General features: G+C 38.7%; 1 protein-coding gene across 1 annotated transcript; it reads left to right on the top strand.

Annotated features, from left to right (window-relative positions):
* Positions 1-54,597: 54,597 nt before the first annotated feature.
* On the top strand, positions 54,598-174,628 carry TDRD15 (tudor domain containing 15). The gene is made up of 4 exons (XM_048222864.1): positions 54,598-60,907; positions 61,883-61,898; positions 173,549-173,635; positions 174,388-174,628. Exons 1-4 carry the CDS (start codon positions 54,598-54,600, stop codon positions 174,626-174,628), a joined length of 6,654 nt encoding a protein of 2,217 aa, XP_048078821.1.
* Positions 174,629-288,358: the final 113,730 nt, after the last annotated feature.

Genomic DNA, 288,358 nt, shown 5'->3' with positions numbered 1-288,358 from the left:
CTTGGCTCTTCACCATGGGAACCTGGTGGGGTTTTGAGAAGTAAAGCCCATGAAAGCAAGAGAGACCCCCTAAGAGCACAGACTCCAGTAGTCTCTTTCTCTCATACTAGTCCACACTCAGCTCCAGCAATTTGTTGAAATTACCACAAAAGTGTTCCTATCAATGTATGGCTTCAGTGCTCCAGGTAAACAGATCTCAGTGACTCTCTGGATTCAATTTTTTTTTTCTAAAGTAGGCTCCATGCCCCGTGTGGAGCCCAACCCAGGGCTTGATCTCATGACCCTGAGATCAAGACCTGAGCTGAAATCAAGAGTGGGATGCTTAACCAACAGAGCCACAGAGGTATCCCTGGATTTGATTCTATATCCAGATTTTGGGGTGGCTAGCTCCACAACCTCAGTTCCCTTATGAGTCCAAGAAAAGTCATTAATTTTTAGTTTGCTCAGTTTTTTTTTTAATAAAAGATTGGGACTGATGACTTCCAACCTATCTATAAGTAGGGCTGAAAGCTGAAGTTCCAACTTTATTTTTTTTGCCTTTGCATATGCAGTTATACCAGCACCATTTATTGAAAAGATTATTCTTTCCCCATTGAATCTTTTAGCATCCTTGTCAAAAGTCATCTGACCATAAATGTGAGAGTTTATTTCAATTCTACTCTCTATCTATATGTCTACTCTTATGCCAGTACAACACTGTCTTGTTTATAGTAGGTTTGTAGTAAGTTTTGAAATTGGGAAGTTTAAGTCCTTCAAATTCACTATTCTTTTTTAAGTTTGTTTTAGTTATTGTACTTTCCTTGCATTTCCATATAAATTTTAGGGTCATCTTGTCATTTTTTTTGAAAAAAGCCAGCTGGGGTTTTGAAATGGACTGCATTAAATCTTGAGATAAATTTGGGGAGTTTCACTATCTTAATAATACTGTCTTCCAATTCTTAAATATCAGATGTCTTTCCATTTATTTTTCTTCTTTAATTTCTTTCAATGATGTTTTATAATTTTAAGTGTACAAATAGTATACTTCTTTTGTTAAATTTATTCCTAAATATTTTATTCTTTTAATACTACTATAAGTAAGACTGTTTTCTAAATTTCATTTTTGGATTGTGCATTGCTCCTGTATAGAAATAAAATAATTATTTTTTATTTCAGTTGTTTTATTTGAGTATAGTTATACACAATGTTACATTAGTTTTGGATGTACAACATAGTGATTCAGCATCTCTAAACATTATTCTATGCTCACCACAAATGTAGCTACCATCTGTCACCATACAATGCTATTACAATACCACTGACTATATTTCCTGTGCTGGCCTTTTATTTCCATGACTTATTAATTCCATTCCTGGAGGTCAGTATTTCCCTGTCCCCTCACCCATTGCCCATCCCCCCCACCCTTTCCCTCTGGGGACCATCAGTTCTCTGTATTTATAGGTCTGATTCTGCCCTTTTGTTTATTCATTTGTTTTATTTTTTAGATTCCACATATGAGTGAAATAATATGGTATTTGTCTTTCTCTGATTCACTTAGGATAATATCCTCTAGGTCAATCTATGTTGTCTCAATTGTCAAGATATCATCCTTTTTTATGGATGTGTAATAGTCCACTGTATACGTGTGTGTGTGTGTGTGTGTGTGTGTGTGTGTGTGTGCGCGTGCGCACGCGCGCGCCACATTTTCTTTATCTGTTTGTCTATTGATGGACACTAGGTTGCTTCCATATGTTGGCTATTGTAAATAATGCTACAGTAAAATAGGGGTGCATATATCTTTTCAAATTAGTGTTTTCATTTTCTTTGGGTAAGTACTCTATAATGGAATTATTGGATCATATGGTATTTTTATTTTTAATTTTTTGGGGAACCTCCACACTGTTTTCCACAGTGGCTGTACCAATTTACGTTCCTGCCAACAATGCACAAGAGTTCCTTTTTCTCCTCACCAACACTTATTATTTCTTGTTTTTATTTTTTATTTTAGCTACTGTGACAGGTGTAAGGTGATAGCTCTAAACTAATTGATTTTTGTATGTTGACCTTGTGTCCTGCAACCTTGCTGACCTTGTTTATTAGCTCTTACGATTTTAGAGTGTTTATTTTAGGGTGGTCAGTTAATGTTTCTCTATGGTCCAGTGAAATTGAGGATTAAAATACCCACAAGATTTACCAATTAGAGCCATTGTTATACTAAGAAAATGCAATCTCACTAAGATGGTGATGATAAGATAAACAGTAGCTAGAAGAAATCATGGGGTCCAAATGACTTGTTTTACTATGGGCCTGACATGAGCATGTTTATAAGCTGGAGAGAAGGAACAAGTAGGAAGAAAGAGATTGATATTTGACAAAAAGAAGATAATTGATAAAGTGTCAAAGGAATCAGAAAGGGGTGAGTTAAGTTTAGGCACTGACTTTGTGATACCTTAAGGTAACATAAGGTTTACCTTATGTTCTTAGATTTCAGGAAAGGAGCCAAGGGTATAGATATGAATGAGAATGTGCGTTAGAAAATACATTAAAACCGCTGACTAATGGCAAGAAGCTGATGGAGAGTAAGCTTGATGATTTCAATTTCTCCATGACATAGGAGCCTAGGTGATCTGCGGAGGGTTTTGAGAAGAATGGCAAATGTTTAGAATAATTGTTGAGGGGGTTGGAGAGCAGTCTGACCAAGAACAAGTAAAAGGGTCAATAGGTGTTGCTAAGGGATGTGTGCACACAAGAGTAAGGAGATATATAAGTAGAAATGTTGCATTTATCTTGGGATGGAAATTTACTGTGCAGTTGCTGTAACAGGGAAAGTATATTAACAAAATGTGTTGAAGATACTGGTAAAGAATAATTGAGACAACCAATTGTATTATTACAGATTAGGTTGTCAAGGGAGCTTTCTTCATAGATTGGGAAAAAATTGTTGGGTTAAAGAACTGGAGGTCTACACAGTCAAAAAGTATGTTTAATGGGAATGAAGGCACAAGAGAAGTAGAAGGATGAGGTGTTCAGGCCCATAGTGGTATAATGGAATTCAGAATTTCTGATCCGGCGCAGCTCCAGATGATAGTAAGATTCCAGGTGTGACTTAGCCAAGTAGAGGTGACAGCCACTGGAATTATGGAGGTCCAAGTCTGTGTTTCTGGATGGCTCATTTACATTAACCTTGATATCATCCAGAATTATGATAGCAACGGCAGTTGAGAGAAAGACACAGGTCCTATCATTGCCAATTAATGAAGAGCAGTACCTGAGAAGTTGATAGATGGCAGTAAGAGAGGCAGATGTTGATCTACCTGAGTGACCCAACCTCATAGAATCAAGGGCTTTTACCCAACATCCCTGAGGTGTACAACATTCCCATTAATGAGAGTGGCACACTCAGGAATGGCTTTAAGGTGGGGGACCATCATAAGAAAATATTTGGGGGTAAAGTAGAGACATAGCCCATATCTATACTAGAAAAACTTAGCCTGGTAACTCTAATAGACCCCATTAAAAAGTGTTAATTTCCACTGTCCCTCCCTTCCCAGCGAGAACCACTGTTTTACAGATGGCTACAGAAATGCAGGGAGAATTCCTGAGGAACATGTGGCTTCTATCCCATCCATACACCTGTTTGCTACTGAAGACTATAAAAACATGAATCTAGATTTCTGATAGTTCTTTCTAAGGAAAAATCCACATAATTCTCATAATTACATTTCACTTGATATGAAAGAGCCTACATTCATATATTCACTTTTTATAACTGGGGTGTTATTTACAGTGAAATGAGCAGATCTTAAGTGCAGTTTGGTGAGTTTTAACAAATGTGCAAGCCCTCAAGCTATAGAGTATTTCCATTACTCCAGAAAGTTCCTTGGTGACCCTTCTAACTCAATTCCTACCCTTCCTGAGGCAACTGCAGTCCTGATTTCTAGCATCAAAGATTAGTTTTGCCTGTTTTAGAACTTCATATTTATGGAAACACAGCAGGTACTCTTTTGTGTCTGGCTTGCTTTTTTTTTTTTTTTTTTTTTTTTTTTTTTTGCTTAGCCTAGCAAGGTTTAAAGTTAGAATTTGGGGATTAAAGTAAATCATTCTAGTGGAAAATTCTCATTATTACTAAGGTGACTGAATTCAGACCAGAATAAAGGCAGGTGTGTGCAAGATCTCTTGTGTGTTTCCACCTCCAGGATAGTTTGTCAAGAAAGCGCAAGATAAATTTTAGTTAAGCATTATAGGAACTATCCTGTGGCTAAAGCCCACTAGGCTTTGTGGCCCCATCCCTGAACTTTTTCTTGTCTCTGAAATGGATCAGAGGAAACAGTTCCTTCCCACACCTTCTGAGAAGGATAATGAACCTGCTATGTGTTTGGTAGGATGATACTGTGTCTGCCTCAGGGCATAAAAAGAAAACCCTAGAATATATTTTCCAACTTAAAATGAAATCACAGCTTAAACCTGATATCCTGGAATGAATTTCTTAACATCTGTTTCAATAGAAACCAAAGTCTGAGCAAGTATCTTTCCCTTTCTTAAAATTCTCCTTCCACATGTAGTGGTGCTATAGATGAAATGTTTGTGTCCCCTCCCACTTCATTTGTTGAGACCCTTACCCCCAAAGGGATGATATTTAGAGGTGGGGCCTTTTGGAGGTAATTAGGGTTGGATGAGATCATGAGGGTGGGGTCCTCATGATGAGACTAGTGCCCTTATAAAAAGAGACACAACAGAGTAGTCTCTTCCCCCCAATCTCTCTCTCTCTCTCTCTCTCAGTATTTCTCCCTCCCTCTCTCTCTCAATCTACACCCCCCTGCCCCTACCATCTTCCTCTCTCCCTCCTTCCCAAGAGAAGAAGACTTAGAATGAATTATGTTCCTGGGACCCTGATCTTGGACTTCCAGCCTCCAGAACTATGGGAAATACATTTCTGTTGTTTAAGCTGCCCAATCTGTGGTATCGTGTTATGGCAGCCCAAGCTGATTAAGGTAGGAGGTAGTACTTGTTAAGAACAAACTATTTACGAGACCCTCTGTCACATTTAATCTTTGAAACAAAACAAGGAGGTAGGTATTAGAGCTCCATTTTGCCAGAAAGGAAAATAAAGCTTAGCATTACACAGCTGGTAAACGATGACAGATAGCAAATTGGCCTCCACTCTGAGGAAGTTGAGCCAGTTTATTTTCTCACTAACTATCCTCATACACTTACTAATCTTTGTAAGTAACTCCCAACCCTTTTAAAGATTCCTGATAGGTCTACTTCACTATAAGGTCTTGATCTCATTGATTCCTATTTTGAGCTAATGGTTGAAAATGGGGACAGCTCCTGAAACCATTAAAATATTGGCTTTGATGTTTCCATATCAGCATATATTCATCTATGTGAGGATTCTTAGGGAAACAGAAGGGTACTTGGTACTGGTACAATTTTAGTATATGTGCTGCCAAAGTGAGCACACTTGGTACTGGTACAGACAGGCAATGGTGCCTTGGCAAGGGAAGGCATTATGGGCAACATTTAGGGAGAGAGCTGGAGGAATTTTCTAGTCTTACCTTGTTTTATTGCTCACATTGTCCTAAGGGAGTTCTAGATCAGAGGTGAGATTAGGGGAGCTGAAGTTGCTTTGGAATGGTATGGAATGCTTTGGAGTGGTGTGTCTCTAATACACTGTAAATTTTGATTAAAATCTGCCTACTGGGTGAGGAACTTAGGAGCAGGGCCCCACAAAATGGGAGCCTCAAAACACAAAACAAACAAAAATACAATTGAAGGAATACACATAGATGAAGCTAGGGCCCCCCAGATCATCTTTTCCCTATTGCTTTCTTGGTGAGGAAAGTAGTGGCATCAACCTGAGGCAGTAGGATAATGTCATGACTCTGAAGGCTGTCTTGGATGGGTAGCCTCTACTAAGATAGGTGACATATCAGCTGGGAAGAGGCTGAGCCAGTATTTGAATCTGGTCTCTTTCTCTCTCTTTCAGATTTATTAAGTTATACTCGACATAAAATTGTAAGATATTTAAAATGTACATTGTGATTATTCCATATATGTGTATACATTGTAAAAGGATTTCTCCCGTCCAGTTATATAACACACCCATCATCTCACATCTTTTTACATGTATACACACACACACACACACGCAGATTGTAATGTTATGTATATATTTTATAATCATATATATATATTTGGTGAGAACACTTAAGTTCTATAGTCTTAGCAAATTTTGAATATAAAATGTACTGTTACCAACTATAGTCACTATGTTGTCATTAGGTCTGTACTAATTTTATTTATTTATTTATTTACTTACTTATAGGTTTTATTATTTATTTATTTATTTAAAAAATTTAAAAAAAATTTTTTTATTATATTATGTTAGTCACCATACAATACATCCCTGGTTTTTGATATAAAGTTAGATGATTCATTAGTTGCATATAACACCCAGTGCACCATGCAATACGTGCCCTCCTTACTACCCATCACCAGCCTATCCCATTCCCCCACCTCCCTCCCATCTGAAGCTCTCAGTTTGTTTCTCAGAGTCCATAGTCTCTCATGATTCATTCCCCCTTCTGATTACCCCCCTTTCTTTATCCCTTTCTTCCCCTACTGATCATCCTAGTTCTTATGTTCCATAGATGAGAGAAACCATATGATAATTGTCTTTCTCTGCTTGACTTATTTCACTTAGCATTATCTCCTCCAGTGCCGTCCATGTTGCAGCAAATGTTGAGAAATCGTTCTTTCTGATAGCTGAGTAATATTCCATTGTGTATATGGACCACAACTTCTTAATCCAGTCATCTGTTGAAGGGCATCTCGGTTCCTTCCACGATTTAGCTATTGTGGACGAGCTGCTATGAACATTGGGGTGCATATGGCCCTTCTCTTCGCTACGTCTGTATCTTTGGGGTAAATACCCAGTAGTGCAATGGCTGGGTCATAGGGTAGCTCAATTTTTAACTTTTTAAGGGACCTCCACACTGTTTTCCAGAGTGGCTGTACCAACTTGCATTCCTACCAACAATGTAGGAGGGATCCCCTTTCTCCACATCCTCTCCAGCAATTGTTGCTTCTTGCCTTGCCAATTTTTGCCATTCTAACTGGCGTAAGGTGGTATCTCAGTGTGGTTTTGATTTGAATTTCCTGATGGCTAATGATTTTGGACATTTTTTCATGTGTCTGTTAGCCATTTGTATGTCATCATTGGAAAAGTGTCTGTTCATATCTTCTGCCCATTTTATGATTTGTTTATTTGTTTCTCGTGTATTGCGTTTGAGAGGTTCTTTGTAGATCTTGGATACCAGTCTTTTATCTGTAGCATCATTTGCAAATATATTCTCCCATTCCGTGGGCTGCCTCTTAGTTTTTTTGACTGTTTCCTTGGCTGTGCAGAAGCTTTTTATCTTGATGAAGTCCCACAAGTTCATTTTATCTTTTGTTTCTCTTACCTTTGGAGATGCGTCATGAAAAAGGTTGCTGTGGCTGATGTCGTAGAGGTTGCTGCCTATGTTCTCCTCTAGGATTTTGATGGATTCCTGTCTCACATCGAGGTCTTTCATCCATTTGGAGTTTATCTTTGTGTATGGTATGAGAGAGTGGTCAAGTTTCATTCTTTTACATGTAGCTGTCCAATTTTCCCAGCACCATTTATTGAAGAGACCGTCTTTTTTCCACCGGATGTTTTTCCTGCTTTATCAAAGATTAGTTGCCCAAAGAGCCGAGGGTCCATTTCTGGGTTCTCTATTCTGTTCCATTGGTCTATGTGTCTATTTTTGTGCCAGTACCATGCTGTCTTTGTGATCACAGCTTTGTAGTACAGCTCGAAATCCAGCATTGTGATGCCCCCAGCTTTGTTTTTCCTTTTCAACAGTTCCTTGGCGATTCGGGGCCTATTCTGGTTCCATACAAATTTAAGGACTATTTGTTCCAGTTCTTTGAAAAATGTCATTGGTATTTTGATTGGAATAACATTGAAAGTGTAGATTGCTCTGGGTAGCATGGACATTTTAACTATGTTAATTCTTCCAATCCATGAGCATGGAATGTTTTTCCATCTTTTTGTGTCTTCTTCAAAGTTTTTCAAGAGTGATTTATAATTTCTAGAATATAGATCCTTTACGTCTCTGGTTAAGTTAATTCCAAGGTAACGTATGGTTTTTGGTGCTATTGTAAATGGGATGGATTCCCTAATTTCTCTTTCTTCAGTCTCATTATTCGTGTATAGAAACGGAACTGATTTCTGAGCATTGATTTTGTATCCCACCACATTACTGAATTGCTCTATAAGTTCTAATAGTTTGGGGGTGGAGTCTTTTGGGTTTTCCGTATAGAGTATCATGTCATCTGCGAAGAGAGACAGTTTGACTTCTTCTTTGCCAGTTTGGATACCTTTGATCCCCTTTTGTTGTCTGATTGCTGTTGCAAGGACTTCTAGTACTATGTTGAATAATAGTGGCGAGAGTGGGCATCCTTGTCGTGTTCCTGATCTTAAGGGAAAGGCTTCCAGCTTTTCCCCATTGAGAATGATATTTGCTGTAGGCTTTTCATAGATGGTTTTTATGAGATTGAGGAATGTACCCTCTATCCCTACACTCTGAAGTGTTTTAATCAGGAAAGGATGCTGTATTTTGTCAAATGCTTTTTCTGCATCTATTGAGAGAATCATATGATTTTTGCCTTTTTCCTTCTGGATAAAATCTAAGACACCGATCGATTTGTAAATGTTGAACCACCCTTGCATCCCAGGGATGAATCCCACCTGGTCAAGATGAATGCTTTTAATGTACTGTTGGATTCTATTAGCCAGGATCTTGTTGAGAATTTTGGCATCCATATTCATTAGGGAAATCGGTCTATAATTCTCCTTTTTGATGGGGTCTTTGCCTGGTTTGGGGATCAAGGTAATATTGGCCTCATAGAATGAGTTTGGTAGCTTTCCTTCTGTTTCTCTTTTTTGAACTAGCTTTAGGAGAATAGGTATTATTTCTTCTTTGAATGTTTGGTAGAATTCCCCAGGAACACCGTCCGGGCCTGGAGTTTTGTTTTTTGGAAGGTTGTTTATTACTGTTTCAATCTCTTCATAATTAATTGGCCTGTTTAAAAAATCAATTTCTTCCTGTTTCAGTCTTGGTAGTTTATGGGTTTCCAGAAAGTCCTCCATCTCTTCCAGATTGCTTAATTTATTGGCATAAAGCTGTTGATAAAAGTTTCTAATAATCCTTCCAATTTCATTGGTGTTGGTTGTGACCTCTCCTTTTTCATTCATAATTTTATTAATTTGCATCCTTTATTCTTTTGGATAAGTCTCGCCAGTGGTCTGTCAATTTTATTAATTCTCTCAAAGAACCAGCTTCTAGTTCTGTTGATCTGTTCTACTGTACTCCTGGTTTCTAATTCATTGATTTCTGCTCTAATCTTTGTCAACTGCTTCCTCGTGCGTGGATTAGGCCTGTCCCTCTGTTGCTGTTCCAGCTTCTTGAGGTGAGAATATAAAAACTGCATTTTAGATTTTTCTATTCTTTTGAGTGAGGCTTGGATGGCTATGTATTTCCCCCTTAGGACTGCCTTTGCAGTATCCCATAGGTTTTGGACTGTTGTGTTTTCATTCTCGTTGGTCTCCATAAATTGTTTAAATTGATTTTTGATTTCCTGGTTTATCGAATCATTCCTGAGCAGGATGGTTCTTAGTCTCCAAGTGTTTGAGTTTCTTTCAAATTTTTCCTTGTGGTTGAGTTCCAATTTCAAAGCGTTGTGGTCTGAGAATATGCAGGGAATAATTTCAGTCTTTTGGTATCGGTTGAGACCTGTTTTGTGACCCAGAACATGGTCTATTCTTGAGAATGTTCCATGGGCATTAGAATAGAATGAGTATTCTTTGGTTCTGGGGTGTAGTGTTCTATATATATCTATGAGGTCCAACTCGTCGAGTATGGCATTCAAAGCCCTTGTTTCTTTGTCAATTTTCTGCATGGGTGCTCTATTTCTGATAGTGGAGTGTTGAGGTCCCCTACTATTAACGTATTTTTATCTATATGTCTCTTTATTGTGGTTAAGAGTTGGCTTGTGTATCTTGCTGCTCCCCTGTTGGGGGCATATATATTTATAATTGTCATATCCACTTGTTGGCTACATCCTTTAAGAATAATATAGTGCCCTTCTGTGTCTCTAACTATAGTCTTTAGTTTAAAATCCAATCTGTCTGATATGAGAATTGCTACCCCAGCTTTCTTTTGAGGTCCATTGGCGTGAAAGATGGTATTCCATCCCTTTACTTTCAGTCTGAATGTATCTTTAGGTTCAAAATGAGTCTCTTGTAGACAGGAAATGGATGGGTCATGTCTTTTTATCCAATCTGCAACCCTGTGGCATTATGGGAGCATTTAGGCCATTTACATTGAGACTGATTATTGAGAGATATGATTTTAATGATGCCATGTTGCTAGTAAGGTCTTTGTTTCTATAGATTGTGACTTTCTGTTCTGTATCACTCTTGGGGCCTTTTTACTTTTATAGAACCCCCCCTTAATATCTCCTGTAGGGCTGGTTTCGTGGTTACGAAATTGGTCAATGACTGGCGATTCTGGAAGGTCTTTATTTCTCCATCAATTCTGAATGACAGCCTTGCTGGATAAAGGATCCTTGGCTGCATGTTTTTCTCTGAAAGAGCTTTAAAAATGCCCCCTCCCCCAATCCTTTCTCTCATTCCAGGTCTGTGTAGACAGGTCTGACATAATTCTGATACCTTTGCTTTGGTACGTGAGAAATTTCTTTGCCCTGGCCGCTTTCAATACTGTATCCTTGGATCTAATATTTGCGAATTGCACTATGACGTGACGTGGCATAGTTTTGTCGTGGTTGAGCTTGGGAGGGGTCCTCTCTGCCTCTTGGACATGAATGTTTGTTTCCTTTGCTAGATTAGGGAAGTTTTCAGCTACAATTTGTTCAAATATCTCTTCTAGACCTCTGTTTTTCTCCACTCCCTCGGGGATGCCGATGATTCTGACATTGGAACGTTTCATTGAGTCAGTAATCCCCCATAACCTACATTCATGAGAATGGATTTTTTTGAGTCCAGATTCTATTTTAGCTTTCTCTTCTACTAACCCATCCTCCAATTCGCTGATACGTACTTCTGCCTCATTCACCCTGGCTGTCAGAGCCTCTAGTTTTGACTGCATTTGGCTCATAGAATTTTTAATTTCTGCCAGATTCGCTCTCATTTCTGCCCTTAGAGATTCCATATTCTCATTCACATTTTCATTAATATTTTTTTCAAGTCTACACGTCATCTTGACCATTGTTACTCTGAATTCCTTTTCTGATAATTTGGTTATATCCATATCCATTAGTTCTGTGGCAGAGGCCACAGACTCATTGTCTTTTCTTTGCTGGGGGGGGGGGGATTTCTCCTTCTCGTCATTCTGATGAGGAGAGGTTGCGGGGTTATCCAGAGCCCAAATTATTGACTGGGACCCAGGCAGTGGTGCACTTGTTTTATAGGGATCTTAGGGATGTGGGCTTCTTGATTTTTCAGCCCGCCTTCTGGGGGAGGGACCTGCCGCGCAGATACTCAGGCAACCCTGTTTGTTAGAGTCTCCGTGGCCCCTGCGAGGGGGGATGGGGATGGGCACACTGTGAGCCGGTGTTTCCAGGCTTTTTTTCTCTGGCGGCTTTCCCTGGAGGTTTGCTGTGCCTCTTCTGAGAGTCAGAGCAGCAGTAGCTGAATCTCAGCCTCTGTCTCAGAACAGAGGGATCGCGGATCGTTCTCCACTGATGGCCACTTTACCTCTGTTTCTGTTGGTGCTGCTCAACCCTGCAGCATCCCGGGATGTGCGCCCCACACCCGGCGTCCCAGCCCTCTCTTCAGGGCCGGCGCGTCTCTGTCCTTTGTGTTTCTAACACCGCCAGCCGCCAGCCACCAGCTGCCAGCCACCCCACGCACTCTGGAGCTCCCGGTCTCAGTCTGGATCCAGTGAGCGCACCGGAGCTCCATTTCAGTCAGGTCACGCATGTTCCCCGGCTCACGGTCTCAGTCTGCTCTCTTCGCGGGTGCCATCCGTGAGTCCTCCCGCTCCCCCGTGCGGGTGGCTACTGCATCCCGGCACCCAAACGCAGTGGCTCCCTCCTCCTTCCGTTTATCTTCCGATATCTGTGTGCGGTTTCACGGCTCCCCGCTTCGTACCTCCATACTCAGCGCTGGAGATGTTCATTTGTAGAGATCCAGGTGTATCTTCCTGCATCTCAGACTGATTCCGTGGATGTTCAGGATCTACAGATTTTATTTTTAAGTAATCCTCTACACCCAACATGGGGCTCGAACTCATGACCCCGAGATCAAGAGTTGCATGTTCTACCAACTAAACCAGCCAGGCACCGCAGAGCCTTACTCATTTTTATAGCTAAAAGTTTGTACCCTTTTACCAGCCTCTCCCTATTCTCTCCTCCCCCCACCCCCTACTTTTCTACTCTCTGTTTCTATGAGTTTGGCTTTCTCTTTAGATTCCACACACAAGTGATGCCATGTGGTATTTGTCTTTCTCTGTCTAACTTAATTCACTTAGCGTTATGCCATCCATGTTGCTGCAAATGGCAGGATTTCTTTCTTTCTCATGGCTCAGTAATACTCCCTTGTATATATATCCCACATCTTCTTTATCCATTCTTCTGTTGATGGACACTTAGGTTGATTCCATATCTTTGCAATTGTGAATAATTCTGTAATGAGCATGAAAATACAGATATCTCTTAGATATCCTATGTTCATTTCCTTTGGATATATACCAAGAAGTAGGATTGCTGGATCATATGGAGGTTCTATTTTTAATTTTTTGAGGGACCTCCATGCTGTTATCCATAGTAGCTGCACCAATTTACATTCTCACCAACAGTGCTAAAAGGTTCCTTTTCCCCCACATCCTTGCCAACACTTGTTATCTCTTTTCTTTTTGGAAGAGCCATTCTAACAGGTGTGAGGTGATTTATTGTGGTTTTAATTTGCATTTCCCAATGATAAGTGGTGTTGTGTACCTTTTCATGTATCTGTTTGCCATTTCTGTGTCTTCTTTGGAAAAATACCTATTCAGTTTCTCTGCCTATTTTTAAATCAAATTGTTTGTTTTTTTGCTATTGAGTTGTGTGAGTTCTTTATATATTTTAGATATTCACACTTATCATATATATCATTTGCAAATTGACTTTTTGTTGTTTTGATTGTTTCTTTTGCTGTGCAGAAACTTTTTAGTGCCACTTGTTTATTTTTGCTTTTGTTACCTTTGCTTTTGGTGTCAATTCCAAAAGATCTTTTCCAAGATCAGTGTCAAGGAGCTTACCACTGATGTTTTCTTCTAGGAGTTTTATGGTTTCAGATCTTAAATTTAAGTCCTTAGTTCATTTTGAGTTGAATATCTTATGGTGTAAGATAGGGATCCAGTTTCATTCTCTTGCATGAGATTGTTCAGTTTTTGCAATACCATTTGTTGAAGAGACTATCCCTTCCTTATTGTATATGCTTCACTCCTTGGTTGTTAATTAATTGACCTTACTCTGTGCATGAGTTTATTTCTTGGTTCTTTGTTCTGTTGATCTATATGCCTCTTTTCATGCCAATATTATACTATATTGATTACTATAGCTTTATAATATAGTCTGAAATCAGGAAATATTAAACTGAACCTGGTTTCTTTGATGACAAAAACTATATTCTTTCTACTATGTAATTTTCCCACTTTCCTGAAAAGTGTTTCTTACTGCCTTGTTACATTGGCCCTGGCAGGTATGCAGGTTACTTTCTTAATTCCCCATAGCACAGCTGAGAGATATTTATTTATTTTATTTATTTTATATATTTTAAGATTTATTTATTTATTTGAGAGAAAGAGAGTAGGGGGGAGGGACAGAAGGAGAGAGAGTCTCAAGCAGATTCCCTGCTGTGTGTGGAACCTGACCCTGATCCAGGGCTCTACCCCATGACCCTGAGATCATCAGCTGAGCTGAAACCAAGAGTCAGATGCTTAACCGACTGAGCCACCCCGGCGCCCCTCAGAAATATTTTTTTAAAACAGTGATTGATATATTCAGGTTTTCTATTCCACGTTATGTCAAATTTAATCATTTGTATTACAGGAAGTGTATTCATTTCATCTAGGTTTTCCAGAGGGTTAGTATAAAGTTGTTATGTTCTCATAATTTCCTTTTATGTGCATCTACGACTTCCACTCATTCCTAATGTGTTTTTTGTGGCTTCTCTTTTTTCCTTGATTAATCTTGTGAAAGGTGTGTATTATATTCAATTAACAACAAAAAGAAAAAAAGGGGGGAGTTTGGGGAGCTGATAAATGCCATCTATTCGATAACTATTTTTTATGCACTCTAAGCCATGCACTGATCCTAGCTAAATGCTGCTGATAGGTGGGGTGACCATATGGCCCAATTTACGTCTATTTTCAGGTATAACAACGAACAACACTCCCCTTTACTCTCAAAAGTACGTGATCAAACTACTGATGGGTCAGATAAAATTAAAGTTGAAATGTACAAGTGGTAGCCTTAGCAAGATAAATTTTGGTGGAATGTTGAAGATGGAAGCCTGGTTGGAAGGGTTTACAAAAATGGAGGACAACAACTGGAGACAGTGAGAGTTAGAAGGTTATTTTGAGGAGTTTTGCTATAAGAAAGAGAAGAAATGAAGTAGGAGGTAGAAGAGATGGAGTTATTTTTTTGCTATTTCACCCATTTCTGCTTTTATTATTTTTATTTCTTCTTTCTACTTTCTATGGACGTATTTGAGTTGTTTATTTCCTAGCTTCTTAGGTTAATGTGTAATGCATTTGAAACCATATATATGTATATATCTGTTCATGAACAAAACATATAGGTTCTGATATGGGGTGCTTTCATTTTTATTAATTTCTAAATAATTTGAAATTTCAATTTTGACATTTTCTTTACAAATGAATTATTTAGAAGTAACTTAAAATATCTAGATGCCTGGATTCAAATTAAAAAAAAATCCTAGCTTTAATATACTATGTTCAATGAAGTGGTCTATGTATTTCTATATATCTTTTTAAAAAAATTATTGTGATTTTTTTAGTGGCCTTCCATAGGACCAATTTTTGTAAATTTTAACTGAGTAAATGAACAAATTATGTATTCTCTGTTGAGTATGAGTTCAGTGCATATCTATTAGAATAAACTTGTTAATTATATTGTTTAAGTTACTCTGTGTTGTTACTCATAGTACATCATAGTGGGAGACTTAGACCTCTCAGATGTGGATTAGCTAATTTCCTTTTGTGATTTTACCAATTTTTCATGTACTTCAAAACAATGTTAGGAACATTTAAATTCATGATTATTATATCTTCATGATGAATTATTTAAAACAATGTGAAATGTCCTTTTTTTTCCTGTGTTCAGTTAGTCAGTATATAGTACATCATTAGTTTTTGATGTAGTGTTCAACGATTCATTAGTTGTGTATAACACCCAGTGCTCATCACAACACGTGCCCTCCTTAATACCATCACCTGGTTACCCCATCCCTCCATCCACCTCTCCTCTGCAACCGTCAGTTTGTTTCCCAGAGTCCAGGGTCTCTCATGGTTTGTCTCCCTCTCTGATTTCTTCCCATTCAGTTTTTCCTCTCTTCCCCTGTGGTCCTCCCCACTATTCCTTATGTTCCACATATTAGGGAAACCATATGATAATTGTCTTTCTCTGCTTGACTTATTTCACTTAGCATAATCCCCTCCAGTTCCATCCATGTCAGTGTAAATAGTGGGTATTCATCCTTTCTGATGGCTGAGTAATATTCCATCATATATATGTACCACATCTTCTTTACCCATTCATCTGTTGAAGGGCATCTTGGCTCCTTCCACAGTTTGGCTATTGTGGACATTGCTGCTATGAACATTGGGGTTCATGTGCCCCTTCTTTTCACTACATCTGTATCTTTGGGGTAAATACCTAGTAGTGCAGTTGCTGGATTGTAGGATAGCTCTATTTGTGAAATGTACTTTTTTAAACTTGTAATCTTTCTGACTTTCAAATCTGTTTTGTGTGGTATCGATGGTGCTGTTAGCAGCTTTCTGTTAGTAGTTTCTGGGAGTATGTTTTCAAACATGGAGTAATCATAGTTTCGGCTCTCTCCAGTAAGCTGCACATGGCTGCATTCTTAAAATCCAACCTATTTTACCTTTTATAAAACAAACTTACCCAATTCGTTTTTATCATTATTTGGATGTATTTGGACCTATTCCCACCATGTCATTTTGTGTTTCCAGTTACTATCCTTTCTGTCATTTCCCCTTCAACCTTTCTATGGATTACTGGGATTTCCTTGTTCCTCCTTTCATTTACTAATCTGAAAACCACACACATTTTACTTTTATGCTTCTAGAGGTCATGCTTAAATTTATCATAAGTTGTTAAATTTGTATTTTTCTTTTTTTTTTTTTTAAAGATTTTATTTATTTATTTGACAGAGATAGAGACAGCCAGCGAGAGAGGGAACACAGCAGGGGAGTGGGAGAGGAAGAAGCAGGCTCCCAGTGGAGGAGCCTGATGTGGGGCTCGATCCCAGAACGCCGGGATCACGCCCTGAGCCGAAGGCAGACGCTTAATGACTGAGCCACCCAGGCGCCCCTAAATTTGTATTTTTCTAACTGCGTCTGAGGTTACTCACAATCTACTGATCACTTCTGATGAATCTTCTAATGCTTTTATTTTCCTGAATTCTTCATCGACATTCCTGCCTCCATCTTCCATATCCCATGTTGAAATAATCTGAAATTTTGGCACCCAAATTTTGTTTTTAAAAAATAATTTTTAATTATGTCCCATAGAAAAAAATTGCTGTATTATTTTTCTGCTAACTACTGTGCTTGTTGTTAAGTCTTGGATTCATTTTCTTTGTATATTCTCTAGTAGTTCTCTTAGCTTTCAGACAGTACCTATTGAGTGGTTAAAACTCTGACTTTCTGGGTATTTGAAAAAATATTATGTCATTCTCACATTTCAATAATAATATGTCAAATATAGATATTTAGATTTGAACTTCTTTGCTTTCAGCAAAGTAAAGATATCGTCCAATGTCTTTTTTTCACCCAGCACTGTTGATGAAACACCTAATGCCAAGTCTGATTAGAATTACTGTGAATAGTCATTTTCTCATGCTCTCTGGAAGCTTCTGCAGCTTCTCTTTATCCTTGTAGCTATTCTTGTGCCTAGCATATTGACTGTATATTTAATGTTATGAACTGTCACTACCTTTGTACATTGCCTTTTGTTTTGTGTGTGTGTTTGTTTATTTATTTTAATCCTGCTGTATATTTGGTGGACCATTTCAGTCTGAGGATTCATGCTTCTTCAACTGTAAGAGGAAATTTTATCCTGTTATTTCCTCAGATTTTATCTCTCTTCTATCCTCATTATTCTCCATTAGATAGATGCTATGACTTACAGAACTTTCCTCCATGTCTCTTAAGTTTTCACCTTTTTTTTCACCTTGTGCTTCATTCCTAGGCTGTCTTCCAGATATCTAATTTCCTTCTCAGCTAGGCCCATTCTTCTATTCTATCTACTGAACTTTTAATTTCAATAATTACGTTTTTTTCCCTAAGGTTTATGTTTGGTTTGTTTTATAACAGTTCCTGATTGTGATGTCATGCTATATCTGAAGTCATTAGATTTGTATTTAAGTCCTTTTCTTATCAGTCTATTAATTTTTCATAGTTATAATTCTTCTTTTGGGTTGTTAACTATTTTTCAAGGTGGCTTCATGCCAGATGTTGGTGATTTTACCTATGGGATCTTTGTGGTTTGGGTCCCCTGTTTGGACTATCTATCCTTCTGGCTCCACAATGTTTTCAGTGAGATTGGGAAAAAAGATGGAATGTGTGCTGGGTGGGATACCTTAGAAGCCAATATTCTGGGCATAGTCATTCCATCTGGGCATTTTCAGGCTCTGCTCCCCTTCAGGATGGCCCTTGCCCAAGGACACACCTGAATGGATGTGGAGGAGGGGAGTGGACTGCACATGGCACAAACAGTGTGGGTACCCCAAATCACTTCCCTGTCGTGTGCATCGAAGCCCTCCTCTCAGTGCCTGGCTTCTACCACCTGAGGGCATGAGAATGCCCTGGTGATGCTTCTATCTTCTGTGACATACTTTCCAAAAGGCTCCAGCATGAATTCCAGGCTGCAGTTATCCTGTTCAAACTTATCCCATGTATTTTTAGACTCTTAGGAATTTTTTCATAATTTTGATTAGTTAAAATTTCTCTTTGACTTTATAGAATAAGGTATGTATTCTCATACTCAAAAAAGAAACTTAAGGCTTAGAGTAGAAGGATAGAGAGGGTTGGGGAAGGAAGGAAACATTGCTGTCTGCAGTTAGTTTCTTATCTGGAAGGCAAAGTTTCTACTTTCACTTTGGGTTTTTTGCCTTTTTCTCATTGATATTAGAGATAGGAAGCAATTGTTACCTATGTTGTAAATATTTGTTAAGTATGCCTTTTAATTTTGTTTAAGGTAACTTTTGAGATACAGAAATTTTGCATTTTTATGGGGACAAACCTGTTCATTTTTTACTTTAACATTTTTGGATGTTGTGTTGTGCTCAGGAGGCCTTCCTCCTGAGTGCCTTTTATTATAGTGCCTTTTAATATTTCATGGCTAAATCTTTTGTGATTAGATATTTCATGTTCAGATATGGATCCATCAGGGTTTTAATTTTGTTTTTGGCGTGAGATTTGGTGTGTGTCCCATTCCCTCTTTTCTAAAATGAACGTTTTTATTGCAATGTCCTTCCCTGCTCTGTTAACTTGTTTTAGGTTGGTGGGTGTGCAGGAGTGGTTAACATTTTTTAGTGCATGGTCATCAACCCATAATGAACGAAATTGGTATTCAATGGATTGGACTGTACAGCACTCAGTGTTCTTGAACCTTGAGATGAATGAAGTACCAGTCTGGAATTTGGGGTCCTCTCTCTTGGGGAGCAGGTGAGTGTGAAGGAGGGCATGTGTAGAGAAGTTGACTGTGGCAGAGAGCACTGTCCACTGAAACAATTTTCCAGTTTTCTCTTTGGACAGATAGCTAGAGTCCATCTCCTTGCCTCTCTCACTGTAGAGCTGGATGACTAAGTTCTCCAGTGCAATGCGAACAGTGTTCATGCCAGGCCCATAAAAAGCTCTCATTTGTCTTCCTCCATCATCCTTTTTGAAGCCTGGATAAAGGTGATGAGGTTCTAGGAGATGGGGCCACGAGAGGCAGGGCTTCTGAATATGTGCAAGGCCATGCGGAGAGAGCTTCCTGCTGATGGGGAACACTCACTTTGGACTAACACTTAAGTGGGAAATAAGCTGCTTTGGTATCTGCCCAAATAAAATGGGAGGTTTACGTTCCTGGCAGATAGGCCATATCGAGTTAGGAAAGTTCCCTTCCATTCCTAACTTATTGTTCTTGCTTTAATCAGGAGTGGGTGTTCAGTTTTATTTGAAAATATTTGACATCTACTTAGCGATAGAGAAGAAACCGATGGTTATTCCAGGGTACCATAGAGACTTGACGCTTAAAAGCCCCAGTATGATAAGTCACAATTATTACACTGAATTTTGATTTAACAATGTTAACTGTTTCTAATTTATTTATTTTTGCTTTTATTTTTATTAATTTCTTCCTTCTACTTTCCTTGGTTTCATTTGGTGTTCTTTTTCTAATACCTTGAGTGCTGTTCATTTTTTGTTTGTTTCATTAGAAAGGCGTTCAGGGCTATGAAGTTTCCTATATTCCACAACTACTGATTGACAATATTCTTTTATTATTTGCTAAGTGATCTGTTAATTCATAAAGTTCTCTGTTAAATGACATCTGTAATAAGAACTGACATTGTGTACTTTATGTAATCACTGACCAGCAGAACATTCTTCCATTTGTCCATGGATTTTGGAGTGTTCTAGCCCATACTTTTCTTTTTGTAACTCAGATCAGGGTAATGAGTAAGGAGCCAAGCCACCCCACATTCCTCTATAATATGTTTGGTATTTTTGAGGTATGGTTTTACCCATGCAAGTCTCTTAATAGGTAATCTACTCCTTTTTCAGTACTAATTGGAAAAATGTACATATTGAACTATAGCCATATTAAAACTTTTGAATTCTAAAATTATCAAAAACACGAAAGCCTTAAGCAATGAAAATCAGTATATTTCTGTCTTTAAATATTTTAATGGCTATATGTGAAAATGAAGTATCTTATTAACATGACATAGTGATATATGTTTCTTTCTTATCTTTATCTTTAGAATTCCTTGCTGGATAGAAACTTAGTATGACCATAAAATAACCTTTATATGACTTGCTATGGGGATTTAGAGGTGCATTTTCTTTTGTGTCCTCTGGTCATCTCATTATTAAAACTAAAGTTACATCTTTTTATGCATAGCAAATTTGTTCCTTAGGGGACTATCAAATATCATTTTGGTCTATATTATGGTGGTTTAGAATATGGACTCTGGTGTTAACATTTATTAGCTCTGTGACATTTGGCAAGTTTCTTTTTCTTTCTCTGCTTCTATTTCCTCAAAAATAAAATGGGAAGAACCATGTTCCCTACATCATAGGAGTTTCCCAAGGATGAAGAGTTCAAAATGTAAACTTTTGAAACAGTCCTGGGGACAATGTTAGTTCTGTGTACTTACCTACTTTTTTTTTTTTTTATAATCTAGAAACAATCACAGCTACTTTCTCTAAAAACATTTTTTTTTTTTTTTTTGCTGATTTTCTTCTCATTATTAAAGGGCCCTTTATGTTTAAGGGACATTATATAAACTGTCACCATCTTATTACAAACCCAGTGATACCGGTATTATTATGCTACATGAGAAGCTAAGAGGGTGACATAATTTTCAAATTCACAAGGCAGTATGTGACAGAATTGGGACTTGACTTTATGGCTGTCACTTAAGTCCACACTTTTCCCATTATATCACTCAGCCTGATGTCACCACTCTTTATAGAATCCACCACCATAACCTCTTTCTTCCATTACCAAACCAGAGCTTCATCTTGTGCATATAGTACGAAGCTGGTACCTCTGCAGCTTGTCTAAGACAGTAAATAGCCCAGCACTGTTGACCTAGAGTAGTGATCACACTGCTTCCACCTGATGCAGGACATCTAGTCTGTAGCACCAGAGAGGAAAACGCAGGCATAATGGTTTACTGCTGCTTATCTCAGTTGACCCCAGATAATTTGTCAATCAATACCTAGCCTTTCGATTTTCTCTGTGCCATCTCTCCCAGGCTCCGTTTCAAATGGGTGTTGAGGATTTCCTGTCTCTAGCTTTCTGGGCAGACTCTTGGCATGAAGGCACTACACAGTACTGCATGGAATTCCTGGAGTTTGGGTAGGAACAGGAGGAAGATGGGTGCTTTCCAAGATAGAAACTGGAGGGCTCGTTGCTGGGAAAATGCTTCCTAGGCCTGAAATTAATTAAGGCTTTGATTGTGTCCCTTCAAAGACCTCTGCCCAGTCCAGCTGGGCGAGTCCATGAGGCCCGCATTCTCTGGTCATTCTGATCCTGCACACACACTACCACCCCCTCCCACTTCTCAGAGCAGCCTCCAATCACAGAGTGCTGCCCAACAGACTGGATTGTTTCATATATTGTCCAGTCTCTCCAGTCTTTTCTCTTATATTTGTATACCCCATATCCTCTGCCAAGTGGGGACCATGTAGTGACCATTATCTTCTTTTTTTTCATTGTGGTAAAATACACATGACATAGAACTTACCCTTTTAACCATTTTTCAGTATACAGTTCAGTGGCATTAAGTACGTTTACGTGACTGTGCAACTATCACCACTGTCCATCTCAAGGACTTTTTCATTACCCCAAACTGAAACTCTGTACCCATGAAACAACAACTCCCCATTATTCCCCTCCCCTAACCCCTGCAATCAGCATTCTAGTTTCTGTTTCCATGAGTTTGACTGCTCTTACGTACGTGACACCAGTCATAACAATCTTTGTCCTTTTGTGTCTGGCTTATTTCATTTAGCATAATGTCTTCGGGGTTCATCCGTGTTATAGCATGTGTCAGAACTTCATTCCTTTTTTTTAAAGATTTTATTTATTTGAGAGAGAGAAAGATAGAGAGCATGAGTGGGGGGAGGGGCAGAGGGAGAAGGAGAAGCAGACTCCCCGCTGAGCAAGGAGCCTGAGGTGGGGCTCCACCCCAGGACCCCGAGATCATGACCTGAGCTGAAGGCAGATGCTTAGCTGGCTGAGCCATCCAAGTACCCCAGAACTTCATTCCTTTTTAAGGCTGAATAATCTTCCATTATATGCATACACTGTATTTTGCTTGTCCATTCATCCATGGTGGACATTTGGGTTGTTCCCACTTTGGACTACTGCGACTAATGCTGCTGTAAAAGTGTGTGTACAATTGTCTGTTTGAATCCCTGCATTGAGTTCTTTGGGGGTATATACCTAGTAGCAGAATTGTTGGATCATATGGTAATTCTGTGTTTAATTATTTTGAGGAGGTATACTATTTTCAAGTGTTGCACTATTTTATACCCCCACTAGCAATACACCAGGCTTCCAATTTCTCCACATCATCCCAACATTATTTTATCATTATTCTTTGGACTTAATCCTCAAGACAAGTAAATAATTATTACTCTATCTAACATCTTTATTGTAGTTCACAGTTGACAATTTTTTGCATATATCAGCCTTTGAACCTTTATAATAAACTTTGGTTTAAGTATTACATTTATATTACAAAAGCAGAAATTGAAGTTCAGAGGTATTATAAGATCACCCAAGATCACAAAGCTAGTATATGGGAAAGTCAAACACATAAACTTTATTCCTGATTCTTTTTATTATTTGGAGAATCAAACAGTCTATGTTCTTTGAGATTCTCTCCTGCATGCTCTGTTCACTGGAATCAAAGCAGAAGGAAAGCTCACACATTGAGAAAAGATTCCGGAAAAAAAAAAAAAAAGGATATCTGCTATTCTCCCATATGTTGTAGGTATTAAAGAAAATAAATGGCTTCAATAAGTGGCAGGAAGGACTTAGGTTAGATATTAACTGGGTGGCTGATGTTGGTGAGACATTGAAAAAGATTACCGGAGGATACTTTGAGATAATTAAAGTCCTGAAAAATGCTATCGGTTGGATTCCATCCCAGTGCATGCCTGAGGGTGCAGGAAGTAATTCAGTGAGTCCTTATTAATTATTCGAAAGCAGGGGGATAAATGGGATGTCCTCACATAGTTTCTACGAGTGAGTTTTCTGATTCTTTAGCAAAGATTCTAACGAATGCATCTGTAGTACTCAGGAATGGTGTTCTTTGGTGTTTGGGGATCGATCTTTGTTTTCTTGACCCCTTCATCCTTGATCTTTGGAGAATGCAGACTCCCTCACTCAGTTCTATTTCAGACCCTGAGCTGGCCAGAGCCTCAGGGGAGAGGTCAGAATGACCTGGGGTCTTGAGCTACTACCGGGGCAGTTATTTTTCTACACTACTGTTGATTTGGTTTCACTCTATTCCCCATGGAGATTTGAAGGAGATTCAGTTTTGGTCTGGGATTAAAGGGGGGCAGTTTCGGTGTGTTTAGGGGTCGTCAGTGCTGTGGCATAAAGAAAGGGCAAGGCAGCTGGTTTAAGACAGTAAATAGCACAGCTTTTCCAACAGGCCAGGCTGTTGATGTGGAGTAGTAATCACATTGCCCCTGCCTGGCGCAAGACAGTCTTTTTTTTTCCCCATTTATTTATTTATTTTTATTTTTTTATTTTTATTATTTTTTAATAATATTTTTTATTATATTATGTTAGTCACCATACGGTGCATCCCTAGTTTTTGATTTAAAGTTCCATGATTCATTACTTGCGTATAACACCCAGTGCACCATGAAATATGTGCCCTCCTTAATACCCATCACCAGCCTATCCCATTCCCCTACCCCCCTCCACTCTGAAGCCCTCAGTTTGTTTCCCAGAGTCCATAGTCTTTAAAACCACCAAGCAGGGGCGCCTGGGTGGCTCAGTTGGCTGGGAAATTGCCTTCAGCTCCGGTCGTGATCCCAGGATCCTGGGATTGAGCCCCATGTCGCGAGCTTCCTGCTCAGTGGGGAGCCTGTTTCTCCCTCTCCCTCTGCCTGCTTCTTCCCCTGCTTGTGCTCACATTCTCTCTCTGTCAAATAAGTAAATAAAATGTTAAAAAAAAAAAAAAAAAAGAACCACCAAGCAGAGGAAGGTTAGAATGTAGAGCGAGGAGAGTTCTCGGTCATGACCCCATCCAACCGCCTCTGTCACTGTGCAGATGACAAAGCCTGGAGAGGTGTCAATTATTTTTCTTTTACATTTAGTGTTAGAAATTGAAGAATGCAATGGAAAGCAAGATGAACAAGGCAAGGGTGTGTAGCCATCAATCCTGGATCCAGGGAGCCATTACCAGTAAGCAGACCTGCCTTCAGATGTTCTGCAGGGTCCGCAGAGTTTATTTACAGGACAATTTAAGAACACTCCAGACCAAATATCATCTCAATAAATACATGGAATTAAGGCCAACAGAACCTGGCTTGGCACTTAGCTGATCCTCCTTAGCACCAGACGCCCTTCTAAGCCCAGATAATCTCACATGATGTTAGGAAATACCCTCCATAGATCTGCCTCTTTACCTCTGCAGGGCAGTTGGTGGCTTCTATAGGCAGCCCTGATCAGGGCAAGACCAACACGAGTCCACAAACCTCAATCACTCTGTTTTCACCCACTCTAGATTGCTCTCTCTCTAACTTAATTGCCTGAATTTCAGTGTCTGTGATAAGAACTCAAAGGTAATATCACACACCTCTGGAATCCCTCCACTGTTATGGGCCGTGCCCTGCAAGCGAGGATAGCAGGATTTGGCCAATTATGAGTGTAGGGTTTTCCTGGCACTGCCCAGACCTGTATAGAGACTGTCATGCTATCCACACTCCCTGGAAGCTGGCCTGATTTCACAATTTTTCACACCTATTGTAATCTGCTCCTATCTCAAACAAGGTCCCTGTCCAAGCATGCTTTGATGTTTTATGTCATAAGTTGCAAAATTCAGGACTGAAGACTAAGAAGTAGAAATCCACACTTTTCTTTCTTATTCTATAAGATTTAGCATGTTAGTTTTTCTTTAAGCGCAACAGAGCATGGTGAACAAGATGTGTTGTGGTGGGTTATGAAAGTGTTTTCCTTTTTCACTATGCTGCACACCTGAAACTAATACTACACTGGATGTGAACCAACTGGAATTTAAATAATCTAAAAACATTTTTAGGCAATGAAAATTTATTATACTTACGAATCAGATAAATGTTTTAAAGAATCCTTCTAGGTGTAGTAGGAGTCGTGGGGCCTCGGAGGGGGTTCTATGACGTTGGATCAGAGTCACTACCTCACTTCTGTGATGAAGTGAAACACTGTGACTTCCAGGCTGTTGGCTACCTCGGGGTTTTATGACTCTGTGAAACAGCTAAATTCATCATCATTAAAAATGTATCCGTAGAGCCTGGGGGATGTTTCTGATACTAGCTTTCTTTTTTCAAACCCCTAGATTTGGAGCAGGAATGTGCCAAGAAATCTCTGCTTGAGTTAAAGGGGAAGCAGGTGGTCCTCCAGGAGGGGAGGAGGCAGGGGGTTGTTATGAACACTCCTGTGGTTTCTGCTTCTTTGGTATTTTCCTCAGTGTGACTAACTAAAATGCTCTTTGTTCTTTGTTTCAGAGTTAGAGACATCCCTGCCACGCGGCACATAGATTTATAACTCTGAGCAAAGGTTTCAACAAATACGATTTCTTCACTCCAAAGTCCATCTATGTGTGCTCCCTGAAATAAAGAACAGAGCATTTATGTCTGCTGCTCTCTAATCCCAGGAGCCTTGGCAGCACAGGCAGGGGGCGTTCCAAAAGGTCTTCTTATAGCTCTGGAGATAATGACCGGCTCAAACAAGCGGGCGCCGCATGGGGACACCCATGGACCTTATTTATCTTTCTCGCTCTCTCTTTTTTTTTTCAGGCTTACATAGTGTCTGTACTAACACAGGCAGTCCAGAAAAAAGAAACTGTGTGTGTTATAACTTTTACTTAAGTGGGATAATTGGAAAGATCATAACTGAAAGATTTGTTGAAAACACACTTCTTATCCAGACAATCTATTCTAATGTTGCAATTAAAAAGTTCTACTCGGAGCAAGAGATTAAAAAAAAAAAAAAAGACAAGATCTGGGATTAGGTTTAATGACCTGGCACATGCAAGGAACATAATAAAATTTCTGATTCCATATCTGGGGTGTGGGTATTTAGTCTGAGACATACATCGGGCTCTTCAATGGCTATATTACCCTGCCCCTACCACATCCCCTCCCATGAAGATAGGGAACAGGGAAGGTGCTTGAATTCTTTCAGGGTCTGTGGCTGTCACTAAGCAATTTGTTTCTTTGACATCTCACATACAGATGGCTGAAATAACACATAAAGCTCACCTGGGTGCTAGGCTGGGAAAGTGCAGTTCAAGTGTCCCAAGTCCATGTGACAATGTTTTCTGGAAAACATTTGACTTGAAGCCAATGTAATGACACTAAATCCACTCCAGGGCACAAATTTGTATAAGGCATCCATTTGGGAACCCGGCCCAAATACTAGTGGAATTCAGCATTACATTACAAACTGACTTAACACAAGGTCTTGCGGCAGAGTCCAGGTATGGGAATCTTTGAATTACCTAATCTGGGAAGGAGCCAATTGACCTACGGAATACCTGAAAATGAAACACTATCTACCAGAGATGGGAAAGTATGCCTGCCTAGAAACTCCGTTAAGACACCTCTTGAAAGCTGAAAACCACACGAATGCCAACAATGTCTTGGTTCTTGTGAAGTTTACTGTCTTGTGATGAAAGAAGATAAAAAAAATAACAATCTTGGGGCGCCTGGGTGGCTCAGTCCTTAAGCATCTGCCTTCGTCTCAGGGCGTGATCCCAGTGGGATTGAGCCCCACATCGGGCTCCCTGCTCCGCTGGGAAGCCTGCTTCTCTCTCTCCCAGTCACCCTCTGTGTGTTCCCTCTCTCGCTGGCTGGCTCTCTCTCTCTGTCAAATAAATAAATAAAATCTTTATATAAAAAAATAACAATCTTAAATAATTTGAAGTGGTATAATTAAGGGTATATCCAGGGCACTGTCAGAACACAGAAGAGGGTCACCCTTATCCAGCCAGATGATGAAGGCCAGGGAAGGCTGCCACTCTATTTAGTTTTAAGGAATTTGGGGTACAGTTAATGCATCTTGTCTTGAAGATGACACTTGTCTTCCAAATAACTCAGACTCTTCCCAGAACCATTCCAAAGGGCTTAGCTTTTCTCATAAATGTTCTCTGTATTTGTTCATCTACATCCTCAGTGAATGGAAGAAAGGTCAGAACTGTGTCACTGCTTTGTAACCTAAGGTTTTCCGCCTTGTCTACTGGATGAATTACTGAATTAATATTCCTCCCTACACATTTTTCCTTTAAAAAGCCTGTTCTTTCCTGCCTTGCAATCTGACCCCCTACTTCTCTGTACATCATTCTTCACAGATTTCTAACCACTTAGACAAACTGTTTAATTTCATTTAGACAATGAAAGAAAATTGCCTTAGATAGACTTTTTTTTTCCATTATGATAAATTTTACCTCCCTTGGTATTTGCTGTTTTTCTTCCTCATCTTCTGCACACTCTCTGGAGGTCTCCTGAATGGTCCATGGTCAAGCTGCATAAGCCTGGCAGTTATCTTCAGTACCAGGTCTTGCTTTGTAATGGAAAACCTAGACATGTTTTCATTTCCTGTAAAGTTATCTGAGTCAGATGAGCTGAAAGCCAGAGAACGGGCTCTATCTGGGGTTGCTTGGAGAACTCAAGGCCCTAAAAGTGAATGTCCTCTTCTAATTGCTTGACAGACTATTTATCTTCTATGACTTAGCACTTTACATGCAGGACAGGGTCTGACTGGCTTGACATGTGACAAAAATTAGGTTAGAAAATCTCTTATCCTTTTATCTTTTCTCATTGGCAATATTCATGGGTCCGTTATTCCTATGGGCTAGAGAACTCAGGAATTACAAGGATAGGCCCTTTGAGTTGCAGGCTGGGGTTATGCAGAGTATCCTCTGAATGCATTCACTGTCCTACAATAAGGCTCCTAGAGTGGAAAGATGTGTTGTTGAGTAAGGGCTGGGCTTAATATTTTTCAGCCTGAGTTTGGATGCAATGCAGGGTCACTTCAATTATCTTGGAAATGAGAGTGCTAGTAACCAGTAGAGAGACTATTTTGGAACAAGATAATCACATTATCCAAAACCACTTCCAGTTTGATAATAAATACTATGCACCAGTTGATATTATCATGGAGATTTTCTTGTTGGATCTGCTTATAGAGTGAATTGCACCAACAGAGGTCTTAATGACTCTGTTGAGATACAATTCCCATACCACACGATTCATCCTATTAAAGTGTATAATTCAACAGATTTAGTATAATCACAGAATTATATAGCCATCACCACGATCTAATTTTAGAACATTTCCATCACACCAAAAAGAAACCCCATAACTATTAGCTATAGCCAACCAATGTCCTAATTTCATCCCAGCCCTAGACAACTGCTAAACTACCTTCTGTCTCTCTTGATTTGCCTGTTACAGATCTTTCATATAAATGGAATCATATAGTATGTGGTCTCCTGCGACTGGCTTATTTAATTTAGCATAATGTTTTTAAGGTTCATCCTGTTGTAGAATATATATCAGGGCTTCATTCCTTATTATTGCCAGGTAATATTCCATTGATAGATATATATTTGTTGATTCATTCATCGGTTGTTAGACATTTGGATTATTTCCACTTTTTGGCTATTATGAATAATGTAGCTATGCAGTATTATTTACAAAAGGCAATATATGGAAACAATCTGTCCATGGACAGATGAATGGGTAATGAAGATGTGATATATATATATATATATATATATAGTAATCAGCCATAACAAAGGAAATCCTGCCATTTGCAACAACATGGATGAACTTCAAGACGTTAAGAAAAATAAGACAGAGAAAGATAAATACTGTATGATCTCATATATATGTGGAATCTGCAAAACAAAGGAAAAGAGATCGAATGTGTTCATCACCAGAGGTGGAGGGGGGATTGGATGAAGGTGGTCAAAAGGTATAAACTTTCAGTTATAAGATAAAGAAGTTCTATGGATGTAATGTACAATATGATGACTATGATTAATACTGACCTGTGGTATATATGGAAGTTGTTAGAATAAATGCTTAGAGTTCCCATCACAAGGAAAATAAATTTATTTTTCTTCTTCTCTATTTTTTTCATATTTTTTTAAAATGTTTTTTTATTATATTATATTAGTCATCATACAGTACATCCCTGGTTTCTGATGTAAAGTTCGATGATTCATTAGTTGTGTATAACACCACTGGGTGTTATACACATCTATTTTTTTGTATTTATATGAGATGATGGATGTTAACTAAACTTATTGTGGTAATCATTTCACCTTATATGTAAGTCAAATCATTGTACCGTAGACCTTAAACTTATGAAGTGCTGTATGTCATTTATACATCAATTAAACTGGAAAAAAAGAATGCAGCTATGAATATTCATGTTCAAGTGTTTGCATGGCTGTATGTCTTCTTTCTTGGGTATATTAGGAGTGGAATTGCTGGGCCATATGGTAATTCTATGTTTAACCTGCCAAGCATTGACCAAAACCAGACAGCAATGGTATTTTTTTTCTAAGAAATTGTTAGGGACTGACAATTAAAGGAAATCAAGATTGAGACTGAAGGGGGCTATCCCCAGTCAGATTGCTTTAAGTATCACAATCTGGATATAAAGGGTAGTAACAAAAAATATTTCCTAGACAACGCTTAGAAAGCAAAGCGGCAAGTACACTCTCCATTAGTCATCACATCCCAAGTGTTTTTCTGATTCAGACAGGAAGGTAGGTAGACTTTCTATTCTTATAAATTTTTTCTACATGGCATGTTTCAGAGGCACTTAGGGAAGACATTGAATAGATTTCACTGCATAGAGGCAGATCTGAATCTTGTAAAACTGTGTTGTCCAATATGATAGCCATTAGGTATATGTGGATTTACAATTAAATTAGTTAAAATAAAATAACATTTAAAATTCAGGTCCTTAGCTGTACTAGCCACATTTCAAGTGCTCAATGACCACATGGGGCTTGTGGCTACCATGTTGGACATTTCCCTCATTGCAGAAAGTTCTATCAGACAAGGTTGTTCTAAAGCAGTGGTTCTTAAATGGATGGTGATTTCAGCCCCCGGAGAAATCTGGCAATGTCTGGAGACATTTTGTTTTTTTATAATTTGTGAAAGGGAGGGGTGTTACTGGTATCTACTAGGTAGAGGCCAGGGATGATGCCAAATAGCCTGTAATGCACAGGGAAGCAACCACAACAATTAATTACCCAAAATGTCAGCGGTGCCTACGTTGAGAAACCTTATCCTGCACAATGACATCCAAACCTGGCTAGCCCTTTTAAAGAATCAACTGTTAGGCTTTAAAAAAAATCTGTGTGTATCAGCCCTACGCCTGAGATTCTGATTAAGGAGGTATGAAGAGAATCCAGGGATCTGTGTCGTTCAAGAGCTTTCCAAGTGATTCTTCTGATTGGCCAGTTCCAAGAACTATTGTGTGAAAGTAGACTGACTCTCGGCTCTTAATTCAGAGGAAGATCACCTGATAAACATTAGCAGTACTCCCAGAACAGATTAATGGCTCCAAGGTCATTACCTCTTCTGCTTAATTTCTTCAATTATCTATCTCTCAGTCAATGGGGTCATTAAGCACTTAAGACTTGCCTTAATTTCCCTCAAAAAAAATCTTTCATTCTGTGTAAATGCAGCTTGCAAATGATTACATCTTGTTAATTATTGCACACTTTCTGTTTACAAACAGAACAAATGACCTAGAAAATGTTTGGCAGCTGCCTTGGTTCGCTGGTGTTTAATGGGAAATAGCTGAGCAAATGGACACACTGGCCCTGTGGGAGGTATGGCGCACGTCATCGCCCATTGCTCTGCTACCAACTAACTAAATACATGGAAGTGGGATTTCATCTTAAATGGTCTGGAGTTGCATACTTCAAGGTCAATATAATTCTGCTGAACTTAGGAAAGTATAAAATGAATTAATTTTAGCTTTAAGACTTTTTTTTTCTGTTTTCCAACATTCTGTAATAAATGACAAAAAGGGAACAGTCCTTGCTCTTCAACCTATAAGGTAGTAATGGAAAATGAAACCTAAACACACGTATCTATAAGAATAGATGTTAAATATTCTAAGAGGGTACAGATTTGAAAGGAAGAGATCCTTTTGTCTGGAGAGAGCTGGGAAGTTTTCATGGAAGTATCAACACCTTTGGCTTTCCCTTCACCCATTCAATATGTTTGCTGGTTCCTACCTCATGCTAGGTCCAGCATATTAGGAATCAGGGATAAGTAGGCACAATCCCCCTATTTATGGATTTCATTTCCTGGAGGCTAATTAGTCAGCCAGCAATTATTTACTGTGTGCCTACTGTGAGCCAAGCATACAGACGGGTGACGATGATTCCAAGTGATCGGTGTTAAGATAGGGGAAGGACATGGTACAGTTCATTACAGGCTGGATTTTTTTTTTTTTAAGATTTTATTTATTTATTTGACAGAGAGAGAGACAGCCAGCGAGAGAGGGAACACAAAGCAGGGGGAGTGGGAGAGGAAGAAGCAGGCTCCCAGCGGAAGAGCCTGACGTGGGCTCGATCCCAGAACTCCAGGATCACGCCCTGAGCCGAAGGCAGACGCTTAACGACTGAGCCACCCAGGCGCCCCTACAGGCTGGATTTTTATCGCACTGCATCCTCCTTTCTAAGCACAGACATATCTCTGACCTCACTTGCAAGGCCAGTATCATAGGGCGCTCACTCACCCTCAGCGATAATTTAATCATGCAGCAAAATCTGTTTGCTGACATGCTGCCATTATCTCGTGGATCACTAGGGTTGACTGGCGTCCTTCAAGGAATCGGTACAAAAGTGTGATTAAGAAACCACTGTGGAGAAAGGGGATCCCTCCTACATTGTTGGTGGGAATGCAAGTTGGTATAGCCACTCTGGAAAACAGTGTGGAGGTCCCTTAAAAAGTTAAAAATTGAGCTACCCTATGACCCAGCCATTGCACTACTGGGTATTTACCCCAAAGATACAGATGTAGTGAAGAGAAGGGCCATATGCACCCCAATGTTCATAGCAGCATTGTCCACAATAGCTAAATCGTGGAAGGAACCGAGATGCCCTTCAACAGATGACTGGATTAAGAAGTTGTGGTCCATATGTACAATGGAATATTACTCAGCTATCAGAAAGAACGAGTTCTCAACATTTGCTGCAACATGGACAGCACTGGAGGAGATAATGCTAAGTGAAATAAGTCAAGCAGAGAAAGACAATTATCATATGATTTCTCTCATCTATGGAACATAGGAAATAGGAAGATTGGTAGGGGAAGAAAGGGGTAAAGAAAGGGGGGGTAATCAGAAGGGGAAATGAAACATGAGAGACTATGGACTATGAGAAACAAACTGAGGGCCTCAGAGGGGAGGGGGTGGGGGAATGGGATAGACCGGTGATGGGTAGTAAGGAGGGCACGTATTGCATGGTGCACTGGGTGTTATACGCAACTAATGAATCATCGAGCCTTACATCGGAAACCGGGGATGTACTGTATAGTGACTAACATAATACAATAAAAAATCATTAATTAAAAAAAAAAAGAAACCACTGGCTTGATCCTCAGTTTGTTAATACCTCTGAGGAAGTTTTCCGAGAGAGCTAATATGTATTGACTCTTGTTCGTAAATCTGGAGGCTGTGTCAATTGTGAGATTCTTCAGGAATTTGATCACCATTTGCCACACTTTGTGGTGCGAAGTTTATAGTATGGCTGGCTTTATTCAATCTCAAAATGATATCAAAAATTAAAATATTTTAAACATATCCAAAGTACAGAAAATAATATAACAGTTACGTATATGTACTCCCATAATGCCTAAAAGATCATAACATTTTGCTTTTTTTTTCCCCCCTCAGTTCTGTCTCTGTTATTCTCTGGGACATAAATGAAACAAAACATTAAAGATATAGCTAAAGTTCCCCTTGCACCTCACCACCCATTCCTTCAGGCTTTCCTCCTGCCGGAGGAAACCAATATCTTAAAGCTGATAAATTAGCATTCTAATTCTCATGTATTAAATGAGAATTTAAAATAGAAATTTTAATTAAAATTTTTCTAAATGTGTAAGCATGCATAAACAATATGTACTATTGTTTGCTTAGTGTTTACACAAATGTACAATATTGGACATAGCCTTTTGCAATGTATTTTAATTCAAAGTTATATTTTCAAGATATTTAGGTATATGTAGATTCAGTTCATTCCTTTTCACCGCTGGGCAGGAATCCATCCATTTCACCTTCCCTGTAGTTCAGGTCTCTTTTTTCCCTATAATATTCTTTATGTGTCTTTATTTGTCTTGTCTTACCTTATCTTTTTTAAAATTTAAATTCAATTAGCCAGCATATAGTACATCATTAGTTTTTGGTGTAGTGTTCAATGATGGTTCATTAGTTCCATATAACACCCACTTGATCGGTTCTGCAGGAGGTCTGCCCACTTGATTAGTTTTTTCAAAGACAGGTATTTATTTCTTTATTTATAGGAATTTATTGGTCTTTTATCGATTTCATTACTTCTTGTTCTTTATTAGTTTTGAAGGTCTAAAATGTTCTATCTTTTTTTTTGTCAGTTTTACTGAAGTACAATTCACATACAATAAGATTCACTGATTTTAAATATACAATTCAATGAATTCTGACAGAGGCATACAGTGGTGTCACCACAAACACAATCAGGAACATTTCTATCACCTCCAAAGTTTCTCTCATGCTATTTTGCAGTCAATTCCTTCTCTTCTATCCATGAGCCCTGTCAATTACTCATCTTTTTTCTGTTGTCATAGCTCTACTTTTTCTAAAATTTCACGTAAATATAAAAAAACAGTGTATAATTTTTTTGCATGTCTCTTTTCAGTTAGGATAATGCTTTGAGATATGTCCATGTTGTTACATGTTGCCAGTGACTCTCTTCTGTTCCATGATCCACGTGTCTACATCAATGACTGTCTTGGTTAGGTAGCTTTATAATTTCAGTCTTAAAATCTGGTAGGGTAAACCTTCCCATTTCATTTTTTTAAAGCCTACTGTGATTTTGACTGGGATGGTGTTAAATCTATAGATTGATTTGAGGGGCAATGACATCTTAACAAAATCAGATCCATGCAGTATCTCATCATTTATTTAGAGCTTTATCTTTTTTCAGAAACAGTTTGTAATTTCCAGCAGACAGGTATTGCATATATTTTGTTAAATTTATCTCTAAGTAATTCATATTATTAAGGCTATCATAAATATTATTTAAAATTTCAAATTCTTATTGTTCAATGCTAATACACAGAATTGATTTTTATATTGACTTTATATTCTGCTACCTACCAAACTTGATTTTTTAAAATTCTTATTAGAATCTCTGCCTTTTTTTCTGACCTTAGGAGGAACACAGTCTTTTATCGTCAAGTATATTAGCTGTAATTGTCCACAATAGCTAAACTGTGGAAGGAGCTGAGATGCCCTTCAACAGAAGAATGGATAAAGAAGATGTGGTCCATATATACAATGGAATATTACTGAGCCATCAGAAAGAACAATTACCCAACATTTGCAGCAACATGGACGGGACTGGAGGAGATAATGCTAAGTGAAATAAGTCAAGCAGAGAAAGACAATTATCATATGGTTTCACTCATTTGTGGAATATAAGGAATAGCAGGGAGATTAGTAGGAGAAGGAAGGGAAGAAGGAAGAGGGGGGGTAAGCAGAAGGCGGAATAAGCCAGGAGATACTATGGACTCTGGGAAACAAACTGAGGGTTTCAGAGGGGAGGGGGGTGGGGGATTGGGATAGGCTGGTGATGGGTATTAAGGAGGGCACGTATTGCATGGAGCACTGGGTGTTATATGCAAACAATGAATCATGAACACTACATCAAAAACTAATGATGTATTGTATGGTGACTAACATAACATAATAAAAAATTTAAAAAAGAAGTATGTTAGCTGTAGATGCTTTTTATCAAATTGAGGAAGTTCCTCTCTATTCCTAATTTGGAGTTTCCTCATGAACAAGAGATGAATTTTTTCAAATGGATTTTCTGCCTTTATTAAGATGATTATGTGGTTTTTCTACTTTATTACTTTGGTGAAGTACATTGATAGATATTTTAAATGTTAAACCAACTTTGGATTCCCGAGGTAAATCCCATGTGGCATTTTCCCTTTATGTATTACTTGACTTGCTATGTTAATGTTTTGTTAAGGATTTTTGCATTCATGTTTATGAAGGATTTTGGTTTGTAGTTTTTTTCTAATGGCTTTATCTGGCTTTGGTACTAGGGTAATGCTTACCTCAAAAAACAAGTTGTGAAGCATATTCTCCTCTTCATATTTTTGGGAAGATTTTACGTAAGACTGGTATTATTTCTTACTAAAATGTTTGGTATCTTCCACCATTGGAGATTTCTGGATCTAGAATTTTCTTTTGGGGTAAGTTTTTATCTACAAATGCAACTTATTTAAATGGCCTGGGGCTAGCCAGGCTATCAGTTTCTCTTGAGGGATCTTTGGTAGCTTGTCTTTCAAAGAATTTGTCAATTTCATCCAAATGGCATAAATTGCTCATAATATTCCTTTATTTTAAAATATGTAGTATCTGTAGTGTTGTCCTCTCTATCATTTCTTATTCGTGTCTTCCTTCTTTTATGTTTGATCAGTCTGACTGACCAAGAGTCAGACTTCATCTGAATTTTGTCACTTTTATTGGTCTTTTAGTGAACAGGTTTTGGTTTCACTGATGGTTCTTTGTTATTTATTTTCTATTTTATTGACTTCTCTGATGTTTATTATTTCCTTCCTAATGCCTATGAGTTTAATTCATTTAATTCACTTTTTTATGATCTTGAAGTAAAATTTTGTAACATTAAATTGAGAGCATTTAATAGTATAAATTCCCCTAAAAGCACTGCTGCTACAGTGACTCATACGTTTTGATATGCTGCTTTGTAATTTTCATTTAGTTCAATGTATTTTCTAATTTCCTCCGTAATTTCTTCTTTAGCCCTCAGTTATTTAGAAATGTGTGTTTAATTTCCAAATACTTAGAGCTTTCCCAAATATCTGTTTGTTGATTTCTAATTTAATTCTACTGTGGTCATAACATACTTTTTATTCTTTTAAATTTATAGAGACTTGTTTTGTGGTCCAGAATATGGCTTATGTTGGCAAATGTTTCGTGTGCACTTGAAAAGATGATGCATTCTGCTATTGCTAAGTGGAATTTTTATTAAATGAAAAATAGGTCAAGTTGATTGATGATAATGGTCAGGTGTTCTATATCTTTACCAATTTTCTTTTCACTTTGTCTATTACTGTTAAAATCTCCAACTAAAATTATGAATTTGTCCATTTGTCCCTTCATCTCTAATAGTTTTTGCTTCAGGTATTTTGAAACTATTATTTGCATACACGTTGAAGAATGTTATGTCCTCTTAATGAATTGACCCTTATATCATTATGCAATTATCTTCTTTATCCTGGTAATGTTCTTTGCTCTGAAATCTGATTCCTCTCATATTCCTATGCCACCTTAGCCTTCTTTGGATTGGGTAGGCATAGTATATATTTTTTCATCACTGTGATCAAGTCCATCATTTTACTTTTAACTTGTGTTTTTATATTTGAGGGGAGTTTCTCTTAGACAACATATAACTGACTCTTGCTTTCTTATCCAATCTGACAACCTGTGCATTTAATTGGAATGTTTAGACCACTTATAATCAATGTGCTTATCGATATGGCTAGGTTTATATCTACCACCTGCTATTTGTTTCTTACGTTCTGTATCTTTTGTTTTTTCTCCCCTTTCCCCCCATTTTTTTTCTTCCCATTTTCCCTACTGATCTCAATTAGAATTTTCATGATGTGGTGATTAATTGCAAAAACATCTCTCATCTTTATGACTTCCTCAATTACATACTGCAAAATGACTCTGAAGATCTGGGCATCAAGCAGAAGAGTTTATTTCTCTCCCCATTGAATCTGGGCTGACTTTGTGATTCACAAGGTATATATATTATCTCTTCAGTTTCAATCTTTGTATATGGTGCTCCTTTGGTATGTATTTTGTAAGTCTCATATAACTGGATTTTATGTTATTTTATTCTTTAATATTGTCTGCAGTTATGGTCTGTAACTTTACATTTTAAATAGATCAATAAACCTATTTGTACTTCTATTTTCTTACTTTGTCTGAAGCTAATCGATATTATAGCCTCATTGTGCCAAATAAGATGATTCTTTTAATTGATTTTAACTTTGTTCTTACCTATGCCTCTTTTCTTCTAAATTATGTTGACATTGCTAGCAATTTTAATTCTACATAATCATGAAATTTGTTTAAATAGTATCCTACTTTTATTTTGAGGAACAGTCAATTACATATTATTTCACAGATGTATCATCAGTAATTATTTAAATTTATGCTAATTATTCAATTAGAGATTCTTTTCTTTCTCATTTTAAGCCTTCTGGTATGAAGAATTCTGTTGGCTAAAGTGAATCAAATCACAAGGCCGGCCAACATTTAAGGGGAGGAGAAATAAACTCCACTCAGTGGTAAGATCTGCAGTCATTTTGCATTTAACTCTTCTGATACCTGCCCACCTTCCAATTCGTTAAGAAATATGTATTGAGTACCCGTGTAGAATACACTGTATTAGGTGCAGGGGATACCAGCTGTGAGTGAGACAGATATGATTCTGGTTCTTACCTAACCTACAGTAGGTCTATAGTCCATAGTCACAAGGTCCTGTTAATTTGATATTCTGCATAATCTTGAATCTGGCCCCTCTTCTCTATATTTCCTACTTCTGCTCTAGTTCAAGCCCTTATCATGTCTCATATCTGTTACCGAAAAAACCCCTCACTCTACAAATCCATTTTCCACCAAACTTTGTGATTTGGTTTCATCGATCCTTAAATTTAATTCCAGGGTGAGGTTCAACCTCTATAGAATATCATGCTCTGTCCTCTAACCAAGCCCCTGCTACCCCTAGGCTGAATCTCTGGACAAGCTTCTCAATTGACTCTTGTGTGCCCCATTACCTGATTTTAGTTCTCTGTGCATTTCATGCTATGTTTCTCTTTTTTGCCCTGGTCTATATTATTCTGACATACCTCCACGTCCTCTGTCTCTGCCTTGCCAACTCCTCCCCATCCTTACTTCAATGCCACCTCCTGGAGCTTAGGAGAAGGGGCAGAATTGGGCGTTTCAGGAAATACGAAAAGGGCTTTGAAGGCAATGAGGGTGAAGCTGGCTGGCTGCTAGACTGAGGCAGGGCTAGGTGGTAAGAAAAGGATGCTTGGGCCATGATGGCAGGATGAAGCCTCTGCCTTGAAACAGGAACAGGACAGAGAGCTCCTAAGGAAGATAGGGAAGAGAAGAGCGTGGGCTTCTGTGGGAAGTCTTAGCCTTCTAGCTGTCCAGGAGGAGGCCATGATGAGTCAGGATGGCTTCTGGGAAATGGGAGCAGATATAGGGAAATGGAAACAATGTCCTTCTATGTACCAATGCTAATTGTTCCACGTACCACGTCTTGTGATCATCACTAAGTTCATGCTGCCTCCTGTGGCATCTAAAAACCTGACAACACCAAAATCCAGTCAAACTGAACTATCTGAACAAGTCATCACTGTTAAATAAATTAAGGCTGAAGTAATAGAAAGTGGGTAGAAGGAACATAGAAAAAATGCACCTGACTCTAGGATATTGGAGGAAATAGAAACTGGAGGAAAAAAATTCTTACCCACAAATATAGCACGTGGTATGAGTGTGTGATGCACTCAGAGATGATTGGCTAAAATGAATGATAGAAAAAGGAAATTAATGTTTAAATGGCTAGTTCTCAAGGGGGGATTATGTGCAGCTTCCTTGAAGGGAGGTGGGCGCTATTATATTTTATGTTTTTAACATCTGTTTCTCCCATAGGACGGTGATGACAATAAAGCTCAAAGAGATCAAGAGACTTGCCCGGTGTCATAGTCTACCAGGGTAATTGTTTCAAGGAAAAGAACACCCTTAACAGTAGTTATCTACTCTGGGTCAGATTGGTTTGGCAAAGCAGGCCAAGCAAGGTCATTTTTACTTTTGTACTGTTCCTGTGTGCAAGACACCATATCCCTATTAGGGGTGAAGGAGGAAAGGAAAAGGGAGAGCTGTAAATGCAGATGACACAGGTGCGGCCCTAGAAGGCATTGCTAATCTATTCTGTTTCTAGAGTTCTATCCTCTGCTCTGCGCACATGTTCTGGTGAATCACGTCCACTCGTGGGATTGCAAATACCACCTGCACCTGATGCGTTTGCCCGTTTCATCTTTCACTCAAGGTTCACTGAGGAAAAACAATGTGCTCAGTATTGCTTCTATGAGACTTCTAATGTGTTAGTTTCTATAAAACCTTGGAGTTGAAGATTTGGTGAATTTAATACATGAAAAGTTCCCACATGTAACCTAATTGTTTAGCCAATTCTGACTCATTTTCCAACAGAACAAGTCTGACTTTAGTTTTCATTTCAAATCAACATATTAGTAAGCATTGTTATGATAACCATCTTATTTTGTAATTCTAAGATAGATTGCTTTAAATAAGGAAAAGACTCTTGCCATGAGTTTGTAGCCTGGTTAAAATAAAGCGTCTCTGCTTTAAAAGTTCTTACATTTTTGGGTTGGGTTTGCTCTAATAGAACTCTCCCTTGGGAACATTGTATTTTTTAAAAATGTCAAAGAGGTGAAAGTTGTTCTTAATGTTAGTTAGGGTTGTCAGATAAAATAGAGGAGGCGCAGTTAAGTTTGAATTTCAGAGACTAATAATTTTTCAGTGTTTTAGTATTTCTGGGTAATCCATATATTGAAAAAAATTTTGTTAGTGGAAATCAAATGTAACTAGGTTTCTGTATTTTTACTTGCTAAATCTGGCCACTCTACTTTTGTTTAACTCCATGCTATGTCTGATTATTAACAATGGAGCATGCAACAAAACACTCCATTTCTAATGCTTTGCCTTTCAGAAAAATTTGAATAATACAGGGAAAGACACAACTAAAATTTCACTGATGCTAATATTTTGAACTGTTAACTATTTGTTTTGTATTTGAGGGGAATTTATATGCCAGGGCCAAACCAAGCACAATGGTAAATAGAGGTAATAGAGACATACCTTTATTTTATAAAGTAGGAACAGGGCAGAGATGAAAGGGAAGGAGAAAAGAACTATCTGCTTCTGACTTGTAGGTAGCTTGGTTCTCAGGCAGATCAATATTAGGGAAGACTACACATAAAAGGTGAGGACCTGGAAATTGAATCCTTTAAAATTATTATGCCAGTGACCCTTTGGGAAGTCTTTGGGTATTTTTTTTTAAGACTTTATTTATTTATTTGACCAAGAGCGCTCACAGGCAGAGGGAGAAGCAGGCTCCCTGCTGAGCAGGGAGCTGAATGTGGGGCTTGATCCCAGGATGCTGGGATCATGACCTGAGCCAAAGGCAGAGGCGCTTAACGACTGAACCACCCAGGCACCCCTCTTTGTGTATTTCTGAGTGCAGGGTAATCCAGTTTGATGACTACTGACCCAGATGCTAGGGAAGTCTCCACAGAGGAAATGGCATTTAAGCTGAGAAATGAAGGATGAGTAGGAGTAAGTTAAGTACAGGGGGGCAGATGGTCTGTCAGATGTTCACAGAAATTCCTCCCAGCAGATAAATTAGAAAGGGGAAGTTGATAATTGAAGTTAAAATGCCCCAGGTCTTTGTATTGTTTAAGAGGAGGGTAAAGACATTGATTAGCTTCAGAATTCCTTCCATTAAATAAGCTTTACAGATTGTAGGGTGATCTCTAAAAGATGGTAACAGAGGGAATAACTTCCCAAGTGGTAGAGAAGAAAGTGGCAGGTGGGGGTGAGGTAGAGAAAGAAGTTAAAAAAATTTTTTCAATCAATCTCAAAGAAAACAATAATGAAGAAATCTAGAAAAAGTATCAAAAACTTAACACTTAAAATGGTAGGAATGAATCACAAAATATTAGAAATCACAATCAATGTCAATGGACCAAAGGTGAAAAGAAGCTTCTACGTCTGAATAAACAAGCATTGAACAAATAAAAAATGCGTAAACATTAAGCTACATCTTATTTACAAGAGACACATAAGATAAAGACACAGAAGATTAACAGGAAAAAGGACAGAAAAAGATAAACAAACCAAGGCAAATACCAACTAAGTGTAAGCTGGCATGGCTAAGTCAATATCACAGAAAATAGACTTTAAGGCAATAAACTTTTTGGACTTTGAAGGAGGTTATCACAAATTGATAAAATGGCAAATTCATCAGAAAGAAATTCGAAACCTTTATGTACTTTATAAAATATATTCAAAATATAGAAAGAAAAAATTGGCAGATTTACAGGAAGCTGACAAAAATCACTTTCTGTACCTGACACTTGGAAAAAATTAACAACTTGTTGAATGGATATATGTTTTCAAAAAGACCAGACCCAAGGCCATGAAGCAAGTATCAGGAAATTTTTTTTGTTTTAAAGATTTTATTTATTCATTTGACAGAGAGAGAGAGACAGCCAGTGAGAGAGGGAACACAAGCAGGAGGAGTGGGAGAGAAAGAAGCAGGCTCCCAGCGGAAGAGCCTGATGTGGGGCTCGATTCCAGAACTCCAGGATCACGTCCTGAGCTGAAGGCAGACGTTTAACGACTGAGCCACCCAGGTGCCCCAAGTATTGGGAAATTTTAAGTAATCAGTATTATACAGACCATATTCTCTGACCACAATGCAATTAATACAAGTTATAAATTAATATCAAGAAGATAACAGTATACTTCACATATCTGGAAATAAAAATGATCTTTGGTCCATAGACTACAAAATAAATCTCAATAGGAATTAGAAAAATTTAAAACTGAATTATAATGAAATAATGCCATAAAAATTTAAGGGATACAACTAAAGCAATTGTTACAGGAAAATTCTATAGTTTTAAGTACATTTTTTTAAGGAAATGAGAAGTTAAAAATAAAGACAGTAGGGGTGCCTGGATGACTCAGTTAAGCATCTGACTCTTGATCTGAGCTCAGGTCTTGATCTCAGGGTCATGAGTTCAGACTCTGAGCAGGCGTGGAGCCTACTTAAAAAAAAATAATAATAAAGACAGTAAACATTCAACACAAGAAGCTATGATAAATAAAAGAACAACCACAAAGAAATTTTTTAAAAGGAAAGGATACAGATATGGAAAAGATAAATGAATTGAGAACAATTTGAACAAGAAAAACCAATAAAGATGAATAAGATCTGTCAAGAAAAAAAGTGAGACGATATAAATAAATACAGAATAAAGGAGGAAGTGGTCGCAGACACAGATTTTACTTTATTATTCTTTTTTCTCTCTCTTTTTTAAAGTTTTCATTTTAATTCCAGTTAACATACAGTGTTATATTAGTTTCAGGTGTACAATATAGTGATTCAGCACTTTCATCCATCACCCTGTTCTCACCACAACAAGTGCACTCCTTAACCCCCGTCACCACTTTAACCCATCCCCCTCCTCCCCTCTGGTAACCATCAGTTCTCTATAGTTATGAGTCTGTTTCTTGGTTTGACTCTCTTTTTTCCCCCTTCGCTTGTTTGCTTTTTTTCTTAAATTCCACATAGGAGTGAAATTATATGGTATTTGTCTTTTTCTGACTTATTTCACTTAGCATTATACTCTCTAGCTCCATCCAAGTCATTGCAAATGGCAAGATTTCATTCTTTTTGATGGCTCAGTAATACCCACATCGTCTTTATCCATTCATCAATTGATAGACACCTGGGCTACTTTCATATCTTGGCTATTGTAAATAATGCTGCTATAAACATAGGGGTACATGTATCCCTTTGAGTTAAGGTTTTTATATTCTTTGGGTAAATACCCAGTAGTGCTTTAACTTTTTGAGGAACCTCCATACTATTTCACAGAGTGGCTGCTCCAGTTTACATTCCCACCAACAGTGCAAGATGTTTTCTTTTTCCCCCACATCCTTGGCAACACCTGTTGTTTCTTGTGTTGCTCATTTTAGCCCTTCTGACAGGTGTGAGGTGATAATCTCATTGTAGTTTTGATTTGTATTTCCCTGATATAAGTGACGATGAGCAGCTTTCCACATGTCTGTTGGCCATATGTATGTCTTTTTTGGAGAAATGACAGACACAGATTTTAAAATAATATGCTTGTATTATTAAGACTACACATTAATAAATTAGAAAACCTAGGGGAAATATATAAATTGATAGATAAAATAAAATGACAAAATTCATTCAAGGAATAGGAAACTTGACTAGATATGCATGAAAGAATTTATAAGGAAGTCAAAGATTTTGTGTTCCTCCAAATACCTGTGTCCAGCTGACTTTATAGCTCAGTTCCTATTCTTTCAAGGAACTGTTAATTATTGTGTAATATAAAGTGCTACAGAATATAGAAAAATAGAGTTGCACAGCTCATTTTATGCAGCCAGTATAATTTTTTTTTTAAAGATTTTATTTATTTATGTGACAGAGAGACAGCCAGCGAGAGAGGGAACACAGCAGGCGAGTGAGAGAGGAAGAAGCAGGCTCCCAGCAGAGGAGCCCGATGTGGGACTCGATCCCGGAACGCCGGGATCACGCCCTGAGCCGAAGGCAGACGCTTTAACGACTGCGCTACCCAGGCGCCCCAGCCAGTATAATTTTTTAAATGACGGTTTTTTTCTTTTGAAATAATTTCAAATTTGCAGAAAAGGTACAAGAAGAGTAGAAAGAACATGTCACCGCCAATAATTTGAAAGGATATTGCTGACATCATACCCAATCACCCCCAATACTTTAGTATATATTTACTACAAGCAAGGACTTTTCCCTGCATAACCCCAATACATTTATTGAGATCAGGAAATTAACATAATAAATTACTAGTATCTATCCGGAGATAAAATTCAAGTCTCTCCAACACAAAGAAACAGAATTAAATGCAATAACCTATCGAAGTATGTATTTAACAGGTGCTCAATAACTGACCATTACTTTTGCTAATCTGTAAATTCATTAGGGACTCCTGAGTTCCTATCTTGGGCGGCCACACGGTGGGTCTGTCCGCGTGCTCTACAATCCTTGTATAACCAGAGAAGTGGGGTGACCCCACCCCTATGTGCCACACCCTGATGACAAACCAACATTCTCTACACCACCCTAGCCCCACTCAGAGACCCCTTATAAGGCTCTAATCCAGGTCTAATTGAGGCTTTAGCCTATCCCAGACGGACAAGGCTGTGAGGTTGTCCACGTGGAGCTTGGAGCTCAGATTGGGCATCGCCCTCCCCGGGCGCCATGCAGTCTCCGCCCCCGCTCTGGGCAGGAGGAACTGTGCCCACCTGTGAACCTGCCACTCCCCTTGAAGCCTCCACGCTCTGCGCATGCACCCTGGGGCATAAAAGGCGGGGGGTGGGGAGCGAGCGACCTTAAGTTTGCTGCCATCTTAGGTCCTGGCACTCTTCTAAGAGCTTCGGGAAGAACGGCCTGGCCAGCGCTTGTCCGTAAGTCTGCGTATTTTCTGTCAGCCTGCTCCGGGCTGTTTTCTGGTGCCCCCCACCCCCTCCACCTTTGTCCCTTGAGCCGTCGCAGCTTCGGTCCCAGAGGAGTGGGTGCTAGCCCTCTGTCCCCTGTGGGGGCATCTGCGCAGCCCCGGCTGTCCTCTCTGCCCTCTAATGGCGTCAGTTGCTCAACCTCTCCATGGGTACCAGTGCCCCTGCCTCGAAAAATGTGGGTTTCAAGGAGCATATCGCCCAGGGTCGTCTCTGCGGTGGCTGAGACTATGGCCAGGTTTTTTACTAATGGAGATGGCAAGACAGAAAGACTATGCAAGCGTTCTTCTGAAGAAACTTAGCTGAGTCGCATGATGTTGTGATACTTTAATACACATTCAGAAGTAACTTTTTACTTTTTGGAATTTTGAAGAAGAAATGCAAACGCTTTGCGGCGTGTCAGCTACACGGAAGGCCAAGTTAATCCTTCTTCCGCCCTTCCACATCTCTCTTCCTTTACGCCGTCCGCTGTGTGCATATAAGCACATGTTCGTGTACACATGTAGGGTATTGTTAGTGTTCTCCGCACCTTACTCTGACCTCCCTTTCTGCCCCCGCCCAACTCTACAGGATTCCTAAGACCTATTCATCAGAGCTAATGAAGGTAGAGTTATTGGTTTTGTTTTTGTTACTATTTTTTTTTTTTTTTTGTAATTGAAAGCATAAAAGAGGTCTTCCGTAATCTCCACCGTTACTATACATTTCGGTTGCGTGGTGTGAGTGTTTTTTATCACTTCACTGAAGTATAATTGAGGTACAACAAACTGCACCTGAAGTGTACAATTTGATGACATTTGAAACATACACTCATGAAACCACTATAATCAGGATCATAAACCTTTCCATCACGCCCAAAAGTTTGCTATGGTCCCTCCCCAGGCAACACTGATCTGCTTTCTGTCACTATAAATTAGTTTGCATTTTCTAGAATTTCATATAAACGGAATACAGTATGCATTCTCCTAGCTTTCAGGATAATTATTTTGAGATTCATCGATGTTGTAGTGTGTATTAATACTTTGTCCCTTTTTTTGTGTGTGTAGAAAGCATCTTTTTAAAAAATTTCAGTTAGCCAACATATAGTATGTGATTAGTTTCAGATGTAGAGTACTTTCCCCTGTTTATTGCTGATCACTTGCCATTGTATGGCCTACAACCATAATGTGGTTCCACTTCAATAAGAGACAAACTATGGTTATTCAGATTTGAGTATTTTGTAGACATTTTCTTAAAAGTGAGTGAAGCAAGCTTGATACTTTAAGGAAAAATGACAGTATTTATTGATGATAAAATTCACTTAAAGCCAAAATTAAGTCGAAAAACTTGTGCCTGCCACTGCAAGCTTTAGAGCTTCCTAATACTTGAGTTGTCTGATGAGGTTGGTTGTGATATTTGATTTTTGAGATGTTTGAGTAATGCAGTATGTCAGTTTATGGAAGTTCTGCATAATTCTGAACCAATATTTTAAAGCAAATCAATGTAGGACCTTTAAAATCGTCCATCTATTAAAATTCCATTCAAAGCTCAAGATGAAGGGATTTTAAGGTCCAAGTACAAAAAACTCACTTATAGGGTTTAGTATTTCCATATTGTAAATAATGTCTATGAAACCACCCCTTATTGAGTTTTTGTGACTATCAAGAGTATCTTCAGTTATATGAAAAAGCTATTAAAATACTATTCTCTTCTCTCATTATATATGTGTGTGGCCAGATTTTATTCACATACTTTACCCCAAAATAGCCTATTGCAACACATTGTAGAGGCCCCTTAGAGAATCTAGCTATTTTCTATTAAGCAGACAGTGGGATTTGCAAAAATTGTGAAACCGTGTCCCTCTTTTAACTGATTTTTTTGGTTTTGAAAAATATCTTTCATAAAAACATTTAATGGGTTTATTATGATTTTGAAATATTTAAAAAATGTTTTTCTAATATGGTAAACATTGACAGAAGCTACATAAACACTCTTTGGTGTCTGTCTTGGCTTGGGCTGCCCTGACAAAATGCCTTACACTGGGTGGCCCATAAACAACAAATTTATTTCTCACAATCCTACACGGTAGGAAGTCCAAGATCAAGATGTTAGGAGATCTGGTGAGAGCCTACTTCCTGGCTTATAGATCTTAGATGCCTGTATTCTCCTGGTATCCCTGTATGGCAGAGAGCAGAGAGAAGTTCTCTTGTGACTCCTATACGGGCACTAATCACATTCCTGAGGGCTCCATCCTCATGTTCTCATCTAATCCTAAAGGGCCTCCCAAAGGCCCCACCTTCTAATACCACCACTTTGGGAGATAGAGTTTCAATGTATGACCTGGGGGGGGGGGAGGCACAAAAACTCAGTCCATAACAAAGTCCTCATTAACTTTTTAGGAGCATAAGTGTCCTGAGACCAAATATTTGAGAACCACTGGTTTAATAGAACTTTTTTTGGTGTTGGAGAAAGAGGTTAGAGCGGGGTCCAGAGAATGCTTCACCTAAAAGGGAACCTCTGACAAAAACTTGAAGACGATAAGAAAGTGAGCTGTGCTTGGAAGGCAGTAAGCCCAAAACCCAGATGCAGGAAGTTGAAGGAATAGAAGGCACTGTAGTTGTGGTGAAATGAGTGTAGTAGGAACAAGGTAACAGAAAAGTGTGGGTGTGTGGTGGTGGTGGTGGTGGTGGGGGTCCTGGTGGATCTTGTAGGACTTCCCATTGTAATGGCTTTAGTTTTCGCTCTGTGAGTAATTCGAAGCTACTGAAGTTTTTGGGCATAGTAGTGCATGTTGTGTCCTATGTTTTATTTTTTTTATTTTTATTTTTTTGTGTGTCCTATATTTTAAAAAGGTCTGTATGGTTACAGAGAATAGTCATGGAGTGGTGGGGTTAAGGATAGAAGCAGGAAGACAAGGTAGGTGTCTGGTATTGGAGATGACAGAGGAAGGTAGTTTGGGCCAGGGTTGTATCAGCAGAGGTGGAAGAAAGCATCAGAATTTTTATGTGCTGAGGATAAATCCGGTAGGATTTCCTGCTGTTTTATGTGTAGGATACAAAAAAGTGTGGTCAAGTATGATTGAAGATAATTGGCCTGAATGAATCTTGTATCTTATATGTGGTAGATTATATTGATTTTAATTTTGTTCTAGCCTTATTTCTTTTCCTTATCTTATACATTAACTTTTTTGTAGCCTCTTGTCTCTTGAAAGCTTTCTTTAGCAAAAAAAAAAAAAAAAAAAAAGAGGAATTTTTTTTTTTAGGTGGTTAAAAAAAATGTTTTAATCTGCCTAGTATTTATTTTTGCTTTCAGCAAAGCAGTGTTTCTTAGCCTTCACACTATTGACATTTTGGGCTGGACAAAAGGACAAAAGTTCTTTTTGTTGTTGTTGTTGTTGTTAGGGGTGGGCTCTTCTGTGCACTCTGTGATACTTAGCATCTCTGGCCTACCTGCTGCGTGCCAGTAGCTACTCCTGCCCCCATCCTGGCCCAGTTATGACAAATATATCTGTAGACATTGCCAAATGTTCCCTATGGGACAAAAAGGCCCTTGTTTGAGGAATGTTAAATGGAAGATCTGGGTTTAAAATATGCGGATTAAAAAAATATACTGTTTTGTTTCCACTGCATCAGTGTCCTAAAAGACCTGACTCTAGAAATCAATCTGAATAGAGAAGAAAGGAGAAGGAAAACCAGGACACATACAGATGCTTAATTTGAATCAGTCTTTTGGAACACGGTAACCTTGCCAGAGTACCTGCTAGTCAGTTTTATCAGAACTATGTTTACTTTTGGAAAGAGGGAGAATTAGTAAACGGATTCTATTCCATAAGGTGCTTTCCCCATTTTTGTTTGTAGGTCTGTTTTGGATTTGTATCTTCGACTTTTAGTGCTTGTGCATAGTGATGTGGTTTAGTCTAAAGAGCAGTGTTTCACTCATATGTGGAACATAAGGAATAGCAGGGAGGACCACAGGGGAAGGGAGGGAAAACTGAACAGGAAGAAATCAGAGGGAGACCAACAATGAGAGACTCTGGACTCTGGGGAAACAAACTGAGGGTTACAGAGGGGAGGGGACTGGAGTAACTGGGTGATGGGTATTAAGGAGGGCACGTGTTGTGATGAGTGCTGGATGTTATACGCAAGTAATGAATTGTTGAACACTACATCAAAAACTAATGTACTATAGGCTGGCTAACTGAACATAATAAAAAGAACAGTGTGAAACAGTGGGAGTAATGTACATAGAGAACTAGACTGGATCAAAACCTAAATTCAAGCTCCTGAATCTCTTATCTTCACTTCTTTCATCTGAAAAGTGACCATTTTGTTGTGGAGATGAGTTAAACTAATGTACTGAAAACCTCTTTAAAAAATATAAAGTGTTATAAGGAGCTACTCATATAAGGAAGGACATTTACAATTCTATTAGAGAATTTAAAACTTTAAAATTTAAAGTTATGTGTATGGATCAACTATGTTTCTATTGGATCCCACTGGTCTAGACGTATTAGATGTGAATTCATGGACAGTTGCCAAACGGTAAGAGGGACATCTGTAATATATGTATTCTATAGAATCCGGGAATTTTAGTGTGGGAAGGGCTTTCCATATCTATTCTTGTAGCATTCATAGATTGTATTTTCCACAAGCCTAAGGAGAGCTGTGATGCTGTGAATTTTTACTTAAATTTAACCTAGGAGTTTGAAATTTTGATTTGAATTTTTAAAAAGTCTTTTAAAAAAATTCAAATAGGATAAATGTAAAAGAGATAAGCACTAATTGTCATCAGATTAATTTATTAAGTTGTGGTTTTATCTTTATTTGAACCTGTATTTGATCATGTATAATTGCGGAACTATTACATATATCTGAGCCTGATTTTTCTCACTACTGTGCTATCCAACACAATAATAAAGTTACATGATGAAGACAGTGTTAATCAGAATAGTTTTGTTATTCTCATTTACTGGCTTTATCATAAGTAAAATGTATCAATTTATGAAATTATTAGATTACCACTTATGAATCCAAGTTAAAGGTTTTATGTTTTCTATTTCTGCATCTTCTATTAGGTTAAGAAGGATTTTTGCTGCTATTGTTGCCAAAAAAAAAAAAATTTGGAAAAACTCTAATTCAACCCTCTCATTTTACAAATTTAGAGTCTGATTCTAAGAAACCATTCCCCAAATCTCACACAACTGAATCTCCACTAAAACTCCTTTCCTGATGTCTTAATCTTGTGTAGGCAAAGTATTTCCATGAATATGGTAATAGTCTAAAGAATAGAATATTGAGTAAAGGTGGTTTGATCTAGAACATCTTGATTTAAATTAGGTCTTTAAATGTCCATTGTATAAAACCACTGTTTAAAAACATGTTTTTTTAAATTTAATTCTTTATTCTAGTTAACACATAGTGTAATATTGGTTTCGGGAATAGAATTCAGTGATTCATCATTTACATATAACACCCAGCGCTCAACACTACAAGTGCCCTCCTTAATGCCCATCACCCATTTAACCCATTCCCCTGCCCACCTCCCCTCCAGCATCCCTCAGTTTATTCTCTATAGTTAAAATCCTTATGGTTTGTCTCCCTCTCTGTTATCTTATTTTTCCTTCCTTTCACCTGTGTTCATCTGTTTTGTTTCTTAAATTCCACATATGAGGGAAATCATATGGTATGTCTTTCTGACTTATTTCACTTAGCATTTTACCCTGTAGGTCCATCTGTGTTGTTGAAAATGGCAAGAGTTTATTCTTTTTGATGGCTGAGTAACTCTGTGTGTGTGTATGTATGTGTGTATAATCACCTCTTTATCCATTTATCAGTCGATGGACATTTGGATTCTTTCCATACTTTGGCTATTGATAATGCTATAAACATTGGGGTGCATGTACCCCTTCAAATCCGTAATTTTGTATCCTTTGGGTAAATATCTATTAGTGCAATTGCTGGGTCATAGGGTAGTTCTATTTTTAACTTCTTGAGGAACCTCTGTACTGTTTTCCAGAGTGGCTGCACCAGTTTGCATTCCCACCAACATGTAAGAGGGTCCCTTTTCTCCGCGTCCTTGCCAACATCTGTTTCTTGTGTTGTTAATTGTAGCCATTCTGTCAGGTGTGAGGTGGTATCTCATAGGGTTTTGATTTGTATTTCCCTGATGAGTAATGTTGAGCGTCTTTTCATGTGTCTGTTAGCCGTCTGTAGGTCTTTGGAAAGATGTCTATTCCTGTCTATTGCCCGTTTCTTAATTGGATTATCTGGTTTTTTGGGGTGTTGAGGTTGATAAATTCTTTAGATTTTGGATACTACCCCTTTATCAGACATGTCCTTTGCAAATATCTTCTCCCATTCTGTAGGTTGCCTTTTAGTTTTGTTGTTTCTTACTGTACAGAAGCTTTTTATCTTGATGAAGTCCCAATAGTTCATTTTTGCTTTTGTTTCCCTTGCCTCTGGTGATGTGTCTAGTAAGTTGCTATGCTGATGTCAAAGAGATTGCTGCCTGTGTCCTCTAGGATTTTGATTGTTTCCTCTCACATTTAGGTCTTCCATTGTGTATAGTGTAAGAAAGTGGTCCAGCTTCATTCTTCTACGTGCTGCTGTCCAATTTTCCCAGCACCACTTATTGAAAAGACTGTCTTTTTTCCATTGGATATTATTTCCTGCTTTGTAGAAGATTAGTTGACCATGCTTGGTCTTAAATTCCCTGTTTGTTCTCTTCCCCTAATTTTCTCTGGATTGTTAGTTTGAGCTTCAAAAATACAAGGGTAGGAGCTTTATCTGTGGCGCTGGAAACTTTCTTCATGATTCTATTAACTATTGAAGCAGGTGAAGGCAGGTGAAGGAAGCTGACTGACAACCACAGAATAGGTTATTCTGTTTACCCAGTCAATCTTTTCCAGGGCGCCTGGGTGGCTCAGTTGATTGGGCGTCCAGCTCTTGAGTTTTGGCTCAGGTCATGATATAAGGGGTTGTGAGGTTGAGCCCAGCATCAGATTCCACACCCAGCGTAGAGATTTGAGATTATCTCTTCCTCTCCCTCTGCCCCTACCTGCTCTTAAAAAAACAAAAACAAAAACTTTTCCACAGTGGGGAGCTTTGGTGACCATCACACAGGACTTACAAACTTACATGTTGATTCTTAGGGGCTCATCCATATTTCTCTTCTTCAGACTTTTAGTAAATCCTGTGGTCTTTCTCCATCAGAATTACTAATCATCCTGCAGAATTAGTTATTGTCCACTAATAGGAATAGATTCTTAATACCAGTAATTTCTTCAAGCAAAGTAGATGTACTGTTCTCTCAACTGTGACTATTTCCTTTTGTTTCTCAAGCAAGGCCTCTTGAGTACTTCAATCCATTTCTAGATGTTGCTGGCATTAGGTGAGAGCATATGCAAACCAGGCTCAGATTTTTTTTTCTCCCTCCTGCTGTGAAACTCCACGTGAGGTCATTTGTATGGGTTGAGGGAGGGTTAACAGTGTGGAGGAGTAGGCTCCTGGTAGTTTGAGCATGCCATTCAACTTTGGGCTTTCTTTGGGCTTATACTGTATATACCCCTTCATTTAATGAAGAAGTCCTCCTGGCTACATTTGCTTTTTATACCTAAAAGTGGTGTGGTTCTTGAAAGACTTAAGTATTGTTTTTCCTTTTCCTATTTTCTCAGGCGAATGATCACATGACCCTTTGGGTGAATGCCGGGAAGAATGTTCTTGTATTCTAGCACATGACCTCTTGAGTACCTGGTCTTCCCTCTATAAGGAATAATAGGTCTATGAACTGACTCAAGTCTGGGAATTGGAAAAGGCCTGTCACTTCAAATAACAGTGGCTTAAGGCCTTTCTTATCCTGAAGTGTTTTCGTTTATTCAATAAAAGTCTTTAGTAGGTTGTCCATTGCTGATTATTTTTTTTTTCTCCTTAGAGACGCCAGGATCAAAAAAGCATAGGCTGTAATCTGTAGATCAGACCATAATGACTACCACCAAATTAATTAGGAGGAAATAAAAACCATAGCTAGTACCCAGATGTCCCTAAATCTTAACTCTTTCGTTAGCTTTCCAGTGGCTAGTTTCAGCTTTCAGGCTTAGGTGTTAAGTCTTAGGGCTTCTGTTCTGTTTCTCTGAGAGAACATTTATACTTTGATAAGATTTTATATTCCTGTCCTCCATGTTTCTTTCATCTTTTATCTTTTTAATCTTCTGAGTTTTGAGGTATTCTCTCAAAATTTCCTTCTATTCCATTTATCTTTATTTTGTGTTGATTTTTTTTCCCCATTGCAGTTTTACATTTCGTATGTGTATTTCTCCCTGATCTGAGTTGCTGCATCTTAATGACCACTTAGTCATATAAAAATGTGTTCTCTTTTGACCATTTGAAAACAGAAATCAGACTTCTGAGAAACAATTATTTGCTATTTCATTCAATATATTTATTCCCTAGGGGACCATTTCCTTGGTTTTTTAAAAATTGGTTTTCTCTCTTGCTCTTTTTAAAAGTCCAGTATTTTTTTTTTTTTCATCATAGAAAGAAATTGATAGTTCTGAAGTGTTAACTCCAGGTCATGTAGGAATTGAGCTGTATCCTATCACGATAAATGTTGGTTCTTGCCTGAATTTGGGGAATATTTTATACGTGAATATTGGTTTTACTAGTTTTTAGAATCCCAACAATCTAGAGAAAAACTAGCAAGAGCTATAGTTACAGTAGAGAGCTTTGCCTCTGTGCTAAAGATCTCTTCCCGCTCTACACTTTATGTGGCCAGCCATGCCAGTGACAGAGCTTGGATGTACCTAACTTACCTTAGGGTCTTTCCATGCCTGGCTTTCCTTAATGGTGTCCAGGACTTAGCCTGTTGTCCTCAATCAAAGAAGAATCCAGGAGTTGTATAATGATGCTGATAGGGTCCAAATGTTACTAATTGACAGAGTGGGGAGTACAAACATTGTGTCTCCTGTGGATTCACCCTCTGCCCTTGTGCCTAGCATTCACCCCTTTGGGTTATAGGTTGTTAGAAGTCTGCATGAGGGAAAGTAGTTCCTCTCACAGCAGTAGAAGGAGGTCTCCAGTGGACTTTATTTGGCCTCCTTCTATTATACCACATCTGTCCAATATCTATTAGAAACTTGGAAATTTCTAGAAAATAAAGATTGCTCTCCTCTTTTCCAGTGATTATATATACTTGCTATTTTTCCTGTTCTCTTGGTTATTTCAACTGAATTTTCTTAAAAGTGGAAGGCAGTGAAGTTAGATACATTTTTATCTATCTTGTTCAATGTAATGTTTTTAAACCTATATGTTCAATTTGATAAAAGAAATTACGTGCCTTTTTTTTTTTTTTTTTGAGCGAGAGGCGAGAGCATGCATGTACATGAGGTGGCGGGGGGGAGAAGCAGAAGGGGAGAGAGACTCTTAAGCAGGCTCTACACCTAGCATGGAGCCTGACTCAGAGCTCTGTCTCACGACCCTGAGATCATGACCTGAGCCAAAAATCAAGAGTCCCTTGCTTAACCAGCTGAGTCACCCAGGTGCCCCCAGGCATATAAAGATTTTAAGGTTTGTTTACATACCAAACTTATAATAAGGCTAATTTCAAATTTATAGAAGGCTTATTTCATTTAATTGTGACAGCTGTCTGTCCAGAAGCTAATTAGTACTTATTATTTGCTTTTAGAAAATGGATTCTACATCTCTGTTGCCAACATTTTTAGACATGGATCTGACAATATCACACATAGAATGTTTTCCCAAGGACATTCTGGTGAAATTTCAAGGCAGAAATAATATTGAATGTGAGTTTGACTACCACATACTACAGAGGGAAATACAGCATATTCCAAAAGTAAAAAATAATGTGGACATTGATGAATTTTGTTTGGTAGAGGAAAGAGTATCTGGAGAATGGCAGAGAGGAAGAGTCATGGAAAAGAAAAATGAACTCTATACAGTGCTCCTCATAGATCATGGAGAAGAACTAAGAGTTGATGGTACACAGGTTGCTTCAGCCTGTGGAAACTTATTTGAGCTACCACCACGGGTAATAGTTGGTATTTTTGCCAACATACTACCAAATGGGGAAAGATGGCCTCCTAAGGCTTTGAATTATTTCAAGTCATTAGTAGGATTACAAGTGAAAGGTTGTGTACAAGCTGTTTTGCCTCTTCAAATGATTCTTCTTGAAGTGCCAAAAATTATATCCCAGGTTCTTGAACTACAATTAGGCAGACTTATCGACGGGGATTCATTTCGCCTTATTGTGGAAATGTTAAAAGAATTCCCGAAGGAAATGCCGGATTTACTAAAACATAAAAGACCTGACTTATCATTAAGTAATAGTGATACTTCACTTGATATTCAACACATTTTGGCTAATTTGCAACCATCTTTGTCAGTAGGCAGGATTGAAAGTATAAAGGTATCTTCTGCATCGAGCCCAAGTAAATTTTATTGTCAACTAATTAAATGGATTCCAGAGTTAGAAAACTTAACAGTGTGTATGACTTTGCATTATGATACTATCAGTCAAGAAAGTAGTCCCACGTGTGATAACTTTGGACTACTTTGTGTTGCCAAAAGGAGAAATGGACAGTGGCATAGAGGAATTCTTCAGCAGCTCTTGCCCAATAATCAAGTGAAAATCTGGTTCATGGATTATGGCAGTAGTGAGGCCATACCCTCCATCCATGTAAAGAAACTTAAACAGGATTTTATTTTAGTACCACTATTTTCATTTCCATGTTCTCTGACATATTTACACAGTCCAGATAGAGATGCCAGAAAATCTCAACTGAGTATATTTAAACAAGCCTTGTTAGGACAAATAGTATATGCACACATTGACTGGTTCAATAAGGATGAACATCTGTATTATGTAACACTACAAACCCAGGAGCCTACAATCAATTCTAAGGCTCTGCTGAAGACTGTAGGCACACGAGTACTCTGTCCAGTGTCTGAATCAAAAGTCTCTAATATGTTCAAGGAGACGAGTGCTTCTGATGTAAACAGCTTTGCAGTTGACTGTTTTACTGGAAATACTGAACCATCGATACACTCTCCAAATAAAAACACTTTAAAAGTAGGTTTTCCTATTAAAACTGTAGAGATGGAGATAGAGGCTGCCTATATAGCTTTTGTGGCCTATGTATTAAACCCATCAAATTTCTGGGTACGCACCAATGAACATCAGAATGAACTTCAAGATATAATGAAAAATATAAACAAATCTTATGATTTGTGTGAAAATGATGAACTGATTCTAAGAAATCCCAAACCTGGATTATTTTGTTGTGCTAGATACAGCAAGGACAGACATTTTTATAGAGCTGTAATCACTGAAATTAATGGTTATAAGATCAATGTTTATTTTTTAGATTATGGAAATACTGATTCCATACCATTTTTTGATGTAAAAATTTTGCTTCCAGAGTTTTGTGAGTTGCCTGCCTTAGCCATGTGCTGTTCACTCGCACATGTATTTCCTGTTGAAGATTTATGGGTGAAGGCAGCAATTGACTATTTTAAAAAAATTGTCTTGAACAAAGCAATTTTGCTTCAAGTTACAGCAAAAAAAGATGACAAGTACATTGTAAATATTCAGAGTATTGAAGCCTCAGAAGATATTGATGTTGTCTCTCTTATGTTACAATCTGGATATGCAGAATATTGGGAAGTAGAACCAGAATGTTATCCCATTTCTCTAAGTGAATATTCAGTGTTAAGTTTAAAACCTAAAAACAAAGTTAATATTAAAGTCCTATCTGCCCTTCTTAAAGGACCTAAACCTAAGAAGTACCATTCAAACAAGCTAAAAGAAAGTAGCTTGTCTTTGTTAAAGTCCCCAGCTGTTAATTTCTCAGATTTAAAAAATCCTTTTGCCTTGTCTGTGGGACCTGAGTCGCTACGACTTTATAAAGAATATATGTTTAAACCAGGAACAGTCCTTGAAGTCAAGTGTTGTTCTTATTATGGCCCAGGTGACTTTTCATGCCAGCTTCGATGTAAGTTAGAGGACCTAAAATCCCTAATGGAACAAATTCAGAGTTATTACAGCATTCATTCTGATCCTTATCAGATTGGGCAGATTGCTTGTGTTGCTAAGTATTCCAAAGATGGGAAGTGGTATAGAGCTGCTATTTTGACTCAGGTATCAAGAAAAGAATTTGACGTAGCATTTGTTGATTATGGTTACCAAGAAAGGGTATTAGTTAAAGATATTTGTGCTATTAACCCATGTTTTCTTTCTTTAGAAGGCCAAGCCTTCAGATGTAGTCTTAGCCATTTAGTTGAACCCATTAGTTGTAAATTCCGTTGGACAAGGGAAGCATGCAGAGATTTCGGGAATTTTATTTCTTCATCAAGAGGATTATTGACTTGTGTCATTTATGCCTTAGTTCTCATATATCCAAACTGTTTATGTAACTTAGTGGATTTACAGTCTCCACTGACTAGTGCAAACGAATTTATTAATCATGGCTCAGCACCGTATAATACATTATCAAAGCCATTTCCATGTTCAGTTAGTCTTTACAGTTACTACTATTCTTCCTTTAACATAAAAATTGGAAGTGAAGAGGAAATATACATATCTCACATATATAGTCCCAAAAAGTTTTACTGCCAACTCAGTAGAAACAATAAAGACCTAGAGATGATAGAAACAAAAATCACAGAGATTAGTAACCTCAAAAATTGTCCAAAATATGATCCTAGTAAAATGAGATTGTGCATATCTAAGTATGTGGAGGATGGTCTCTCTTACCGAGCTTTAGCGATGCCAACAAATTCACTAACTGACTTTCTGGTCTATTTTGTGGACTTTGGAAATAAGCAGTTAGCAGAAGAAAGTACATTGAGGGCTATTTCAGATCAGTTTCCAGAGTTGCTATTTACACCTATGCAAGCTATTAAGTGTTTTTTGTCAGATCTTAGGGATGTAGATATTCCAGCAGAAATCTGTAGCTGGTTTGAAGATAATTTCTTGGGAAAACCGTTAAGGGCAATAATATTGTCCAGGGAGTCAGATGGCCAGCTTGGTGTAGAATTGTATGATGGATGTCAACATATAAATCAGGAAATTAAAATGTTGCTTCATGCTTATGGAAAAAAACAGTGTGACCAAGCACAGTGTGTGGAAAAGGGTCCTAAAATAAGCGAGAATAAGAGACTTGCTGTTTCTTTGAAAGGCAAAATAGAAAATAACTATCACCGTAATACGATAAATAAAACTAATCTAGTAACATACTCTGAAAGCAAAATAGATCAATTAACAAATCCTGGAAGTACATACGGCAAGCTTTTGAAACCATCAGTTTGTTACAAAATTGAACCTGTGTCAAAAAACAAAGTAAAATCTTTGAATGATGGACTAAAAAATAAAGGTGTAAAAAATGTCTCTGGATCTGCACATACAAAAAATGTCTCTGGATCTGCGCATACAAAAAATGTCTCTGGATCTGCGCATACAAAAAGTGTCCCTGGATCTAATGAAAATGATGTGGGCCACAAATCAGTAAAGGTTGTATCGCAGTCTTTTATCCGAGAACTAAATCAAGCAGCCTCTCCAAGCCCATCTAATCTTACTAGACCACAGATCAAAGATCTTCCTCAACCTCAAATCTACTTGAATGCCAAAGTTAAAGGATATGTTTCTAATATCAGTAATCCAGCAAGTTTCCATATCCAGCTTGCGGAGAATGAAAATCTAATCATCAGACTAGCAGATGCTCTAAATGAAAGAAGATTGAATGTAGTGAAAAAGAGAAAATCAGTGAAGCCTATGGTGGGAGACCTTGTAGTTGCAGAATACTCTGGTGACCATGCCATTTACAGAGCAGTTATTAAGAAAATTTTGCCAGGAAATTCTTTTGAAGTGGAATTTATTGACTATGGTAACACTGCAGTAATAAGCACATCCAAAATTTATGAGTTTCAGAGGGAATTCTTGACCATTCCTCCGCTAGGAATCCATTCATTTCTTAGTGGAGTTAAGTGGAATGAGCCTGATGAAATATGGGACAGTAAAACTGTGGATTATTTTGTATCAAGAGTGAGTAACAAAGCAGTTTCTTGTGAATTTCTGAAAAAGCATGGGCAGAAATGGGAAGTCAACATTGTTTGTGACGGAACATGTGTCATTAATGAACTACTGAAATGGACAGCCTGTTCAAAACTACAGAAAACAGTATCGCAGCTGCCTGTGGCTGTCTCTCAAAAGGTGAGCTCTGGGGAGGATAATGAAAGGAAGGAAGGAAAGTCAAAGGAGTATGAAGGTTCTGGGATCCTTCAACCATCCTGCCAACAGCTGGTTAAGATTCCGTTTGAAGAGTTAAAACCTGGACAACTTGAAAAGTCTGAGATACTTTATGTCTCAAAAAGTGGGACATTTTATGTGAAGTTATCCAAAAATAAAAAAATCTTGGCAGATTTAACAGTACTAATCACTAAAGAAGGACAGAAACCCTTTTTATCAATGGAAAACATTGAAAAAGGTTTAGAGTGCTTGGCAAAATCTAAAAACACCTTGAAATGGTATCGATCAAAAGTAGCAAAGAAGTATGTTGATGAGAAAGTGCTTGTTTTTTTAGTAGATCGTGGTAGGTATGAAATAGTACCTTTAGGTAATACCAAGGTGCTTAGTAATGAAATTAGAAATATTCCAAGACAAGCTGTGCCTTGTAAATGGATTTGGTTTGAAAATTTTAGAAACCGGTCATTTGAGTCCATTGTGTCTTTGTTTGCTCATTTGGACATAAATATTCTTTTCCTGAAATACTTAAACTCTGTGTGGAAAGTGGACATTTTGGTAGATGGCCTGTTACTTTTGGAATACTTAAATACGGTTCATATTGAAAACAAACTTAAATCTTCAGCATCTATTTTTAGTGTGGAATCTAAGACTCCTGTGTCATCATGTACAATAAGATCATATACTTGGGTCCAACTCCAAAATGGAAAGCAATATTCTGGTATTGCCACTGCTGTTTGTGATCCGTCAGATTTCTGTGTTCAGTTAGAAGACTTCTTCGACACAATGAAATCGCTCTTTGTGTTGCTGTCTGATCTACCAGAAAACTTGCAAAGAGTGCCTCAAGAGTGCCTAACTCCCGGTGCTAGTTGTTTGTTCAAATACGATTTGGAAGATCAGTGGAATAGAGTAGAGATCTCTGAAGTCTCTAATCAGTCCTTATTACTTGTGTTGATCGACTATGGATTTTCTGTTTACATACCTTATTCAGACATAAAAAATCTGAAAGTTGTTCCTGTCGAACTTTTGGATATACCAAGGTTAAGTTATCCTTGTATCTTACATGGTATCTTACCCGCTAAAGGGAAACACTGGAATGAAGAAGTGAAAAGTTTCTTTCAAGATTTCCTAAGTAAACCAGGCTTAGTTTTTCAGTTTAGGAAGTGTAATTTTGAAACAAAACTGGAAGTAGATGTCATTCATGAGAAAAACAATTTGGCAGATATGTTAGTTGCATCTGGTCTTGCAGTATATTCTAAAGGTTCAGATTCTCTTAAAGATGGGGTTACTACTACTGGATCTACAAAAATCCAGTATCAATTACAGAGTAAGCCTGTCTTCCCATTGTTAGATCAAAATTGTTACAAAAGAGAAAATATAAGTTGTACATGCACAGAGAAACAAAAGCTGAAAGAGAAAACTGTAAAGAGGAAAGAGGTCTATAAGAACCTCTTAAGGAAAAGCCATATCAGTGAAAGACTATATTCTAGAAATGTAACTCTGGGGAAGAAGGCTGACATTGGAAAACATAATCCCCTAAGTATTGTTACATTTGATACGTGTTCAGTAGCTTCATTTTGGAAACTAACTAATTGCTTAAAGACCAACACCAACTGCAAAGAAAACACTTTTGAAAAACTACCAGCTGAAGAAGTACAGGAAAATAACACAACGGATTTAAGAATAGCAGTAAAAGCATTGCATGCTAATGAAAAAACGGTATCAGAGGAACACTTACATGGTAAGTCGCTATTTTTAAAGAGATTATTTTTTTGCAGATTCTATTTTTGATTTTTTAAAAGCTTATATGTCAAAATTATCCAAATTGAAAATATCATACTGCAAGAAAACTTACTAAAAAATCTGAATAAATGGATAAACTCGGAGTGATCACTTAATTATAAAATGGTATGTGACTATTCCTTTTTTAAATGGTGACCTTTGAGAATGTAATGAAAGTGGAGAGCATTTTTAACCATACATGCATGCACACATCCATGACACTTTTTAAAATTTAATTAGCCAACATGTAGTACATCATTAGTCTCAGATGTAGTATTCAATTTATCAGTTGCATATAACATGACATTTTACAGATAATTTCAAGGGTTTCACAAGACTAAAGCCCCATAGAGCTCAGGTTAATAAATCTTGCTATTAGTGAGCTCCTGGGCTCATTTTGAAGAACCAATTTTCTGTTCTAGGTTTCTTATCGGATGAAATAGATCTTTAGGTTTTTTTAGAATGCTTTCAGCATATTGCTCATGCAGTTTAAACTTATGGAATAAACTGGAACTTATTTCCTCTTAAATTTTTTAGATGTCAAACTGATTCTGTAATGTTAAAATATTGTTATAGCTAGAGTATTGTCTGATTTTGCTTATGCACATTATTTTCTGTGTGGATTAGTTACTGAGGATTTTGTAGGCTGTAAATGTTCCCTGTTTAGTGAACGGACTATAAATCTTATTCCATGTTATAACTCGTATTATAGCAGGTTACATTCTTTTAATCAGTGGGGGGGATCTTGTTTTTATTGTTGTATTTTAGAAAGTATTTCATTTGAGTTCATATTTAGGTGTTTTATAGTGAATTGATAAATGTTTTCAAATTGGCTCTTATTTCTGAATGTTTTGTATTAGCAGTTACGGTAGAGTGCTTACTATGTTCTTAGTATTATGTACTAAGATTTTTGTATGTATTCCCTCATTTAAAGCTTACCTAACTCCGAAGTAGGTTGATTTTTAGGTTTGAATGGAGTCTGATAACTAGTACCCATTTCTTTGCCTGAATTCTAAATCACTTTAGAGAGGGACGAGGAGAGAAACGATTGGTGAGCAAAATATCACATTTATTAAAATCAAAAACAATATTGATAAATATGGTTTTATATCAGTGGGAAAATGGATTTGCCAACACTGAATCAATAATTCAGACTTCTCTGCAGAGGCACAGAGGAGAACTTCTCCATATGGGGGGGGCCTGCCCATGTGAAACGTATGACTTGAGGCATTTATCTTCAAAAAGGGAGGGAGGAAGAAGAGGCTAAACTAACCTATGCCTTTGCCCTTCTATGCAGACCAGTCAGATTGGCCCTTCTCCTGCTGTAAGTGAGGGAGCAAACAAACCAGAGGAGGGTTAGACTAGGAGAGTGCCTCAACTGTGAATACTTCTACATGGAAGGAAACCTCAGGAATGGGAAGAAGTACCCCCCCCCCAAAGTATCACTATCTTATGGATGAGGCTCAGGAAAATTAAAGAAGTTGTTCTTGGATATAAAGACAGAATCTCAGTTCCTTAATTACTTGCAACTCTGATGTCTCCAACTCCAAAGTTTTTTGTTAATTACTTATAGTGCCTTTGCAAAGCAGTTCAGTCATTTGAGGAATAGTTTTCAATAAGCTTTTGGCCCTCAGCCAATGCATTTTAGCACTTACATAATTTCTTTTATTCCACATGCGTATATTTCCACCTTCATGTTTTTATCAAAATCTTAATACCCGACTGTGGGGTCCCTATCTCCGTCCCACCTCCTGCGTTCGTAGCACACAGTGAATCAATGAGGGAAGTAAGTAAAGGTAGCTATTACAAAAGCAGTTGACCAAACTGCTTTTTTAGTTCTGAAAAATAAAACTTGAAGTTTCGTTTAGGGGAAAAATCATAACTGAGACCAATATAAGAAACATGGTTTCATGGACTTACTAATGTACTGTACGTTTTAAAACAAAACAAAATAAGAAAACGTCAGTTGGTTTCTAACATTTGTTACTCGTCCAATGGCAGCACTGTAGTAACCGCTGCTGTTTGCTATTACTGCCTGCTCCGAACCTAGGGCAATTTTTTTTTTTCTTCTTGGTTAAGGTTACCAATATTTGAAACTCCCTTCCCTATTAAAGAAGCTAGAAAAGTGGCTCTGGAGACGATTGTGGATAACTTCCTGGATTATTTTGTGAGAGAAAATATTAATTCTGGACTCTGTTGAAAACTCTTAGTCTATTCCTCTGGTGTTTGGAGTCCAAACTATACATAATGAGTCACAGTAATTCTGTGCTAAACGTAGTGTCATTGTGTTAGAAATGGCCTTGAAGTATAATGGACTTACTTTGCCTTGCCCAGGTATGTTTTTACTTATAGAAGTTACTGCCTCTTGCATTTAGAAAATGGGCTTACCTTTCCTATAGTTTCAGCCTACTATAACATACCAACATTAAAATATTCAAGCTAATTGTTTTTATTTGCAGCCTATTTTCTCAAAATAAGTTACTAGTGTGTTTCCAGGACATTTTAGCTGTTGCTTGCTTTTTTTTTTTCCCCCCTGCACGTCCTTGAATAGATAATTATGGGAACCAGAGAATGTAATAACCCTTTAAAAAAGCTCAAAAATATCTAGTTACTCCTTGGTAACAAAACAGTGCTTGATGTTGATATGGGCTGCTTTCCTACAGGTGCTTATTTAACTGGAGGACCTTTTTGAAAGAAATCTGGAATGGCAACCCATTTTTGAGAGTTTCGTCTGACCTTTTACATTTGAGATGATATCGCTAGATATCCAAAGGAGAATGGCCGACAGGCATGTAAAATGTTAGACTGAATTCTGAAAATAAAAGATTTGTAGGTGATACATACTATGAATCACTTGCATTGGATCTAGCATGGTATTTTAAAAGTATGGGCAGTGAGGCCCCACTCCCTGACTTTGAATTCTTCTTCATCCCTTCTTTCATGTTAGTGAAACTGGAGGTAGGCTTTTTAATACATGTTTCTTCAGTTAGTTTCTTCATCTGTAATATGCAGCTAATGATGATGCCATTGGCTGCTTGTGAGGGCTACATAAGTTAAAACATGTAAAACCTATTAGTATCTGGTACAAAGTACATGCTCACTAATTTTAGAAATAGCCATCCAAATAAAGCTCCATTTGTTTTTAAAATCTTTTGTGAAATAATAACTCGAAAAATTGCTGATGCTATGCTATGCTGCATGAAATTGCAATTTTTAGGACACATATTTACAGTATAGTGATTAGATTGATGGTTGAACCTGGAAGATAGGATTTCTGATTGAGAGAATTATAGTTCTAAGTAAAGATTAGAATAGACTATATGTATTTTTTCCAAAATGGATATAAGTAATTACTTAGAAGATATTTTTAGCTTTATGTATAATTATATGTATATATTATAGTATATAATTTGTATGTCATATTTCCTTCTTTACCTTTCTAAATTGTGACTTCTAGAAATTAAAAATTCTATTTATAGTAGGAATTTTCAAAATAAAAGTCTTGACTATAAAACCCATAATGTTTGGAAAAACATGTTACAAAATACTAATTATTCTTTTTTGCTTGCTTTTCAGTGCAGGGAGATGAAACCTCAGATCCTTTATGCATCAGTTTGGCAACAAATAATACATAGGATACCCAGTAATTACTGTTTTGTTTTAGATGCTCCAAATATATAATAAAAGTGGTAAGCATATGACAGTTTCTAATACTAAAAGTATCTGAAAGGTGTGTAGGTTGTTCCAATTATTTTCCCAGCAGATAGTGATTAGAATGTTACAGAAATTTTATATGACCAGGAATTATGATGACTTGTCTTCAGAAAGGTTATTTAAGAAATGGGGTTCACTTCTAAAATATTTTAAACATTTTATTTGATAAACCATACTTTGCTTGTATTTTCACAGTCATTAGATAATATTTCACCACTATCTTACGTTAGAGTCATCATTGCAATCATGGATAGTATATAGAGAGTTCACGATAATATATAGAGAGTTAATGCTACACAACCATATTCCCAGGAAAATATGGGTGCTTATAGGACTGACACTTATTAGTAGAAAATGGAAGAGAAGTCAGACTTAATCCCATTCTTCCTTCTCTTTAGGTCATGCAGTGGGGTTTTTTCTTTCACTTTATTTTGCAGTTGTATCTTTTTAATTTGTCTTTATATTTTGGTTTATTTGTTGTAGATACTTGTGACATTCAAGAACACTACTGTTTAGTTGGAGGGGGAGATATTTTGTCAGTGCATTTACCTATGAATTAGAATTTATTTTACAAGTAAACACTGAGCAAATTCAGAGTATTTTGTTGCAAAGATAGAACCATAAAATCATAGAGTTGCACTTAAAGTCAATGTCTGCCAAATAGTTGTGAAGAGCTAGAGGTTTGGTGATTTAGAGAATATTTGAGAAAACTCAGTAATTTGCGAAGCTAGCTAGGGACAATCAAGTTTATCATTGGTGCGTGTATATTGAATGTATTGATATTGTCATTTTTTTTGAGGTTAAGAAGTAATTTCCAGAAATACTGCTGTTTATGAATATGAGTTTAAATCCGGTATCTTGAAAGTTTATTCAAGGTGGGGGGACTTCATATTTTTACACTACAAATGAACCTGTAGTTTGTGGTTGTTTTAGAGCACATAATTTACAATGACTCTTTGTAATCTAATTTCTTTGAATACTTTTGTGTCACTTTCAAATTGTGACCTCACCAGATCTTAGAGATGATTTTGTACAATTTAGAAAAAGGCTTCTATTGGAAAAATAATTCACTTCACTTCTGTGACTGTTGTATCACGGGGCTGCTGTTGTTTGTTTTTGTTACCATAAAATATGGTAAAGATAGTGATTTGGTTAATTAAAGACATGAATTTGAATGCCAAAATAAGAAAGTAGTAATGGGTGTTTTCGGTACCAGTTTTATCAGGAAGGGCCTCATACCCCTTCAGTTTTTCAGATTTAACTTCATTTATCTATCTTCAGGTATAGTATTTTATGTTTGGAAATAGTCAAACTTCACAAATTTATTACAGCATTTACAGTAACATTTTTACAAGTCTGCATTTCAGTTAATTACTACTTAATTTTTTTTTTTTGACAGAAGCCCAATATAGAAAGTAGCAGAAGATAGGATTAAAATTAAGTTTCCTTTTAAGATATAAATGATTAATTTAAAACTATGGTTTTCCTTTTTTATTTCGAAGGCACTTTCCCCCCTCTACTTTAGCTAGTTTATTACACTGTAAAATGACGACATAGAGGCTGTATGGTAATTCAGTACTTTCAAGTAAAAAACAAAATGGCATATTCATTTTAGGATTTATATTTTCATACGATTAGGTTTTATTATATTTCACAGATAAGTCAATATTAATGCTTTTTTTCCTAGTCTAAAATGTTTGCATTAGTTTGTTAGAATCTGTTATCTTAATGAATGTTGGCAATAGACTGTTCGTTCAAAATTTGGATAGCAGTAACACATTTAATTTTTTAGATTAAAGTATTTCAAAGTTGATGATTATTCTTTTTAAATTCATCTCTAATTTTGCTTTATTCATATAAATTAAAAATGTTTATTGAACTCTCATAAAATGGTTTATAATAATGGAAAAAAGTATTCCTGAGAAATGGATTTGTTCTTAAAAAATTCATATAGGCATTATTCAAAGCTATATATAGATACAAAATAAAAACACTCATAAATAAAAACTGTTAAAGACAAATTTTCCATTTGTCTTTTCCTGGCATGATCACTTTGATTCTAAATTCTTCTATATAAGATGCTGAGTTGATTAAATCTCAGTGTCAGATTTTTAAAAAATTTTAAATATTAAATTGTTTATATGCATTTAACTCTAATATCACTTAAAAAACTTGTTTTGTTGTAGTTGAGTATATCCGAGGGAAATTATTTTTGTTTTGTAATTATTTTCTGTAAAAAAATTTTTCAGAGTAAAATATTTTGTAGTTTGCTAAAGTCTGAATGTGTGTGTATGAATGTGTTTTAAAAGGGCACTATAGCATTAACAGAGGCATACCTTGTACATATTGTGACGAAATTCAATTCACTTTAACATTTCCTGTAACCAAAGCTAATCCTTACTCAAACAGTTAGTACATTTTTTTCCTCTTTAAAAGTACTTCTAATTCTCAAAAGTTCTTAATTTTTCATTTTTTTCATTTGTAAAGGCATGTTGGATTTTTTAAAAAAAATTATAGATCTTTTTATTTGGCCTATAACTTTTTGTGTTTCTTCAAATTGTTATTAAATTCTAGTATAGTATAATATTGGTTTCAGGAGTAGAATTTAGTGATTCATCACCTATGTATAACACCCAGTGCTCAGCACAGGTGCCCTCCTTAATACCCATCACCCCTTTAACCCATTCCCCCCACCTCTTTTTTTCCCTTCCTCATATTCATCTGTTTTGTTTCTTCCACATGAGTGAAATCATATGGTTATCTGTCTTTCTGACTTAATTTGCTTAGCATAATGAAAGCTCCATCCACATTCTTGCAAATGGAAAGATTTTGTTCTTTTGATGGCTAGTAGTCCATTATATATATATATATCACCTCTTAATCCATCTTTATCCCTCAGTCAATGGACATTTGGGCTCTTTCCATAGTTTGGCTATTGTTGATAATGCTGCTATAAACATTGGGGTGCAGGTACTCCTTCAAATCTGTAATTTTGTATCCTTTGTGTAAATTCCTAGTAGTATAATTGCTGGGTTATAGGGTAGTTCTATTTTTAACTTTTTGAGGAACCTCCATACTGTTTTCCAGTGTGGCTGCAACAGTTTGCATTCCCACCAAAAGTCTCTGCATCCTCGCCAACATCTGTTGTTTACTGTGTTAATTTTAGCCATTCTAACAGGTGTGAGGTAGTATCTCATTGTGGTTTTGATTTGTATTTCCCTGATAAGTGATGTTGAGCCTCTTTTCATGTGTCTGTTAGCCATCTGGATGTCTTCTTCGTAAAAGTGTCTATTCATGACTTCTACCCGTTTCTTACCTGGATTGTTTTTTGGGTGTTGAGTTTGATAAGTTCTTTATAGATTTTGGATACTAACCATTTATCAGGTATGTCCTTTGCAAATATCTTCTCCCATTCTGTAGGTTGCCTTATAGTTTTGTTTTTCACTGTACAGAAGCTTTTTTATCTTGATGAAGTCCCAATAGTTCATTTTTTGCTTTTGTTTCCCTTGCCTTTGGCAACATGTCTAGTAAGAAGTTGCTACGGCCAATGTCAAAAAGGTTGCTGCCTGTGTTCTCTAGGATTTTGATGGATTCCTCTCTCACATTTAGGTCTTTCATCCATTTTTGAATTTATTTTTGTGTATAGTGTAAGAAAGTCCAGTTTCATTCTTCTACATGCTATGGTCCAGTTTTCCCAACACCATTTGAAGAGATTGGAACACCTCACAGCAATGGACCGATCATCTAAGCAGAAAATCAATAAGGAAACAATGGTTTTTAATGACACACTGAACTAGATGGACTTAACAGATAAATTCAGAACATTTCATCCTAAAGCAGTAGAATACACATTCTTTTTGTGTGCACATGGAACATTTCCAGAATGGGTCACAAATCAGGTCTCAACAAGGTACAAAAAGATGGAGATCATACCATGCATATTTTCAGACTACGATGCTATGAAACTTGAAGTCAACCACAGCAAAAAAATTTGGAAAGACCACAAATACATGGAGGTTAATGAACATCTCAGTAAAGAATGAATGGGTTAACTAGGAAATTAAAGAAGAAATAAATGCACGGAATAAATGAAAAGGAAAACACAGTAGTTCCCTTGGGACTCGTAGCAAAGGCAGTCATAAGAGGAAAGTATATAGCAATACAGGCCTATCTCAAGAAGCAAGAAAAGTCACAAATATGCAACCTAACCTTACACCTAAAGGAGCTAGAGAAAGAACAAATAAAGCCAGCAGAAGGGAAATAATAAAGGTTAGAACAGAAATAAATGATATAGAAACACAAACAGCAAAACAGATCAATGAAACTAGGAGCTGATTTTTTGAAAGAATTAATAAAAATGATAAATCCCTAGCCAGACTTACCAAAAAGAAGAAAGGACCCAAATAAAATCATGAACGAAAGATCACAACCAACATCACAGAAATATAAACAATTAGAATATTATGAAAAATTATATGCCAACAAATTGGGCAATCTGGAAGAAATGGAAAAATTCCTAGAAACCTATGAACTACCAAAACTGAACTAGAAAAATCTGAAAAGACCTATAACCAGCAAAGAAATTGAATCAGTAATCTAAAAGCTTCCAACGAAAGTTCAGGGCTGGATGACTTTCCTTGGGGAATTCTACCAAACATTTAAAGAAGAGTTAATGCCTATTCTTCCCAAACTGTTCCAAAAAATAGAAATGGAACAGAAACTTCCAAACTCATTCTACGAGGCTAGCATTACCTTGATTTTTATTTGGCTGATAGTTTGGATATAATTTTCAACCTTTTTCAAAAGTCTCCAGCAATATATTTTTCCTACATTTGACTTTTACAGTATTTCTTAGGTTATATTATGACAGCCATACTAAGTATACCTAAGATTTTAATAGCTATTCCCTTTTGGCTAATATACATTAAAATCTTAGCATGAGCTCTATGTAATAGTTTCAATATATTTTCTTAGTTTTCTCATAATTTTTTATTAATCATAAAGTGACCAGTTGACTTAAGTTATATTATCATAATGCTTTTCCATAACCTAATATTTGTCTTGATGTCCTCAAACACACTGATATCTTTGAATATCTTCTCCTTAGTACTAAGTCTTCATTCTTTGTAATCTAGTCAGTTTCTTATGTAGTGCATTTATTCATAATTTTGGAAATCACCGTATTCGATATAGAAGATACAAAAATGAGTCAAATTCTGGTTCTTAATATATTTACAGTGATGGAAACAATGTAATTACAGGAAACAATGTAATTACAAGTGGTACATGGTATGTAATAAGGGTATATAACAGGTGCTTTAGGATGACAGAGGACAGTGTGCCTAACTTCCTGGGATTGAGGAACCAGTTGAAAAGGACTTAAAAAAAAATATGACCTCTGAGCCTGATTCTTGAAAGATATGCAGTATAATTTATCAGGGAACCTAGGCAAACTTACGTGGAAGGAAATTATAGACTACATAGTACAGCCAAGCAAGACTGACCCAGTACGAACCAGTTTTGATTACCAAGGCCCATGGGGAGTTGGGGATAGGAAGTGACTGCTCATGAGTATGGAGTTTCCCTTTGGGGCTCTGGAAATGTTCTGAAACCAAATGGTGATAGTGGTTGTACAACTCTGTGAATATACTAAAATCCATTGATCTGTATACTTTAAAAAGGTGAATTTTATGACGAGATTATTTCTGCGAAGGTTCTTAAAAATTACATGTATGAAGCTTATAGATAGCTTATGAATTCAATAAGTCATTCCTTGAGACTAGAGAAGAATGAAGAAATGTAATGAAATTCTGATATCTGGTTTAGGGATCTCAAAATTAAAGGGAATAAAATCTCAAACCTCCATGTTCAAAAAATAAATGAAAAAGGAGAGCCGTAGGAAAGGGAAAATAACATCCTTAGCCCAGATCATTCTGTGCATGTCATTATTAGCTATTGGTGTGTAATTCATTTTTAAACCTTTATTATTTTTAAGTATAGACATAAAAGTGTAAAAAACAGATCTATAACTAGAGGCTTTATTTCTGATCGAACCACCCTTGTGACTGCTACTCAGTTCAAAAATGGAACATTACCAAGACTCCAGAAGCTCTTTACCTGTCCTCACAAATACTCAAGCCCTTCTCTCCAAAGGAACTACTATCTTGACTTTTGTGGTACTATCTTCCTTTCTTTTTGAGTCTTTAAAATAGTTTTACCACCTAATTTTGCCAACAACCAAGAAAAAGATATTTTTATCTTTTAATGGTTATATATGGAACTGAGAGTATACTTTTATATCGGTTTCTTTTTGCACAGTTTTTAAATATGGGATTTATCCATTTTTTTGTGTGTCGCTGTGGTTCATTCATTTGTGAATAATACTTTATAAAGTATTCATTCTACTCTTGAAAACTGGAAAAAATGTCAATTGTAAAAATACGGGTGGGAAATAGTATGCATTTCATAAACATGTGCATTTCTGTTGTGTGCTGTGTTCCATTGTTGGAATTGTTTAGTCATTGTACACTAGTGTGGCAGAGAACAGAGGTGCTAGGATACCCACTGCATGGGTAATTCTTTTCACCTGGTTGCTGAGTGTATTTCTGTGGTGGTTGCATATGATAAGCATTGGCATGAGTCACCAATATTGACATGCCAAGATTCACATGGCTGTTACCACTGGCTCATCCAATTTTCTCTTTTACAGGTTTTCTTGCCTTTATTTTCCAGGTTTGTACCTTCTGAGCCCCAACCAACCAACTTAACCAGTTATCACTGTATAGAAGACTATATATATGAGTTTTGAGTGTTAAAACAGCCTTGAATTTCTGGGATGCCCCATTTAGGCATGTTATGTAATCTTTTTAATGTCTTGCTAGACTTGGTGCTAGCATTTTTTTTTTTTTTAGGAATTTTGTTTATGAGGGATATTGGTCTATGTTTTTTTTTTTTTTTTTTTTTTTCCCTTTTGTGATGTCTTCTCTGGATTTGGTATCAGGATAACAGAACAAGTTGGGAAATTTCTCCTCTGAGAAATATTATGTGAGATTGTATTATTTCTAACTCATTTTCAAAGAAATTTCACTCTTTTCTCATTGTTTTTCCATTTGCCATTTCATTATTTCTGCTTTGACTTTTTTTTTCCTTTTACTCTGTGCTGCTTCTAGCTTCTCGAGGTAGACTTATGTTAGATCTTTCTCTTTTGTAATGGAAGTGCTTAATACTATAAACCACTTCTTAACCATTCCTCACCTGCAACCCGTATATTTTGAAGTGTTCTTATTTTTTAGGTTATTTTCTAATACCCCTCTATATTAACTTGGATCTAATAACAATTTTCTCAGCTTTTGTTTTTCTTTTTTTTTTTTAATTTATGTTAGTCACCATACAGTACATCATTAGTTTTTGATATAGTGTTCCATGATTCATTGTTTGTGTATAACACCCAGGGCTCATTGCAATACGTGCCCTCCTTAATAGCATCAGCTTTTGTTTTTCTGTAAATATCTTTTTGTCATTATTTAAAAAATAACTTTAGGCATATTTCATATCATAAACTTTTTTGAGTGTACAACTCAGTGTTTGGCAGGTATAACAAGTTGAGCAACTATCTCCATAAATAACTTTAACAGTATTTTATTATTCAGTATCATTCCTGCAATTCAGTGTGCATTCCTTTTGGGTACTTAATCCATTTTGAATTTGTTTTTTCTGGATGGTGTAAGAAAGTTATCCAGTTCCATTCTTTTGCATGTAGTTCTCCAGTTTTACCAACACCATTTGTTGGAGAGACCATCTTTTCCCCATTGTATATTTTTGCCTTCTTTATTTTAGATTAATTGACCATGTAAGCATGGGTTTATTTATGGGCTCTCCATTCTGTTTCATTGTTCTATGTGTCTATTTTTGTGTCAGTACCATACTGTTTTGATTACAATAGCTTTATAGTATATGTTGAAATCTGGGATTATGATACCTACAGCTTTGTTCTTGCCAAAGATTGCTTTGGCTATTTGGGTTCTTTTGTGGTTCCATACAAACTTTAGGATTTGTTCCAGTTGATATTTTGATAGGGATTACAGTAAATCTGTAGATTGCTTTAGGTAGTATGGACATTTTAACCATGTTGGCTCTTCCAATCCGTAATCATGGAACATCTTTCCATTTATTTGTGTCTTAAATTTCTTTCATCAACATTTTATAGTTCTTAGAGTATAGGTATTTCACCTCCTTTGTTAAATTTATTACTAGGTATTATTTTTGGTACAATTATAAGTGGGATTTTCTTAATTTCTCGGTGCTACTTCATTATTAGTGTATAGAAATTAAATAGATTTCTGTATTTTGTATTGTGACTTAATTCATTTATTCTAGCAGGTTTTTTTTCTAGAGTGTTTAGGGTTTTTAAATTATCATCTGCAAATAGAAGTTTTACTTCTTCCTTACCAATTTGGATGCCTTTTCTTTTTCTTGTCTGATTGCTGTGGTGAGGACTTCTAGCACTATGTTGAATAAAAGTGGTGTGAATGGACATCCTTGTCTTGTTCCTGATCTTAGAGGAAAAACTCCCAGTTTTTCACCATTGAGTATGATGTTAGCTGTGCATTTTTCACATATGGCCTTTACTATGTTGAGGTGTGTTTTTTTTTTTCTAAATTAGCCTACATATAGTACATCAATTTCAGATGTAGTGTTCAATAATCTATTAGTTACATATAATACCCAGTGCTCATCACATCACCCAATTATCCCATACCTCCCCCCCCAGCAACCCTCAGTTTCCTTCTACTTTGAGGATTTTTATCATGAATTGATGTTGTACTTTATCAAATGTTTTTTCTGAATCTATTGAGATGTTTCTTTTCTCTTGTTAATGTGATGTATCATGGTAATTGATGTATGAATATTGAACCACCCTTACATCCTTGGAGTAAATACCATTTGATTGTGGTGAATAATTTTTTAAAATGTATTTTTGGATTTGGCTTGCTAATATTTTGTTGAGGATTTTTGTATCTGTTTATCAGAGATATTGGTCTGTAGTTGTCTTTTTTCTTTCTTTCTTTTTTTTTTTTTGTATGTCTTTGTCTGGTTTTGGTATCAAGGTAATGCTGCCCTAACAGAATGAATTGAAAAGCCTTTCTTCTAGTTTTTGGCATAGTTTAAAATGAATGGGTACTATTCTTTAAATCATTTGAACGTTTGGTAGAATTTACTCGTGAAGCCATCTGGTCCTGGATTTTGTTTGTTGGGAGATTTTTTTTGACTCTTGATTCTATTTCATTGCTAGTACCTGGTTTGTTCAAATTTACTATTACTAATTCAGTTTTGGAAGGTTATGCTTCTAAGAATCCATTTCTTATACGTTGTCCAATTGGTTGGCATAATATTCTTTTGTATTTCTGTGGTGTAGGTAGAGTCCTTTATTTTCCGAGTCTGGCTAGAGAATTATCAGTTTTGTTTATATTTTCAAAGGACCAGCTCTTGGTTCTTTATTCATTTTTATTCTTGCCATCCTAGTGGATGTGAAAAGCTATCTTTTGGTTTTAATTTACATTTCACTAATAATATTGAGCATCTCTTCGTGTACTTATTAGCCATTTGTGTATCTTCTTTGAATAAAAGTTTTCAAAAAATTTCATTAAAAAATTTTTTTTGTCTTTATTGTTGAGTAGTAAGACTTTATGTATTCTGGATATAAGCCCCTTATCCTGTATATAGTTTACAAATATTTTACCCCATTTCTGAGAATTGTCTTTGAAACTGAAAGTTTGTTTGAAGCACAAATGTGTTTAATTTTGATGGAGTCCAGTGTATATCCTCATTTTTGTTGCTTTTGCATTTGCTTTTGGTGTCATACATAAGAAATCATTGTCTAATCTAAGATGATGAATGCTTACAAAAGTTTTCCCCTAAGTTTTAGAATCCTAGACCTTAGTTTAGGTCTTTGATCTATTTTGAGTTAATTTTTATATGTGGAATGAGGTGGGATCTAACTTCATTTTTTTTCAGGTGGATTTCCAGTTTTTACGTCACCATTTATTTAAAAAAGACTGTGTCCACTGAGTTGTTGTGGAACCTTAGTCAAAATCACTTGACCCCAAATTATTTATTTTTGGACTCTTAATTATTTTCCATTGATGAATAGGACTAGCCTTTTGCTTGTACTTCACTGTTTTGATTACTATAGCTTTGGAATATTTTTGAAATCCATGTGTAAGTTCTCGTATTTGTTTTTTTCCAAAATGGTTTTAGGTCTGTTACATTTCCATATGAATGTGGGGGGGTGTCACCTTTTATATTTCTACCAGAAAAACCCAGCAAGATTTTATAGGAATTGGTTGAATCTGTAGACTAATTTGGGGAGAGTTGCTATGTTATTAATATTGAATCTTCCAATCCAAGAACGGGGAGAAATATCTGTTGATCTTTAATTTCTGTCCACAATGTTTGTAATTTTTAGTGCACAAGTCTTTAAACACTTATTCTGTTTCTAAATATTTTCTTTGTTTCTATTATGAAAGATATTGATTTCATCTCTAATTGTTAATTGTTCATCTTTTGGAATACAGTTGATTTTTGAATTTTAACCTCGTGTTTTGTAACCTTTCTGTACTTATTCATTCTAATTTGTGTATATGTGTGTTTCTTTGGATTTGCTGCATACAGAATGTCCCATGCAAATAAAATTTAAGTCTTCCCTTTATTTGGATCCTCTTTTTTTTTTTTTTTCTTGCCAGGTGGCAGTAGTTAGAATCTCCAATATAGCGTTGAAAAGAAATGGAGGGAGCAGGTATCTGTGTCTTGTTATCTGTATTAGGGGAAAGACCTTCTGTCTTACACCATTAAGTATGATGTTTGTGGTTGTCTGTTAGCCTTTAATCAGGATGAAGTTTTTTCTTGTCTTAATTTGAGAGTTTTTATCATTAATAGATGCCTACTTTAATTATTTCTCTTGGTTATGTATCAATTTTACCTGTTTCTTTCCCTATTTTTTTTTTTATATAGAAGACAATGTGGATATATGTTATAGTAGTTTTGAGTTATGTTCCTCTTAAGATTTTAAATTTTTGTTCTGGTAGATAGTAAAGTTACTAATGCATCACTTGGCTTTTATCCATCTAGTTTAAGGACGAGCTATTTAATTTTGTTTTCATGGTTTCTTCTTGATCCTTCTATGGATAACTTTTCTGGGGTCTCAGCTGAATGCCCAGGTTGTTTTCTGGGGTGCTTATATTCTGGCTTGGTTCAAACTGCAAAGTCTCCCAAGCATCTGTTACCTCCAGAAACTTTCCTCAATTTTCAACCTCTTAACACAGCAACACTAACCATAGAGTCTTGCCCTGTAAACTTGTAGCCAAGGGTTTGCTAAGGACCTGAGGAATTACCATACAAGCCTTTGGGGCTCATTCTCTGGTGGCTGTAACTGTGGCACCCAAATCCCAGCTACCATAAATAATTTGAACCTTGATTTCTGCACCCTTAATTCAATGAAACTGCTCTGTGGTTGGCCTCCCTTCCTGCACTGTGGTTCAAATAATTTACTTAGGGAGAGAACCTGCATGAATATCGGGATTCTTCCATGCATGGAATCCTTTCTCAAGGATTACAGCCCTCCATGAGTGCTGTCCAATGCCTGCAAACAGTTTTATGTATTCTCTAGGTTTCATGTCCTGTTTGTAATAGGGCAAGTCTAATACCAGTCTCATAGCCAAGACAAGAATTCCCTAGTTTTTCATTAACTAACACCATTCAGGAAGCACTTGGAGGTAATACAGTCACTTGGATTCTGGGCATATTGTTTTCTGACCTCTTGTTGTGATTTCTGCTCTGTTTCTCCAGTAGAAGCTGGATCAAGCACCTCAGCCACTGCACAGTAACTCTTCTTTACCTATTTGTTCAGTGGATGAGGAACCCAAAGTGGCTTTTTTCTTTTTTTAAAGATTTTATTTATTTATTTGACAGAGATAGAGACAGCCAGCGAGAGAGGGAACACAAGCAGGGGGAGTGGGAGAGGAAGAAGCAGGCTCATAGCAGAAGAGCCTGATGGGGGCCTCGATCCCATAATGCCGGGATCACGCCCTGAGCTGAAGGCAGACGCTCAACCGCTGTGCCACCCAGGCGCCCCCAAAGTGGCTTTTTTCCGTGTAATTTTTTCCCATGTTATCTTAATAGGGTTTTGAGAGGTGCACAAACATGTGTGTTGCAAGCTTTATTTCTCCCTCCTGTCATTATGTATATTGCCAGTAGCACTTTGGTCTTCATTTATTTCTTGATAAACTGGCATAGAGGGTGTTAGTTTTCAGAAGTGGCTACAACACTGTCTCCTGTCCCGTTCCCTTTTCAAGGAGTACAGAGAAGTGGTGCTGCTTGACTTGTGTGGTTAGGTCGTACAAGGTTGTGTACCTCTAACTGTTCAGTAGAGTAGTCCTGCTTAATGCCGAGGTGCCATATAAGTAGTCCAATGACCTCGAGGTCGCCATGCTCTGAGGAAACTCAAGCCACGTTGAAAGGTTCTGTGTAGGCTCTTTTCTTGATAGTTCCAGTGTATTACTACTTGCATATCCCTAGTTAAGGCCCAGACATTGTGGAACAGAGATAAACCAACCCTGCTGTGTTTTGCCCCAATTTCTGCCTCATAGAATCTGTGACATAATATCATTATTTTTATCACTGGGTTTTAAAAATACATCGTTATATAGAAGTAACTGAAACAGACTTTGGTACCAGAAGTGTAATGCTGCCATAACTTTTGGACTGAATCATGGGCAGAAACTGGAAGGCCCTTGAAGAGAGGAAACCTGATAGGCCTCAAGAAGGCTGTCAGTGGGGGCCTTAAGGAAGTTGAGGAAAATGTTGAAAGCTGGAGGAAAGGAGACTGGAGATCTTTGTTATATATAATAAAAGAGTATCTAGCAAAATTATTACTGCCACAGTATGGAAAAAATGTAAATGTACCTAATGAATGGAGAGTGTAGTCTGAAGGGATTTCCAAGCACTTACTGTATGCCTCCTGGTTCTTTGTTTCGAATGACAGTGCCTGTAGAAGTTACTCTCTGCTTGCCCCACAGTGGTATGTTGGATGCGTGTGGGCTAACGTGCCACTTTGTTTCATAGGTCTTCAGATCAAGAGGAACTGTACCTGAGGAACAACTACTGGGGAGCCTAATCTACACTTGCACCTGATTTAGATGATGAGGTCTGAGACTGTTCTGATGCCGTCATGGATTGGGACTTTGGAGGCCTTGCGGGGAAGGGTGTAGTGAATCCTGCATATGGGAATGATGTGAATTGGAGCCGGAGGGCATACTGTTACACTTCATTATCCAAAGATTGTCACAGTAATATTTAAGCTTTCATCCACTGTGACTTTGCTATTCCCCCTCAAGAAGGGGAGTATAATTACCCTTCCTTTGGAAGTGGATAGGCTTATGAGTGCTTTGACCAAAGCATAGAGTAGAAGTCCTGCCACGTGATTTTACAAGGTTAGTTCACAAACACTCATGTAGCTTTTACCTTATTTTCTGGAACACTTGGACCATCACGCAAGAAGTCCAGATACCACATCTAGATTGTGAGGAATCCCAGGCCACATGGGGAGGCCATGTGTAAGGACTCTTGTCAACAGTTCCAGACCCCAGCCATCTGAGTTTTCCTTGCTGAAGCCATGGGTATTGATTGTACAGAAACAAGCCAACTCCATCATGTTCATCATATCCAAATTCCTAAGCTACAGGATCCACAAACTTAATAAAATAGTTATTTTATACTAAGCCTTGAGGTAGTAAGTGGGCAGCGGGATAACGTCTAAACCACTTACAAAGAATCATTAGACCTTTTGGTGTATAGTAAGAGTAAAAAGGCTTGGTAATGAGTAAAGTATGAGTTTCAGTGAAAAGTATGACACGTTTTTTCTGCCTAATGGCTTGCTTACTCATTTATTTGGTTTTGAGATACTAAGCTCTGTGGCTGTATGCATTCTAGAGAGTTGATGTGCCACTGTACGTTAGTTTGTACTAGCTTATTTGTAAACGTTCCATTTACTTTGCATTTTGTTCTTCTGGATTTAAAACTCAATAAATGTTTCCTTCAGTTTGCCTCCATATTTTCCACATAGTAGACGTGAGATAAATACATATTAATTGAATGTTTTGTCAACTTCTCAGAGGGCATTATTCATGAGTTTTTAAAACATGAATGACTTCTAGGTGATTTAGGAAATAGGTAATTATATATTAATGTTAACTTTATTAATAAGGGTTAAAGTCTTTCTTAAGGAACTTCATGGTCTACATATATAATTTGAATATTTTTATGAGGTAAAGATTATAGGTAAAAAGGAAGTTTTTCTAGCAGTTAGGAAAATGTTTTTATAATTTTTGGAGGGTTTTACTGCCATCTAGTGGCAGTTGTTTCTATGGTTTAAATTCCTTCAAGCTTTATTTCTACTCTTTTCTGGAACTCTCCTAGTTTTTTAAGAGGTGTTTTTTTTGTTGTTGTTGTTTTTTGGTTTTTGTTTTTTGTTTTTTTTTAAAGGAAAAATATATTTCAGGTGCCTAAAGAGAGGGTAGCGTTTTTTGAATAAACCTGATATTCTACATATACCTCCTATATAATTTAATATAAGTGAATATGACCATGTTATTCATTCTTAAGTATAGTTTTTCCTACACTTTATTTTTTTCCCAACTGCTTGGGCTCCCCTTCCTTTTTCCATTCAAAGAATTCTTTAACCCCTGCCCTAAGGTGTGTCATAATAGTCTAGATTTTCTCCATGTGCATAGAAGTCAGTGAATGAATGAATATAATTACATGAACATAAATAAAATGACATGCTTTTGTTATGTTTTAGAAGAAAGATCACATACAATTTTTCTGCATTTTGCTTTTCTCACTTAGCATATCAGAAATCTAAGTAATGTAGTTCTAGTCTTCTAAATGTATGTATGATTTTAAAAAGCACAGATGTATTTAAATTTTGTTTTCAGCAATTTCTCTTGATAGACATTTATCTTTGCATTTTTTCGCCACCTTGAATATGATTGCAATAAACATCTGCATGTATATCCTTATCTAGGGGTAATTTTGTTTCTCTGAGATAGCTTTTTAGTAGCGGGATTGCTGGGTGAAAGAAAGTATTTTTAATTTGAATAGATGTTACGATGTTGCTTTTAAAAACAGCTGAAATGTCAGCAATGTATGAGAATACCTTTTTCCTTACATTACCATTAGTACATTTTATAGAATTTTAAACATTTTTGCCTGAATGAGAGATTAAAATGATTATTTTAATTTCTTAATTACTAGAGAATTTGAACAATTTTACATGTTTGTTGACACTGAATTTATTCTATGAATTTTCTAATTTTAATGCTTGCACTTTATATATTTTAAGATGTTAACTCCTTGTTTATCATCCTAATTTACAAATCTTTTGTACAAAAGATAATAGTTTTAACTCTTCATACCATTAAACAGGTCTATCTTTTGTTTTAGACCGACTTCCCTGCATGTAAGAAAGAAGAAAGTCTCACTCACACACATGGATTGTATCTTGCAGGTTCCTTCCCACCTTTTTTTTTTTTTTTTTTAATTTTGCAGAGTTTTTATTGTCTGAGTTTTAAGTTTAAATTTTAATCCATCTGGAATTTAATAAAACTTTTCAGAATTGAAAGATAACATATACACAGTGAAGTAAAGTATTAAAGGATTATCAGAGTAAATAGATCCACGTGATCAGCAGCCAGTCCCTCAATAATTCTAGTCTCTGAAATACTAAAACTGCATTATTCTAGATACTACTGTCATGATATCTATGATAATTGCCTTCCTGCTTTCCTTCATATTTTTGCCTCCTAAACTGGATCTCTAAACATTATAGTTCAGTTTGTTGCTCATTAACCTTAATATAAAATCATATAATATGTATTTTTATATCCAATATCTTATGTTTAACGTTTTGTTGGTTTTATCTATATTGTGGCGTGAGCAGTTCATTCTCCTTGATTTATGGTATTCCATTGTGTGAATGTGATTATTGCACTGTTAGATATTTGGATTTCTTTTTTCAATTAATGGCAATATAGAATATGGCTGTGAAGATTCTTGTGCGTTACTCTTGATGCTTTTGTGCATACATTTCAGTTGAATATATATTTCAGAGAAATTGATGGCTCATAGGGCATGTAGATTTCCAACTTTAGTAGGTCAGTAATTACTGCCCAGAAGTCTTCCGAAGTCATTACCAGTTTACACTTCTACCAGTGAGTAAGAATTCTAGCATTCCCCAATCTTCACCAATACTTATCACTGTTCTGTCTTTTTAAATCTTTTATGGGTAGATGTTGGTATCTCACTGTAGTTTGCATTTCTGATTACTAAAGTTGAACAACTTTCCTACGTTCAGTAGTCACTAAGTTAAGAATTGCTCTTGGCCAGTTTCCTATTAGGTAGATATTGTCTTACTGATTTGTAGGAATTCTTTATTTTGAATCAGGCCCTTTGTTTTCCACTTAGTGCCTTTTTAAAAAACTTTTTATGATGGTATATTTTTTGATTAACAGAGACTCTTAATTCTACGTTTCCTTTATGTTTTTTGCTTTTTGCTCTGTTGAAGAAATTCAATACCCCAAATTCATGGAAAATATTTCCTAGAAGAATTTTAATAAGTTCACTTTACAGCTCAAAAAATTCTTATGTAAGTGACAAGAAATGATTCAGTATTCACTTTTTACATATAGATATTCATTTGATCCCATAGCATTTATTGGAAAAGGCTGTACATGCTGTGCTGAACTGATAAATCCTCTTGGACATAAATCAAGTGTTTATTATCCTGGGTAGGCTTCTGGACTCTGTATTCTTTCACGGACAATACCATAAAATCAATACCTTGCTGTATTAATTATAGCTTTACACTAAGTCTTGATATCTGCTAGTATTCACTAGCTTTTTAAAGATTCTTTAGCTCTTCTATGCTTTTACATTTCCATAAACATTTTAATGCTAGTCTTTTAATCTACAAAAATGTTTTTGTGATTTTCGTTGTGATTTCATTCAATCTATAGATCATTTAGTGAAGATTTACAACTTCATAATATTGAATCTTCAAGTCTCTGAATACGTTGTGTTCTTTAATTTACTTAAATTCTTTAAAGTCCTTTAAAACTTTTCTAAGAATACTTCATGACTTTCATAATAAGAATCTTGTACATCTAATAGACCTATTTCTGGGTATTTGATATTTTAGATGTTATAGGTATAATTTAAAAAATTTTACATTCAGTTCATTTTACTTTTGTATGCTGATCTTGTATCTAGTGATCCTGCAAAATTTATTTTTTTAAATATTTTTTTATTATGTTAGTCACCATACAGTACATCCCCGGTTTCCGATGTAAGGCTCGATGATTCATTAGTTGCGTATAACACCCAGTGCACCATGCAATACGTGCCCTCCTTACTACCCATCACCAGCCTATCCCATTCCCCCACCCCCCTCCCCTCCAAAGCCCTCAGTTTGTTTCTCAGAGTCCATAGTCTCTCATGCTTCACTCCCCCCTCTGATTACCCCCCCTTTCTTTATCCCTTTCTTCTCCGACCAATCTTCCTGCTATTTCTTATGTTCCATAGATGAGAGAAACCATATGATAATTGTCTTTCTCTGCTTGACTTATTTCACTTAGCATTATCTCCTCCAGTCCCATCCATGTTACAGCAAATGTTGAGAAATCGTTCTTTTTGATAGCTGAATAATATTCCATTGTATATATGGACCACAACTTCTTAATCCAGTCATCTGTTGAAGGGCATTTTGGCTCCTTCCATGATTTAGCTATTGTGGACAGAGCTGCTATGAACATTGGGGTGCATATGGTCCTTCTCTTCACTACGTCTGTATCTTTGGAGTAAATACCCAATAGTGCAATGGCTGGATCATAGGGTAGCTCCATTTTTAACTTTTTAAGGGACCTCCACACTGTTTTCCAGAGTGGCTGTACCAACTTGCATTCCCACCAACAGTGTAGGAGGGACCCCCTTTCTCCACATCCTCTCCAGCAATTGTTGTTTTTTGCCTTGTCAATTTTTGCCATTCTAACTGGCGTAAGGTGGTATCTTAGTGTGGTTTTGATTTGAATTTCCCTGATGGCTAATGATTTTGAACATTTTTTCATGTGTCTGTTAGCCATTTGTATGTCTTCATTGGTAATGATGTTATTTTTGAAGGGGTTTTTCTTTTTAATTCTATATCTTTGAAAAATTTTTTAAGGTGTTTAATTTCTGTACAATGTAGAATAGAAGTAGTGGTTGTGAGCATCCTGATGTCATTTCCAATTCTGGAAAAATGACTTTAATACTTCACCATTTAGTATGTGTGCAGAAGTGTTTTTTATAGTCTTTAATAGATCAAGGAAATTTCATTTTATTTCTAGCTTAAAATTTTTAGTATGAGTGGTATTGAATTTTATCTAGTTGCTTCTATTGATATGAGCTTGTGATTTTTTTCTCATTGTTCCATTTAAAAATATTAGATCAACCTTATGTTCATGGATTAAATTCTACTTGATCATGGTGAGTTATTTTCATATTTCTCTGGATTTGATTTTCCGTTTCAGATTTTTGCCTTTATAATCATTAGGAAGATTTATCTACACCTTTTTTTTCTTTTAACTTTGGAGGTTTTGATGTAAAGGTTAAGTTGGTATCATAAATTGAATGGAAAATATTTATTTGCATTCTCTGGGAGACTTTATATAAGACTTGTGTTACACTTTCTTTCCATGTTTTGAAAAATTCACTGGTGAAGGTATATGGGCCTGATGATTTCTTTCTAGGAAAATTTTAAAATAGAGATCTCATTTTTAAAAATAGAGGATCAAACTTTCTTCTATTTTTATTGTATCAGATTTGATAAACATTTTTGTCCATTTTGAATTTTCAAATTTATTAGCATAAATTCACAATCTCTTAATTTTTAAATGATTGCAAGATCTGTAGTGAAATCTTTTAAAAGATTTTCCTATATTGGCTATTTTTCTGATAGGGATTGAATAGGAGGAAGACTACTGGGGTAGATTTTCATTCTCCTTACATATCAGGGGTACATAACTGTTAACATGACTTATCGCTGATGATGTAAACCTTATTTATTTGATTGTGATAGTATTAATTAGATTTCTTCTGGGTAAAGGTATTCATCCCCTTTCCAGAATATACTCTTTATGAGAGCCCGTTTGTGCATCCTCTATTTAATAGGTGGGAAGTTATGCCCCACCTCTTGGAGAGGGAGTGTCTACATAAATTAGTTGAGATATTTGTTTCTTATCCCCCATTTAAATATTTGATCATTTCTTTTTATCAATATGGATTCACGGATATTTCATACTTTTGTTTATATCCTCATACCATGTGTTTTATTACGCTAATTGCTCTAGCTTTGGCCATTGAGCACTCTTTCAGATGCCTCCTGCGTTCCTTTGACATAATCCCATTGTTTGGGTCTTAAGAAGTTCTTTTTCTTTCTGGCATGAGATATTGTTGGCACATCTAATATATTTCCTACCCCAGTCTCAGAATCAGCCATTTCTTCAAAGAGCTCTGGTTTCTGTTAGTTGAGAATGTTGTATTAGACACCAAATTTTGGGTTTTGGGTGAGTACATTTATCTTTATTTCCTTAAATTCTGTTCTTTAATTTCTTTGGGTTTAATTTGCTGTTCTTTTTGTAACTTCCTGAGATTTATTTTCAGTATCATTGTTTAAAATGTTTTCTGATTTCCATATCCATTTCTCTTTTCAATCATGGGTTAGAAATAGATTATTTCATTTCTAAACATTTGGGTTTTTTAAAGTTATTTTTTACTTTTTTTTTCTATCTTAATTCAGTAGTGGTCAGACAACATAATTGAATGATTTATAGTTCTTCAAGTTTAAGACTTGTTTTATAAACCACATATAATCATTTTGTTAATCTTGTATGTACACTTGAAAGGACTACTATATGATTGTCATTTAGGTCATTTTTAGTTGTGCTGTTTGGGTGTTTTACTTCCTTAACTACTTTGTTCAGATTTTATATTGGAGGGATGTATTATAGTCTCTCATTTTGATAGGGGATTTGTGTATTTCCCTTAAGTTACTGTGTTTTTGTTTGTTTTTATTGGAATATAGTTGACCTATAATGTTACGTTCATTTCAGGTGTATGACATAGTGATTCGACAACTCCACATGTTTTACCATGATGACTACCAGTGTAGCTACCACATGTTACCATACAGTGCTGTTATGATACCATTGACTATATTCCTTTCAACTTTGTGACTCATTCAATAACTGGATTTTTGTACCTCTCACTCTCCTACACCAATTTCTCCATTCCGCAAACCCCCTGTCCTCTGGCAATTACCAGTATGTTCTCTATATTTATGGGTTTATTTCTACTTTTTTCTTTGTTTTTGTTTTGTTTTTTAAATTCCACATATAAGTGAAATTGTATGGTATGTGTCTTCCTTTGACTTACTTTGCTTGGCATGATACCCTATTGTTTCATCCATGGTGTGTCAAATGGCAAGATCTTTTTTTTTTTTTTTTTAACAGCTATTGTAGATATATATAATACACACACGTAATATATACACACACCACATTTTCTTCATTCATCTGTAGATGGACACTTGGGTCACTCCCATATCTTGGCTATTGTAAATAATGCTGCAGTAAACATAGGGGTGCATATATCTTTTTGAATTTGTGTCTTCATTTTGGGGAAAAACTCAGTAGTGGAGTTACAGGATCAGATCGTATTTCTAGTTTTTTGTTTTTTGTTTTTGTTTTTTTGAGGAAACTCCATCCTGTTTTCCATAGTGGCTGCACCAATTTATATTTCCTACAAATGGTGCACAAGGGTTCCTTTATCTCCACATCCTCACCAACACTTGTTATATCTTTTTTTTTTTTTTTTTTAACGGACATTCTGATTGGTATAAGTTGATATCTCATTGTGGTTTTGATTTGCATTTCCCTAATGATTAGTGATGTTCAACATCTTTTCATATGTCTGTGGCCATCTGTATGTCTTTGGGGAAGTATCTTTTCAGGTCTTCTACCCTTCTTAAAATTGGATTATTTGGCTATTTTGGGGGTTGAGTTGCATAAGTTCTCTATATATTTTGGATATTAACCCCTATTGGATATATCATTTGCAAATTTCCTCCATTCAGTAGTTTGCCTTTTCATTTTATTGATGAGTACCTTTGCTGTGGAAAAGCTTTTTATTTTGGTGTAGTCCTAATAGTTTTGCTTTTGTTTCTCTTGCTTGAGGAGACCTATCTAGAAAAATATTGCTAAGGCTGTTATCAAAGAGATTACTGCTTATATTTTCCTTGAGTTTGATAGTGTCAGGTCTCACATTTAGGTCTTTAATCTATTTTGAGTTTTATTTTTCTGTATGACATAAGATAATCGTCTTTTTTTTTTTTATCTTTTGCATGTAGCTCCCCAGTCTTCCCAACACTATTGATTGAAGAGATCCTCTTTTCCACATTGTATGTTGCCTCCTTCATTGTAGATTAAATGATCATATAGTCATGGATTTATTTCTGGGCTCTTTATTCTGTTTCATTTGATCTACGTGCCTGTTTTTGTGCCAATACCATACTGTTCTGATTACTATAGCTTTTTTTTTTTTTTTAAAGATTTTATTTATTTATTCGACAGAGATAGAGACAGCCAGCGAGAGAGGGAACACAAGCAGGGGGAGTGGGAGAGGAAGAAGCAGGCTCATAGTGGAGGAGCCTGACGTGGGGCTCGATCCCGTAACGCTGGGATCATGCCCTGAGCCGAAGGCAGACGCTTAACCGCTGTGCCACCCAGGCGCCCCCTGATCACTATAGCTTTAATAATTAATGTTGTGATATCTCCAGCTTTGTTATTTCTGAAAATAGCTTTTGCTATTTGGGGTCTTTTGTGGTTTCATACAAATTTTCTGATTATTCTAGTTCTGTGAAAAATGTTGTTGTTAATTTGATAGGGATTGCGCTGAATCTGTAGATTGCTTTGGGTAGTGTGGAGACTTTAATAATATTCTTCCAATCTGTGAACATGGTATATCTCTCTATTTGTGTCTTCAATTTCATTCATCAACATTTTATAGTTTTTGGAGTACAGGTCTTGGACATCTTTGGCTAAGTTTATTCTGAGGTAATTTATTTTTGGTGCAATTGCAAATGCATTGTTTGGAGATTTTAAATAGCACTGTTTTCTTCATTTCTCTTTGTGCTACTTCATTTTTAGTGCAAAGAAGTACGGCCGATTTTTGCATATTTTATATCCTGCAGCTTTACTGAATTCATTGTAATTTTTTTTTTGGTGGATTCTTTAGGGTTTTTTGTATATAATATCATGTCATTTGTAAATAGTGATAGTTATACTTCTTACCAATTTGGATTTTTTTTTCTTGTCTGATTGCTATGGCTAGGATTTCTAGCACTATGTTGAATAAAAGTGATGAGAGTGGATGTTCTTGAAGAGCTATCTGTTTTTCATCATTGACTATGATGTTAAGTGTGGGTTTGTCATGTATCGCCTTCATTATGCTCAGGTGTGTTCCCTCTAAACCTACTTTGTTGAGTCATTGTGAATGAATGTTGAATTTTTTGTCTGATGCTTTTCTGCATCTATTGTTATGGTTATATTTAGTGTTCATTTTGTGGATGTCATATACCATTTTGATTTATGAATATTGAACCATTTTTGTAATTCTGCAGTATATCCCACTTGATTGTGGTGAATGATCCTTTCAATGTGTTGTTGAATATGGTTTGCTAATATTTTGTTGAGGATTTTTGCATCTGTGTTCACCAGGGATATTGACCTGTTTTCTTCTTGAAGTGTCTTTGGTTTTGGTATCAGGGTAATGCTGGCCTTATTGAATGCATTTGGAAGCTTTCCTTTTATTTTCTTTTCTGAATAGTTTGAGGGGGAACAAGTATTAACTCTTTGCTTGATAAAATTCACCTGTGAATCTTAAGTAATGATCATAAAACATGCTCACTGGACTGGAGAGAAGCGTGAATGAACTCAGTACTTTAACAAAGAGATGGAAAATATAAAAACCAATTAGATTTGAAGAATACAATAACTGAAATGAAATATACACTGGAAGAAATCAACAGTAGATTAAAGGATGCAGAAGAATGGATCTGCAATCTGGAAGACAGAGTAATGGAAAGCTCCCAAGGTATACAGCATAAAGAAAAGAATGTAAGAATATGAGGTGTTAAAGGATTGCTTGGACAGCATCAAGCGAACCCTTGCATTATATGGGTCCCTGAAAGATAAGAGGGGCAGAAAACTTATCTGAAGAAAGAATAGCAAAAAATTTCCTAACCTGGGGAAGGAAACAGACATCCAAGTTCAGGATCACAGAGTTTCAAGAAAGATGAACTCAAGAAGGTCCACACCATGACACATTATAATTAAAATACTAAAGATTAAAGGCAGAGAATTTTAAAGCAGCAAGAGAAAGGAAGACAGTAATATACAAGGGAAACCCCATAAGACTAGCAGCTGATTCCCTGAGACCCCCCCCACCGCCTCTCCCCAGCAGAAAGGCCAGAAGGGAGTGGCATGATGAATTCAAAGAACTGAAAGGGGGGAAAAAACAACTCAAAAAGAACCCACAGCCAAGAATATACAGGGCAAAGTTATTCAGAATTGAACAAGAGTTTTCTAGACAAACATAAATTCAAGGAGTTCATCACCACTAAACGGGCCTCACAAGAACTTAAAGTGACTTCTTTAAGTGGAAAAGGCCATAATTAGAAAACAATTATGAAAAGAAAAATTTCCATGGATAAAAGCACACATACAGTAAAGGTAGTAGAGCAATCACTTATGAGCTAGTATAAAGGTTAAGAGACAAAAATAGTGAAACCAATTATATCTTAAAAAAGGGAACTCACAAGATCTAAAATATGACGGCACGAAGTTACTATTTATATATCTTGAAGGCAGGTCATTAGGTACATACACATTTGAATTGTCCTATCTACCTGGTAGTTTTACCCTTTTGTCATCATAAAAGACTCCTTTTTACCTCTAATAGTGTTTCTAGCTTTAATGCCAACTTTGATGATAATATAGCTACACCAGCTTTTGGCTTTTGTTTAGTGTTTGGATGCTTTTCCACGTACTTTTCCTCTTCTTTTAGCTTCAAACTTCCTGTGGCCTTCTACTTAATGTGTGTGTGTCATAAGCAATTTGTAGTTATTTTCTTTCAGTGTGAGTATATTTATATTAAAGGGAGTACTTACACATATGTAATTAGGGATATAGTTGGTGTATATATGCTATCTTACCATTTGTTTTCTCTTTGGTCTTAACCTGTTCTTTTTTTTTTTTTTCTCATTTTCTTTCGAATCTTCAGTTTATTACATTTTTCTATTAGCTTTAGTTATACTTTGTTTCACAATTTCTTAAATGGTTACCCAGGGTTACACACGAATCCTTGATTTAGCAGAGTCTAAGTTACATTATTTTTCTACTTTGTATACATTGATACTGTTACGGGATTGCAGGTTCTTGTCTCACAGAGTCGAAGAATGAATCTCTCGGACACAACAGGGTGAAATGAATTTGTTAAGTGAAGGTGAGAACAGAAAGGAAAGGAGCAGCTCTCGAGAGTGAGAGGGGTCCCGAATGGGTTGTCACGGGGGGCTTTTAGTGGCAGTCTTTTATTGAGAACTGACTGGGAAGCTTGTGGCCTTGAGAATCTTGTGTCCTCTTGGTTTGAGCACAGACTGTTGATAACACCCTTAATGACTTAATTCTTTGAGGTTTGGTCATTTTCTGTGATATGCTGTAGCTGCCAAAGAAAAAAAACTCCTGACCATCCGAGGCCAGGTCGCTTTTTTCCTTATCTCCTGTTCACTCAGTCTTAGTGCCTCTGGCTGCCAGGAAAAGTCTGAGTCTAGTCAGGGGCCCCTGACCTCTCCCTGCCTATATTCAATATGGTGTTGGAACACCTTAACTCCATTTACTTTTGCTTTTTGTATTATTGCTTTCATTTTAAACTGTTTGTTTACAATGTTTTTCTGGCCTTTGGCTCTGTAAGTTTTACTGCTTTGGTTGCTTTCTGATAACTTCAAACAAATGTATCTTATATTTTGTTCAGGTTTTCTACATTTTCTTAGCATGACACTTGGTTGAAATCAACCTGAAATGCTATTGCCAAATTTATTTTTACCTCTGGTAAAAGGGATACAATTTTAATTCTTTTTGCATATCAATTGCAAATTTTGCCAGGAAATTTTATTAAATAATCCATCCTTTTCCTATAGAATTCAACTGCAACCATTGTAGTATATTAAATCGTATATATTCTGGTATCTGTTTTTTGATTTTGAGCTTCTGTTCTAATCTATTTATTGCTATACAAATATTCCCTTTTCATGGTTTTACAATGTTTTGATTTCCAGTAGGGCAAGTCCCCTGCCCCCATGTTATTCTTCCTCATACTTTTGTCAAATATTTACTCATTCATGTAAACTTTAAGATAATTGTGCCCATTTTGAGAAAAACCTTTTGGTGATTTAATAAATTACATGAAATACGTATCATAATTGTGAGAACTGAATATTTTTATGATAATTTTTCCATGAACATGGAAGCTTTTCTAGATTTTCTTAGGGTAGTTGGTCCAAGGCAAGCTAGACTCCTACTTTTCATTTTAAGTCTTGAATTATGTCTTTAAATTAGATTTCAACCTGATATTTGTGTAGGTCCTATACCTTGTTGAATTTATTTTAACTATTGAAATGCACTTTTTGCTAGATTACAAAGAATATGACAGTTTTTAAAAAATTTGTGTTATCAGTTTATAAAATTATTTCATTGCCAGTTTATTTTCTAGTTATAAAATGTCATCAAATTTGTAATACATTCTTTACATTTCATTTTCTTTCCTTACAGCATGTTTTAAAATTTCTAAGAAAATGAATAATATTTACTGTGAACACTATTTAGTCACTAATTTAAACTGAAAAGGATTTAGTTCTAACACATTTGCTGTTGGTTTTTAAATAGTTTTTTTTCATTTTTTACACTCATATTTTAGCGTTTTTATATGAAAAGTTGCTGAATAGTTTTAAATATCTTTTCAGCATCTATTGATTCAATCTTGCATTTTCCCTCTTTTGTTGATATTATCATTTATGTTGATTTCCTGAGTTTGAATTTGTCTTTACATACCTGAAGTTCTGCTTGGTTAGATTAGATAAAACTCAGCTGTGATCCCATATCATCCAGCCGTTTAAAGTTGTAAAAGATGAGTATTTTACAATATTTATATATACTTTAAATAATATATAATAAAATGTCACTGTCCCAAGACCAAGAAATAGAACACTAATATATTACAGAAGCTTCCTAGGGGCCTTTTCCTCTAAAACAAACCATAATTCTAAGTTTTATGTTTATCATTAATGGTAAAAAAAAAAATTACCACCCATGTTGACATCTCTAAATAATATGTTAAAAAAATTTTTGTCTTGTTCACCTTATAAAATGGAACCCTGTTTTGTGAATTTTCCTGACTTGGTCATTATTAGGTTTTTGAGCTTTATCTACTTTAATGCATTTGATGGCTCATTCATTTTCATTGCTGTATGCTGTCATACCACAGTTTTTCTGTTCTGTTTGGGCATTTGCGGTAATTCTAGTTTTGGAGTTCTACAAATGATGCCATAACACATTTTTTGTATATGTCTCTGCACATATGCAAAAGTGTCTAGGGTGTATTCCTAGGACCATAGCTGCCAAGCCATAGGGTGTGACTTTGCTCAATTTTATTAGTTATTGCCAGACTATTTTAGTGATTTTCAGATTATACTAGCAGTTTATGAAAGTTGCTGTTTCTTTATATCCTCACCAGCACTTAATATTGTTTGGTATTTAATGTTTACTAACTTAAATGTAAAATGAATCTCATAATTTTAATTATGTTGAAATTTTAAGACTAAAGACCTTCTACAAAATAAAAATTTTCCTCAACTCTTCACCACATTTCCCAATTTACCATATTTGGCTTATTTTTTGAGTTTGTATATATATATATATATGTATGTGTATGTATAGAACATATAGGGTGTGTGCATAAACATAGACATAAAATTAACCATTTGAGAGTAAGTTGCATAAGTTCTTCCTTAAACACTTCAGGGTATAGTTCCTGTATACAGGACATTGCATAAAATCAGGAAATGTACATGTAATGCTACAGTTCAATACATAGGACCCCCCCATTCACATTTGGCCAGTTATTCTAGTAGTGTCCTTTATAATCGCTCTCCTCTTGATTTTGAATTAAATCTAAGTGATGTGTTCCCCTTGGTAGTCATGTTTCTTAGACTCCTTCAATCTGGAGCAGTTTCTCAATATTCTTGCCATTCATAACTTTGATATTTTTGAAGAACACAGGCCAGTTTTTATAGAATGACTATCAATTTGGGTTTGATGTTTTCTCATGATTCGATTCTGGTATGTGTTTTAGCATGAATTCCATAGGAATGATTCTCTGTACTTATATCAGGAAGCACACAATGTTAGTTTGTCCCCTTACTGATGTCGCCTTTTTTTTTTTTTTTTAAACACATATTTTTTTAGAGGGTGTGGGCATGGGGGGGAGGAGGAGAGGGAGAGAATCTTCAGACCCGCACTGAGCAGGGAGCCCTCAGGCCTGCCTCCCTACTGATGAAATCATGACCTGAGCTTAACTGACTGAACCACGCAGGTGCCCCAGATCATGTCAATTTCTATCATTTTCCTAGAAAAGTGTCTCCCAGATTTATCTGTAGTTTTTATGCTTGATTAATGAGTGATTATAACTATTTTGTGAGTTGTATAAATACCTTATCCATCAATCATTCACCTACTAATTTTGACATCCTTGATAATTCTTATTTAATCAAATATTACTATAATGGTTGCCAAATGATTTTCTAATTCCATCATTCCTTCTACATAGACTTATTAACTTATTCATTCATGTACTCATATCAGTAATGACTCATGGATTTCTGTTTTTTTAATAAGTTACAATCCATTACTACCATTATGCATTTATTCCTAAATTGTCACGGAAATGGCCAGTGTGAACTACTTTGAGCTGATTTCTCTATTTTATTTCCCCATAATTCTTTGAACCCTTCCTTACTTTAGGGTATCTCAACTTTGGAATCAGCCATATCTTTAACAGCCCTATTCTCTTTTAATGAATAATTATAAACAGATCTGGATTTTGGTGTGTTTCATTTATACTGTCTTCTACACCCTCTCAGTTGACAGTTATATTTGTATTTATATGTATATTTACATATGTATGTCTATATATATTTATATCTTTCTATGTATGTCATCTCTGTATAATAAGTCACAGGTTTTTACTGAACTCTAATTCTGCCTTTCCCTTTTTTTCACATTTGTAATGAGAAACCTGCCTCCCATAATCCTCAATATATTTACTTAATTGTTCAGTCTCATTTTAAGTGGCCAATCACTTGACCAGCAGGTCATGTTCACCACCCCAGTTCTACTGGTACGGTGGCCACAAGATCTAACTCTCCATCTTCTTACCATGGCTGTGTTTTTAGTGTTTTAACGGACTTTTCTTAGACAACAAATTAGTTATACCTTTGGCTTATTGGACATTTATGCTACTGCTTTTGTAAAATCCCTATTCCTTTATTTTTCCCTTTTCTAATTGGGTTATTGTCTTGTTCGTATTGATTTTGGATACTAATACTTCTTAACTTGCATTGCAGTTATCTTCTAGATGCATTGGTGATCTTGACTCTAAATTGGTGTCATTCATAAATCTGGAAAATTCTCGCCATACTCTCTTCCAGTATTTTCTCTGCTCATTCTCTTTTCCTTTGGGAAATTCATTTGCATAAAACTTAGATATTTTCATTTGAGACCCTTTTGCTTTTAAACTGCCATCCATATTTTTAACTTTGTTCTGTTGTGGATAATTTCTATCAGCTGCTTTTGTTCATCAGTTCTTTCTTCAGATGTTAAAACTAAGCCATTCAGGTTTGTCTTCTGTTTGAGAAGTATTTGACTACTGTATTACCACGAAGATAGTCAAGTGTTTTTTCCTAAAAGCTTTATTATACTGCCTTTTACATTTAGATTTGAAATAAAGTTTTAGTATGCTGTGAGGTAGGGGTCAAGATGCTTATTTTGCGCATGTATCTATCTAACCAGTTGACCAGTAAAACTTGATGAAAAGCCCATCCTTTCTTTATTGCATTACGGTAAAATGCAACCAACAGACTGTATATGCGTAGGTCTGTTACTGGACTCTATTCTGTTCCATCAGTCAGTTCCCCTTCTTGCCAATACCAGTATGAATGAACTACTCTAGCTTCATAATGGATCTTGGTCACTGGTGTACAAGCTCTCCAGCTTTGTTGATGACGGTTGCTTTGGATCCATTGTTTCTAGGATTTCTACTTTCTATTTAAAACCTGCTTGCTATTTATTTCTGTCTTTGAAATTCTTCTTTCTTTTTGCTTTGTCACATCTGTCTCTATCTCTCACCATTTCCATTTCTCTACCTGTATCCATCTCTTCTCCTGTCTCCATCTGTCTCTCCTTTTCCTTTTATACCCTTTTTCCTCTTTTCCATAAATAATGCTTTAATGAATCTTACATGTTCCAGTGATGGATTTTGGTGATAATTTTTAATATATATCAATGAATGGAATTTTTGAGAAGGAGTACATGTATTTATTTGAGAAGTGTTAGATTGCTTTCCAGAATGGCTGCCCCAGTGTATACTTTTATGATTATTCACATATGATTATTCCTGTACCTTCACGTTCTCATCGATATTTGACATTGCCCAACTTTGATTGTTAGATTAATGGTATAATAGTGATACAGTACTTTAAGTTTTAGTTCTGTTATTACTATTTTTGAGCATATTTTAAAATTCTTGTTAGCCTATACATATTCTTTTCGTATTTAATTTTGGGTTTCCCCCAACCCCTTATTGATTTGCATGAGTTCCTTGTAGGTTCTGGATCAGAAATATCCAATAGAACTTCCTGTGATGATGGAAATATGTCATTCTGGTATTTCCACTACAGGCACCACTAGGTGCTATTGAGCCACAGTAACTACTGTGATTGAGGAACTGACTTTTAAATTTCCATTAGTTTAAATAGCCACATGTAGATAGTGGCTCAGGCACTGGATTAATGCAGGCATAGATATCACTTCTTTGTCATTTAGGGACACTACAAATATCTTCTGCTTGATGGTGTCCTGTGTTGTACAAAAATGATTCACTTTTATGTAACAAATATATTTTGCTTCATGGTTTATGCTTTGGAATTTTCATCAAACCGTTCTCCTTTAGTCCTTTAGTTAAGATTCTGTAGTGTATACCACCATGAATGGGATTGTACGACTATGGAGTATGGGCATGCTTAATTTCAGAAAATATTACCAAATTGCTTTCCCAATGGTTGCATCAGTTTACACTCTTAAAATGTAAAAAGGATTCCTGTTGTTGACTTCCCAATTTTTGCTTATTAATGTACTCTGGGTTCCCTCTTTTTTTATAGAAAGAGTGTAGTGATGGATATTTGCAGGGATAGCTCAAAGTCATCAAAAATATTTGCAACTTGTTTCTATCCCACTTTAGATAGATTTTTGTCAGGAAACTAAAGTAGCTTGGACCTTTTGGGCAGACTCAAAAGAAACAAAAGTTTTACTTGGTGACTTTGGGCTAGTAAGCTTTCATGTAAGTATCTCTGGACTGATTGCACCAGAAATGCAATAAAAAATGGACTGTCTTTGCTAAGTCTTTGTCCTCCAGACTAAACCCACTATGGTAAAGTTCCCTAATCCCAAGCTAGTTATTATTTTCCCATTTATAAAACCTCCCTCCTCCTTTATATTCTGAATATCACCCTCAACCAAAGGAAGAGACTCAATTCCTTAAAAAGATTCTTTTTTAAAAAGTTGACTTTTTATTCAACAAACATTTATTGATTGAAGTCCTAACCTATCCCTTTCCAGATAGTTCTAAGAATGCAATATAATTTATTAATATATCTAATTATGTTTATTAAGGATAGAAATTATCTTCTCAATCTCTAAAACTAAAGTGTCACCTCAAACTTTAATACTTAATATAGGGCTCATTTAATACTTAATATAGGGCTTAATATAGTGAACATTCGTCAAAAATGTGTTGACCTAAACATATACCATGAAGCAGGAATTTTACTAGTCACAACATAATCATTCTTTGTCAGCAGACTTGATCTACTTTATTTCCAAAGGAGAAATCACCACACAGTGTGCTTGGGTTTTCAGTGTACGGGGGGATAGCCATTTTATCATGCGTTTACTGGTAATATTTTATCTGTACGTAAAAGCTTACCTTATGAGCATGGAAGCAGCTAGCCGGAACAACAAAGATGTAGCCAAGTCCAGAAATTTCAATCTCCTGTGATTTCAAAATACACTTATTGGGAATGTTTTTACTTGACTATATTACATAATTGGGATGTTCATATGATTTAATATTTGGGATAGTTTTCCTAAATGTGAAATGAAATCACTAAATGTAATTAGCTTTTTAAAAGAGCGACATTGCTTTTTTTTTTTTCCCTCTAATTTAGATTTCACTGGCCATGTCACCACCATTGTTGTTCTGACCTTTGTCACTTTATATACGTAATTCTGCTTATTGTCGCTGATTCTCTTTCCCTGCTATCCTGCTCAATTTCACATATTGCTCGTTTCCTGTTATTTTTTAATTAATTTATCTTGTCAGTTTACTAGAACTTAAAGCTTTTATGCGGTTACTGAAACTTATTTTCTTTGCACATCACATTGCCTGGGATATTATATTATGGTCAGCACAGAGGAGGGGCTTTGAAATTAATCAACTGTAAAACTTACCCACATGTTCTAAATTATTCTGCCATTAACTTGATGTGTGTTCAGCTCATTCTGGTGGATTGTACTCAGTGAGCCATTCACATTTTCCCATTGATTAACAACACACGGTATAAAACACTTGCTTGGGGTTTATATCTCCATTTCTCACATTTCCCTTGAATTGCAGACCCACAAATCCTACTGCATCTTTGAAATTTTCAACTGGATACCTAAGAGCCAATTCAAATTTAGTATGTCTGAAATTCTTATTTTTGTTCCCAAACCTGATGTCCCCCAACGTTCTTCATCTTAGTAATTGACTTTTGTTCACCTTCTTATTGTGACCAGAAAACCTTGATTTCTGCTGGATTGCTCTTCCACTACCCCACAAACGTCCTTGTGGGCACTACCTCTAAAATGCATCTCTCCTTCCCCCTCTGCACTGCTCCCACCAGAGCCTGAGCCACCACTATGTCTAACATGGATTACCACAACAGACTTCTAACTGGTCTCTCTGAGGACCCTTTTGCCCTCTCCTCACTTATGCCCAATCTGTTCATGTAGCTGGTGGAGTGAGCCTATTAAAACCCAAATATGATTAGTTCCAACGTCTCCAGTGACTTTTTTCTGCGTTTAGAATAAAATTTGAAGTCCTTGAGTGGCGTCTGGCCACTTGCTACCTCTATCTTACTTTCTTCCACTTTTCCCGTCACTCACTATTCTGTAGCCACACTGTTTCACTTCATGATCTTGAAACAGGTTTCTACCTCAGGCCCTTTGTGCACACTATTCCATAGCCTAAAATACTTTTCCTTAGGAATGTATAAACTTTTCACTTTATTCAAGTCTCTTATTCTAATATTGCCTTACAGAAGACAATCCTGACTTTTCTCTCTAAAGTAACATATCCTCACTTCTGTAACTCCCTAACCTTATTCTACTTGACTTTATTTTTTTTAAAGGTTTTTATTTATTTATGTGACAGAGATAGACAGCCAGCGAGAGAGGGAACACAAGCAGGGGAGTAGGAGAGGAAGAAGCAGGCTCCCAGCGTAGGAGCCTGATGTGGGGCTCGATCCCAGAACACCGGGATCACGCCCTGAGCTGAAGGCAGACGCTTAACGACTGCGCCACCCAGGCGCCCCTATTTGACTTTATAACATTGATGACAAACTGCTGTTATCATGTATATTTATTTTTTCATGTTTATCTGCCCACATGAGAATGTAAGCTCTTCCAAGAGAAGAAATTTGCTTATCTTGTTCCCTGTAGCTCCTATACTTAGGGGGATTGTTGACATATAGCATGTGCCCAATAAATACTTGCTAAATAGTGAGTAAATGCAATTTCTGATTCTGATAGCGTTTTCCAATTCTCTGCTCAATTCAGAACATACCTACGTTTGTTCTTCTTGCGTGAGAGTTGGCTCAATTCTTAAGGATATAGGACTTTATTTTGTAACTATGCCTTTAATTTGTGTATTATCAAACTTATAATCTTTTGAATTATTAATTAAATGAATTTGTCCATTCTCCTTAAGATAATTATGTTTTTTATCTTTTGTATTTCACTGTCAGCAAGATAGACCAAGAAGTAATGAGGTCCTTTAGAATTTAAAAATAGAAATTTTGGCCACCAGATGGAGACCCAGTACTAACTTTTTATGATAGGCTGAGAAGCGGTCATAAAAATAAAAATTAAACCAAATGCTTTAATTTTTTCCCTTCTATTCTGTGTATTTCTAATTTCTACTCGTTAGAGATACTAGCAATATTCGGGAAGGTTTGGTGTGGTTAGCAAGTTGTAGTAAAAAGGAAACCTAGATGATGATTCATTTAAACATCAAAGATCCATGCAAAGATCAAGGTACTTGGCTAATTCTGTGGTGAAATCCGGTTGGAAGAGCAGGGTGTTGAAGAAAGTGAAAATGTATGTAATGCCCAGTGATAAAGTTTTAGGAGTCAAGGGACTTGTATTAGTGGGGGAAAAGGGCCAGTCAGGGAAGAGTTTAAAAGGGAAAACAGGGATGCCTGGGTGGCTCAGTTGGTTGAGCGTCTGGCTCTTGATCCCAGCTCACATCTTAATCTCAGGGTCCTGTGTTCAAGCCCTACTTAAAAAAAAAATGGGGGGGGGAATAACTCAAGGTAAAGTAGGTGTAACTAAAGTGTGCTTTCCAGCTACAGCAGAATAGAGAGGCAATGAAGATCAGTCACAAAAGTAGGTGGCTTCCGGAAATTTGTCAGCAGCAAGATGTTCTGGGGAATTTTCTAACTCACCAGGCAGGTTGGATTGTGTTTTTTGTTTCCTAAATGAATGGAGAAGTTGGATAATTTTGTCATTTTCTCTAATTTTTGGTACCATTTTTACATAGTGCCATACAATTTGGAGAACTACATGTGTCACATATGAAATACCTAAAGCAATGAAAAGGTTTTCCAGGTAATTCTTAGTGACTATGGTTTCCTCATATTTGGAAGAAGATCCCAGAAAGGAAACTTAAAATTTCTTCTGTTTTTCCTCACTGGATTTCATTTAGCTTGCTTCTACAGGTGCAGCTTTCCATTTTTTGTTTTTGTTTTTAAGTCTTTCGATGGTAATGCTAGGCGAAGAAAAATATTTCATGGCCTATGTGCTATTTGACCTGAACTTTAGAGGAAAAATTTGCTTTGTGTTCCACAGTCAGCTCACGGAGAGGTTGATGAACTCTGCTGTAGTTTGCCATTTGCAGGGAGTGAAAGAAATCACCTTCTGACTGATCTTTGTTCTCTCTTCTGTCCCATTGGCCTTTTACAATCTTGTCAATCTAATGTGCCTAAAACAAAGATGACCTGCCCATATCTGTTAAAGAGTGCATTCAGTGCAGGGTAAAATCCAAACTCTTTAGCATGGTGAGGTCTCTATAACCTGACCCCGCCTGCATTCTGGACTCCATGGCTCAGCTCATGTGCAACTTTAAAAGCCTTCCTTAATTGAACAAAAGTAACATAGCCCCCTCTTTTTGCTCCTGTATTTTTGTTTGTGCTATTATATTATCACTTGACTTGTATTTAACTTTATTGATCTAGATCTTACATAGATTTTGAGTTACTGGAAGTCTGGAAGCCTGTCTTATTTCTTAGGATCTTTGGCGCCAAAATGAGGGCAATTAGTAAATTAGTGAATTTGTCATTCACTCTATTTTGCTTCTGTAGAAACATGTAGAATCATTTATTTCTTGCCATGGCATACTAAGGACTTCAGATAACTAATTTGATTTTTTGAATTCTTGCCTTTTAATATTAAAAGAAAAATAGCCTCTTGGGCAAAATGACAAACCAAAGAGGGTGTTGTCATTTTAACCTCTTACATAGTCCCTTTTACATTACACTATGGATAATAGTTAATAGAACTTCTCTTTTGAAAGTTACACACAACTTAGACATCAATAAAGTCCATTCATAACTTTGTAGGATTAACCAAAATGAAGAAGTCCTGTATGCATCCTCTCCCTCAAAAATACCCACACCAACATATACAATGGTATACATATTATTTGAAGTATAGGGTGACTCTTAGTAAACCCGATATTGAAGAGTGCTTAGGATTCATCTATTTATCAGAAGTTTATTGAGTACCTACTGTTCGTCAGGCACTATCCCAGGTTCTGGAGAATACAAAATGGTCAACTCTTAACACTTATGGAGCTTGCCCCCTTATGAGGAAGACAGACAATAGGAGGTAAACAATGAACAGTATGATTGTGGGTAATGGTGATTGCTATTAGGAAAATCCAGCAGAACAATAGTTTACAGAATAGCTGGAGGGTCAAGATGCGTTTTAACCTTTTTTTTTTTTTCTCATTTAAAAGATTATTTGAACAGTAATGATAGTTTGGATTACAGGGACAGTGGTTAATTTCAGAAAAGAATATGTGTAGAATATATATTCAGAGGTTGAGCCACCAAGTCTTGGCTGGATTGGATGTGAGAGGTAAAGAAGAATCAAGGATGATTTGAAGTTTTTTGTTTTTGTTTTTTTCTTTTGCTGGAGTACCTACAGACTTTAGAAAACTAATTTGATTTTTTTTTTTTGCACTTTTATTAAGACTGTTAACTGGGAGGACATTCCTAGAGAAAGAGTGAAAAGGAGTGGAAGACACAAAATACTCTTCAGCCCTAAATATTCTTGCTTACTCTTAAAGATCATTTTCTCTCTCTTACCTAGGCAGTGTTCTGTCTTTGTGGTATTATGAAATAATGCTATAAATTTCAGCATCTTAACCCTGATAACTATTGCTATATAAACCTGAAAATGAACTGAGTGACTAATAAGAGGATGCAGTTGTGAGTGTGCCAGATATTTTCATTTTTTCCCTCCAAATTTATTCTCCACTGTTCTTCAGCCTGCTCTTTCCCAGAGGTTGACCTTTATAGACTGCATCAATAGGTTGTTTTGCCCTCTGGCTTTTGTTTAGGTGTGATCAATGGGATGCACTGGCAGGAGATTCGAAGGTGGGAAGAAAGTGAGATTGGTGTGTTTGTTTACCTTCTTTCCTCACTATTATCTTGCCAGGAGTTGGCTGTGTTCCTCTACTGAAGCCACAGCTACACTCTCTGTGTTCCAGTATCCACGCTATCTCCTTGTTCCTTCAGACTTAGGGAGCTTCTTGTTGTTGCTAGTTCCAGGATACTGCACCATCCCTTGTGGATTTCCTTAACCCTTAAAAAAGATCTTTTTAAAAATATTTTATTAGAGAGCATGAGAGAGAGTGCAAGCAGGGGGGAGGGGTAGAGAGAGAGGGAGAAGCAGACTCCCCGCTGAGCAGGGAGCCCCATGTGGATTTGATCCCAGGACCCTGGGATCATGACCTGAGCTGAAGGCAGATGCGTGACTGACTGAACCACCCAGGTGCTCCTAAAAAAACCTTTTTAAAAAGTCTCCTCAGAGACCTTTACATCACTTGTTTCCTTCTAGGATGCTAACTGAATCCTGGTGTCCTCATTTGAAAGCCACAGAAGCTGACACTGGCTGAAATTAAACAATAAAGGTATAAATTAAAAAGGGTATTACATACCTAATAGTTGTCCAAAATCCTTTTGCCTGATTTGCCCCATGAGAGAACGTCCACCGTTGCTCTTGTCCCCATGTAGCCCTAGATGAAATTGTGCTGTGGTCCTTGTTTCCTACTGATGCTATTTTTGCATCAGGAACAGAAGCTTATAATCAATGATAAATGGCCGCTCCTGCCACTCATATCAACCCCAAATCTGAAGTTTAATGCAGAATTGGTTTTCTCTTATTATTCTCCGATTGGTCAAAAATACTCTATGCCCCTTCTGTTTAGATGCCTCTTTTACAATACTCTTCATGTCTAATCCTCAAATATCTTATTTCAGAGATTCTGATCATCTACGTGGACATTTTAAATTCCTCACTGGTGGGGTTTTGCATCTCCATTGCTCTCTGAAAGGCTACCTGAGTAGTAATGCCGCAGCAAGCTGGTCTCTGGGAACTTCCCACTAGACCATAGCTACGAGTTAAGAGGGAGGTGGCAATGCAGCGTACCAGGTGTGTTGCCTCTGGAACCCAAAGAAGCCCTCCATGCAGTATATTTGTTTCTTGGCAGTAGAGACGAAAGGTATGGATATTTGCTTTTTGCTTTCTAGGGAGTATCCTAACATGCCTTAGATCACTGGAGTATAAAACCTTCTCTGAAGTATCAGGCCTCTCTATTTTTATGGAATTTTTCTCAGATTCTATGCCACATATAGTCTTAGACTTAGACTTAGACAAGAAAACTGTCTTATATGATGCTTTCTGCTTTTTAGATTCCATCAATCTGATTGTTAGCATGTATAATACGCTAGCCTCATGCTCTGTGGAATAGGGAAACCGTCAAGGTCCATGCAGATTACACTGTTTTATAGAACTCAAGAGTTGGCCTACCCTGAGGCAAAAGAGTGAAAGTTACTTCTGTCACTGTTCAGTGAGAACAAGCTGCTTAGAATACTGTCTATTGGATGGTAGAGAAAGAATTTGCCACAACAGTAACTGCATGCCAGGCAATAAGAATTGGGTTGATTACTTTAATGAGAGACCACAACTGGACCAGCAAATTCAATTGGAAAAATCACTTGATTATGCTATCCTCCTTTAAGACCTATCTTCGAGTTAAATGGGGATGTGTTAGAAATCCTTACTTGAGCCACTTTTAAGAATTTGGTGGTGGCGCTAATCTAATTCTCCAGAGCTATCTGGTGTTTCTATAAATGTACTATTTAGGTAGAAGATGGCACTCAAGGTGTCTACTTGGTCCTTCCTACTATATAAGACTTACTTCATAAGAAGTAACGGTTCTATTTCTTACTGTATCTATTCCAACTGTATATTCAGGACCTGGGGAAATGACCATAGAATGAGTCCATTGTTACACTGATCTGTCAGACTGACTTATGTCTGAATTTGAATTATCTTTAATTAATTGACCACAGAGGCTTTCTAAATTCACAGGGATTAACATTAACTCAAAGCTACTGTGCAACGGTCCTTCAGAGATCTAGGTATTTCCCTAGCCCCAGTGCCTCATGCCCTCTTGAAGAAAATTAGGAATTATGGAATGTACTAACCCCTTCATTCAAGTGACTTAGGATGTGTGGACTAACTCAAAGTAATTTGTGAATGGCTGTTACTCTATTTTGGTGGCTCATGTTAGTTCACAGTTTCAGAGGTTTTTGAGTTATACAAACCATGTAGAATCTTAGAAGGCCACTCATTCATCTTAGTCCTTTCATTGATTATCTGATACCAAAGGTCACTACTGCTCAACATCTTGACTACCACTCTAACTATGTCCTCTTCTGAGAGGTTAAATGAAGCTTCTAGACTTACACCATCCTGAGTTCTGATGATGCCTATTGAAATCATGGCACCTATCTCACGTGTGGGCATCCTCACCAGTAGCCTTGCTCTACAAAGAATGGATACTGACACATCTCAATGATATTGGCATTTCCCTCAACCAATATATTTCTAAATTCCTCAGTTGAGTATCTTCTAGATTCTCTTGGGGGATGTAGGAGGATGGGTGAGTAGATCATTCATTATGAATGAACTCCAACATTACTATCTCCCCAAGTTTTTGGATTCCTTCCTGTATATTATACCAAGAATTTTCTGACATTTCAACTTCATTTAAAGTAGTCACCTTGAGAGAAGCAGGGGTCTTTGTTTTTTTGAGGGTAGAGGGAGCTCTACCAGTATAATTAGCTGAAAACCACCTATAAGTAGAGGATACCCAGAGTACTGGGAAATAGGGTGGGTGGAGTCTGGACGTTCCATACTGGACAAGTGTTAAGTATTCAGCAACCAAAACTGATAGTCTCAGCTTCTGGCTGCCACTCTTTCTTTAGGCTATGTGAAATTGTAAAGGCATAAATGTTTCAGCAAGCCAAATGGAACTGTTTAAATGACAACTGTATAAAAATCACTGGATTTGGATGAAATCTGAGGTTCCTTCTTGGTTTTTATTAAAATGATTATAAAAATCAAACAATTAATTTGAATTGATCTGTAACTCAATTTTTGACTTATTATTTCATGAACATTTCTTCGAGTCAGTGAATGCAGTGGAAGAGTATGGCTTCAAGAGAATAGGTAAACAGTTTGGTTTTGACAGAAGGAAGGCTGTTCCTCTACACCCTGAAACCTAACATAGTTTTTGGTCCACTTCTGAACTTTTCCCCCCATTTTCTGCAACCATGCTATCTCCTGTTAAGTATTGTTGACTTAAGTGTTTTCTTTTGACTGGCTGTATCAATCTTATCTCACTTTTTATGGAAGATTTTTATGCTTATTCTTACCTATTTATGCTTCCAGGTTAAATTTAAAATTTCATTCATCTTCAAGAAATTGGAATCCTAATTAAGAGTAATTTCAGAAATTTAGATGAGAGTAGTTTTCATTTTCCCTTTTTTGTGGCCATTGGGTAGAAAGAATTGAGTTTATATTCTCAATTCAGTGCATCATTGATACATGCCTTAGCTTGTTTGATTTTGTTTTTTTTTTCTTTCCCCTTCACTTTTTCTTTATTGCTACTTCCATTCCTTTCTCCTGCTGGGTACCCATCCTAATATGTTTGAAATATGTCCTCATATATATGTATTTTTGTATATTTCTAGTGACATTGTGGGTGTGTTTTTAATTTACAAAAATACTGTGCCGTAGATAATTATTTTTTCACTCATGACAATACCATTGGGATCTATCCATGTTGCTTTATGTCATTTAATTTGTCATAATTGAACATTTATTTTTTACTATTGGATAATATATTTTCTTATACATCCACTGCATTTTATTCCTCCGTTTCCCTACTAGTGGACACTCAGCCTTCATTCTTCTGCTTTCTAAAGTACACTGCAGTGAATTTCTTTCTTCATGGAACTCTGAGCAAGGATTTCTCTGCGATGCATAGTCAGACATGGAATTGTTCGATCATAGAGTAAATAGATACTGCCAGATTGTTTTGGGGTAACAGCTATTAGCAGTACAGGAGGTATCTACTTCTAATAGTATTGTCAACACTTGGTATTTGCCTCCTTTAAAGCTTATGTAAATTTAATTGTATAAATTGCTATCTCATTTTTGGAATTTGCATTTCTCTGGTTACTAGGGCGTTTAAGCATCTCTTCACTGGTTAGCCTTTCCAGCTTTCTTTTCAGGGAATTGTTTATTATTCTTTGCCCATCTATAAGTTTTCTTTTTTTTCCCTTCTTGATGTATACATATTTGCCAAATATTCTGATATTAATCCATTATCGGTTTTAGATGTTATCTTCTCCCAGTCAGTTAATGTTGTCTGTGGTGTTCTGTGTTGAATAGGGTCTAATCCATCATTATTTCTTAGTATGATTTGCACTTTTTCAATCCTATTTAAAAAGTCTTCATTGTTCATGTAGATGTTATTAACATTTTCTTATAATTTTTGGATTTTACATTTCTATTTTTGCCCTTCACATTTTGATCTTTGACCCATTTGAAGTTCACCTTTGGTTATGATGTAGGGAACTTTTTCTTTATATGTTATCTCCTTTAATCTTTCTCCTCTTTTGTGATTATACCCATTTATACTCCCATTAACCATGGCCAATTTTTGGTTTATTTTTGACATTTTTTGTCCATTCACTAGATGATAAATAATACTTTGTTGTAGTTGAACATTTTTCCTATGTTTATTGAGAAATTAATTTTTTTGCGTATGTGTGATTCACTTTTGCCCATCTTTGTTAAAATTTTATCTACTCGATGAGACCTACCTTAACTATCCTGTCTTAAAATTGCAACCCCTCACCTTGAATTCTTGATCCTCCTTAAACTACTGTTTTTAGTTTTTCCATAGTGCTTATCACCTTCTAATATATAAATCACCATGTTTACTGTTTACTGTCCTTCTCTCATGGACATCTCTATAGAAGTCAGTTTTAAAGGGCAAGGATTGTTTGCTTTGTAGATTGATGTACCTAGAATACCACATGGCAAATAGTAGGTATTTCTTACAGGCTGTCCTCCCTACCCCACCTCCACTTCTGCCTCCCCCGTCTTCATATGCTGAAGTCCTCAGTACATCAGAATGTGACTGTATTTGGAGAGAGTTTCTTTAGTAATTGAGTTAAAACAAGGTTATTAGGGTGGGCCCTAATCTTGTGTCCTTATAAAGAGGAGGGAATTTGGACACAGACTTAAACAGGGGGAAGTCTGTGTGAAGACACAGGGGGAAGATAGCCATTGACAAGTCAATGAGAGAGGCCTCAGGAGAAATCAGTCCTGCCCAAACATCTAGCCTTCAGAATTGTGAGAAAATAAATTTCTGTGGTTTGTGACACCCAGTCTGCACACTTTGTTATGGCAGCCCTGGCAAGTGAATACATTGCTTAATATATATTTGTTGAGTTGAATTATGTATTTTTCCATTGGAATGTTCGCCTTCTGTTTTTTTAGGAGTTTTTTTTTTTTTTTAATTTTGTCAGAGAGAGAGAGTGTGTGCACACAGGCAGGGGGAGCGGCAGGCAGGCAGAGGGAGAAGCGGGTCCCTGCTGATCAGGGAGCCTGTTGCAGGACTGGATCCCAGGATCCTGGGATCATGACCTGAGCTGAAGGCAGACACTTAACCGACTGAGCCACCCAGGCATCCCTAGGAGCTCTTGATATTGTAAGAATATTTACTTTCTCATGTTGAAAATTTGCTTTTCTAGTTTCTTGCCCTTTAGCTTTGTTTACACTTGATTACCTTTTAACTTTGTTTAAAGTGAGGTTTTAAAGTTGCTATACAGAAATTTTTAATAGCAGTGTAGTCAAATCAATCATTGCTTTGTATACTTGGGGTTATTTCTGGGGTTTTTGTCATGTTCATTTTCAATATCTGTTTATTCTGGTTCTAGTATTCATACTTTTTATTGTAAATTTATAGTATGTTTTAACACCTGTCTCCATTATTCCTTACAGATGCAGTGTTTGAAAATTTGCATGAGTATACTAAGATTTAATAATGTGATTTTTGCTGCAAATCTTCATAAAATTGGATTTAATTCCTTTACATTGATCATTTTCTTTCAACCTACAAAATTCTCTCATATGGGTGCCTTTTTTTTTTTTTTTAATTACTGTTGTTCATCCTGTTATTGATGATTGTGTTTGGGGTGGGGCAAGTGTATATTTGTTCAGTGTTGGAAGTTAGGGAATTTCTTTTTTTTTTTTTTTTTAAAGATTTTATTTATTTATTCGGTAGAGATAGAGACAGCCAGCGAGAGAGGGAACACAAGCAGGGGGAGTGGGAGAGGAAGAAGCAGGCTCATAGCGGAGGAACCTGATGTGGGGCTCGATCCCATAACGCCGGGATCATGCCCTGAGCCGAAGGCAGACACTTAACTGCTGTGCCACCCAGGCGCCCTGGAAGTTAGGGAATTTCTTATGTGAGAAAGGAAAGATTAGAATTTAATTTTACTTAGATTAGAAATCTAACTGCTTTTAAAGAATTAGAGAAAGAGTAGGCAGCAGACTCTTGGCAATAATCTCACCCATTATGCTGATGGGCATCTTTTCAGTGTTTTTATTATTTTATTTTTTATTTTTTAAGATTTATTTGGGGGGGGAGAGAGCGAGCATGCGCACATGAGCTTTAGGGGTCGAGGGAGAGGGAGAGAGAATCTTAAGCAGACTCCACACTGAGTGCAGAGCCGGACTTGGGGCTCGAACTCATGACCCTGAGTTCATGACCTGAACTGAAACCACGAGTCAGATGTTTAACTGACTGTACCACCCAAGTGCCCTTGTTTCTGTTTTGTGGCCCAACTGATTAGACACTTGCAGACTGCTGTGAGGCAAGTGAAGAGCCTAGTGGGCAGACCCTGAGAATGGGCGTCTCCTTAAATTTTGTGACCTAGAAGCTTCTTTTGTCTCACTGTGGGCTCTTCTAAGGGTAGGCTGGATGTGAGTATCAAGGGTCACCCTTCTATTCGTAGGAGTAGTTGCCTTTCCTTAGAGCTGCTGGCAGGATTTGCTCCCTCCTCATTACTTCGCAGTCTACTCCCATCTACAATCGCTGCCACCGCGGTCTTAGAATGGGTCGTGGAGATTCTGCTTGGGTCATCAGTGCTGTCTACTTACTTCCAAGTTTGGAATTTCCCTCACATACGATAATTTAGAATTTGCCTTTTTCTCATTCTGGTCTATCTTGTGGTATGTTTTACAGAAATTTCTGTTGTGTGGATATATTCCTTGTCTTACTTCAAGAATGAAATGGGGCATAGTCTGTTTACATTTATTCATTTCAGTTTCAAAGAGGAGGAGTTAAATATATTTGATCATTTTATGATCTTGAAGGCTATGGTTAATACTTTGGTATATTTTCTTGTCTTTTTTCAGAATATATATTATACATAACTGGAATCAAAATTCTGTACAATTTAGTGTTCTTATTTTTTTTTTTTTTTTAAAGATTTTATTTATTTATTTGACAGAGATAGAGACAGCCAGCGAGAGAGGGAACACAGGCAGGGGAGTGGGAGAGGAAGAAGCAGGCTCCCAGCAGAGGAGCCTGATGTGGGGCTCGATCCCATAACGCTGGGATCACGCCCTGAGCCGAAGGCAGACGCTGAACCGCTGTGCCACCCAGGCGCCCCTAGTGTTCTTATTTTTACCTCATGTCGTTATGTACCAAATCTTAGTAAACATTTTTAATGGCTGCATAATACTGTTAAAAAGATATATTGAATTTTGCTCCACCATTTGACTTCTGATTGTTCTTGTACAGGAGATCTTATAGGCTTATCGACAAATTAGTTTGCTGTAAGTGAGTATCTACTCTAGGTAACACTGTATTTTATGACCCTGGTAACAGTGTGGGGAGATGTGTAAGTGGCAGTTTGGGTTATAAATTGTAATGAAATGCATAAAAATGCTTTTGGAACATTGAGGAAGGAATAATTTATTTGGCCTTGGTATGTGGGGGTATGGTTTTACTGATGAGTGCCATTTGAAATGGCCTTAAGGACTCAGTAGAATTTTCATAGTAAAAAAAAAATCCAAAGTAAAAATAACAGTGAATAAATTCATGGCGGGGAGAAAATATGGAATTCAATGCTGACCTGTTTACCTGTGCTTATTGCAATCTACTGATGAGTCTAGATATATCCTAGGAAATAATTGTATCCCTTTTTAGACCCTTATTGCTGCTAACAAAATTTAGTCAATTATGTTGTTTACATATTATGTTTACATATTTCCTCTTCTCCTTTCTCTGATGGCAGCTGTGAAAACTAACTAAAAGGTTTAGACAACTGGTTGAATATGTGTCTCTTTTTCTCCTGTATTCTGCTTTAAATTCATTAGTCTTCTAAGAAATTTTTTTGGGGAGAAGACAAAGCCATCAAACGATAGAAACCAACTTGAAAATTTCTGCAAGGTCTTATGTGAAATGGATGATTTCTCAAGAAATTGTGTTTTTAGCTAGTGTGAAAACTAAAATATAAAGTAGAAGAAAATCACTTGACTTTCTGTTCTGACTTGTGTACAGTTCCCTTTATACTGAGAGGATTCAAGAACTGCTGAGAGTGAAGAATTTTGAGAACAAAGGACTTATATCGTACATATTTTAAGCTTTAAGTGGGCATTTTATATGTTTTTAATGTTACCAGCATATATATTAGGGGTGGAAATCACCAACCCCGGAAACAAGGAGGCCTTTTATCAAAAGGGCAGTGAGATTTGTTAAGGCCGGAGATGTAATAATAGTGAGATACTATGTCAAGTCTGTGGAAAGCACTAATTAACAGCAAGAGATTAAAGTCTCTTGAAATCACTTAAAGCTCTGAAGATTTGTTGAAGTCAATCAGAACAATGCCCCCTGTCTCAGCGGTATAAGCACCTGAGGAATGAACATCATATGCTGCTGCTTTCTGCTTTTTGAGTGTTTCCACGACTGTCCTCAGGACAGAGTGGCTGTAGTTAGCAGACTGAGGTGGATTAAGAGCTTTGCACCTTTAACAGCAAACCTACAATTACCCAATGGGGGAAGGTACCACAGAGGCAGCACAACAAAAGGGAGATCTGATTCGACTTAATTTATCCAAACCACCAATCTATCAAAGCTACTTAATAAAATAATTCTGAACTGTACCCGGGACAAGACTTGGTGGGCAGTTGTCTTTTAATATGAAGATTAGTAAATTAGGCTTTTTGGGATAACTGTGGCTGTTTTTTCCTTCCCTTACTTTAAAAGAAAGATGCTCTCTAGGGTTAGGTATAATAAGTACATTGTATCTTAGATGAATTCTGGTCACTTTCTGGAAGATTGAGCAATTAAGAAAACTTTTCCTGTACTCAGAAAATATGAGGCTATTGAAAATCACACTCTGAAATTAAGGTGCTGGTAATACAAATGTTAGGCGGTCTTTGATTTCCAGCCTTGTAATTTGGTAGATACTGTGTCAGGAAATTTTAGGATCAGAGGTGTAGGATGACCGTCAACTTGAAAGACATGGAGAGAAATGGATATTTTTTTTTTAAAGGAAATTTTGGATAAAATGTAAATACATGAAATTTTTATTTTGGGAACTTAGGTTTAAAGATTTTTGTGAATTTGTGAACACAAATACTCTATGTTAAAGCAGGGTTTATAAAATTACCATTTTTTCCTATATATGGAGATGTAAAGTTCAGTAGTCCTATAGAAATATTTCATATTTTTTTCTAGCTTGGGGATATATTTTACAAACTTCTCTTAAAAAATATATGAAACCCAAATTTTTTTTCATTTTTACCAAATAGAGCTTTTTAAAAATTATAATATTTTTTTTATTATGTTAGTCACCATACAGTACATCCCTGGTTTTTGATGTAAATTTCCATGATTCATTACTTGCATATAACACCCAGTGCACCATGCAATACGTGCCCTCCTTACTACCCATCACCAGCCTATCCCAGTCCCTCCTCCCCCTCCCCTCTGAAGCCCTCAGTTTGTTTCTCAGAGTCCATAGTCTCTCATGCTTCATTCCCCCTTCTGATTACCCCCCTTTCTTTATCCCTTTCTTCTACCGATCTTCCTAGTTCTTATGTTCCATAGATGAGAGAAACCACATGATAGTTGTCTTTCTCTGCTTGACTTATTTCACTTAGCATTATCTCCTCCGGTGCCGTCCATGTTGCAGCAAATGTTGAGAAATCGTTCTTTTTGATAGCTGAGTATGACTTCAGTTTTAGTAAAACAAACCCCAGAACTTAAAAAAAACAAAACAAAACCTCAATAGCAAAATCTTGGTTATGGAGGTATGGTGAGGATTAGATTGTTCCTAATTTTGTTCCTAAAATTACTTTTCCTTGTCACTCTCTTACTTGAGTACTGCCACCATGCTCATTAAAAAGGGTCCATCTCCAGGCCACATCAAGACTTTAGAGGCCCCCAATACTAAAAATATTGCAGAGGCAATTGTACATAGAGGGTTTTATGTCATTATTAAAAATTAAGAGTAAAGGTATCTAATTATATTTTTCTAATGACCATTTCAATGCTCTTCAGATACACATGTGTGTATATGTGTGGATATATACATGCACATTATATATAAGTAGAACATAAAATGTATTTAAAATATTTTTATGCCCTTGTTTTCATGTGCTCAATCACTGGCTGCCTCGTGAGAACTCAGGCATAGGATTTTTTTTTTTCCACATTTCTACCTAAAACTTCTTCAGAGACATTCTGGCTAGCATCACACTGACAGCCTTTAAGCTGAAATCAGCCCACTGTACGTATATATGATATACACAGAGACACACGCACACATAGTAATATAGCTTCACTTTACATATAGTTTGTTAGGACCCCCAGTGTTTTAAAAACTATAACAGCAATATACTGGGAACAGTTTGGAGGAAGATAAAAAATATCCTCATTCTGTTACCTTTCTACTTTGGAAACATGAGGATTTTACTTGAAATGTCCACCTTGTTTCCTTGTCTAAATTACTACTAGCAAGTGAAATTTGTTACCTGTATAAATAGGCTACACTTGTCTCAAATATCATGACTCTATAAAAAGATCTTGTTCTCATAGTATTTTCCTCAGGGACTCAGAATTGATTCATTCTACAGATATTTTGGTGTGTCTGCTGGATGCAAATCATTCCATAAATATTTATGTAAGATCTGTGTTTGGGACGCAAATGAATAACCTCATTCCTGACCTCAAGACATTTATTTCTGATAGGGGAGATGAGAAAATTAGTTGTCTGTAATAAAAGGCGGGCGAGAATAAGTTCTGCATTGATGTCCATTTAATATTTAAGGAATAGGACAGAGTAGGATTTAGTGTCACAAATGTATTTTAATTTTAGCTCAGACCAACAAAGACATTTTGTTTTTTCATCCTTGTACTCTATGGGCATGGGGGTGAATTTATTTCCAGAAAGAACATTGTCACTTTGTCATTAAGAGACAAAGCAATTAGAGAGTTTGAAATTCTTCTGTGTACTTTACATTATAGGAAGTTACCTTGCTCTTCCCACTCGAATAATGAAAGCAAACAAACAAAGGAAAACACCTGCTTACTTCACCTCTAATTGTGTTTTCTTTCATCCTGGACCCCAAGGGCCAGATTTAGTTAACAGCTGTGCACCATTTGTGCCCAGAATCTGTAGAACTTTGTGCCACACATCTGCAGACCACACTTTTCCCCCCCATGGAATGGTCAGATTGAGTTTAGTTTACTTTTCCCATTTTTGTGTTTGAGTATGCATGATGGGAAATAATATGCACACATGTACACATAATTAAAATTATCTTTCAAAGCACAGTAGAAATACTATCACAGCCATCTCTTAATATTTGTCAGCTACAAAGATATATGAAGAATTGCCCTCCCGATGCCTTCACAGGGGAAGAGGTCTAGGTGTTTACACACTGGTTAATCTGCAGACTTTGACCAGAGAATCATATGCGATGGAGTCATTGTGATTGTATCAGGGATATGGAATCTTCATCTTGGCAAGCAGGACATTGCTGAGGAAGGTAGAGCTATGCAGGGATCACAATTTAAATAGTCCTATTTCCTGAGTATTTTAGGTCGTGTGGGGGTAAAGCTAGTATTTAGGTATCCTTCAAAGGGCTTAAAGAAGTTATCAGCTTTGCTATTATAAATCCTCTTGTTTCATATGGAGATACAGAGCTCTGATTAGTCTACTGAATGTGCAGTAAAAGAGAAACATGACCTTTCTGAAGATTCTGTGGTAGCTTCATCCTTCTTTGCAGTGTTGCCCTGTGGTAGGGGAGGCTCCCCGTGGTGTTCAGGTGCTTAGGCGAAGTGCTGGGCCACAGCACCTCCATTAGGTTCTAAGTGAGTTTACTTATTTCAAGTGAGCCTTATTTTAAGATAGCCCATATTCTTTTGAAACAATGCTTCCACACCAAATAAATCAAAGAATAAATGAGAGCTCAAGATCATGTCAGTGCAGTTTGTCGAAGTCCTGATGTTGTGATGGTGAAAAAAAAAAAAGCCAGTTTTGATGACGAGACAGGAGTAAATGTCTAAATTGGTTAACATTGTCCTTTTTAAATTATAACTTCATATATGGGATTAGATCATCCTTCTGATAATTCAGACCCACAATGCCATATGGATTCATGTTTTCACCAAGATAGGACTTGGGGTCTTGAAATTAGCAAGAAGAGAGTCGATTTGTTCCACAGCAGTATCCTAAAAGGTTTGGCACTTAGTTTCGGTTTTTCGTTCCTGTGACTGATGTTGGGTTAGTCTTTGAGGGCCTTTTTTCAAGATTCATTTTTGAGCTGTTTGTGGTCCATGACACTCCACGACTGTATCACCAGTGGTGTTTGCTGCAGCGTGTTTCTTCTCCTTCTGGACTCTCAGCAGCAGCACACCCATCAATGAACGAAATACCAGTGTTACCTTGTGTCCTGCGGGTCACTATCCCAGCCAGGCCAGGCACAGCCCATTAGGTGTTTCCTGGATCTCATGATGATTGTTGGAGATTATTTTCATAAAAGGTCATGAGACTGGTGAAAGAAAACAATGGGCACAAATTCTGTACATATTTTCCTTAACCTAAGTTATATAAAAATAAAAGTTGTAAATAATGTGAAGCCTACTGGCTTCATTCAGGTATTTCTAAACTTTATATTAAGTGAGTGTGGATAACAGAATTAAATGTGGTAATTAAGATTACTAAGTACTATTTTGATAGAGGTTCCCAGGTGGTTTATTCGTGAATTGTTGGTATACATCCTTCTGTTTCTTCCCTGCCCATAATATACTCCCAGGCATGCACCGTTCAGGAAACTATTCTCTAAACTGCCCATGGTAGCCAAAATATTGGTCTATCCTCTGGGCTGCTGTAGCGCCTCTGTTTGTGATTTAGAAGATTTCACATCCTTGATAAAAGAAGAATTAGTAACACTGTGGCTAGAGGAATCCTGTGCCCAGTCATGTTATTGCTCGTTCATGTCCGTATTTACACATAGATGCTATCATGTTGTGATGTTTTCACATAGACCACACTACTGGATTGTTAGCACATGTCATCGCTAGCCTCTTTTCTGTGACAACTTTAGTACACATTCAAAGAACAAAAATGACCCCGATAAATTGGAATTGATTTAGATTACATTTACCATTATTTCCGTATTATTATGTTAATGCCTTCAAATACCAGAATATTTGTTAGCAAAATAGATGTTTTCATATCTCACCAGTTTTGCCTTTTGCTTCAACCTTTTTCTACTTGCTGACATGTCACTATTGTCAGAAGATTAAGGGCAATTCTGCACAACTTTCTCTTTGTATTCTCTGCTGAAGGAGTGTCTTTTGATAAAAAAAAATTATCTAGAATTTTCCTTTTGTCAAATTAAGTGATCAGCCTCTTTACTGGGATATATTTTCATAGTTATGGGAAAATGAACACGCTGAGCTCACACCTCAGATTCTCTTGAAAAACAAATAGTTATAAAAAGCCATACTGAACACTTCAACTTTTCTTTTTTGATTCATAATTTTATGGCTAATATAAAAATTAAAGTTCAGCCTCTACCATTCAAACATTTGATTTTCCTGTTTATTTTTCTTATTGAGCAGGTAAGTTGCGTCGGGGGAAAGTAAAAATACACCCATCTAAGAAGAGATTTTGAATAAAGAATAATGCCAACACTGAATCTCTCATCCAGCTTAGGGGTTTCAAAATTTATAGTTTATTCGTGGTATATTGTTTAGTTAATACGTGGTATCTCCAAGAAAAGAAAGTATCTTGTAAGGTCTTTGCTGTTGTGTCAGACTATTTGCGGCAGAAGCTTATGAAATGTCAAGAGAAGGAAAAAGTTCTAGTAGTCTTTGCTTAATTATGAATATATTTTGACAGTTCGAATGTTGCTAGTTCCCCTTAAAGAATTTCATGACTTAAAAAAATCAGATTTATTGTTTAAATAACTGGAAAACAGATTGATATTTTTTGTTTTGACTAATAATAAAAAATACTCACGACTCAACGTGAGAAACAAAGCCCCACCCTAATACACAATTCTCTTCCTTTTAAAATAACCATATTTCTGATTTTAGTGATTAACATTCCAATGCTTTTCTGTAGTTATACTATGTTGTATCTGATCCCAATATGTACTATTTGAGTTTTCATTTTTTAGTTTTTATGTAAATGACTTTTTTTCATTGAATAGTGTATATAGAAGTTCATCCATTTTGATGAATGCAGCTATACTTAATTCATTTCCCAGTATTGATAATTTGTGTTTTTGTCTAGATGATTTTCAACTTTATTGATCTTTTCAAACAATTGACTTTCAGTTTCTTTGATTTTTCTCCATTGTTTTTCAGTTTTCAAATTTATTGACTTCTCTTTATTTCCTTTCTTCTGCTTGCTTTTGCTTTTATTTTTCTAGTTTTTAGTGTAACGGTTCAGGTAATTGATTTGAAACCTCTTTTTTTATATGAGCATGTAATGCTATGTATTATCCTCTAAGCCATGCTTTATATAGCTAAGCATATTTTCTGATTTTCCTTGTCATTTCCTATTTGATCCCTGATTATGTGGAAATATATTTTTTAATTTCCACATACTTGACATTTTTCTAGATATTGTTCTGTTGTTGATTGATAGCTTAATTTCTTTGTGACCAGAAGACACACTTTGATGATTTCAATTTTTAAATATTTACTGGCTAGATTATGTTCTATCTTGGTCAGTGGTCCATGTATACTTAGAGAATATGTATTCTATTATTGGGTAGAATATGATATAAATGTGAACTAGGTTAGGCCTTCTGTGTTCTTTAATTTTTAAGGTCTGTATTCTTAACTGATGTTTTATTCCCTATCTTTATTGATTATTAGAACTGTTGAAGTTTCCAACTATGTTGTGAATTTTTCTATTTTAGTTCTCTTTTTGCTTTGTGTTTTGAAGCTCTGTTCTTAGGCACATACATGTTAAGGATTGCTATATTCTCTTGATGAATTATCTTCATTAACATAGTGTAATATCTCTTATAAACCTGGTAGTATTCATTTGTAGGAGATCAACTTTGTCTTCCAAAAGTGACTCCTTTCTTTTGATTAACATTTCCTGGCATATCTTTTACCATCATTTTACTTTTTAATTCTGTGTTTTTATAGTTAAAGTTCATTTCTGGTAGACAAAATACAGTTTGATTTTGATTTGTTTTTCCCCTCCAATCTTTCAATCTATGTCTTTTAATTGGATTGTTTAAGCCATCTAGTATTAATGTATTTTTTTTATATGGCAGGATTTAAAAGCTATCATTTTGCTAATTTTTCACCTATTTCTTCTTTCTTCCTTTTTTTGCTCTACTCTGGGATCAATTCAATATTCATTATGAATATAATTTACTCCCACTATTGGCTGTGTTTAATTCTTTTTTTCTTTTTTTAATTTTGTTGGTCTAGGGTTTGAAATACAAATTTTCGTATTAACTTTTCTGCATTCCTCTTTTACATAGTGTTTTTATTAAAAGAACTGTATGTTATCAAATATATTTTTGGTATATATTGATATGATTGTATTGTGTGCCTCCTTTTTGTTAAGAAACAACTAATTTGATGGATGTAGGAAAGCTGAACTCCCATCATAATGTATGTATCCTTTTACAACTTGCTTCATACATTCAACATTTTGTTTCTGAGATTTGATTCATACATGAAGATATGATTTGTTCATTTCACCTACTTCATAGTGTGTGTCATACGAGTAAGTTTATGTATCTGATTTTTCTACTTCTGGGCAATTCTTATTTTTCCTATTATAATTGCTGCAATGAATATTTTTGTATGTGTCTTCTTATACTTATTTGTTGACTAGAAGTGCAAATAGTGGGAGCTTTATTCTATAAATGTCAACTAAGACAAGTTGGTTGACCATGTTCAAGTGTTCCAAATGTTAGTGATTTTCTGCTATACTATAATCCTAAATGTTTGTTCTTAATAAGAGAGCTTCATAACAAATAAAACAAAAAAACTGACAGAACTAGAAAGGAGACATAAATCCAAAATTATAATCGGATATTTCAATATCCCAATATTAGTGAAGATATAGGAGACTTGAGAATACAATCAACCAATTTGACCTAGTTGATATTTATAGAATACTTCATACAGTAACAGCAGAATATCTGTTCTTCTTGAGTGCACTTGGGATATTAAGACAGACTGTATTCTGGGCCATAAAACAAACTTCATATTTATAAGAATTGAAATCACACTAAATTTGGTCTCCAACTACGTGAAACTAAACTAGTAATGAATAATACAAAGACATCTGGAAAAATCTTCAAAATAAAAAAATTATGCAATCTATAGGTCAAAAAGGAAATTACATGGAATATTTAAAAATATTTTTACTTAAATGACAACAAATGGACAATGACAAAATCTGTGGGCTGCAGCTAAAGCAGTTCTTAGAGGGAAATCTGTAGCATTAAATATTTATATTAAAAAAGAGCAAAAGTTTCAAATCAGTGATTTAAAATCTACCTTAAGAAAAAAAGAGGAAATATAACCCAAAGCTGATAGAAGAAAATAAGATCAGAAATAAATTGGAATCAGAAAAACAATAAAATCAATAAAAATAAAAGCTTGTCTTTGGAAAGACCAATAAAGAGTGATTAAGGAAAAAAACCCCACAAAACTAGAAAGGAACACCAGTATAAATCTTTCAAATAAGGGAATACTATAAAGTTTTATGCCTATGAATTTGACCATGTTGATGAATTTGACAGATTCCTTCAAAGACACTACAGAAATGCTTTCAAGAAGAAATAATCTAGGGGCGCCTGGGTGGCATAGCGGTTAAGCGTCTGCCTTCAGCTCAGGGCGTGATACTGGCATTATGGGATCAAGCCCCACATCAGGCTCTTCCGCTATGAGCCTGCTTCTTCCTCTCCCACTCCCCTTCCTTGTGTTCCCTCTCTTGCTGGCTGTCTCTATCTCTGTCAAATAAAAAAATCTTTAAAAAAAAAGAAGAAATAATCTAAATGGTTATCCATTAAAGAAAATGAATTCATAGAAAAAAACATTGTAATAATGAAAACTAAACACCCAGTTTTACTGGTGAATTCTTCCAAACGCTGGAGCTGAAAATATCAATTCTATATAAATTCCCCCACAGAAAATGGAAAATAATGAAACACTCCCTCAGTTTTTCAGGGGTGACCATTACCCTGATGCTAAAACCGGACAAAGACTTTACAAGATAATAAAACTGTAGACAAATATCTCTCATGTATGTGTTTGAAATTATCATTAAAATGTGTACTGTCATTTTAGCAAATGTCTGCTGTCATTCTCCCAAAATATGTACTGTCATCCTGGTAAGGATTTGAGGGATGCAAATTTACACAAGAGAATTTTTAGCATCACACATGTTAAATTTGTTTTGCTCTATTTAAAGCTTGTCTCAGATTTTGACATTTGGACTTTCAATTAAAGTCAGACCTTTTGTTGAGTTTGAGTTGATTAACCTTTTCCAGTAGATAACTTTCCTTTAAATAGTGCCAAGAGATTCTCTGAGAAAAGACTCCAATGAATACTTATTTATAGCCTAATATTGCAGTACTGCAATTCCTCAGTCTCCAGTTTTTATATTTTCAATGAGATTAAAGAATTAACTATCAAAGGAAAATTAAGCTTATTCTAAAGGTTTTTTTTTTTAACAAAAATGATTAAGAGTCATTTATTTGGCATTGCATGTAGAAAATTTGGAATTCTGAGATAGTTGTCTGAGACAGTATAAGCAACAACTCCTTATGTTGGAGCTTAGGTATAGACCGTACACTTAATTTATAATAATGTGCTATGCCAGGTCGTAAAAATACATTCTGATTTTAGACCTGACATTAAAGTCAGAAGCATAAATGACTTTTCAATTTGGAGCATAGTTACAATGATCTTTGTCACAACTACAATCAATAAAGTGTCTCTGTGGCCAACTACCCAGTTTACCCAGGACTGTAGGGTTTTCAGTATCTGAAAAGACCTGGTTCAACTGGTTGGTCACCCATATCATTCTAAGTTTTGTATTGTTTTTTAATTTCCCTTGTGACGATTAACCCATTCTCTTCCGTGCAGTAGATGAAAAATAATATATGAATCACTGAACACGTGGCTTTATCCTCAAGATTTTTCAGATGTAAAAGAGCATCGCTTTCATTTTGCTTGTGACATGCCTTTTATTTGCTGGGGGAAAAAAGTCTCCAAGAACCACTTGTATATGCTTTGTGGACACCATTGTGATCATGCAGTTGTCCTGATATAAATATACTGTATGTCGTAGTTTCTGGGATAGGAAAACATAAACATTCATTTAAGTTATTAGTTTCTTTATATTTAAAATACACTGTTACAGGGAGCATGTAGTTGAGATTGCTTTTTTTGCCTTTTTTTCCCCCATAATCTGACATCTTTGATTTTTAATTGGAATCATCAGAACCTTTACATTTAACATGGTTGGTGATGTGGTTAGGTTTAAGTCTATCATCTTGTTTTCTATTTGTCCCATCTATTCTTTGTTCTGGTTTTTCTTTCTTTCTGCCTTCTTTTTGGATTGATTCATTCTATCTCCTTTGTTAGCTTATTAGGTATAACTCTTAGTATTGATAATTTAGTGGTTTCTTTACGGTCTGTAGTTACATATTTAAACATATCAGTTTACTTTTAAGTGATATTACACTCCAGATACAGCATAAGAATCTTACAATTGGATACTTCTGTTTCTTTAACATCATTGTTTTCATACATTTTACTTGAACATATTTTATAAACTCCACATTGCATTATTTTTGTTTAAACAGTCACATTTTTAAGGAGATGCAAATCATAAAAAATCTTGCGTATTTGTCCATGTAATTACCATTTCCAGTGTTATTCATGGCTTTGTATAAACCCACATTTTCATCTGTTCTCATTTTTCTTCTGCCTTCTTTTGCCTATTTCCTTTAACATTTTTGGTAGTGTGAGTCTACTGGTGATGAATTCTTTCAGCTTTTGTAATGACTGAAAAATTCTTCATTTTACTTTCTTACTTGAAAGATACCTTTACTGGATATAGAAAACTAGGTTGACAGGTTTTTTTTCCTTTCAGCACTTAAGCATGTGACATTGGTTTCTCATTTGCAGTGTTTCCAATGAGATACTGCTATCACCATGACATTTGTTACTTTCTACTTAATATATTCCCCCCATATCCCTGAATGTATTTACAGTTTTCATTTTATCACTGATACGGCTTACTGTGATAATGATGTGCTGTGCTGTAGTTTTCTTCCTTTTTCTTTTGTGCTTGGAGTTGGAATTATTGGATCTGTAGGTTTATGGTTTTCTTTATTTGGGAAGGTTCTACCCATTATTTCTTCACATTTTTTCCCTGTTCTTATCCTCTCCCATCCCCTTGCCCCCAACACTGAGGTTTATATAAGCAATGGCTTGGGTGGAAATCTACCATTACGTTGGCCCTTTAGTTTTGACCTAGGACTCCACCTATGCTTTCTGAAATTAAACATTTTTTAACTGATCATTTACCAATATTATCAATTTCCAGTGCTCTTGCAACTTCTTTTCTCATTCTGAGATTTTTTTTTTTTTTTTTGGTGCATTTTGGTAAGTAAATGAAGAGCGGATGAATTAAAGTGCTACTATCTGATGTAACTTTTTGGTGTTAACTTGGAAGTAAATTTTTATAATTTTTCCTGGGCTCTACTGTTATTTCATTTTAATTTAGAACTATCCAGTTGTTACTTTAGAATCTTAATGATTCATCTTATGTGGAGCTAAACTTAGAAGGCTAAGTAGAAGAAGTTGGAGTAGATCTGCTACTTACTGGATTCTAATACTGTAAAATACAGTTTACTTTTCTGTTTTAGGATACCTGATTTCACTCCCATAAGTATGTATGCCTTCCAAGTTATGTGATAAAATTAAACTAAGTTCTGGTAAACATCATCCTATCAGCTACAATATGACCGGAGTATTAATTATCTAGGAGTGGGAGTCACAGATATGGATATGATGATTACTCATTTACACTAACAACTTCAGAGCTGTTTTTACATTAGATTAAAATAGTAATTTAGCTGCTTAGTAAATGATTAAAGGCAAAGAGTGTTATATAATCTCTTCACCAAGGGTTGGTAAATATTGCCAAGTGCTTATGATTCATTTCCTTAATAATGTGAGGGAGTATGAGGCCATACATTTCAGTTAAGGAGGTTCTGTCAGGACTGGACTAGGCACTGGTGCAGAGCCGGTACAGTGAGATGGGAAGAATGTAGCCATGTCTGCAGGTATAGATTTGGATCCTGGTAGTTATGCAACCATCTGCAACTTCACCTCTCTGAAAGCTCATCTTTCCTACTATAAATTGCCCCAACTTATATTGTAAGGTTATTATCATTGTAAATAAGTAGTAGCATATATTCAGAGTGCCTGCCTATATTACTGTTAGGGGTTGAACTGGAATGTGTCTGGGCATTGCATTCTTTTGTGTCTAAGATGAGATTTTTCTCAAGAGAACAATACTCTGTAGGGAGTAGTATTGTTGCAGTTTTTGAGGGGAAGATGAGGCAACCTTATGTTATGGTTAACTTTTTAAAATTTCTATTTCAATGATGAAGAAATTCAAAGGAAAAACTGGGAAACAAAATGTCTAACCAATAGCTTTCTTACAAACATAGTATGGAAATCAAGAACAACCTGTTTTGTTGTTAAATGTATCTTAAACTAGGGAACTCAAGCCTTTCTCAAATAGCATCCAAATGAGAAATGGGCTTGATTTTCTTTTGGAGTCCAATGGCTACATCATTTCTTTAACATTTAGAAAGTAAATAGATCCAGGTTAGGCAATTTGTGTTCAAGAATTAATGGAGGATGGTGGAGATAATCTGAAATTAAGATGTAAAAAAAGTAGTTTCAAATAGTCTTTTTCACAGCAAAACAAAACAAAATGCAGCCACGAAAACTAGGTGACAGTGGCTGCAACCTGGGTAGGGTATGCAAATAAAATGAATCAGAAAAAAAAAAATAGTGATTTGAATTCTTGTGAAGGTAACAGATAAGGAATCTTTATTTTCAGAGGAGGCCCGTTATCATGCATTCTGTATTAGTACTTTGTTGCTCCCAAAGACTGCCCATGGTTGTTCTGGTGTTAAAATTACGTAGTCTAGGGGTGCCTGGGTGGCTCAGTCGTTAAGCGTCTGCCTTAGGCTCAGGGTGTGATCCCGGCATTCTGGGATCAAGCCCCGCATCAGGCTCCTCCACTGGGAGCCTGCTTCTTCCTCTCCCACTCCCCCTGCTTGTGTTCCCTCTCTCACTGCCTGTCTCTCTGTCAAATAAATCTTTAAAAATAAAATAAAATAAAATTACATAGTCTATACAGTGGTAAGACTATTGTACATACTAACTTTTTGAGGTTTTTTTTTTTTTTTTAAGATTTTATCCATTTATCTGTCAGAGAGCACAAGCAGGGGGAATGGCAGGCAGAGGTAGAAGCAGGCTCCCCACTGAGCAAGGAGCCTGATGTGGGACTCCATTCCAAGATGCTGGGTTCATGACCTGAGCTGAAGGCAGACACTTAACCAACTGAGGCACCCAGGCGTCCCAGCTGTTAATTCCTTAATGAATATTTACTGAGTACTATTAGGAGTTAGAGACTGAAGATATAACAGTATATAGGCAGACAAAGATCCCTGCCCTGATGGAGCTTATATTCTAATAATGGAAGGCAGATAATAAATTAAAATGTTTACTATGTTGGAAGATAATAAAAGATATTGGGGGAAATAAGGCAGGAAAGGGGGATTGTGTGTGTGGGGCGGCCTCATTGAGAAGGTCATTTTTGAGCAAACACCTCACAGACCTCACCTTTTTGAGATCTGTGAATTAGTCATGAGTGTATAGAGGAAGAACAGTCTTACATATAGAGGGACCAATAAGTATAAAGGCTTTGCATGGGCTCCTAAGTGGCCTCTTCTATTTGAAGAACAGCAACGAGACCAGTGTTCTTGGAGCAGTTAGTGAGGGGAAAGGAGGAGATCTCAGAGATCATGGGGGGTGGGCAGATTATAAAGGCCTTATAAGCAATTGTTGCTTGGCATGAAATGCGAAGCCAAGGCAGGGGCTTTGAGAGAAGACAGATATGATCTGACATAGTTTTAAAGGTTTACTGTGGCTTCTGTATTGAGAGTAGAATGTAAGGGAACTAGAGAGGAAACACAAAGACCAACAGTTCATTAAATAGAACGAGGTTAGTGAGTCGCTCACTTGCTTCCTTATACGTGTTGTGCCAGGGAGAAGATTAGCAGTACCCGTTACACCTCTGAGATTGGAAGGGTTGGCTTCCTTGAGGGAACTGTGATTTTCTCTTGGCAGATAAGGAAATATTCCTAGGTGATGCAGAGACATCCTTTCTCCTATTAGTGGTGACTTGGTGACAGGAAAGTGAACTTGCTGGCTCTGGCCCACCTGGATGTTTCAGATCTATTTCGGGAATGCAGGCTTTATGAGGTATGCATGGAGCTTCTTCCTTTTATTCCAACTTAAAAGTTTCCTAATTGGGTTGAGTTCAGATTCCGTGTCATGGTTCTGTTTTGCTGGGAGAAGCTAATAAAGAAGGAAACTATGTATTCTTAGGTGTAGGACAAATGGGGTATAGTAATTAGGCAGGATTGTCCCTCAATGGGACAAAAGCCTTAAGCTGCTCAGGCAAACACCAAACAAAAACCTGGCCCATGCATTTAGATGTAGGTATTTGGTGAAATCTTAGGAAATGTGTTCACATTTATCCTCCAGCAGTGATATTCTTCTCACAAAGTGTTCCACACTGTGGTAGCTGTATCATTAGCCTGATAATCTCAAGTTAATTCTTTATTGCTTTTTACATGGTTTGCTCTATAGTATTGGTTTAAAGCAGAAGGCTGAACAGCTTAAAGAGATTGGTCTAAGAAATTGTAGGTTAGGTGGGAAGAGAAAATTAGAACGTATGTCTAATAGTCTTCACATTTTTTCGTTTATTCATAGAAAGGAAAAGAAGGTGACTTCACACTTCTTAATTTAGACTGAATCTGTCCCAAGGCAGGAAATATTTTTTTTTCTATGCACACATTAGAAGTTGCTAATTTTATTTTATTTTATTATTTATTTATTTTAAAAAAGATTTTATTTATTTGAGAGAGAGAGCAAGCACGAGTGGAGGTCAGAGGGAGAGGGAGAAGCAGGCTTCCCGCGGAGCAGGAAGCCCCACGTGGGGCTTGATCTCAGGATGCTGGGATCATGATCTGAGCTGAAGGCAGATCCTTACCCAACTGAGACACCCAGGTGCCCCCAAAGTTGCTAATTTTAAAAGGTAATCATTTTTATAACTTTATTTTATTTTATTTTTATCTGTTTTTTTCTTTTTTTAGAGATAGAATGCATGCGCATGAGTGGGGGTGGGGCAGAGGGAGAGGGAGAGAGAGAATTCTAAGCAGACTCCACCGTCAGCACGGAGCCTGACACAGGGCTCAGTCCCACCACTTTGAGATCATGACCTGAGTCAAAATCAAGAGTTGGACGCTTAACTGACTGAGCTACCCGGGTGCCTTTAGATGAAACAAAACATGTGAGTAAAATTGAACAGGTTATATATATACTATATATAATACATATATATAGTATATATATATGTTTACAGTATCTCTAGCACAATTGATATAAGACTGATGCTGGCTTCTAAAGTAATAAAAAAAATTACATTGCTCTATAGTGGAAAACTAACAGGTTTACATGAGAAACAATGGTATAGCTACCATAATGATTTGGGGGAGGACAACCCCCTAAACATCCCAAATATTTAAAGAACTCATTCTAACTTATCAAGTTCTTTCTCTGCTTCTACCAGCTATATGGTAACTAAGTGAAAAGGACATGGGAAAATACTCATTTGTTAGTTATGAAGTGTTTTCATTGCATTAGCAAACTCCACAAGGTTGGTAGGACCCAGAGAACTCAGAGACACTCCTAACTTACTAGGGATGTTGTAGAGTAGTACTTTCTGAAGATGTTCACACCACGTAGGCAAGTGCCTGGAATACACAGGTGGAAACGTGTGGACTGTTAGATCTCAGCCGCATCTCCCCATCGTATCTATAGGGCTCCTGAGGGCTGTCACAGGCAATCAAGAATCCATCGTGGCTGCTTTCTGCATGACTTGAAAGGAACATGATGCATTTGACCCCTCGCAACCATCTCTCTCTGCCCAGGCTGCTGCCCATCTGCTGAGATCTCCTGATCCGGGACGACCACTCTTATTAAGTCTCTGTGGCTTCCTTATACTTATTTACTTTTTCCCTCCAGTAACACTTTTACATAATATACTGGTTCCGTGCTTCTTGAATATTACAACATTCTTCTTTTAAGTTACAGCATCTTTTTGTGTACATTATGTGGTGTATTTTGTCCGTTCATTCTTAATTATTTTTTTTCTAGATCTAGCATTTACTAATGCCTAGATGGAATGATTTCTCCTGTTCTCGCTACCTACTAATTTTTTTAAAGCTGCTTTATTTTATTAGTTTCTTTTTCAAAATTGAAAAAATTAACACATGCAATAGTAAAAAATTAAAGTAGAACAGGAAGATATACAAAGAAAGTTTCAAGGAAAGAACATGGGATTTGAAGTAAGACCTATCTTTTTGATGCTCTGGAACACCATTTACTAGCTGCATTAGCCTGAGCAAATCACTTAAACTTTCTGAATCCTAGTTTATCAACATGGAAATGCAGATCAAAATGCTCATTTCATAGCATGTTGTGAAAATTAATTTTAAAGTAATATAAGAGTATGGTATAAATGGTAAATTGCCATATAGATGTACATTATTATTGCCACCAATGGAAAAGAATTTTAGCACTTTGTCCCATCATATTTTGGAGTGGAAGCTGGGGAGATGGTTCCAATTACTTAACTACCATTTATGTATGCATGTATGTATGTGTATCTTTATTAAATCTCAAGTCATAATTGGAAACTAAGGAAATCTTGAACGTAGAGTTTGAGGGACGACCTCTGGACCTAGCTGTGAAAAAATAAGAGGAGACTGTGGGAGAGAAATAGGTAGAGAAGATCTCTCTTGAAAGAAATTGGTCTCTCAAGTCATAAATACCATTACTTGTTCTTTGTAGATCCTTGCAGAACTATTCCATTCACAGATAAACTATGTGTAAATTACTTTTAAAAGAGGCTCACACAACTAAGAGCCTACCATACACTCTTCTGAACATTATGCATGGAACACTATTTTTGGAATCACTTTATATTCATATAAATCCAGGATAAAGAAGATATGGCATATTTATACAATAGAATATTACTTAGCCATAAAAATGAAATCTTGTCATTTTAATTTTTTTCTAAAAGATTTTTTAATTTATTTGATAGAGGGGGAAGAGAACAAGCAGAGGGAACAGCAGAGGGAGAGGGAGAAGCAGGAAGCCCAATGTAGGGCTCCAACCCAGGACCGTGGGATCATGACCTGAGTCAAAGGCAGATGCTCAACCAACTGAGCCACCCAGGTGCCCCAAGCATTGTCATTTTTAATAGTTCTATAGCATTCTCTTATATGGATATAACCATAATTTATAAAAAAAAGTTTATTGAGAGATTATAAATTTTTATATTAATAATACTGCAATGAGTACCACATGCCTTAGCTTATGTCTACTAATGTAGTAATACAGAAAATAACCAGAAGTGCTGTGTCAAAGAGTACGGGCATTTTACATTAGGATGTGTATTGCCAACTTGCCCTCCAAAGAGGTTGCACCAATTTTCTCTCCTGTTACCAGTGTGTGAGAGCATCTGTTTCCTTTGAACTTGTAAAACTCATTTCTTATCAAGTTTTGATCTTTGCCAAAATAATTTATTTAAAAATTATTTTAATTATCATTTAATTATAACTTCAGTTAATTTTTTTTAAGTGTTGATGATTACCCATTTTTTTCTATGAAATGTGTTTATGTACTTAACCATTTTTCTTTTTTTGAGCTATAATTGACATCCAATATTATATTAGTTTCAGGTGTACAACATAGTGATTTGACATTTGTATACGTTGTGAACAGATCACCACAATAAAGTCTAGTTACTATCTGTCACCCTACAAGGTTAATATAGTATTATTGACTGTATTCCTCGTGCTATACCTTATATCCCCATGACTTATTTGTGTTAAAATGGGAATTTTGTACTTCTTGATTCCCTTCACTCATTTCACCCTAAGCCCCCAAACCTCTCCTCTGATAACCACCAATCTTTTCTCTATATATCTATGAGTCTCTATTTTGTTTTATTTTTTTAGATTTCACATATTAAGTGAAATCAGGCAGTATTTTTTTTCTCTGACTGATTTCACTTAACAATACCTTCAAGGTCCATTTATGTTGTTGCAAATGGCAAGATTTCCATCTTTTTTATCACACACACACACCATATCTTCTTTATCCATTCATCTATCGATGGAGACTTAGGTGGTTTACATATCTTGGTTATTGTACATAATGCTTCAGTGAACATAGAGGTGCATATGTCTTTTCAAATTGGTGTTTTCATGTTCTTTGGAGAAATACCTAGTTATGGAATTGCTAGATCATATGGTAGTTCTATTTTTAGTTTTTTGAGGAACCTCCATGCTGTTTTCCATAGTGGCTATATCAGTTTACATTCCTACCCACAGTGCATGAGAGTTCCCTTTTCTTCACATCCTCACCAACACTTGTTATTTCTTATCTTTTTGATAAGTCATTCTGACACATTAGGTGATATCTCATTGTGGTTTTGATTGCATTTCCCTGATGAATAGTATTGTTGAATGTCTTTTCAGGTGCCTGTTAGCCATCTTTATGCCTTCTCTGAAAAAATGTCTATTCAGATTCTCTGCCCGTATTTTAATTAGTTCTTTTTGTTATTGATTTGTATGAGTTCTTTATATATTTTGGATGTTAACCTCTTATAAGGTATATGATTTGCAAATATCTTCTCCCATTCAGTATGTTGTCTTTTTATTGTGTTGATGGTTTCCTTCAATGTTCATAGCGTTTTAGTTTGATGTAGTGCATTTGCTTATTTTTGCTTTTGTTTCTCTCTCTCTTTTTTTTTAAAGATTTTTATGTATTTATGTGACAGACAGCCAGCGAGAGAGGGAACACAGCAGGGGAGTGGGAGAGGAAGAAGCAGGCTCCCAGCGGAGGAGCCCGATGTGGGACTCGATCCCAGAACGTCGGGATCACGCCCTGAGCCAAAGGCAGACGCTTAACGACTGTGCCCCCAGGCGCCCCTGTTTCTCTCTCTTTTTAAAAGATTTTATTTATTTGTTTGACAGAGAGAGAGTGCGTGCATTAGCATGGGGGAGGGACAGAGGGAGAAGCAGACTCCCCACCTGATGTGGGACTCAATCCTAAAACCCTGGGATCATGGTGTGAGCCGAAGGCGGGCATTTAACTGACTGAGCCACTCAGGGACCCTGCTTTTGTTTCTCTTGCATTTGGAGTCAGATCCCCTCCCCCAAATTTATTTATTTATATATATATATATATATATATATATATATATATATATATATATATATATATATATATACACACACACACACATATATAAAATAGAATCTGTTTTGAGTTAGTTTTTGTATTAGTGTAAGGTAGTGGTCCAGTTTCATTCTTTTGCATGTAGCTGTCCAATTTTCCCAGCACCATTTGTTGAATAGATCATCCATTCCTCATTGTATATTCTTGTCTCCTTTGACATAAACTATTTGGCCATATATGCATGGGTTTATTTCTGAGCTTTCTATTCTGTTTCACTGACATGTGTGTTTTTTTTAATGCCAGTACCAAACCGTTTTGATTATTACAGCTTTATAGTATAGTTTGAAATCAGGTAGCATGATACCTCTGGCTTTGTTCTTTCTGAAGATTGTTTTGGCTACATAAGGTCTTCTGTGGTTTTATACAAATTTTAGGATTATTTGTTTTAGTTCTCTGACAAATGTCATTGGGATTGATAGGGATTGCATTAAATCTGTAGATTGCTTTGAGTAATATGGACATTTGAGCAATATTTGTTCTTCCGTAAGCTTGGAATATCTTCTGTTTATTTTTGTCATCTTCATTTTCTTTCATCGGTGTTTTACAGTTTTCAATCGGGTCTTTCAGAAACTTCTTGGTTAAATTTATTCCCAGGTATTTTATTCTTTTTGATGAAATTATAAATGGGATTGTTTTCTTGATTTCTCTTTTTGATAGTTTGTTATTAGTGTATAGAAAAGCAACTGATTTTTATATATTTTGTATCTTGCACCTTTACTGAATTCATTTATCCTTACAGTTTTTTTGGTGGAGTCTTTAGGGTTCTCTATATACAGTATATGTCATCTGTAAATAGTGACAGTTTTACCTCTTCCTTTCTAATTTGTATGCCTATTCTTTTTCTTGCTTAATTGCTGTGGCTAGAACTTCCAATACTATGTTGAAGGTAAGTGATGAGAGTGGGCATCCTTGTCTTGTTCCTGATCTTGGGGGTAAACCTTTAGCTTTTTACCAATGAGTATGTTATTTGCTGTGGGTTTGTCCTATATGGACTTTATTATGTTGAGGTATATTCTCTTTCTACCTATTTTATTGAGAGTTTTTATCATAAATTCATGTTGAAGTTTGTCATATGCCTTTTTTTCATCTATTGAGAGGGCCATGATTTTATCTTTTATTTCATCAAAAATATTGGCCTGTAATTTTCTTTTTTCATGGTGTACTTGAATGGTTTTGGTTTCAGGCTATTGCTGGCCTTGTAAAATGAATTTGGAAGCATTCTCTCCTCTTCAATTTTTTGGAAGAGTTTGAGAAGGATAGGTATTAAATCTTTGATTGTTTGGTAGAATTCACCAGTGAAGCCATCTGGTCTGGGAGTTTTGTTGAGAGATTTTTGATTACTGAATAAGTCTCCTTACTAGTAAGTAATCTGTCCATTCAGATTTTCTGTGTCTTATGATTAAGACTTGGAAGAATGTAAGTTTCTAGGGTTTTATACACTTCTAGGTTGTGCAGTTTGTTGGAATGTAATTGTTCATGGTGGTATCTTCAGTTCTTTGTATTTCTGGTGGTGGTATCTACTGTGGTATCTACTATAATTTTTCCTCTTTCATTTCTCATTTTTTTACTTGAGCACTCTCCTTTTTTGTTGGTGAGTCTAGCTAAATGTCAATTTTTTTTATCTTTTCAAAGAACCAGTTTTTAGTTTGATTGCTCTTTTCTATTGTCTTTTAGTCTCTGTCATTTATTTTTGCTCTGATTTTTATTATTCCCTTTCTTTTACCAACTTTGGGTTTTCCTTTTTTTCTAGTTCCTTTGGGTACAAAATTAAATTGTTTGAGATTTCTCTTGTTTCTTGAAGTAGACCTGTGTATTGCTATGAACCTTCTATCTTAGAGTCACTTTTGCTGCATCTCACAGATTTTTGTATATCATATTTGTTTTCATTTGTTTCTAGGTATTTTTTGATCTCTTTTTTTGATTTCTTATATGATGTGGTAGTTGTTCAGTAACATGTTTAATCTCCAAGTATTTGTAGTTTTTCTAGTTTTCTTCTTATAATTGATTTCTAGTTTTATACCATTGTGGTTGGAAAAGATGGCTTGATATGATTTCAGTATTCTTGAATATATTGACCCTTCTTTTGTGGCTTAACTTGTGATCTGTCCTGGAGAGTGTTTTATGAATACTTGAGAAGAATGTATTTTTCTGATTTTGGATGGAATGCTTTCTATATATCTATTAAGTCTATCTAGTCTAATGTGTCACTTAAGGCTAATATTTCTTATTGACTTTCTGTGAACTTCTCCTTTCAAGTGTGTTAATATTTTTTGCTTTATATATTTTAGTGTTCCTAGCTTGGGTTGTGTTTGTGTGTGTGTGTGTGTGTAAATATGTATATGTATGTATAAATGTTGTATCTTCTCAGTGGATTGACCCATTTATCATTACATAGTGCCACTTTATCTTTTATTACAGTCTTGGTTTAAAGTCTATTTTGTCTAACGTGAGTATAGGCACACCAGTTTTCTTTTTGTTTCCGCTTGCAGGGAATATCTTTTTCCATTCCTTCACTTTCAGTCTGTGTGTATCCTTCTGAAATGAGTCTCTTTGTGTGTGTGTGTGTGTGTGTGTGTGTGTGTGTCTTTTTAAAAAAATCCATTCAACCACTCTGTGTGTTTTGACTGGAGAATTTAGTCCTATTTTATTTGAAGTAATCATTGATAGGTATGTATGTATTGCCATTTTGTTGTTTTCTGGCTGCTTTTGTAATTCCCTTCTTTTGCTTCTTCCTGTTTCTCTCTTCCCTTGTGGTTTGATGACTTTTAGAATTCTTATTTTCTTTTGTGCATTTACTATAACTTTTGCTTTATGGTTAACATAAGGTTCACATATATCATCCTATGTATATAACAGTCTATGTTAAGTTGATAGCAATTTAAATTTCAGCACATTGCAGAACTACATTTTTACTCTCCTCCGTGTCTTATGTTTTTGATGTCACATTTTACATCTTTTTATTTTGGGATCCCTTAACAAGTTATTATAATTTTAAATGTACTAATTTTGTCTTTTAACCTTAGTAGTAGCTTAAGTGTAGTATAAGTGATTAATAGTAGCTGTAGTATAAGTGATTAATCCACTACCTTTACTGTATATTTACCTTTTCCAGTGAGATTTTTACTTTCTTTTTTTTTTTTTTAAGATTTTATTTATTTATTCGACAGAGATAGAGACAGCCAGTGAGAGAGGGAACACAAGCAGGGGGAGTGGGAGAGGAAGAAGCAGGCTCATAGCAGAGGAGCCTGATGTGGGACTCGATCCCATAACGCCAGGATCATGCCCTGAGCCGAAGGCAGACGCTTAACCGCTGTGCCACCCAGGTGCACCCGATTTTTACTTTCTTGTGTTTTCTTATTATTAATTAGTGCCATTTCTTTTCAGCTTAAACAAATCCTTTTAACATTTCTTGTAAGGAAAATTTAGTAGTGATAAACTCTTTTTGCTTTTGCCTGTCTGGAAACTCTTTATTCCTCTTTCAATTCTGAATGATAATCTTGTTGGATAGAGTACTCTTGGTTGGTAGTTTTTCCCCTTCAGCACTTTGAGTATGTCATGCCACTGTCTTCTGACCTGTAGAATTTCTGCTGAGAAATCTGCTGATAGCCTTATTAGAGTTTCCTTTGTATGCACAATTTTTCTCTTGCTGTTTTAAAGATTCTTTAACTTTTGCCATTTTAACTATCATGTGTCTTGGTGTGGTTCTATTTGGGTTCCTCTTCTTTAGAACTCTGTGGGATTCCTGGACCTGGATATGTTTCCTTCCCTAATAGGAATTTTTCAGCCATTATTTTTTGAAGGTAGTTTTCTGCCCTCTTCTTTCTCTCTTCTTCTTCTGGGATCTCTATAATGTGAATTTTATTCCACTTAATGTTGTCCCAAAGGTCCCTTAAATTATTGTCATTTTTATTATTTTTTTATTTTTTTTTTTTAAGATTTTATTTATTTATTTATTTGACAGAGAGACAGCCAGTGAGAGAGGGAACACAGCAGGGGGGAGTGTGAGAGGAAGAAGCAGGCTCCTAGTGGAGGAGCCCGATGTGGGGCTCGATCCCAGAATGCCGGGATCACGCCCTGAGCTAAAGGCAGACGCTTAACGACTGCACCACCCAGGCGCCCCATATTATTGTCATTAAAAAAAATTTTTTTTATTCAAGTATAATTAACATACAGTGTTAAGGTATATAATATGATTCAACAGTTCTATACATTTCTCAGGGCTCATCTTTATTTTTTCTTTTTGCTGCTCTGAGTGAGTTCCATTGCTTTGTCTTCCAGTTCATTCAACTATTCTGCTTCATCCAGTCTGTTCTTGAACACTTTAAATATATTTTTCAGCTCTGTTATTTATCAGCTCCGTGCTGTCTGTTTGGTACTTTTTTTGTATTTTCTATCCTGTTATTGAAAGTCTCATGATGTACATTTGTTCTCCTGAGTTCAGTGAGCACCTTTGTGACCATTACTATGAATTCTTTATAAGCTAGATTACTTATCTCTGTACCATTAAAGTCTTTTTCTGAGGTTTTGTTTTGTTTATTTGTAACATATTTCTCTGTCTCCCATTTTGCTTGACTGTATGTACTTATTTCTGTGTGTTGGGTGAAATAGTTACCTCTTTTAGTCTTGAAGGAGTGGAGTGGCCTTGTGATGACTTTCTCATTCAAATTTGCCCTAGCTCTTGGTTGTCCCTCTAAGCTTTGTGATTATCTAAATTGCCTGATTTATTCTTGATATGTCCCTGTTGTTGATGGTGTGTCAAGACCTGTCAGGGTTCCAAGAGGAGGAATCTCACTTAGTACTTAGTTTCAGGCTGATTGGAAGCCAGACTTTCAGGTAGCAGCTTTGAGTATGAAAATATACACCATCCTGTGGGGCCATAATAATAATCTTTACTAGTTTCCAGACCAGGAGATATGGAGGTGTCCCCTGGGCAACAGTTGGAAAAATTGGGGCTCCAGAGAAGCATATAAGCTCCTTTCTGGGAGGTCTGATCAAATCGTGGTGAGGCCAAGAGGGTATGCAAGGATGGTATGTCCCTGCTTACATTTCCTGGGGAGTACCTCCTTAGCCTTTAGATGTATAGGCAATCCAAAGCCAGTGCCTCAGGCTGAAGCCCCAGGTTAAGTAAGTCTTTTTTCTGTTTGTTTGTTTTTGTTTCTGTTCGTTTCTTTTTCTTCTTTTTCTTTCTTTCTTTCTTTCTTTCTTTCTTTCTTTCTTTCTTTCTTTCTTTCTTTCCTCTTCCTCTTCCTCTTCCTCTTCCTCTTCTTTTTCTTTTTCTTTTTCTTTTTTTAAGCGATAGAAATTTATTAAGTGAAGATACAGAGAAAGCTCTCAAGAGTAAGAGGGGTCTCGACAGGGTTGCCACTGAGGGCCTTTAGCGTTGGTCTTTTATAGAAAGCTAATCGGAAAACTTAAATCCTTTTAACTTCTATTGATATCACCATTAAGCAAGGATTAGTGATAACACTTTCAAAGCCTTACTTCCTTTTTAGGGTCTGGTTATTCTTTTTTGGTCACAGGTGATTATCATAAAGACACCCACCCCATACCTTAAGGCAGGGTAGTCCGGTTTATTCCCATATCTAGTTTCCCCACACCTCCACATTTTTGGGATTTCTGTGAACCTGATCACATAGCCCCCTATCTATCTCTGCCTACCTAGCCCCACCTGTCCCTTACTCATTCCTCCCCCTGGAATAGTAACCCTAACTGTCGTTAGGGAATGGGACAATGACCGCTCTGGCTGCTTCCTGCTGAAATGGGCTGTGTGGGAGTTAGAATCTATCCAGGGGTTGGTCCAGGGGCTTATGGTATGGCTCCAGGGGGTCGTGATGGTTAGCAAATGGTACATGAATCAGCACATTCAAAAGGATGAACATAAAACAGGTATTAGGCCCAGATGACTGGGTGGCTCAGTCAGTTGAGTGCCTGCCTTTACCTCAGGTCATGATCTCAGGCTCCTGGGATCGAGTCCTGTGTCAGGCTCCCTGCTCATTGGGGAGTCTGTTTCTTGCTCTGCCTCTCCCCCTGCTTGTGCTCTTTCTGTCTCTCTCTCAAATGAATAAATTTTAAAAAATCTTAAAACATTAGGCCCCAAATTATGATCACATCCTTTAGATAAGATCCCCAATTACCAATTTTGTCAAATAGATCAGTGGATATTTTGATCTTATTTAATTGATTACAAATGTCCCCTAATAATTGGGACACCTTGCAGGAGTTAACTGTAATATTAAAACAACACATGTGAGAAATTTTTCATAGAGTGGGGCTGTGTTTCAGTCTGCTGTATGTGCAGTGCCCTGAGGGGGGTGGCCTGCCAATACTGTCATTGATTGTTTATTCCTGTGGAGCTCAGGAACACCAGCCTCCATGGCCACCAGGGGGTGTCTCCCATATGGATTATGCATGCCCTACTGGTTGTAGCTAGGCAGCTGGAGAATGTAGGAGTTGGGGCATATTCACCTACTTCAGAAAGGCAGTGCAATAGTGTTGGACCACTTGCCCCCAGCTGTCTTAATAAGGTGGCAGGAGGGTGCTGCATCTGAACATGCCTGCCTGTGCTGGCAAGACAGGTGGGGAGTGGAAAAATAATATCTGCAGCATTTCCATCTCTGGGGAGAGGCTCACCTGTGCCCTGTCCCTCCAGCAGATCCTTTTAGATTAGCAAATGAATCTCCACATATAGTCTAGGCACTTTTCAAACTGCTGGTTTTTTGCTGGGTCTTGGGGTGAATGAGACCGCACCTAAGCCCTGTAAAAGGGGAATCTTAGTTTCATAGGGAGATTTGGGTTTCTTAGATATAAGTTTTAAGTTTTCTAAACCAGTTGTTTTAGAGACTTGTCTCTCCGATGTAGATCCCTTATGTGCAGAACCAACCCTTCACTCCTCAAGGAAGATATGGATTGGTAAGATCCTTGCTATCGTGTGTCACTGTGCTGGGTGTGAGATTTTTGATGAGACTGTGTCTCTGCCTCTCTTATGCATTTCGATGTGATCTTTCTACCTTTTGTGGTGGAGAATCAGTTGATGTAGTTTTCAGATCTTCTTAAGAGGGCAATGATCAATGTGTAGATTTAGTGTGTCTGTGGGAGGAGGTGAGTTCGAGATCTTCCAAGGCAGCCATCTTGCAGAAGTCCCACTTGCCCATTTTTCTATTGGAGTTTTGGTCCTTTTATAAGTAGACTTTGGAGGAAATCTTTTGTATTTTATAGAAATTAAGACTTTGTTATTATGTTTCAGTTTGATATTTATCTTTATTTTTTTCGATGTTGAATTTAAAAATGTAGTTAAATTTCTTGATTTTTTTTTCTTTCATGATTTCTAGGATTTTGGTTTTATCCACTCTAAGATGTTTTCTTCCTATTGTTTTATAATCTTGGGTTTTTTTTAACTTTAATCTCCATTTCCTGGCTTTGATAATTCACTGTAATTATGTAAGATGTCACAACTGAGGGTCCTGGGTGGTGAGTAGGGGGGACCACTTCTCTGTATGACTTTTGCAACTTCTTGTGATTCTGTTATTTTAAAATAAAAAGTTGGAAAACAAGATAAAAGGTAAAAAGCACTTTAACACAGAAGTGCTACATAGGATAATTTGGTAATCCTTGTCTGCACTAAGTGCTCAAAGAAGACATCTTCTGTGCTTTAAGTAGCAGTGTGAACTGGGTTTTCCAGCAGTGTGATCTGAGATAGTGTAATAAAAACTGAAAAGGGCAAGGGTGCCTGGGTGGCTCACTCAGTTGAGCGTCTGAGTCTTGATTTCAGCTCAGGTTGAGATCTTGTGGTCCTGGGATCAAGCCCTGCATTGTTGGGCTCTGTGTGCTCAGCGAGGAGTTTGCTTAAGGGTATTCTCACTCCCTTTCCTTCTGCCCCTTCCCCTGCTCTCACTTGCTCGCTCACTCTCTTTCTCAAATAAATAAATTTTTTAAAAAACTGAAAAGAGCAACCAGTCTGTACCTGGGTAATATGACTAATCATTTTTTCATTCGTATAATGCTTTATAATTTCCAAACCACCTTTACATAAATATCATCATGTAATTTATCAAAACAGTCCTATTTCCACAGGCGTGTTGTTCCTGTACACCTGTGGGAACAAACTCACAGAAGCTTAGCGACTTGTACAAGGTACTGGATTCACAAGTGACAGAACTGAGACTGTTCCCTAGGCTGGTGCTACTTCTAAAATACCACAGTGGCTTTTGAACTTTCATGATTCTCTTTCAGAGCAGAAAAGGACTCTGCCTCTGGTGTAGGTCCCTGCAAGCTGGCCTGAGAGCAGCTGTGTGGGTTTTACTGTGAGGAGTGCTGTAGGAGATGGAGAGTGTGGGAGAGGGGGTGGGAATGGTTATTGGTGGTACAGAGGAGAAGATGAACATGATCAAAGGGGTACAACTGCTGTATCCATACCGCTGCTATTAATGTTAGTGAACAAACAAATAACTGGAGTACATGACATATATGAGCATTATGTTTAGGATTTAGTATGTATTATTATACGTATGCTATATAATGTATTTTTATCTTCGCTTTATAGTTGAGGAAACCAAAGCTTAGAATATTAATAGGGGAGCCTGGCTGGCTCAATTGAAAGAGCTTGCAACTTGATCTCAGGGTTGTGAGTTTGAGCCCCATGTTGGGTATTGAGATTACTTAAAAAAAAATAAAATAAAAACTTAAAAATAGTAAGTAATATGCCCAGGGTCATGGTTGGAGAGTGGTTGAACTTAGAACTCTTGGCTACCTGATTCTAGAGAATCTGTGGAGAAGAGAATGAGTGAAACGGAATTAAAAAATGTTTGCATTCTTTTTTTTTTAAGATTTTATTATATTTTTATTTGAGGGAGAAAATGAGCGGGGGAGCGGGGCATGAGCAGAGGGAAAGGGACAAGCAGACTCCCCACTGTGCCAGGAACCCAAAAACCTGGGGCTCAATCCCAGAACCCTGAGATCATGACCTGAGCCGAAGGCAGCTGCTTAACTGACTGAGCCATCCAGGCATCCCCAAATGTTTACATTCTTTTGTTCCTTCCTTTCCAGGACTATTTTTACTAATTTGCTTATGACGTATGATGATGTGAAGGCACTTTTCTTGGTATTTATCACCTTCTTTCCAACCAGACACAGAGTTCCTAGTGCTGTCAGGTTTGGTTTTGTTTTATTCTTTTCTTCCTTTGCCCTTCTCCCGTCTCCAGGGTCTGGCAGCAGATTCTCCACACGGTGAGCATCACTATCAATTGTTTTTGGGCTTATATACTTAGAACCACAACGGTTGGTGATCTAATACTGGAACGTATTTTAGAAGGACTTGTTTCCTTATTCTCAGCCTCCTGTCCTTATTATTATTATTTTTTAAAAAGACGATGACCGTATTTGAATAGGATCAGATTATACTGGAGAGAAGCCAAGTCTGAATTAGGTAGTTTAGTGACCTCTCTTGTGTGAGAATTGTAAGGCCCTAGAGGGTAGGCATTCCAATAAAATACGTTCAGATTTAATAGGTATTTGCTAATAAGAATTACTATGTACTAAACACAGTGCTAAACTCTTTATATCTGTAATCCTTGGAATAATCCTGTGAGGTGGAGGTATTATTTTCATTTTGCAGATGAAGAAAGTCTGAGTTCACTTGAATGGCCCAAGATCACGTCTCTTGTCACTGACAGGCACTGGATTTTAATTCAGATCTCTCTGGTCCCAAGTATATCTCCTTTTAAGGAACTGATGGGTGAATCATTAGGTGCGCAGGAATACTTATAAATTGTAGGTGCATTCATTCTGATATTTGGGAATTTTGCTTTTCTGAAATTCAGTTACCTGTGATTCACGACTACTGACAGGGGACATTCTTCTTAGGTTTCTCTTCCGCTATGTAGCTGGCTGTCTATTCATGCCTGAGCAATATTTCTTCTTTTTTGAATATCTGTTTTATATTGCTGTATTGTTCACTACACACCCCTTGTTTCCTCTTACCCTCTAGCCAGTCCTTTTTAGTTTTATTTGCAAACATTTTTCTTCATGGGATCCCTTCAAAGTAGATGCTTCTTGGGGTTTTGTTCTCTTCTCAGTCTATATGCTCCCTCACTCTCCCGTGGCAATGTTGTTCCTCTTAGTCACCACCTATAAGTGACAAGGTTCAGAACTATATCTCCAGACCGCATCTCTCTCTGAGGCTTCAGTCCTGTATATTTAGTGACTTCTTATGGGTCTTCGTCAGGGTATCATGGGCATTTCAAATAGAACATATCCTTCCCTACTTCTATACTTGCATTATTTTTAAATCCCTTTTCCCTCCCTTCCTACATCCACTAAATCACCACATCCTATTGATTCTACTCCTAAATATTTTTCAAAATCACTTCCTTTATGACCTTCTCTACTGCCAGTCCCTAGGGAAGGCTGCCACCATCTCTTGACTAATTTTTTATGTCTCCAGACTGTCTCTTCTTTCAATCCATCCCCATACTACAGACAGAACGTCCTTCAAAAAATTTGATTATGCCCTCCTCTGCTTTAAAATTCTGCAGTAACTTTGTATTTCAAGGCAGAGTCCAAACTTCCTAATACAACCTATAAGGCTTCCTGTCTCATTCTATTACCTTTATTCCTTCTCTTGTCCTCCAAAACAACTACTAGTGTTTTTAGACCTCATGACCGTCTGGGTTAGGGTTCCCTATCTGTGTCCTGCTCTCCTGTTTAATAGCATTTATTACACAGAATTGTAATTGTTTATGTGACTGCATTCCCCCACCCCACTGGAGATTCTGGAGCCCAGAAACTACCATCTTTCCCACCTCATCACCAACTGAGACAGTGACTGGTCAACAGACAGGGACTGAGGCTCTTTTTGACAGCTCTGAGCCTAGTACCTTATAAAATCAGGCATATAGATACTTGCTTCAAGTTGGAAGCTGTAATGGAAAGATCAGACGATTCAGTCATGTAGAAAACAAGAAAAGCTCTTTATTTAGCAGTAATTGTCTCCTGTTTCTTATATTCCCTTAGTGAAATATAGGTGGTGTGATAAAAACAATTATTATGTCATACAAAGTGCAGCATCTGTCTCATCTTTGCCATACTTCAATCTTGAAATTTCTTGCAGATCAGTGTGCATTTTGTATTAAAGAGAATTCAAAGGATCAAGAATGAGTGACTTCTTTAAACTGAAGAGACTGATTTCAAAGAAATGATGTTATAAATTTAGTAAGAAGTAAAACATCAAGATTACCTGTCAATTTACCTTAACTGATTAAAATATGCCCAGGGCATGACTTTTCAATATAAGGGTCAAATGTCATAGGAAGAGTTTGTGGAGTGTTCATGAGAATCTGACCAGAAATTCTAATCACCTTTTCAAGTGGAAAAATGCACATTGCTGCTGGGGGCAGGGGATTAGAGCCACTGGCTGTGTACAAGTAAGGCAAGGACCTGTTTATGGAGAGTGGGAGAATGTAGTGCAAAGGTTAATGATGTTCTTTGTCCCCAGGGAGAAATCTCATAAATGAATGGTGCCTCAGTGTTTCTTTATCTATCTCAGGTTTATTGCAGGCATAAGTGAAAGGGCAGCTGGGGAGAAGACACAGAATGTTAATTAATCTCAAATGCAGATTAAGAAAACTCAGAAAGGTATAATCCAGTTTTGAACATAGCTAGATTGGAGAGTAGTTAATAAGACTTGCAGCATTCTTCTTTAATTTTTTAAAAGATTTTATTTATTTATTTAGCCTGAGTTGGGGGAGGAACAGAGGGAGAGGGAGAGAGAGAGAATCTCAAGCAGACTCCACACTGAGCATGGAGCTCCATGTGGGGCTCCAACTCAGGACCCTGAGATCATGACCTGAGCAGAAACCAAGAGCTGGACGTTTAACTTACTGAGCCACCCAGGTTCCCCCTACTGTAGCATTCTTATAATGTTTATAAAATAAAAATAAGTGTATTTGAGTTTCCACCTAAATGGGAAGAAACTCCCCTTGGGTTAGTGATGTACATTAAGAGTACAAGAGAATGTGATTCAGAGCAACAGTTAAATCCTCGAGCTTTTGGGAGAATGAAGTAGCATGAGAAATGCAGGAAGTGGGGGGGAGGAATTGGGCCACTTACAATGGAAGCCTTTGCTTGTATGGTAACTGGTACTCTGTCTTGTAAAAGATGGGATAGAGAAAGCCGAAGAATGGAGAATAGAGTAGGAAATGGATCAAGGAAAGTACCTTGGCCACAGAGGAAAGATGTGAGTAGCCTTTAGCCTCTAATTTCTCTCCTTTTTCTCATCTTCCTTTTTGACTGACATAGTTGCCTGTGGAATGTATACACACTAAGGTAAAGCCTTTGCTATCTCCCAGATGCTTGCGATCAGAGTTTCAAAACCCTTTTCTCATGTGAACTTTGAAAGCCCTGCATAGAATATGACAGTTTCGTGTTGCGTGTTTGACAGATGAAGGGAAGGGCTCAGAGAGGCTAGCTACCGTGACTTGTCCAAGGCTACTTAGTGATTTATGTCTGAGTGGGGACTGCAGCCAAAATCTCCTACCCTCCTGTTCAGTGATGCAACGTGTTTGTGAATTATGTGACCCTTTTAGAATAGATGTTTGTAGAAGTCCTTACTGTCATTCAGAAACACAGGATCCCAGCCAAGGTGTTAGATAGCTTTTGGTCAGGTGGAAAACAGAGAGGGTGATCTAAACAATTTGTTGGCCTGTATCTTCCAATATTTTGAGAGAGCTTTTGTTCTACACAAGGAGGCTGTTTTCCATCATAAATGATGCTGCTCACAATAAGACTAAAAGCTTCATTAAGCTAAAAAAAAAAAAAATAGAAGCATACAGCACAGTTAACATTTCGTAGAAGCAGTTGTGGAGAATACATTAAAGTTAATGAGTTTTAGGCTACTTAAATTATTTATAAGACTTGAAAATTTTAAATATTTGTCTGGAGGTATAAGCTGGTTCCTGTCCATGTTCTGATCAGTCTCCTGGATTGTAGGATGGTTGGGTATTTTCTCTGGGCTTAGCGGGAGGTACCAAATGGTTTAAGCTTCGGTAAAATGAATGGACTCTAGTGCACTGCCAGATGGTTATGTGAGTGTTCCACACCCTGCATCCCTTTTCTCCTAGAAGTCACCAATTCTGGGCCGTTCAAAACTCACTCTGAACATTGGAAGCCTCATATCTCATGAAGGTATTCTATTCTTCTAGTAGAATTCACTGGAGAAGGCAATGCTGAAATCAAAAGAATGATTCTTTATTGGTGGGGTCTTAGGCAATGTTATACCTCTATTTATAATCTACCCTCCTGCTTAGCTATGAAGTTCATCTAGTTGTCCTCTTCTGTTCTGTCTGATTTGTTTTGGAAGGATTATCACACCTGTCACTCCTGTCCGGGTCAGGCAGATGCAGCCAAGATCATACTTTAAAATCCTTTTGAATAGTAAGGTGTAAAGTAAAAGGGCTTATCTGGGAATCAGAAGACTCTCTTCCATTTGTATTCATAACCCATTCTGTAACATTTTTTTAAAATTTATTTTTTATTTAAATTCAATTTAGTTAACAAATAGTGTATTATTAGTTTCAGGGGTAGAATTTAGTGATTCATATGAAGTTGTATGTAACACCCAGTGCTCATTACATCAAGTGCCCATGCCCATCACCCAATTACCCCATCCTCCACCCACCTTCCCTCCAGGAATCCTTAGTTTATTCCCTATAGGTAAGAGTCTCTTATGGTTTGCCTCCCTCTCTGTTTTTGTCTTATTTAATTTTTCTGTCCCTTCCTCTATGTTCATGTATTTTGTTTCTTAAATTCCACATAGGAGTGAAATCATATGGTATTTGTCTTTCTATGACTTATTTTGCTTAGCATAATACCCTCTAGTTCCATCCATGTTCTTGCAAATGGCAAGATTTCATTCTTTTTGATGGCTGAGTAATATTCTAGTGTGTGTGTGTGTGTGTGTGTATGTGTATGTATATATATACACACACCACCTCTTCTTTACCCATTCATCTATTAATGAACATCTGAGCTTTTTCCATATTTTGGCTATTGTGGACATTGCTGCTATGAACATCAGGTACATATGCCCCCTTAAATTACTCTTTTTATATCCTTTGGGTAAATACCTAGTAGTGCAGTTGCTGGGTCGTGGGAGTAGTTCCATTTTTAACTTTTTGAGGAATCTCCATACTGTTTTCCAGAGTGGCTGTATCAGTTTGTGTTCTCACCAAGAGTGTAAGAGGGTTCACCTTTCTCCTTATTCCCCACCAACATCTGTCGTGTCCTGACTTTTTCGTTTTAGCCGTTCTGACTGGTGTGAGATGGTAACCCCATTGTGGTTTGATTTGTATTTTCTGAAGGCCAAATGATGATGAGCATTTTTTCATGCGTCTGTTAGCCATTTGTCATCTTTGGAGAAATATCTGTTCATGTCTTCTGCCCATTTCTTGATTGGATTTTTTTGTTTTTGGATGTTGAATTTGATAAGGTCTTTATAGATTTTGGATACTTGTTCTTTATGTGATAAGACATTTGAAAGTATCTTTTCCCATTCTGTTGCTTGCCTTTTAGCTTTGTTGATTGTTTCCTTTGCTGTGCAAAAGCTTTTTATGAAGTCACAGTGGTTCATTTTTGCTTTTGTTTCCCTTGCTTCTGGAGATGTGTCTAGCAACAAGTTCCTGGGGCTGAGGTCAAAGAAGTTGCCTATGTTTTCCTCTAGGATTTTGATGGAGTCCTGTCTCACATTTACATCTTTCATCCATCTTAAATTTATATTTTTGTATGGTGTAGGAAAATGGTCCATTTTCATTCTTCTGCATGTGGCTGTTTAATTTTCCCAACACCGTTTGTTGAAAAGACTGTCTTTTTTCCATCGGATATTCTTTCCTGCTTTGTCAAGGATTAGCTGGCCATAGAGTTGAGGGTCCGTTTCTGGGTTCTGTATTCTATTCCATTGATCTGTGTGTCTGTTTTGTGCCAGTACCATACAGTCTTGATGATTACAGCTTTGTAATACAGCTTGCAGTCTGGAATTGTGGTACTTCCAGCTTTGGTTTTCCTTTTCAACATTCCTTTGACTATTTGGGGTCTTTCCTCGTTCCGTATAAATTTTAGGACTGTTTGTTCCAGCTCTGTGGAAAGTGCTAGTGGTCTTTTGATAGGGATTGCATTGAATGTGTAGATTGCTTAACCCATTCTGTAGCTTTAAGAAGTCTAGTTTTCCTTGTGGATGCAATTTCTACAACTGTAAGATGAGTTTTGGCCCGTGGTTGAAAAGGATTGTTAAGTTACATCAGCTATAAGGTTCATTCTGTCTACCTCTGGTGTATAAATATAGGACTTCATTGAGATACATTTTAAACATGCAAAAATGTATGTTTGAGGATAATAAACACACACTGGCCAATATTACAAGTTGCCATCTTTGCCTCTGATTTCAAATAAAACATTCCATGAAGTTGAAGGCTTTGGGTACCGTACACAAGCTAATCCCATTCTACATTTTCTTTTCCTACTTTTCCTATCGTAATTACTATTGAATTTTGTGTGTAATATGACCATACGTGGTTTCAGGGTTTTCAACATAACTATATGTCCATAAAAATATATAGGATTGTTTTTAATATTATAAAACTTTATACAAGTGACATAATATTGACACGCCAGCCTGCAACTTACTTTTTTGTTCCTTACTATGTTTTTACATGTACTTTGATATTTCGTAGAGCTCCTTCATGTACTTTAACTGCTATATATTACTCCATTATTATATTACAGTGTGGTGTATTTATATCATTGTTTTACTAATGCACATTTGCATTATTTTTAACTTTTTACCACTCTACAAGCAATATTACAATAAACATTCTTTTGTAAACTTGTCTCCTAGTGAATATAAGTATTTCTTTAATAGATAAACTTAGAAGTGGAAATTACATCATAGGTCATGTACATAATCAGCTTTACCAGATTCTGCCTAGCACTCAAAGTAGAGAGTCACTGAAACTGACCAATAGTAATGAGATTTCTAATTGCTTCATTTCATTGCCAGCACTTACCATTGACTCATTTTAGAAGTTTTACCCATCTGATGTCTTTGAAATGGTTTCTCATTTTATATTTCCCACATAACTATTACTAAAGTTGAACAGATTTTCTTATTTTTATTGGTCTTTGGGTTTCCTGTTCTGAAGGAAGTCTATTTGTATTTTTTACTATTTTTACTGCATTGTTTTGAATTTTAGTATTTATATGGGCTCTTTATATGTTTAGATATATACAGTAGCATGTGTTTAAATCTTTACCTAATCTGTAGCTTTTTAAAAAATTCTGTTTTTTTTTGTTGTTTAAAGTTTTTGTTTAAATTGCAGTTCACATACCATGTAATATTAGTTTCAGGCATACGATATAGTGATATAGCACTTGTATTTTCCAAAGAAACAGCCACAATGTATGTCCTGTCTAACATGCCCTTCTAGAATTTTGCTTCTCCCTCAATTGAGGGATGGAATCAATGTCACTTGCACTTAAAATTGGGAGGGGCTTTGTGACTGCCTTGACATGAGATTTTGGCAAAAGTGATGTTATATGACTTTAAAAGCCAACTCACAAAAAATATCATTCATTTCTGCCAGGTTATCCTGGGATGCGTTCTCTTGGAATCCAGCCATCATATTGTGGGAAAAAAAGCAGGCTTTAGAGAGGCTCACAAGGTGAAGAACCAAGGCTCCTGGCCCCCAGCCCTGATTGATTTCCCAGTTGACAGCTAACACCAACTTGCCAGTCATGTGAGTAAGCCATCTTGAAAGTGGGCCCTTTATATTTCCTTCAGCTTTATTGAGGCATAATTGACAGTAAAAATTGTGTATATTTAAGGTATACAATGTGATGTTTGAAGTAAGTATACATTATGAGGTGATTACCAAAATCAAGCTAATTAACTTACTATCAGTGTCAGAGATGTCTGCATTCCCATGTTCATTGTAGCATTATTCACAATAGTCAAGTTATAGGAAAAACCTAAGTGTCCATTGATGGATGAATGGATAAAGAAAATATGATAAATGTGATATATATGTAATATACACACATGATGGAAAATATATGTACATACACATGCATACATACAGAGTGGAATATTATTCAGTCTTAAGGAAGGAAATCCTGCCATTTGTAACAACATGGGTGGACCTAGAAGACATTATGTTAAGTGAAATAAGCCAGACACAGGAAGACAAATACTGCATGATCTCACTTATGTATGGAATCTAAAAAAGTCAGACTCGGTGTGCCTAGGTGCCTCAGTTAAGCATCTGACTCTTGATTTTGGCTCAGGTCACAATCTCAGGGTCATGAGATAGAGCCCTGTGTTGGGCTCTGCACTGGGTGTGGAGACAGCTGAAGATTCTCTCTCTCCCTCTTCCTCTGCCCACCCCACTCTTGCCAGAGAGTAGAATGGTGGCTTCTATGAGCTGGAAGCTAGAGAAATGGGGAGATATTGATCAAAGGGTACAGAATTTTAGTTTTGCAGAAGGAATAAGTTCTAGAGATCTAATGTACAGCATGGTGACTGTAGGTAATAATACTGGATTATAAACTTGAAATTTGCTAAGAGGGTTGAGTGTGTTCTCACCATACACACACACAAAATCAAAAGTGGGTCCTTTACCTTTGGTATGGGACACCAGATGTAGAGAAGAGAAAAGCCATCCCCACCAAGCCTTGGATAAATTATGGGTTTGTAAGCATAATAAACCATTAAGTTTTGGGGGTAGTTTGTTAAGCAGTAAAAAATACGTGATATAATCAGATGTATCATTCTTATCCTTCACTGTTTGTGTATGGTCTTCCTATACCAAGACCATAAAGGTATGGATCTATTTTTTCATCTAAAAGTTTTAAACTTCTGTTGTTACCTTTTGGTTTATCTGAGATTACCCATCTATCTATCAATCGTAGTATAAACTAGAGCCCCACGAGATAATTTAATGGACTCTAATTTTGTTTAATTATACGAAGAGTATTTCGAACACAGCTTATTGGCATCTGTCTATAGATTTTAATGCTACCCCTATCCTATATATATACCCATATACTTGAGTCTATTTCTGAGCTCCTTATATTTTTCTTAGATTTGTTTTCTTATTTCTATGCCACTGTCACATTGTCTTATTTGATGTAGCTTTAGAGTCAGTATTCACATCTGTCAGAACATATTTTCCTATTTGGTCTTTTTATTTATAATTGTCATGACAATTTTTGGCCTTTGTTCTTTAGTATAAATTTTAATATTAGCTTGTCAAGTCCTATAAAATACTTTGTTGATATTATTTATAGGTTATTTTATAAATTAAATCTTACACTTTTTTGTTATAAATTACACAATTAAATTATAAATGGCAAATGGATAGACATATAGATTTATAGAATAGAATACAGAATTCAGACATGTATTCACACATATGTAAAAATTACATGTTTCAATTGTTGGTATAAAGGAGTACATTTGTCTTTTTTGGAATGATTTATGTGCAATAAAATATACCAATTTTAAGGGTGCAGTTTGTTGAGTTCTGACGAATGTATATATGCCTGTAACACACACATTAATTAGGATGTTACCTTCATCTCAGAAAGTTTCCTCGTGCCTCCTTCTAAACAATTCTTTGCTACCCAAAGGGTGGGAAACTGTTCTGGTATCTGTCACCATAGAGTAATCCATTCTCTCTTAATCTTCATGTAAAGGAAATAATTAAATTCATATTTATTTGAGTCCAGTTCTTTTGGTTATTATAGTGTCTATGAGACTCATCCATGTTGCTGCAGATGACAATGGATTTTTTCATTTAATTACTGAGAAGTAATGCATGGCATAAATATGCCACAGTTCACTCATTCTTTTGTTGATGGGGATTTGGATTATAAATTAATACGAATATTCTTGTACGATTCTTTTTTTTTTTTTTTTAAGAGAGCAAGAGTTGGGGGGGGGTGGTAAAGTGAGAGGGAGAGAAAGATCTTAAGCAGGCTCCACACCCAGCCTGGAGCCCAACACAGAGCTTGATCTTATGATCCTGAGATCATGACTTGAGCCCAAATCAAGAATTGGATGCTTAACCGACTGAGCCACCCACCTGCCTCTGTTGTACAATTCTTTATATGGATGTATTTTCATTTATCTTGAGTAAATACTTGGAGTGAAATTGCTGGGTCACAGGGTAGATGTTTATTTCACTTTTTAAAAAACTGCCAAACTGTTTTCCAGGATCGCTTTTAGTATTTAAATTCCCAGAAGCAATTCATTAGAGTTTTAGTTGCTGCATATCCTCACTTACACTTGTGTTGTTAATCTTTTAATTTTTATCATTCTAGTGAGTGTGTGGTGGTATCTAATTATGGTTTTAATTTTTTTGGGTTTTATTTTTCTTACTAGTTATGTCAAATGTCTTTTCATGTGATTATTCACTGTTTATGTATCTGTTTTATTAAGTGTCTCTTCCACTTTTTACTCATTTTTAAACTTTGGGTTGTTTTCTTCCTAAATTGTAGGATCTTTAAAACTAATTCTGGATATCATTTATTGCAGTGATTTTACATTTTTTTGATGGTGTCTTTTAAAGAACAGATATTAAACAGTTAATGAAACCAATTTATCATTTTTTCTTTTATGAATTTTGGCATGCTATGTAGGGAATCTTTTTTATTTTTTTGGTAGATTTTATTGTTTAGAGCAATTTTAATTTAACAGCAAAATTGAAAAGGTACAGAGAGTTCCTATATACCTCATGCCCCCATACGTGTATAGTTCCCCCATTATTAATACCCCCCACCAGAGTGGTACATTTGTTACAATTGATGAACCTACATGGACACATCATAATCTTACAAAGTCCATGGTTTTCACTAGGGTTTACTCACGGTGTTGTACGTTCTTTGGGTTTGGACGAATGTATCATGACATGTATCCACCGTTGTAGAGTCATACAGAGTAGTCTCCCTGTATCTAAGGAATTGTTGCCCACTGCAACATTTTGAATATTTTCTCTCCTATTCAGTTAGTTTTAAAGTACTAGTCTTTATATTTAGGTTTGTGATCCATTTCCACTTTATTGTGTATGCAGTGAAGCAAGAGTCAAGGTTCATATTTGTTCCAAATGAATATGCAGTTCTTCCAGCACGATTGAAAAGATTCTTCTTTCAGATTGAATTACCTTAACACCTTTGGCAAAAATCAATTGAGCGTATATGTGTGAATATATGCCTGGACTCTGTATGCTATTCTGAAGATCCTTATGTCACTATCACACTTCTTGATTCTTGTAACTTTATGATGAGTCTTGATGAAAGACCGTGCCAGTCTTCCAGCTTTGTTCTTAAAAATTGTTTTGGCTAGTCTCGGTCCTTTGTATTTTCATGTAAATTTAAGAATCAGCTTGCCAATTTCTGCTCTGACCTAAAATCTGAAATCAAATGTTTCATAGATTTTGTCTAGTTTTTTTTTATTATAGTGAGAGTAAAACCTCTGTGCCATTCCCAGAATGAAGGTTTTGAGGGTTAAATTTATTTGTCAACTTGGATAGGCTGTGGTGCCCAGTTGTTTGGTGTAAAGTTCATTTAGTTATTGCTCTGAAGGTATTTTGCAGATGTGACTAACATCTATAGTCTTTTGACCTTAAGTAAAGGAGTTTGCCTTCAATAATGTGGGTGGGCCTTAGCTGGATGCTTTAGAAGCAAAAACTGAAATTTCTTGAAGAAGAAATTCTGCCTCAAGACTAAATGGTACACCTGAAACTAGCATTACACAGTGTGTTAGCTAACTGGGATTGAAATAAAAACTTAAAAAAAAAAAGGAAAAAAAGACCTTCATGTAGAAATCCTGTCTGAATTCTACCCTGCCAGTCTGTCTTACAGATTTCAGATTTCAGAGCCCTGATATGGAAGCCCAGAAAATGTCATTTTTTTTAAGTCAGTCACATCTCATGGTGAATTTTTCCATTGATTTACTATTAAGTGTGGCATAAATCTGAGGGGAAAGGGAATGATAATCTTTTATAAAGGAGAAAATTAAGAAAACTTCATGGAAACTCCCCCAGAAAGGGCAGTTCCTTAGGGTAGGAAGCTGAGGTTAGAATGACTGGGAACATGCATCCCGTCGGCAGTGTACCTTCTACTAAGCATTTTCACACAACTAATTGTGCCTCATTTTTATGTACCAATGCCACCTCTGAGAGAGGCCCTGGTGCTTGGTACACAGACGTCCTCAAAGAACTCACGGTTTACTGAGACAGTCACATAAACAGCACGAATTGAGTGCTGTGACAGGGCCATGGCCAGGTTACTGTGAGAATACTTTGGAGGCATGGCCTGTCCTTTAATGAAGCACATGAAATGTATTATCAGTGACTGGAGGTATTCAAGCCAGCAGGGGGCTGAGAAAGTGGTGGGAAGCCTCAACTTATACCCTTCCCATGACTGACAGGAACAGGCCTTGTATATGCCCCAGAACTCTCTGGAGGGCAAGCCATGTGTCAGGGGAGCCTTCTACATCCTTGCTTCCCCAGTGTAGAGTTTTCTTGGCTGTGAAGTGTTGCACAGTGAAAAGGTCCTATGGGATCTATTTCCTTGGAGAAATACCCCTTGCTTATGTATGGTACACACAAAAGTCTATGCTTACATACATATGCAGAACTGATCTGGCACAGCCAGGAAATTCTACTGAGAAAAATCTCATGACTAGGATCTCACCATCTGCATCTTACCGTGGCAGCCATTCCCCATGGGTGAATAACTGGGCTTTGGAGTCTATATTCCTGTTTCAGGGATGCCGTGTATGCTCTAATAGCTGTACTGGTACATGAATTATTATTCACAGGAGGTGGAAGCTCAAGCCAGGTGTTGTGTTCCTAAGATCTTCGAATCAATTTCAAACTTATCTTCCCTGATGTTAAGATGATGCCTATCCTCCACAAGAATTTTACAAGAAGAAGTGGCTTTTCACTGGTCCTCTTGTGGTGCAGTTTCTGAATTTCTCATTTTTTGAATTAGTGAGAAGTGGCAATGAGGAGCCTAAAGGATATCTATTACTTCCAGGCCCAGAATTGGGAAGGGTGTGGGGAAGTAAATAGCCGTCATGTAAGTGGACTGGAGGGGAACAGCGTGCCTTTCTAGGCAACACAGAGCAGGAAGACATAATGTTTGAAGATACATGTATACCTGTGAAACCATTACCATTACATAGGTGTACAGGCAAACTCAGGACATCGTAGACATTAAATACCTACGGCTTTTTGCACCTCAGTCCTCCCTCAACAAAGTGGTTTAAAAACAAAAACAAGACATTGGGAACAGTCACTGAAAGGATTGAGGATATCAGGGATTTTGTTGATGATGGACCATGAGTTCTAGAGGACTTAGTGAAAGGGAGTTGAGAATGAGTGAAAGATGGGATCAGATTAGAGGATTTGAAGAGCCATAGAGAGATAGGGGATGACATGAAAGATTTCGCCATGTACTCAGATGCTCAGGCCAAGTCTTGTAAACATCCTCTCTAGCAGCAAAGGGGCAAATCCCACTACTTTTCCCTTACACTGCTGCCAATTACTCTGAGCTCCCCGCCCCCGCCCTTGGCTGGACTTCTAACCGGCCTTTCTTCTTCTGCTCTTGCTTCTTTCTTTCTTATTCTCCACACAGCAAGCAGAGTTGTTTTTTAGGAAGCATATTCCGGATCATATCATTCTCTTGTTCAGAAGCCTCTGGGGTATTCTCATCATGTTTAGAACAAGTTCAAACCCTTACCAAGACTACGCAGACTTGTATACTCTGGCTCATAGCACTTCTCTTCCCTAGCCTTATTCCCTGCCGTTCTATTCACGTCATACTGCAGGTAGCCACACCAGACACTGTGTGTGCTCCTGTCTTGGGGCCTTTGCTTTTACTAGTCCCTTTACTTGGAATGCTTTCCTCGAGATATTCAAGTGGCTCACCTCTTCATTTCTTTAAATTTGCTTAAATGCCATCTGTCTGAGAGACCATCCATGACTACCTTGCCTAAAATATCACCTTCTTACCATTCTGTGTCTCCTTGTTCTGCTTTTTCTTCATAGCACTTAACATAATGCTATGTTTATGTTTGCCTATTACCCTGATTCTCACCCTACTGCATGAATGTTCTGTGCAGAGGTTGACCACTCCTGAATGAAGTCTCCTGCGATAAATATTTCTTGAATAAAAGAATGAATGATTGAATGAAATGAATCTACATTTTGTAGTGTTTCTTAACATTTATATTTTAATTCCATTTGCCTCTTCTCTCATGTCAGGGAGATCTCCATGGAGTACTGTCACTTTGCTTGAGAGACTCTTTTCTTTTTCTTTTTTTTTTTTTGACTGTGATTCAAGCCCAGCTATGATTTGACGTCACCCTATACCTATATCATCTGTGACTCCAACCAGAAGCCATTGCTCCCAAATTTGTCTTGTTTTTGCCACTAGATATTTGCATATCTGTGTCCCTACTGTCCCTTCTGAAAGCTGTGTAGAGCTTGAAAGCTGTGCCATAAAACTTGTCACTTGGTCATGTACTGTCCCCTATATGTTACAGATAAAAGCTAGGTAATAGGGAGATTACTGGATACTTCAGGAAAATCTTAAAGTGAAGAATGTCACAAGCCTCTCAACTCTAGTGCCCAGGATTTGCTCTCCAGTAGGATTTTTAACTAAATAGGGAATAGATTTTTCATATGATAGGTATTCCTAGAGTTGAAATCATCTGCTTTCAATCTGTATTTTAGAGACTTTCTCCCATTTGCTCAATATCTGGATGCTTATTATTCAGGGGAAGAATAATAGGACCGCAAGGTGTGTCTAACTTTGGATCTTGGAGAATTGCCAAAAACCCCAATGTTTTTTCCCTCAGTTGTTGGCAAAATTTACTGTAAGCCTCATTTTTCTAGAAAAACTGAATAAGCTAATCAGATCTTTCTCTAATTTTTGCCTCCTATAAATCTTCAAGAACTCTATAATAATCTTAACTATCATCACTTATTATGATAATATGTATCTGAAAGTGTAGATCCCATCATGACCCCATTCTGGTGGGTAAGAATTCTATCCATTACGGGGGTAACAAATATTTTAATTAATAGGAGACCTATCTTCAGCCAGGTGTCATATTTTAACAAAGCTGTCTTCCAGTAGCAGGAAACAAATGTCAATGCAGAATTAATTTGTTTTATAATTAAAGTTCAATCTTTGGTGTCAAATGGGTATAATAATTTAATGGTAATAATTAGATTTTATTGTAATTAGCTTAAAATGAAGAATATACTCAGAGTCACGCAAAGTAATGCTGGAGTTGATTTTTTATGTATGTATTCTCTACAGTAGAAGACTACTATAAAGATGTCAATTCTGACCAAAATAGTCTATAAATTTAATGCCGATTCAAAACAAATTGCAAGCTTAAAAATATTGACAGATTGATTCTTGCTTTCATCTGGAAGGAAAAAAATGACTAATTATGGCCAGGAAATTTGGGAGGAAAAACTGGGGGGATATTCTCTACTAGATATCAAACTATGCTATGATGTACATGTAGTGGGATTAATGTATGGCAAAAGTATAGTCAGGTAAATGAAAGGGAAGAGAGAATTCATAAGCAGAGTCTAGTTTATGTTAGTGTTGACTAACATAATGATTATTTAGTCAATGATCTTGGAACAATTGCCTTGAATTAGCAATAAATTTAAGAAAGCCCAGCTGGATGAAAGATAAAATGGGCTTTTAAAAAAATCTAATGTATTATTAGAAGAAAATTTTCTTCTAATCTTTTAGTGGAAAGATTGGCAACATGGCCAGAAACTATAAAGGAAAAGAACACAAATTTGACTTCATAAAGTCTAGAATTTCTGTCCGTCAAACTATGACATTCATCCATTATTTCAGTAAACAAAATTTATTGTGTAGCTACTACATGCAAGGCACAAATGTGAACAATGTATCTATAGTTAATATGGAATACACGAAGATAACATTTTGAATGTAGAAAGAATTTTTACGTATCAATATAAAAAAGATGAACAACCTGAGAGAAAATGGGAAAAATACATGTAATTTATCAAAATACCAAAAGCCAATAAACAAAAGGAAAAGCTCCGTAATCAAAGAGGTAATTTAAAATAACAATGAGATACAGCTTTTCACTTACTGTGTTAATAAAGGTTTAAAGGCTTGATAATATCCACTATTAGTAAGGGTATAAGCAAATAGGCATCTCGACTTCTCTTGTGAAAATATAAATTGTACAATTTTTGGAGGGCAATTTGGCAATGTGTAATAATGTTTAAAATGTGCATAACTTTTCACCAGCAATTCTGTTTCTAGAAATGAATCCCGAAGAAATAACTGCACAAGTGTGCAGAAGCTTTTATGCAAAAAGTCTTTCATTTGTAGCAATGCTTATACTAAAAGTGAAAAAAATCACCTAAGCATTGATCCATAGGGTTTAGTAAATTGGTTAAATTAGTTGTGTTATATCCATACAATGAAATTCTGTAAAACTGTCCCAAAAGAAGGTAATTATTTATATAACTACATGGAAACATGCCAGCAATACATTATATTGAGAAAGTCAGTTTTACAGTATTTAAAGAACGACTCCATTTTTAAAGTGTATATGTGTAGGTACTCAAAAATATATGTGTACAATAGTAATACATAGAAGTGGCATAAAAATGTTAATGATAATTATCTAGGAGATACAGGATTTCAGAGGATTTATATTTCCTTCTCTATGTCAGTATCTATCAGATTTATTAAAATAAAGAACATGCGTTACTTTTATAATAAAAAGAGAGATTATCATTTGAAAATCAAATCATAAAACCATGAAAATCCACAGAAATTATTTTAAGGTCACCACTCTTCTGCATGTATTTTCCAGGAGGATTCGTAAGATGTTTAGTCCCAGATTTTTGTTGCACTGAGAAATTTGTCAGTTTTCAGCAGTCATTTTGGTGAGCGTTTCTGGAGGGCCAGATACCAAGATTCATTCAGAAAGATGACCAGGACAACCCTATGGAGCTTGACATCTTGAAATATGGTCAATTTGATATAAGAAAAAGACCTTTTAGCTGGAGGAGGCTGAGCAATTCACCAACAATAGCACCTGTATGGTCCTTAAGAAATGTGTTTGAGGGCATCCTAAAAATTCATAATAAAAAGATTTGCAACATTGACTTCTGAGTTCAGCTCACTGCCTATTTTTGACCATCCTGCCCCAGAAGTATATTCTTCCACAGAATGGACCAGAGTTAGGTGACATTTCCCTAAATGAACTGATTACCTAGTGGCTCTATTGGGTCTATATGTTCAGATCAGTCCTGAAATCCCCACTTCTGGTATCACTTCATTCTTTGGCTCTCCCATTCTTTAAAAACTGAAGAGTTGCCTTAAAAACACTGGACAGTGGCAGGCCAGTCATACTGGCCTGTAGGAAAGTGGACAATATATCTAAGCATCAGTTTCCTAAGGGATAGGTTAGATTCACTCCTGGGTAGAGTTGACAGAGTTTTGGTTCTTCGACCGGTGCTACCAACCCCACTTATTGTAATTCCTCTGGGCTCAGAAATTCTCTTGTTGTCTTCTTTTATTGGATTACATAAACTTCACCTGTCTCCCTGTGATAAGCAGAGCCTATCACACTAGCTTATTATGGTCTAAGAGGCCTGGCATTATTTGTTGGAACTCCTATTGGCGAGAGTACAAATGTTTCAACCCAGAGAGATATGGTTATACGTGGGGTCTGTTCTTTTGGGGTTCTCCCTATATCCTGTGAAAATGAGGGGTTAAGCCATTCCACAGATAACCCAGTGTGCTATACAGAATGTGAAGAGCAAGCAGAGGGCTATACAGGCTCAGAGAAAGAGCTACCTCCCATTAGACATAGGATGCTTAAAGGAACAGGTAGCATAGGGAATGTGTAAGATTTCAGTGAACAGAAGTGATAAGGAAAATGTGAAAAAATGTCCTAGATCTCTCCTTCCTATGGGGGTCAAGTGACCTCTAGGATGCAAGGTCTGCATGCTTGGGGTACTTGAAGGTACCTGAAAACGTATGATTGTTCTGTAAAGTCTTTTTGAAGGGGGCTTAAACGGTACCAGAGTAGTATATATCACTGGGGTCTGAAAGATAGGTAGATATATAATGCTTCTGTCAAGAGTAACAAGAAAAGAGAAGGCTGTAGTACTTTTGAGGACCTTCAGTAAGAAATCAGAAACAACATGGTCCCTGCCTGAGAAGTCTGAGATTCTGATTGAATCTTGCCACACATGCATAAAATATTTTTTCTCAAACCATGACCCCTTTCTAGAATATCTTTCACAGTCCTTGTTTATATCCTGCCCATTCTTCAGGGTTCAAAGTGTGTCTTCCATGATATCTTCATTGATTACCCACAGTAGTGGTGTGCTCATTCTATGAGCTTCTGTGGCTTTTAATGTCTTTTTTATGTACAGCATCAATTGTGTACTTGCTTGCTGCCTCTTTATGATTGTATATGTTCCATACCCCCTAAAGAATGTAAGATCTGTGCTCCTATCACTTAGCACCATACTGGAAACATATTAACTATGCAATTTGTTGAGTAAGTGATGAATTCAGACAGATTTTTGTTTAGATCAGTGGGTATATTACTACCTTCTAAGGGGTGTTTTGGAAATTTATGGGGAACGCTTTTGGTTATAATGATTAGGGGGAATCCCTGACATTTAGTGGGCATGAGCTAGGTATGCCGGATATCCTGCAATATATGGTACGCTCCTGCATAATGAATGATCCCATGTCTCATATGGTTTTTGAATGACCCACCAAATATTCAGGTAGGTGAAAAACATTTTCATAATTATTTGAGCCTAGAAGCAAACTATAAGAATGCATATAGAAACACAAAGTTTATATTTGTACCATTTTACTGTGCACTGACTTTTGCAGGAATGCAAGCACTATGTAAATTGAGAAATAATTACATATTTTTTGTTTTGTTTTTTGTTTAGAATTTTACCAAGTATTGGTTCACTATTTTGGAAAATCCTAGCATTGACAGCATTTTAGCTTATAGTAACTGAAGCACCAATACGATACTGTTGTGTAGATTTGTATTTGTAGAAGTTTCATTCATGGGGTAACCATCCGACTGTTTTATGTGTTCTTTGGTAGGCATGTTATAATAAAACGTTATTTTATATAAATTCCATTTTATTTCTTTTTTAGATTACTGATGTTTTATTATTTTAAAGTTGTACACAGGAAGAGTATATTGTCTTTGAATTTCATCTCAGGATAGTGAAAGGGGTGTTAGGTCTGATAAGGTTGAAAACTGCTGATATAGATTATCAGGTTTTCTATCTATTAACCATGGAAAGTTCCAGGGCCTTGCTATAGTTTCAGAAGTGTTGTCTAAGGTCTTCTCAGTGAAAATAAACCCAATTCACACCAATGGCTTCAGTTAAAACCTGATTTTTCAAGATAGCTTGATGGCTATCAGGGAGTTGTTACAATATAATCATTGGAGGTCACATGATAAGTTAAAAATTTTCAAAGTGTTAAGATGATCAAATCTTCTTTTTTTTTTTTTTTATTAATAATGATTTTTTATTATATTATGTTAGTCACCATACAGTACATCCCCGGTTTTCGATGTAAGGCTCGATGATTCATTAGTTGTGTATAACACACAGTGCACCATGCAATATGTGCCCTCCTTACTACCCATCACCGGTCTATCCCATTCCCCCACCCCCCTCCCCTCTGTAGCCCTCAGTTTGTTTCTCATAGTCCATAGTCTCTCATGTTTCATTCCCCCTTCTGATTACCCCCCCTTTCTTTATCCCTTTCTTCCCCTACTGATCATTCTAGTTCTTATGTTCCATAGATGAGAGAAATCATATGATAGTTGTCTTTCTCTGCTTGACTTATTTCACTAAGCATTATCTCCTCCAGTGCCGTCCATGTTGTAGCAAATGTTGAGAACTCATTCTTTCTGATTGCTGAGTAATATTCCATTGTATATATGGACCACAACTTCTTAATCCAGTCATCTGTTGAAGGGCATCTCGGCTCCTTCCACGATTTAGCTATTGTGGACATTGCTGCTATGAACATTGGGGTGCATATGGCCCTTCTCTTCACTACGTCTGTATCTTTGGGGTAAACACCCAGTAGTGCAATGGCTGGATCATAGGGTAGCTCAATTTTTAACTTTTTAAGGGACCTCCACACGGTTTTCCAGAGTGGCTGTACCAACTTGCATTCCCACCAACAATGTAGGAGGGATCCCCTTTCTCCACATCCTCTCCAACAACTGTTGTTTCTTGCCTTGTCTATTTTTGCCATTCTAACTGGCGTAAGGTGGTATCTCAGTGTGGTTTTGATTTGAATTTCCTTGATGGCTAATGATTTTGAACATTTTTTCATGTGTCTGTTAGCCATTTGTATGTCTTCATTGGAAAAGTGTCTGTTCATATCTTCTGCCCATTTTTTGATTTGTTTATTTGTTTCTCGTGTATTGAGTTTGAGAAGTTCTTTGTAGATCTTGGATACCAGTCCTTTATCTGTAGTGTCATTTGCAAATATATTCTCCCATTCCGTGGGCTGCCTCTTAGTTTTTCTGACTATTTCCTTGGATGTGCAGAAACTTTTAATCTTGATGAAGTCCCATAAATTCATTTTATCTTTTGTTTCTCTTGCCTTTGGGGATGTGTCATGAAAAAGGTTGCTTTGGCTGATGTCGTAGAGGTTGCTGCCTATGTTCTCCTCTAGAATTTTGATGGATTCCTGTCTCACATCGAGGTCTTTCATCCATTTGGAGTTTATTTTTGTGTATGGTGTGAGATAGTGGTCAAGTTTCATTCTTTTGCATGTAGCTGTCCAATTTTCCCAGCACCATTTATTGAAGAGACTGTTTTTTTCCCACCGGATGTTTTTTCCTGCTTTATCAAATATTAGTTGCCCAAAGAGCTGAGGGTCCATTTCTGGGCTCTCTATTCTGTTCCATTGGTCTATGTGTCTGTTTTTGTGCCAGTACCATGCTGTCTTTGTGATCACAGCTTTGTAGTACAGCTCGAAATCCGGCATTGTGATGCCCCCAGCTTTGTTTTTCCTTTTCAACAGTTCCTTGGAGATTTGGGGTCTTTTCTGGTTCCATACAAATTTAAGGACTATTTGTTCCAGTTCTTTGAAAAACGTTCTCGGTATTTTGATCGGGATAGCATTGAAAGTGTAGATTGCTCTGGGTAGCATGGACATTTTAACTATGTTAATTCTTCCGATCCATGAGCATGGAATATCTTTCCATCTTTTTATGTCTTCCTCAATGTCTTTTAAGAGTGATTTATAGTTTCTAGAATAAAGGTCCTTTACGTCTCTGGTTAAGTTAATTCCAAGGTAACGTATGGTTTTTGGTGCTATTGTAAATGGGATGGATTCCCTGATTTCTCTTTCTTCGTTCTCGTTATTCGTGTACAGAAATGCAACTGATTTCTGAGCATTGATTTTGTATCCCGCCACGTTACTGAATTGCTCTATAACTTCTAATAGTTTGGGAGTGGCTTCTTTTGGGTTTTCCATATAGAGTATCATGTCGTCTGCGAAGAGAGACATTTTGACTTCTTCTTTGCCGATTTGAATACCTTTGATCCCTTTTTGTTGTCTGATTGCTGTTGCAAGGACTTCTAGTACTATGTTGAATAATAGTGGCGAGAGTGGGCATCCTTGTCGTGTTCCTGATCTTAAAGGAAAGGCTTCCAGCTTTTCCCCATTGAGAATAATATTTGCAGTAGGCTTTTCATAGATGGTTTTTATGAGATTGAGAAATGTACCTTCTATTCCTACACTCTGAAGGGTTTTAATCAGGAAAGGATGCTGTATTTTGTCAAATGCTTTTTCGGCATCGATTGAGAGGATCATATGGTTCTTGAGTCTTTTCTTGTTGATATGATGTATCACGCTGATTGATTTGCGAATATTGAACCACGCTTGCATCCCAGGTATGAATCCCACTTGATCGTGGTGGATAATCCTTTTAATGAACTGTTGGATTCTATTAGCAAGTATCTTGTTGAGGATTTTGGCGTCCATATTCATTAGGGAAATCGGTCTGTAATTCTCCTTTTTGAGGGGGTCTTTGCCTGGTTTGGGGATCAAGGTAATATTGGCCTCATAGAATGAGTTTGGTAGCTTTCCTTCTGTTTCTATTTTTTGAAATAGCTTTAGGAGAATAGGTATTATTTCTTCTTTGAATGTTTGGTAGAATTCCCCAGGAAAACCGTCCGGGCCTGGAGTTTTGTTATTTGGAAGGTTGTTTATCACTGACTCAATTTCTTCATAATTAATTGGCCTGTTTAAGGAATCAATTTCTTCCGGTTTCAATCTTGGTAGTTTATAGGTTTCCAGGAAGGATTCCATCTCTTCCAGATTGCTTAGTTTATTGGCATATAGCTGTTGATAAAAATTTCTAATAATCCTTCCAATTTCAATGGTGCTCGTCGTGACCTCTCCTTTTTCATTCATAATTTTAATAATCTGGGTCCTTTCTCTTTTCTTTTGGATAAGTCTTGCCAGTGGTCTGTCAATTTTATTGATTCTCTCCAAGAACCAGCTTCTAGTCCTGTTGATCTGCTCTACTGTACTTCTGGTTTCTGCTTGATTGATTTCAGCTTTAATTTTGGTCAACTGCTTCCTTGTGCGTGGATTAGGCCTGTCCCTCTGTTGCTGTTCCAGCTTCTTGAGGTGAGAATATAAAAACTGCATTTTAGATTTTTCTATTCTTTTGAGTGAGGCTTGGATGGCTATGTATTTCCCCCTTAGGACTGCCTTTGCAGTATCCCATAGGTTTTGGACTGTTGTATTTTCATTCTCATTGGTCTCCATAAATTGTTTAATTTGATTTTTGATTTCCTGGTTTATCGAGTCATTCCTGAGCAGGATGGTTCTTAGTCTCCAAGTGTTTGAGTTTCTTCCAAATTTTCCTTGTGGTTGAGTTCCAATTTCAGAGCGTTGTGGTCTGAGAATATGCAGGGGATAATTTCAATCTTTTGGTATCGGCTGAGACCTGTTTTGTGTCCCAGAACATGGTCTATTCTTGAAAATGTTCCATGGGCATTAGAATAGAATGAGTATTCTTTGGTTCTGGGGTGTAGTGTTCTATATATATCTAAGAGGTCCAACTCATCGAGTGTGGCATTCAAAGCCTTTGATTCTTTGCTTAGTTTTTGCCAGGGTGTTCTGTCTATTTCTGAGAGTGGAGTGTTGAGGTCCCCTACTATTAATGTATTTTTATCTATATGTCTCTTTATTCTGGTTAAGAGTTGGCTTGTGTATCTTGCTGCTCCCCTGTTGGGGGCATATATATTTATAATTGTCATATCCACTTGTTGAATACTTCCTTTAAGAATAATATAGTGCCCTTCTGCATCTCTAACTATAGTCTGTAGTTTAAAATCCAATTTATCTGATATGAGAATTGCTACCCCAGCTTTCTTTTGAGGTCCATTTGCGTGAAAGATGGTACTCCATCCCCTTACTCTCAGTCTGAATGCATCTTTGGGTTTGAAATGAGTCTCTTGTAGACAGCAAATGGATGGGTCATTTCTTTTTATCCAATCTGCAACCCTGTGGCGTTTGAAACCAGAATTTAAACCATTAATGTTCAGGCTGAGTACTGAGAGATATGCTTTTAATTCTGCCATGTTGTCAGTAAAGTCTTTGTTTGTATTGGCTGTGACTTTCTGTTTTGTATCACTCTTGGGGCCTTTTTACTTTTATAGAACCCCCCGTAATACCTCCTGTAGGGCTGGTTTCGTGGTTACGAAATTGGCTAGTGACTGTTGATTCTGAAATGTCTTTATTTCTCCATCAATTCTGAATGACAGCCTTGCTGGATAAAGGATCCTTGGCTGCATGTTTTTCTCTGAAAGAGCTTTAAAAATGCTCCCCCAACCCTTTCTCTCATTCCAGGTCTGTGTAGACAGGTCTGATGTAATTCTGATGCCTTTGCCTTGGTACGTGAGAAATTTCTTTGCCCTGGCCGCTTTCAATACTGTATCCTTGGATCTCATATTTGCGAGTTGCACTATGACGTGACGTGGTGTAGGTCTGTCATGGTTGAGCTTGGGAGGGGTCCTCTCTGCCTCTTGGACACGAATTTTTGTTTCCCTTGCTAGATTAGGGAAGTTTTCAGCTACAATTTGTTCAAATATCTCTTCTAGACCTCTGTTTTTCTCCACCCCCTCGGGGATGCCGATGATTCTAACATTGGATCGTTTCGTTGAGTCAGTAATCTCCCGTAGCCAACATTCGTGGGCGTGGATTTTTTTAAGACCATCTTCTATTTTTATTTTTTCCTCTATTAACCCATCCTCCAATTCACTAACCCTTTCCTCCGCTTCCGTGACCCTGGCCGTCAGAGCCTCTAGTTTTGCCTGCATTTGGCTCATAGAATTTTTAATTTCTGTCAAATTCGCTCTCATTTCCGCCCTTAGGGATTGTATATTCTCAGTAATATTTTCCTGAATACTTTTTTCAAGTCTACTCATTATCTTGACCATTGTTACTCTGAATTCCATTTCTGATAATTTGGTTACATCCATATCCGTTACTTCTGTGGCAGAGGCCACTGACTCACTGTCTTTTCTTTGTTGGGGGGGGCTTCTCCTTCTTGTCATTCTGATGAAGAGAGGTTGCGGGGTATCCAGAGCCCAAAATTATTGACTGGGTCCCAGGCCGTGCCCCTTGTTTTATAGGGATCTTAGAGATGTGGGCTTCTTCTTTAAAGATTTTATTTATTTACTTATCTGAGAGAGGGAGACAGACAGTCAGCAAGAACGAAACAGAAGCAGGGGAGTGAGAGAGGAAGAAGCAGGCTCCCAGCGGAGGAGCACGATGAGGGACTCCTTTCCGGAACGCCGGGATCATGCCCTAAGCCGAAGACAGGCGCTCAATGACGGCGCCACCCAGGCGCCTCCGGTTGTGGGCTTCTTGATTTTTCAGCCTGCCTTCTGTGTTCTGGGGGAGGGGCCTGCCGCGCCGATACTCAGGCAACCCTGTTTGGGTAGAGTCTCCGTGTCCCCTGCGAGGGAGGATGGGGATGGGCACTCTCTGAGCCGGTATTTCCAGGCTTTTGTTCTCTGGCGGCTTTCCCTGGCGGCCGGCTATGCCTCTTCTGAGGGTCAGAGCAGCAGAGGCTGCATTGTCGCAGAACAGAGGGATTGCGGCCCGTTCTCCACTGATGTTCTGGCCACTTTAACTCTGTTACTGTTGGTGCTGCTCAACCCTGCGGCGTCCCGGGATGTGCGCACCAACTCGGCGACCCTGCCCTCACTTCCAGGGCCGGCCCGTCTCTGTCCTTTGTGTTTCTAATGCCGCCAGCCACCGGCCGCCCCGCCCACTCCCGGGTCTCCCGGTCTCAGTCTATGCCCGGTGAGCACATTCCGGAGTTTCCTGAGAAGCCTGGTGGCGCGCGCACCCGGTTCAGGGTCTCAGTCTGCTGTTTCGCGGGTGCCGACCGCGAGTCCACCCGCTCCCCCGTGCAGGTGGCCCGCCAGCCGCGAGCCGCCCCGCGCCCGCTCCGGGAGTTCCCGGTCTCAGTCTGGATCCCGTGAGCACACCGGGATTCCGGTGTTCCGGGAGATGCCTGGTGGCGCGCGCGTTCACGGCTCACCGGTCTCAGTCCGCTCTCTCGCGGGTGCCCTCTGTGTGTCCGCCCGCTCCCCCGTGCAGGTGGCTGCCGCTTCCCGGCGCCCAAACGTGGCAGCTCCCTCCCCCTTCCGTTTATCTTCCGATATCTGTGCACAGTTTCACGGCTCCCCTCTTGGTACCTCAATACTCAGCGCTGGAGATGTTCATTTGTAGAGATCCAGATGCATCATCCTGCGTCTCAGGCTGATTCCGTGGTTATTTAGGCTGGTCTGGTACCTATCCAGCTCGACTCAGGGGACCGGCTGAAAAAGGGGTCCCCTACTCCTCCGCCATCTTAACTCCTCTCAAGATGATCAAATCTTCTAATCGGAGGACAGTCCACACTTTCAGCCATACCCACTCTCATTTTCAGGGCATCCCTCATGATTGTCAATAGAACTGGGAAGTTTATCGTCTATTAAGACAGTGGTTCTTACACTACCGCATACATCAGAATCAGTGGAAAGCTCATTAAAATACAGGTTCGTGACCCCTGTCCCCAGAGTTTCTAATTCAGTATTTTTTCTTTATATTTTAATTCCAGTATAATTAACACGCAGTGTTATATTAGTTTAACGTATATAATATAGTGATTCAGTAATTCTGTACATTACTCGGAGCTCATCACAAAAAGGGTACTCTTAATCCCCTTCACCTATTTCATCCATCGCCCCATGCACCTTTCCTCTGGTAACCACCAGCTTGATCTCTTTTAAGAGTTTTTTTTTTGTTTTTAACATGAAGCTTTTATTTCTCTGATATAGTATGTTTCCCTACCATTGCATACTTGTTAACTTAAAATATGGGTGGTATTTAATTTTATTTATTTAAATTTTTTGAACAATTTATCTTATTTAAATTCATTTAATTAATATGTAGTGTATTATTAGTTTCAGAGGTAGAGTTCAGTGATTCATCAGTCTTATAAACACCTCGTGCTTATTACATCGTGTGCCCTCCTTAATGCCCATCACCCAGTTACCCCATCCCCCCACATCCCTCTCTAGCAACCCTCAGTTTGTTTCCTATAGTTAAGAGTCTCTTATGGTTTGTCTCCTTCTCTGATTTAATCTTATTTTATTTTCCCCTCCGTTCCCCTATGATCCTCTGTTTTGTTTCTTAAATTCCACATATGAGTGAAATCATATAAAAATTGTCTCTCTCTCACTGACTTATTTAACTTAGCATTATGCTCTCTAGATCCATCCATGTTGTTGCAAATGACAAGAGTTCATTCTTTTGTAATGTCTGAGTAATATTCCATTGTATATATGTATACCTCTTTATTCATCTATCAGTGGACACTTGGGTTGCATCCATAATTTGGCTGTTGTAAATAATGCTGCAATAAACATAGGGGTGTGTATATCTTTTTGAATTAGTGTTTTTATATTATTTGGGTAAATAACCAGTAGTTGAATTACTGGATCATATGGCAATTCTATTTTTAATCTTTTGAGGAACCTCCACACTGTTTTCCACAGTGGCTGTACCAGTTTGCATTCCCACCAATGGTGCACAAGGGTTCCTTTTTCTCCACATCCTTGCCAACACTTGTTGTTTCTTGAGCTTTTCATTTTAACTATTCTTTTTTTTAATAATTTTTTATTATATTATGTTAGTCACCATACAGTACATCCCTAGTTTTTGATGTAAAGTCCCATGATTCATTACTTGTGTATAACACGCTGTGCACCTTGCAATACGTGCTCTCCTTAATACCCATCACCAGCCTATCCCATTCCCCCACCCGTCTCCCCTCTGAAGCCCTCAGTTTGTTTCCCAGAGTCCCTAGTCTCTCATGGTTAACTATTCTGACAGGTGTGAAGTGATATCTCATTGTGGTTTTGATTTGGATTTCCCTGATGATGAGTGATCATGAGCATCTTGTCATGTGTCTGTTGGCCATCTGGTTGTCTTCTCTGGAGAAATGTCTGTTCATTTCTTATCCCCATTTTAAAAATTGGATTATTTGGGTTTTTGGTGTTGAGTGTATAATTTCTTTATATATTTTGGTTAATAACCCTTTATTAGATATGTCCCTTGCAGATATCTTCTCCCATTCCATAGGTTTTTGTTTAGTTTAGTTGGCTGCTTTCTTTGCTGTGCAGAAGCTTTTTATTTTGATGTAGTCCTAATAGTTTATTTTTGCTTTTGTTTCTTTTGCCTTAGGAGACATATCTAGAAAAATGTTGCTACAGCTGATGCCAGAGGAATTACTGCTTGTGCTCTCTTCTGGGATTTTTTACGGTTTCAGGCCTCACATTTTGGTCCTTAATCCATCTTGAGTTTATTTTTGTGTATAGTGTAAGAAAGTGGTTCAATTTCATTCTTTTTCATGTAGCCGTCCAGTTTTCCCAGCACCATTTGTTGAGGAGACTGGTTTTTTTTCCCCACTGCATATTCTTGCCTCCTTTGTCATAGATTAATTGACCATTTTGTGGGTTTATTTCTGAGTTCTCTATTCTGTTCCATTGATCTGTGTGTCTATATTTGTGTCAGTTCCATGCTATTTTTTTTATTAGTACAGCTTTGTAGTATATCTTAAAATCTGGAATTGTGATAGTTCTAGTTTTGTTTTCTTTTTCAGGATTGTTTTGTCTATTCAGGGTCTTTTATGGTTCCATAGAAATTTTAGGATTGTTTGTTTTAGTTCTGTGAAAAATGCTCTTGGCATTTTGATAGAGATTGCATTAAATCTGTAGATTACTTTGGGTAGTGTAAATATTTTAACAATATTTGTTCTCCCAACCCATGAGCATGAAACTTGGGTTTCAAACGAACTTTCATTTGTTTATGTCATCTTTAATTTCTTCCATTAGTGTTCTGTAGTTCTAAAAGTAAGGTCTCTCACCTCCATAGTTAGGTTTATTCCAAGGTATTTTATAATTTTTGGTACAATTGTAAATGAGATTGTTATCTTAATTTCACTTTCTGCTACTTCATTATTAGTGTATATAATGCAATAGATTTCTGTATATTGATTTTTTATTCTGTGACCTTACTGAATTCATTTATCAATTCTAGTAGTATTGTGGTGGAGTCTTTAGGGTTTTCTACGTAAGTATCATGTCATCTGAAAATTGTGAATTGTACTTCTTCATATCCATTGGGTGCCTCTTATTATCTTTTTTTCTTGTGTGATTGATGTGGCTAGGACTTCTAGTACTGTGTTGAGAAAAATTGTTAATAGTGGACATCCTTGTCTTATTCCTGATCTTAGGGGAAAAGCTCTCAGTTTTCACCATTGACTATCATGTTAGTTGTGGGTTTTTTGTATGTGGACTTTATTACATAGAGGTATGTTTCCTCCAAACCTACTTTGTTAAGGGTTTTTATCATTAATGGATGTTGCATTTCGTCAGATGCTCTTTCTGCATCTATTGAAATGATCATATGGTTTTTTATCATTTCTCTTGTTGATGTGATATATCACATTGATTGGTTTGCAAATATTGACCCACCCTTGCATCCCAGGAATAAATCCCACTTGATCATGGTGAATGATTTTTTTAATGTATTGTTGGATTTGATTTGCTAATGTTTTGTTGAGGATTTTTGCATCTATGTTCATCAGAAATACTGGCCTATAGTTCTCTTTTTTTGTCTTTACCTGGTTTTGGTATCAGGGTAATGCTGACCTCATAGAATAAATTTGGAAGCTCTTCTTCCTCTTCTATTTTTTTGTAATAGTATGAGAAGAATAGATATTAACTGTTCTTTATGTTTGGTAGAATTCACCTGTGAAGCCATCTGGTCCTGGACTTTTGTGTGTTGGGAGTTTTTTGATTACTGATTCAATTTCTTGTGGGTGATTGGTCAGTTCACATTTTCTATTTCATTCTGATTCAGATTTGGGAGGTTATATGTTTCTAGGAATTTATCCATTTCTTCTAGGTTATCTAAGGTACTGAAATATAATTTTTCATAATATTCTCATGTCATCCTTTTTATATCTCTAGTGTTGGTTGTTACTTCTCCTGTTTCATTTCTGGATTTTCTCTATTTGAGTCCTCCCCTCTTTTTTTTATGAGTCTGCCTAAAGATTTATTAGTTTTGTTGATCTTTTCAAGAACCAGCTCCTGGTTTAATTGATCTGTCATTTTCTTGGTTTTTATTTTATTTCTGCTCTGTCTTTATTATTTCCCTCCTTTAACTGGTTTTACTTTGTTTTGTTTTTTTTCTTTTTCTAGCTCCTTTGGGTATTAAGGGTAGGTTGTTTATTTGAGATTTGTCTTGCTTCATGAAGTAGGCCTGTATTACTATAAACTTTCCTCTTAGAATAGCTTTTGCTGCATCACAAGGATTTTGGACTGTTGTTTTATTTTCATTTGTCTCCATGTACTTTTTGGTTTCTTTTTTGATTTCTTGGTTGACCCGTTCATTGTTGAATAGTGTGTATTTGTGCTCTTTCCAGATTTTTCCTTGTGGTTGATTTCTAGTTTCACAGTGTTGTGGTTGGAAAAGATGCATAGTATGACTTTAGTCTTTCTTAAATTTTTAAGACTTTTTTTTGTGTCCTAACATGTGATCTATTCTGGAGAATGTTTCATGTACACTTGAAAAGAATGTGTATTCTGCTATTTTTGGATGGAATGTTTTGGATATATCTGTTAGATCTTCTGGTCCAATTTGTCATTCAAAGTCATTTTTTCCTTGTTGATTTTCTGTTTGGATGATCTATCCATTGATGTAAGTGGGTAATTAAAGTCCCCTGCTATTATCGTATTACTTCAATTATTTCCTTTGTTACTAGCTGCTTTATGTACTTGGGTGTTCCTCTGTTGGGTAGAAATGTTAACAATTATTATATCTTCTTGTTGGATTGATCTTTTTATGATTATGTAGTGTCCCTCCTTGTCTCTTGTTACAGTCTTTGTTCTAAAATCTATTTTGTCCAATATAAGTATTGCTACACTGTCTTTCTTTTAATTTCCATTTGCATGATAAATCCTCTTCCATCTCTTCACTTTCTTCCCCCCCCCAGGGTTTTTATTTAAATTCCATCTAGTTAACAGGCAGTGAAATTAGTTTTAGGTGTAGAATTTAGCGATTCATATATAATACCTGCTACTCATCACAACAAGTGCCCTCCTTAATACCCATCACCAATTTAACCCATCCCCTCCACCTCCCCTTCAGTAATCATCAGTTAGTTCTCTATAGTTTAAAGTCTGTTGCCTCTCCCCTCCCCATGCTCATTTGCTTTGTTTCTTAAATTCCACATGAGTGAAATCATGGTATTTGTCTTTCTCTAATTGATTTATTTGGCTTAGAATAATACTCTCTAGCTCCATCCATGTTGCTGTCAATGACAAGATTTCATTCTTCTTTATGACTGAGTCATATTTTACTGTGTATATATACTACATCTTCTTTATCCATTCATACCTTCACTTTCAGTATGTAGCTGTCTTTAGGTATGAAATGTGTCTCTTGTAGGCAGCCTATAGATGGGTCTTGCTTTTTTTATCCATTCTTTCACCTTTGTCTTTTGATTGGCATTTAGCCCATCTACATTCAAAGCAATTGTTGATAAGTATGTAGCTATTGCCATTTTGTTACTTCTTATATGGTTGTTTTATAGTTCTAATCTGTTCTTTTCTTCCCCTGCTCTCTTCTTTCATGGTTTGCTGGCTTTCTTTAGTGATTTACTTAGATTCCTTTTTCTTTAATTTTTGGATATCCTTTACTTTGTTTTTGATTTGTGGTTACCATTAAGTTTGAACGCATTCTAAAAGCACTGAATTTTTGTTGCTCTTCCCTACCTCCCTTCCCCAGTGTTTTTTTTTTTTTTAAGGTATATGGTGTCATAGTTTACATCACTTTATTTTGTGGATCCCTTGCCTGATTTTTATAGATATACTTAATTTTATTTACTGCCTTTATACTTCCTACTTTTCTTACTCCTGCTTATGGTCCTTCCCTTCCATTCAAAGAGTCCCCTTTAACATTTCTTGTAGGGCTAGTTTAGTGGTGGTGAATTTCTTTAACTTCTCTTTGTCTGGGAAACTCTTTATCTCTCCTTCTATTCTGAATGATAGCCTCACTGGATAGAGTACTCTGGGTTGTAGGTTTTTTCCTTTCAGCACTTTGAATATATTATGCCACTCTTTTCTGGCCTGTAAAATTTCTGCTGCAAAATCAGGTGATATCCTTAAGGGGTTTCCCTTATATGTAACTGTTTTCTTTTCTCTGGCTGCTTTTATGTTTTTTATTTTATTATTTTTAAAGATTTTATTTATTTATTAGAGCAAAAGCACGAGCAGGGGAGAGGGACAGAGGGAGAAAGAGAAGAGACCTCCACTGAACAGGGAGCCCAATGTGGGGCTTGATCTCAGGACCCTGAGATCATGATCTGAGCCAAAGGCAGACACTGACTGAGCCACCAGACATTGATTGAGCCACCCAGGTGCCCCTTATCTTGCCGTTTTAAAAATTCTCTTTATCACTATTTTTTGCCCTTTTAATTACTGTGTGTATTGGTGTGAACCACCTTGGGTTGATTTTGTTGGGGACTCTCTGTGCCTCCTGAATCTGGGTTTCTCTTTCCTTATCCAGATTTGGGAAGTTTTCAGCTATTATTTCTTCAAATAAATTTTCTGGCCCTTTTCCTCCCTCTTCTCCTGTGATCCCTATGAAGTAAAATGTTATGCTTGATGGTATTACTGAGTCTGTTCTGATTTTATATTATTTTTTTTCCCTCTCTCCTGTCCAGCTTGATTGCTTTCCATTACTCCGTCCTCCAGGTCACTCACCTGTTTTTCTTTTTCCTCTAGTCTACTATTAATTCCCTCTAGAGTATTTTTAATTTTAGTTATTGAGTTCTTCATCTCTGATTGGTTCTTTGTTTTGTGTCTCTTTGTTGAGGGTCTCATTGAGGTCCTTGACTCTTTTCTTGAGTCCAGTGAGTGTCTTTATGACCATTTCTTTAAATTCTCTATTAGGCATATTATTACTTCCATTTTGTTAGCTCTCTTGTTGTGATTTTGTTCTGGTCTTCATTTGGGACATATTCCTCTGTCTCCTCATTTTGTCTAACTCTCTGTGTCTGTTTTTCTGTGTTAGGAAAGTCAGCTATGTCTCCTGCTCTTGAAGGTAGTGGCCTTATGAAGAAGAGTCTGTAATGCCCTGCAGTGTGATGTCCCCTGTTCAGCAGAACCTGGCCCTTCAGGGGTTTCTCCTGTATGGCTGTGTGTACCCTACTTTTGTGTGGAGGCACCTTTGCCTTCAATCCAGTCATCTACTAATAACTCTTTTCCTGTTACAGGCAGGGTTTGGTCTCTGTCCTTTTACTGAGCCAGTCTGGGGCTGCTCTGGGCTTGAGTCAGGTCAGACCTGGCATTTTCCAGAGTTGCACTGCACCGAACCGCAGGACACTCTCCCTGTGTTGTCCTCTGAGAAGCTTTTGTTGGTGAGCTGGTCCTGCAGTCAGATCAGATGTCTGTCCCCAGCCCACTGTTGGTGCCAAAGTGGTTTGTGTGGTTATCTTCCTTGGGGCAGGAGTCACTTTGGAGTGGTGCTGACCCATATCACGGCTGCTTGCATACTTCCATGCTTGTGGTGCTACTTTGGATGGATTCCTGTTGAGGTCGGGTTGGAGAAGTAGGTTTACAGGAGGACATAGGGGCAGGGCACCAGGGCAAAGTATGATCAGGTCTGCTGTGGGAGGGGACCTGTAGTCATTGTTTGAAGCTGAGCTGGTTCCGGCAGGTATCAGTGTATATAGGCTGGAGGGAAATGGCACTTGCCAGCTCTTTTGTTCTTGAAGAAATCTTTCAAAGATTACTGCCCCTTCAGCATATTCTCTGAGATTAGTAAACATATTCCACTTGTATACCATAGTAGTTTTTCAAACTGGTGCTTCCATTGTGTGTCTCAGCAGGGCTGTTTGTTATGCTGTCTCTTTAAGAGGGGGACTCAGTTTCCTATTGATTGCCCTCTGCCTTTCCCAGAGCTGTGCTTGATGATTTATAAATTTCCATGTGTTAAACCCCACTAATTGTAAGAATTTAAGAAGTTAAACCCTTCTGGTTTTGAAAACCAAATGTTATGGGGAATTCATCTTCCCAGCAAGGGTTCCCTGTGCCTGGGGTGCCTAGTGTGGGGTTTGATTCTCTTTCCTCTCCATGCTCACAGAATCTCTCCTTCCTGGGGACAGGCCCTTCAGGCTCTTGACCCAGTCTCTGCTCTTCCTATCCTCTTTGATATGGCCTCTTCTCAACATTTAGCTGTGGAGAGAGTATTCTGCCAGTCTTCCTGTTGTTTCCTAGGTTATTTACACTGATGTGGGTGTTATCTAGATCTGTGTGTGGGACGAGGTGAATCTAGGATCCTCTCCCATCACAGCTTCTCTAATTCAGTATTTTTGAGGTGGAGCTTGAGATCTTGCAATTTTAACAGGCTCTCAGGTGATGCTGCTGCTGCCGCTCAGGAGCCCATATGCCAAGAACTGCTTAGGAGATGCTAGAAATTAATTTATATTTGTCCCTGCCTTGGTCCAGTGTGGGCTTAAAGCAGGTAATATTCTTCAAGGGAGAGGAAAAAAAGAAGAAAATCATGGAACTGGCAATGAGTCTAATACAAAAATGCAAATTCAAGGATCTTATATATTTGCTGGGGGGCGGGGGTGTTGTGCACAAATACAGTGCCAAGTGTTTCAAATGTCTCTACTGCCAGAAATACTGTGTATTTTAAAAATAAAATCACCTATGGCATCTGGAAAAGAACCACTAGACTATTCAGAACTGTTGTTTGGGACAGAATTTCCATGGTCAGCCTGACGAGTGGTCAGTCTGATGCATTATTATAAATATATTTTAAAAAGATAAATACATAGGCATGTGCATATACACACATGAGCACACACATAAGGGATGGATTGAGTAACAGACCCACCATGTGCTTCATTTCAGACAGTTGTGTCATAGCCATTTAATTTTAAGTAGATTACTCTAATTAGAAGCCTTACTCAAGTTTTCCTTTTTTTAACAATGTAGTTCATTTTTCACTTGCAGATACTAAACTGGAAAACAAATTGGATGGTGAGTGGAGGAAATTGCAATCTTAAACTTTTTTCCCCAAAGGAATAGGGCAAAATTCCATTTTATTTATTGTTCTTTATAAAAATCAGGTCTAATAGTCACAATGAATCCTTCACACATGACCAAGCTATTTTTTTGTTTCTGATTGTCTCCTACAGCGTTTATCTTAATGTTCTTCCATGTGTATAATTTCCCAGAAAATTTAGTACTTAATATTCTGATGGTTTTCAGTACGTGTTTGTCTCCCTACTGAGACAGTAAGTGATTCAAGGGCAAAGTCTATGCCTTACACCATTTCTTTATCTTCCAGTGCTGAGCCCACATGAGGTGCTTAATAGCTAGAGCATTAGTTCTTCACGTGGGGTGGAGGTGAGAGAACATGTCAGAATCACACGGGGAGCTTTAAAAAAATACTTGTACCAGAAAGGCCCATATAATTCTAAAGGTACAAGATTTTAATATTTTATTCATATTATTTGTATTTCTAGTGATAATTTCAACCTGCTTTTTCTAAAATCTAGTACCTTCAGTGTGGGAACTTGGCTTACGATTAAGTCAGCACCACAAAACCAACGGTAAGTGATGAGTTATTTTGTAGCAAATAATGGGAATACTAGTTCACTTATTTGGAGGGGAAAGAAGCTGAATCCTTTCTTTGAATCATATAAAAATTTATTCTTTCATTTATTTAATTGAATATCTTATATATGCCAACCACTTTTCTAGATTTTGAGGAACCAGGAGTAAGTAAAAGAGACAATCGGCTGTTGGTCTAGAGAAACTTTCATTTCATTTATGGACAATTAACATACATGTATACAAATACATATATATATATATATGTATATATATATATATATACATATATATACACACATATACACACACATTTATACACATGTTAAAGAGCTATAAACAAAATAAAGACAAGATAAAGAAATGGGGGGACAGGATATAAGGGATAGGGAAAGCTTTTTTGAGAAGGTGACAACTGGGTAGAAATTTTAACAAGGGGAAGAAGTGGGACATGAAATGATTGGAGAATAGGGCATTCTGAGTGGAGGGAACAAGTGACTGCAAAAGTCTTCAGGAAGAAAGGAGCTTGTTTGGGTCTTTGAGGTACAACATAGAGGCCAGTGAGATGGAGCTGAATGGGTGAGCAGGAATGTATTAGGAGGGTGGGGTGGAGTAAGTGTCTCTGTCCTTGATGGTTGAGAGTAGGAATTGGAGAATGAGCTGGAGAAAGGTGAAGGACTAAAAAAATCCAGGAGTGGAGATATAGGCTTTTCTGAATATGTGAGTGACACATCCATAACTCCTTCCATAGGAAGGCCCCTGGCCTCTACTCAGAAGATGTTAATTCCCACACCTCAGTTGTTAAACTGAATGATGTGTCTAATAGTATTGAGCAGGATGTGGTAAATGTCACCAAGCACAAGGAGATCTTGGTGCCTGTCTTTGGGGTGCTGGGACAAAATAACACAGACTGTGTGGTTTATAAACAACAAAAATTTCTCATGGTTCTGGGGGCTAGAAATCTTTTACAGGTTGCCAGTATGGTCTGGTGAGAGCTCTCTTTTGGGTTGCAGGTGTCTCATTGTATCCTCACATGGTGAAAGAGATGGGGAGCTCTGTAGGATCTTCTAAGTGCACTAATCCCATTCATGAGGGCTCCACTCTCCTAACCTAATCACCCACCAGAGGTCCCACCCAGTAATACCATTATCTTTGGGAGTTCAGGTTTCAGCATATGAATTCTGGGGTGGAAACAGACATTCCGATCATAGCTGTGTTCAAAATAGAGAAGCAAGGAATACGTTTTTACACTGTAAAAGTGTACAGTGTTTTACACTGTAAGAATGCTTATCTACTTTGTAAGCTAGAAGTGCCTTAGGAAAACCCCTCTAGATGTGGTAGAAGTGGTCTCATTTGTGGATCAGAGTGTTGTCCAGGACTCTCTCTCCGCACAGGAGTATGGATCATCTTATGCTTGGGGCAAGTTCCACCCGGGAGGAGTGTGGGAGGATGGGGTTTCATTTCCCCCAGTACCTTTTGTTCTTGCCTCTATTCTATCTGGGATGGGTTCCTTTCATTATTGTTAAACATGAATATTATGCTTGTATTGGCATCATACATAAGCAAGATTTTAGACACTTGGAAGATATAAGCCTACTTAGAAGCTACAAATCTGCTCCTCCCCTTCTAGGAATTGGCTCATTTGATTGTAGGGGCTGGCAAGTCTGGAATTTGTAGAGCAGGTTGGCAGGCTAAAAATTCAGGTAAGAGTTGATGTTGCAAATCTTGAGTCCGAGTTCCAATGGGTAGCAGACTGGAAACTCAGGGTGCTATGTTGCATTCTTTTATTTATTTATTTTTTAAATTCTCTATCTACCTATATTTAGCAATCATAAAATTTTTTTCCAGCTTAAGTGAGGTATAGTTGATGAATAAATTGTATATATTTAAAATATAGAATGTGATGGTTTGATATATATACATTGTGAAAGGATTGTCTTTCAACTCAGTGGGTTTTCACCTCCCCCATCCCCTCCCCACCCCCGGTTGTAAGAATGCTTATCTACTCTCCCAATGAATTTCAAGTGTACAATGCAGTCTGTGTTGCAGTCTTGAGGAGAATTTCTTCTACTTCGAGGAATCTCAGTCTTTGCTCTTAAGGCCTTTGCTTAGATGAGGCCTACCCACATTATGGAGATTAATCTGATAATTTATTCCCTCTAAGTCTACTGACTTGCTTATTAACCAATTTATTTACTTGTTATTTATTTACTTACTATTTATTCATTCACTGATTTATTGATTTTCTTACTCAAAGTCTACATCTCAATAATGCCTTTACAGAAACATCTAGACTGGTGTTTGACCAACAATTAGGCACTATAGGCTAGGCTAAGTTGACACATTTAGTTAACCATCACAGGGCACTAAACTGTCTTATATATTAAATGAACCAGTGTTCCTTGGGTGTAGAGATTGTTCTTTGGATATGCAGTGTAAGAAAGTAGTTCAAACCCATGGTCTCTGGAATCAGACTCTTGAATTTGAATTGTATCCTGAACCATGTACCAGTTCTCTAAACCTTGGATAATTAATCTATTTGTGCTTTAGCTTCCCCATCTATAAAATATGAATATATTACTCATTGCTTAAGGATATTAGGATGATTTAATTACTTAATGTAGATAAGAACAGTGTTATATGGAAGTGTTCAGTAAATATTAGTTATAGTTAAAACATGAGTATCTTTATTAGATGGTTTTGGGGACAGGGACTGGGGGCCCAGGAAATTGGCAAAGGTAAGTCAGTAGAAGGAACTCTGGTACGAGCAAGGGCAGACCTCAGCAAGAGGGTCAGAGCTAAGGAAGGAATGGGTTAGTAAAGGTGTGGAATGGGTTACAGCAGGTAGATTTTAGGAGTACTTACATTTTATTTTTCAGTACCAAAATTTCTTATGACATCCTCAAGTGTTAGAAAGTTGGCTAAGTACTACATTCTGTGTTAGTCATGGTTTGCAGTTGGGGACTAGAAGCAACCATGTGTTTACATTACCAAAGAAGTGGTATGGTAGGGAAATGAAGTATGGACTCTGATGATTTTATTTGAATATTAAAGGAAAGAATGACTCCAGAATTGGAATGCTCACGGACATTTCAATAATACACACATATGTCATTGCTTTCCATCTGATATCTTATGCACCAACTGTGCTTATTGCTTACTGTCTGCCATGTTGGTCCGTCCTTTTCTATCCTTGGCTTTTGTGTATATGACAATTTTGCCTTTGGATATTTTTGGGGCGGATATATTTTACTTTGCTTAGAATATAGACAGGAATAAGTAAAGAGGGAGAGTTATTAAAATCAGATACTTGGGAGACCGTCTTGTAGCTCTGGTCAGGCTAAAGTAGGTCAAGAGAGGTGGTTCTTTAAAGTGGCCAAATGACCTTGTGCACTACGTAGTGATGAGGGCCTGGAGCAAAGCAGGTAAAACTTTGATTGCTTCCCTTAATTGCCGACCCCATCCTGAACACATGGATTCTAGGCTTAGCCTTAGGACTGGAAGAGGCCAATTTGAGATTGGTCAGACTTGAGTACCTCGCATACAGCTATCACAAGCCAAGTCACTGGTGCCCAGCAAAGAAATTAGCATTTATCACATTTCAGTAAAAATGATGTGGCCCAGTTAAATTAGATTTCCTTTCATTTACAATAGACTTAAAATCCTATTTAGCTATAATCCAGCTATCGTAAAATTGGTTACAAGGTTCCTAATTTTCTGAGATATTGAAACCTCCCCATTCTATCAGAGCATCTTGATTTTATCCATTTTCATCCATCGTTAAATTTCTTATGGCTGAGAATGCCAGAGGCGACCTACCTTTCCAATCCGTTGCTGCATTCAGCAGTAACTGGATTGAGATCAGAAACATTTATTTTATTCAATGCCTTATCTGCTCTTTTCCACTATTTTAAACACCACTGAGGGTCAGACTGAAAATCCTTCTCTGAGTCTAACTGTAATCAAGCAGGAAATGGTTTTATTTTATTTTAAACTAATATCAAGCCTAAGAAGACAGTATCATTTCATACAATGGGATTGAACGGCCCGTTCTGCCATTGCTGAAAATTTACAGTTTGCATATTTTACCACAAAACCCATGCTTGCATTGGTGTTTCACACTTAACATTCTTTCAGTCTTCTCTCTACTTACATTGATGTGTCTCTGATTTGGGAATCAGTTCAGGCTTTGCCACCTTTAGGGACATATAGCTGCAGGTGATCTCACTCCTTCATGTGAATTCATGCTGTTCTAAAGGTCTGTGCTACCTATATAGTCTATTCATCCATAGATTGACGTCCTTATTTCCGTGTGAGTCTTGACTCCCCATCCAAATAGGGCACTTTGTGAAGACTGAGACTATGGCTCAAATGGCTTCATTTGTTTCATTTGGTTGGCCTTGTGTGTGCAAGGGTCTGTATTCTCTGGGTTCCAACATTCCTTAAAATGTTGGTGAGACAGTCCTTTGTGGAGCTTCTTGCTTCCTCTTTCTCTCTGGTTTTCTCTAGGCCTTAATGCTTTCCATGTCAGTGGGCTCAACAGCTCAAGCTGTGATGTACTTTGTGATTTGAGAGGTAGGGATGGGATGGTGTGGGAGAGCTGTGTCTCATAGTCCATGCTGAGCTCATTGGTGTGCCAGGCACGGCGGCTTCTGTTCCTGTAGAGCAGGGATTGACTCTGCCATGAATTGTCATCATTCATTCTTGCTGCCCTGCCTGCGTGGTGGTCACTTATGGCTTTCTCTTGGAGCCATCTGCAAAGAGATGAGAAAGATAGGATTGGGACATAGTAGGAAACTTGGGTTGCTTTGATTCAGAGCAGGAGACGGGACAGGAGATAGCATCTGTGATCCTGATCTTGTGCTCAGTATTCTCAGGTGAGCTGGAGAGCTGGCGTACAACAAAGCATGATGTCACCAGCAGCTGCACATCACTGAGACAAAGGCTGACTGAGCACATTCTTTGAGTCCTGTTTTGTTGGAGATGTTAGGGCTTGGGGTGCAGAGACTTGTCCAGTTTGGCACCTGCATTTGAGTTGCTGAACCCTCTACCTGGGAGCCTAGTACTGGGCTACATGTCTTCTGAGTCCTAAAACTCAAAGCAGAGGAAATCTCAGAGGCATGTCATGGGGGTAGGAACAGAGACACATAGAAGGATAAAAGAACATGGAACTTTGTTATTCAAAAATGTAATGAGCTTTCCATCAGCCACAGGTACAAAACTGAACATGTTTTCTGGGGGGGAGAGGAAGCAAGGGGCAATAACACTGTGGTGTGGCGTGAGCTGTGCTGTGGAGAGCATGGGCGGTGTGTGAACCCCAGGCAGAGGCACTTGACCAGTCAAGGCTTCTCGCAGCTGAAGAAGCGGAAGGCATGGAAAAGACTGACAAAATGCCTTTCTGTTTCAAACTTATTAAGAAGAATCATCAGGGTACCAATAGAAAGAAGTGTTCATTGTTCCAGAAAGTTTGGGTTAAGTGTTTTTATGTCCTTTGTTTCATTTATTTTTTTCATATAGCCTATTATGACGACATGAAGAAGGTATTTTCTGGGGCTTACTAGGCCTCAGTCACGCTGTATCTCAGAAAATACACTAGAGGAGAAGTTAGACAGGAGTCTAGGTTGCCCCCAGTAACTTCCTCAATTACATGGGGGCTGGGAAGCTGTGATTGCAGCCCTTTGCTAAGGAGACTCCCAAGCAGGGCCCATCATAGTTCTCTTCCTTCCTCTCACACGTGTCCTACTAGATGGCACACAGAATATGGAATGAACCAGGTGCTGGGAACCAACCTCTAGAGATAGCCCTGATCTAGCCTGGGATCTGGCTCACCTTTTTTTTTTTTTTTTTTTTTTTTAAAGATTTTATTTATTTATTTGACAGACAACGAGAAAGGGAACACAAGCAGGGGAAGTGGGAGAGGGAGAAGCAGACTCCCTGCTGAGAGGGTAGCCCGACATGGAGCTCCATCCCAGGATACTGGGATCATGACCTGAGCCAAAGGCAGACGTTTAATGACAGAACCACCCAGGTGCCCCTGGCTCACCTTTTTGCTCTCCTTGCCTACTCAGTTCATGGGTCTTTCTCAGGAAGACTTGTCATCTCACCTTTCATCAACAATCAAGCCCATTCTCCAACATCGGTTAAAAATGTGGTGTTGGCAGGATTAACATCAGAGGGCAGAGTCAGTAGCCTCAGGACAGTTGTATTTCTCAAGTTACCCTTGGAGGTTACCTATTAGAGAATGCTGGGATTCTAAATACAATGGAGGTGGGGCTTCTTTCTGAGTAAACCAGCAGGATTTGAAGGAAGGCCCTCAGGGAGGGTCAGGGTTCTGTCTGGCCTAGCCATTCAAAACCCTCTCTCTTCTAAGCCCCTATTCTTACAGTTGGCTCCTCAAGCTCTGAGAGGCAGGGGCCATATAACTGAGGCAACTCCCACCGCAAATGTTATGTGGGCCAGTGGCACTGTTACTAATCAGTCAGCACAGGGCGAGCAGCCCTCTTCCTCCCAGCCTGCTGTAGAATAGCCTGCTGGGAAGTGGTCTAGGGGGGGAGTCATACTGAAGAGCCAAGGATAAGGGAGCCCATAGTTAGATCCAATGGAGAATTTTCCCCCTTCTTGTCCAGGCTTCTCTCTCTTGACTTCTTGCCACTCAGCTTTGCTGTAGCTTGGAGATGCTGTTCTGAAGTTAGGCCATCAGAGATAAGGTAAGATTTGAAGTCATAGGCCAAGAACTTCTGTGTCTGTTCTTTCAGGGACACTGAAAGCTCAGTTCTGTACAAAGCCCTTCACTAATTTTCATTGCAGTCCTCTTACAGTGGTAACTTTTCATGGTGGTAACTTAAAAATGGTTGAACTGGGGCCCTAGAATTAGAATTAACCACCTGGATGTTGTTTAACGTAAGAGCTGGGGTCCAGCCCTATGACCTCTTTCTCATTCATCTTTATACTTCTGCCACCTGTCAGGCCTTGTGCTATGTAGCCTTGAGAAAATTATCTTACCTCTTTGAATCTAATTTGTAAAGTGGGTGATCACCACCAATCTCACAGGGTCTTCAAAAGAGTATATCAAAATAGAATATCTCACATGCTATCTGACACATAGTAAGTCCTTCTGAAAATGGCAGTTACTAATGTAAGTTTTTGATCATGAAGACTGGGTGATCACAGCTGCTCTTGAGGGCCAGGACACCAAAGCCTCTAAGGATAGTGGCAGGGCTAGATAGGGAGATCTGACCCCTTGATATTTGACCCTATTACTCTACTCTCTCTGGTTGCAGACTTGCTACAGAGATGATTCATCTTAGTCCAGCACCAAGGCTGCCTGGGATTCTGGTTTATATTCTATTGGGGCCTGGAACAAAGCCAGAGAGACACAGTGAAGGATGTTTCCCTTTGTGTCTGCAGCTGCTTTCTGGTTACAATTGGCCATTGTTGTGCTAGGCCACAATGGAAGGGGAATGTAACTGACTGGCCAATTGATTCTGCCTCATGTTTTAGGTCTCAGAGGCCCTGCTCTCTCAGGGTCATCTGAGGTTTGGGACGTTGTCTCAAACAGTAAATTAGTTATTACTGACAGATAAGTGGATTATTGATCTTAACTCTTTTCTCCTCTGTAATAGGATACCTTCAGAGCTTTGCCATGTGACTTTAGTGTACCTCTCATTAATGTAGGAGTATATGCTACATTTTTGTTGAGCATGTATTTATTCAATGGGATATTAGTATTTATGTTGTGAACGGAGGCTTTGAATATGCCTGGGTTATTTGGCTTGACCTCTTGTATTTCTGCTATCTGCCATAGAATAAAATGCTCTGGATAGCTCCTGGTTCACAGAGAATGATGAGACACATAATTAACTCAGTGCTTAGTCCTTACTCCAGATCCAAGCCTAGCAGAACCCAGTTGAGACCAGCTGAATCCCAGCCTACTGGAGTAAAGGAGAAAAATGAATGTTGTTTTTATAAGCCAGTGAGGTTTGGGGATTGTTTGTTATGCAGCATTATTTTGAAGTAATAGCTGACTATTGCACTGACACATGCAGAGTAAGGAAAGGACCAGCAAGTAAATCTGATGGCTACAGACTGGGTGATATAAGCCCCATTGAGAAGGACTCAGATTTTTCTGAACCAGAATGTGCAATTATCTTTTCCCCTGGAAGAAACTGTAGAGAGCACAGGTTGGGCATGATTTGTCCCCTTTCTTCTCCTAATACCCAGACTGGTGTCCTGTTCAGAGTAGAAAGTTGATAAATGTGTGTTAGATCTTACTGGAATGATTTGAAACATAGGCTAGGGAGGGTTTATTTTTGAAAACTTTCTGTAAGAGCACCCAAGATGCAAATCAGAGAAGAGGACATGAGAAGGATAGACTTAACCCACCCAGGGCAAGGCCAACTCCAGGAGAAATTTTAGAAACGCTCTAAGCCTTTGAACCATGTTGGTAGCTTTTGTTCTCTGAGGGTTACTGGAGAATACACCTGGAAATGTATCATTTTCTGTATAAGCTGTTATAGCAGAATATCATAAAGAGGATAGTTTAAACAGGAATTTATTTCTTACTTATGGAGGCTGGAAGGTCTGATATTGGGGTGTCAGCATGGTCAGGTACTGGTGAGAGCTCTCTTCTTAGCTTACAGATGGTTTTCTTCTTGGTGTCCTCTTGTGCTTAAGAGCAGAGATAGAGAGGAAGCAAGCTCTCGTCTCTTCTTCCAAGGGCACTAATCCCATTATGGGTGTTCTAGTCTCATGATCTTATTATCTCCCACCTCCAGATACTAGCACATTGGAGAATTAAGGTTTTAAAATTTCAATTCTGGGGGGACACAAACATTCAGTCTACAGCATTTTCCCTTTTAGAAACACCTCTTAACTGTGTAGTTAAATGCCGTTCTTCCTCCTTTTTCTGTGTTGCCTTCTCATTCCCCTCTCCCCACCCCCCAAAAAAATTAGGCACCGTGATGTTTTGTTCCAGGAGAGCCTGGTTGTCAGCTGATCCCCACTAACCTGATTCCATAGAGACATGAGAAATAATTTTTCTCAGAGATATTTGTATTTCTAACAGGGATTCTAGGAATTGCAAAACACTTCTCTAGGCAAAGAAATGAATCACCAATGATAGAATATAAAGAACTGTGTTAGTTCTGTCAGTCTTTTTGAGAGGAAACTTCTATGTACTCCCCTTCCCCTGCACCCTAATCTCTCTCTCTCTAGGTTCCTTAAATCCTCCTATATTAGGGTGAAACCCGCTCATCTGCTGTGCTCCCTTTCCTCTGTTTTTGGAATGAAAAGGGGTGGACAATGTATTATACAAGCTGGTTCTATTTAAAATTACTGGGTGAGGGAAGCTCAGGGCACATATGTTTTTTAAAGCACCTGGTTGTGCTGACACCTGCTGTTGGAAGCTCAGAAGATGCCCTGGGACTTCTCTAGGAGGTGGGACCCTGGAGACTGCTTTCTGCCACTTCATTAAGCCAGTCCCAATGCTTAGGCAGATATCACCCCATCCATGTCTTCTGGTTAGACCCTCAGAGAGGATCGGACTTTTTAGGCCATTGTTTCCAGGTCAGGGTGACTGGAATTAATGGAGGATCAGCATTTAAAAACAATTGTGTTTCTTCCTGACCATACAGGAAAGCAGAAGAGAGGAAATGTAAGGCGGTAGGAACCTAAGATTTGAAGACTGAGGGCTGGGAGCTCGGTGTTCTCATCTGAAAATTGTAGGAAGTAAAAGCTTGTCTCACATGGTAGTTGTGAGGGTCAATGAAATATGGTACGTGAAAGCCCTCTGAGGGACCAGATTTGTATAAATCCTACTTGGAATAGAGTAATTACAGAGATTAATACCATGTATTAAGGCTGATGAAGTTTACTTCACCTTCCTCCTGCCAGGTGTCAGGAGGCAAAGCAGTAGTCAAGTAGGAACGCCCTGCCACCAGACTGCCTGGCTTCTAATTCCAGCTTTACCTCCTACCTTCTCTCTACGGTTTCTGTCAGATTTAAGTGAGTTGATACCTAACATGTATACCTGAGTTTTAATTCAAAAAGTATTTAAATAGTACATGGCAGTAATCTTTCAAGAGATGCCAGCTATTTTTTTTAACTTCTTATTTTGAAATAACCATAGATTTGTAGGAAGTTGTGAAGATAAATGTATTAGGGAGGTCTTGAGGGCTCTTCACCTAGCCTCTCCCAAAGTGGACACGTTGCATAACTATGGCGTAGTATCAATACCAGGAAGTTCACACTGGTACAATCTACAGAGCTCTTTCAGATTTCATCAGGTTTACATGCCTGTGTGTGTGTGTGTGTGTGTGTGTGTGTGTGTGTGTGTAAGTTCACGCACAACTTCATGTAATCACCACCATAGTCAAGGTATAGAACTGTACAGTCACCATGAGCATCCTTCTTGCTACCCTTTTATAGACACACCAGACAATTGTTTATAATTTGTTGAAGTAGGAAACAGAATTCTTGGTAGAAATATATTTTTATAGCAAGAAATGCCTGACATTGAACTTGTGAAATCGTAAGCTTGTCTTCGGAAGCATTCAAATAGCAGCTGAATCCTCTTTATCAGGGATTCTTTAAAGTGGTGATACAATAGAGGGAGAGGGGATAGAGGTAAATTGAACTCTGAGATCCCAACTCTAAGCTTTTAGGATTATACAGGAAGGTATTCTAAAGGAAGTGGGGTTTCACATGAGGCTTGAGGAACAGGAAGGAGATGGGGAGAAGGGAGGACATACCACTGTGAGCCAAAGGAGAGCCAGCTCCTCTCTGTTCCCTGACCCTGGGTGATAAAAGTATGCTTCTGGAGCAGATAGATTAGATTTCTCTGAAAAAAGCTCTTTGGGCCATATGGAGCCTAAGCGTTAGGCTTTTTAATCTTCATTTTGGGCCAAGGAATTAACAGCTGGGTTGTGCAGTACTCAAGGTATCCACCAAGTAGCCAACTCTTAAAGAGAGGGGTGCCCGGTGAAGACAGGTTTCTTATTCTTCTGGGCTGCTTTGCCACAGGCCATGTCTCCTGATCTGTCTGCATGGAATGGTCCCATAATTATTTCTTCTTTATAACCCCGACCAGTTTTTGAAAATTAAATATAGGCCATCCCAATGGATCTGCTGCTCCTCTGTAACATTGTCTTTCCCTAGAACACATTCGTTCTTTTTTTTTTTTTTTCCAGAGAACCTCAGCAGGTAATTTGAAAGACTAACAGACTTTGGTATAGATCACTTTAAGAGCCAAAGAGCTGGCTGGAATATTAATGAAGCCATCTAGTGATAGAGTTGCTTCCTGATGCAGGAACATATCAAAGAGGTTAGGTCCATGAGTGTTGCTCTGCAGAGCCCCATCTCTATTATCTAGCTCTTAATTACTTCATTAAAATTCAGCAGAGAAGCTGCCCAAATCCAGTAGCATGCCCACAGCTTGCTGGGTGATTTCCCTGCCTCTGGCCATACGAGATTTTTAGCTCTTCGGGTCTCCAGAGATGCAAGGCCAGATCCTAGGCAGACAGATCTGCTGCTGGCTGCATTAGCTCACAGCACTGGCTTGGCTGCCTGCCTTCTGCACAGCTGGGTTTCTACCCCCATCTCAAGTCCCACAGGTGCCCTGACCTCCACTTACCCTTTGTCCTTGGGGAGGGAGCTGCCCTACAGAAGTGTTCTCCAGATCACGGAAGTTTCCTGTGTTAGAGGCAACTACTTTCTGGAACTCTTCGGAAGAGATGGATTGTCCCCTGTTCTTCCTCCTTTTAAAACAGCAATTGGGATACCATTTCAGCTTGGCTGGCTCAGCGGGAAAGAAGTGGACCCAGTGGGCTTTGACTAACACTTCGGCTCTATCCCTCGATTTCTTTTTTTTTTTTTTATTTTAATGTTTTTTTTATTACATTATGTTAGTCACCATACAGTACATCCCTGGTTTCCGATGTAAAGTTCAATGATTCATTAGTTGCATATAACACCCAGTGCACCATGCAATACGTGCCCTCCTTACTACCCATCACCAGCCTATCCCATTCCCCCACCCCCCTCCCCTCTGAAGCCCTCAGTTTGTTTCTCAGAGTCCATAGTATCCCTCGATTTCTATCTTCCCTGAGCCTCAGTTGCTCTACCTGGTTTGGTCCCTCCTTAGATCTCAATTCTCTTGGTCTGTAGAAGTATCCCTTTCCTCTGAGGGCTGTAATGTAGCGACACCTTCTGGTATGAAACTGTACCAGTCAGCTCCTATCCTAAACTGTCCCTGTTGGCTCTTAGTTTAATGCGGTTTGCTTTACTGATACCCCTCATTACTGTCCTCCTTCAGTAACCCTACAACCAGAAAAACTTCCCAACGTATCTTTATTTTTAATTAGAATTTTTAGTACGTAGAGAATAAATAACAAGAAGGTCATTAGAGTCCCGTCGGTCTATGGACATTTTGGATGGCTGTTTTTGGATCCAGAGGCCTTTCTAATTAATGTCTCTCGGTTTCTGTATGTGCTCCAAGTGGAGTGCATTTTTTTAGAATCACACTGGGTCAGCAAAAGACGATGCGTATAAACATGGCTACTACGTAGTGGGCGCCACACGTGTCTGTCAGTGAAAGTCGTAGATGTTTCGTCTGCCCTTTCCTGTGCTGCTTCTGCCTTCCCGTGTTTATTTTGCTTTTTTTCAAGTCACTATGTCTGTCAGAGGTCCTTCAGGGAAGAATAAGAGCAGTTCAGGATCTCCTGGGTTGCGACCACTGGAGTCTACAAGGGGCCCGTCATGGAGATCCTGATGTGACAGAAAGCTTGGCCAAGGGCTCAGCGCCAGACGTGCTCAGGCAGAGAGTGCAAGTCTAAGCCCCCAGACAGGAGGTCAGGGAGGAGCACAGGATTTTGAAGAGGGAAGATTAAGGAGAAGAGTTTACGCTGAAGTTGGAACCAGTCATGCAAGTGAGCCAAACTCGGGTTTCTGACAAACAGTTAAAAAATAGAAAAAAGACAATTGTGCACCTCCTTCTGAGTATTTCTAAGGTAATGGGAGCCTTTGACAGGTCCTAGTCCTTCTTCTCTCTAGTCTTCCCAGGAAGAGGAGAATCTGGAACCTTTCCTAGCCCAGCTCTTGGCTTTTGGGGGGCATATCTAAATTCAGGAGGTGTAGGTGATATTTGAGGGCTTGTTAATTGGCAATAATTGGCTCCAGAGCCAAATATTGCTCCTGGCTTCAGGGAAATGCTAGATAGAAAAAGAATTGCTGGCGCTGGATAACATGGCATTACTCAGAGAACTTTGTTTCTTTTTCTTTGTTTGGTGGTTAAAACTTTGGGGAAATGACGATCTCTTCATAATAATTCTCTTGAATATAATCATCCCTTAAAGTGCTCATAATTACCACAGTTTTATTTGAACTCCTCAGATTTCTTTTTAAAAAGTAATTTTGCTTTGTTTCTCTGTCAGGCTCCGTGTCTTTTGTCTCTTTGGCAGTGGGGCACATATGCCATTTAGTAAAGGATGATCTCTCTATACTGTCTGGTTGGTTTTAATGACATGCCAGCATTGAACTGCTGCCTGGGACCGCCCCCCCCCCCATTGTCTTAGCTGTAATGGTGCCCCAGTAAAGGTCCTGGACTTGGTGTGAGCTTGGGCAAGTCATAGTGCCTTTGCAAGCCTTAGTGTTCCTGTGGGTTAAATGGCCATTCAATGGAAATGCCGTATACTTGTCTGTTTTCGAGACTTACAACAAGTATCAGAGAAACTACAGTCTGCTTAAGAGTCTTGAAAATTGTACAAGTTCGAAGGATGATGTAATGATAAATTTTATGTGTCAATTTGGGCTATGGGGATGCTTAAAGATCATCTCTGGGTGTGTCTGTGAGGGTGTTTTTGGCTGAGATTAGCATTTCAGTTTGCAGACTCATAAAGTAGATTGTCTCCCACCGTGTGGATAGGAATCATCCTGTCCACTTAGGGCCTAAATAGAACAGAAGCAGAGGAAGAGAGGATTCATCCCCCTTTCTGTACTGCATGATCTGAAACACCATTGTTTTCCTGCCCTTGGACTGGGATTTACACCACTGGCTTTCCTGGGTCTCCAGCTTGCAGACAGCAGACGGTGGGACTTCTCAGCCTCCACATCATGTGAGGCAGTTCTTCATAATCAATCAGTCAATCTCAATCAATCTCTCTCTCTCTCCACACACACACACACACACACCCTTGGTTCTGTTTCTCTGGATAACCCTGACTAATGCAGGCAAGGATATGATATTTGACCCTTTCCAGGGCTTCTGGGAAGGGCAGCATTGGCAGAAGCTCAGAGGCTCATAACTCTAAGTAGAAAGCATTTTAGGATTTATTTGGTTTATTCCTGGTGCTAATATACTCAATTTAGTGCAATGTATTTTAGCTCCTTATGGAATACCTACTATGTTCCAGGCCCTGTGCTAAGCAAAGATGGGGTGATGTGGCAAAGAGAGAAGGTACACAGAAGTTTTGTCCCCAAGGCTCACAGTCTAGCTCTGGTGGGGCCTAGCCCAGTGAGCCCAACCTTGCTGTTTGGCAAAGCCACGGATACTTTAACCAGGTCCTTATGAAGCCAGTGCCGATTGCAAGAATTAAAGTATGAATACTTTAACACTTTTGGGAGGTGGAAGCTCCAGATAATGAAGTGAAGCAGAAAACGGAAAGGGAGACAAGGAAAGACACAAAGCAGCACCGACGACATGTGTTACTGTGCTGGCTGGAGAGAAGGTTGTGATAGACGTGATAAGGACACATTGGGTCCTCAGCAGGACTGCTTACTTGGCATCCTGGGCTGTCCAGTTTCTTTCCATTTCTGATTCTCTTTGGTCAAGGTTACAGACACAGTTGGCCCAGTTGCACTTTGAGGTTGTGTTGTCTAGCCTGTCAAGGATGTTCAGAAAGCCAGCTCCACGATGATGGACTTCATACAAGAGCAGAAGCTGAGGGGACAGCTTGGCACAGGTGGAGTCTGACTAAGAGAATGAGAGAGACATTTCAGGTTATGTGAGAAGGCACGCAACCTTGAACACTGAGTTCTTCTCAAGGTGAGGAAAACTTGCAGTCAAATAGAGCAAGGGGGTAGTATGGCTCAGCTTCTAAATTCCTTCCTTCCACCCCGTCTACTGGAAATGATTGCATCCCGCCGACAGACTCCTAAGCTCAGAATCCTCATCCAGGGGCTTAACAGTAACAAAATGGCTTCTGGTGCCCCACCTCATCCTCCCGCGGGGACCCAATCTAGCCTTATCCTCTTCACAATCCCTTATGAGAGGCCCAGATCCTTATTAAGAAACACTATGGATTTTTAGAGTAAAAAATCTATACAGAGACTTCAGAAACAGTCTGGGGAGATTATGAAGAAATGTGGGCCAGTTTTCCAAGGAGATTTTATAGAATATTCAATAGCACTCATGTCATAAAAGGCCTATGGAGGTTTCTAAAGCTGAGGCTGGTCCTGAATTATGATTCCCTGATGCAGAGCCCGGCAAAAGGTCACAGCATAACAGATTAGGGCTTGATTCTGCGGCGCTTGTAAAAATAGAGCCACCTCACTAAAATGCAGTGGGGATATTAATTTCCAGGGCTGAAGTTCAATTTAACAGAAAGACAGAGTAGAAAATAGAGCTGTCTTTTCAATCCCAATGGTCATAATAGAACCCCATCCTGCACCTCTCTGGAAACTGTCTCCCAGCCAGCTCCCAGACATTCTAAAACATGCCTTGTGCTTTTCTTTCAATGATAACTGGAGCTGGGCTGCTGGAGGGACAGCAATTACCGTTCACAGATGAGGAACCTGAGGCATTTGGAGGTTAATCTACTCTCTCGCAGGCGCAGAACAAGTCAGAGGATGAGCCAGTTTGCATTCAGTAATATCCTCCTCCTAACTGGCTCATCCTGGAACAGATGACCACATTAATATTAAATTTTTATGTAAGAGGGAAGGGTATTAACATGTATCCCTACTGTGTACTAGGCCCAGTGTGAAGGGCCTGACATCCTCTAACTCAATATTATGGTGAATTTGATCAGTATTCTCTTCAGTTATTAGGAAACTGAGGCTCAGGAAGATAAGGACATTTGTCTAAGTAAATTATGTAGCTTTTTTTTTTTAAAGGTTTTATTTACTTATTAGAGCATAAGTAGGGGGGAGTGGCAGGCAGAGGGAGAGGGAGAAGCAGGCTCTCTGCTGAGCCGGGAGCCCGATGTGGGGCTCAATCCCAGGACCCTGGGATCATGACATGAGCCCAAGGCAGACACCTGACTGACTGAGCAGCCCCGGTGCCCCAAATTATGCATCTCTTAAGAGGCCTGGTGCAGAGAAGAACTGGCATCAGATGGGGTGACTGGTGTAGGGTCACTCTCCTCTTGACCTACAGCATCTGTTCTGTCTTCTCAGCGAAACTGGGACCTACACTAGATTAGGAACTGCGTACCCCTCCCTGTCAGTACCCAGCTCAGCTGGGGGCTCTCAAGGCTGCTGAGAGTGGGTGAGTTGGTGGAAACCCGTGAGGAGATTTCTGGGGTGTTGGGAGGTTTTGGCCTATTCTTTGAAATAATGTGGGACTTTGTTATAGGTGTGGAACTTTAACTTTCTCTTCTTAAGACTCAGTGAAATGTCAGTCTGGGCAGATGGGAAGAACCTGAGGGTGAATATGTCCAGTTAAATGAGAATGGGAACTTGAGGTCAGAGCCATTTGAAGGTCAAATAAGAGACCTCAGTTGTTGGGGCACAGAATGACAAATGGGGAGGTCCTGAGATTTCACCATGTTTAAGGTGGACTCAAAGTAGGCATTTAATCAACATGGCCTGGGCCTATGACAGTTTCTTCCTTGGACTCTCACCATAGATCAACAACGGCTACTAGCCTAGGTTGGAACCCAGCACAATGGCCAACTTGCATGCCCAGGGGTAGTGGGAGGATCTCAGTTGTGTGAGGGTCCAACTCCAGCAGTTGTTGCCAACAGGTATTCTATGTAGGGCCTGGTGCCCGTGCTCTTCCTGGAGGCAGAGAGAATGGGAGTAGAGGCTGACCCTGGAGCAATGGGTCATGTATGGGTTTTGGGCTCAGCCCCACCTGTGACTGCATTGAGGGGGGCACTAATGACACAAAGCATGTGAGAGCACCACACAAACAGAGTGTGCTCTTATTCTCTGTCTCCTCTTCTGCCTTGATCCGCTGGCCACCCTCTGGGTCCCTCTCAGCGCCATCAGTAGGATGAAGGCATTCTCCTGTTGCCATAGCAGTGATGACCATGGTGAACTAATGAGGACATTATCCGAGGCAGTGATAGCTCTATGACCATGACCCTCGCCTGGGCTTACAAACAGGAACTCCGAGTTGGCTGTGGTCTGTGATACTTATTGCTACAGCATATATCACACTCACAAAGGATCTCATTAGCGCCTGGGGAAATCTTCCTCCCTGGCCCTTTTCTTTTCTAACAGTAAGCAGTTTTAATTGCACTCAAACAACTTTTTCTAAGACCTCCATGCCATCTAACCATTTTCTTATCTTCCGAGGTCTCTGAGAGTGTGTTCGTGCATGGAGTCTGCACTTAGTGGGTGTGAAATGGCCCTACACGGGCCTGTCAGTGGGGGAGTAGATTGAGTTTAATGGCATTATCCAGGGACTGTCATGGCCTCCATATTTGCGTACAACGGAGAATCTATTTTCAGCTCACACCCCATCTGCAAGTTACTTTTCTAGGCCGACAACAACAACAACAAAAGCAGAATTTACCCACTTATTTCCTATTACCACGGTGTGACCAGAACACAGAGGTACCTAGGGAGAACGAAAGATTCGGATCAGAGTAATTGGCTCGCAAATTTCAGTGTGTGTTCCACCTTCAGTACCTGGGAGGTCTTAAAATGCAGGTGTGTGAAACACATCCTTAGAAATTCTGATTTAGTGGATCTGAAGCAGGGACAGGGCACCTGCATTTTTCGCATCCTGTTTCGGCCATTTCCATTCCTGGACCACACTTTTAGAAGCACTGGATTAGAAAAATGAATTATAGGCAGATAACTGCAGGATCCCTCCCCCCCCACACACACAGAGAGAAACCTTTCCTGGTTAATAGTTAATTAGCAGCTGGTGGATATAAACCCCTTCAATGAGTCCGTTGATAAAGTCTTAAAGTTCGGGTGGCCACATGCCCTGTTTTTTCTAGGGTCATGGTTGTGTAGCTCAATTAATACCTGTTAATTATTTTTAGTGTCTCCTCCCTCTTAAAAAGTGTCTGGGTTTGGACGATACATTATGCAGTCACTCTACTTTAAAGTGAACTTAGAGCAAGCTTTATAAAGCAAAGAGACATTGCCTCCTGTAAACATAAGCTCTAGAGATGAGTAATCACCTCCCTGACCAGTGTTCTGGAATCTGAGGGTGGGAGGAATGAGTATATCATACTTGCTGAGTGATCCCCTTTAAAGTCCCCAGCTAGGGATCACCCCAGGAAGGTTAAAAAGCCCCTGATCTCATTGAGATTTTTAAGGCATAAATGATGAAAAAAGCCCATGCCATGTTTCTAGAAGCATAACAGTCTTTTTAAAATCATGGCTTACTCTCAATAAATTCAAATCTGTTTGCATCTACTTTCCTACATATGGTGGCAACAGAAAACCTTCATTTGTTCTGAACTCAACAACCTTCTCTCTTGTTCAACATTCAGATTTTATTTTCACAAATACGGAACTGCATTCTACATTTGAGGATGTCATTTAAGGCCAAGAAACTCCAATAAAAAAGCATTTATCAGCAGTTAAGTTTGTTTGAGGATTACCCACTGCAAATAAAGCCAAGCTCCCCTTTTAAACGGAAGCATGCTATTTCGGGAATGTGACCCCTTTCATGAATAAATGACATGGTGACATTTACAGATAAAGCAAGATTTAACTGCTATGAAAGGAGGTGACAAATGTCAGGATGTCAATAATGATCCGTGAACATAATGGTTTCTTGCCTGAGTGCTGAGCAGATACATAATGTCACTGCTGCCTGCCAATGTTCTACAGGGAATGAGCCCCGCAGTCTGGGAACAGCCTAGAAGCCTCCCAGAACCGGGGCACCGTGAGTCTTGAATGGTGGGGACATGAGATGGGGTCTGAGTGCAGTCTGGCTAATAGCTGAAGCTGTTAATTCTGTCATATTGCTCTCATGTCTGCACTCCAGGAAAGATGAAGTTTTTCTCTCATCAATGGCTAAATGTTGTCAGAGGAGGATTTGGATGTTGTGAACATAGCTTTCTAATTATGCCTTCATTTTCCTAAAGAGCCAGGGGTTTAGAGAAAATGCCGGGAAAAGTGTGCACCGTCTATGCCCTGAAGAGGCCAGGGCCAGGGGCGGTGCCTTACAAGGTGGTGCCCGCATAGCTGCCCACGCCCAGGGCCCCCTGCTCTCTGCGGCATGGGGCCAGCCAGCTGTCCCCACAGCGCACAACTGGTCACGGGACACGCCGGCCACAGTGCAGGTGGCTCGGCTGGACCAGCTCACACCTACGGCGACCCTTTCCTCCCCTTTCCTCTGGGCCATTTCTCCGGCCTTGGATTCAGGGCACTGTTCTGTCCCGGTGCTGTTCCTACCACTTCGAGGCTGTGTTTTTGCTTTCTTCTCCTGGCCTTTATCTCCTCCCTTAAAACAAGACGCTCTTGGGCAGTGGTAAGTGTTCCACGACCAGCTCTTGGAAAACAAGCCTCGATTAGCTTGCAGTTTTCTGTGGCGTGAGTACTCTTCGCTTTTCTACACTCACGCCTCCTGTCAGTGACTGCTCTCCTCACGGGGACGGAATTGTTATTTCCATGCCAAGAACCCCGAGTGTCCTGCCTCAGCTAATCCAGAAGACAGCCTCCTCTGCTGACCCCTCTGCACTTGCCCTTCCTGACCCCTCCTTCACCTCTCACCTCCAAGGCAAGGGGAGTCCTGGCCTCTCCTCCTCTGTGATGCTTTTCGGCCTGGCTCCTGGTCTCCAGATCCACGATGGCACCCAACCCCCAGGTCTAGGCATTTTTCGCTTTTCTTATAATATGTTAAAGCGCATGAGTGTCCACTTAGTACCTCATTTAACACCAGCAGTGAGAAAACAGAGGCTCTGAGCTGTTGGTTGACCTGCCAGAAGCCCTACGGTGTGTTGTGTCCAGGTTGTGACTAGAACCTGGGTTTCTTGATTCCCGGTACCAGTGCCTTTTCTTCTGCAGCACCCTACTTTCCGTGACTCCTAAGGCCAAGGTCCAGCTAAAATCTCCGTCTCCTCAGCCCGTCTACCCCGCCTGCCCCACGGTGACCTCCTGGCCATCGTCATGGTGGGGGGAGCAGACTTTGTTGACACTTGTCATTCTGGAGCCTCTGGTACCGCCTGGTGGCACGTTTTGCTTAGCCTTCCTTCAGCCCCTTGTACAGATGTGATTTTCTTGACAAATACCATGGTCCTGTCCCCCGTGGCTGCCAGAAAAGCCGTGAACTTTAAGAACAAGAGCAGGTCAGGAAGTGGGGTTGTCACAACTGGCGCTGACAGGCCACCAGCCTCCATCCACAGTACTGAGCAAGGCTTTGGTTTTCCGCCTCTGCTGGGGAAAGTGTTTTGTCCACGTGGGGAGGCCTTTTTAAGACAGAGGGGTGATAGTCCTGTATCTTTCCGTGCTTTGTGGTCTGGATTATGCACGTCACCTTGTGTGTGTGAGTAACCCAGGCTCCGTGATCCCATCAGGCGAAGCCCTTCCCAGGCCCAGAATCTGTGAGGCTGGATCTGAGTGACAGGATTCAGTTCAGGGAAGGGAGAAGTTTTCGTTGGCTGGAAGAGTCAAAGAGGAGTTTGCGCGAGGAAGGCTATAAACAGAGCTTTGAAAACTGTCACGATTTGTTGTGTCGCTGGAGTCAGACAGGACATCAGCGGTGAAGAGGAGGCAGCAGTGCAGAGGCTCAGAGGAGGGAAAGGGTAGCTCCCCTCCTCAGATCCATCGCCCATCTTTGTATGTCTGCCAGTGAATGTGCAGCCTGAGAAAGCAGGTGCCCTGGTGAGAGGACACAAAAGTGTAAATGACTTCAGAAATTTTCCTAAAAGGGGGAGCTACTGGGGGGTCCCCTACAGAGAATACTCCTGGCTCTATAGGGGCCACAGAGTGGGGTGGGCCTAGGTTGCAGGCCAGGGCAGCCGTCTACCTATTCACTTTCTCATGTGCAGTCTGTGACCACTGGCCACAGCAAGGCCCTGGCCTTGGCCATTCTAAGAGGTCAGTGGGGCCACTGTGGGCAGCATGGGTGTGGGCTGGGGGCCCTGCACCTCCTTAGCAGACTGACATTTTTCTTTCCCAACACTAACTCCCCTCCATCCTGCTTTGCTCCTAAATCTGACAAGATTACAACCCTAGGCAGGAGACTCTCAACACTGTCATAAAGTACATGTGGAGAAGAGCTAAGAGGTAAATGCATTTCACTAGAAGTCAATTTTGTCTGGAAGTTTCCCTGTGTTTGGGAGTTTCTTTGAAAACTTGTGATCATTACGATACCAGTGGTAGGAAGAGCTTGCTGTTGCCTTCCTGCTGTCCAGCCCTGTCTGCTCTGATGGTGCTCCTCCTTGGTCCTCTCCACAGAGCAAGGAAAAGAAAGGATAAGGGACATTGCAGGGTAATGGGTGGCAAACGATACTCACTGAGGCCAGAGAAATGCAGTGCTTGGTGGGGTGAGCTCAGGCCACCTGTGCTGGAGGCCCCAAGAAAATTTTGTTCTCTCTCTACATGTGGCAGATCCCAGACAATTCCGTGGCTGAAAAGTACACATAAGCACAGCTATTTTGTAGTCCAGGAGTGGCCACAGAGTCTGTCTTTGAAGGAGCTGTGTTCTGTGGCCTGAGACAGTTTGTAGTGTGCTCTTTGGTTGTGTAAAAGCAAGGCCAGAGCCTAACATGGGAGGAACAAGGTGACCAAAGAGAACCTAAAACTGCTCTGATGACATGGGGGCTCTGCCCTTGCTGTGGTGAGGACAGGAGCTCTGGCAGGGTTATTCTGAGATGGTCTGCTGTGTTTGGGCTGGTGGACTTGTGCAAATGGGACATAGGATTCCTGATTTGGGGAGCAAGGAGAAAGCCCCAGAGAACTGCCATCTGGGAGTGTCCCCAGCTTCATGGGGGAGTGTGTGAGTGTGTGTGTACGAGGGTTGTGTTGCCTAAGGCGAGCTCTGCCCTCCGTGTGGAATCTCGCCGTGGATGGGCACTGGAAGCTATGGGTTCTGATGCTCAACTTTAAGGCTTTCCTCTTTAGCACCGTATTCCCTTGGCTCAGCTTCACACAGCACTCAAGTTCCAAACTTCTGTAGCTGATTGTCGACCTTGGTGTGGGGCACGACAGCAAAGAGGGTGCCCACATGTGGAAAGAAGCAAAGCAGGAAAGGAGGGGCCTCAAAGACCAGAGGTCAGCAGGAAGGAGCACAGCAGATCTTCTAAAACTAGCAGTGAGGAACAGCTCCCTCTGGGTCCTAGCTCCTCACCTGTCCTGGGGTTCTTAACCAGGACGAAGAGAGGGCACCGGCTAAGAGACAGAGGGTCTTTTTGCAGTCACAGAGGGGCAATTGAATTATTATTTTTATTTAGATAGAAGAACCCCTGGTGACCTTGGAAGATAGGAAAATTAGGAATACTTGGCATTTAACTATGTATTTCTTCATGTAGCATTTCATGCATTTAGACACCTGTTGAAAACTGTTTTGGTCTCGGGCTCTGTCAAGGATACAGAAGGGAAAAAGACCCAGTGTCTCTCAGATATCATTCCCTGGCTAGTGCTGCCATTATTATTATTATCATTGTTATTATTATTATTATCATTATTATTATCATCATCATCATCATCATCACCTCCACCACTTCTACTGCAACTATTACAGAAGAGTCTTATTGATTTAGGAATCATACCACCTCTAAGAGGAAAGCTGGGTCTTCCCAGAACTGGCAATGGCTGCTGGGTGGCACTCTAGCCTTGTCCTCTGGTCCCGGAGGCAGCAGTGGCCTGTGGCATCCTGCTGGGAAAGGGCAGAGCACTCAGGGGCAGGGGGAGTCTTACTCTGTGGAAGCAGTTTTCTTCTGAGAATCCACAGAGTTAAGGGCAGTGAGCGGGGGGGGGGGGGGGGGTGGCGGCTAGAGTTGGCATTTTTAAGACAGTCTCAAGTTTCTGCATTTAAGAACTTGAACATCTCTCTTCATGTTCTTCTTTGATCTTGTAGTCAGGGTGTCTGGCCCAGTGGACTTCAGGCTTCTGGCGTTCAGAAACTGTCTCCAGAGAGCAGCGTGTGGGTCTGAGCCCCCAGCAGGGCCCATCCTGCATGGGCTGACTTCAGCAAAGGGCATGGCACCTGCTTCAGAGAGCTTTCCTGTCTCCCCACCAGGCAGCTTGAAATGAGCAGCCACCGGCGTGGAGAAGGATTTTTGGGTTGGCAGCCTGGGCCTTCCCTCTCTCAGGCAGCACAGCCCGTCATAATGAAGTACTGTAGACTGTGTGACTCAACAGAAATCTATTTCTCATTGTTCTAGAAGCTGGATATGCAAAATTATGGTGCCTGCCAGTTTAGTTCCTGGCGACAGCCCTCTTCCTGGTTTGCAGACTGCATTCTTCTTGCAACGTCCTCACGTGGTGGAAAGAGAGAGTGTTAGATCTCTTGTGTCTCTTTATATAACGGCACTGGGCCCACCATGCGGTCTCCACCCTCATGACCTAATTACCTCCTAAACGCCCCATTTTGAAATAAGATCATGTTGGGTATCAAGGGCTTCAATGTATGGGTTTTGGAGGGACACAAACCTGTAGTCTAGAACACTCTCTGGGTTCTCCTATTCCTGCCTCTGGACCTCTTTGACTTCCTCACCCGGAGATAAATAGGAACCACACTTTCCCTCCTCTAATTCTTTGTTCCCAAAGGCCTCTAGCACCATTCAGGAGAATGGCCTTCCTACTCCAGGAGCCGTGTTCTCAGCCAGATTGCTCAGGAGACGGAAATGATATTTTCTGGAAATGAAGCTCTCAGCTTCAGCCTGTGCCTCTGTAATTCTTATTGTTTGGTCAGTTTGGTCCAAATTCAGACTCTGGTGATGTTTTTCCAACTCAGCTCCCTGGGGTCTCTGCACAGAGGGAATCCCATGGCCACCACTGCTGGAACAGTGGGCACCACGGACTTCCCTGATAAAACCGTGGCCCTGGGGATGCTGCAGGAAAGGAGTCTTTTCACTCTCAGTGCTTTATCCTGTCGAAACGTCAGGGTTGTAATGATCCAGACAACATCTGAACTCAGATGAAACTGAAGTGTTACTTTAGCATATCTGTGAAAATAACTGTGGCACGTGCCAGTGTTTCTGGAAGAAATGTGCACGTCTGTGTGCATGTGTGTGCCTGGATGTATGTGGAAGCCTGTAAGGGTCTGTATGGTCTACGTTAAAGCAATGTGGTTAACATAAAACACAGAAGGAAATACTGAGCTATTCTCTGTGTACCTATAGTTAAATTGAAGGTAGTTTCTTAACTACTGTAATGAGAGAATAATTTCAACAGGACAATAAATCATAAAACCCAGTTTCCCCCGACTAGTCCTTTGACTCGCCCCAGGGTCTGCTTCCTGCCTGTCCTGTCTCCCCATCCTGGGCACTGACATTCGTATGTGTGGGGCCACAGACACCAGCGAGGTGAGCAGGGCCTGCTCCGGGGCCTTTACTTCCCTGGGCTCTCCATGACCTTTAAACTTTTAGGATGAAGGGCATGTTGCCAGTTTTCGGCATTTCTGTGCATGAGCCAAAAGCAGCTGGGGAACTATAAACATGTGTATATTACGGAGCGTATGGAGCAGCCAGGCCTCGAAGCCTGGTGTTTTCTCATATCCCACAGTTTTATGACCCCATACCTTTAAATATTCATTTCCATGGCTCTACATGAGGACATAAAGTCAGATTGTGCTTCCACAAGTCGCGGTGGGTGCCATTCCCCATAGTCCTAACAGCCACTTTCTTGGGAGAAGAGAATTGCCTCCTCCCCCAACACAACCCATGAGAGCGTGACAGCTCCAGGCCAGACGAGTGGGCCTGACAGTCAGTGTTCGCAGTGACCCCTGCCAAGGGTCACCTCAAGACACTCTTTTCTCCCTCTTTTCCTCTGGTGTCAGACCTGCTTCCCACATTACGTGTATATGTCTGTAGATAACACACCAGGAGGCTTTATACCCCTGTAACCTGGGGCCTGCCCCGCAGCTCCTGAAATATACCAGGTGGTCAATATCTGTCTGCAGAACTAAGGAAGGATTCTGCTACAAAAGTTGCGGCTTCACTGCAGCTTTTCACAAATGAGTAACATTGGCTGTAAGTAAAATATACTGTAGGAAAATAAGAAATGAGGCCACACTGTCAGGCGAATTGGCAGAGTTTTCCGTTCACTATTTCGCCACCTTGCAGCCCCCTGGGCCGGGCCACTCGCTAGAGGTGAGGCGTGTGATTCCGGGTGTGCCACCAAGGGATACCTCTGGCCCGGGCAGGCGTGGGTGATGGAGCTTCTGTGGCACTTCGAGATCTTCCTTCGGCGTGTGGTCCTCAGCCAGCAGTGCATCTGTTGAATGAAGAGAATTATTGGGCTGTCGAAATTCTTGCAGTTTATGAAAGTGACCTAAGCTGAGTGTACGGTTCATTTTCCCTGTGGAGTACCCCTACCTTCTTCAGTTTCTTAATAGCTGGGTACATAGAAATCTTGGATCAAGCTGAATCATTTCAGGTATGTACACAATCACCATTACTGTGTAGTGATCAGGAAATCTGGATCCAGGGCAGGACCCACAATGCCCCAAAATACACACTGAATGTATTTTGTCTCTATCTTACAACGTTCTTAGTTCACCTGAGCTCACATCCATGAAAGGTGCTCATTGAATGAGAAAGGAGGCTCCGATTTGGGGCTCAGAATGTTGAAATGTAGTCTGACGAGGTAATGTTAAACATGATGTGAGAACACCTGTCCATCTCAGCATTTCCAAGAGCAAGACAAGGCACACTGAACAAACTGTCCCCACCCCGGCATGACTGCAGGTTTAATCACAACAAAATGACATCAAGGGAGTGGCAGGGATATGGTCAGCAGGCCCCGCAGCCAGGCGTTTCCCATGAAACGTGAGGAGTCACGCTCTAGCCATCAAGGCCAGACTTGGCTCCTCATCTTCACTTTGTATCCCTACCTATAATCTAGAGGGTTACTTCTCCTCCTACATTCTTCTGTGCCGTCTTCCATTATCTGTGTCAAGCCAGTTGCGTGACTGTGACTCCCACATTGCAGGTTAGAAAGCCCTTGCCCGTTCAACAGTGACCTTGGTTCTCACACCACCCCTGTGAGGTGAGCCAGACTGATGTTGTCCTCCATTTATCCAGAGCTAGAAGCTATGGCTCAGAGAGGTCAAGTGATCGATTCAGAACCATCCAGCTGATTGGAGACAGGGCTGGCACCAGGACTCTGCTCTTCTGAGTTCTAATCCAGGGCCATCTACTCCCAGCTTGTTGCTCCCCTAACCAACCAGAAACAGCCAGTTTTCCCCAATGATGCTCCCCTTCACGTGTCATTACAATCTTAATCTTTAAAATGTCTGAAGTAAGTGGTGGTTTTATCCCTGAACACCCTACTTTCTAGCCTCTCAGCTCCGTTTCTGGGTGCTGACCAGATGCCGTTCCAGTGCTGTGGGTGATTTCTTCTGCTCTCTGCCCTCCATATGTCCTTAGAGAAGAGCCTCGAAATAGCCAGGTCTGGGCAGTGAGAGCATGTGGGTTGTTCTAGCTGGCTTCTCCTTGGAGAATGTGTGTGAATGTAGCTGTGCAAGTTTTGGTACATCACAGGGACTTGGTAAACATCAGTACAATGAGAACTTCAGAATTGAAACAGTGATAAGGTGAGGAATGATCTAAGTGGTGAGCTCAGGGCATTTGCCTTTGGGGTCCCCTGTCTCTCTGGAAGCTCCCCCAATGTTCCTGACATTGACTGTCAGAGGATTTGTGCTTTTCCTTTTCCAAACATGTTCTCAGAAAAGGCCAGAGATTCATTGATTCTTGCAAATGACTGATGTTGGTTTTCAGATAGATGGGGTTTAGAAGAAGTAAAGCCCAAATAAAGAGAGGAAGCTTTGGTGACAGAATTCTTGACATTGGCCAGCATGCAGGGCCATGAGTGGTACCAGGAAAGAGAATCTTTGGGTTCCCTTTCTCCTGAATGACGTTCTTCTGCCAGGGATGGGATCTCGCCGTTAGAAAAGATTTTAGATGCTGCAGCATTGCACCAGTAAGCTGTGCTTTCTGCCCCATTCTGGGCATATCACAATCCCTTTCCTTCCTGAGCCAACTGAATTAATTGGGAAAGGGAGAGAGCCCCAGTGACTCGTGATCTGACAAGCCCTTGGTCTCTTTGAGCTCAGTGACAGGCAGCCAGACTTCAAAGGCCCTCCGTGCCCTCCTCCTTTTACCCTGCCTGTCAAGAGAGGCTGCAGAGGCACGAGTGCTGGGGCTGGAGGAGGGTGGCCGGGGAGTCCGTCTCCCTGACATTTGTCCTTCCCTTGCTGCCGACAGCCAACTCCAGACCAGCTCTGTAGCCTGCTGCCATGGCCCTCCAACCTCTCACACCAGGGAGACAGCTCAGCCTCTAAATTTAGCAGGAGGAGAGGAAAGGGAGGTCAGCGTGTGCAGGGTGAGGGCTGAAGGTGGAGGCAGGATGAAAGTGACAGCGGACCAGTGGGGGCAGTGAGAAAGAGAGGAGGGATGGAGGGCAGGGGCTTCACAGCAGCTGAGTAGCTGTTAGGGATTGAGAGAGAGGCAAGTCTTTAAAAGAGTTAGTAAAAATGTAGCGTGTGGATTTTCACTATTAGTAGCACGAGGCATTGCTAACGTGAGGAGGCTGAGTTCGAGCCCTTTTGTAGTGCAGCACTAACTAGCCCAGTGAAGCAGTGGTAGTGGCTGTAACCAAAATGGGACGAGTGACATTCCTGTCCGGTGGAAGGCAAGGCAGTGCTTATTAAGCACTTATTGTGAGCCAGACCTGGAATGTGCACATTTCACTACTTATCTCACTTAATCTCCCGATTTGGGGGTGAGATAGCTTTCAGGATAATTTCCTTTTCTGAATTATGGATTAAAGTGGCTCAACTTGCAGATTTTAGGTGAATAGTCTAGAATTCTATTAGGTCTGTCTGATTACAAACACTTGCTTTTCGCAGGTCTGTAACAAAGGAACGTGAATGCCCTGAAACCTCTCCCACCAGAATGTTCGTCTATAGCTCTGACCTCTTCCTTCAAAAAAGTCCTATTTCTGTTTTCTCTTTAATGGGATGAGATGATGATTTGTCCTTTTAATTCCCTCATGATTTTGTTTACACTATTGCTTCACTTAGCAGACCATGTGTTTCTTGAAGGAGGCTCGGGTGAGTTTCAGGCAGCTTTCTTCATCAGATCAGAGCTGAAACTCTGAATTAAAATACCTGTGTGGTTGGTTGGGGCTACGAAACCTTCATGTCTTCAGTAACCAGTGCTGCCCACGTGAAATAATTTTGGTATGTATCCTGGCAATCTCAAAGGGAAACTTTTGGACAAGGGAAGCATTGGGATGGAAACATGTCCTTAACCAGACAGGATGCCACATTCAGCAAGGAAACCACCTTAGCATGGAAACACTTCTTATTTTAATGGCTAAATGACAAGAGTGAGATTATTCTGAAGTATGTTTATCACTGCGCTATTACTACCTGTTGCTTGGCAACCAAGAGTTTGAACAGTCATCAGTGAAAGGACCAACGGTGTCAGTGCTGTGTCTAGTTCTGGCTGGCTTTGATGTGGGGCTTGGTGCTGGACAGGAAGCGTTCAGCTGGCTTCTGCCTCATCCCAGAAAGTTGCTTAGCAAACAATAGGCACTTATACCTTTGTGACTGCATAGTCAGATGAATGAAGGAATGACTTGACCTGCAAGGATCTTACTTTTTTTTTTTTTTGAAGCTAACCTTCCAGTGAATCCTGGAAGTATTTCAAAAAGGGAAAGAGTGGAGCAGACCTCTGAGAGGAATATGTGTGTGTGTGTGTGTGTGTGTGTGTGTGTGTGTGTGTGTGTGTGTGTGTTTGAAGGAGGAAAGGGAGGGGAAAGATGAGGTCCCAGAAAGTGGTGAAAGAGAAGGGTTCGAGGGCTCTCAGGTTCTGTTGGCAGCCGCCATCCTGTTGGCTACATATGCTGGTGTGCAGGCCACTCTACAGGTCAGGAACCCGGCCACCCTCCATCCTAGTGTCTTGCTTTCTCTGTAGTCTGCGAGACCACTGCTGTTCCCTCGTGCCAGGACTGGCTGGGTAGGTGGGTGATTTGCTGTCTGCCAGGCTAGGCTCTGCCTCTCCCACCTCACTTGGTAGACGAGATGCTGACCTCCACAGTGTCCAGAGCATAGGATTCCCTGCTCTGAGCACGAATGCATCCACGTGAGCCATGCAGACCTATTTGTTGTACAAGAAATGACTGCCGCGTTATGAAACATGGCTCATTTCTAGCTAACGTGCCTTGTTTCCCCTGCAGCTCTTATTATGTTAAAGCCTGTCTCTCCCAGTGTTATCTGATGGTTTCCTAGGAGATGCCCTCACCGGCCAAGCTCTCTGCTGATGCTGGAGTTGGATATTATCTATAGGCACTAAATATCTGCTTTGTTCACTCAGCACTGTTTTGCCCTTTCTCCCTGGGCTGGTGGCTAGTTTCTTGCAAGGGTCCCTAATGGCTGTGCAGAGAGGGAAAGGCTAAATGTATCTGCCTTCCCACATCTTCCACAGCTATGAGCTGCGTTCTCTTTCTCTGCTCTGATAGATTTACTCACTGGTACTTTTTCACTTCAGGCTAATGTAAAGAATTTGTTAGTTGCTGATGGGTTTTCCAGATTGAGAAAAAGTTGGTGTCCAGACACATTGCCAGATTTCATATGAGAGAGCACAGAGATCCCTTCCTCAGAAGGGTAGGTGAAGTTATTTATTCTTATTACACCTCAGCTTATAGCTCTGTAAGATGGAACCTCTGTGGTAACATCCAGAAGCATCAGCAACAGCAGCTGGAAACTTAAAGTAGGGAGCTTTACTTCCTGTTTGTTAGTCTTTTCTGACAGAGAGGTCCAAATATAGCTCCAGGCTAGCTTTCCATAATGTGATGAGAAGACAGGGCGTCCCTGAAGTTTGAGGGAGCCTGCTGTCACTGTGGGAGGGGGGTTTGACAACTTGGGCAGTATCCACACAAAGATACAGTTTCTAATCTGTCAAAATTGCTTTTTCTTAGAAGCCCTGATTATATTAACACATTCTCTATCTGATCTGATTGTGCCTCTCAGAAATTTTCTTCTTACAACTCTAAGCAAAGCCAATTAAATTACATTGAGATCAGGAAATAAATATACACCTTAGGGGAAAAAAGTATGCATATATATTATTTCTGGAACTGAGCTTAAAGGTAAATCACATATCTCATGGTTCAGCACTAGATTTCTGAAGTGAGGAGTCATAGAAGATGACAAATAGGACCTGAAAAGAAATGAGAACTGTGAGAAGAAAATGTGATATAAATGAGCGTCTGAGAGTAAAATGCAGTTCAACCCATTTCCTGTCATGGCACAAGAACAGGTAATAAAAGAAAGGCAGAAGACCACTATTTGGTTCAGTGAAGCAAATAATCCTGAGAGACCCAATAAGTCAGTATTTGCTTCAAAAAGTAAACCAGCTCCTCACCTCCTCTCATCCCCAGCCCAGTCTAGGGTTCCATGGAGGGACATGTATTTGGTTGAGTTCATCAAGAGTCCCCCAAAGTAGAATGAGCACAGGTGTTTGAACAGGTGACAAAGTCTGTGCCTATATCACAGCTGTTTGCAAACAGGATTATATCGTCTATACTCTGACAGCTTCGTTTATCCATTCTTTATATAGATCTTTGTCTCTGGGTGGGCCAGCTGTGTGGGCAAAGTTAAAGATGAGAGCGCACAGACTCTTTAGTAACAGGGGGTCACTAAAAAAGACATCGTGACATAAAAGGAAACAAGGTGAACCTAATTCTTGTGCCCTGAACAAGGCTGCATATGCAAAGTGCTATTAGGAGGCTCCACCCAGGCCATCCTCAAACCTCTGGAACCTTCCAATTGTTGGGAAGAGCTTGACTCCTGGGGCCTCTATCGTCCAAAGTAGTGGCATTCAAACTCTTGGAGACCCACAGTAAAAAATAATTTGATGATGCCAACTAGTACACAGATACATATATAAAGACCTATACACATAGATAAAATGAAGCAAACATACTGTAAAACAGGATTTTATCTCACTATGTTGGATGTACTGATATTTTTTCATTCCATTCCATTGCAGATAATTGGTTATGATTCTCTGAATTTTACTACTCTGTCACTGATCTAGAACCAGGTATAGGGATAGAAAAGGTACATCTTGGGACCATGTCTTTAAGGTTGTCATTCTTCTTTCAGGCCTGAAAGGGGACAGATTCATGTAGCAGCCCCTACCACATCTGGATGACATCTGACAAAATATTATAAAAACAGTACATTTAAAAACTTAGATGGATCATCATTTTATTTCACCATAGTTGATTAAATCAAAGTTATTTGAAGTGAACTTTAATATTACAAGTATTATATTGATTTGGTAAGAAAAATGATCATTTTCTTTAAATTTATTTTGGAAGGGGAACAGTGGAAAAGGGTATTAGTATTTATTGAGGCCTTATATGTGCCCAGTCTATTACCCATGTTATCTTACTTAATCCTCAGGGTCATCCTGGAAGGAAGGTATTATTATCATTTTACAGATAAGGAAACTGAGGTGCAGAGGAATTTAAATGATATGTCTAACTCCATTTGACTTGTCAGTGAGGGAGCCAAGATTCATGTATGGGTCTGTTTCACTGGAAAGCAGGTGTCCTTTCACCTACATTCGGCTACGTTCCATAGAAGCCTTCAGGTGAGCTCCAACTTCGTTAGGATGGCAAGCACAGATAACTGACATTTCTCTAGGACATCATGTGGTTGTTGCTGGGCTCAGAGATACTCTAAAGGTAACTGAAACAAGGGATTTTTGATGCCATCATAAACATTTCCTGGGCAGGAGACCTGTTCTGGCCCTTACTTAGAGCACAGGTTGAATCTGCAGTCAGACTACTGATGTCAGAATTTTTGAACACAAAAACCTGTGAATCGTCATGTACACTTGACATAAAAAATACTCTGCTTTTCCAAAGGGCAGCCTGCACTGGCCTGCCAAGATACTGAGCCATTGCTGGGGGCTGTTTGGCTGGAGGATTTGATTGTTGGTCCTGGGACAGGACACCAAATAAGAGACAGGGTAGTGTTGCAGGCCGGCTCTGGACATCACTGCTATGGGTTCCAACACAGAGAGCCACTGTGCTAAAACTACCTACTCCTCATGAACCTGTTTCCTCATCTGGAAAATGAGCTAAATTGTAATTCCTATATATAGAACTATTGTATGGGGATTATAGAAGTAAAGCTCCTAGAGATATTATTGCATTTTATCACTATTGTTGTTATTTATTATCACTCAGAGCATTCAGCTATGTTGTCCTCAATAGGCAGCACTTGTATTCATGTCCGGTTTCAGGTACTGGGTAGAAATGAAACCTTTGCACCTGCCGCCGGAGAGGGCTATCCATTTTTTGGAACCCACAAGATCACCATTTGCCTGTCCAAAGGGACCTGATTCTTCAGTGTTTTATGTTACTAAAAAGGGGTCTACTTTGAAAACAGCAAGGCCTTAAGAAATTAGGTCTTGCCCTGAACTTAAATTCTTTCAAAATTTCAACTTGCTGCACTCTCCTCTCTGTCCTCTTATCTAGGAAAAGAGGCATATCGTAGTTTTTGACTCAGTAATGGGACCCATATTAATAGGAAAGAAAGTTCGGAAGTAGAGAGGAAATTCTGGTGGAATGGTAGAAAAAGCAAGTGGAGTTTTCAAAAAATCCACTTGTCCTGCCAAGCACCTTGAAATTGATGAAGGAACAGTTGGTAGTGTCTCCCAACACATAGGCTTGAATGACCATTTTGCTTTTAAAGCCTCAGAGAAGTTCCTCTGGCAAAATTAGCCAAGTTGAGTAGAAATGGATCAAAGAAGGAACAAAGGCTGTAACTGAGCATTGAGGGCAGAATAAAACCCAGGTCCATAACTTAGAATTTCCACAGGTTCAGTCTCCCTGGTTCTTTCTGATGGTGGTTCCACAGATGAAACCAGAAGAGATGGCTGGAGACTGATACTGTCTCAGACCAGTTACTTGTGCAAGAGGGTCACAGTTGGAAGGAAACTCCCTAATATTTGAGACAAACAAATCAGAAGTTGATGCTTTAGATGAGGAAGTACTGAGAAGCATCAGCCCTGAGAGAGACAGTACACCACAAATCAGAACGAGGCTCCAAAGGAGTTTGCCCTTGTTTGGGACTGGGTAGCCTATAAAACAGCCCGAAGGTGTTTGGCAGCAGCAGAGAGTGGGTCATGAGTGCTTCTGCTAGTTGGAGTTGTCTGAGGAAGATGGACTGTCCCTAAGGGGGCCAACAGCCTACTCAAAAGATTTGTCATGATTCAAATGCTGCTCAGTGATTGGAAGGACAATGGTGCCCAAGGGCTGGACCACCATTCTGGATCTTTCCTTGGGGCCACTAACTCAATAATGAAGAGGCACTCTGTCACAGGTCAGGATACAGCAGTGGTTCCTGGTTGCTGGTCATATCCTGATGCTGGTGGAAAGCCAACAACAAAATGAATCATCTTACGTTTTCAGGCTGTGCCTTTTGCTTCAGGCTCTGCCTCTGTCATGGGGCATCTGTAGCAGCAGTTGGCTACTAATGTGACATGCTGGGCTCAGGGAACCAATTCTCCATTTCTCTGTGTTACGGAATACACAGAGGCTCCAGAAAGATGCCTGTTCCCCTGTCTGTTCTGTCCAGGGTCATGACCTTCAAATCCATCCTGTCTGCTCAGTCCTGTCTCCCTTCCTAACGTAATGTGGTGTAAGGTGTGCACTTAGCTTCTCCCTAGCCTACCTCCTCACTCCATCCTCCCTTTCCACCTCAGACTTCAGAGCCCACTCCCGGCCCCTAGTTATAGATCTTCTACTCAATCCTGTTATAAAAAAAATCAATAAGAAAGTCTTCCTTATGAAGGTAAATGACAGACATCATTTAAAAATGTGACCTTTCTCAAGGATATTTGCAATTGAATGGGGTGACAGTGTCCCTAACAGACCAATATTTCCTCCCTCTTTCCTCTATTTCCTAATTCATGCTTTTTGTTTACCCCATTATTTCTGAAACCATGCCTCCATCCTCTACTGCCTCCAAAATGGATTTCCACCGTCTTCAATTTTCAATTAATCACCCGAATCAATTTTTTTTTTGTCCTTGCTCTTCATCTCCTCTTTGGTTTCCACAATGAGTTGATAGTTCCATAACTATCACAGTGTTGGAACTGTTTCTTTGTCCCCAGTTCCTAAAATATACCCATAGTCACCCCAATATCCAGGTCTTCACTATCACTAAACAAACCTAAAACCTCGAACCTGAATTAGGATCTTCCAGCCACAGTCTATATACCTTTCCCTTTTTCCTCTACCTTTACTGGGTTTGTCAGTGGCTCTACTCTTTAAATCAAATTGAATCCACCTGAGTCCTTGCATTGCCCTCACCATTTGTGTCAAAGATTCTCAAATCAGTATCCAAGACTCCTGTGTGCCTTGTCTTCCTCTGAGGCTGCCATGCCATCTCCTTCCTTAAAGAGTACCATCCTTGTGAAGCCGACTAAAGAAGGTCCATGGACTAAGCAGACCCACATCTCAAGGAAAGCCTGGATTTGGAGAAGCTGTGGGTCTTTTGAAAAACTGGGCAGCATTATCCAACCTGTCTGAATGTTTTGTCTTTTAATCTATCCAATCCAAGATACCTTGTCACTTGTGAAAACACTAAGCAGAGATTTACTGTGACTGCCACCTAGAAAGGTTGAGAGATTTAAATGCCCCCAACTCACAGAGAGGCAGTTCAAGTGAAGTAAACACTGTGACATATAAGAAGCAGCAAGAGCATTTATTTTGGACCAGATGTGTCACTGCATATCACTGTAATGGACTGCTCTACGGCCACTGTGAAGTCCCAGGTGATGAGCTGCGGCCGGTGTGCAGAGCTGGCTTTGAGTCTGCAGACTTGTTCCTTTGAAGCCTGGTACCTGAATTCCTCACACCTTATATGTAATTCCTTCCTCCTGTGTTGTATGTAACACATTTTTCACAGTGTGGCCAACAAGACAGTGGGTCTGTTAGAGAGGTGTTCCCAGCTCTTTTAGGAACCCCAGTGAATTCCCAGGCAGCAGGGCCTGATTTTCCCTGTGGAGTTTCATACCATAGTCTTCTGGGAAATTCAGAATGATCCCCCCATTCCAAGATGGTCAGTTTTCACTTAACTTTGATATTTAGCCTACATTTGTGAAGCATGTGCTAAGTTTAAAGTACCGTGCTCAGTCATGTATATACGGAAAGAAAAAGACACGGAAACTGAACTCAAGAATAATTTAACCTAGTGAGCTAGAGAGTAATGTACGTACACCTATAGAGTGGAAAGTATAGTATATATTATACAAAACTCATGAGAACACAGATGAAGGAATAAGGAATTCTGATGAAGGAAAAGGCAGTCAAAGATTGAGGACTGCTTCATAGAGGAGCTGGCATTTGAGCTGTGCCGTGAAGAACAGATACAGCTCATATGGGCTGAGATGAGGAAAGAGCAGAGAAAGGAGAGGGATTAGAAGAGGAGGGAACCGAGTGAGAAAAGGGCTGTGGGTAGGAACACGGGGGTGAATTAGAATGTGGAATATATATATCTGGGGGTGGGAAGGGAGAGTGAGGCAGGGCATCAAAGGCAAGATGAATAGGCCTCAGGTTTAATGTTCGTTCAGTAAATGCCAACAGTTGTGCAAAGCATCAGGTTAGCCTCTGGGAAAGGGAGGAGGGATAACAAAGGGTATCCCTGCAAGGCCAGGAAGTAGAAGCCATACAAATTCAGGGGCTGCTTTTGGAGCTGGGAGTGGACCCAGAGCTGTCTATAGCCGTGGATTTTTCATTGCTTGAGCTCTCTCTGATCACCTCCCTTTCTCTTGGCATTCTGAATGCTCACCCTTAGTCCTTTCTTCATTTGTTAAACCCCGATGATGTGAACCATCTGACCCTTCCTAGTCCCCAGTTCTTGTCTAGGTTGATGACTCATCAATTTTCCAGCATCTACGTCTTTACCATGTAAGTGGTAACCGAATCCTTCTATGCTTTGGCCAGCTCTGAGTGTAGTTTGTCTTCATATAAATACAGACATATTTTGCCTTGGTGACTCTGCTGCTGCATGTTTACCCCTGCAGGCACTTCCTTTGTTGTTATGTAGGCTCATAGTTTCGCTGCCTGGGATGGCTTTCAGTGTTATGGATGCGCTAGGGAAAACACATGCACACACACACACACACACACACAACACAACACAAAAACTGTCACAATCAAAGGAGTTCCAACTTCAATGAGTAATGAAGTTGCGTGAATTCCAACTTGTGGTTCCAAAAGATTTCCATAAGCCTCTTGATTTCCAAATGAGAAAATCATGATAAGCAGTTAATTAGCTCTTTAAGCAAAGGCAAGCCACCACAGACACTGCTGTGCACTCCACATTCTCAGGAGAGGGAGGCCAGCACCACATCCTGAAGAACATGCAGTGCAAGCATGAAAACAGAGTTCATATAAATTCAAGTAATGTCCTTTGACTTTTCATTAAGCCGGGCATGTCCCAGTTACCCCTTGGGGACTTTCTTAATGTTATCATGGCAACATACAATTAAGTCAGATTCCATTTTTTTTTATATGCAGTGAGAGGTGCAAAGATACCATTCGAAATTATTCATCAGTTCACTTTTCACAAAACAACCCCAGATATGACTCTAGATGTGCAATATTAAAAAATAGCAGATAATTTGATATTGCTATATCATGTAAAGAAGCTTTTCTTCCTTTCCCCAGGGAGAACAAAAGACTTAATCGAACTCCACATGTGTCGCTGTGCTTATCACAGCTTACCGTATTACTCTGATTTATGTGGCAGATTGTGAACTCCTCGAGAATTAACAGAAGTTTCTTCCCCAGGGCTGGAATATTCAGATTTCAGTATTATAAAGCTGGGGACAGTTTTGAAAAGGAGCTAAATCATTTCTCTCTTTTTCTCCTTCTTCCCTGCTTTGTGCGTGTGTGTGTGTGTGTGTGTGTGTGTGTGTAGGTTTGACCCTCAGTTATCATATCATGGTTTCTAAGGAGTCATTAAGGACGCTGATTAAAAATAAAGGTACCTTTAGAAGGGAATCATCTTAGTGAGCATTAAGGGGTCCCTTAGTCTTTGCAACCAGACCTCTGTTTCAAAGAAGAGAAAATTCATTGGGATGCTGAGTTATACAGCTAAAGGCCAGCCGCAATGTGATAGGGCTTAGTGTGGGAAGACACTCTTTTATGGGTCTCCTGTACTCCTATGTATCTTGCCAGGTATGCCAAGATTGCAAGGCCCTGACTGCTCTTTATCTGGGCCATTTTTCAAGGTTTGTTTGTAGCAAGTAACCTTGAGGGATGAAGTAGTATCTCCTCTAAGATAGCACGTTCTCTTACATATTCCCATAAAGCAACGGGTTCTCTAGGTTCAGTATTCCTCTCTTGTAATGCAGTCCACTTCCTGTGCATCCATCTAGGGGAATTGGGACTCAGTGATCTTGCTGACCCCCTGGCTACTTTTTGTTATAACAGTTTTTTTGTCTCTGACCCAAGAAAGCATCCATGCAATTGTGACAAGTTAACTTGTTAGCTTACAAGTAGAATAACCTCTCAGACCCTTTGCAGACCTTGACAGTTAATGTGAAATGCTTGAGGTTGCTTTCTCCTTCCCCTGTCTGTTCCAAAGATACAGCTCTTGTTGGAATATCCTATTCTGTGTAAAGTCCTTATAGATAGGCCAAATTCTGAGTAGAAGCCTTCTTTTTGAAGATCTCAAGAAGCACAGTCTTATCATTGACATGTAAGAAATAAAATGCCACACACACATCCTTTTTGTGCCATGGAGGTACTTGATAAATCTTGACTCATTAACCTGTTGTGGGGAGGGTAGACAGAATCTCATGGCACATGGTTGCTGCCTGGGTCTTCCCTGTCCAATTTTAGGACATCGTGCATCTGGGAGGAGGTGTTCAGGTCTGTTACTTAAATGCCCACTTCTGGGCCCTGTCCCCAAATTCAGATTTGGGTTACTTGACAAGCTGTGACTTTGGAAGATACGTGATGGTGGGGCCCCAGGCACTAATTTGTAGGCCACTGCTGTTGTTCCATGGGTGTCTGTGGAAGCATGTAGCAGTGAGCTCCTGAGCCATTGTAGCTCTCCCTCCTGGTTCTGAGACTTCTTCCCTGTCTCACAGGAAATAGTCATGTTGTGCTTGTTTTGAGAAAAATATGTATTTCCTTCCCAGGTGGGCATGCCCATCTTCAGCTGAAATGGTTGCTGTTGTTATTATGCCATGCTTCTGAGGGGCTAGCCAAGGAGGAGGTGACAACAGAACTACACCTACCCCAACCATCACCCCTTCCAACAGTAGTTCTTCATACGGTAATTGTCTCCTGTGTTCCAGGACCTTCAAGTTCACAGCAACCATGAAAAGTGGGTGTCACACTGCCCACTTTATACCCAAGGACATAGGAGCTAATTCAACGAGATCACGTCGCTTCTGAGTACCAAAGCTAGGATTATAACCTAGAGCTGTCTGAGTCAAAACCTTGCTTTCTTGTGCTGGTGCCTCGCTAATCCCACTTCCTTCATAAAGGCTCAGCAAGATGAGATATGGTCTGTGAAATTCACAAAGACTGTCATTCCCTAGTCCAAAAACCTCTGAAGACTCCATACCACTCTTAGAATAAAGTTTGGTCTTCCTGCTTTTCAGTCAGTTTCTCTTTCCGGCTTCAGTTCATCCCTAGACAGACCTTAAATCTTAGCCAAATGTAAATATTCATAATTTCCTATAGTGTCATCAGTTTTTCTCTCTGCTTTTGGTCAGTCGCCCCCCTCCCCCCACACCCCAGCTTCAAGCAGGGCACCTTTTCACTAACAACCAAGAAAAATCCTACCCATCTTTAAAGGTCTAAAATATCACCTCTGTGAAACCATTCCTGATTCCCATGACTGAATGTGAACCCTCCCTCTGTTTGACATGACAGTTCTGTTTCTAAACTTGAAGGACCTGTGTGCACATTGCCTTAATGCACCTGTTTCCTTAATACTGGGCTTCTGAAAAGCAAGTTGTCCCAGAGGCCCAAACCATTCTTGAGATTTGAATTCACATATCCTGCTGCCTACTAAATATCTCCCTTTGGGAATTCTGCAGGTGTGCCAACCTCAATACAGCCAGAACTGAACTCCTAACTCCCTTACAGTTTGTGGTCCCCCCAGTGCCCCTTGTCTTAGTGGATGGCTCTCCTGTACCATTTGCTACAACCGGAAAGATGGGTATCATTGCTGATTTCTTTTTCCCCATCAGCTGTTACATGCAAACAATCACTTAATCCTCTTGCACCTGCTGCCTAAATATTCTCAGATCTAATACTTTATCTCTACTTCCACTGTAATTTCCCAAGTCCGGATGGCATTCATTTGCCACCCAGGTTACCGTAGCAGTCCGCCTTCTCACTGACCTCCAAACTTGCAGGTTTGCCTCGTCCACTCTGATTCTCACTACTAGAGTCCGTGGTAGCCTTCAAAAATGCAAATCTGACATGTCATTCTCCTGCTCAGAAAATTCTCCTGCTCAGAAATTGCCCTTAGGATAAAATCTAAACAAATGGTTTACATGCCGCTTCTTTGGGTGACTCTTTTTATACCTCTGCAGCCCTGTCTTTCACAATACCTCACTCTTGCCCTTTATGTTTTGGCTATTTTAAACCCCATTTGTTCTTCAGGTAAGCAGTGCTCATTCCTGCATATTTATTTTCTTTACCTCCAAAGACACACTCCTCCTGCCCCTTCCCCAATGCATACATTCTTGCCTGACTACGCCTCTGCTCTCTCTGCTTAGATATAACTTTTGAGAAGCTTTTGCTGACTTCACAAAGACTGGATCTGGTACTCTTCATTGCCCTCTGTAACTCTCTCTAGTCCCCCCATCACAGTGAAGTGTTTGAATTGCTGCTTTAATGGCCTGTCTCCCTCACTATATGATGAGAACATATCCATTAGAACCTGGATATTCATAGAATTCTTTCTTGCATGGTATTTGGGGCTCCACACAATTGTGAACTTCCATGGAGTCTCGGGCATGGAAGGGATGCTGAAAACTTGTTCTTATTTTATTTGAAAACAGATATTCCCTGTGCTAAATGTTTATAATGAGTTACATAGATTATTAGAGGTAGTCTTGTCTTTTAATTACCATAGCTTTGTTGTTGTTGTTAAATTAATACAGTCTTGGTGGCAAGCAAGGGTTAATAGCTATTTAAAAAGGACTCAGGGAATGTAGGAAAGAACTTGTCTGTGTTCATGGTGACATTAATTTATGAGGAAGGGTTGGAGGAGCAAGCCAATCAAATACCGGATGCCAAATTACTATATATCACACAATTTACGAGGCAGTCAAAAGTGTTATTAAATTGGAGACCAGGACAACCTTCTTAATTCATCCTTATGACAGTGATTGTAATGACTCTAAGAACCTGGTTTAACCTGAGTTCATTTTATGAAAGGTCTTTCATTTTTAAGCATTACATTTATTGAATTTTAAAGAAAGCTTGCCTTAAAACGTATACAGTTAATGCATAATAAAAATGCCTCAATAATCAATCCACATTCAATACTTGGGTTGACATCAGCATCTGTGGGAGGCAAGCAGTGGATTCTGGTTTTCAAAAATCTGGTATGGATGCAATTTTCTGGTGTATTTTTTTTTTCTGTAAAAAAAATATTTTTTTCAGATTTCATTATAGTAATCCTACCCTTTAAAAAAATTTTTTTTTTCTGTTTTATGCTTCCATGGCCCTCGCATCTCTCCCCAAATCCCAATTTTTCTTTTCTGGTAACTCTGTGAGCGTCAATCTGCCTGGCCGGTAGTGGGCTGTTCTTTAATCATTCTGCTTTGCAGGTGAAGCCAGAACCCATAAACCCAAGAAGAGCCCTGGTCAGGGATGAGGGCTTACTCTTATCAAGTGCTTTGAGTCTCACTGATCCCTGGCCTTGTGGACTTCAGTGAAAACCCCAATTACAGCATTACCTTTATCATTGCTGTTGACTCCTCAGGTGCTGGGATAGTGTTGGATACAGTGAACTCGCAGGGCTTCCTACCCGAGCCTCAGCCTCCAGCTCCAGGCACAAGATAGATGCTCAATAACTCTTATGGAGTGAGTAAAGAATACTTTTAGTTAGTCTATTTTTTGATTTCTTGACTTTTATAACCGTTTAATTTATGCTGTCAGTTCAAGACTGATGCTGATAAGCACCAATGTATGGTGTCTTCTTTCACTGGGGCTGTCCTGTCCAGGACATGGACGTACTTTGTTGGAGTCCGTGGGTGGGGTGCAGCTCAGCCAGAGCTTGCATGTGCTCTAGCCTCTGTTCTCAGAGCAGCTTGTTCCCTTGGCTGCAGCCAATCAGCATGTGGTGGCAGAAACCCTGGGGTGGCTTTGTTTTCTGCAAAAGTTGGGCACCCTGGAGAATAAGACACCATATGATTCTCTCTCCAAAAAGAACATGTTTCTAGTGGCCCTCCAGTTGGACATGGGTCCTAAGAGAGCCTGATACCAACTGCTAGGGGTTATAGACATATGATCTGACCATTGAGGGCCCAGCATGTGTCCATTGCATAAGAAGCGCCTAATAATTGTCAGTACCCTTTCCTGCCATTATTTCACCCTTCTCCTGGATCCATGCCATCTATTCCCTTGGTGATGCCATCTGACTTTTGGTTGGGGGGATGGGGGAAGCAGGGAACCGAGAAAGACTCCTAAATTTTTATATATGAGCTGACTCTTGTATAAGAATTGTTCATACAAACAAGATTGGAACGATGTTTTAGGTAGAAGCAAAACTTAAACCACGACAAGGAGATGGAAATAACAAGGAGTGATGGAAAATTCTATGGAAATCAGTATAAGGCAGGAGTGGCTGGAATTGAGGATAGAGAGTTATAGCTAAATTAGTGAGGACCTGATAGGTAGTGCGAAAGATCACAGACTTTGTTCTGAAGTCAATGAGGAGACACTGGAGAATTTTAAGTGGTGGTAGGTAATATGGCCAGATCTTCACTTTGGAAAGATCCTTCATTCTGGCTGCAATGTGGGAGTTGGGTTCAAAAGCTCGAGGCTGAGGGATTAGTTTGAGAATCTGATGCAGAAAGATGTTAAGAGACAATGAGGCCTGGGGTACAGCAGAGGGATGGAGAGGAAGATACGTTGCTCCTGCCCTGTCACAACCTCTTTTGCTCTATAATACTTCATTTCTACTGAGGTGTTTGTGATTCCATTCTAGAATCTATCTCTGTGTCTCTGTTTCTGTCTCTCTCTTTCAACAGCAACTAAAATGTTGTAAGAAAAAGTAAACCTCAAAAAAAAAATGTAAACCTCAAAGGTAAAATTTCAGGAATCCATAATGGGTAGAGCAGCAGTTTCAGGAGCTAACAGGCCTTTATGGTCTCTAATATCTTACCATGTTGCTGATCGCCCTGGTTATTTGTTCATAAGACCTTCCATGGCTCTGATCCAGGGTGACTTTCAGGAGCTGATCTACTGGAACACTGTCTCTCTGCCTTTACCCCGAGCTGCTGCTCACTCAGCATGTCTGACATCTCCAGCTAGACTTACAATACATAGCCACCAGGAAGTGTCTAGAATTTAGTCTAATATGCTCCTTATGAGGAATGGATGCCCACTGTTCTCTGCTTTCATCAGAGAACAAATTATAAAATTTGTTCGCCGTGTAGCCCTGTGTTTAGAGCATTACTTTGATTCTTTCTAAAATCTGAGAATCTATGACCAGTGATTTCTTTGTATACACTAATGTGAAAATCTCTCCAAAAATATCCATGCTAACATCCAGCATATGCTTGAATATGTCCATCAACAGGGAACTTGTTATCTTTCATGGAAAACTTTCTACATTAGGGTAATCTGTCTCTACTTAAATTGTTAAAAAAAATATGTCTCTTGCATTGGATTTTATTGCATTGGATTTTATTGCATTGTCTTTTCATGCATTGGATTTTATTCTCTTTTCTAAACCTATAGAATATAACAACTGAAGATATTCACTGTCAACTTTCATGTCTTGCAGAATGTTTTTTTTTAATTCCAGTGTAGTTAACATACAGTACTATATTAGTTTCAAGTGTATAACACAGTGATCGAACAGTTCCATACATGACTCAGTGCTCATCAAGGCAAGTGTACTCCTGATCCCTTTCACCTGTTTCACACATCCCCCACCCCAACCGGCCTCCCCTCTGGGAACCATTTGTTTATAGTTAAGAGTCTGCTTTTTTGGTTTGGTTTTTCTCCTTAGTAGGTTTTGTTAAATTCCACATATGAGTGAAATCATATGGTATTTTTCTTTCTCTGGCTTATTTCATTTATCATTATACTCTCTAGATTCATCCATGTTGTTGCAAATGGCAAGATTTCATTCTTTTTTTTTATTTAAATTCAACTAGCCAATGTAGTTTTTGATGTAGTGTTCAATGATTCATTAGTTGCATATAACACCCAGTTCTCTTTCTTTTTTATGGCTGAATAATATTCCTCTCTCTGTGTGTGTGTGTGTGTGTGTGTGTGTGTGTGTGTGTATGCCACTTTTTTATTCACTCACCTATCAATGGACACTTGGGTTATTTTTATAATTTGGCTGTTATAAACAATGTAGTGGAATTACTGGATCATATAGTATTTCTATTTTAATTTTTTGAGGAACCACCGTATTGTTTCCCATAGTGGCTACACCAGTTTGCATTCCCACCAATGGTGCACAAGGATTCCTTTTTTCTCTCCACATCTTGCGGACACTTGTTGTTTCTTGAGTTTTTTATTTTAGCCATTCTGACAGGTGTGAGGCGATACCTCATTATAGTTTTGATTTGTATTCCTCTATTGGTGAGTGATGTTGATTCATGTGTCTGTTGGCCATTCTTCCTTACCAATCCGAATGCTGTTTTCTTCTTTTGTTGTCTGATTGCTGTGGCTAGGACTTCCAGCCTTTTCCTTCTATGTGGAGTAAAAGTGGTGATAGTGGACATCCTTGTCTTGTTCCTGAACTTAGGGGAAAAGCTCTCGGTTTTTCCCCATTGAGTATGATGATGGGTTTTTCATACAAGGTCTTTATTTTGTTGAGGTATGTCACCTCTACATCTACTTCGTTGAGGGTTTTTGTCATGAATGGACGATATACTTTGTCAGATGTTTTTTTCTGCATCTATCAAAGTGATCATACGGTTTTTATCCTTTCTCTTGTTGGTGTGATGTATCATGTTGATTGATTTGCAAATATTGAACCGCTTTTGCATCCCAGGAATAAATCCCACTTGATCGTGGTGAATGATTTTCTTAATATGTTGTTAGATTCAGTTTGCTAATATTTTGTGGAGGATTTTTGCATCTATGTTCATCAGAGATACTGGCCTATAGGTCTCTTTTTTTGTGGTATCTTTATCTGCTTTTGTTATCAGGGAAATACTGGTCTTTGCTTCATGGAATGAGGCCTTCCTTCTTCTATTTTTTGGAATAGTTTGATTAAAATAGGTGTTAACTCTTCTTTAAATGTGGTAGAATTCACCTGTGAAGCCATCTGGTCCTAGGCTTCTGTTTTCTGGAAGTTTTTTGATTACTGATTCAATTTCATTGCTAGTAATCAGTCTGTTCAAATTTTCTATTTCTTTCTGCTTCAGTTTTGGGAGGTTATATGTTTCTAGGAATTTATCCATTTCTTCTAGGTTTTCTAATTGGCATATAATTTTTCATAATATTGTTTTACAATTATTTTTATTTCTGTGGTGTCAGTTATTTCTCTTCTTTCATTTCTGATTTTGTTTATTTGAGCCTTTCTTTTTTTTTAAATTTTGATGAGTCTGGCTAGAGGTTTATCAATTTTATTGATCATTTCAAAGAACCAGCTCCTGGTTTCATTGATCTGTTCTATTGTTTTTTAGTTTCTATATCAGTTTTTTCCATTCTAATCTTTATTATTTCCCTTTTTCTGCTGCTCTTAGGTTTTGTTCTTCTTATTCTAGCTCCTTTATGTGTAGGGGTAGGTTGTTTGAGATTTATTCTTGCTTCTTGAGGTGGGACTGTAATGCTTTAAATTTCCCTCTTAGGGAAAATTTTTGCTACATCTCCAGGTTTTTGGACCATTGTGTTTTCATTTTTATTTTTTCTACATGTAATTTTTGATTCCCTCTTTGATTTCTTGGTTGACCAAGAAATTTCTTTGATTTCATTGTTTAGTAGCATGTTATTTAACCTCCATGTATTTGTGCTCTTTCCAGATTTTTTCTTGCGGTGATTTCTAGTTTCATAGATTTGTGGTCAGAAAATATGGATGGCATGACTTTAGTATTTTTTAATTTGTTGAGACTTGTTTTGTGGCCTAATATGTGATCTATTCTGGAGAATATTTCATGTACACTTGAAAAGAATGTGTATGCTTCTGTTTTAGGCTAGAATATTCTGACTATATCTGTTAAATTTATCTGGCCCAGTGTGTCATGCAAAGCCACTGTTTCCTTTTTGATTTTCTGGTTGAATGATGTGTCCATTGATGTAAGTGGGGTGTTAAAGTCCTCTACTATTATTATTGTCGATTAGTTCCTTTATGTTTGTTATAACTGTTTTAGGTATTTGTGTGCTCCCATGTTGGGTGCATAAATATTTACAATTGTTACATCTTCTTGTTAGATTGTCCTCTTTATTATTATATAGTGTTCTTTGTCTCTTGTTACAGCCTTCATTTTATTTATTTATTTATTTTTAAAATAAAAAAAAATTAAAGATTTTATTTATTTTATTTGTTTGAGAGAGAGAGAGAGAATATGCACAAGCAGGGGGAGGGGTGGAGGGAGAGAGAAGCAGACTCCCTGCCGAGCAGGGGCCCAACGTGGGGCTTGATCCCAGGACCCTGGGATCATGACCTGTGCTGAAGGCAGATGCTTAACCACCTGGGTGTCCCCGTCTTAATTTTAACATCTTGTTTTATCTGATATAAGTATTGCTACTCTAGCTTTCTTTTAGCAGCCATTTGCATAATGCATGTTTCTCCATCACCTCAACTTTCAATCTGCATGTCACTAGTTCTAAAGAGAGTCTCTTGTAGATAGCATATAGATAGGTCCTGCTTTTTTATCCATTCTGTCACCCTATGTCTTTTGATTGGAGCATTTAATCCATTTACATTCAAAATAATTGTTGATAGGTATGTACTTACTGCCATTTTTGTGCTTGTTTTGTGCTTGTTTTTGTAGTTCTTCTCTGATCCTTTCTTCTCTTGCTCTCTTTCATGGTTTGCTCATTTTCTTTAGTGACGTGCTTGGATTCCTTTCTCTGTTTTTTTGCATATCTGTAACTGTTTTTGATTTGTGGTTACCATTAGATTTGTATATAAAACCTTCTGCATGTAGCAGTATATACTAAGTTGATGGTTGCTTCAGTTTAAATCCATTCTTACTCCTCTCTCCCTCCATGTTGCAGGTACATGGTGTCATCCTTTACATCATTTCATTTTTTGGATCCCTTGACTGATTTTTACAGATATATTTATTTTTACTGTTTTTTTGTGTTTCTTACTTTTCTTACTCTTCTTACAGTCTTTCCTTTCCACTTGGGGTCCCCTTTCACATTTCTGGTAGGGCTGATTTAGTGATTATGAACTCCTTTAGCTTTTGTTTATCTGAGAAACTCTGTCTCTCCTATTCTGAGTGATAATCTTGGTGGATAGAGTATTCTTGGCTTCAGATTTTTTTTTTTTTTCTTTTCAGCACTGTGAATATATTATGCCATTCTCTTCTGGCCTGCAAAATTTCTGCTGCAAAATCCACCTTATGAGGTTTCCCTTGTATATAACTCCCTTTTCTCTTGCTGCTTTTAAAGTTCTCTATCACTATTTTTTGCCATTTTAATTACTGTGTGTCTTTGTATGGACCTCCTTCGGTTGATTTTGTTGGGGGGGTCTTGGTACCTTCTGGATCTGGATATCTATTTCCTTCCTCAGATTTGGGAGGTTTTCAGCTATTATTTTTTCAAATAAATTTGCTGCTCCCTGTTCTCTTTCTTCTGTGGGATGCCTATAATGTGAATGTGAGTGCTTGATGGAGTTGCTGTGTTCCCTAAGTCTTTTCTCATTTTGCATATTTTTTTTCTCTCACCCGCTCAGCTTCATTACTTTTTATTACTCTGTCTTTCAGGTCACTAATTCATTCCTCTGCTTCTAGCTTGCTATTTATTCCATCTAATGTATTTTTTATTTCATTTATTGAGTTTTTCATCTCTGATTGGTTCTTTTTTATCTCCTCATTAAGGGTCTTCCTCCTCTCTTTTCTCAAGTCTAGTGCATGTCTTTACTTTAAATTATCTATCAGGCATATTATATCCATTTAACTTAGGTCTCTTGCTGTGGTTTTGTCCCGTTCTTTCATTTGGAACATATTTGTCTGTCTTTTCATTTCTCTAACTCTCTATGTCCATTTCTTTGTGTTGGGAAAGTCAGATAGGTCTCCTGCTCTTGAAAGTAATGACCTCATGAAGAAGAGGTCTGTAGTGCCCTACGGGCAGTGTCCCTGTTCACTGGAACCTGGCACTTCAGGAGATATCTCCTGTGTGTGTTGTGTGCCTTGCTGTTGTGTCCTGGTCACTTTTTCCTTTAGTCTAGTTGTCTGCAGAGGTTCTCTTTGCCTATTGTGGGCAATGTTTGGTCCCCTGTAGGGGTGGGGCATGCAGTTTTAACAAGGTACCCCCCAGTCTGCTTGTAAAATGAGACAGGCCACAAGGCGGGACTGGACCAACTGATATACACACTGGACCAACTGGGCAGATCCTGTGGGTGGGGTGTGCAGTTTTAACAAGGTGTGCCTCAGAGTCCCACAGGGCCCACTGCTGTTGGTGCTGCCAGGAAACCAGGACCTGCAAAATGACCAGGTCATGTTGTTGGCAAGGTCTATACTGGTCTTCTGGGGGAGGGGACTTGAATCTCAGGGACTAAGACAGGCCAGGCTGGAAGGGGCAGGGCTTGGTGTAAGCAGGTTAGGTAGTGAGTGTCAGTGAGCTGGTTCCCACAGGTGGCTGTTTGCTATGCTGGGGAGCGGGGGAGGGAGATGGTACCTGCCAGCTCTTTGGTTCCTGGAGGAGTCCCTTAGTGATCCAATCCCCTCTGGGACATGCTCTGAAATGAGTAAACTACTCTCCCTCCCATATGGCCCAGGCATTTTCAAATTACTGCTTCTCTGCTGTATCTCCAGGGACTCTTTGTCCTGCTGTCTCTTTAAGGGTAGAGACTTGGCTTCCTATTGCCCTCTAGGCTCACCCAGAACCTAGCCTTCTGATTTCTGAAATTCCAGCCTTTAAGTCCATTTGGTTGAATTCATGAAATTTCGCTCCTCTCACCAAATGTCATAGGGATTCATCTTGCCCATGTGGACTCCCTGGTGTGATAGTCTGTTTCTCCCCATTCTCTGTACCCAGTGCCCTCCCTGCCCCCCAGCCTTAGGCCATTTTGCTCCTTGCCACATCTCTGCCCTTTCTACCCTCTTAGATATTGCCTCTTCACTTCCTTTAGTTGTGGAGTTTGTTCTGCCAGTCTTTGGGTCATTTTCTAGGTTATTTATGCTGATCTTAGTGTTATCTCATTGTATCCATGGGATGAGGGGAGTCTAAGGCCCTCTTACTCTGCTATCTACCCAGCTTCCTTCCGAGGCTCCTCTTCTTTGGGGTGAGCACCCTCCATATCTATGGTTATTTCCCAAACTACATGGTTTCTAATTTTTCTACCTTTCCACCCTCCTTTGATGGTAGTTCCTTTTAGTGTGGACCAACAGCTAGGGCAATTAGCAGTCTAATAAGAAATTGGATAAACTTGATGAAGATTATCTAACAGTGATCTGAGGGCAAAGCTCTAAGGAAAAGAAGGATAGGAATAGGGGCAAAAGCAGACAGGGAGGAGACCTTAGCATTCAGGACTGTTTCTTCCACTGCAGCCAGGCTTCTGCGTAGCAGTGGTTGGGGGGAGAGCAGGACTGTAGTCAGCTGTAGGCTGCCATCATAGCTTTGTAACTCATTTGTTAAGAGGCACCCAAATATAGACCATGAAGGAAAGCTTCTGATGGATGTGACTTGGGTTATGACGTTCTCCCTAAGCCAATCAAATGACTCAGGGGATGGGGGTATCACATTGGATGACACCTGCCTTGTATGACTTTCCTATAAATGCGGAGATAGAGGAGTGGAAAGCATTTTTGTTGGGAGCCCTGTCAGCGTTGTCTGGAGTGGAAGAGAGGCAATCCTCCAAAGGGATAGAAATTTTGCTTCCAGAAAAGCAGGGGAAAATGATACCAGGTAGTTAAAATCAGCTGATATCCCTACAGATATTGTTTGAGGGAGAAACAGAGGTAGAGAGAGTGACTGAAAGGAGTACCAGGTAAAGTTGTCCTTCACAATTTAGCCGAAGTCACTGGAAGAGCCTAGTTTCTAAATACCAGAGGTCTGTCCCTTTCAAAACTTTTACTTTCCCATTTGAAGAATGGCATCAACATAACACTTCGGTGAATTTCCTGAACAGCTTGTGTAAAAGGCCCCTGGGGGCCAAGGTTCTGTCCAGGATGGATAATGGGGCATTCTGACTCTGTCCGCTATTGCTCAGATGATGCCTCCTCTCCCTCCTGGGTTATGGAATTGCAGAGTAAGGATTATGTAACGGGCTACTGAGAGGACACCCAGGACTGTCTTCTGGACAGAAGCTGTCAGGAGAGCTCAAAGATTTGGTCCTGGATCTGGGACCCTGGATTTTCATCTACCCTAAAATATTCTCCTTGATCTCAGTTCACCTTAGCTTACCTAGAGTTTGACCTTCTAGTAGAATGGCCATTTAAAGAAAATCTTAATAAGCAATTCCAGCCCAGATAGATCCTTAATGTGATGTTTTGAAAAGTTGTTTCAGCCTCTTTAAGCTTAACGCCTGCCTGTACTTTATCGTAATGATTTTCTCAATACCTCATCTCCCCAGAGCATTCGTGCATCATAAGTACCTTCTGTTTGCTGCTTAAACTATTTATTAATCACATTCTTTCCTATTCAGCCCTAACCAGGAGAAATGACAATTTCAAGCATTTCTCAGTTATCTACTATAAATTGGCCCAATTGCTATATGATCTTACAGACTATTCCTTGGGGTGTTTCACCCACTCCAGCACTGTAATTGGTTTGCTAGAAAGAAAAAAGAAAAAAAAAAAGTCTGGGTCTTAACGCTGTGCTATGGGGTTTCGTTGGAGCTTAAGTTTTCTCTTATATGATTAAAGTAGTTTTAGGTGTGTATCATTATTGCAGCAATCACATTTAATGAACACATAAATGTGCACCACAATTTTGGTGAAAATATCCCATTTTCGACATTTATAAACCTGGAAATTGAGGCTCTTTCTCTCTCTTCCCACACAGGGTAGGCTGTGAGATTGAAAATCTAAATCGGATGCAGTAACCATTCACTAAAGATTGGAAAATATCTCCCTTCAATCAGGGCATATGAGCATCATTTATTTTGTCTTTCTGGAAATTCCCCTGAGGTTGCTAGATGTTTGCTCAGTATCCCTGTCTCCTACACAAAAGAAGGAGCCATTTTTAAGCCTTAGCACCTGGAGCATGGAGGGAACACAGTGCCCTTACGAGTAGCCAAAGGCTGAGCCCTGGGGACCTGTGGCTGGAGAGCAGGGAGGAGCATGCAGTGTAAGCTTCATTAGGCAGGTGATTCCCTAGATTGTGTCCTGGGCTAGTTCTGGCCACTGGGGACTCCAGGAACTAGGCCACTGTGCTCTATGGCTTTGGTACCTGGATTTTATATCCTGGGCTATTTTTGGAACAGCAAATTAGAAATTGGAGACGGTACTATGTAAGAGAGTTAAGGAAGCCTTCCACTTGTCTAATTAACAGTTCCAACTTCCTTCAAGATTCAGTTCAGGTTTTATGCTCTCTAGAAAGTCATTTCTGAACTCCAGGCTGAATTCAGTGACCGTGATCTAAGCTTTTAGCACCCTATGCTTTCTGACACCTATGACATTGCATTGAAATGATCTGCTTACGTCCAACTTCCTTTACAAGGCAGGGACTCTGTCTTATTACCCTGCACATCCCTGGCACACAGCACAAGCTCTGGTGCAGTAGGTACTTACTACGTGACTATGGCATCTGGCATGAGCTCAGGGCTTGGTACTCAAGGGAGATTTCTCAGCAGAACCACAGAGGTTTTTGTCATCATAGACTACATGGATTAGAGTGTGAGGGATTATTTTGAAGTGATATTTTGCCTCTGGGTCTTTGATACAGAAAGCACAAGGGAAGAAAGAGGCGGTATTTGGGGACATGGTCCCCGCCCGTTGTATTAGGGTTGGGTGGGTAGCCATAGTACCAGTAGGCGTGTATACTGGGTTTATGGCAGCAGAAAGATCTCCTGGTTGGGGTGAGAAAAAGGCAGACTGGTGGCAGGGAGCCTGGACAAAGCCTTCCTGCTTAGCAATCAAGGAGCTGCTGCTCTTAGGGTATGCTTGGGGTCGTTGATGGCCCCTTTGTAATCTGTGGCTCTGCTGTCTCTGCAGGAGCCTTGCTGCCTCCCCAAGTTAGTTGGGGACATCCTTGTATTCTTAATATTGGAATAGGTCCCTTCAAGAGACAGCCCCATAGTCATTGCCTCCTTTATTATACCACGTGGCATTGTTGTAATGTGGAGGGATAGGTAACTAGCTGACCTTCTAAGCCCGGGTTAGAATGCCAAGTCTCTTCCTTAATGTTGACATTGTAATTGGCTTCATCTATTAAATGTACTGTATCATCCTTCACTGCCATGCATTTCATTATGCATTGTGGAAGGGTTTAAATAACAGCCTTTACTTCTAAAAGCCTGCTCCAAGTCTTCCAGCATTACTAATAGAAATCCCAAGGAGTACAGCCTATATTAAAATAGAAAATAAAAAATGCATAAACTGCACCAAGCCAATGTGATGGAAATCTTGCCAAAAACATAAAAAAGCATATGCATAATATTTTATTAAACCTAAGAAACACACATAAATTCCTCTGTGGGATCCAAGTATATTAGTAATAGACATACCATAAAACTCAGTTACTCAACAGTCATAAAAAACAGCACAGACCAAGTAAATGCTGCCATTTTAAAGAAAACATTTCAAAATGAGAGAGAAAAGACATTTAATGTATGACTGCAACTGGGAAAATGACAGTGATGTAGTCAGTGGCTACAAGTCATTTCTGGATAGTTCCAGATCTAGTGGCAGCAGGAAGTTGCTGTTACTCAGGGTTTTACAGAGAAACAGAACTTGATGTATATATGTATACACACACACACTTTTTTGTGTATATACACTTTATATACATGCATTTCACACACACACACAAAATAAGAAATATATAGAGATTATAGGGAATTGGCTTATATGATTATAGAGGCTGAGAAGTCCCAAGATCTGTACTCAACAAGTAGAAATCCAAGGGAGCCAGTGGGGTAAGTTCCAGTTTAAGTCCAAGTTTGAAGGCCGGAGAAGACTGACGTTCCAGCTTCAAAAGAGAGAATTCTTTCTTGCTCAGCCTTTTTGTTCTATTTGGAGCAGATTGGATGAGGCCTGCCAACATTGGGAGGGCAATCTGCTTTACCCAGTCTACTGATTCAAATATTAATCTCATCCAGAAACACCCTCATAGACACACCTATAAACAATCTAACCAAATATCTGAGCACTCTGTGACCCAGTTAAATTGACATATTAAATAATTATCACTGGTGTTGTGTCCTGGAAGTCCTCCAGCAGAGGAAAGACACACCTGATTTTAAAGGGGTGGGTATGTAATTTCTATATAATACCACAACATTCAAAATTAGAGTAACAACTTTTGGGGCTGAATATAAGGTATACAGGTGGCATTTGTGGCTTAATTTATCAGTGTGTATTTTTTGTCCAATATTTTATATCTAAGTAATTTTTCTTCTAAATGCCTGAATATAATTTCTGTTAAAATACATTAGAAGAGACAGAAAAATTGATATTGGAAGGAGGAATTTGATCCCTACTATAGAATACTTCTTTTCCCAAGAGAAGAGGCTCAGAGTTAGTGAATGAAGCCAGGATCTCTAATAACTCCTCTATATTCCCGACCAACCCATACAGTCACTATGAGCCTACCATGCTACTGTGATTCTTATATACAAATTTGGAAGGTGAGGAGCCAATTTATTTGAATAGATTCTGCAGGGAATCATGACTCTTTCATCATTCTCATCTGCCAAGCCAGAGGTGTTATGGCCTCAGCCTGGGGAATAACTTTGCAGTTTGGAGGATTGAACTTAAAAATCTGGGACTGTGTGAAGAGAGTGGTTCTTTTTTGTCTTTTTCCACTGTGAATGCATCTCAGGAGACAAATCTGGATGGATTAGGTGGCGAAATGGCATTTGTATAATAAGACTCTCCTAGGATGGAGTAACGGAAGCCAGAGAAACAGCAGTTGTATTTTCTTGAAGCAGTCTGTGTTTCTTGAACTTGGGTGCCCATTGCTCTGGAGATATGCAAAGATACAGAAAAAACACAGCAGATACAGATAAAACACAGTTTTATCGTCTTGAAACATTAATTTTGCCTAATAGTTTTTGGGAAAGTGATTTTATATTAATCCAAATAGATGCTTCACTAGGTAAAGTACGAAATTCACACAAAAAAATTTAAATTGTGACATGTGAGTTCAAAGAAATTTCATTCCTGTGGTTAGCTACTTAAAGTTCTACCTCTTCCCTTGGGAAAGAGAAAAGATATAAAGATATTTAGTTGGAAAAGTTTGGGAGCTCTGGTGAAGGAAGTCGGTTTTCAAACTCCAGCATTTGTTGATTTGCTGTCTAGCTCAGCAACACCGTCCTCTCTTTACCAGTACCTCTTCATCTATAAAGCTGAACAAAGTTTTATTTGTCTAGGCTGAGCAAAATGATCTCTTGAACATCTCCTGGGTCTTTAATTTTCTCTGGGCTTGAGAAGAAGGAAGAGCTTTCATAACATTTGGGATGTGGTCCATTTTTTTTACCCCATTCAACCGAGTTTTTCAGTTTCCCTGCATCTCTAGGTCACAGCCTCAGGGAACCATCTTTGGAATACCCCAGAATAAGCAGGATCTCACTGCTGGTTCAGAGCACTTCTCTATCTCAATTCTCTCTCATTGGGAAAGAGTGATGGCAACCACCCAGCAGGTGACAGGCTCCAATCAGCCTGGTGAGGGGAGCTGTGGATGTACACGCCTTATTAAACACAACCCATGACAGATTGACATGCTGTGAACACTTGCTAAATGGTTTGGCAAAGACATAGATTCTTTTGCCAAGTGAAGTCTAGAAACTACAAATCTCAAATCCATTGTATAACAGCTTTATACTGAAGGCCTAGCTTATTTGGAGATTCTAAAAAGTATCAAACCATTGACAGGTTTTTCATTTATTTACACAGAAAATGGATCCTTTTTAGGTTTCCAGCGCTACTTTGTTTTGGGGAAATCAAATGTGAGCGGAAATTCAGTAAAGTGCAAAGAAGACACATTAGGGTTGTTTGGGATAATTTGTTTGTGAATGCAGCTGGCAGTTTCCCCCTGAGTTGTAGAACTGTAGGAGACCCTCAGGGGTCAGCTCTGTAGGCTCCAGTTTCCAGGGAAGGATAAAGATAGGATACTGACTTTTTATTTGTAGCTGTTCTTTGTGAGGTCTTTTACCCTAAAGTGATAATTTGGAGGTCCTAGCCTTCCGCATGAGCTCAACAGTGACTGATCTGCTGTATTCCGGGGCAAGTCATTATACAGTACTATGCCCAATCCCAAGCATTGCCATCAGTAACCCCAGGAGACTACTTTTGCTGTGACTGAAAGCTTCTTCATTTATTGACTTGTTTATTAAATAAATATTTTTGAGCACATACCATGGGTCTGCAAACCTAATTCTTCTCTTTTATTCCTAAAAGTAAATTTAACATACCTACCCTATTGGCATCTATTGGTTTGAGAACCAGGGCGTGTTCAGTTTTCGGTTTCGTCACCTTACTATATTTCACCCTATGACACATATTACTGTGACATCACACTTCCTCTGTAATTGCATTTATCATACTGCACTGTAGCTTTTTTAGTTACCTGCCACTCCTACTAGACTGGAAGCTCTGTGAGGGCAGTGATGGTGTATCTGTTCTTTATTGCTATGTTCCTAAAGTTTGCACACATTTCTGGATACCTAGTAAGCACCTAACAAATACTTGCAAGTTTAAAAAAAAAAATACTTTATTGCCTTTGACTTTTGGTTAATTCCAGCAAAGGTAAAGTATAATTCTCCAATGATACTCATCTCATTTTCCTTGCCTCCCCAATATTTGGTAGATTCAGAGTAAGTCAGGGGGTCAAGTTATATCCACTGAGAATGTGTATTTGGTTACTATCCAGTATGAGATGTGATTTTAGGAAACTAACTTTACTTCAAATGACAGCAAGACAGAAAACAAATACAAACTAGAAATGTGTTGTTTTGAGGCTCAGTCCAAAGGCTTTAATATTTTGGTGAAATAGCACCATATCCAAGAAAGGTAGTCATTAATCAAATTTTAGAATAAAATCCAAATATTTTTGCTCTTTCTTTTTCCTTTTTATACTTTTCATTCAGATGATAGTAGATTTGGTAGGAGGAGAAGAAATAAATACACAAAACAATTTTGTTCTAATAAGTTCTTATTTAGACTTGTGGTTTATTCCAGAATGAAATTGTATCATCATCTTCCTGTGAAATATGGAAATGTATGGTCAAAACAACCATCTTTGCCTTTAGCAAATTCCTGTGGCCTCATGAAAACATGAACAATACAGTTTAGACTGTTTTGTCTATAAATACTATTTTGAAGAAAAATATATGGCACATACATTTTAATGGGTGATTATCTGATAATAGTGATTGAAAAACATAGCTGAATTTAGGGAAATAATGAAAATCATGGGACTTGAGGAAAAAAATTTGAACCATACCATACTTATCTAATGATTATTAAAACTCTTCCTCTTTTTCTTTATGCGCAAAGCTTAAGGGAATGCAAAGTTGAATAAATTGTTCCTGCCTTTACATTGTCTCAGTGAGAGACAGACCTGTGAAACTGGAATTACAGTGCCCTGTGCTCTGAGAGAGTTTCAGGCAGAATGTTGGGGGAGTACAGAGGAGAGAACTGGACTCTTGTAAGAGCTGACATCCGAACTAAATCTTCAAAGCTGAGCTGGAAGTCTCCAGATAGAGAGGATGGGACAGGATTTTTAAAGCAGACTGCAAAAAAACTTGTAGACATGAAGGTATCAAAGAATTTAACGTATTGAGGAATGTCCGAGGGTGCATTGCAGCTGGAGAGAAGGAGTGATGTGAAAATAAGAACAATGCAGTTTATAAGAGAGATGGAGGATGGAGTGAGGTAGGTGGTTAGGTCTGATTTGTGAAGGAGCCTAAGTGCCCAGGTCTGGAATGAAGTGGGCCTATGATAAGAGCAAAGGGAGTATTGGGTGAACATCCTGTAGAGATAGCAATGCTAAGGAATTGCTGCAATTCTAATTCAGATATAAGACCTTCTATAATGCTGAAGTAGATTTTGTGAAAGACGAGGACTAGTTATCCTAATTAGTGGCTAGGAAAGGCTTTCTGGAGGGGTCGATATCTGAAAGATAAGTATGAGGAGCCATGGGAAGCCAGGAGGAAAGAAACCATCCTATAGAAAGAGATGAGTTAGGGAGGGGACAGGGCAAGTAAGAGGAGGGGAGGAGAGGGAAAGGAGGGAATGAAAAGAGACAGGAGGAGAGTGGAGTTATGTTCTCAGAACTGAAAGTAGAATATGGCAATAGGATGGGAGCAAAAGTTTGTGAAGGGGAGTTAGAGGAGAAGACCTTTGGGATGAAAACAATGGTTCGAACAAGTACGTCCTTGTAAGCAATCTCAGGATGGGGGAACCTCTATAGTATTAAAAGCAGGGAGGTGATATGATGAAGTTTGCAGTTAAGAGAGATCACTCTAGAGAGTTGATTGGAGAATCTGTGGTTGAACGAGGAGATCAACATGTTAGCTATTTCAGTAGTCTAGAAAAAGGTGATGGTAACCGAAACTGGGATACTTACTGACAAGAGAGTTGGTATTTTTAAGGGACTAAATGAAGACCATGGGTTTTAAACTTAGTAGGTGTGAGCCCATAGAGAGCAAGGGGTACTTGTCAAAGGACTGAAAGCTTCATTGGGTTGAAGATTTGCTGTGGCAGGTGGGAGGAATCACTGTAAGAGAGTGTGGTGCTTGGAAGGTGACGGCTAATTTATTTTTTATTTCAGAAGTTGAGTGGTTCTTGGCAATAAAAAAAAAACTGCCCTTAATATGAAGATGCAGAAGAGAAATGGAGAAGAAGGTGCCAGATGAGGAAGACATGGATTGAGTGAGTACCTTGTTGGAAGGCCATCCCTCTAGGTATGGGTGAAGAAGAGAGCTTGGGCCAGTGGCTACCGTCTTACTGACTAACACATGATATGGGATTGAGTAGATGATGATGATATAGAAAATGGTCCACAAACAGAATGACATGAGTCTAGAAGGAGTAGAGGGCTTTTATAAGAAAGCAGTGGAGAAATAGTCCAGAAATAACATTGAGCAGCTAGCAAAAAATGTCAAAGAATGATTAGTTTCAAACTGAGAGGGAGGTAGAAATGATTCCTCAGGAGAAAGCCACATTTTGGATAAAGCAAAAAGATGGATGGAAAAGACCTGGGCTATGCAGACCTGGGTTGGGATTCTAGAGAGCACAGGTTTCAGAAGCAAAGGGGGAACTGCAAACTGGATAACTAGAGTTAACCTGGATGGGAGGCATGAGGATTTTGATGGCCATAAGTTTTCCAAAACTGCTGGAGGGAGAAGGCTGCTCAAGCTTTTAGAGAGGATTAGCTGTGCATACTTTGATTAAATGTGAAAATAAGAAGCTACCAGTTCTCCTAAGTGGACTTTGTATATTTAAAACTGGAGCCATAATTTTGTGGTGTTGCCAGTTGGCCTTATTTCTGAACACAGCTTAAGGATGCAAACCCACAGGGCTTCTCTAGAGATCTGTGTCCTGGGCACAAGCTGTTGACAGAATGACCCTTCAAATTGGTGTTTAACGATGAGCTATATAGATAGAATGTTGCAGTACCCAGGAAAACTCCTCCTGCAAAGATTTTTATCTCCAGATCTTTTTCCAAAGACTTCCTCAGCAAAGACTCCTTATGTGTGTTAAAAAGGAATAAGCTCTAACCTTGAGGGAAGACAGAATCAAAGATCTGACAACAACATTTATCATAAATAATGAATAAAAACATTAAAAGATTAATTGGGAAAAAATGAAGGATCAGTGTACTACTTGTGCAAATTGGCTCAAGGGAGTTCTGGGAGATTCGCCTCACTGATGAGCTGTCTGTATGAAATTCTTCTCCCATGGTACTCTCCAAGCACTGCTTAGGTTTTCCTCTTCCTTCACCAGTGGCTCCTTGTTTTCCTCCTTTAGTCCCTACATGGGTGTTCCTCGAATCTCAACTCTTAGGCTTGTGAATTCTTTCAAATTTTGTACTTCAGGCTTTTACTGTTTATTTCTAAATCTATATAGCCCGTTCCTTTCTTTGACCCAGACTTTGCTGATAGAGGCATACAAATAGGAAACCTTTCCTGGAATGTACAATTATTGTCATCTCAGCAAACTCATTTTGATTCAGTCTCAGTTGGTTATCTTTCACCCAATCTCCCACACTCTCTCAGGGGCACCCTTCCCATCCTGGATGTTCAGGCCCCAAATCTTTGTATATTTCAGACTATTACTTGGCCCCAGCAATTCTTCCTTTGCAGTCCCTTTTTGTATTTACACTTTTCACTCTCCTCTTTTGATTCCACTGCCATATGACTAGTCCCTAATATCTTACCTCAAATCTTTTCTCACAAAGCCAGTTTTCTCAAAATAGTGATTTATTTTGCCCCTACTCTATTAAAAAGATTCATGGAATATTGTCGCTATCCCTCTATGTTATCTCAATCCTACATTCTAAGACCAACCTCCAATTCCCCCTCCTCTGGGAAGCAGCAGTTTCCACCCAAAACTCCCATCTCTGCTTTTAAAGGACCCAACCTGTGAAAGTTGGTACTGGCAGTAGTCCAGGAAAACAGGTGATAGATAAGGACACCAGGTTTCAAAAAAGACCCAGTCATTGGTGCACAGACAACTCTTGGCCAAAGGTGGCATTGTAACTTTATTATAACTTTCACTAGTGGTGACATGATAAGGTGAACTGCTGGAAAGGAATGTACTAGCATGCAATATGCAACAGACTTTTGAAATCAATGTTTGAGATGAGTCAATAGTCTCCGTAAAGGGTGGTAGGACTAGATGGCTATTGCTAAATGTCACTGATGCTTTGTAGAGAGATAATGAACAGGTGAAGATGAGTAAACGCAATAGAAAGCCAGGCATGAAAGCCAAAGGGCGTTTGGGTGACATACAAAGAAGTTCTCATTTTAAAACCAAGTACCATGTAAAGACTTAGTAGTGATAGTGGCTGAGTTTTAGAGACTGTTAAGTGCCCAGCCATAGCAGGTCTGATGTTAGAGTCACATAGAACCAAAGAAACTTCCTGAGAGGTGGCTACGTCCCAAGGAAGAAAAAAAGATAATGTAACATTATGACATACATGCCCAGTAACAGTTGCCCACTCCTACAGGCAGAGCTAAAGTCATTTACATGGGTAACTATGCTCTGGAGAAATGGGAATACTAAGACATTCCAAGAGCTATCTGTCATAGGGTTTGAGTTGATACTGATAACCAGAGACCTAAACCACATGGTCTTCCTGTTAGAGTGGTGGCATGTGGGGTCCTGCACAAAGTCTGGTGGGCATTTCCCCATCTCAAATGTGTAATTGGGTTTGCCATACCTGGCAGTTGGTGTAGCCACCATATTGGGTCATTAGTCTGTGGGGTCAAAGCTACTGTAGAGAAAATCTTCCAACTGTCCCTTACCCTTCTCCACCCTCGCAGCCAAGATAGTGAGTCAAAACCAATATTGTATTCAAGCGGATGGTTGAAGGGGTAGTGTCATAATGAAAGGATCTGAAGGATGCAGGTGTGGTCGCCATCATATTTCCATTTAATTCGTGAGTTTGGTCCTTGCAAAAACTTGATGGAACTTGGAGAATGACGGTAGATTACTGCAAATTCAACAAAGTAGTAGCCCTAATCACAGCTGCCTTGCCAGATGTGTTATCTTTGCTAGAGCAAATTAATATAGCCTCAGGTACAAGCTATGCAGCCATTGATTTGGTGACTAGCTCTTTTCTATCACTGTCACAAAGAAGGTTCAGAAATAGCTCACATTTGCATCATATGGAATGGATAACTGCATGCATTTATAATTTTGCTCCAGGGCTGTGCTAACTTTTCTGCTCTTTATCACAGGACATAGGCTGAAGAGCCCTAGATCAGTTCTGTCCAGTATAAATAAAATGTGAGCCACATATTTAATTCAAATTTTCTATTAATCACATTAAAAAGTAAAAGGAAGCAGGTAATTTAATATGCTTTATTTAACCCAATATTCCCAAAATATTATTTCAACACCTGATCAATATAAAAATTATTAGTGTTTTTGTACAATGTCTTCTATGCTTCTGATATATTTCATATTTATGGTATATCTCAACTCAGATGTCAAATTTTCAGAGGATGTACTTAATCTCATAAAATTTACAATTGAAAAAGTAGATTTACATGCCCAAATTGTTTCAGACATACTTAAAATTTGACCAGTAACTGAATTAACTGCCCCAAAATATACTTTTCCTTTAATAATTGCATTAATATTAACAAAACTGGTTTATCTTTTTTAAAGAATTGATTTGACTTTGAAGGAAATATGTATCAGTTTTAAAATTACAACTGTTAAAATTAAGCAAATTTAACTTTTGTCAACACAGTACTATTAAAATTGAATTCAAAATGTAGTATGTAAATTGAAAAGCAATTCTAAATTTATTAATATCAAAATGTGTTCTTCAAATTTTTCTTAGTTTTTTCAATAAATTTATATAACACTGTCAATTACAATTAAAATTCAGTATTCATGTTGGAAAAACAGATAAAATTATAATTTATTAATTAAATTATTAATAATGTAATAATTGTTGATGCAAAAAACTTCAAGTCCAACATGAATTTGCATACAAGTATAGCTAGGTCGCAAATAAACTTTTTCTTTCCTCCTTCTTTCTTTTCCTCAAAGTTAGTTTATTCATATGCAGTGTGTTATCAGTGAGAAAATGTAAAGCGTTGTGCTGGGATTTTTGCCTTTGATTATTGAATGTCAGCAAATATTCTTTTTGTCTCTAGGAGTTTATAGTTGATTGCAATAGGAGTTTATAATTCTAGAAATCTTTTTACAACTCTTCCATGATTCAGTCAATGAGAATAAGATCATTAAATTCATTGTCTTCTATTTGTTCAAAAGATTGCTAAACTGGTAATGATTTTTACACATATATACTGCATGATTTTAATAATTATATCAGTGGTGCATTTCCTAGAGTTTGCTTCGGAAAACTAACCACAAATATTTCCAATATGTATCCTGTAGTGGGATAAATCAACAAGGGAAATATCGACATCTTGTTTAAAAATACCAAAATCCGATTTTGACCTGACATCGTTGGAGCACCATCCATAGTTATAGAAACTATTTTTTTCATATCTAGATAAAAATTTTCTTCAAGAGATGCAACATGTTTAAAAATAGCTATGCCATGAGTCTGATTTTTTAGGTTGCAAATTGATATTTGACCATAAATTTGGAAGTCAATCTAAGACATAATATACCAAATTAATAATTGGGCTTTGTGTCTTAATATTGCATGGCTCATCTAAAGCTAATGAAAAGTACTTGCAATTTTTCAAAAACAATTTTTTTTAAGATTTATTTATTTATTTGAGAGAGAGAGAGAGAGCACAAATCAGGGGAGGGGTAGAGGGAGAGAATCTTCAGACAGACTCCCTGCTGAACATGGAGCCCGGAGTGGGGCTTTGTCTCATGACACATGAGATCACGACCTGAGCTGAAACTAAGAGTTAGACACTTAAGTGACTAAGCCTTCCAGGTGCCCCTCAATTTTTCAGATTTTGAATCAACTGATTTTGATACTGTTGGGAAAGTCTATTACTCTGGTGATAATTACCTGGTTGCTTCATTGAGGATCTTCCATGTTTTATAAAGTATCTTTTTTAGATTTTTCTTATTTTATAACAAACTTTCCATAATTGACATAATTTTTTTTTTTTTTTTTACAATTTCTACATCTAAACATCATTTTCTGGGGCACCTGGGTGGCTCAGTTATTAAGCATCTACCTTGGGCTTGGGTCCTGATACCAGGGTCATGGGATTGAGCCCCGCTCAACAGTGAGCTTGCTTCTCCCTCTCCCACTCCACCTGCTTGTGTTCCCTCTCTCGCTGTCTCTCTCTCTCTGTCAAATGGATAAAAAAAAATCTTTAAAAAAATCATTTTCTGTTTTGTGTAAGAATCTGAGACATTTTATGGCTGGCCAACATTACAAGCCCACATCCTGTTAAGACTCTTACAAAATTTTTGTTGGATATTTAGTTCAGATTTCAGGTAGCTAATTGTACTGATTCCCTTTCCCCTGTTGAGAGGGATCTTCTTATCAAATTCACTATATATTTTTGGCTAAAAATGCCCCAATATTGCTGATTTGTCTTAAAAATTTTTTACACAACAAACAACTGTTTTGTTTTTCTTTGCAGTAGCAAATTGCAGTTGCCATTCATCATGAAATTTGTGATATACTTTCTTCTAGTCACCTCTTCTTTACCTTTCCGGTTGAAGTACGGCTTTGCATTTTCACTCAATCTGCATCAGTAATATGCTTTCATTTTGATTTTAAAAATTTATATTTATTACTCTAAGAAAAATGGTTTAATTATATTACAATTAAAATACTAATAAACACTTCAGTTACTAATAACATTTTATATAGGTATCATTATATTGTGTGTGGATTACAGAAAATATTAAACACAATATTACACTGATGCCTGGAAAAAGTCATTTATACTTAATCAGTTGGTTGACATCCACTCAATCAATGATGTGTTTCTGTGTAATGCTAGAAATGATGCATGTCCTTGAAGAGCACTTTACAATATAATGATATTACATTACTCCATGTGATCTTTAATGCGACATGTAATCCTACCAAAACAATGAAGTTATGTTTAACAAAAAAAGTATTTTACACTGCTTCAACCTCTTTTTTTTTTTAAACTCTGCTTCAGTCCTTAAATTTAAATTCATTAAAATGAAAAATTCGGTTTCTCAGTTGCACTAAACCATATTTCACATGGCAAATTGATACATATGGCTAGTGGCTACATCATGGACAACAGAAATTGAGGCCTTTAGATATCTTGTAGACCATCATAGTCATCCATCATATCAATGACATTATTTTGATTGGGCTGGATAAGGAAGAGGTAGCTAGCACACTGGAAGCCTTGGTAAGATGCATGTTCCAGGAAGTGGGAAAGACACCTTGCAAATATTTAGGGGTCTGCCATATTCATAAGATCTTTAGGAGCCCAGTGCTCGGATGCATGGCATGACATCCCTCCAAAAGGAAAAGATTAATTATTATATCCCATACTTTCTGTCTTGAAGAAAGGAGCACAGTAATACCTGGTGGGACTCTATAGTTCAGTTGATAGAATATTCTGTACCTAGAGATCTTACTCTGGCCCATATACCAGGAAATTCAAAAGACTGCCAGTCTTGAGAGGGCCAGGACCAGGAAAAGGTTTGCAACCCTGCCAATGGGTCTTATGATCCAGTAGGCCCTATGGTGTTGGAGGTTTTTTTGGGAAAAGGTGCCATATGAGGCTTTTGAGGTTTTTGACAAATTCCAATGGGAGAATCACAACACAGGCCCTCAGGATTCTGGAGTAAGGGCATGCTGTCTGCAGGAGAGATTTATAAGATTTAAAACAACAGCACCTGGTTTGCCACTGGGCCCTAGTAGAAGAATGCCTGACAATGGGATACCAAATGATCACATGGCTGGAACTATTTATATTAGCTGAGTCCTATCAGACCCATGAGTCAAAGGTTGGGTTGGCCCATACTCCATTGAAAATGGAAGTGGTGCATCCTTGGTTGAGCATGAACAGGACCAGGGGCACAAAAAGTACCTGAGTAGGTTGCCGACACCCACATGACACCCACCACTGTTGCATTAATACCTTCCCTCAGCTCATGCCTGTGGCTATATATGAGGATCCCCTATAAGCGTTGAAGAAGGAACAAAAAGCCTTATGTTGGTGAATAAATGGGTTAACCCATTATGTGAGTATAAGCCAAAAATGGACAACTACACTATAGCCTCAGGATAGCCTTGAAAGATAGCAGTGAGAAAAAATTCTTTTAGTTGTAAGAGTTTTGGATTATACACTTGGCCATTCATTTTGTGTGTAAAGAGATATGACCCCAAGGTTTAGAATGCATGGACTTGTGGGCAGTGGCAAATGGAAGCAGACGGAAAGATTGGGAACAGAGAAATCTGGGTTAATGACATGTGGATGGAGAAAGAGGAGTTGTCGTGCTGTGTGAACGTTTTTATAGTACATGTTAATGCCCACCAGAGAACATGCACCAGAGAAGAGACACTAAATGAGTGGACACAAGTACTCAGCCAGCCTCCGTCATCAGAACCTCAGTGTTGGCATGATGAACACGTGAACAGAGTAGCCACTGTGGCAGCGATGGAGGCTACATATGGGTTTCCCGGTCTGAGTTCTGACTTACCAAGATTGATTTGTCTATAGCCACTGTAAACTCTCCAGCCTGCCAGCGATAGAGACCAATGCTGAGTACCCAAATGAGTACATTCCTTAAAAATATCAGGTGACCATTTAATGGCAGTCTGACAGCATTGGGCGTTTTTCATCCTGGGAGGCTAGAAGTTCACTTTTACTGGACTAGGTACTTACAACCCCTGTAGGTGTGTCCTTCCTGCCTGCAGGGCCTCATCCGGCACCACTATTCAGGTGTTAATGTGGTCCTAGATCCAACAACAGGAGATCTAATGAGAGGGGGAGGAGACTGCTACATTCCCAGAGTTAAAAGGGGTTCAGATGGCAGGAGAACAGGAGAAGGAGTTGGCAAAGACGAGTTGGGAGATGAAATTGGAGAGGCTGTCAAGGTGTATGTAAATCGTGGAAAGCCTTCATGAGCCAAGACTTGTGAGCTAGGGAGTCTGGGCCATATGGATGTGGGTAATCAGCAAAGGGTTTTAAAAGGCAAGTGACATGATCAGATTTTCCATGAGCTCCTTATTATCTTGGGCTTTACTTACCTTATTTGTTGAGAAGAGGAAGAATGTGAAGTTTTGAACTAAATTACAGTCTCAAAACTGCCAGGCCTCTGTCCTATTTATCATAGAAGAAAGCTCTCTCATTTTTATAATGAGACAATTGCCAAGATTATATTTTTTCAAGTAACAAAAACATACAAATGGGGTAGGGGAGGATCTTTGCCTGCTCCTATTTGTAAAAACTAAGAACGGAATATAGAAATGCTCAAAGAGCATGTTTGAATACATCTCTTTGTAAAACATGACAGAAAGGAGTGATTATTTAAATTGGACAGGACTTTGCATTCCTGGCTCCTTGGTGGCAGTGCCTTTTGTCTGAACTCTTCTTACTAGAAAAATGTCACAAAGGATAAAAAATGAGTCCAATAAGTTTTATTCAATTTCAGAGTCTATTATATATTCTGTTTTACACAAAGCATATAATTTTAAATTTCATAGATAGGCACACCGAACGTACACTTGGTAGATATACAGCTGTTTGTATGGGTGAAATTGAAACCCTCCAGGGAGGGTACATTAATAATTCCTTACTTGTAAGACAGAACAGCCATCTCATATTCCAAACAAAGCCCAGCCAGCCGAAAGTGATTCATGGTCATTTATAAAAACTGATTACCAATCACCAGATCTTAAAGCCATGGCAACCTTTATTTTTCAATCTTATAAACAATAAAGCTCCCTTTTGTTAAACTCATGAGGGAACTCTTTCCCACGGAGGAGTTAGTAAATGCAAAAGCTAATTTTCCACATCTGACAGCAGGCATGAAATCTGATGAATACATATATGATAAATATATATTTCAGTAGAAAGAAAATATTAATGTGTATATATTTATATAGAGTTTTCTTTCACTGAGCCGATCCAGTGGGGGGAAAAGTCCAGAACTGACTCCATTGTTTTAGTGCTCCAAAGGAAAATATTTTTTTCTGATAGGACAGTATTAAAGTATTCAGTTCATTAGTCCTAAAAAAATCCATATTCATATTTAGTTTAAGTGGTTCTTCTGAACAAGATATTAAAACGGTAGTTTATTTAATAGTGGGAAACAAAAGACTGTAATAATTCTTGATTTGTAGCTTAATCTCAATGCTTGGTAATGATATTAGAAAAATCATTCATCAATTTTTGATCATCTAGGAGTTCCAAGGTACCAGGTAGAACCAGCATGACTCTGTGACTAATGGCTCCTGCTGGGGCCCCTTTTCCCTGTTTCAGTGGTTGAGTGGCAGACCAAGTAGATAAGAGAAAGCAACAAGGTCATGTCTTTGCTTAGCCTTCATTTGTTCTGTCACTGTCTGTTCTGTGTACTAGTGAGACAGTAACTTCTCCAAGGTCAGTTTGAAAGCCTAGAAATATGTTCACCCATCATGTGTCAGAGGTTTTGGTGAAGGCGTGTGAAATCCAGTAGTCAGTTAAGAGATGGGCAGAGGGGGGAGATGGAGGAACATAGGCACATCTGTTTACTTTCCATTATGTGCCTACTTGGTCTTACATTTGGAGGCGTTCCTTAAAACATTTCAATGCAGAGTGAGCCAAAGAAGTTTAAGAAAAAAATTAGTTCAAAATCAGATGATATTTTGGGCCATGTTTGAGGGTGATATGGCCAGAGCTGAGCAACAGTTAATATAATATCTTACTGACTTGTTGAAGTCTGTTGGTGTCTTTGGTCTCCATATGATGAATAAATAATGGTGTATTTTAAGCCACTTAAATTCTCCTACTCAAGCTCTTGAGTTCTACTTTGGAGGAATGGCCTTGAACTTAGGCCTTCCAGAGTCTTAGGACTTTCATGATTGGGTCTTCGTTAAAGGCATTAACTCCACGTCCAGTGTCTGTGGTCTCCTGCTTTGTTACATCTCTTCCTTATCCGTTGTCCAAGCTTTGCGTATTAAAGTGATCCTGAATCTGGGCTTGAGCCTCCTTTACTTCTGTAATACGATTTGAGTAACTCTTATTGCAAATCTTGACTGGTGGTATCATTAATGGTACGTTGACTACCTTAGTCAAAACTGGCTCCTGGCCTCTTGTCTGCTTGCTTGAGCATTTTCTGATTAAACTTGAAAGGAGGTTTAGTTGGGGGGGCAAAGGTAGTTCAAAAATTCTAGTCCAGTCTGGCCACGAGAACAATCTTTCGTTCTTGCTCTGCATCAAATACATAATTCCTCCTGGGTCTGTTCTAAGCTGTGTAAGCAGATAATTTCCAGTTTTTCAATGGCATTTTTAATAGTTGCCTTCTGGAATTCAGCTTTCAAGGGATTTTTTGATAAGAGCTATGTAATCATGATGGAATCTCTTATTAAAAGGACTTTCCTTTTCCAAAGCTTAAAAAAAGTCTGTTTCTCTCTTCTCAAATTATCAGGCTATCAATAATTGAAGGTGAGATCGAAACTATGACCTTGGCAGGTAGTGCAGGAGATTTGCTAAAGTTGTTCAATAGTGTGAGCTATTTTTTAGATTATGTGTTTTTGCACTATATTAAAAGTAAACTTCTTTTCTCACTCTTCAGGATCCTGGGAACAGGTTCATTTATTCAACAAACATTTCACTTATTCAACAAACAGTGCTACTATGAAAATAGAGGAAGAGAGCAAGTTGAGGAGGTTTCCAGCTGCCCTCTCATCCTGACTGTCCTTGGCACATTACCCAAGAGGGGTCCATCCTTGGCCTAGTTACCATAGTGTCTCACAGTTCTGAGCACAGTTCCAAGTTTAGCCCCTGATAAATGATGCACCAGGCTTCCTGCATACAGACCTTCATCTGAATCATCTGAAGAATGTAATAAAATGCAGATTCCAGATTCTAAGCCAGATATACAGTCAGTAACTAAATGAAAGTACTTGGAGTCTGTGTTTTAACAAGTTCCCCAGATAATACTTATGCAAGCTGCATTAGAAATTGTGGCCAGAATCCTGTCTCTCTAACTCAGTAGCATGACATTGGATAAACTTTTTAACCTCTCAGTGTCTCTATTTCCTTATCTGTAAGATGGGAGGTAACACTAGTATCTACCTCATGGGGGTAGTTGCAAGGCATATGAATTCATACGTATAATTAATGTACGTTAAATGCTTAGACTAATGTTTAGGAAGTGCTGTGTAGCTGTTTTCTATTATTATTAGCACTATGAGTGGTAGCTGAGTAGTAGCAGGAGACTCAGCCTGTAAGCATTTCCTTATAAGCTCCCAGCTGTGCCTGGTTTCAGGGCTAGGCAGTGTATCATGAGGTAAGGTCTCCTTTCTCGTCTTGACCAGGCTAAGAGGAGCAGGGGTGGGGCGCCTGGGTGGCTCAGTCATTAAGTGTCTGCCTTCGGCTCAGGACCTGATCCCAGGGTCCTGAGATCGAGCTCTGCATCGGGCTCCCCTCCGCTGGGAGCCTGCTTCTTCCTCTCCCACTCCCCCTGCTTGTGTTCCCTCTCTTGCTGGCAGTCTCTCTCTCTCTCTCGTCAAGTAAAGAAATAAAATCTTAAAAAAAAAAAAAAAAAAAAAAAAGCAGGGGTCACATTGTGGGGCTAGGAGGCTGAGAGAGCCCAGGGCAATAGAACGAGTGTGGTGCTTGAGCCCAGCTTCAGTTTGAGTCTCTCTAGTGGCCATGTGACCTAAGGCAGGAGCCTACTTTACTTGCCTGTTAAATGGAAGAAAATTAACATCTCCTCTGTTTATCTTTGAAGGCTTACCTTTTGAAATAGGTTGCTAAAATAGGACTTTTCCCGTTGACTGGATTTTGCTATTACGTTCTCCAACTCTAAAGAGAGGAGAGAGACTGTGCTATGGAGTGACTCCATGATGGGCTAGTACCTCTTGGCCGTCACCTTCCTCACATTTACATAATGGGAAGTGCAGGAAAGTATTAGGAAGGAATGGAGAGTGAAGAGCTCTTTGGGGGAAGAGTTAGTGTGCTGTCCATGTCCTCCTCCTTTCTTTTCTCCTCCCATCAGTCAATTGGGCAGGGCTTCCGAGAGTGATCCAGAACGCTTGATCTATGTCTTGTGAGCTTTGGTAAACAGAAGTGCTGGAATATGGCTCACGCTGAGAAAGCCTGACAGAGAGCCTGGCTGGAATCCCTCTGATGGCAGGGCCACAGTGGAGCAAGCTACCCTTTCCCCACACAGGGACAATAGGCTTTTTTCCTGGGGGACAGAGAAGCCCCTGAGTCATCTTGCAACAGAACTCTGGTCATGAGGGCATCCTGTGGGGATGTGAGATGACCTTTGCACAAAAAGCCGGAATGCACTGTTAGCTGTAGAAGCTGTGGAGAATCACAAGCAGATTAGCTGGGGGTGGCCCCAGGGAACTGCATTCAGAGTATGCAAGGGAGGGGAACCTCCAGACATCTGGTGAGCAAGAATTCAGTCAACATTTGGACACCTGCCACATCCAGGGATACTAACCCCGGGTTGCACCTTTGACTGGCAAGAGATTCTTTTCTGGTTCTTCTTATCACTTCTGCCTTACCTTTACCTGACTCTGGAGAGGCCAGAAATGGTCGGGGGTGGAAGGGAGGTAAAGCAAAACCAAGTCCGAATTGTCCATGCTCCTACAGCTCTCTGATGTAGGGTTTTCGTCGTCGTCGTTGTTGTTGTTTTGTTGTGTTTGTTTTTTGCCTGGGACAGACCCAAGCTTGGAAGTGGAGAACTTGACATTGAATGAGGGTTTAAACTTTAATATTGGACTACACTGGGGCTTTAAAATTTTGGAAGTGATTAGTAAAGCTACAGGAATTCTCTCCTGTTTTATCCAGAGATAGAGAAGACTGATTGTTCAGACTAGGTTTAAAGAAACGGTAGTGAGACAGAATAAAGTTACATTTGGCTTGCATGCTGCCAAGTCTAGCTGGTTCACAAAACCAGTTACCTTGGTAATGTTGTAAGAATCAGATGAGCTAATGGGTGGGAAAATGCTTTGACTATTATAAAGTGTACATATTTTGAAATACTGTTTATATATGCATATAAATATAACTGGAAAAAATAAAACAGAAAACACCTGCTCACTGTAAAGAAGACTCTGTTAGGTGTTTAGAAGATACAGGAATAAATGTGACATGGTCCCTGCCTACAGGGAACTTATTGCTTCTAAAGAGTGACAGTTGCCTACCCTACATTTTCCATACCTGCTTTCTGCAATGCCAGATGAAGTCAGACAGCAAAGGTGAATGTGATCCACTTGAAAATAACAGCCACTAATCCTCTAGGAAAGTGATTCAAATGAAACAAAAGGACAGTTTGTCTTCTTGCTGCCTGTCTCTGAGCTCCTCAGGCCCATGCTTATTTCAAATGCCTGCCTCTTTCTGAGTATCCGCGTACTGCCCCAGGTCCCCGCAGCTGTTGGGTGCTTGCTCTGTTGTCTGTTCCTTCTGCATTTTCCACGGTGGTCTCTTCACAGCCTGCTGCTCAATTACTTCTTTCTTTTTTTTTTTTTAATAATAATTTTTATTATGTTTCAATTACTTCTTTAACCTCAGGGACTAGGCTAAAGGTTCCACATGCCACTGGAATGTGGAACAGGAAAGGAGGAAGAGTTGACATATTTCATACCAAATGGATTTTTTTTTTTTTTAACTACATCCAGGGGCGCCGGGGTGGCTCAGCCGGTTAAGCATCTTCCTTCGGCTCAGGTCATGATCTCAGGGTCCTGGGGTCCAGTCTCATGTTGGGCTCCCTGCTCAGCGGGGAGTCTGCTTCTCCCTCTGCCTCTCCACCTTTCTGGTTCTCTTTCTCTCTCTTGCATGGGATCAAATAAATAAATAAAATCTTAAAAACTAAAAACATAACTACATCCCGTTCTCTCAGCCTATGGCACCTGGAAGCACAACACTGCAGTGACTAACTCAGAGCGTTTCCGGCCCTCTTAGATGGCAGCATCTTCGGAGAAGACGCCGCACCTGGTACAGGGTAGGAACTTAATAAATACCTTTGGAAAACTGATGTTTTCACATATACAGTTTTTCTGTGTGGGATAATGAAACGAATCCTAGGTCTTTCCTAATCCAAGCTACAGACAGCTTTCTGCTTGTTTTTAAAAACTGTATTTGGCTTGATCAAGGTATCTAGAATATCGGTCTACTGCCATAGTATCAAGCCACAATATAGCGGCGTTAATATGACAGTATCTAAAAGGAGAATACTGGCTGCACCAGGAAAAAAACAATGTCTGGTCTATGTCTCTCAAGTGTGATGAAATAATTCAGTCTAGTAACGTGAAGAAACAAAACAAAATACGCAGCAACAAAACCCACAAAACAAAGCATAAAACATGGTTTGTGTTCCTCAAGGGGGAGATCATCTCTCTCCTGAGCGAAGTTCAACTTTACCATTGTGTGTGGTTGGCCTCCTACTGTAGGGCAGGGCCACTCTGGTCTGGAGGCACAACTGCCTGTGATGGGAGCCGTACAAATTGTCTGCTGTATCTTTTGGACAGCGCTACTACCTCTTGCAAAATGTGAGATGTTCTTCTAGTCTCTGGTTTTGGGGTGCCGAGGATGCTTGGGTGAGGAAAGAAAAGAGCACCAGGAAGTGACAGATGAAAGCCAGATTGCAAAAGAGGGATGAGAACCATCAAACATAAAAACCTAAACAGAGCAGCAGTCTGGGGCTATTTATTGCATAAACAAATAGTTTGAAGCCTCTTAATCTCCCTCCTATAATATTTCAGGATCATATTTAAAAATATATACAAAATTGTACAAAAATATACAGTTTAGTGAATGTAAATCGTTAAGGAAAAGTTGGATTATTTTAGAGATGGAAGTAAGAGTGCCGTGTATTGTGGAAAGTTTTCCGTTCATAATAGATACAAAACGGAGGTACAGTTTTACTTTATGATGGTAAACTCATCTGGAATGCTGCATTTCCAGAAAGTATCAGTTAAGAATTAAGTTAATTTAACATCTGTTGCTTACCTATTCTGTGTCAGGCCTGAAGAGACACTAAGACATGGCACCTGTCCTCAAGGTGCTCACAGTGTTCAGTGGGTTATGCCTGGGAGGACCATTTGCCTGTCACAGAAGGTGGATATTTCACAGAAGGTGGATATTGATGTTTCTCTGGGAACCTTGGTGGGCCTTTTAGCGACTCCTGCCTTGCTTTTCACTCAAAGGATCTGCTGTTCTGGGCAGAACCTTCCATCATAAGGTAGAGCGCATGACTCTGATCTTCAGAACTGTGAAAATGAAGTCCACCCCGGGATCCAAGGAAGGGTATCAACCTCATCCCCAAACTACTTAAAAATTAGGTTACTTCACAGAGTATTGTCCTCCAGGTTCCATATCCTTTCATGAAGCTCTGAGAAGAATCGTAACCTCACTGTAGGAAGCATGTGGTATAGAGACAGCCTACCTGTTAGGGATGCTGGCCGGTCAGTCACACCCCTAAAGCTACGGGACACTTCCTTTCGGGATCTTAGTTTCCCTGTCTGAAGAACAAGAAGGCTGCACTCATACCCTCAGTAGGGTTCTTCCTGGGTTGATTTTCTGATGAGGCCATTTCCTCTTGCTCTTCTCTTGTAGACCACAGGGGGGCCTGCTTCACTCACATCTGGAATAAGCCCAGGGAGGCAGTGAATACCAGCACAACATTGTTGAGATGGTTAATAGGGTGGACCCTTGCTTGCTGAAGCTTCGGCACACCCAACATTCCCAGCTTAAGGCAGCATGAAAGGCAGTGGCTTCCTAGTTCTGCGTCTCTGATTCTGTGGTTCCTGTATTCTGTGCTGTAGAGTGGTGAGGACCAAAAGGAGGCACTGAGGAGTCCTATCCATTTTCACAGTTTTGAGAATGAGTATACCCTTCATCCTGTTTTTTGGTTGCTTGGCAGCCCTTTGGAAGATTTCTTAGCCAAGATCAGGCTGACATTCTTGCCACGTCTTTGCATATGAACTAGCCATTGTGTTCTCCCATAGGTCATATGCTACCTGAATTGAAAAATTAGAGTTCATTAGAGATTTTATTAATTCACAACCGTTCCTTCACAACAAGTTACTGAATGAAAACTTATTAATTTATTTAATTCCTATTTGCTCAAGCTGACTATGCTAGGTGCCTTGAAGTCTTTCCTCTACCTTGGGCATCTAATATCTAATCAGTAAGCCTATTGATGCTTCTCTATCATATTCTTCCTCTCTGTGTCTGCCCCTACCTCCTAATTTAGGACTCTGTTATAGCTTATCTTGACTACTGCAGTATCTTCCAATATCGCTGCCATGCCTCATCTTTCAACATCCCCAATCCCATTCATCATATACGTATATCTATATTAGCTTCATAAATCTTAAGCCCTAGTAATCATTTTCCTCTGTTCAAAAACATCAGTGTTTTCTGTTGGTCCAGATTAAGTCCAGGTTAAAGTCCACATTCCTCAGTCTCACATGCAGGGACCTCCAACCTTCTTCTCCAGTTCTTCAGCCTCATCCTGATGCATTGCAACACAAAACTAAGCCCTATCTTCACTAACTTCTTCACCAAAGAACTTTAATTCCTTTACATTACACAATTATGTACATGCCTTAAACCTCCGGCTACAGTGGAAACTCTCTAGGGATAATATTCCCTATACTCTTCAGGGGTAATCATTCCCAACACCGGGTCTTCCTCACGGTTGCTAGCCTAGAGTGTAACACAGACTGCTTTTCAGCAAATGTTTGTAAAACCCATCAGTGAGGGTATCCCACAAAGCCATCGCCATTTCTACCTTCAGCTCTTCTCTCACATAGTGCTCTGCTTGGGATGCTCTCTTCTGTTCACTTTAAAATGTTTGCTAATTTTGGTGAGTTAAAGTTAATTTTCATCTAAGATTTCCTATTCATTAGCACAAAGCTCTTCATAATCTCTTCTTATTAATGTTTGTGGTGTCTGTAATTAATTCCCCCTTTTCTTTCTTAATATTGTTTATTCATATGTTCTGTACTTTTATCTTGATCAATCTTGCTAGAGGTTTGTTAATTTTATTACTTTTTGCAAAGAACCAACTTTTGGCTTTTGTTTTATCCTCTCTATTGTATGTTGGTTTTATATTTTATCAACTTCTCTTTATTATTTCCCCCTTCTACTTTCTTTGGATTTAATTTGCTGTTCTCTCTCTCTCCTCTCCTCTTTTGACTTTCTAAAATGATGCCTAGCTCAATAATTTTCAGCCTTTTTTCTTTTTCTAGTATAATCATTTGAGGTTATAACTTTTACTATCAGTATTGTGTTAGTTGCATTTTACTCTATAGGAAATTGTTACATAGCGTTGTCTAGATATTTTCTAATTTATAATATGATTTCTTTGATGTATGGGTGATTTAGGAGTGTGTTTTTAAATTTCCACACATGTGAAGTTTTTCCTAGTGATCTTTTAGCTACTATTTCTTACCTAATTGCTTTGTGTTCAGAGAACTTAACGTGATACCAAATCGTTTAAAATTTGTTAAGACTTACTTTATGGCCCAACATATTGTCGATGTTGGTTGAAAAGACTTTCTTGTCTTTAATTCTTGGGTGGAATGTCTATAAACACCAATTAGGTTATACAGTTAATAGTATCATCTTAATTGGTATTCTTAATTTTTTTTTCTTCTGCTTGGGCTAACTACCAAGATAGCTATGTTTAAAAAACAAAATCTTCCATTAACGTGGTGGTTTGTCTGATTTTCTCTAAAGCTATAACAATTTTTGCTTTAAATATCTTCAGGATACATTATTAGGTCCATGCACATAAAGAATGATTACAACCTTCTGATAAATTGAACCTTTTAACATTATGTAGTGACCCTCTTTTCTTTTCTTTCTCTAGTTATGCTTTTCCCAAAGAGTTAGTTTCATCTGATATTGAGATATAGCTTTCTTTAATATTGAACTAGTATATCTTTCCATTTTTTTCCTCTCATTCTATTTGTATCCTATGTCTTAGATGTGTCTTATAAACAATATAGAGCTGGATTTATTTTTATCATCCTTAGTCTTTATCTTTTGGCTAGAATAGTTCATGCATCAATACTTGTCATAATTACTGATACACATATTTATTTATTTTTATGTATACATATATGTACAGTATATTTAATGTTTTCTGATTATAACATCTTATTTTTCTATTTTGCGCGTTCAATATTTCTTTTTTTTTACTTGTGAGTAATCTTGTATTATTACATTTTATTTTAGTAATTCTGCATTCTATTTTTCTTCTTTTAGTGATTATTATGGAAATTTTAACATACATACATAACTGGAAGCCTAGGGTTAATCGATATTTTGACCCTTATCCTCAACAATGACTTTATAAGTCACTTTCTTTATCCCTCTCCTATAGGTTTTATGTTGTTGTTAACAGCTTTGAGATATAATTTGGATGTCATATAATTTGCCCATTCAAAGTATACAATTCAATGATTTTTAGTATATTCACAGAGTTGTGCAACCATTACCAATATCTGATATTAGGACACTTTTCTCACCCCCTTAAAAAACCCAAACATTCCCATTAGTACTCCCCATCTTTTTCCCCACGCTCCCCAGCTCCTATCAACCACTAATCTATTGTCTGCCTCTATGGATTTGCTTGTTCTGGACATTTCATATAAAGGGATTATACAGGGTGTTGTCTTTTGTGACCCAGCTTCTTTCACTTAGCGCAATGCTTTCAAGATTCTTCTGTGTTGTAGTGTCTATCCATATGTCGTTTCTTTTTATGGCCAAATAATATTCCATTGTATTGATAGACCTTATATTCATGTTTACTAGGTTTGGTAAATGCTTTTAAGCTAAAGTTAGTTTCCATGATCATTTTACAGCTGAAGGTTCTTTATTCACTTATTTTCTAGTTTGAAATTACTTTCCAGATTATTCATGTTAAATCAAGAAGTTAAATGAATTCAAATCAGACTGTTCAGGTATTTGTAGCAGATGGTTCAATCTGTGTGCTATATTGCTGGGCAAATTAACACTCAAAGGCTCTCTTTTCTATGCATTCAGCTCTCTACCATCCATCCTTCTCCACCAGATCAAACCCTCCTAAGATTTTTTTTCTGATCTGCCAGCTTACTAAGGTCTTACTTGCCTCCAATTCCTTAAACCCTATTTTTAGGTTCAATTCATATGCCTCCTGACCCAGATGACCTTGTCTTCAGTTACTACTCACTATGTTGGGAAGCTCTTGGTCGTCTTGTTGGTACCTTGGTCTTTCTTTTTAGGAAGGCAGTCTGACTTGCCGTAGGGTGGGGCAGATTGTAGGCATTCAAGAACTAGCTATAGAATAAATAAATGAACAGAGTCAAAGGTTTCTATTTTCTTCCCTGACAATTGACTTCTTTGAGTGAAATTTCATTTCTGAGGCTTCTGATGCTTGGATAAAGCAAGCTGAGATACAGGTGCTGATACACTGCCCGTGGCCCCTTCTCTGGGTCTGGCTCCTTGATCTCAGGGATGTGGGAGGGGGCCAAAGTGCAAGCTCTCATTATTTACAGCCTCCACAGGGCATGTGAGAGGATGCTGAACAAATCATCTTCCCTGGTCTGGCTCCACTGATGCCTCCTGAGGGTTGGGAAGCATTTGTTGCAGTTTTGATTTCCCAAGTTCAGGGGAGATTTAGATATGTGTCTGTCTTAAGCTCCTTATTGTCTTCTGCATATGAAATGGTAAAACCAAGGTCCCAATGGAACATATTCAAAAGAGAGATCAAGAGAGGAATTTGGATCAGATCTCATTAAACCCTAATCTCCTTATTACCATCCTGGGAGGAAAGTGCTGACCAGGACCAGTGGTAGGGCACTTTTCACGGAGCTGCTTACATGGCTTGGTCTGGTAGGAAGAACACAGTGACCCAGGAGACCTTGTACTGTCTTCACAGGCCCTTCTCTGAATTTGTGAATCTTAACTCCAGTTGGGAATGGAGAGCACTGAGGTTGAACAGATGGGGCTATGGCTACTACTATTGCAGGCTAATGAGAAATCAGCATTCCCACGTAAAAAGGACTTGGGAGGGACCAAACCCAGCAGCTTAGGAGAGTTCAGAAAGGGACAAGGGAGGCAATGAAGAATCATCACTGTGGAACTTGCAGCTGCTTCATGAAATCAGCACATTGTCCTTATTCTTTCTTCCTGAAATAGTAGTTGGTTCATCAGGGATGTCTCATCTCGACACAGGTTAGAAATGGATATCTCTGTTTTTAAAAGATTGAATAAGTGGGGGAAAAATGAAAATACGGCATTACAGCCTAGCAATAAGAGGGGGAGGATTTCTCATAAACCAAATCTAATTTATAGTTGGCAGTTGCAAAGGGTTGTAGAGCCTTACACCTAATAGAGGCTTAATGGGTATTTGTTGAATTTAATGATTTGAATCATTTGCAGCAAAACAAATTCCACTTTGTCTGAATTGCTCAGATAGGTTTCCTCCTCGCTCCATTTAGCGCAGCAGGCAGGTAAGATTTTCCATGTGCAGTTGAACCACAGGATGAGGGACCCTAGCCCATCTGTATACTGTGCCCTAAGCTATGGAGACATGTGACAGTTGTACTGAAATAGACCGTGGCCTGAGTCCCGGCTTTCTAATTTACCCATCAGGAAAAATACAGAACTTGTTGTTGAGAACTAGCTTTTATGAAGAAACAACACAGTATCTGGTACACAGTAGGCCTCAATAAATATTTGTTACACCATGAACTGTGATTTCGCCTTAAGAGAGTGTTGGGCAAAAATCAGTGATTTGGCCTGGGGTGCCCCACTAAAATAGCCATGTCTTCTGAGACAACACTGAAAAAGCCTAATAGCCTAAAAAGTCCTATGATGACCTCTGAGATGAATTTGCATTAATTTTGGGAAGGTATATACCTGAATCCACTGGAGCTGGTGATTTTACCATTGGAAGGACAGATGGCACACCTGGAGCCAGGGAGTAAGGTTAGGAGAGACCCATGATGAGGAGGATTGCACCAAATGGAAAACCCATAGCGAAACTGCTTTCTAAAGGACTAAGAATGGTTTATTTCCTCTGATTAGTGCTTCTTCTTCTCCATCTGCTCAGAGCATACAAATCCCAATTTTACTGTATGGTTTAGTCCTCAGATCAGACCAAGGGAGGGGCTCTGTAACCAGCAAAGTTAGAGGAGGGGGTCCTATCAAAGAGAGGGACTTTGGGAGCTGACGTTTTCTCATGTTAAATGAGAAGTGGGGGCTCAGGAGGCAGCCTTTTTTCCCAGTTCTGCAGGTGAATCTAATATGTAGAGGGTTACAGTCCACCATTTCAAATTCTTCAGGAATACATTTTCCGTGGGTGAGAGGTAGAAGGATATTAATTTGCAGTCCAGTATCTACCCTAGAAAGGTAACAATCAAAGCAGTGTTTCTCAAAGTACTTGTTAAAAATACAGATAATGTACCCCTACCCCAGACATGCCAAATCAGAATCTGTGGGAAGGGGAGGTGTTGGGTCTTGGGAATCTGCATTTTTCACAAGTTCCCTGGCTGCCTTTTATGCTCATTTAAGTCTGAAAATGAATGTCGGTGGATTGCAAACCTACCTCCATATTAGAATCACCTGGAGAGCTTTGAAAAAATAAACAAATAAATAAATAAATAAATAAATACCAAAAAACTGAGGTCTAAACCCCTCCCTCTGGTGATGGTCATTTAATTTGTCAGACAGAGGTCCTAGGGATCAGCAACTTTAAAAGCTCCCCAATGGATCCAATGTACTGCTCGAATTAAGAACCACTGAACTAGAGGCTATGTATGTTAATAAACCAGTAAGCTTAAAATGTGAAAAGAAAATTCCCACAGCAACTATGTGGACAAATAATTCATTCCTTTTGTTTATTGATTACACAAATTTCCAATTCTGAAATTTTTAAGCAAATGATAGATATGGAACAATAGGTTGTTCTGCAAACATATAGCAAACAGATCTTTACTAGCATACCCCAGGATCAAACACTACATGCATTTCTTTTAATAGTTTTTTTTTTTTTTTAAGATTTTATTTATTTATTTGAGAGAAAGAGAGCACAAGTTGGGGGGGGGGTGGGCAGGGGGAGAGTGAGAAGCAGGCTCCCTGCTGAGCTTGGTCCCAAGATCCTGAGATCATGACCTGAGCCAAAGGCAGACAGACACTTAACCAATTGAGCCAGGTACCACAATGCATCTCCTTTAAACAGAAACGGGACAAACATGTTCATTATTATTAAAATTTTGTCCTGAAATTTTAACTAATGGAATAGGGCAAAACAAAAAAATACAGGCAGAACTAGTGAAACAGATTAGCAATATTACACTTTCTGATGATTCAAGCTTTGCCTGATAAACCTAATATATAATAATATTAACTAGTTGTTAAGATATAAGCAAAAATTTTAAAAGGACTACCTTTCCCATATTTTAACATTAACCAGTTAGGAAAAATAATAGAAGATGATGTCATTTACATTAGCAATTAAAAAAAATATTAAGAAATCAGAATATAAGAAAACCACAAAACACAAATGCACAATGTAAAAGAGATCTTGTATAAATGGAGTCACCTTATTCATAGGAAAAGACTGAACTGTAATGATGTCAATTTTCTTAAAATTAATTTGTAGTTTTAATATAATTCCAAAAAAGTTTGGGTTTGTTTATTTAAAAGAATAGATAATACGATTTTAAAGTCTCCTTAACAGAATAAGTAAGAAAGATTATTTAATAAAAATTGTGAAAAAAATATATATCTTACTGTGTATAGAAATGTACAAAACTGAGAAAATGCAGAGATACTTCTTTCAAGAAAAAGAAGGCATTAATGAGTAGAAGAACAAATTTAAAAAAATTGTAAGACCTCCCTAGAATATAAATTCATGATATGATGTTGATAATATTTCAGATCCCTGGGGAAAATTAATTATTCAACAATTAGAACAATTGATTAATCTTTGGAAAAATACCAGTGTTAAATTTCTCCATCATGAAATATAAAATTAATTCCATTTCAGTTAAATGTCCTCTTATAAATCAAAAATATGAGTTCCTCAGTAAAAAATATGTAAAGTTTATGAACCATTAATAAAGGAAGAAATGTAAATGACCAATAAGAATGTGAAAATGTTCAACTTTATGTTCAAGAATCTAACAAAAAATTAAAAACAATATATTTTTTATTTGTTTACTTTGCAAAGAGAAAAATTTTGGTGAGGTCGTGGTAAATTGGACTCTCTTCTCTACTGTTGAGGTTGTGAATTGGTATAGTCATTTTTTCCAGCGCAACTTGGAAACATGAATTAAGAGTCTCAAGAATATGCATTCTTAAAATGTCTAGAACCCTTCAATAAGTAATTTCACTTCTAGGACTTTATCTTTAGGACATAATCAGAGATTTGTATAATGATACTGTATGAGAATGTTCAGCTCTAGAGCATTGTTTTTATAGTGAAAATTAGAAGCAACATAAATACCAGTAATAGGGGGTGCCCAGGAAGAAGGGATGGAAAGATCAGCCCTTAGAGACATGCTGTGATGGTTAATTTTATGTGTCAATTTGACTGGGGCCATGGAATGTCCGGATATCTGGTCAAACGTTATTCTGTATGTGTCTGTGAGGGTGTTTTTAGATGAGATTAACATTTAAATCGGTAGCCTGAAGACTTGAATAGAACAAAAAGCTGACCCTCCCTGATAAGAGACAATTCTGCCTTCCAACTAGGACGTTGACTCTTCCTGGTTCTACAGCCTCTTAGAGCCTTTGCACTCAAACTTGATGTCACACCTCTGCTGATTTTTGGACTTGTCAGCCTCCGTAATTGCATGAGCCAATTCCTTATAATCTACCCCTCCCCCCCAACACACACACACAAATGCATGTTCTATTGGTCCTATTTCTCTAAATAACCCTGACTACTACATTATAGGAAAGGCTATCAGACTTTTATTAGACTAAAAAGACTGAGCTGATATGATGGATGAAGGAAACGGAGGCTTTTAAGCTATAAGATAGAATTACTTACAGGTATGGGAAAACATAAAAAGCCAGGAATGATTTGGGTGGAGGAAGGAGGAGATTGGCCAGTCTTCTTTGGAATTTGTTGAGTTTGAGACAATAAACAAGATACCCAGGAGGAGTTGGGGAGTGACATATAAAAAGTCCTCAGTAATGTTTCTTGAATGGGAAAAAAAATATGTAGAAGTCTAACCAATTACAGATAGGTTGGTTGTTTAAAACCAATATCTTCGTCTCTGACACCACAGATGATCAGTTTTCTTAAGGAATGCTAGCAGATTTTCATAAAAATTAATTTTAGTTTATTTTGCTCTGTATTCATGAAACAGCCCGCTAGTGGGAATGAAGTGGAATGGAGAAGTCTCTCGTACACTACCAATGTTTTGCAACTGAAAGCAAGTTGTAATTGTTATGCAGAATTACCCAGATTGCCTGTGTACACTGAACTCAGTGGGTGACCCTTTCACTTTCCAGTTCTCTTTGCTAGACTCAATGGTGGATAGAGGGACTGCTCAAAAATGTTGGCTGTCAAATGCGTAAACATGAACCAGGGTTAGAAAAACAGGATTAATGCAGTCTGCTTAATGAATGTTCTCTGCTGAATGGCTTCTCAGCAAGAAGGCAAATGTCCAATAGATTCAAGAATGTAACGAAAGCATCCAGAGCAGGTCCACTGGTGGCGTCTCTCTCTCTGAGCTGTCTGCTGTCCCGTTTTGCGCTTCAGTCCCTGCACACTGAATCGTTAACCTTTGGCACTGAGTAGGGTTCAGCATTTCAGAAGTGCCTTGATTATGAAAAATCTGCCAGCACTAATGGGGAACCTCTGACCCAGGTGCCAGCCCAGGCTTACAGCTTCACAGCTGCTGTGATTTTGATTGAAAAACAGGTCTCTGGTGTCAGGAACAAAGTAACTGGGAATTGGGCCACCTGTAATAGTCACACTTTTATGCAGACCATGGAGATTCTTCTTTTTCATTGTTTTTTTTCTTTTGCTGTCAAAAGACTGATTTCCAACGTTGGACACAAAACTTATAAATCACCATCTTCAACTACTTTTTCACCCATCCATATCAGTTAGGGACCTACTGTCTGTCAGCTCATTGCTAGTTACTGTAGGGGGAGGGTCCATTAAATAATGGAGAATCATAGGCTCATGCATGCACGCACACACACACACACACATTGATGATAGGTGCTGTAAGTCACATTAATAACACCTCGTCTTCAGAGAAGAAGGAGATCAGTGTGGACTTGCATAGCTGGGAAGACTCCTTGGAAAAGGTAGTAATGGGCCTATGCATGGAAGAATGGATAAGATAGCTGAGGAAACAGTCTGGTCTGGCACTTTAAGTTGGAATGACCACTGAAATTCTGGTTTGGAAGTTATCTCTGCATCCCTAGCACTTAGCATATGGCAGACCAAAGTGCAGATTAAGTATTAAATTACATGTTTGTTGAGCCCTGTATATTCAGGGAAATTGGACAGTGTACCTGGATTTCTCAGAACTCCCCAAAACAAAAGGAGAAATAAAAAACATGAACAACTCTTTAAGAGCCCGCGTAACATGTTTCTGTAGCTGAGGTTTTTCTAACTTGTTTTGTGAAGGGCCATGATGATTGTATTTCTCTTTTGAATGAAGCCAAGTATTTTTCTTTTTAAGGCCTTAACAAAGTTCAGCCTACTCATTCGTTAAATATTTCTGAGAGTCTCATATGTCAGGCATTGTTCTAGGCACTGAGTACACAGTGAAAGAAACAGACAAAAATTCCTGTGCTTAAATAACTTATTTTCTAGTATCTGCAATGGAAAGAAACACTATTTTTAATAGAGTTAATAAGTAACTTATGTTAGAAGGTGATAAATGACACAGAAAAAAGAAACATAAGCACTTTAGGGAATAGGTATACTAAGGTAAGGGAATATCATTGTTTTATTGATACACTTTATATTTTTATCATATAATTTTAAGATATTCATATGCTGTAAAATTATCCTTTTGGAGTATATAATTCATCACCACTATCTATCTAATTCTAGAACATCTCCATCATCCCCCCAAAAATCCCTGCACCTATGAGCAATCATTACCCATTCCCCCTTTCCTCCAGCTTCTTGAAACCACTAATAAATGTTCTATATTTCTATGGATTTGCCTATTCTGGACATTTCATAATAATGGAATCATACAGACTGTTCCCTATTGTATCTGGCTTCTTATAATGCTTTCAAGATTCATCAAGCTTGCATTCATCAAGTTTTTTTTATGGCTGTATAATAGTCCAATGTATTGATATACATATATGGCCATATGTTTTCAGTTTTCTTGAGTATATACCTAGTAGTGGAATTTCTGGGTCAAATGGTAGCTGTTTAACTTTTTTGTGGAACTGTCAAACTTTTATAAAGCAATTGCACCATCTTACATTCCCAGCAGCAATGCATGAGGGTTCCAATTTCTTCACATTCTCAACAGCACTTGTTATTGTCTTTTTTATGATAGCCATCCTAGTAGTATCTTACTGTGGTTGTGATTTGCATTTCCTTAACGACCAGTAGTGGTGAGCATCTTTTCCTGTGCTTATCAGCTCTTTGTATATCTTTGGAGAAAGGTGTTTTCAAATCCTTTGCCCATTAAAAAAATAACATAGTTTTCTTTTTACAGTGTGTGATTTTACTATTAAGTTGTAAGAGTTCCTTATATATTTTAGATATTAGACTCTTAGCAGATATAATGTCTTACAAATATTTTTTCCCATCCTAAGGGTTATATTTTCACTTTAATGATCGTGTCTTTTGAAGCACAAAATTTTAAATTTTAAGTCCGTTTTGTATTTTTTTTCTTTTGTTGCTTGCGCTTTTGATATTATATCCAAGAAATCATTTTCTAATCCAAGGTCACGAAGACTTATGTTTTCTTTATATTTAGGTCTTTAATTTCAAGTTAATTTTTGTGCAAGTGGATATCCTATTGTCCCAGCACATTTGATGAAAGACTGTTCCTTCACCATTTGTCTTGAGACTCTTATTGAAAATCTGTTGACAGTAGGTATATGGGTTTATTTCTAGACTCTCAATTTCCTTCCATTGATCTGTATGTCTGTCCTTGTGCCAATACTACACTGTTTTGATTACTATAGCTTTTATTTTTTAAAAGATTTTATTTATTTGACAGAGAGAGAGAGCACAAGCAGGGGGAGCGGCAGAGGGAGAGGGAGAAGCAGAATCCCTGCTGAATGGGGAGACTGATGTGGGGCTCCTTCCCAAGACCCTGGGATCATGACCTGAGCTGAAGGCAGATACTTAAACAACTGAGCCGACCAGATGCCCCTGATTACTATAGCTTTGTAATAAATTTTAAAATCAGGAAATGTTCTTCTTTCCTACATTATTTTGGCTATTTTGGATTCTTTGTGTATCTATATGAATTTTAGGATCAGCTTGCTAATTTCTGCGGAAAAGGCAACCTGGATTTTGATAGAAGTTGGGTCAACTCTCTACATCAATTTATGGATTATTGCTGTACCTAACAATACTGTCTTCTGTTCCATGAACATAGGACATTTTTCCATTTATTTAGGTCTCCCTTAATTTCTTTTTTTTTTTTTTAAAGATTTTATTTATTTATTTGACAGAGATAGAGACAGCCAGCGAGAGAGGGAACACAAGCAGGGGGAGTGGGAGAGGAAGAAGCAGGCTCATAGCAGAGGAGCCTGATGTGGGGCTCGATCCCATAACGCCGGGATCACGCCCTGAGCTGAAGGCAGACCCTTAACCACTGTGCCACCCAGGCGCCCCTCCCTTAATTTCTTATGACACCTTTTAGTTTTCCATGTTCAGTCTTGTATTTCTTTTAAACTCAAATATAGTTCTAAATATTTTATTCTTGTTTATACTATCATAATTGAAATTGTTTTCCCAATTTCAGTTCTGGATCATTCATTGTTAATGTTTAGAAATAATATTGAACTCCTTTTTTAGCACTAGAAAAATTTTTGTGGGTTTTTTAGGATTTTCTTATAATTTTTATTAATGACATATAGCTGGCATACAGTGTTATATTAGTTTCAGGTATACAGCATAGTGATTCAGCAATTCATAGTGATCCTATGCATTATTCAGTGCTCACCACGATAAGTGTAGTTACCACCTGTCACCATACAATGCTATTACAATATTATCAGCTATATTCCCTATGCTGTATTTTTCATCTCTGTGACTTACTTTTATAACTGGAAGTTTGTGCCTTTTAATCTCCTTCACTTATTTCACTCATCCCACACCCCACCCCCAACTCCCTCCCCTCTGGCAACTACCAGTTCTTTGTATTTATGAGTCCGATTTTGTTTTTTGTTTGTTTGTTCATTTGCTTTGTTTTTTAGAATCAAATATAAGTGAAATCATAGGATATCTGTCTTTCTCTGACTTATTTCACTTAGGAAAATACCCAAAGGTCTACCCATGTTGTCAGAAATGGCAAGATCTCATTCTTTTTTGTGGCTAAGTTCTTTATATATTTTGGATATTAACCCCTTATCAGATGTATCATTTGCAAATTTCTTCTGCTATTCATTAAGTAGCCTTTTTGTTTTGTAGTCATAATAATTTATTTTTGCTTTTGTTTGCCTTACCTTAGGATACATATCTAGAAAAACAGTATGGAGGTTGCTTAAAAAATTAGAAGTAGAAATACTATATGATCCAATACCTCCACTAGTGGGTATTTATCTAAGGAAAATGAAAACACTAATTTGAAAATGTATGCGCTCCTATGTTTATTTCAGCATTATTTACAATAGACAAGATATGGAAGCAACCTAAGTACCCATCAATAGACAAATGGATAAAGAAGATGTGGTATATATATGCAATGGGGTATTCCACAGCCACAAGAAAGGTTGAGATCATGCCATTTGTACAATGTGGATGGACCTAGAGGGTATTATGCTAAGTGAAATAAGTTAGAATGAGAAAGACAAATACCATATGAATTCACTTACATATGTAATCTAAAAGAAAACAGATGCATAAACAAAAAGCAGAATCAGATGTATAAATACAGGGAATAAATTGTGTATTGCCAGAGGGGAGGGGGGATAGGGGATTTGCAAAAAATGGATGAAGGGGGGTGGAGATACAGGCCTCTAGTTATGGAATGAATAAGTCATGGAAACAAAAGGCACAACATAAGGAATACAGTCAGTGATATTGTAAGCAGTGTATGGTGAAAGATGGTAGTAGCTACACTTCTGGTGGACATAGCATAATGTATACACTTGTCAAATCACTATGTTGTACACCTGAAACTAATGTAACATTGTGTGTCAACTGTACTAAAAAAAAAAAATCAGGTTGGTTGCTATTCGAAGAATAGATAGCAGAGGAACAAGGTAGGAAGGAGAGAAACCACTTAGGAGGTAAGCGTGAAAATCCAGGCAAGAGATAATGATGGTTTGTACAACTTGATAATAGTGAATTTATTAAGAAGTGGTCAGATTCTAGATATATTTTGCAGCCACAGCTACATATACAATTTAAATTGAGAGAAAGTAAAGTCAAGAAAGACTCTAGTGTTTTTAGACATGAGAAGCCGTAAGTGTCAGCTGAGATGGGGAAGACCAGGGGTGGAGCAAGATGGGGGAAAGGGAGGTCCAAAGTTCAGTTTCTGGCATGTGTAATGCTGAGATGTCTATTAGATATCTAAGCGTACTCATTGAATAGGCAGTCTCATGTATGAGTCTGAAGTTCAGGAGAACTGTCTAGGCTCAAGGACGGTTTTGGGAGTCATTGACATTAAGATGCTATTTGAGGGGTACCTGGGTGGTGCAGTCAGTTAAGTGACGGATTCTTGGTATCAGCTCAGGTCATGATATCAGGGTTGTGAGATCGAGCCCTGTGTTGGGCTATGCGCTCAACGCAGAGTCTGCTTAAAACTCTTTCTCTCTCTTCCTCTTCCCCTCCCCTCTGTTCTCTCTCTCTCTCAAATAAATAAATATAACTCTTTGAAAAGAAAAGATGCTATCTGAAGCCACAGACTAATGAAATCACCAAGGGAGTGATTAGATATAAGGAAATGATGAAGAAACAAAGGAATGAAATCTAGGACACATAGGCATTAAGAATTTACAACTCCAAGGAAAATGGAGGAACTAGAAAAGAGACTAGGAGGAAAAACTCAGTGAAGTAGGAGACAAAAATATTTGGGGCCCTGGAAGCTAAGTGGAGAATGGAGTGTCAATTCTTTTAATACTCATTTTTTGAAGAACCACTTTAGCCTCTTCATCTGAATGATAGAAAACATCTTGTGGCCCTTCCCCACCAGGTGAAAATCTCCCGATTTCAGATTTTGGGGATATATAACAGTGGAGAACAGGGCTTTGGGAGGTGGTGGTGTGGACATGGTGGCAGGAGAACTGACAGTTTTCATGAGTCTCCTCCCGCTGTGGTTGCATTTGCTTGGAGGTTTGCCTTGCTCTCTACAGTTGTTCTGAGCTGCTAATTGAGTATGCCAGATTTTCAGCTTCTGGTTTGCAAACTCAGATCCTGTCAGTTTTATCCCATTGGAGCAAGAGTTAATTAAAGCAAGATTAAAATGTTAATAATTTGGGGGGCAATATGGTGAAAGCTTGGAATCTCTGGAGATTGAGTTAGAAAATTTTTCATGGAAACAAAGTATAAAGCAATGAAAAAAATCTAAATTGTCAAGGAAGTCTAATTTCAGAACTGAATATTTGGTTTTGAGAGCAATTATGATCTTTCTCATTTGAAAAGAAATGTATGATATTCTGTAACTCAGCGAGTATGCAGGTCATTAAAATTACAAACATAGGCACAGATATGGCCCAGAGTTTTGGGGGAGAAATGTATAGTGCATCTCTCAGAGTTGTTTTCACCAGTTATGCTGTGGATAAGATGTACAACCCAAATCTCAAGTCATAATAGGTGCCATTCCTGGCCCCTTGTAGGGGCCCAAAACATGTTCATGAAGTAAGGGAATATAAAGGCCGTCTTGAGTTCATGACTTCATAATTTTAGTTAAATCAATTCAAGATCTCCTTTAGAGATTACATCAGAAGTGGAGTCTGCTGCTTTGCCTAGAAGAGTCTCTCATCATGCCCTATAGATGAGCGTCAGCTGGCGTTCTGGCCTTCTTTGAGGTACCCTAGGCACGGTGCCTGGATCTGAAGGGGACCAGCACTTTCTTCCAGCCCCCATGATAGACTCTACAGATTCCACTGCTGCGGATCCACAATCTGCCTCTGGTGTTAACTTTCCAACAGTGCAGCGCCTTTGGTGCCTACTCGCGACTCTTGTGTCCTACACAGAAGCCGAGCTCCCACAACATGACTAACCAACCCGTCACTGCTCTCTGGAGCTTTGTGGCTTAGAATATGCTGTTTAAAGTAGTGCGAAAAAGGACTGGTCTAGAACAGCTTTTTTATGCTAAAGTGAGCAAATACATTCTCCACAGTGGCGGTAGATGTTTGGAGGGTTTAAACCATGACTCCCTTACAGAGCTGTCTCTCTGCATTAGATCTGATGCTTTGGACAGTGGTTGTTGCAGACTAATTTCCTACAGGCATTCCTGGCTATGTGATGCTCACTTCTGATGTGTCGCTGCTGTTCTTCTGCCTGATGAATATGTGGCCCCATGGTCCTACGCATTGAGGGTTCTGAGCTACTTCAGGGAAGGAATTGTCTAGGGAGAAAGTGGCAACTCAGCTAGTTGAGCTTAGAAAAAACAAAAAAGGATTTGATATAATGAGTTAATACATGCACACTGCTTTAGCATAAATCTCATTGGTCATCATAACTATATAATGAATATTATTATCTGAGGTTTTTTAAGAAATGGGCCTTCCCTAGGCTCTCGGTTGAATATCTTCCATTTAACTCTCCAATTAAATTCATTCTCTACCCTCTTTGCTCCTACTCTGTGCTCCTGGAGGCTGGCTTATATGGACTCCCTCCACTGACTCCCGTACTCTCTGGTGTAGGCTTGGGTTCAGCCAGCGGGGACCTTGGAAGGAGCACTGCAGGAGGAAGCGAAGCATGTGATGTGAGTGTTACTCCCCTTCTGCTTGTAGCATCATCTTAGATTTGGTTGGTGTTGAGAGGGAAGGTCACAGCTCCTGTCTGACAGTTTTCTCCGCATAGCCTCTCTCTCCAGGTTGTGGAACCTGTTCCTTCCCTTGCTGCTTCCGGCCTAGGGGAGGGAAGACTCATTCTCATTAGCCCCAGGATACCAGCCCCAACACCATCCTGTGTGTTTTCCCTATACTCGGCCAGCATTCTTGCAGATGGTTCCTTTATTCATTGTTCCTTTAATTACTCAATTTGAGTGTGTCATCTATTATAGGCGGAGACCCTCAAAAATACACATTCCTATTCTTTTCACCTCTACCAAGGCAAAACAAAGAAGCCTACACCCCTCGTCCATCCCCTGCTATTTCTGGCCATACTTCATTGCTGTCTGTTTCCTTTCAAGATTACATTATCCTGAAATCACTTGATAGGGCAAGTGTGTTTGTTGAATTTGTTACCCGCCCTTTTATTTTCTCCTGAAAGCTCTGTCCAAAAGAGAATACAGGTCTCAGTAAGGCTCATCAAGCTGTTTGCATCTCCTCTGAACATAGCTGAGATAGCATGTCCTTCCCCTGGAGGCCTCTGGCCCTGAAGTTTGCATTTGAGTGACTAATAGTTGATGCTGGTGAAAATGGTTAGAGAACTAAATGAGAAGACTTTCAGATTTCAAATTGCTCTGGGGACTTTCAGAAATCTGGGAAGAGGACTTTATAGTTAGACAGCCTTTGCATTCATAGGCATAGAGATATGAAGTTTATGTGTAATTGTCTTGTGTCATCTCCCTTCACTCCACTTTCTCTCTAAACTTTCTAATCCCTGGGGCACCTGGGTGGCTCATTCGGTTAAGTGTCTGCCTTCAGTTCAGGTCATGATCCCAGGGTCCTGGGATTGAGCCCTGCATCAGGCTTCCTGCTCAGCAGAGAGTCTGCTTCTCCCTCTGCCTCTGTCTCTGCTCTCCATCATGCTCTCTCTCTCTCTTTCTCAAATAAATAAATAAAACCTTTAAAAAAATGAACTTTCTAATCCCTGACATAGTTCTGAATACAAACTGGGTTAAATTACATCAGCTCCCAACTTCTCTGTCAGTTAACTTTTTTTTTTTTTTTTTTTTTTGCCACAGTGTGTGATTTGAACAGCCAAACTTGCCATTAGCATCCAGTGTCACCTTCTCAGTGAGTATTTGGGGCTGGAGAACAGCAGCCATTAAAAAGGACTAATACTGAGTTATGCCTGAGTACTCACTGAGAAATTTGAGAGGTCAAGTTGGGTAATCTAATGAGCTCTCCCCAAACCACACATGTCTTGAGTAGGTTTAGGAAGATGCCTCAAATATCTTATAGTTGGTTCAGAATCATCACTATGAAATGTGAAACAAGGCCTCTTGATTATATTCAATGGAAATTTGAATACACATTGTTTTCCATATCTGAATAGGCCTCGTTCTCTGTCTGCCTTGAGACACACAGTACTTCCCATGGAAACAAAGGCTTAATGAAGGGTGTTTGTCAAAGACAAAGTTAAGACTCAGAGGAATTATAAATAATCTTCCCAGTGCAGATCTTTCTCTAAGAGAGAATTGAGACCTACCTGCCTTATTTGAGGTTTAGTAGAAAGTCTTCTTCTTGGAGGATAAAAACCAATCCCGTATGTTAAACAGGATTGCCCAAAGGCAGATCATTTTTTCAGTAAGTTTAGCTACCATTTGATAAATACATCCTTGGATAGATCTTCATTTCACATGTATTAATACAAATCATGATAGTGAAGCCATGGGAATGTATTATACTAGTGAGGGAGGGGGCTAGTGTACATGCATTTTTCTGCCTAACTGAAACTTTTAGGCTCCTTTTACTGACCAGATCTGTTTAAGAATTTTTAGTTTTTGAATATGGTAACAGCAAACATCAACAGTATCTAGGTGTGACTGCCTCAGACACTTCAGATTGGACAGGTGTCTATTTTCTGTTTTGACTCCAGGCCCTTTTATGACAGTGTCCAACATTTAATCAACCATTTTTCCTAGAGCTGTCTGTAAGGCTAATGGATTTTAGGAAATGCTTTTTAGAAACTCCCAGGCTCTTGTTATGAGACATACCTGATATTTAAGAGTCACCACCCTTTAAAGCAAATTTTGATAATTTCTCCAATTGTATAACATAATACTTCTCACACTGACTTTGACTGCCCACACTGTCTACTCTTGCAGCCTCTGAATTTTTTTTTAATCAAGTTGGCTTTAACATCAAAAGACATTTAGTCAATTGAAACATGAGATCTCACTACATTTCTTCTTTCATTACCATTCATAGCATGTTAAATGAGATTTGCACTTAGTATAGATCTCTTGGTTATGTTACGCTTTACACCTACATGCAGAGAGAATTGCATCTATCCCCCCTCTATGTTTCAGTCTTAAAACTAGTTCTTGATCCTTGACAAACAATTCTTTCAAGCCCAGGGTTAATCCATTTTCAGTGGCCTTTGATGTGAACACTTCTAAGTGGCTTAAAAAATGTGTTTCCAGTCATTCCCTTTTAGTCACCTCAGGTCAGGGTAATTTGCCTTGGACCACTGGTTTCCAGTGAGGGTGCTGAGGACCCCAGAAGGACATAGAAAATTTAGCAAGGAGTCTGTAAATTCATATGCCCTTCTGGCATTTTCCATAGATGGAAAAAAATTCTCTTGCACATCCACATACTATGATTTTTAAAATGAATGTTGATAAATTTGTGATTACTAAAATTCAAACAACTATTTTAAAAGAACTGTGTATTTCATGCAATTTGTTTAAATAGAATGCATACATCAATGAATATTAAAACTTGGAGAAAGTCTTTGCATTTTGGACATTTTAAAGGAGCCTATCTCCCCCCCCCCCCAAAAAAAAAGGTGGCATCTCTGCCTTGGAATAAGAATATTGCTTGTATTTAAAAGTCTAGGCTGGATTCAGGAGTTGGTGACAAATACTGGTTTGGCAGGTGGACTCTAAATAGATGTATAGGAAGTGGAAGACAACATTCCACTCTGTGGCTCTCCAGAATTTTTCCTATAACAGGTGCAGGTCTCATGGCAACCCAGCAGTATCCTTCCACTTGGTGTTCAGCACCACACCCTTTTGTTATTTGTTTCCTTCTCAAATCTATATGAATGCTAGTTTCTGTGCATCAAGTTAAGTATCGACTGAATTGCCTGTATCTCCTTTTTAATAACCAGCCCATCTATTAATAGCTTTACCTTGTTCATGGCCGTTCACATTATTCCTGACTATAAGCAATGGAATAAAATTAGTGATTTTGAAAGTACAGCTTGATTACAGACTGTGGCCATTTTATTGTATCCATGAGTGTTAATGGTGTTCACTGTGGGGATCCAATGAGGAAATGTATATCTTAGTGTATGGTAGGATGTGAAGTGCTAAGTAAATGCAGTTCTTTTTTTATTAGTATGGAAGCATAACGTTTCCTGATCTGGAAACATAAAATCTAGCTGATAGCATCTACAACATGAAAATGTTAGCATTGGTAGCACAGTGGAATAGAAGGAAAGGAGGAGGGAGACCAATGGAGGCTGCGTTTGTCGGGGATGGCTTTAGGCAGCAAATGAAACAATAGATGGGACTTGAAAGATGGGAAAGGAAGGTCAGGAAACTCCTACTATTCTTGGCAATGCACTTGAAACTTTATATACAGTGTGGCACTATCTTCATTTTAGCTCCATAAGGCAGAAAATTATTGCCTCTACTGATGAGAAAACTGAGCATTAGAAATTAGGTGGCATGGATTAAAAAGTTGCACACATTAACCCAATTGCACAACCAGGGCTTGAATCCAGAATTGACTACAAAGTCCATCAGGAAAATAGAATTTTGATATCAACCAGGAAGGTAGAATTTTGATAGTTTTTTTTTTTTTTAAGATTTTATTTATTTATTTGACAGAGAGGCAGCGAGAGAGGGAACACAAAGCAGGGGGAGTGGGAGAGGGAGAAGCAGGCCTCCTGCCGAGCATGGAGCCCGATATGGGGCTTGATCCCAGAATGCTGGGATCATGACCTGAGCCGAAGGCAGATGCTTAACGACTGAGCCACCCAGGTGCCCTTTTTTTTCTCTTTCTGATAGCACATTCTCATTTGTATGTTGTGTAAAAAGAGAACCAGCACCATGTATACCCGTATAGTTCCATGTGGTAATCATGAGCATGAGATTTTGAAGAAGGCTTCTGTGTCAGCCAAGGTTCAACCAGAACATCAGTGGAACCAGAAGTAGATTTCATTCTCTCTCTCTATCCATTTATCTGTCATTGATCTATGAATTGCTTATACAACTGTGGAGCTGTTTAAGCAGTTCCTGTCTCCATCTCTGATGCTAGATCTTAAAGTCCACAGGGCCGGCAGTCCGGAAGGGAAGATCACAAAGACGCTGAAATCCTGTAGGCACAAGCTTAAACCCTGGAAGCATGACCTATATTCTCACTAGGATGACCTGAAACCTTGGTCTGTTTTTGTTGCCTCTGGCTTTTGTGATGAGGGTATCCTGCAGAGGCTAGAATCCTTAGTCATGGACCTAAACACGTATACCTGGTCATGATGTTGCCTCACATTGGAGGTGAATCATCACATCAGTAAAAGTCTATTTGTGCTATAAAATGACTGCTGTCTCCTTCCTATCCTCCTTAGGGAATCTCCTGAAGATGCTGGGAAATGTAGTTTTGCCTGCTTATGTCAACACATCACAAAACCATAAGACCTTTTCCTTAAGCAGTGTAATTATCATTCTGATAACATGCAACAGCCATTTTTTTTTTAATTCCAGTATAACTCACATACAATGTATATTAGTTTCAGGTGTACAACAGAGTGACTCAAAAATTCTATGCATTACTCAATACTCATCACAGTAAGTGTATTCTTAATCCCCTTCACCCATTGCCCCACCCATCTCCCCTCTGGTAACCATAAGTTCTCTATAGTTAGGAGTTGGGTTTTTATCTCTCTTTTTCTTTGTTCATTTGCTTCTTAAATTGTACATATGAGTGAAAGCATATAGTATTTGTCTTTCTCTGACTGACTTATTTTACTTAGCATGATATCCTCTGGAACCATCCATGTTGTTGTGAATGGCAAGATTTCATTCTTTTTTATGTCTCAGTATAATTCCATTGTTTTTATATATACCGCTTCTTTATCCATTCATCTATTGATGGACACTTGGGTTGCTTTCATAATTCGGCTATTGTAAATAGTGCTGCAATAAATATAGGTGTGCAAGTATTTTTTTTTGCAATTAGTGTTATCGTATTTTTTGGGTAAATAGTCGTGGAATTACTGGATCATATGGTAATTCTATTTTTAATTTTTTGAGGAACCTCCATACTATTTTCCACAGTGGCTGCACAAGTTTGCATTCCCACCAACAATACATGAGGGTTCCTTTTCCTTCACATCCTTGCCAATGCTTGTTGTTTCTTGTGTTTTTGATTTTAGCTCTTCTGGTGGGTGTGAGGTGATATCTCATTGTAGTTTTAATTTGCATTTCTCTGATGGTGAGTGATATTGAACATCTTTTCATGTAACTTTTGATCACCTGTTTTCCTTGGAGAAATATCATGTCTTCTGCCCAATTTTTGAAAAGATTGTATTTATTCATTTGAGAGAGACAGTGAGAGAGGGAGAGCACAGAGGGAGAGTGAGAAGGAGAAGCAGATTCCCCACTGAGCAGAGAGCCCAACATGGGGCTCGATCCCAGGACCCTGAGATCATGACCTGAGCCGAAGACAGCCGCTTAACTGACTGAGCCACCCATGCAACCCATTCTGCCCATTTTAAATTATTTTGTTTGTTTTTGTTTTTTGGGTTTTTTTTTTTTTTTTTTTTTTGCTGTTGTTTTTGTTTTTTGTTTTTTTTGTTTTTGGTGTTGAGTTGTAGAAGTTCTTTATATATTTTGGATACTAATCCTATACTGGATATATCATTTGCAAATATTTTCTCCCATTCACTAGGTTGTCGTTTAGGTTTGTTGATTATTTCTTTATCTGTGCAGAGGCTTTTTATTTTGATGTAGTCCCAATAGTTTATTTTTGCTTTTATTTCCCTTGCCTCAGAAGACATATCTAGAACAATTTTGCTGTGACCAGTGTCACAGAGATTATGGTCTGTGCCCTCTGCAGGTCTTACATTTAAGTCTTTAATCCTTTAATTTCAAGTCCACTCTTGTATATGGTGTAAGAAAGTGGTTTCATGCTTTTGTGTGTAGCTGTCCAATTTTCCCAGCACCATTTGTTGAAGAGACTTTTTACCATTGCATATTCTCCCCTTCTTTGTCAAAAATTAACTTAGCATATAATTGTGGGTTTATATCTGGGCTCTCTATTCTGTTCCATGGATCTATGTGTCTATTTTTGTGCCAGTACCATACTGTTTGGATTATTGCAGCCTTGTAATATATCTTGAAATGTAGGTTTGTAATATCTCCAGTTTAGTCCTTCTTTTTCAAGATTGCTTTGACTGTTCAGGGACTTTTGTGGTTCCAGTGAGTATTTTTATGACCATTACTTTAATTCTCTATCAGGCATATTACTTACCACCATTTTGTTTAGGCCTCCTGTTGTGATTTTTTCCTGCTCTTTAATTTGGGACATATTCCTCTGTCTCCTCATGATGTGTGAGGAAAGTCAGCTATGTCTCCTGCTCTTGAAGGTAGTTGCCTTATGAAGAAGAGGTCTCTAGAGCCCTGTAGTGCAGTGTTCCCCGTTCACTGGAACCTGACACTTCAGAGGTGTCTCCTGTTTGTGTTGCATGTGCCCTACTATTTTGCTGAGCTGCCTTTGCCTTTAGCCATCTGCAATGGCTCTTTTTACCTGTTAAGGGCAGGGTTTGGTCCTTGTGTTGTTATTGCACTAGTCTGGGTTGCTTTGGGCTTGAGTTGGGTGAGACTAAGCATTTGCCAGAGCTGCACTGCACTGAACTGCAGGGCACACTCCCTGTGTTGTCCTCTGAGAAGGTTTTTGTTGGTGGGCAGATCCTGCAGTCAGATCAGATGTCTGTCAGTCCGCTGCTGGGGTCGCAGGGGAAGTGGTACGTGTGGTTATCTTCCAGTCTCCCCAGGGCATGAGTCACTTGGGAGTGGTACTGACTCATGTTGGTGCTGCTTGCACACTGCCATGTTTGTGGCACCACTTTGGTTGGATTCCTCCAAACCAAGTAGGAGGCGGAGGGTTTACAGGAGGACATGGGGGCAGGGCACCCATTGTTCTTTAGGTATGTGCAAGTCTGCTGTGCAAGGGGACTTGTAGCTGCTATTTGCAGCTGTGCCGGTTCCTGCAGGTATCAGAGTGTCTAGGCTGGAGGAATTGGGGAGGGAAATGGCACTCACCAGCTCTTTCATTCTTGGAGAAGTCTTTCAAAGATCCCGCCCCTTTAGCATATGTTCTGAGATTGGTAAAGAAATATGCCTTCTCTATATCTGACACATTTTTCAAACTGCTACTTCTAAGCTGTGTCTCAGTGGGGCTGTTTGTTATGCTATCACCTTAAGGGTGGGGACTCGGTTTTCTTTTGCCCTCTGCCTCTCCCAGAGCTGTGCCCACTGATTTATAAAGTTCCAGGTGTTAAGCATGGTGATTTCAAGCTAAATGTTATAGGGATTCATCTTCCCAGTGCAGGTCCCCAACGCCTTGGGTGTCTACTGTGAGGTCTGCTCCTCTCCCCTCTCCATACTTGCAGTGTCCCTCTCTCCTGGGGGCAGTCCTGAGGGTTAGTTTGGCTCCTGACCTGGTCTGTGCCCTGCTTATTCTCTTTGATGTGGCCTCTTCTCTACATTCAGCTGTGGAGAGTCTGTTCTGCCAGTTTTTATACCATTTTCTGATTTATTTACACTGACGTGGTGTTATCTAGTTGTATCCATGGGAGGTAAGTTCAGTATCCTCCTACTCTGCCTCCTTCCCTGGAGGTCATGACAACTCTACTTTCATAGGACTAGTTACACCAGCACAAAAGCAAGCTGGTTTGTTAGGGATCATTCAGTCCATTCATTGTAGATAATTAATCTTAGTAATTTCAGGGCAGAAAAAGTCAGTCATCATTTACACAAATGAGGACATTGCAACCTATGGATAGAGTTTTTAATCACTATTCTAACCACAGTAAGAATAAAACCAGAATTATATGACTTGTGCCTTTTGATTTGGCTGAGAGGCTAAGAGTAGGCCTAGCTCCTGGGCTGATTCCCACTTTGCCCATTGAAAGAGATTAAAATGAATTTCTTTTCACCCCACCCTGCCCTCCATCTTTAGCAATATTTAATTTGTATGACTCTTAGGGAGGACAGGAAGAATCAGTCCAGAAATGTATCCTTCAGGCTGGACTGATGAGCCACTTTTGAGCCACTTTTCTGAGGGTTCCAGACTAATCCACCAGGGTTCCCCCCATACCCTAAGTATTATCTAGGTCACCTTTCACTGGTCCTGGGGATTCCTCAAGTGTGTCAGTGTGATGGGCACCTGGGAGTCAGAAGGTAAATCCTGTACCCTGTCTTCCAAAGGCTTTAGGGGTGGGCATGTGGACTGGGGGGATCTCTCAAAAAGCTGGCTGACTGCCTGCCTCTGTGACCTGGGGCTTGCCCTGACGCAGCCCACAAATGCTAGCCCGCTCTGCCCCAAAGCCACTGAATGATAATGGCAGTGACCAAGGTTTTCTTATTTTCTGGTATTTTTTTCTTCGTGAACAAAATAATAAAATGAATTTCTTTTCTGATAATTTGTATGCACTACATCTGAAACCAATGCGATGTACTATACATTGGCTAATTGAATTTAGATTAAAAAAAATGAAAAAAAATTGCATTAATACTTTTGCCTTAGAAACACAAATTTTAAACATTTGCCTCAAGTCATCTTTTTCGTCACTGACGTAGATCATGACTTTCTGAAACCTACATGAAGCACTAGAGGTGACTTTAAAGTATAAAATTGGGTATCTTTTTTTTTTAAGATTTTATTTATTTGTATGAGAAAGAGAGTGAGCAAGGGCGAGAAAGAGAGCGAGCGCACACAAGCAGGGGTGGGGAGGGAGAAGCAGACTCCCTGCTGAGCAGGGAGGTTGATGTGGGGCTTGAACCCAGAACCCCGGCATCATGACCTGAGCCAAAGGCAGATGCTTAACTGACTGAGCCAACCAGGCACCCCAAAACTGGGTATCTTAACCCAGGTACTCCACAGTAATATGTATCACAGCTAGCAAATATGTAGATAATTAGGCAGTGTTAGGTATGAGATTGCATAGCAAAATGGTGCATGTAATATGAGAATTGTCAATATGATGTATCATGGGGATGCAGATACAGGCTAAACAAATTAATGCATCTTTGAGTCTACCATAAGGAATTTTCACTGGCTTTTTAAAAAGATTTAACCCACTGATTCAATCCGCCTACGATTACCTTGGAGAATCCCTGGGCAGGAAACACTATTTCTGGGGCTGAAATGATAGGGATGTCCAAGATGTGCTACTGACTGGCAAGTAACTCAGTGTGCTTGGGACGGATACAACACGGTATCAGAACAAGGGCCGTTACCAGGAATACTCAAAAAGTACTTCGCGGGGCGCCTGGGTGGCGCAGTCCTTAAGCGTCTGCCTTCGGCTCAGGGCGTGATCTCGGCATTTGGGGATCGAGTCCCACATCGGGCTCCTACGCTGGGAGCCTGCTTCTTCCTCTCCCACTCCCCTGCTGCTGGCTGTTTCTCTGTCAAATAAATAAATAAAATCTTAAAAAAAAACAAAAAAAGTACTTCAGGGCGCCGTAAGTGCGCAGATCCCTTGCAGTTGAGGAGGGGCAGAGATGCTGAGCTGGGCCCTGAAAGATGGGTAGGGTTTTGTTAGATGGAATCCACGAGGGCGTTCAGTCAGTGTACTGTTAATTTGACTATGGCTGGTTTAGAACACCAGGCAAATATAGAAGATATGAAATTTTAAAAGGGTACTTAACTCTTGATTTTTCAATTTATCCTTTCATTACAATGATTGGGACTTAAAGTGTTTACAATTAAAGTTAATGAACGTTTTATTGCTCATGACAGTTCACAGCAAATAAGACTCTTGCTTTCTTCTCCAAGTGAGAAGGCCCCAGGCAACTTCTCCTTGAAGCCAGAGCATTAGCTCTGCAGAATACTTTGTGGGGATGAAATTTGGAGCAGGTGTTTTGCATGGAGGGACCTTCTATGAAATGTGCAAAGGCTAGTTGGAAGTTGAATGCTGAGAACTACCTGCTGGAGTTAAGGGAACAAAAGGAGGCATGGCCCCTGCCTGGGACAGCCTGAGGATTCTGCAGATGTTGTCTTCATTTGATCTAGCTTTGGAGGTAGACTTGAACTGTATAGCTGCTGCCTTTACCCGATGCTTCCTCCTCCCAGCTTCTCCCTAATCACTGAGGATGAGCCCCTTTGTGTATTGAGGGGGGCGGGTGGATGCCGGGTAAAGATAGTGTGCTTTTATTGATTTTATAAGGATACTTTCAAAATTGGATGATGCACTATAGAGTCCTCTCTTATTGTACAGAGTATTGTATAGAGCGCAATATAGAGTGTTCTCTCTTTCCCTAGAGCAGCATAGCAGTCTTGGTCTGGGCTCCTGTAGCCCTATGTCACAGTCCCAACTTAGCTATTTTCTGGGCTCCCTAATCTGGGCTTCAGTATCCAAATGTATAAAATAAGGCAGCTGGCCTAGAGCAAACTTCTTGGTGTCTTCTGGACTCCCACAGACCCTACCCAAAATCCCTCATGGGAAAGCTTAGCTGTTTACATTCCATTTAAATTTTCATGTTTTAAAATTTTTATTTATTTTTAAATTTATTATTTAAATTCAATTTAGTTAATGTATAGCATATTATTAGTTTCTGGGATAGAGTTTAGTGATTTATCAGTTGCATATAACACCCAGTTCTCATTACATTACATGCCCTCCTTAATGTCCATTACCCAGTTACCCCAGCCCCCCACCTACCTCCCTTCCAGCAACTCTCAGTTTGTTCCCTATAGTTAAGAGTCTGTCTTTTTTTTTTTTTTTTTAAGATTTTATTTATTTATTTATTTGAGAGAGAGATTGAGAGAAGGAACAAGCAGTGGGGAGGGACAGAAGGAGAGAGAGAGAAGAGCGGACTCCCTGCTGAGCAGGAATCCTGATTTGGGGCTGGATCCCAGGACCCAGTGATCATGACCTGAGCCGAAGGCAGATGCTTAACTGACTGAACTACCCAGGCACCTTTAGTTAGGGTTTGCCTCCCTCTCTGTTTTTATCTTATTTTATTTTTCCGTCCTTTCCCCTATGTTCATCTGTTTTGTTTCTTAAATTCCACGTAGGAGTGAAATAATATGGTATTTGTCTTTCTATGACTGACTTATTTTGCTTAGCATGATACTCTCTAGTTCTGTCCATGTCATTGCAAATGGTGAGATTTAATTCTTTTTGATGGCTGAGTAATATTCCACCATATATAAACATATACCACATCTTCTTTATCCATTCATCTGTTGATGGACATCTGGTCTATTTCCACATTTTGGCTATTGTGGACATTGCTGTTATAAACATTGGGGTGCATGTTTCCTTTTGAATCATTATTTTTGTATCCTTTGGATAAATACCTAGTAGTGCAATTGCTGGGTCATAGGATAGCTCTATTTTTAACTTTTTGAGAAAACTCCATACTATTTTCCAGAATGGCTGCACCAGTTTGCATTCCTCCCAACAGTGTAAGAAAGAGGGTTACCCTTTCTCTGCATCCTCAACAACATCTCTTGTTTCCTGAGTTGTTAATTTTAGCCATTCTGACCCATGTGAAGTGGTATCTCATTGTGATTTTGATTTGTATTTCCCTGATGCCAAATGATGTTGAGCATTTTTTTCATGTGTCTGTTAGCCATTTGTATGTCTTCTTTGGAGAAATGTCTGTTCATGTCTTCTGACCATTTTTTTTACTGGATTTTTGTTTTGTTTTTTGGGTGTTCAGTTTGATAACTTTTTTAAAGGTTTTTTATTTATTCGAGAGAGAGAGAGAGAGAGAGAGAGAGAGAGCAAGCAGGAGCAGGGAGAGAGGCAGAGGAAGAAGCAGACTCCCCTCTGAGCAGGAAGTCTGATGCTGGGTAAGATCCTGGGACTCCAGGATCATGACCTAAGCCAAAGGCAGATGCTTAACTGACTGAGCCACCCAGGTGCCCTGAGTTTGATAAGTTATTTATAGATTTTGGGTACTAGCCCTTTATCTGATACGTCATTTGTGAATATCTTCTCCCATTCTGTAGGCTGTCTTTTAGTTTTGTTGATGGTTTCCTTTGGTATACAAAAGCTTCTTATCCTGATGAAATCCCAGTGGTTCATTTTTGCTTTTGTTTCCCTTACCTCTGGAGACATTGTCTATCAAGAAGTTGCACAGCCTAGGTGAAAGAGGTTGTTGCCTGTGTTCTCATTAAGGATTTTGATGAATTCCTGTCTCACATTTAGGTCTTTCATCCATTTTGAATTTTTCTTTCTTTTCTTTCCTTTTCTTTTTTCCTTTTTTCTCTTCTTTCCTTTTTTCTTTTCTTGCTTGTAGTGTTCCATGATTCGTTGTTTGCATATAACACCCAGTGCTCATTGCAATCCATGCCCTTCTTAGTACCCATCACTGGGCTAACCCATCCCCCCACCTCCCTCCCATCTGATACCTTCAGTTTGTTTCTTGGAGTCCATAGTCTCTCATGGTTCGTCTCCCCCTCTGATTCCCCCCTCTTCATTTTTCCCTTCCTTCTCCTAATGTCCTCCATGCTATTCCTTATGTTCCACATATAAGTGAAAACATATGATAATTGTCTTTCTCTGCTCGACTTATTTCACTTAGCATAATTCCCTCCAGTTCCATCCATGTCAGTGCAAATGGTGCATATTCATCCGTTCTGATGGCTGAGTAATATTCCATTATCTATCTATCTATCTATCTATCTATCTATCTATCTATCTATCATCTCACATCTTCTTTATCCATTCATCTGTTGAAGGGCATCTCAGCTACTTCCACAGTTTGGTTATTATGGACATTGCTGCTATGAACATTGGGGTGCATGTGTCCCTTCTTTTCACTACATCTGTATCTTTGGGGTAAATACCCAATAGTGCTGAATTTATTTTTGTATATGGTGTAAGAAAGTGGTCCAGTTTCATGGTTCTACATGTGGCTATTCAATTTTCCCAAGGAATTGGGAAGAGACTTTTTTCCATTGGATATTCTTTCCTGCTTTGTCGAAGACTAGTTAACCATAGAGTTGAGGGTCCATTTCTGGGTTCTGTACTCTGTTCCATTAATCTGTGTATCTGTTTTTGTGCCAGTACCATACTGTCTTGATGATTACAGCTTTGTAATACAGCTTGCAGTCTGGAATTGTGATGCCTCCAGTGTTGATTTTCTTTTTCAATATTCCTTTGGCTATTCGGGGCCTTTTCTGGTTCCACATAAATTTTAGGATTGTTTGTTACAACTTTGTGGAAAATGCTGGTAGTATTTTGATAGAGATTAAATTAAATGTATAGATTGCTTTAGGTAACATAAACATTTTAACAATATTTGTTCTTCCAATCCATGAGCATGGAATATATTTTCATTTCTTTGTGTCTTCTTTAATTTCTTTCATAAGTATTCTATAATTTTCAGAGTACAGATCTTTTACCTCTTTTGTTAGGTTTATTCCTAAATATCTTTTTTTTATTATAATAATATTTTTTATTATATTACGTTAGTCACCATACAGTACATCCCTGGTTTTTGATGTAAAGTTTGATGATTCATTAGTTGCATGTAACACCCAGTGCACCATGCAATACGTGCCCTCCTTACTACCCATCACCAGCCTATCCCACTCCCCCACCCCCTCTCCCCTCTGAAGCCCTCAGTTTGTTTCTCAGAGTCCATAGTCTAAATATCTTATGGTTTTTGGTACAATTGTAAATGGGATCAATTCCTTGATTTCTCTTTCTGCATCTTCATTGTTAGGATATAGAAATGCAACTGATTTCTGTGTGTTGATTTTATATCCTGCCACTTTGCTTAATTCCTGTATGAGTTCTAGCGATTTTTAAAAATATTTTATTTATTTACTTGAGAGAGAGAGAGGGAAGGAGAGAGAACAAGCAGGGGGAGTGGCAAGCAGAGGGAGAAGCAGGCTCCCTGCTGAGCAAGGAGCCTGATATGGGACGTGATCCCAGGACCCCGGGATCATGACTTGAGCCGAAGGCAGACACCCAACCGAGGCAACCAGGTGTCTGAGTTCTAGCAATTTTTTGTGGAATCTTTTGGATTTTCCACATAGAGTATCATGTCATCTACGACGAGTGAAGGTTTGACTTCTTCTTTGCTGATTTGGATGCCTTTTATTTCTTTTTGTTGTCTGATTGCTGAAGCTAGGACTTCAAGTACTATGTTGAACAACGGTAGTGAGAGTGGACATCCCTGTCATGCTCCTGACCTGAGGGGAAAAGCTCTCAGTTTTTCTCCACAGAGGATGATTTTCACTGTGAGTCTTTCAAATATGGCTTTTAGGATATTGAGGTATGTTCCTTCTATCCCTACCTTGTGGAGCGTTTTTATTAAGGAAGGAAGCAGTATTTTGTCAAATGCTTTTTCTGCATCTATTGAGAGGATCATATGGTTCTGATTCTTTCTTATATTAATGTGGTGTATCACATTGATTGATTTGTGGATGTTGAACCAGCCCTGCAGCCCATGAATAAATCTTACTTCGTTGTGGTGAATAATTCAGTTTCAGAATTTCTTTGCTGGTTATGGGTCTGTTCAGGTTTTCTATTTCTTCCTTTTTCAGTTTTGGTAGTTTATATATTTCTAGGAATTTATCCGCTTCTTCCAGTTTGCCTAATTTGTTGCATATCATTGCTCATAATATTCTCTTATAATTGTTTGTATTTCTTCAGTTTTAGTTATGATATCTCCTCTTTCTTCCATGATTTTATTTATTTGGGCCCTTTCTCTTTTCTTTTTGATAAGTCTGGCTAGAGGTTTATGAATCTTGTTAATTCAAAGAACCAGCTTCTAGTTTCATTGATCTGTTCTACTGTTTTATTCTATTTCTATATTATTAATTTCTACTCTAATCTTTTATTATTTCTCCTGCTGGCTTTAGGCTTTATTTGCTATTCTTCTTCCAGCTCCTTTAGGTGTAAGGTTAGGTTGTATATTTGAGACATTTCTTGGTTCTTGAGCAAGGCCTGTGTTGTTATATACTTCCCTCTTAGGACTGCCTTTGCTGCATCTCAAAGGTTTTGAATTGCTGTGTTTTCATTTTCTTTTGCTTCCATGTATTTTTTAAATTTTCCTTCAATTTCCTGTTGACCCATTCATTCTTTAGTAGGATGTTCTTTAACTTCCAAGTATTTGTGGTCCCTCCAAATTTTTCCTTATGAGTGACTTTAAGTTTCATAGCATTGTGGTCTGAAAATATGCATGGTATGATCTCAGTCTTTTTGTACTGGTTGAGTCCTAGTTTGTGACCCAGTATGTGATCTGTTCTGGAGAATGTTCCATGTACACTTGAAAATAATGTATATTCTGCTGTTTAAGGTTGAAATGCTCTGAATATATCTGTAATACATCTGGTCCAGTGTGTCATTCAAAGCCTTTGTTTCCTCATTGATCTTCTGCTTAGATGATTTGCTGCGAGTGTGGTGTTAAAGTCCCCTACTATTATGTATTATTATCAATGAGTTACTTTAATTTTGTTATTAATTGATTTATGTATTTGGCTGCTCCCATGTTAGGGACATTAATATTTACAATTATTAGATCTTCTTCTTGGATAGACCCCTTTATTATGATATAGTGTCCGTATTCATCTCTTATTAGTCTTTGGTCTAAAATCTAGTTTGTCTGATGTAAGGATGACTATTCCAGCATTCTTTTGTTGTCCATTAGTATGATAAATAGTTCTTCACCCCTCACTTTCAATCAAAAGACAAAGGATGTCAGAATGGATTAAAAAAACAAGACCCATCTATATGCTGCTTACGAGAGACTTATTTTAGACCCTAAGTTTTTATTAAAAAACAACAACAAACGTTTCCACACTAAAATGGTTTAAAAACACCCTACTGGATTCTTTCCCAGGGCCCTTTGACTCTCACATTTCATGATTACCTTCATCACAATCTACTGTAGTGACTCCTAAACCAGCCTCTGCCTTAGCAGACCAGCTGCCGGAGTTCCAAAACAGAATACTAACAGGACTCTTTCTGTTGTAGGCTGGATGTTTGTATCCCCCCACATTCATTTTGTTGAAATATACCCCTACCAAGGCGATATTAGGAGGTCTGGGCCTTGGTAGGTAGGCGGGATTAGTGCCATTATAAAAGAGGCCCCGGAGAGATCTCTCCCCCCTTCTGCCATGTGATATTACAGTGAGAAGATGTCCATCAATGAGGAAGTGGGCCCTCACCAGACACAGAGTGCACTGGCACCACGATCTAGGACTTTCTAACCTCCAGAATTGTGAGAAATAAATGTTTGTTGTTTATAAGCCAACCAGTAAGTGGTGTTTTTGCTATAGCAGCCTGAACAGACTGAGACACTTTCCCTCTACACATAGCTCTTCTCATCCTCCATGAACAGATGGATACTGGCATCCTTCCTGGTTGCCAGTCCTGTGTTTGGTTAGGACAAGGGCTGCATAGTAAGGATGGACTGGAGAATGATCTCCCACCATGCAGAATATTTGTAGGACTTATTCAGCAGTAGCATTAGGGGAAGTGTACTTGGTGCTGCACTTGACTTTAATCTTTCCTAGCTAATCATCGTGTATACCCCAGACCTAGACCTGGATGCTCACTTCTGTTCCAGACCAACATCTGCAGCTTCCTGCTTCAGATTTCTGTTTGCATATCTACCACATACTTTCCATTCTCTATAGCATATCTCCCTGCCAAGAATTCATTTTTCTTACCTGAAGGTTGGTTCTTCTTCCTGACTTCCTGGTTAGGCTGAACAACCAGAGCCATCTGTATCCTTTCCCTTTTTCACCTCAAATACCTATCCAGTCCCCCAAATCCTGACAAATCTCCTTTTTATTGCTTCTTGCTTCCATTTCTCTTTTGCTTTTGCCACCCTTCTAGTTCAGGCTCTCATCATCTCCCAGCTATCACAAACACATAGCAAGTCTTTATGGCTCGGTTCTTCCTTCACTGCAGTCCTTAACGGACAGTGGTTGGGGCCAGTGTTTCTGAAAAAACATGTAGGATATCGGTACCTGGAGTCAACACTCTGATGGTTCTGCATTAAACTAATGGTCTTCACATCAGAATCTCCTTCCATCCCTCCCTCCACCCCACAATAGGACCCCATCTGATCTTAATTTATAAGAATTTTCTTGCTGTCACCTGACTGTTATAATTGCCCCTCTCCAAATCATGATCATTTCTGCCACCATACTGTTCAAGCTCTTCTCTCTCTGGAACCCATCTCGGCTCATCCTTGAGGCCCCATGTAGTCCTTACCCCTTTGTGAAATCCTCTGAAACAATTTCAAGATCAAAAGATTTATTTTTTTCTCAGCAGTATTTGTGCCCTTACTGTATCAGTTCATTGGATGCTATGAGATTATGCTCTTTAGAGTGTGTGTGTGTGTGTGTGTGTGTGTGTGTGTGTGGTTATCTTACTATGACCCTCTAAGTAGGGACCTGGAAAGGTTCTTTTGAACCTACTTCATGAGTAACGAGGCAAAGGTATGCTCTATATCCAAAAGTCTGATCTGTTGGAGAATATTAAAGGATGTCAAAACCCATGCAGTAACTGTGCTCTATTCAAACTCTTGTGTAATTGACCATGATGAATAGCTCTAATTGTATTTGTTTTTTCTCTCTTTAAATAAGTGAATTTTCTGAGAAAGTTGAGATCTGTAGCCAAATGACCCATTCTGGCATATTCCGGGACTTATTATTTTGAGTTTCTTTCAAATTGTAGCAGAGAAGTTACAGATGTAACATTTCCGTATGTTTTTTACAAAATTCACATTTTGCTCACTGTAATTTATGTTTTCCCTGGTAACTGGTAGAAACATTTTAAGGGTCAGCCTAGAAGTAGCAGAATCAGTGGAAACACCTTTCCTAAACCTCTCTTCCTTGTGTCATTAATCAAAAGAAACATACCTACTAACCCAGCCTGTCAGATTCACTCACAAAAGTTGCAATTTATCTCCAAACCATTCTTGCCCCCTGAACCTGGTAGCTGATTGGGTAATGAGTAATTACACACCTTCAGTTATTACTCTGACTTAGAATTTTTGAGCTTCTATTTTTTTTTGTCAGTAAAGGGGACTAAACTGCATGTGTTTCGGCTTGAGTACACAACCAGAATTAATGAAATGTCATATCCATTAAAACAAACTCAGAGCATTGCATGCAAATATGGATAAAAGGGCTCTTAGCTCTAACTTTACAGCTACAAGCAAACCGATAGTGGCCGTTTCACATAGATCATTCTATACAGTCTTCCTTCCTGCTGTCATTCTATAAGTCTTGGTCTATCTAAGACAGGAAGAAAGATACCATGAAAAATACCCATAAGGGAATGCCTAAATACTGAGGAAAGCTTTAGTTCTTTAAACTCAACTATGTGACTCTCTCCTCTCTCTGGGAACTTGTTCTGACACTGGCCCTGTTACTGCCTACTATTGTGAACACTGAGGTCCAGAGTGAGCTGATAAACACAGGACTGCAATTTGGCAGCAGGACTTGCTAGGTTGTACTTGTCTAGCCAACACAATCTGTCCCAAATGCTTAACACATTTGCTGTTGCAAACTTGTAGGCTCAGATGTTTACCACTTCTATTCATCGGTCTAAACATGGAAGTGGTTTTTAACCTAAAGTAATGTTGGAAAGACGTCTCAGCAAAAGGCAAAGATGAGTAATGTGTAGTTCCCCAAAGACCCTTTCTGCTCTTCAAATCCTAGGTAATAATCACTTTGAAGATGCCAGTAGCCTGCTCAGACTGTTCCTGCTGCCTGTGGTTGTCTTTCTACCTACCCATGTATATCTGGGTAGGTTTATAAATGAATGGCAGCCCTTCATTTTTATAGAAACAGTGAAAAATTACCCAAACAACTAAATACAGAGAACCATATGCCACCTCACCATTGAGTAGCAGCTCCTGAGTTTCTGATTTTGGCTGCGTGCTAGAGGTTGGATCACAAATGCTGTGTAGCAGTGACCAATAAATGCATGACCCTGGAAGTCTCTCAAGAGCAGTAGTTGAGCTTTTCTTTTTGCTGATGTGTATATGTCTGTTGCTACAAGTGTATTTATGGCAAGAAATAATGCATCTTCTCTTAAGTGATGGGTGGTTAATACTGTTATTTTTATTTTCAGCAAATGTATAAAGAGAGAAATGGAGCCAATGTGGTAGAGGGTGGAGATCAGGTCAGATACAGAGATGACACTCTATAATAAACCGCTGCCCAGGATGTGGGAGGAAACTCCACTTATAGGTGATCAAGGAATTGTAGAAAACCGAAACAGACAACCTCCCCCACGTCGGAGAAGAGGTTTAGCAGTTAAGGGAAGACCACCCTAGAACCTTGCCCCTCAGGAGAAGCACCAGTGCTAGTTATTTCACGTTAGTATGAATTAATGACTTTTAGGCCTCTGCCAAGAGTGTCTGAGCTGTCAACTAGTATCAAGATATAAGAGTTGGAGAAATGAGGGTTTTGGGGTTTGAGGTAATTCCATGTAGCTTTTCAAGTTCCCTCCTTCCTTGGCCAAAGCTTCTGAGTTTTCCCAACCTGATCCTCACACAAAGGAAAGTGAGTACGTCCACTTTTGATTCTAGTCTTATTGCAGTGAGGGAAGTTCATGAATGAAAGAGGAGAGAGGAGAGAACCAAGAGATCTTCAGGGGGGAAATATTGGGAATCAGTGCTTGACTCTAGCCTCTTGGCTACTGAAAACTTGTCAAGGTCCTAGGTTTTTGCGTTACCTTTGCTGTTTAATGTATTCATAGAGCAGAGCCGGGGAACACTGTGAATGATAGGGAAATACTTTTCAGATCTTTTGGAGCAGTTTCGGCCTGAGAAATTAACTCAAGTGAAAAACAACTCTGTGCTCTCTAACCTGTATCCTCAGAATCTTCCTCAACACTCCTTACCCTAGAGGGCAATGGAAGCATGAAATGAAACCAAGGGTAGACCAATCAGCATTGCTGGGGCAGGAGTCCCAGGAGGAGATGGGAGGTAGGCAGGGCCAGTGGGATGAGCACTGGTCTAGGAACTGTGGGGCCTGGTTTCCAGTACTAATGCTCCTTCCATATGTTACTTTTAGAAAGTTGGAGCCTCTCACAGGAACATTGTTCCACTATGTGAAAATGGAAAAGAATGGGTCAGGTGATCCCTAAGGGTTCTAGCATCACATCTGGTTCTATCCAGTCATGAAGCTGGTGGAGTTTGCTATCGCTTTTCTCCTGCCAGTAGCTTGTGGGTCTCTTTTTCTTTTCTGCTTCTCCGGCCCTTCTTTGCCTTCCTCCTGAGGCTTCCTGACATCACACAGCTGCTCTGCTTTGTTTTGCATTACACCAGGACAAAGCAGCTGGCAGGAGCCAAAGACCAATCAGTGTTTGATAAAGATAAATCTGTGCTCGGAGCTGGAACAGATGTTGAGCCAGTTAGGAAGTGAAACCCTCTGCTGAAGTAGATCAGCTTCCATCTGAGGACTTTGGACTTTGATGTAAAAAGTACTCATTTCTTAAAGAGTGCTTTGCAGAATATATCAAAATAAGGTGTGAGGTTAAGTTGTTTGCTCTAGATTTCTTAGTTACCATGTAGCTTCAATATAGTTATTGTTCTCAGATTGGTAACATCACAAAGTATGAATGTTTTAGAATGGAAAGCACCTTTCCTTCCCACCCAGTGGAAGAGTTCTCCAGTCTTGCTACTCAGAGTGTGGTAACTACACAGCAGCCCAGCAGTGCCCAGGAGCTTGTGAGAAACGCAGACACTCAGGCCCCAATCCAGACCTGCTGAGTCAGAACTCACATGTTAATACAATGTCAAGGGGGTTCACATGTACATTAAAGTTTGAGAAATACTAGTCTAAGATACCCCTGTTTTAGTTTAAACACATTCAGACACAAGATACTGCTTCCTCACTTTCCAGGGCATTCAACGTGGGGATAGCTCTAAGCATCAGAATGTACTTCCTAATAATAGTAAGACGGCAAATATTTATTGATCTCCAACCACGTGGCTCTTCTATGCTTTATAAGTGTGCCATACCAGTTAATACTCAAAACATTCAGGTGAGGTAGATACTATTTGTTTTTGCTTAATTAATCCTCATAACAAATGTATGATGGGGATATTCTTGTCTTTCCCATTTTATCAACGAGAAAGCTGAAGCCAAGAATTCAAGTAATTTGCCCAAGTCAAACGGCTGGAGAGTGTGCCTGCAGGGTTGTCTCCCAAGCCTCAGCTGTGTGGGTTTGAGCAGGGCAAAGTTGGAAGTCTATCTTCAGCCTGTATCAGAACACCGTACTCTGAATAATGAAGCCTGAGCAACTATTGAGTCCTTTAACCCAGTCACAGTGGTGATTGGTATTGAGCTCAATGTCTTTTTCACAAAGGCTGCTATTAAGCCAAGTCTGTCTAAGTCTCTGAAGATGCATTTGAACTCAGAAGTATTCCCTCGAAGCAGACTTCTCTCTCATCAGCACCATGTGTTTCTTCCCACGCTGAGCTCAGGTGATACCCCTGCACTAGCCTGCCATGTAGCGAGGGTGTTGGCACCTACACCATCCGGGTCAGGGCTGTGGAAAGTAAAATTTGATATCCATCCTGTTAAATTTCGTCTTGTTAGCTGTGACTCATTATTCATCCTGTCAAATCTTTTGGATTCTTGATTCTGTCACTCAGCATATTTGCTAGCTGGCCCAGCCTTGTGTCATCTGAAAATTTGATCAACATACCTTCTGTCTTTATTAAGCAATTTATAGCTAAAAGTGCTGAATGGGCCAAAGCTGAAGTTAGCCCCTTTGATGGGACTTGCTCCCAGGGACCTCTACTGCAGGCTGACTTCAGTTCATTAATCTACACCTTTGCACCAGGTATTCAATCATCTCAATGTCTCTACATTCTTCGTGCATCCTGTATGTCTCCTATCTCCCCAGGAAGGAGGGTGATGGCCAGCATGCTGTTTTAAACCACCAATGCCCTCCAGTTACATGGCCTTGAATTATTATGGTAGAAGCGGCTGTTGTTTAGTACCCTGAATCCGTATTAGAAATGAGCTAGGTGGGAGTTCCAGCTCTGTCATTTCCATCTGTGTACCGTTCAGTTAGGGTGAATCAGAGAAGCAGAAACACTAGGAGTGGTTTATATATATATAAAAACATAAAAAGGATTTGTTATAGAGATTTGAACTGTGCAGTTGTGGGATAAACAGTATGAAAGGCTGTTACTTCTGTGTATATTTCTAGGGCCTGAAGCAACAGGATAATCAGTTGGGAAGAATATACGGGTATGAAATAGAGGAGAGCAAGGACAAATGAGAACCCAGGAGGATGTTCCGGAACCCACAAAATGGGCTGGAACACACATTGTATCAAAAGTCTCTCATTTACCTCTAGTGCTCCATCTTTGATGATACAGGTAACCTGCAGGAGAAGCTGGCACCTTCCTCACAGAGACAGACACACACCTGGCTCAAGAGTCAGAAAGTGCCAGGGGAGATGTGGTAGGAGCTGGAGTTACTGCGAGTCTGGCCATTGCCCCATGGCAGCCAGGTGAGCCAACAGATCAGCAATGAGCCGCATGAGCTGCCAGCGCTGATCTATCTCCTGCTTTATGCTGCTGTCCAAATCTTTTGCAGATTTCTCCTTTAGCCAGTGCTACCCTGAAGGTACGCAGGAAAGGGAATTCTGGGAAATATAGTTTTAGCTTCACTGAATTGACACACCCTCTCTGTGTGTCATTAGCATATACATGATTTAACTACACTAACTTTCTAAATGAATACAATCGAAAGACCATGTTTCAGCCTAACATAATGCACCTGTCCCTTGCACAACTGAAAACACATCCTCTCTCCGAAAGTGAATGCACATTCTTTTTATTCATCTTTGAGTAATGTGTAATCCTCTTCTTGCTGAATCACATTCCTCCTTTGATATCTTGTAATTTAGGTACTGAGATAAACTTAACAACCATTACCATATCTTATGTTAGATAATAGGGGAATGGGAGAAATGAAGAGTTGGTTAATTTGTACTGAAACATACGTATATTAAAATAATGAAGAAGTACTAAAATCATGATAGTCCTTATTTCTGCAACTGACCACGTGGTTATAGCTGGTATTTTTAATTACCTTTTCCTCCTACCCATTCTGTATTTGCATTTCCTTTACCTCAACAAAGTACTTCTGTTGGTTTTGGTTCCTTGTCAGGTGGGGTGACCCAAACCTTTATTCCTGCAGGTTTTGGTGTATTGATATAACTGCTTGCATTGAGTTGTTGAAATTTTCCATTGAGTTTAATGGCAGGACTGGAGTACTAAGAGATGCCCCAGGAACTCTTGTAAATCATGGATGAACTCTACTTCTGATATGCAGTAGCAACTCTGTATCATCTTGGAGACATCAATATCCCTGTTACTACAGTAACTCCCTTCTTCACCTGTTGAATTAATGGGAGGAGGAGCTCAAAGTGATTGGTGGCTGTCTCAACTACCAGTTTCAGTAAAGCATTGTTGTGTCCTCTGTTGGAAGCATCCTTCCTTGGGAGCTAGCTATTGCAGACCAGAAAGGCCAAACTGGGAATAAAGCAAAACTTTCTCTCGTGGATCACGAGGAGTATCAATGAAAGGAGCCACTCTCATTTTCCAAAACTCTTGATTTTAGGCCTTGTAAACTCTGGCTGAGGGAGAAATAATACCGTATATTTCTTGCTGTTGGAGAGCATGATGCATTTCTGGAGAGATTTCAGAGATTAGTGCCGTATCTAAGGACCTGAGAGATGACAGGGTTGTGCTTCCTACCAGATCTTCATTCAGCTTGTTTCTTTGGCTTTGCAGAAGATGGATGGATTTTGGGGACTGACAGTGGATTATCATACACTCAGTCAGGTAGCGACTCTAATTACAGCTGCTATTCCAGATGTAGTTTTATTCCTTGAGCAAATCAGCACATTCCTTGGCCCCTAGTATGTAGCTGTAATCAGGAAAACGCTCTTTTCTCTATACTTGTTACTAAATCATTAAAAATTGTTTGGCTTCCATCCAGTGGGGCCAACAGTACACCTTCATGTTACTACTCACTCAGCTCTCCAGCCGTGTGTCATAATCTAGTTATCAGGCAGATCATGCTGGTTCAGTGCATGGACAAGATCATAGTGTTTGAATCTGATGAGTTAAATATAGCAATAACCCGACCTATGTTGGTGAGAAACGTGTGCCAGAGAGCAACAGATAAATCCCACGTGTAAGATGACTCGAGGACAATAGTCTATACCTTTGGGGTCAGGTGTCCCATCATTGAAATATCTGGATAGCACTTCCAGGCAGCCTATGTATTTTCAATTGCTCCAGGAGGGTGAAAAACTGGCTACTCTATTTAAAAGATCTTCCTTACTCCTATTAGCCCGTACTGGCCGTGATCTGTTACAGTGGAGGCAATGGTAGTGTAGTGGAAATACCTGAGTCAGTACTGGAAATGAGCTAGGTTTTTGCCATAGTTTTGCTACTTATGCCTATATGTTCGTTCGTTCTTTCTTTCTTTCTTTCTTTCTTTCTTTCTTTCTTTCTCTCTCTCTCTCTCTCTCTCTCTCTCTTTCAAGATTTTATTTGACAGAGAAGCAGTCAGCGAGAGAGGGAACACAAGCAGGGGGAGTGGGAGAGGAAGAAGCAGACCTCCCAGTGGAACAGGGAGCCTGATGCGGGACTCGATC

The sequence above is a fragment of the Ursus arctos genome, unplaced genomic scaffold (genome assembly GCF_023065955.2).
Source record: "Ursus arctos isolate Adak ecotype North America unplaced genomic scaffold, UrsArc2.0 scaffold_8, whole genome shotgun sequence".
Taxonomy (NCBI): Eukaryota; Metazoa; Chordata; class Mammalia; order Carnivora; family Ursidae; genus Ursus; species Ursus arctos.
The sequence above is the reverse complement of the archived record's forward strand: the minus strand, read 5'-3'. Positions and strand labels throughout refer to the sequence as shown.

Bases quoted from the DNA above. Each gene is read 5' to 3' on its own strand.
- TDRD15 (XM_048222864.1), top strand. From the start codon at position 54,598: ATGGATTCTACATCTCTGTTGCCAACATTTTTAGACATGGATCTGACA. The intron at 173,636-174,387 runs GTAAGTGATGAG...CTCCTTCCATAG, and splicing joins TCAGCACCACAAAACCAACG to GAAGGCCCCTGGCCTCTACT.